The 277241-nt window shown below is 42.8% G+C and overlaps 1 protein-coding gene across 2 annotated transcripts; it reads right to left on the bottom strand.

The window, feature by feature from the left end:
* Positions 1 to 68090: 68090 nt before the first annotated feature.
* On the bottom strand, positions 68091 to 262173 carry dlgap2b (discs, large (Drosophila) homolog-associated protein 2b). Of its 2 annotated transcripts, XM_060917902.1 has the most exons (10): positions 261103 to 262173; positions 196367 to 196581; positions 190877 to 191033; positions 189098 to 189317; positions 120118 to 120458; positions 107062 to 107147; positions 94890 to 95287; positions 92647 to 92738; positions 79300 to 79458; positions 68091 to 68303 (listed from the first exon to the last, which is right to left on the bottom strand). In XM_060917902.1, exons 1-10 carry the CDS (start codon positions 262156 to 262158, stop codon positions 68091 to 68093), a joined length of 2937 nt encoding a protein of 978 aa, XP_060773885.1. In that variant the 5' UTR covers positions 262159 to 262173. The 2 variants fall into 2 exon arrangements, with proteins under 2 accessions (XP_060773885.1, XP_060773884.1); XM_060917901.1 differs by lacking the exons at positions 68091 to 68303; positions 79300 to 79458; positions 92647 to 92738; ... (1 more) ...; positions 107062 to 107147; positions 120118 to 120458 and adding an exon at positions 177287 to 178113 and having other exon boundaries at positions 261103 to 262158.
* Positions 262174 to 277241: the final 15068 nt, after the last annotated feature.

Here is a 277241-nt window from a genome sequence, read left to right as displayed (position 1 = left end):
TGGGCAATGATGGTGAGACCTGGAGGGGTGTGATTGGAAGGAACGGCCTGCCTAATCTGAACCTGAACAGTGTTCTGTTGTTGGACTTCTGTGCCATGCACGGTTTGCCCATAATGAACACCATGTTCGAGCATAAGGGTGTCCATAAGTGCACACGGCATGAGGACACCCTAGGCCATAGATCGATGATTGACTTTGTAGTCATTTCATCTGATCTGCGACCATATGTCTTGGACACTCGGGTGAAGAGATGAACAGAGCTGTCAACTGATCACTACCTGGGGGTGTGCTGGATCAGATGGTGGGTGGAGGAGGCCGGACAGACCTGGTAGGCCCAAACGTGTAGTGAGGGTATGCTGGGAGCATCTGGCAGAGGCTCCCATTCATCTGATCTTCAACTGCCACCTCCGGCAGAGCTTCAACTGCATACCGGGGGAGGATGGGGACATTGAATCCGAGTGGACCATGTTCCGTATCTCCATTGCTGAGGCGGCCATGTGGAGCTGCGGCTGCAAGGTTGTTGGTGCCTGTTGTGGCAGTAATCCCTGAACCCGGTGGTGGACACCTGCGGTGAGAGGACTCCTCCTTCAGCTTGACGGCTCCCATTGGGCTTGGTTAGCCTGTGGATCTCCAGAGGCAGCTGATAGATACCGACGGGCCAAGCAGAACGCAGCTCTGGTGGCTGCTGAGGCAAAAACTCGAGTGTGGGAGGAGTTCGGTGAGGCCATGGAAAGTGACTTTCAGTCAACCTTGAAGATATTCTGGCAAACCGTCTGGCAGCTCAGGAAGGGGAAACAATGCTCTGTCCTGACTGTTTACAGTGGGGATGGAGTGCTGTTGACCTCAACTGGGGACATCGTCCAACAATGGAAGGAATAGTTTGAGGATCTCCTCAATCCCATCTTCATGTCATCTGATGAAGACACAGAGTCTGAGGGTGCTTCAGAGGACTCGCCCATCACAGGGGCTGAGGTTGCCGAGGTGGTTAAAAAGCTCCTTGGTGGCTCTGGGAGTGGATGAGATTCATTCAGAGTTCCTGAAGGCACTGGATGTTGATAGTTGAACCTCGGATTCAGGAGGAACAATGAGGTTTTCATCCTGGTCGTGGAACACCTGGACTAGCTCTTTACCCTTGCAAGGGTACTGGAGGGTGCATTGGAGTTTGTCCAACATGTGTTTTGTGGACCTGGAGAAGGCTTACGACCATGTCCCTTGGGGTGCCCTGTGGGGGGTGCTTCGGGAGTATGGGGTTTGGGGCCCACTGCTGTGGGCCATTCGGACCCTGTATGACTGGAGCAGGAGTTTGGTTCATATTGCCAGCAGTAAGTCAGACTTGTTCCCGGTGCATGTGGGACTCCACCAGGGCTGCCCTTTGTCACTGGTTCTGTTCATAAATTTTATAGACAGAATTTCTAGGTACAGCCAAGGGGTGGAGGGTGTCTGGTTTGGTGGCATCAGGATCGCATGTCTGTTTTTTGCAGATGATGTGGTCCTGTTGACTTCATCAATCTATGACCTACAGCGTGTGCTGGGACAGTTTGCAGCTGAGTGTGAAGTGGCTGGGTTGAGGATCAGCACCTCTAAGTCTGTGGCCATAGCGCTCAGCTGGAAACAGGTGGAGTGCCTACTTCACTTGCTACCTCAAGTGGAGGAGTTTAAGTATCTCGGGGTTTTGTTCATCACAGGGCTGACCATATAGAAACGACCATTAAAACACTTTCATGCCACCAATTCGCCTTATCTGCATGTCTTTAGACTGTGGGGGAAACCGGAGCACCCGGAAGAAACCCAGGCAGACACTGCGGCAGATGGCGGTGCATACACGCGCAGCGGCTCCTCTCCATCCCGACAGAATGGTGTTTTGGTTTTTTTGTGTGTGTGTTTTTAAAACTGCATGTATCTGTTCGTCTTTGTCGCGTCCATCAGTCTTAAGGCGCACATACTCCCATGAGTTTCTGCTCGACATCCGCAGAACTATATTCATGGATATAAATCCAGCAGACGTGGAAGTGCTATGCGACCACGGTTTGCTCTGGAGGCCTGCTCAACCACGGACCCCCACTCCTGCATCCAGCCCACAGTGGAAGCGCCACAGGCGGAACATGTGGAAGCAGAAGAGGGGCAAGCGCGGCGGTATCCGGGCTAGGCTAGCAGCTAGTCCTCACTGGCTGGCGATCCTTACCATCACTCTGGCCAATGTACGCTCACTGGACAACACGCTGGATTATGTCCGCCTACTTCGCTCATCTTCTAAGTCTGTGAGTGAATGTGTCCTTGTGTTTGTGGAAACATGGCTTAACGACAGCATCCCGGACTGTGCCATTCAGCTAGCCCGGCTAACATGCTACCAGTCAGACAGAGCGCTAGTCGGGGGGGGGGGGGGGGAGAGACTCACAGTGAAGGACTGTGTTTACATCAGTGATGCCTGGTGCTGTGATGCTGTCGTGGTCTGTAAACACTGCTCACCACTGGTGGAGTTTATAATTATTAAGTGCCGGCCATTCTACCTGCCGAGGGAATTTACAGCCATATTGCTGGTAGCAATATACAGTACATCCCTCCCAGCTCCAATAACAACAGGAGTGAAGCACTGAATGAACTCTATCAGCACATCAGTGAGCAGCAGACAGCCCACCCAGATGCTTTCCTCATCTTGGCTGGGGATTTCAACCATGCAAACCCCAAGAGCGTGTTTCCAAAACTCTATGGACATATCAACTTTCCCACACGTGGAGCCTGTACTACGAACGGAGGTCAACCTACCCAGAAGTAACCCAGGGTTCCCCCGCTAAACCGGGGTTGACAAAACCTGGTTATCTTGTTTGGGGTTAAACGGTACTACGACGCCAATTATGAAGTTGATTTGTTGAACCTGTGTTAACCTAATCAGGGTTAATGCGCGTTCACATTAAAGGGGAGGTTATCAGCGCAAATCACCACTGTTCACAATGGCATGGTCGCCATACTTCACGGAGGAAGAATGCGCTGTCATAATGCAAAGCTACGAGGAGTTCAAAACATTAAGAGCAAAATCTAACACAGCGGCTCCCAATAAGGAGCGGCAAGCATGTTGGCAACGAATTGCCGATCGGGTAAATGCGTAAGTACATTCTCCCTTCTACATGTTCCAGAACAGAAGTATAGGATGAGAGAAAGCTTCATGATCAATCACAAGTCACAGAAAATGGTCCTTCGACGTGGCCCCAGTCATATATAGCTTGTTTAATGTCCGAAAAATCCTGAATAAAATTTGGTATGGTAAATTCATGGAGTAGCCTACTTAAACTGATATGTGCACATGAGTCACATGAATTAGGATGACTGACTGTTCAGTCCCTTTGACTAAGTTGGTGTATGTCCTGTGAACATTTCAGAGGCAACAGCAGTGCCAAACGCACCTGGCAACAGATGAAAATGAAATATAAAAACATCATTCATAATGGTGTGTGTGTGTGAGGCATATATAATGAAAAGATGCTTGTCTTTCACAGCCAACAAGAAAAAGGTGGCCGCCAGGTGCACGGGAGGAGGGAGGGCACCAGAAGCCCTTACCATGGCCGAGGAGTTGGTGCTCACCAACAATAGCGGTAGGCCAATCATGGAGGGGGTAGAAGGAGGCCTACAATCCACCCCTGGTGCTGTGGAAATGTCCACCCTCTACGTGCGGGGTAATTATGGCATTCAAGTTCCATGTAAGAAGTGTGTTTTCTCGTTCATCAGTGGCATGTCTTATGTGTTGTGTGTACAGTTGAAGGAAGCAATCTGGAGACCATCCAGCCACCACAGCCCATACCCGGCTCCAGTGATCCTCCGGCCGAGGTACCTGTAATAGCTAACATTGCATGCATTATTTCATGTTCAGAAATTATGCACAGTCCCCTCCAAAAGTATTGGAACAGCAAGGTCAATTCCTTTGTTTTTTTTGTACACTGAAGACATTTGGGTTTCAGATCAAAAGATGAATATGAGACAAAAGTTCAGAATTCCAGCTTTTATTTCATGGTATTTACATCTAGATGTGTTAAACAACTCAGGACAGAGCACCTTTTCTTTGAACCCACCCACTTTTCAAGTGAGCAAAAGTATTGGAACAGACATTATTAAATTAATCTAAAGTGAATAACATTTAATATTTGGCGGCATAACCCTTACTTGCAATAACTGCATTGAGCCTGTGACCCATTGACTTCACCAGGCTGTTGCATTCTTCATTTGAAATGCTGTTCCAGGCCTTTACTGCAGCCCCTTTCAGTTGTTTGTTTCTGGGGGTTTCTCCCTTCAGTCTCCTCTTCAGGAGGTAAAATGCATGCTCTATTGGGTTAAGGTCCGGTGATTGACTTGGCTAGTCCAAGACCTTCCACTTTTTCCCCCTGATGAAGTCCTTTGTTGTGTTGGCAGTGTGTTTTGGGTCATTGTCTTGTTGCATGATGAAGCTTCTCCCAATTAGTTCGGATGCATTTTTCTGTAAATTGCCAGACAAAATGGTTTTGTAGACTTCAGAATTCATTCTGCTGCTACCATCATGAGTTACATCATCAATAAAGACTAGTGAGCCCGTTCCAGAAGCAGCCATGCAAGCCCAAGCCATGACATTACCTCCACCATGCTTCACAGATGAGCTTGTATGTTTTGGATCATAAGCAGATCCTTTCTTTCTCCATACTTTGGCCTTTCCATCACTTTGGTAGAGGTTAATCTTGGTCTCATCAGTCCATAAAACTTTGTCCCAAAACTTTTGTGGCTGATCTCTGTACTTCTTTGCAAAATCCAATCTAGCCTTCTGATTCTTTTTGCTGATGAGTGGTTTGCATCTTGTGGTATGGCCTCTATATTTCTTCTCTCGAAGTCTTCTTCGAACAGTGGATTGTGATACCTTCACCCCTGCCCTGTGGAGTTTGGCAGTGATGTCACTGACTGTTGTCTTTGGGTGTTTCTTCACAGCTCTCACAATGTTTCTGTCAGCAACTGCTGTTGTTACCCTTGGCCGACCTGTTCGATGTTTGTTGCTCAGTACACCAGTAGTTTCTTTCTTTTTCAGTACATTCCAAATTGTTGTACTAGCTATGCCCAATGTTTGTGCAATAGCTCTGATCGATTTTTCCCTCTTCTCTCAGCTTCAAAATGGTTTGCTTTTCTCCCATTGACAGCTCTCTGGTCTTCATGTTTGCTTAGCAGCAAATACAGTTTTCACAGGTGAAAGCCAAAAACAAGAACTATTTAAAGTTTCAGCAATCAATCTAAAAGGCAACACCTGAGCAACTAGAAACACCAATCAGTCACATGTTCCAATACTTTTGCTCACTTGAAAAGTGGGTGGGTTCAAAGAAAAGGTGCTCTGTCCTGAGTTGTTTTAACACATCTAGATGTAAATACCATGAAATAAAAGATGGAATTCTGAACTTTTGTCTCATATTCATCTTTTGATCTGAAACCCAAATGTCTTCAGTGTACAAAAAAACAAAGGAATTGACCTTGCCGTTCCAATACTTTTGGAGGGGACTGTAGGCGCAGCCTATGATTTATGTATGTTCTCTCAGGAGGAAGATGACGAGACCCTCACGGCCAAATCTGACACCCACATGCAGGTTGAAAGACTCTACCACTGCTACTATATGCTGTGTCAATATTCTAGGAGGGTGCCCCATTACTCTTCAGCAGTACTGCATTTGAAGTGTGACTTGTATCAATGATGCAATCAGTCTGTGTGCTTGTGTTCCTTTGTAGGAGGAGTTGGAGCTGCCCCTGTCCCCTCCTGAGGCTTCCCTGCCAGGGACGTCACAATGTCACAAAGTACAGTTTCTTCCTCTTCGGTCCATCATTGCCGACTGTTATGCATACTAGGCTAATATGTTCATTCTGGGGTGGGGGTTCTGTAGGCCGGAGTGGACAATGTGCGCAGCCTGTACAAGAAAATGCTACAGCTAGACTGCAAAAAAGAGGCTGCAAATTCAGAAGCTCAAACTAGAAATTGAAAAGTTGGAGCATGAGAAGAAGGTATTAGTACATTGTGTGTGCGTGCGTGCAAGCAAGCATTCATTTGGCTTTTCTGTCTTTTCTTTTCAGGAACGGGAGAACTTGAATGAATAAATAAATACAGTAGGAATGAGTGGTGATTTTGGCTTTTCTTTATTTTGTTACTGCCTGAAAAATTGGTTTGTGATGGCCTCTCTCACTGAACGGCCTGTGGAATGGTCCAGGGTCATGGGGTCAACAACATCGGGGGGGTGAGGGAACATGATTGGGAACCCTTTCTTTTCTAATGGTGGCTATGTTATGTAGTACCACACATGCCGCTGTTATTTGACAGGCCTTCTCTGGCCTCACACGCAGGCCTTTTAGGCAGGCAAACCGAGCCTTCAATATGCCGAATGTGATCTCGATTCGTGCTCTTGTAACACTGTGGGCATGATTGAAGGCTCTCTGGGCCCTTGTTTGAGGGTCTGCGAATGGTGTCAGGAGGTGTTTCAAACATGGGTATCCACGGTCCCCGAGCAGGATACCATCAAATTGCCCTTGTATGAAATGGAGAGAAATGTAGTTAGTGTCAAACAACTGTAAGATGCTCACTATTCTTTACTTAAGGAATACCATGAAGTTTGAGTAGGGACGTCTTTGGTATTTTAGCTCTTGTTTCTGTATTGTCCCGATATCTTTTTGATGTGGGATGATTTGTGTTTTAAGGATTAGATGTAGGATTATCTTACCTTCCTCGAATCCCGCAGCTAGTGAGGATTCTCTAAATATGCAGGAATCGTGGACAGACCCTGGCCATCTTGCATCCAGGCTGGTTATCATCAACTGGTGGTCACATGTCATCTAAGAACATCAAGCATTTGTGCAAGGACAGGGGACATGACTGAGGTACAAGCACACTGTTACCCCTGCAAATGAGGAACAACACCAACCCATGTGGAGGACAAAAGATCACCTAACGCAAAATGGGACCAGTACTGACAGGTTGATTTGAGGTATGGACATGACCTATTTGAATGTGGGCCTATATGAAGTAGACCTTTTACCTGTACGTTGATGCTATGGAAGGATTTTCTATTCTTATAATCCCCCTCATGCTCTCCCAGGGGTGCACTGATTCGGATGTGAGTGCAGTCAATGGCTCCTATTACTCTTGGGAAACCATATTTTGTTAGTCATATCAATTGTCAGTCACAATTGTCTCTGAGAGTAGGCAAACAGACACAATTTGATATTAGTAATTATCTGCGATTGCATAAAACCCTTCTTTGATCTGAAGTGCGGTTAAATGCCCAGGGAACACGACAAATGCATTCATCAGTTTGGTTAGGGCAGGTACCACTTTGCGAATCATACGACATACAGTGTTCTTACTGAGGTTTTCAGCATCACCGATGGAATACATATATTGTCCACTGGCAAAGTAACGCAATGACAAGCACATAATTTGCTCGATTGTGAGGGCCTGGCTTCGGCGGGTTACATTGCAGATGTCTGCCTTGATCAGCTGGCAAAGGTAACGAATTCCCTCAGCTGAGAATCTATATCGTTCATGAAGAACATCGTCCGGGTATGCCAGCGGATTCTGGCGGTCTCTAAATACCCTCGCCCTCTGGAGAGAGCCCCTCACAATCTGCGCTCCAATATCGCACGGGTCATCCAGGTACGCTGGCATTGTCTCTAGAGGAAATGTCGGTGGAGAGGTGGTGTTTAAAAAGGGTGTGGTTAATCGGAAACCTCGGGTTAACCAAGAACATAACCTGAGACGAGCAGGTTTGAGATGCAGCGTAAATTGCCATGGCAGCATACCTCGGTTTGAACATGGCCAACTTTCGTAGTATGGGTTAATCGGGAAGTTACGCTGCACGTGATCAAGTTACTCTCGAAGTTACCCTGGTAAGCCAGAAAACCCGCTTCGTAGTACAGGGCCGTGGAAACGATACTCTGGACAATGTTTACACCATGCATAAAGGCACTTACAAAGCCCTACCCCTACCCCACCTTGGGGCCTCAGATCACTCCACTGTTATTGCTAATGCCAGCATACAGGCCGCTGGTTAAAGTCACCAGACCAGCTACAAAGCAGGTACGTGTGTGTGGCCAGAGGGGTCCTCAGAGGCACTCCAGGACTGTTTTTCCACCACTGACCTGGAGCATGTTCAGACAGGCGGCCACCTACAACAACACTACAGAGCTCCAGGAGTACATGGAGACCGTCACTGTCTACATGAGGAAGTGTATGGACGACGTTACAGTCACCAGAACCATCTCCATTCGGGCAAATCAGAAGCCATGGCTGACAGGGGAAGTCCACAGGCTCCTGAGGGCTTGGAATGCCGCCTTCAGAGCTGGGGATGAGGTGGGCCTGAGGACAGCTAGGGCCAACCTGTCATGAGGCATCAGGGTGGCCAAGAGACAGTATTCCAGGAATATTGCTGTCTAATTCAACAACAGCAGAGACTCCAGGAACCTGTGGCAGGGGATTCAGACCATCACAGACTACAAGGCCTCACTGCAGACCTGTGATAACTCCACCTCTCTGCTGAATCAGTTGAACGACTTCTTCACTCGCTTTGAGGCAGACAACAGCACCACGGCACAGAAGACCCCTCCACCTCCCGGCAACCAGGTGTTGATGCTGTCCCCAGACAGCATGAGGAGAGCTCTCAGGATGACAAATGCACAGAAAGCCTTGGGTCCTGATAACATTCCTAGTTGTGTCCTGAGAGACTCTGCTGAGGAGCTCACAGATGTCTTTACAGACATCTTCAACATCTCATTGAGCCAGGCTGTTGTCCCCATGTGCCTCAAAGCCACCACCATCATCCCGGTCCCGAAGAAGCCGTCTCCCTCCTGCTTCAATGACTACTGCCCGGTCGCACTCACTCCCATCCTCATGAAGTGCTTTGAGCAGCTAGTCATGCGGCATATCAAGTCTGCCCTCCCCCCCCCCCCCACACCCTGGACCCTTTCCAGTTTGCATATCAGTCCAACCATTTGACCGATGACACCATCTCCACTGCCTTCCACTCAGCCCTCACCCACCTGGAGACAAAAGACTCGTACGTCAGAATGCTTTAGCTCAGCATTCAACACAATCATTCCTCAGCAGCTCATTCATAAACTGGACCAGCTGGAACTCAACACCTCCCTGTGCAACTGGCTGCTGGACTCCCTGACAGGGAGACCACAGGCTGTACGGGTCAGCAGCAACTCCTTCAGCACAATCACATGGACCACAGGGCCCCCCCCCCTCCAGTATGTGTGCTGAGCCCCCTCCTCTTCACTCGGCTGACCCACGACTGCACACCAACATCTAGTTCCAACCTCTTCATTAAGTTTGCGGATGACACGACTGTGGTGGGTCTCATCAACAATGGTGATGAGACAATCTACAGGAGTGAGGTGAGCCACGTGGCTGTGTGGTGCAAGGACAACAATCTCTGCCTGAATGTGGAGAAGATGGAGGAGATTGTTGTGGGCTTCAGGAGAGTGCACACCCAGCATGCTCCACTAACTATCGATGGTGCTGCAGTGGAGAGGGTGAGCAGCACCAAGTTTCTGGGTGTGCACATCTCTGAAGACCTGTTGTGGAGCAACAACACAATCACTGGCCAAAAAAGCCCAACAGCGTCTGTAGTTCCTCCGCAAACTAAGGAGAGCAAGAGCCCCGGCCCCATCATGCACACATTCTACAGAGGCACCATCGAGAACATCCTGACCAGCTGCATCACCATGTGGTACGGCGCCTGCACCATGTCCTGCCGCAAGACTCTGCAGCGCATCGTGAGAACAGCTGAGAGGATCATTGGTGTCTCTCCCTTCTCTTATGGATATCTATAACTCCCGCCTCACCCGCAAAGCCATCAGGATTGCAGGTGACCCCACCCACCCATCTCTCAGCCTCTTCAGTCTGCTGCCGGCAGGGAGGAGACTGCAGTCTCCGGGCCAAAACCAGCAGGCTCAAGGATCGTTTCTTTCACCAGGCAGTCAGGAGGCTCAACTCCCTTCCTGTTCTGCCTCTCCTCTGCCCCCTGCCACAGATTCTGCCTGTACACCCCCCTGCCCCCCCTTCAGCATCTGACATGTCACCGTCACAGTTTCCCCCCCAACACGCACACTTTTTTTTTTTTTATTTGCACACTGAACTCTGGGACTGCACATTTCACTTTACCTCGCTCATTTGCACTATTCTGCACTACCTCACCTTAACAGCTATTCGTTTATTGTTTTATACTGCTTATTTCATGTTTACCTGCTATACCTTAAGTGCCCTTGACTGTTTATTTTATGTCCTTGTGTGTGTGTGTGTGTGTGTGTGTGTGTGTGTAAATTAGTGTTTATATTGTTTTTCAATTATTCTATTTTTATTTATTGCATTGCCTGTTTACACCGTGGGTCAGAGAGGACTGAAATTTCATCTGTGCTGTATGTCAAGCATGTATAGCATATTTGACAAAGTTAAGTTGACTTGACTTGAAATACTGTTAAGACATGACCGTGAGAATGAAGTGAAAATGGCAAATACCATGAGAAAATAATCCTGTTTCAACAACTGTCCTAAATAGAAAGGAAGTATTGTAGCCTTTTGTTGGTTAGATAAATAGAGAGATAGAAAGGAAGAACTATACAAAAGAGACAGATACAGTGGTGCTTGAAATTTTGTGAACCCTTTAGAATGTTCTATATTTCTGCATAAATGACTTAAAACATCAGATTTTCACACAAGTCCTAAAAGTAGATAAAGAGAACTCAGTTAAATAAATGAGACAAAAATATTATACTTTGTCATTTATTTATTGAGGAAAATGATCAAATATTACATATCTGTGAGTGGCAAAAGTATGTGAACCTTTGCTTTCAGTATCTGGTGTGACCCCCTTGTGCAGCAATAACTGCAACTAAATGCTTCTGGTAACTGTTGATCAGTCCTGCACACCAGCTTGGAGGAATTTTAGCCCATTCCTCCAGACAGAACAGCTTCAACTCTGGGATGTTGGTGGGTTTCCTCACATGAACTGCTCACTTCAGGTCCTTCCACAACATTTCGATTGGATTAAGGTCAGGAATTTAACTTGGCCATTCCAAAACGTTAACGTTATTCTTCTTTAACCATTCTTTGGTAGAACAACTTGTGTGCTTAGGGTTGTTGTCTTGCTGCATGACCCATCTTCTCTTAAGATTCAGTTCATGGACAGATGTCCTGACATTTTCCTTTAGAATTCACTGGTATAATTCAGAATTCATTGTTCAATCAATGATGGCAAGCTGTCCTGGCCCAGATGCAGCAAAACAGGCCCAAACCATGATACCTACACCACCATGTTTCACAGATGGGATAAGGTTCTTATGCTGGAATGCAGTGTTTTTCCTTTTTCCAAACATAACGTTTCTCATTTAAACCAAAAAGTTCTATTTTGGTCTCATCTGTCCACAGAACATTTTTCCAATAGCCTTCTGGCTTGTCCATGTGATCTTTAGCAAACTGCAGATGAGCAGCAATGTTCTTTTTGGAGAACAGTGGCTTTCTCCTTGCAACCCTGCCATGCACACCATTGTTGTTCAGTGTTCTCCTGATGGTGTACTCATGAATATTCAACATTAGCCAATGTGAGAGAGGCCTTCAGTTGCTTAGAAGTTACACTGGGGTCCTTTGTGACCTCACCGACTATTACACGCCTTGCTCTTGGAGTGATCTTTGTTGGTCGAGCACTCCTGGGGAGGGTTACAATGGTCTTGAATTTCCTCCATTTGTACACAATCTGTCTGACTGTGGATTGGTGGAGTCCAAACTCTTTAAAGATGGTTTTGTAACCTTTTCCAGCCTGATGAGCATCAACAATGCTTTTTCTGAGGTCCTCAGAAATCTCCTTTGCTCATGCCATAATACTGTACACTTCCACAAACATGTTGTGAAGATCAGACTTTGATAGATCCTTGTTCTTTAAATAAAACAGGGTGCCCACTCCCACCTGATTTGTCATCCCATTGACTGTGAACACCCAACTCTAATTTCACCTTCAAATTAACTGCTAATCCTAGAGGTTCACATACTTTTTTGCCACTCATAGATATGTAATATTGGATCATTTTCCTCAATAAATAAATGACCCAAGTATAATATTTTTGTCTCATTTGTTTAACTGGGTTCTCTTTACTTTTAGGACTTATATGAAAATCTCTGATTTTTTTTTAGGTTCTATTTATGCAGAAATATAGAAAAATTCTAAAGGGTTCACAAAATTTCAAGCACCACTGTACACTGTATAAGAGAAACTGAAATAATCTCCCTAAAAATAAATGTAGTAAAAGAGCCATTCAAATGATCAGAGATTGGACTGGAAAAGGAAAAAAAAAAACAATAACGGTGAACGGGAGTGTTATAAAGATATGTAAGGAATGTGGGGTAAAGTTGAGAAAATAAGAGGAGGTAATGGGGGGGGGGGGGGGGGGGGAGTCAGGATATACTTTTCCTGGGGCAAGTTTGATCAGATACGACAGTTTAACACACAAACCAAATACATGCAATGCGAGTGGTAAGATGGCAGCCAGATGGCTTCACTCTGACGAGCCTATGGGCTCTCCAGATTTTTATTTTAGAGCTCAATGGTCGCAGGTCCAAAATGTTTGATCATCATGTGATTTCATGTAGACTTCAGGAAGTTCTTGCTGGGCAGTTTGAATGCATAAATACAGACACAGAACTGTGATTTTTGGCTGTTAGTTGTCAATAAATGAATTGATTTACAGTATGTATATAGTACTCTGGCGTGTATCTGTAGTTACTTCAAATTTTTTTTAAAGTACAATTTTGTACTGTTTGAGAATTTGAATGAACAGCTAGTGTTATCAGCTTTGTTGGCATATTTCAGGCTACTGTTAATTATTTGCTACTTTTCTTACATTTTATCATTCTTACCACCAGAGAGCGCATGAACATATTTGGCAACAGATCCACTGCAACCCTGATCAGGACAACGTTAGACATTATAATGTACGCTATGTATAAAATTAAAATTCCTTTTATAATGCATTTTGATAGTAGGATGTAAACTGAAGAGCTGTTGAAACCTTCAGAGCATCATTCTGAGCAATTTAATCAATTAAAGAAATATCTAGAAAGTCTAATGAGTTATTTAAAGGCCTATGAATTATATAAAGGTGATGATCTATAATCTCTAGAAAAGCCTTATCATCTCTTGAAAGCCCAATGATTGATAGAAAGCCCAGTATCTATAGAAAGTCTTGTGATCAGTAGAAAATGTCTTAGAATGCATAAAAATCCTTTAGATCTTAGAAAGTCGTATGATGGATCGAAACCAGGTCATTGTGAAATGTTCATCAGAAATGTTTATTTTATCAACGACCACTCTCAAACCTACATATTATTTTTATTTCCAGACACATTCAGACACAGCAAATTGGTGACACAATGAACTAAGAGCTTCACTGTCTCAAACACCATGTAGATTTCTGCTGTCTCATTATCTCTACCAAGGCAATGTACAACTCTGGGAAGATGCTGACATGCACAAGATGTTTATGTTAAACCCAGTCTGAATGATGCCTTGTTGAGGAAATGGCCTTGAGGACATGATGGTTTACAACCCCCTACTGACCTCAAACTAACCCCCAAGGAAATGAGTCCCCCATGGAATAATGAAGATTTTCTGAAATGGCCACTCAATCAATTTGACAAACCTCACCTAGCATCTCCACTTAACCCACCATTTTTATAGATTTCTCCACTTTGAACTTTCTAAAATCAAGAAGTATTCAAAATGGATGTTTAGCCAAACTGAAACAATGAAACATTGAGGAAATGCCTACACACATTTGCACACGTGCGCGCGCACCCACACGCCACCCAATCGTCACATGGTCAGAAAAAGAGTTATGTTCCTTAGTAAAAGCAAAAGTGTTTAAGAATTGACTTATTGCCAGACCAATGTGTGTTTATGATTTGTGTGCTCATCTATAAGTTAGAACAATCTGTATTTTAATCCATGTGAATGTATCTTGCTCATTTTTAATCTAATACTGTATGTGTGATGGCAAATAACTAATAATTTGTGAGTGGATAAAGATTTTGTAAATGTGTTTGTTGTTTGACACTCCGATGAGTCCCAGTTTAATTCTGTCATTTGCATAAATAAATGTTTATCCATAAGTTTTGTAACAAAGTATAAAACTAGTTTAAAAATTGCACCTCCAGAACATCAAGGATCACGCTTCTCCGAACCTACTTCCCAAAGGGCAAGGTCAAAAGCCCGTTGGCCAGACTATTTTGCATAATTTCATATGCATGAACTGCTCACAAATAAGGTTGCTTCAGTTACCAGTAACTTACCATGACTGGTAAATTTGACATTTGAAATGGTACAGTATCATAATTTCACAAACTTTGGTAGTTAACATTTGCTGAATTTTGTCTTTTTTTCACTATACTTTGAAATGGGCCTTAAGAGTTTGCTCTTTCACCTGCCCTATAAGACTAAGCTGGCAGCTCATGGACATGACATAAGTCTCACACAAACAGTGGAATAGCTCTCCCTCAGACCAGTGACCATGCCACACTGCTTCGAGTTATCAAGCTAAGTTTGGGAAGATGTTCTAGATTCTGCAACTGCTGAATGAGCTAGTGACATTAGATTACTGAAATTTGTCAAGAAATGAGGCTCTCCAAGTAAGATATAGTGGTGAAGTGGAGTCCCCTTCTACATCTGTGTGCAAACGGTGCCTCAAGTCATGTGTGGCAGGAGGACGCAATACATCTAACCCGATGAAACATTTGATGAATGTACATTCCAATTTGTACAAAGAATTCCATGAGTGGACAGTGCACATGATGATCATATAAATAAATTGAAAATAAGATTGTCTAAATGACGGGTACAAACTTTGACCATGGTTACCTTATACATAATATTTCCTATCTTGAATCTAGCTCATTTATAAAGTAAGGTTAGCTGACCTAATGTTACATGGGGCTAGCTGGCAGCCAGCCACTGTGATGATAACGCTAAGGCTGTTGTTTGTCTTTTTAGGCTACATCCACACTAATATGTTTTAGTTTTAAAATGCATCACTTTTACTACATATTTAAATAGTTTACTACATTTACGACTGGTATCCACACTACTCTGCAGTTTTTGAGCCCCAAAAATTGAGACTTTTGGAAACCACTGCTGGATTCATTTTAGTTTGAAAGCTCCAGGGTACTCCTCCTAGAACTGCCACCTTATTGTGGTGGAGGGGTTTGTGTGCTTGAATGATCCTAGGAGCTATGTTGTCGGGGGCATTACGCCCCTGTTAGGGTCTCCCAAGGCAGACAGGTCCTAGGTGACAGGCCAGACCAAGAGCAGTTCACCAAAACCCTTATGATAGATCAAGGATCATGACGTCGCCCAGTATGGCGCAGCTGGGGCCCCACCCTGGAGCCAGGCCCGGGGTTGGGGCTCATATGCGAGCGCTTGGTGGCCGAGCCTTTGCCCACGGGGCCCGGCCGGGCTCAGCCTGAAGCGGTGACGTGGGCCCAACCTCCTGTGGGAGACATTGAGTCTGAGTGAACCATGTTCTCTACCTCCATTGTAGACACGGCTGTTCGGAGCTGTGGTCGCAAGGTCTCCGGTGCCTGTCGTGGCAGCAATCCCCGAACCCGGTGGTGGACACCGGAAGTAAGGGATGCCGTCAAGCTGAAGGAGTCCTATCGGGCCATGTTGGCCTCCGGGACTCCTGAGGCAGCTGACGGGTATCGGCAGGCCAGGTGTGCCACAGCTTGGGCAGTTGCGGAGGCAAAAACTCTGAACTGGGAGGAGTTCGGTGAGGCCATGGAGGAGGACTATCGGTCGGCCTCGAAGAAATTCTGGCAAACTGTCCGGCGCCTCAGGAGGGGGAAGCAGTACTCTGCCAACACTGTTTAGTGTGGGTGGGGAGCTGTTGACCTCAACTGGGGACATTGCTGGGTGGTGGAAGGAATACTTCGAGGATCTCCTCAATCCCACCGTCACATCTTCCATTGAGGAAGCGGAGGCTGATGACTCAGAGGTGGACTCGTCCATTACCCAAGCTGAAGTCACTGAGGTGGTTTGCAAGCTCCACAGTGGCAAGGCACCAGGGGTGGATGAGATCCGCCCTGAGTATCTCAAGTCTCTGGATGTTGTGGGGCTGTCTTGGCTGACAAGCCTCTGCAACATCATGTGGCAGTTGGGGACAGTGCCTCTGGAGTGGCAGACTGGGGTGGTGGTCCCTCCTTTTTAAGAAAGGGGACCGGAGAGTGTGCTCCAATTATAGGGGAATCACACTTCTCAGCCTCCCTGGGAAGGTTTACTCCAGGGTACCGGAGAGGAGAATTCGGCCAATAGTCGAACCTCGGATCCAGGAGGAACAATGCGGTTTTCATCCTGGTCGCGGAACACTGGACCAGCTCTATACCCTTCATAGGGTGCTCGAGGGTTCATGGGAGTTTGCCCAACCAGCCCACATGTGCTTTGTGGATCTGGAGAAGGCATTCGACTGTGTCCCTCATGGTATTCTGTGGGGGGTGCTTCAGGAGTATGGGATTCGGGGCTCTTTGCTAAGGGCTGTCCGGTCCCTGTACAAACGGAGCAGGAGTCTGGTTCGCATGGCCGGCAGTAAGTCAGACCTGTTCCCAGTGCATGTTGGACTCCGGCAGAGCTGCCCTTTGTCACCGGTTCTGTTCATAATTTTTATGAACAGAATTTCTAGGCACAGCCAGGGGCCGGAAGGAATCCTGTTTGGGAACCACAGGATTTCATCTCTGCTTTTTGCGGATGATGATGTCCTGTTGGCTTCTTCAAACCAGGACCTTCATCATGCACTGGGGCGGTTTGCAGTCGAGTGTGAAGCAGCTGGGATGAGAATCAGCACCTCCCAAGTCCAAGGCCATGGTTCTCGACCGGAAAAGGGTGGCTTGCCCTCTCCAGGTTGGTGGAGAAGTCCTGCCTCAAGTGGAGGAGTTTAAGTATCTTGGGATCTTGTTCACGAGTGAGGGAAGGATAGAGCATGAGATCGACAGGCGGATCGGTGCAGCCTCCGCAGTGATGCGGTCGCTTTACCGGTCTGTCGTGGTGAAGGAGCTGAGCCAAAAGGCGAAGCTCTCGATTTACCGGTTGGTCTACGTTCTGACTCTCACCTATAGTCATGAGCTTTGGGTAATGACTGAAAGAACAAGATCGTGGATACAAGCGGCCAAAATGAGTTTCCTTCGCAGGGTGGCTGGGCACTCCCTTAGAGATAGGGTGAGAAGCACAGTCACTCGGGAGGAGCTCGGAGTAGAGCTGCTGCTCCTCCACATCGAGAGGAATCAGTTGAGGTGGCTTGGGCATCTCTTTCGGATACCTCCTGGACGCCTCCCTGGGGAGGTGTTCCAGGCATGTCCCCCCGGGAGGAGACCCCGGGGAAGACCCAGGACATGCTGGAGGGACTATGTCTCTCGGCTGGTCTGGAAATGCCTCGGTGTTTTTCCCGAGGAGCTGGCCGAGGTGTCTGGGGAAAGGGAAGCTTGGGCTTCCATGCTCAGACTGCTGCCTCCGCGACCCGGTCCCAGATAAGCGGATGAAGATGAGACGAGCTCCAGGGTAGCATTTTAGTGTAGACAGGCATAAACAGAGGTGTTTGGGAATGATTATACAGACACCCACATTTGCTTCCTGATGTCTTATCTGCCGTGACATATCCTTTCCTGATTTATCACGCTCCTCTCATTACCTTTTCCAGGAATAAAACAAATAGCATGATCTGTTTTATACCAGCATGCACATCCCCAATGTGTGTGAATGGTGATGTGATTGGTGTTTTCAGGCATGTTAGTGTGGATGGAGATTATTTCTGATAGAGCTAAAATGCTCATCTGGATGGAGATTTTCATTTTAAAACTAAAATGTATGAGTGTAGATGTAGTCTGAGCTTGTTTAGCAGTCTGTTCCTTAATGAATTTATGAATGAAAGAAAATAACACAGTTATAGAACCAACCATAGTCAGATGTTTGCAAAATTAGTCTACTTATAAATCCTCCTGGGTGGCATGGTGGTGTAGTGGTTAGCGCTGTCGCCTCACAGCAAGAAGGTTCTGGTTTCGAGCCCCGTAACTGGCGAGGGCCTTTCTGTGCGGCGTTTGCATGTTCTCCCCATGTCCACGTGGGTTTCCTCCGGGTGCTCCAGTTTCCCCCACAGTCCAAAGACATGCAGGTTAGGTTAACTGGTGACTCTAAATTGACCGTAGGTGTGAATGTGAGTGTAAATGGTTGTCTGTGTCTGCGTCAGCCCTGTGATGACCTGGTGACTTGTCCAGGGTGTACCCCGCCTTTCGCCCGTAGTCAGCTGGGATAGGCTCCAGCTTGCCTGTGGTCCTGTAGAACAGGATAAAGTGGCTAGAGATAATGAGATGAATCCTTCTCTCTACACCTGTCACCCACAGGTAGAGAGAAGCAGGAAGTCACTGTCTCATCTCGTCTTCTTCCGCTTATCCGGGACCGGGTCGCGGAGGCAGCAGTCTGAGCATGGAAGCCCAAACTTCCCTTTCCCCAGACACCTCAGCCAGCTCCTCGGGAAGAACACCGAGGCATTTCCAGACCAGCCGAGAGACATAGTCCCTCCAGCATGTCCTGGGTCTTCCCCGGGGTCTCCTCCCAGGGGGACATGCCTGGAACACCTCCCCAGGGAGGCGTCCAGGAGGTATCCGAAAGAGATGCCCAAGCCACCTCAACTGATTCCTCTCGATGTGGAGGAGCAGCGGCTCTACTCCGAGCTCCTCCCGAGTGACTGTGCTTCTCACCCTATCTCTAAGGGAGTGCCCAGTCCACCTCTGAGTAATCAGCCTCAGTCTCCTCAGTGGAAGACATGATGGTGGGATTGAGGAGATCCTCAAAGTATTCCTTCCACCGCCCGACAATGTCCCCAGTCGAGGTCAACAGCTCCCCACCCGCACTGTAAACAGTGTTGGCAGAGTACTGCTTCCCCCTCCTGAGGCACTGGACGGTTTGCCAGAATTTCTTCGAGGCCGACCGATAGTCCTTCTCCATGGCCTCCCCGAACTCCTCCCAGTTCCGAGTTTTTGCCTCCGCAACTGCCCGAGCTGCAGCACGCCTGGCCTGCCGATACCCGTCGGCTGCCTCAGGAGTCCCGGAGGTCAACATGGCCCGATAGGACTCCTTCTTCAGCTTGATGGCATCCCTTACTTCTGGTGTCCACCACCGGGTTCGTGGATTGCCGCCATGACAGGCACTGGAGACCTTGCGGCCACAGCTCCGAACAGCTGCGTCCACAATGGAGGTAGAGAACATGGTCCACTCAGACTCAATGTCCCCCGCCTCCCTCGGAAGCTGGGAAAAGCTCTCCCGGAGGTGGGAGTTAAAGACCTCCCCAACAGAGTGCTCGGCCAGACGTTCCCAGCAGACCCTCACCATATGTTTGGGCCTGCCAGGTCTGTCCAGCTTCCTCCTCCGCCAGCGGATCCAACTCACCACCAGGTGGTGATCAGTTGACAGCTCAGCCCCTCTCTTCACCCGAGTGTCCAAGACATAGGGCCGGAGATCAGATGAAACGACTACAAAGTCGATCATCGACCTCCGACCTAAGGTGTCCTGGTGCCACGTGCACTTATGGACACCCCTATGCTCGAACATGGTGTTCGTTATGGACAAACCGTGACTAGCACAGAAGTCCAATAACAAAACACCACTCGGGTTCAGATCGGGGAGGCCGTTCCTCTCAATCACGCCCCTCCAGGTGTCACTGTCGTCGCCCACGTGAGCATTGAAGTCCCCCAGTAGCACAATGGAGTCCCCAGTTTGAGCACCCCTCAGTACCTCTCCCAGGGACTCCAAGAAGGCTGGATACTCTATACTGCTATTTGGCCCGTAGGCACAAACAACAGCAAGAGCCCTCTCCCCAATCCGAAGGCGCAGAGAGGCGACCCTCTCGTTCACTGGGGTAAACTCCAACACATGGCGGCTGAGCTGGGGAGCTATAAGCAAGCCCACACCAGCCCGCCACCGCTCACCACGGGCGACTCCAGAGAAGTGGAAAGTCCAGCCCCTCTCGAGGAGCTGCGTTCCAGAGCCCAAGCTGTGCGTGGAGGTGAGCCCGACTATCTCTAGCCGGTACCTCTCAACCTCCCGCACAAGCTCAGGCTCTTTCCCCCCCAGCGAAGTGACATTCCATGTCCCAACAGCCAGCCGCTGTGTCCGGGGATCAGGTCGTCGAGGCCCCTGCCTTCGACTGCCACCCAATCCACACTGCACCAAACCCCTACTGCTACCTCTGTGGGTGGTGAACCCACAGGAGGTCGGGCCCACGTCACCTCTTCGGGCTGAGCCCGGCCGGGCCCCATGGGCAAAGGCCCGGCCACCAAGCGCTCGCATACGAGCCCCAACCCCGGGCCTGGCTCCAGGGTGGGGCCCCGGCTGCGTCCTACCGGGCGACGTCACGGTCCTGGATTTTTTCTCCATAGGGGGTTTTTGGTGAACTGCTCTTGGTCTGGCCTGTCACCTAGGACCTGTCTGCCTTGGGAAACCCTAACAGGGGCGTAATGCCCCCGACAACATAGCTCCTAGGATCATTCAAGCACACAAACCCCTCCACCACAATAAGGTGGCAGTTCTAGGAGGGGAAGTCACTGTTTTCACTCATTTATAATGCAGTGTTTTAAACAATACAGCTTTTCATGTTTATTAGTTTCATCAAATGGTATGAATATTTAATTTATTGCACTGGTACCAAACTAGTACCATGACCATTCTACCATGCCAGGTACAACCCCGATTCCAAAAAAGTTGGGACAAAATACAAATTGTAAATAAAAATGGAGTGCAATGATGTGGAAGTTTCAAAATTCCATATTTTATTCAGAATAGAACATAGATGACATGTCAAATGTTTAAACTGAGAAAATGTATCATTTAAAGAGAAAAATTAGGTGATTTTTAAATTTCATGACAACACATCTCAAAGTTGGGACAAGGCCATGTTTACCACTGTGAGACATCCCCTTTTCTCTTTACAACAGTCTGTAAACGTCTGGGTACTGAGGAGACAAGTTGCTCAAGTTTAGGGATAGGAATGTTAACCCATTCTTGTCTAATGTAGGATTCTAGTTGCTCAACTGTCTTAGGTCTTTTTTTTGTTGTATCTTCCATTTTATGATGCGCCAAATGTTTTCTATGGGTGAAAGATCTGGACTGCAGGCTGGCCAGTTCAGTACCCGGACCCTTCTTCTACACAGCCATGATGCTGTAATTGATGCAGTATATGGTTTGGCATTGTCATGTTGGAAAATGCAAGTTCTTCCTTGAAAGAGACGTCATCTGGATGGGAGCATATGTTGCTCTTGAACCTGGATATACCTTTCAGCATTGATGGTGTCTTTCCAGATGTGTAAGCTGCCCATGCCACACGCACTAATGCAACCCCATACCATCAGAGATGCAGGCTTCTGAACTGAGCGCTGATAACAACTTGGGTGGTCCTTCTCCTCTTTAGTCCGAATGACACGGCGTCCCTGATTTCCATAAAGAACTTCAAATTTTGATTCGTCTGACCACAGAACAGTTTTCCACTTTGCCACAGTCAATTTTAAATGAGCCTTGGCACAGAGAAGACATCTGTGCTTCTGGATCGTGTTTAGATATGGCTGCTTCTTTGAACTATAGAGTTTTAGCTGGCAACAGCGGATGGCACGGTGAATTGTGTTCACAGATAATGTTCTCTGGAAATATTCCTGAGCCCATTTTGTGATTTCCAGTACAGAAGCATGCCTGTATGTGATGCAGTGCTGTCTAAGGGCCCGAAGATCACGGGCACCCAGTATGGTTTTCCGGCCTTGACCCTTACGCACAGAAATTCTTCCAGATTCTCTGAATCTTTTGATGATATTATGCACTTTAGATGATATGTTCAAACTCTTTGCAATTTTACACTGTCGAACTCCTTTCTGATATTGTTCCACTATTTGTCGGCGCAGAATTGGGGGATTGGTGATCCTCTTCCCATCTTTACTTCTGAGAGCCGCTGCCACTCCAAGATGCTCTTTTTATACCCAGTCATGTTAATGACCTATTGCCAATTGACCTAATGAGTTGCAATTTGGTCCTCCAGCTGTTCCTTTTTTGTACCTTTAACTTTTCCAGCCTCTTATTGCCCCTGTCCCAACTTTTTTGAGATGTGTTGCTGTCATGAAATTTCAAATGAGCCAATATTTGGCATGAAATTTCAAAATGTCTCACTTTCAACATTTGATATGTTGTCTATGTTCTATTGTGAATACAATATCAGTTTTTGAGATTTGTAAATTATTGCATTCCGTTTTTATTTACAATTTGTACTTTGTCCCAACTTTTTTGGAATCGGGGTTGTACTATACCGAACCCAAAAGTTTGATATTGAACCAACCCGAATCACAACAAAATCATCATGCAAACCCCAAACTTCAAGCTCTTCAACTTTTCAGTTGTACAAATCTCGACTCTGCAAATGCACTGCTTCCATCTGCAACACAAAGATTCACCATTCAAGAAACATCAGCTTCAACTCCTTCCAAAGCCCAAAACTTCTAAATTTGAAGAGACTTCAGATGCTCCAATTGTCTGAATACTTTAAACACTGCCACCACAGGATTATTTTCAAAGGTGCAATAACTTTTTTTTTTCTGCAAACTTGCAAATACCCCAAAGTTCCATGTACAGTGTCTTTCAAAAGTATTCACCCACCCTTTGTGTTTGTCCTGTTTTGTTGCATTACAAGATGGAATTAAAATTTATTTTGGGGGTTAGCTCCATTTGATTTACACAATATGCCTACCACATTAAAGGTGCAAATTGTTGTTTTATTGTGACACAATAATTAAGATCAAAAAACAGAACTCTGGAGTGTGTATAGGTATTCACCCCCCCAAAGTCAATACTTTGTACAGCCACCTTTTGCTGCAATTACAGCTGCAAGTCTCTTGGGGAATGTCTCTATTAGCTGAGCACATCTAGCCACTGGGATTTTTGCCCATTTCTCAAGGCAAAACTGCTCCAACTCCTTCAAGTTAGATGGGTTGCATTGGTGTCCAGCAATCTTCAAGTTGTGCCACAAATTCTCAATTGGATTGAGGTCTGGGCTTTGATTAGGCTATTCCAAGACATGTAAATGTTTCCCTTTAAACCACTCCAGTGTAGATTTGCAGTATGTTTAGGGTCGTTGTCCTGCTGGAACGTGAAACTTTGTCCCAGTCTCAAACCTCTGGCTGACTCAAACAGGTTTTCCTCCAGAATTGTCCTGTATTTAGTGCCATCCATCTTTCCTTCAGTCCTGACCAGCTTTCCTGTCCTTGCAGATGAAAACATCCCCACAGCATGATGCTACCACCATCATGCTTCACTGTAGGAATGGTGTTCTCAGGGTGTTGGGTTTGCACCACACTTGGCATTTCCCATCATGGCCAAAAAGATCAATTTTAGTCTCATTTGACCAGAGAATCTTCTTGCATGTTTTTAGGAGTCTGCAATATGCTGTTGGGCAAACTCCAAACATATTTTTTTAAGCAATGGCTTTTTTCTGGCCACTCTTGCAATAAAGCCCCACTCTGTGGAGTGTATGGCTTAAAGTGGTCTTATGGACAGATACTCCAATCTCCGCTGTGGATCTTTGCAGCTCCTTCAGTGTTATCTTTGGTGTCTTTGTTGCATCTCTGATTAATGCCCTCCTTGCCCGATCTATGAGTTTTGGTGGGTGGCCTTCTCTTGTCAGGTTTGTAGTGGTGCCATATTCTTTCCATTTTGCTATAATGGATTTCATGGTGCTCCCTGGGATATACAAAGTTTGGGAATTTTTTTTTTTTTTATAATCCAATCCTGATCCATACTTCCCCACAACTTTGCCTCTGACATGTTTGGAGTTCTCCTTGGTTTTCATGCTGCTTGCTTAGTAGTGTTACAGAGTCAGGGCCCTTCCAGAACAGGTTGATTTATCCAGACATCATGTGACAGATCATGTGACACTTTGATTGCACACAGGTGGATCTTAATCAACTAATTATGTGACTTATGAAGTGAATTGGCTGGACCAGCTCTTATTTAGGGGTTTCATATGAAAGGGGGTGAATACCTATGCACACTCCAGATTTCTGGGGTTTTTTTTCATCTTGTAATGGAAACTTCTAATAAACACTTCAGAATGCTTAGCAGTTGTCTTTTCAGTTATTTATTATAGTAGATCATATAAAACAGATATATAAAATAGGAAAGGAAAAAAGAAGAAGAAGAAGAAGACACCACTTCAGTGATGCCGAGAGCATGTGCACTCTGAGTTGTATCTTAGTGACTGTTATCTATTATACTCTAAAGGCATTCACTTACTGCTTGCATCTTCACGTGATTGGCTCAAGATTTTCTATGAAGCTTTGTTAAAGTCTGCACCTGGGATGTGCAGGAACTCAGACACCCTGCTTATCACCAGCCAAGGCCACAGAAAAGCGATTACAGCATGTGGGGAAAACAACTTTTCTCAGTACACTAGGCCACTTGAGCTCAATACACAGAAACACAGAGAATAGGAATGTTCATTCACTAAATTTCCTTCACATTTCCCCCCTTTTTATCCTACAGGATAATAATTGCTAAAAGAAAGAAATGTACACAATTTCAGTGGTAAGAGTTCCTGGAGAGATTCGACTTAACACGTCATTGAGTGTACAGGGATAATGCTAAGGCTGTTTTGTAAGACATAGATGTCTTAAGTTAATGCTAGAAAGCTATATACATAGATCAGGAAACAATAGAACAGAAAAACAACCACAAATGAGTGTTTTAAGCAAGGGCTAATTTCATATCAGCTGTGCTGATGTCATCAAACTGTGGGTTGTAGTCTTCGTGTGGGTTTGGAGGCCAGTCAGGTAAGTTGTCTGGGTCTATTTTACCATCTGGGAACCAATATTTGTCAGCTGCCTCTGAAACACAGACATACAACATTGACAGAAAACAGGGAGCAAACATAGCATCACAATCACTAAACCTAGGACCGGTATGGTAGATAGAATCAGAGTCTTCCATCCACTAAACCAACTGTCTTCGACTCTGTGTCAGCCTGGGTTCCCTGTATCGACCACCACACGAATCCTCCCGTGAGCCCCAGCAGGATCAGGATGCTCAGGCCCACGACTGGACCTAGCTTATAATGATTTACCCCCTTCATTTTATGTTAACTATGTCTCTGAGTTAACCCTTGCCCTTCTTGACATGCATTTGTGCTCAGAGGGTGGGTATGCCCTATCAGCCCTCATCCCACCTCACCAGGGCTTGGAGAAACTCGGGAGTTCTGAAACCAGTTTACTGACTAGATACTGAAATACTCTTCTCTATTGAGGGTGCAACAGCGTAACCGTGCTGCCATGCTCAGTTCCACAGAACTTACTTGCCATGTGGTTTGGATCAAAGTGGCAAAGCGGACATGTGGGGCACCTTCTAAATGATAATCGCTTACCTCTCCTCCTGAGTCTCGGGTTACCACTTGTCTCACCTTATGGTTCGGGTTCTGTGCCAAGATGTACTCAATTAACACTTCTTTCTCCTCGCTGGTGTCATTCAGATTTGTCCGCTGGGATTGTCCTCCCGGAGCGGTCACCCTGACCTCTTCGTCCATGATAAGGAGCCACAGCCCATCTCCTAATGGGTTACACCTTCCAGTGTCCACTAATTCTCGGGTGCATGCGTGATTGATGTGATACTTGCACTGTTCCATGTAGTGATGCCTTTCTTCCTCACACGCTTTACCAGCGTCTGGGTCACTTAGACCTTCCTCTTCCTCCTGCTCAGCTGGTTCAGGAACCCTCCTGCAGTGGCTAGCGTGGATCCACATCACTTTGCCCGTGACGTGGATCCACGCTAGCCACTGCACTAAGTGTCAGTTCAATGAAGTCCATTTGGAGATGATCAAACAGTTTGTCTGGTATTGGGTGTGCTGCTTGAGTTAGTTTGATACCTTGACCTGCATTATGTTGTACGCATATCAAGCATTGCTTGCAAAATTTCGCAGCATAATTTGAAAACCCCTTTGTGAACCATCTCTTTGTTACTTCTGCTACCATCCCCCCTTTTGACACATGGGTGAGCCCATGGGCCAATTGTGCATAGAAAGGGAACATGTGTTTTGGTAGACAGCGACGGCCCGAGGGACAAACCTAGACCAAGTTTGCAAAGATACAGCCGGCCTGTTTCCAGACTCGTCTCTCATCCTGGGTGGCAGTACTCTGAAGGTCCGCTAGCTGTAAACAGGAGGTAGAAACCTGAGGAAAAGCAAGGTTAGAGGGTGAACTGGAAGCTGAGGCTGCACACTTAGCTGCCACGTCCGCCCTGGCATTTCCTTGAGACACAAGATCAGTATTGTTAGTATGGGCAGCACACTTGCACACAGCAATGACTCTAGGGAGTAGAATAGCATCCAACAACTCAGAGACCAGTTTATGATGTGCAATGGGAGATCCTGTGCTAGTGAGAAAATTTCTATGTTTCCAAATGGTGCCAAAATCATGCACAACGCCAAATGTGTACCTGCTGTCCATAAAAATATTGACAGATTGCCCTGCAGCCAATTTGCATGCCTCGATAAGGGCACAGAGCTCTGCGGCCTGCGCCAACAGGTTTGAGGGCAGACATGACGCCTTGAGGACCTCGTGATCTGAGACTACGGCAAAACCTACTTTGTTCTTTCCCATCTCTGGGTCTCTGGAGACTGAACCATCCACATAGAGGACCATGTCTGGATTTTCCTAAAGGGTCGCTCTTTAAGTCTGCCCTGGGGGAACAAAAATCGTTAGTGAGAGCAACACCGTCATGTGGCTCTCCATCATCCTCTGTAGGGAGAAGAGAGGCAGGATTCAGAACAGTACAACGTTTCACAATGATGTTAGGCATATCAAGTATGACACTGTTATACTTTAACCGTTTCTGTGCTGACAAATGTGACGTCTTTTTCTCCAACAGAAACAGGGAGACAGCATGTGGGACCAAAGGGGTGAGGTTGAAGTACCCCACAATATTTCTGGAAGCAGTTACCGCCTTTTCAGCTGCAGCAACTGCACGCAGGCAAACAGGAAGTCCAGCCACCACTGGGTCCAGTTTGCTGGAGAAGTAGGTTACAGGTCTTAATCTATCCCTGTGCTTCTGCAAAAGAACAGAGGTCATGAAACCCTTCTTTTCATCTACAGTTTGAAAAAATGGTTTATTGGGGTCAGGCAATCCCAGAGTAGGTGTGGTCCGCATGGCACCCTTTAGGGACGTCAGGTGTGCGCGGAACAACTGCAGCATTGATTGCTTGCAGATCTTGGACAAACCTCCACTCATTGGGCTGGGATGGTTTTCTTGCCTTCTTAACTGGAAAAATAGGAGTGCGCACTGGAGAGTCCTGGCAAGGGACAATTACACCTGCCTTCAGCAATGAATCAAAGACTGGTCTTATACCTGCGATTGCTTCTGGTTTGAGTGGGTACTGGATCTGTTTAGGCCTGAAATCTGATTTGGGGGTGATAACCACTGGTTCAGCATTCTTTATTAGGCCTACATCATGTTTACCCTTCGCCCAAATGGAATTTGGAACTCCCGCCAATTTGGGGTGCACCTCTGCTGGAGTTATGCCTGTGGAAACAGAGACAAACAGGCTACTATGGTCGGGGTCCCCAGGACCCTGGTCATCAGTGGCTAATATTATACTGCGCTTAACATGCGCGCGCGTGTGCACACACAGCATAACTTTGTTTGTAGACCCCAAGCTTTTGGCAAAACAACACACTAGGGTCCTCTGTTTGGGACCATTCATTGCCATTGACTGTGCACTTCTTGACCCATTTCCCCACGTCTTTCCAATGGGTGGCTTGTGGCTTTGCTAATGAGACATGGGGTATAGAATTAACGATGTCAAAGAAATCATGCTGGCAGCAGCCGCTCTCAGAGTCCTCTGACACGAGGCCGCGTATAACATGTTTGAGAATACTGCAATGAACATTGATGCAGCTGTTCAGACAACGAGTAAAATGGATCTGCACAGCACAATAATGTTTAGACCAATATGTAGTTTTGGGGGTCAATCTTTCACATGCATTGGGGTCTGCAAACCAAGTCTTTCAAACTCTACATCTTGCCCTTGGTGAACATGTACTGTGCAATGCAAATCTTCCTCTTTCATATAATCTGTGTCAACTGATGGGGTGTTTGGGAGTTTGTGTGAGTTGATCTGAGCAGAGCCACCAGACATACACATACAGGGGGCTTCCAAGACCATACTGCACACCGCACATTTCACTTACTTCAATACTTAGTCCATCTGAAGTGGACGTGAGATTTACTCCTAATTTGCACATTAAATCGCGTGCTAACAAATTTACTGGACATGCATGTGAGATGAGGAATGAGTGGGACATAACTATTCCTCCCTCACTTTTACACGGGAGGTTGACTGAGAAAGTTTCAGTTACAGGTCGTCTTGAGATGCCTATTGTCTGAATTTAATTTGAGCTGAGCGGTGGGTCTACTGGAAGTACCCCATGTTGTATGACTGAGTGTCCAGCATATGCCCACATACAGTGAGGGGCATAGAAGGGAGTTTAGAGAAGGGAGTAGTTGTGTATTTTAGCAAACTTAATGCAACTTCAGGTGTATCTATCTGGACTGGTGTATCGGGCGTTTCTGTGTAGTCTTGCTGTTGCATGCAGGTGCTGCTACTAATGTGTTTAACATTATGTGAATGTTCCTGTCTATGTGTTACCTCCCCTGTTCTCTGTGTGGGGCCCGTTCCCCGAGTCCGCCCGTCAGTCTGCTTTGCTGTACTCCTGACGGGGCCTCTGTTTGCTACTGTGGAGACAATCTCAAGCAATGTGTCCCTTCTGATTGCAGTTGTAGCAGGTTGCACCTTTTATCCAGGACGGGTCACCCCAGGTCATCCTGCCTCAGCCCCTACCTCGACCTCTTCCTCTTTGTCCAGGCTGAGCAGTCTGGAGAAGAGTGAGAGTGGCGGCGTGTAGGTCTTGGTCTCTTTGTGTTGACTTTGTCGTCTCCTTCTCTTTCATCAGCCTTTCTGCATGCACAGCGTACTGCTCGATCCTGGTGAGGCTCAGGAGTGCCCTCCACTGCAGCCAGGTTCACGGGCCTGGTCAGGCCACTGTGTTTCTCATGCGCGGCGGTGAGACAGGTGAGAAATGCTGACACCACCATCTAATTGCTTACACATACTGATCTTAGTAATGTCTATGTTCAAGGGAAAAGCTTCGATCAGATGAGCACAGAGAGCAGTGAGGGTATTTCTATACTCCCTATTGCCATCCGCTGGTCAGCTTCTGGCTGCTCTCTGGAAACCTTGTTCCAATCTATACCCATCTTGGTCATGAGTAGGTGGTGAAGTTCATGGGTGGTCAGCCGGAATTCTCTGCAAAACATCAACAGTTCATTACCAAATCTCTTTCCTCCTACCTCTCTCACATTGGGAAGAGAAGCCATGCTTTCCTTCATGTCAGCTGTCGTCCAGGGTCTGTGGACTAGAAGCATGCTGTCAGCTCCAGCCACTTTCACCATTGGAAGCTGAAGGACTTCAGACTTTAAGTTACAGCCTTGTGGACCCACTGGTGAGCATGTGGTCAGGTCCAGGAGGGTGTCTCTTCCGTCGCCATATGCAAGACTGGATCTCATGTGTGACAGAGAAGCAAGGAGAGGTGCTGATGCTGGAGGCGGCTGATAGGCTGGGAGAGATTCCAGAGGCTCAGTGGTTTTTTTTTTTTTTTTTTTTTTTTGCTTTGTCTCGACTTCTCCCCCTTTCTGTGGGTGAAGCGCTTGTGGGAGTGATGCTCCGCCTTGCTGAGGAGGCAGTGTGTGTCGGGGTGGTGGGGCAGACTCCAGGTCAGGGTCCATCTGAAATTTCAAACACTGAGAAGAGGGTGAGAGCCCTGCCTGTTGTTTCTCTCTTTTGTACTCTCTCTTAAGTGTTCTTTCCATGCAGAAAACGCCCACCAGTCCCCAAGAACTTAACATTATTTGCAGACTCTTCTTTTTCCTTCCGTTTCAACTTTTCTTCTAACTGTTCTATCTGACTGGGACTAAAACTGCCCTTCTCAGGGAATCCTAAGTCCTTTACCCATATGTCAAACTGTGCCAAACAATCCTCGCCATACGAGGTTTTCATAAACTGGATGTTTGGGCTGTCATAGGAACACCCAATTCTTATTATAGCACGTGTAGCCTCAGGCTTACTTGCTTTTTTTTCTTTTCTTTCCCTAACTTACTGTTTCTGTTCCCCATTGTACACTGTTATATCAATAGGTTATGACAACAATGGCTGAGTTGTGTTTTTTTTTTTTTTTTACTAGGATCACAAGAAGAACAGGTTGGACTATGTCCAAAAATGCGACACAATAATCCTTTAGGTATGTTCTTATTAGTAAACAATTTATCTGACATTTGCCTTAAACTAAAGTAGGTATCATTTTAGCACAACAACCTCAAAGACAACTCACGCATGTGTACAAAATCTATTTCTCTGTTTCAGAATTTGGAGGAGGACAGTACTCTGTTAATTCATCAATATTTTGCATGCACATCGGTGTGTCTTGGCGACTTCGTGATCGAACCTCTCTATCCTGTTCCTACGACGGGCCAGTTGTTCACACAGAACAAAGGGAGCAAGATTCAATTCTTTCCCAGTTATGAATCGCTGAATGTGAATCCGTCGAAACACGCACCCGTACTTCCCTCGCTCAAGTAGGTGAGCCATTACCCAGTCGTCACTTAGGCGGATTTTCTCTTACACAACCCAATAAACTACTCGCGGTTTATTGTCTCAAAATTGTTTTATCCGTTTCGGCAAACATATTGATGGTACCACAGCTTAGCAGTCCTCCTGGGCTTGGACAAACTTCTGTCCATATCAGTCTTCCTTGACTAGGACAAATCTCTGTCCATCTCTTGTATCAGTCTTTAAATACTGTTTCCACTAATTTCTTTACACAAGAATGCAAAGTTATCACTTACTGGTTCAGTGAGCCCTGACGGTCTGGTCTCTCGTCCGAGTTCTCAGCTCCGCACCGTGGCCTTGGGAGTGTCCTGTCGTCCGTGGATCAGACGTGTAGGGCCCACCCAGGGAGGCCAAATTGTAATGGAAACTTCTAATAAACATTTCAGAATGCTTAGCAGTTGTCTTTTCAGTTATTTATTATAGTAGATCATATAAAACAGATATATAAAATAGGAAAAGAAAAAAGAAGAAAAAGAGAAGACACCACTTCAGTGATGTCGAGAGTATGCGCACTCTGAGTTGTATCTTAGTGACTGTTATCTATTATACTCTAAAGGCATTCACTTACTGCTCGCATCTTCACGTGATTGGCTCAAGATTTTCTATGAAGCTTTGTTAAAGCGTGCACCTGGCATGCTCTGGGATGTGCAGGAACTCAGACACCCTGCTTATCACCAGCCAAGGCCACAGAAAAGCGATTACAGCATGTGGGGAAAACAACTTTTCTCAGTATGCTAGGCCACTTGAGCTCAACACACAGAAACACAGAGAATAGGAATGTTCATTCACTAAATTTCCTTCACAATCTTAGGGTGTTTTCACACTTGGTCCCTTTCAGCCATCTAACCGAACTCAGATCGATGACTCAGCATTTTTTGCGCATATGTGTACACTCCAACCGTACCCAGACCCCTTTAAAGCGAACCGAACTGAGACCACCTCAGGAGGTGGTCTCAGTACAGTTCGCTAAAAATCAACGGTACGGTTCGCCTAATCTGCGCATTGTGAACAAAAAGCGCACCGGGTTCACTTCGCCTTTTTCACTGTAGTTTAACCTTCTTCGTTTGCCGTAGTTGGTCACGTGACTGTAGCAGGGAAACTCAACTTCCTTTTGGAACTTACCACAGCCGCTGGAATAAATTTATTTTCCTTAATCCGCACTATTTTGATCAAAGAATACAGCAGGGCAAGCATGGCAGCAGACATTTTGATTCAAGAGAAAATTACCCAGAATTCCGTGCACTGGGGGTCTGAGGGCTCTAGAGGACCTGGTGTGAACAGAAAGAGGACTGAGGCCCCATCAAAGCTTAACTGGACCAGAAAGAGAACCCAGTCCTCTTTGTAATAAATTCAGTGTGAACACAAAAAGAACTGAGTTCTTTTTCTGTTGGTCCACTTAAAGAGGACTGAGTCTGGTTCTTTTAAAGGGGACCAGGTGTGAAAGCACCCTCAATTATTGTTTGTGTCAAAAAAATAACAATTTGCACCTTTAAAGTGGTAGGCATGTTGTGTAAATCAAATGGTGCTAACCCTCCAAAAATCCATATTAATTCCAGCTTGTAATGCAACAAAACAGGACAAACACAAAGGGGGATGAATACTTTTGCAAGACAGTATATTTTGGTAACCTAGGTGCTTTCTTTCGATTTCCATAGCTTACCCACTGCATTCTTTAATTATTCTTAGGTTGAGCAGAGTCAGTGGGGGTCTCTGGCCTTATTGATGAGGCCAGCTGAAGTGGGCAAGAAGCTGTCCTTGTGGCATGAGGTTTTGGCCCTGATGGACTGCAGCCTCCTGCCAGAGGGAAGTGTCTCAAAAAGGTTGTGTCCAGGTGGGAGGGGTTGGCTACAATCTTCCTTGCTCTCCTCAGGTTCCTGGAGATGTACCGGTCTTGGAAAGATGGAAGATTGCAGCAGATCACCTTCTCAACAGAGCAAATGGTACACTGCTGTCTGCCCTTAGCCTTGGTAGTGGCAGCAGCGTACCAGATGATGGAGGAGGTGAGGATGGACTCAGTGTTGGCAGTGTGAAAGTGCACTGTCACTATCGTAAATAGAGTGGCTGTTACTTTCATTGTGTGCAGGTACTAAACTGGCCTGCCTACAGTTCATACCTGTCTCTCACTGAAAATGGGTAGAGCATTCTGAAGAGCAAGATATGACACTGGAGACCCCAAACTGTTTGAACAACTGGAGTACATCAACCAAGAATTTCACATTCAAAACTTAAACGATTTGTGTCCTCAGTTCCCAAATACTTACTGAGTGTTGTTAAAAGAAAAGTTTCAGTTTGAATTTAAAATATCTTGTCTTTGTATTGTATTCAGTTGAATATAGGTTGAAAAGTATTTGCAAATCATTGCATTACAGGGCTCGAAATTCTTTTTTTTTTTTTCGCCAGCCAGCCGGACTAGTTACCTTCCAAAGTAACTAGCCAAACAGAAAATCAACTAGCCAAAATTTGTTCATGTACGATATGAATTTTACTTCTGTCAAAAATAACACAAAAGAGAGTAGTTACCATTGTTCATGACTGTGCATTTATTTCAAGACCCGAGTATTTTGATACTGTTGTTAAATACATAAATGAGAACAACACAGAGCACCATAATATAATATCAACAAATAATAATATATTGGAAAACTTGGCAACTTGGTGTATGAGTATTGAAAGCAAATATACTTACTATCATGACTATAGCATCCAAAATATGTCCAACATGCTTTCTGTATTTAACCATTTATGAGAGAGAAAGCATTAGGAGCTTCATATTGACTAGGAATCAACTTGAAAAAAATTAATTATTCCATAAAAATCGTATTGCAGCCAAGGCCTACCCTGCTCCCACGTTTGCTTATAAGTCCTTTTGTCGTTTCTTCTCTTCAGACCGAGGTCGCTTTGTCCCTGTCTCTGGCGGTTTCTGTACACCTTTCAGAAAATTCCACATTGCAATGTAGCTTTGGCAGATGTAGATGTAAACAACAAAAAAAACAACAACACGTGTTTAAATGGGCGATAATGTGGCCACATTTATTGAATTTGATAACGTGAATTGGCAGCGGGGGCGTGGCCAAGCATCGGTCTGTGAATGGAGGGCGGAGTCAGGGAAGGTAAGTGGTGGAATCATTGCACCTGATAGGAATTAACCGGTGTTTGTGTGTCTTCCCCAGTGACCGCGCCCTTTAAAAGGAGAGAAGAGCAGAGAAAGGGAGCTCTCCCCAACCAGAACACGTGTGCGCTCGCGCAGCTGGGAAGTGATAAAAGGCTGAAAAGCTAGCAATAAATAGTTAATTGAGAACTCAGTTCTAACTCCGTTCAGTTCTGCCGTGCTTCTGTGCTCCACCCACCTGGTCCAATACTACACGTGATTACTGTGATATTCAACGAGATACGTCATATGCATGCGCAGTAGTGAAAAAAACCGACAGCCTGACTCGTACAGCGTTGGGCACGTTACTTTCAAAAAGTAATTAGTTGTTATAGTTACTAGTTACTTTTCCCAAAAAGTAACTGAGTTAGTAACTGAGTTACTTTGTCATAAAAGTAACTAATTACCAGGAAAAGTACAACCCCAATTCCAAAAAAGTTGGGACAAAGTACAAATTGTAAATAAAAACGGAATGCAATGATGTGGAAGTTTCAAAATTCCATATTTTATTCAGCATAGAACATAGATGACATATCAAATGCTTAAACTGAGAAAATGTATCATTTAAAGAGAAAAATTAGGTGATTTTAAATTTCATGACAACAACACATCTCAAAAAAGTTGGGACAAGGCCATGTTTACCACTGTGAGGCATCCCCTTTTCTCTTTACAACAGTCTGTAAACGTCTGGGGACTGAGGAGACAAGTTGCTCAAGTTTAGGGATAGGAATGTTAACCCATTCTTGTCTAATGTAGGATTCTAGTTGCTCAACTGTCTTAGGTCTTTTTTTGTCGTATCTTCCATTTTATGATGCACCAAATGTTTTCTATGGGTGAAAGATCTGGACTGCAGGCTGGCCAGTTCAGTACCCGGACCCTTCTACTACGCAGCCATGATGCTGTAATTGATGCAGTATGTGGTTTGGCATTGTCATGTTGGAAAATGCAAGGTCTTCCCTGAAAGAGACGTCGTCTGGATGGGAGCATATGTTGCTCTAGAACCTGGATATACCTTTCAGCATTGATGGTGTCTTTCCAGATGTGTAAGCTGCCCATGCCACACGCACTAATGCAACCCCATACCATCAGAGATGCAGGCTTCTGAACTGAGCGCTGATAACAACTTGGGTGGTCCTTCTCCTCTTTAGTCCGAATGACACGGCATCCCTGATTTCCATGAAGAACTTCAAATTTTGATTCGTCTGACCACAGAACAGTTTTCCACTTTGCCACAGTCCATTTTAAATGAGCCTTGGCCCAGAGAAGACATCTGCGCTTCTGGATCATGTTTAGATACGGCTGCTTCTTTGAACTATAGAGTTTTAGCTGGCAATGGCGGATGGCACAGTGAATTGTGTTCACAGATAATGTTCTCTGGAAATATTCCTGAGCCCATTTTGTGATTTCCAATACAGAAGCATGCCTGTATGTGATGCAGTGCTGTCTAAGGGCCCAAAGATCACGGGCACCCAGTATGGTTTTCCGGCCTTGACCCTTATGCACAGAGATTCTTCCAGATTCTCTGAATCTTTTGATGATATTATGCACTGTAGATGATGATATGTTCAAACTCTTTGCAATTTTACACTGTCAAACTCCTTTCTGATATTGCTCCACTATTTGTCGGCACAGAATTAGGGGGATTGGTGATCCTCTTCCCATCTTTACTTCTGAGAGCCGCTGCCACTCCAAGATGCTCTTTTTATACCCAGTCATGTTAATGACCTATTGCCAATTGACCTAATGAGTTGCAATTTGGTCCTCCAGCTGTTTCTTTTTTGTACCTTTAACTTTTCCAGCCTCTTATTGCCCCTGTCCCAACTTTTTTGAGATGTGTTGCTGTCATGAAATTTTAAATGAGCCAATATTTGGCATGAAATTTCAAAATGTCTCACTTTCAACATTTGATATGTTGTCTATGTTCTATTGTGAATACAATATCAGTTTTTGAGATTTGTAAATTATTGCATTCCGTTTTTATTTACAATTTCTACTTTGTCCCAACTTTTTTGGAATCGGGGTTGTAATTATTCCGTTACATTTTGTGTCCCCCCCCCCCAAAAAAAAAAATCAAATTCAATTAGTGTAATCATAATAAAAGTGAATGTTAAATGTGTTTAATGACTGAAATGGACACTTAACAGAACCAATTAGTAATGTTATCTACACTATATTAATATTTTTGTGGGACAATGTGAGATAAGACATCTATCAAATTTAATATATTTTTGTAGTTATTAAAATTATGTTACTACTGGCCACTGACGAGGACAAATGCTTTGTTCCTCAACATAATGTGCATTGCATGTAGACATTTTTGCCTATTATTTCAAGTAATGAAAAGTAATGGCTGTATTTCCAATTTGAAAACGCAGTCTTGGGCTGACCGCTTGCCATCGCTGTGTCTTCTGATTGAAAGTGTGCGCAGTAGTGCAGTAGACGGAGCCTACCTACGTATGTTGTACATATGTTGTCCAAATCTACTCTGATTGGCTTACTGTGCCGTTGTCTCGCATCTCCCCGCCCCACACTAAAGCAGAGTAAAGAAAGGCTGAATGAGCAGCGTGCCAGATGAAAACAGCTTTAATAAAGTAATGCATAGCATTTTATAGTAAGTAGCGGGAACGGCGTTATAACGATGTAAAAAGTAATTAGTTAGATTACTCGTTACTAAAAAAAAAAACGCCGTTAGTAACACCGTTTATTTCTAACACCATTATTCCCATTACTGCTCATACACGATATGATTCGGAATTCTTCGGTATTTTCCGTCCTGCCGATAAACACATCGATGAACACAGACACGGCACGCGCTTAATATGTGGTGGCTTTAGTTGACGGTGTGTCTGAATCTTCGCTTCATATATATTTTTTATTTTCAACTAGCCAGCCGGGCTGGCTAGTGACAGGAATTACCTGCCAAATGACAAATTAAGTCGCCTCAGGCGACCGGACCACCGCGAATTTCGAGCCCTGCATTATGTATTTATCTTTGACACCGAGTACTTTTTTTTAATCAGGCTTGTTAAATTAACAATAAAAAATGATAAATGAATGGATGGAAGCAAGATTCACTGTAACTCTGGATGCTACCATTTTTTGTTGCCAAACCAAAGCTTTTTCTCATTATGAGGAGGAAACTGTAGGATACAGTGCCAATCAGAAGGCAAATGGCCAAATGGGTATGATCCACAGGGAAATGACAAAAAATAATGTGGTATATATACACAGCATTAAATGAAAAGGAGGGAGGAACAGGTGCGTAAAATCAGTAGACTTGGACAACCTTGATTGTCATTCAGTATACAACAAGTGTAGACAGAACAAAATTTCATTGCAGTTTGGCTCAGCACAGAATTAAATATGAAGTGTATTAAATTTAATTATGCAGCAGCAAAAATATTATAAAGTGCAATAGTATAAAGTGATCTGTGGAATTAGGAAATGTTCAAGTTATAAATAGAAGTTTAGAGTTTGGATTTGGGTGGCACGGTGGTGTAGTGGTTAGCGCTGTCGCCTCACAGCCCCGTGGCCCTTTCTGTGCGGAGTTTGCATGTTCTCCCCATGTCCGCATGGGTTTCCTCCGGGTGTTCCGGTTTCCCCCACAGTCAAGGTTAGGTTAACTGGTGACTCTAAATTGAGCGTAGGTGTGAATGTGAGTGTGAATGGTTGTCTGTGTCTGTGTCAGCCCTGTGATGACCTGGCGACTTGTCCAGGGTGTACCCCGCCTTTCGCCCGTAGTCAGCTGGGATAGGCTCCAGCTTGCCTGCGACCCTGTAGAACAGGATAAAGCGGATAGAGATAATGAGATGAGATGAGTTTGGATTTGGAGTTCAGCAGTCTGGTGACCTGGGGGGAAAAGCTGTTACAGAACCTGGTGGTGGCGGCACGGTGGTGTAGTGGTTAGAGCTGTTGCCTCACAGCAAGAAGGTCCTGGGTTTGAGCCCCGGGGCCGGCGAGGGCCTTTCTGTGTGGAGTTTGCATGTTCTCCCCGTGTCCGCGTGGGTTTCCTCCGGGTGCTCCGGTTTCCCCCACAGTCCAAAGACATGCAGGTTAGGTTAACTGGTGACTCTAAATTGACCGTAGGTGTGGATGTGAGTGTGAATGGTTGTCTGTGTCTATGTGTCAGCCCTGTGATGACCTGGCGACTTGTCCAGGGTGTACCCTGCCTTTCGCCCGTAGTCAGCTGGGATAGGCTCCAGCTTGCCTGCGACCCTGTAGAAGGATAAAGCGGCTAGAGATAATGAGAGAGAGATGAGAGAACCTGGTGGTCCTGCACCGAATGCTGCGGAACCTCTTTCTAGAGGCAAGAGGGGAGAACAGTCCATAGTGAGGGTATGAGGGGTCACTGATGATGTTTCTTGCTCAGGACATGCAGGGCCTTGGTGCAATGTCCTGAATGGAGGGAAGAGAAGTCCCAATGATTTTCTCTGCTGTCCTTACTGCTGTCCTCACATTCTTCCAGTCAGAGTCACTGTAGCCTCCAGAGTAGGAACTTGAATGTGAGCATGGCAAAGTCTGGACCGGAGTTTTTAAAGGATTGTTGAGCTCCTGGAGATTTGGTGCATTCTGGAGTGATACTTTTTAAACAATCAAGGACTAAATGCAACTCCAGCTGAACTGTGCAATCTGGATGTGCTTCATGATCAGTGTTACTAAACTCAGAGTTAGACCTGGATTGGCCTGCCAAACCATTTTTGCTATTTTCTTGTCAGGTCTTTAAGCTGTTGTGCCAGCTTTTCTGCAGCCATTTTGCTGACCTTTTGTTGAGCTTTAGGATTTTTCACTGGCTCATCACTGGACTGGAGATGATCTGAGAACACATAGAATATTGAGTGTTTGGTTTTGTTGTTGTTTTTACCATGATTCATTACCTTAGAGAGTGGGGGAAAAAGAGAATGAGATAGTAAGACAGACAAGAATAGCAAAACAGGAAATATGATCATCAACAGAGGCATCCATCAACTGCTATTGTCCTCTCACTCAGTCCGCTGTGGTCAAGATTCTGAAATAATTTAATATGATACATTTCAGACCTCAAGACTGTGTTCTACCCATTAAAACAGAAAAATCCTACTTCTGCCTCAAACTTCTGAAAAAATGGGCAGACAACAATGTTGCTGTATTACTGAAGAGCCACTTTCATGTCCAGGACCACATGCTACCATGTGGAGACCTCACTGTGAAAACAGGAACTGAAACCTGACGGCAGAGATCGACAGGACAACAATTATGTGTTTAGACATTTCATATGAACCTTGCAACATTCAGTATTTGTTAAGCCTTTCCAATTTCTATCTTCATGTAACTATTAAGCCTTATGTTCTGTGATCACTATTCCTGTACCTTGTTCAATTGGCACTTGTGTAATTGGACCAAACAGTTCTAGGGACTTATTGAGAGGAACTACCCACTGGGGAGTTCCCCCCAAAACTGCTGAAGTAACATCAGCTGGCTTGCTTGCATGATGTTAGCAGAAAATGCTGGCAAAGATTTTAATTTTTTTTTGTGTAGACACGTCAGACTCGTATTGTATTTCCTCTATGGCTATATGCTCAATAAAGCCTGAACTACTCTGTTGGTCTATTTGTCCTTTTTTTATTTTTTTTAATGCCAATGTTAAGAGCTGTTGTTTACATGGCTAATGTTTAACACAGATTTTAAAAACTGTCAGTTTTCACTGCTGCACTGCCTTGTGTTTGACTAATCAACGCACACTTATGTCTGGACCAATCACCATGCACTTACATCACTCATTGTTCCTCTTGTGCTGGCAGAGTACCTACCCTGAAGTAGGAGCTAAAACAAATCCTCAAAACAGCATTCTAATAACTACGATCATTCTCAGTTCCTGCAGACATACAAAAAAGGGGGAACTTCCTCCAAAAGTTCAAAGTTGAAAAAGCTCCACATCTAAAGCACATAATGACTTTTGTTTGACCTATACTTTTTTTTTTACACTGATTTTGGATACTGGTTTTGGATTTTATAATAAACCTCCTGCACATGGATTCTCGCAAATCTCCCAAGTCCTGTCTGTTACATTAGCAGGACATACGATGATCATTGCTGTTTGAAAAGGAACCTGGTAGGTTTATAAAATAAATGATAGCTTGTCAACACTTAAGTGAACTGGTGTAAAAAAAAAAAGAACTAGATCCAAATGTGCTACAAAAAAAGCACACATTAGCATAATTAAATGCAAAAGATGTGTTTCAATCAGCAATAGAACTCTGAACTAGTTATCTAAATGCTGATTTTTAAACTGATATTGCCACTAAGGAGACATTACAGAGACAGAGCAGACACATGATAGACACATTATTCTATACCACCATTATTATTATTATTATTATTATTATTCTAACCCCAAATCAGAAAAAGTTGGGATGGTATGTTGAAATTAAAACTGAAAACAATGATTTGTAAATAAGCTTTGACCTGTCTTGCACTCAAAACAATACAACAGTATATTATTTGATGTTTTACCTCATTAAAATTTTTTTTTTCAAAATAAACACATTACAAAAAAAGTTGGGACTGTAAAACATTGACTACATTATATGTTGCTATTCCTTCTCACAACACTTAAAAGATGTTTAGGGACTAAAGATACCAAGTAATGAAGTGTCTCAAGTGTTATTTTGTCCCATTGTTCTTGCAAACAGGTCTTAAGGTACACAAGTACAGGGCCATCGTTGGCCTAGTTTTCATTTCAAAATTCGCCAAACATTCTCTCTTGGGGACAGAGAGGACAGGCACCCTCTTCTTCCGCAGCCACACTTTTGTAATGTGTGCAGAATGTGATTTTGTCCACATTCCATATCCCTGGAAGATATGTTGTCTTGAAGGTAGCATATGTTGTACTTTTCTGCATTAATGCCACAATCACGGAAGTGTAAGTTACCTTTGCCAAGGGCACTGACACAACCCCATACCATGACAGACCCTGGCTTTTGAACTTGTTGCTGGTTCCAGTCTGGATGGTGTTTTTCATCTTTGGTCTGGAGCATACAGTGTCCATTTCTTCCAAAAAAAAGACCTGGAATATTGATTTGTCTGACCACAATATACATTTCCATGCATTTGTACGGTAGCTGTAGCTCTGTATGGTAGTGCTTGACAAAGGTTTGCCAAAGTAATCCTGAGCCCATGTGGTTATATCAGCTATAGATGGATGATGATTTTTGATGCAATGCCCTCTGAGGGATCGGAGGTAATGGGTGTTCACCTTAGGCTTGTGCCCTTGCCCTTTACACAATGAAATTCCTTCAGGTTCCTGAAATAATTTCATGATATTATGCACTGTAGAGAGTGAAATAAACAATCCCTTCCTATCTTTCTTTGAGGAATATTGTTTTTAAACATTTCAATAATTTTCTTACACATTTGTTGACAAATTCGAGATCCTCTGCCCATGTTTGCTCCTCAAAGACTAGGCCTTTCCTGGATACTGACTTTTTTACCAAATCATGATTACAATCACCTGATGACATCACCTGTTTCAAATTGCATCGTTATTTAATTGTTTTACCTCATTATTAGCTCTAAAATGCCCCCATCCCAACTTTTCTTTTTGGAATGTGTTGCAGACCTGAAAGGCAGGAATGGATGTACATTAACAAATGAAATATCATGGTTTCATACTGTCTGCAATGAAATACAAGTGAAATTAAATTTAGAAGTCACAACTTTCTTGCTTTCTTTTTGTATTTGAGTTTTCATACCATTCCAACTTTTTCTGGTTTGGGGTTGTATTATTATTATTATTATTATTATTATTATTATTATTTTTTTTTTTTTTTTGTGGACATGACTTTTTTTTACACAATAATATTGCAAATCATGATAAAAATTGAGTGATTTTTTTTAAATATTTGATATAATATTGGCACACCTCTGGTAGTTAAATGAGAGAGAAAAGCACATAAATTAGATAGCTTTTTCTTTATTTTTTAAAAACCCTTTTAATTTCAGTTTAATTTCCAACAAAATCCATAATCTTTTATTCAAAGTGATCAAATTTGGCAACCAGGAAGTATAATGTATAGTAAGTCCAACACATCCCATAAAATTTGGGAATAAATGAATGTCAGTATCAGACATATGAGTGAATAATAAATTATTAATAAATACTCAAATTGTATGTAAAATAACAAAATTGACTTTAACCAGTGAGCTATACATTCTCTGTGTGTCATTTGGCTCAAAAATAATATAAAAATAAAACAAAAATCCAAACAACCACAGAACAGGAGCCATGGAGAGAACAAACTATTTCTTCCCATTTACCCCCAAAACTATTTGTGAGGGTTAGTAAATAAAAAAACGGAAAACAATGGCTTTCCCTTATTGCTTTTGCTTTTCCATATTGTTATTCACTATTGCTTTTCTTTATTGCTTTTCCCTATTGCTCTTTCTTTTTCTTGACGGACCAACCTATCAATCAGTTGGCTTTGGGTGGGCTTTCCTGCCCAGGCTGAGTCGACAACTCCTGCACAAATGAACCCTGCTTTGTGGATGTGGTAGCAGTTTGAAGCACAGAGGGAAAGAGAGTATTTTCTTCCTCTGTGTGTATGCTAACCATTATCTGGTCTTTACAGTTTCAGTATTTTTATGGCACTGTTCTGACAGTATTCCATTTAATTATTTTTCCATGTAAATGGCTTGAAAACATGGAAATGTAAATAATGCATTCCAATGTAAATGGCTGTATACCATCATGGGTAGTGTCACCGCCTCAGAGCTCAAAGTTAGTTGGCTTGATCCACAGCAATATATATCTGAAATGGTTAGGCCAGCATGGAGGTAATAGGTGGTGCAGTAGTAGAACTTCTACATTCCCTTTTCAACACCAAAATTGAGTTCAAGCCCATAGTTGGATGGAGTTTCATTTTAATTTGTCTGAAAGAAGAAAAGAAAAAAGAAAAGAAAGCACAACTTTAATCATCACACACTTGTGAAATTTCCTCTCTGCATTTAACCCACCTAAAGCAGTGAACACACACATGCACACACACGTGAGCAATGAGCACACACACATACCCAGATCAGTGGGCAGCCATGCTAACAGCGCACCTGGGGAGCAGTTGGGAGTTAGGTGCCTTGCTCAAGGGCACCTCAGCCCAAGGCCGTCCCATATTAACCTAACCTGCATGTCTTTGGATTGTGGGGGAAACCAGAGCACCCGGAGGAAACCCACACAGACATGGGGAGAACATGCAAACTCCACACAGAAAGGCCCTTGCCGGCCACTGGGCTCGAACCCAGAACCTTCTCGCTGTGAGGCGACCGTGCTAACCACTACACCACCATGCCGCCCCATCCCATCTGTAAAGGTTCTCAGTCATCCAGGTTATAGTAAACCGTCGGTGCTAAAGAAAGCAATTGGACTTGCGTGAAATTCTTGAAGACATTTCACCTCTCATCTCAAGTCAAGTCAAGTAAACTTTATTGTCAAATATGCTATACATGCTCGACATACAGCACAGATGAAATTTCAGTCCTCTCTGACCCACGGTGAAAACAGGCAATGCAATAAATAAAAATAGAATAATTGAAAAAACAAACAGTATAAACACTCTAGATAAGAACTAGACATAGACTAAACACTCATAAACAGACAATATAAACAGTAAAAACACTCTAGATAAGAACTAGACAGACTAAACACTCACACTCTAGATAAGAACTAGACATAAACTAAACTAAACACACACACACACACACACACACGTAAATTGGTGCAAATAAACAGTCAAGGGCACTTGAGGTATACATGAAATAAGCAGTATAAACAATAAACTAATGGCTGTTAAGGTGAGGTAGTGCGGAATAGTGCGAATGAGTGCGGTAAAGTGAAATGTGCAGTCCCTGAGTTCAGTGTGTTAATGAACGTTGAGAGTGTGTGTGTGTGTGTGTGTGTGTGTGTGTGTGTGTGTGTGTTTGGGGGGGGAACTGTGAGGGTGACATGTCAGATGCTGAAGGGGGGGCAGGGGGGGCAGGGGGGAGTGCGAGCAGAATCTTTGGCAGGGGGCAGGGGGGGGAGGAGAGGCAGAACAGGGAGGGAGTTGAGCCTCCTGACTGCCTGGTGAAAGAAACTGTTCTTGAGCCTGCTGGTTTTGGCCTGGAGACTCCGCAGTCTCCTCCCTGATGGCAGCAGACTGAAGAGGCTGTGAGATGGGTGGGTGGGGTCACCTGCAATCCTGATGGCTTTGCGGTTGAGGCGGGAGTTATAAATATCCATAAGAGAAGGGAGAGAGACACCAATGATCCTCTCAGCTGCTCTCACGATGCGCTGCAGAGTCTTGCAGCAGGACACGGTGCAGGCGCCGTACCACACGGTGATGCAGCTGGTCAGGATGTTCTCGATGGTGCCTCTGTAGAATGTGTGCATGATGGGTGCCGGGACTTTTGCTCTCCTCAGTTTGCGGAGGAAGTACAGATGCTGGTGGGCTTTTTTGGCTAGTGATGCAGTGTTGATGCTCCAGGACAGGTCTTCAGAGATGTGCACACCCAGAAACTTGGTGCTGCTCACCCTCTCCACTGCAGCACCGTCGATAGATAGTGGAGCATGCTGGGTGTGCACTCTCCTGAAGTCCACAAAAATCTCCTTCATCTTCTCCATGTTCAGGCGGAGATTGTTGTCCTTGCACCACATGGCCAAGCGGCTCACCTCACTCCTGTAGATTGTCTCATCACCATTGTTGATGAGACCCACCACAGTTGTGTCATCCGCAAACTTAATGAAGAGATTAGAGTTGGATGTTGGTGTGCAATCATGGGTCAGCAGAGTGAAGAGGAGGGGGCTCAGCACACATCCTTGGGGGGCCCCCGTGTTCAATGTGATGGTGCTGGAGGAGTTGCTGTCGACCCGTACAGTCTGTGGTCTCCCCGTCAGGAAGTCCAGCAACCAGTTGCACAGGGAGGTGTTGAGTCCCAGCTGGTCCAGTTTATGAATGAGCTGCTGAGGAATGATTGTGCTGAATGCTGATCAAAGCACTTCATGAGGATGGGAGTGAGTGTGACCGGGTGGTAGTCATTGAAGCAGGAGGGAGAAGGCTTCTTCGGGACCGGGATGATGGTGGTGGTTTTGAGGCACGTGGGGACAACAGCCTGGCTCAATGAGATGTTGAAGATGTCTGTAAAGACATCTGTGAGCTCCTCAGCACAGTCTCTCAGGACACGACCAGGAATGTTATCAGGACCCGGGGCTTTTCGTGCATTTGTTGTCCTGAGAGCTCTCCTCACGCTGTCAGGGGACAGCGTCAACACCTGGTCGCCGGGAGGTGGTGGGGTCTTCTGTGCCGTGGTGCTGTTGTCTGCCTCAAAGCAAGCGATAAAGTCGTTCAACTGATTCAGCAGAGACGTGGAGTTGTCACAGGTCTGCGGCGAGGGCTTGTAGTCTGTGATGGTCTGAATCCCCTGCCATAGGTTCCTGGTGTCTCTGCTGTCGTTGAAATAGTCAGCAATGTACCTGGAATGGAATACTGTCTCTTGGCCACCCTGATGCCTCGTGACAGGTTGGCCCTAGCTGTCCTCAGGCCCACCTCGTCCCCAGCTCTGAAGGCGGCGTTCCGAGCCCACAGGAGCCTGTGGACTTCCCCTGTCAGCCATGGCTTCTGATTGGCCCGAATGGAGATGGTTCTGGTGACCGTAACGTCGTCCATGCACTTCCTCATGTAGGCAGTGACAGTCTCCGTGTACTCCTGTAGATCTGTGATGTTGTTGTAGGTGGCCGCCTGTCTGAACATGCTCCAGTCAGCGGTGGAAAAACAGTCCTGGAGTGCCTCTGAGGACCCCTCTGGCCACACACGTACCTGCTTTGTAGCTGGTTTGGTGACTTTAACCAGCGGCCTGTATGCTGGCATTAGCATAACAGTGGAGTGGTCTGAGGCCCCAAGGTGGGGGAGGGATAGAGCTTTGTAGGTGTCTTTATGCATGGTGTAAACATTGTCCAGAGTATTGTTTCCACGTGTGGGAAAGTTGATATGTCCATAGAGTTTTGGAAACACGCTCTTGGGGTTTGCATGATTGAAATCCCCAGCCAGGATGAGGAAAGCATCTGGGTGGGCTGTCTGCTGCTCACTAATGTGCTAATAGAGTTCATTCAGTGCTTCACTCCTGTTGTTATTGGAGCCGGGAGGGGTATATATTGCTACCAGCAATATGGCTGTAAATTCCCTCAGCAGGTAGAATGGCCGGCACTTAATAATTATAAACTCCACCAGTGGTGAGCAGTGTTTGTAGACCACAACAGCATCGTGGCACCAGGCATCACTGATGTAAACACAGAGTCCTCCGCCGCGGATCTCCCCCCCCCCCGACTCTGACCGGTAGCATGTTAGCCTGGCTAGCTGAATGGCACAGTCCGGGACACTGTCGTTAAGCCATGTTTCCACAAACACGAGGACACAACACTCACTCACAGACTTAAAAGATAAGCGGAGTAGGCGGACATAATCCAGCTTGTTGTCCAGCGAGCGTACATTGGCCAGAGTGATGGTAGGGATAGCCGGCCGGTGAGGGTTAGCCGCTAGCCTAGCCCGGATACCTCTGCGCTTGCCCCTCTTCTGCTTCCGCATGTTCCGCCTGTGGCGCTTCCATTGTGGGCTGGATGCAGGAGTGGGGGTCAGTGATTGAGCAGGCCTCCGGAGCAAACCGTAGTCACATAGCACTTCCGCATCCGCTGGATTTATATCCGTGAATATAGTTCTGCGGATGTCGAGCAGAAACTCACGGGAGTATGTGTGCCTTAAGACTGATGGATGCAACAAAGATGAACAAATACACACTGTTTTAAAACACAAAAAACACGAAAACACCGTTCTGTCGGAACAGAGAGGAGCCGCTGCGTGTGTACACGCCGCCATCATTGAAGAAGCATCTGAAATGCTTCTTCAGTTCAGAACTGAAGCAAGTCCAGTTGCCTTCTTTAGCACCTACAGTTTCATTTTAATTCTCCCAAATTTCCTCTTGTGGATCAATAAAGTGCACCTATAGTGCCCTCCATGATTGTTGGCACCCCTTGTAAAGTGTAATAAAAATGGGTTAGAAAAAATTCACCTTTTGGTGAAGTAGTTTCATCTCACACTGAAAAAAAATAGAAAAATCCAACCGTTATTTGAAATAAATTTATTCAGAGAAAAACAAATCCCTCATCAAGAAATAAATGTTTTCAACAAAAACGTGTGCCACTATTATTAGCACCCCTGTAAATTATCGTGAACACAATGTAACTGAAGCATGTTTCCCATTTAAATTATACATTCTTGAGTTGGTTGGAGTGTGTTGGAACTTTCAACCTGTAATCCTTGACTTCCTGATTAACTGGGGTACAAATATGAGGTGGTACAGAGACCAAATTCCCTTAGTAATCCACCAACATGAGAAAAATAAGAGAACACACAAACCAAATGAGAGAAAAGTGTTAACGTTCATAAGTCAGGGAATGGTTATTAAAAACAAAAAGCTCCACATTGGAAAATGTTCTTTTCTCCTGTTAGGGCAATAATAAAAAAAGTGGACACCCATTGAAACTATTACAAACTTGACAGGAAGAGGATCCAAGTTATTTTTCCCCCCATGTACAGTGAGGAGGAGGGTAAGAGAGGCAAAAATAATCCCCAAGGGGCACTGTTGGTGAATTACAACCCCGATTCCAAAAAAGTTGGGACAAAATACAAATTGTAAATAAAAACGGAATGCAATAATTTACAAATCTCAAAAACTGATATTGTATTCACAATAGAACATAGACAGCATATCAAATGTCGAAAGTGAGACATTTTGAAATTTCATGCCAAATATTGGCTCATTTGAAATTTCATGACAGCAACACATCTCAAAAAAAGTTGGGACAGGGGCAATAAGAGGCTGGAAAAGTTAAAGGTACAAAAAAGGAACAGCTGGAGGACCAAATTGCAATTCATTAGGTCAATTGGCAATAGGTCATTAACATGACTGGGTATAAAAAGAGCATCTTGGAGTGGCAGCGGCTCTCAGAAGTAAAGATGGGAAGAGGATCACCAATCCCCCTAAGGCCAAGTTTACATTAGACCGTATCTGTCTCGTTTTCTTCGCGGATGCACTGTCCGTTTACATTAAAACGCCTGGAAACGCCGGGAAACGGGAATCCGCCAGGGTCCACGTATTCAATCCAGATCGTGTCTGGTCCGGTGCTGTGTAAACATTGAGAATATGCGGATACGCGGTGCTGAGCTCTAGCTGGCGTCGTCATTGGACAACGTCACTGTGACATCCACCTTCCTGATTCGCTGGCGTTGGTCATGTGACGCGACTGCTGAAAAATGGCACGGACTTCCGCCTTGTATCACCTTTCATTAAAGAGTATAAAAGTATGAAAATACTGCAAATACTGATGCAAATACTGCCCATTGTGTAGTTATGATTGTCTTTTGGCTTGCCATCCTTCCACTTGCAAGTGGTAAGTGACGCGCATGCCCGATATGCACTAGGTTCACACACACAGCGGCTCAGTCCCGAATCACTGCTCGTGCACTTCACTCGCGCGCTCTGTGAGCTGTGCAGGGCCGGATTGCGCACCCTCCAGAGGGCACTCGCTGTTCAGGGCGGAGTGATTTGGAGCGCAGGATGCCTGCGGAGCCGAGCGTATCCGTGTATTGGCGTTGCTGTGTGCACGCGAATCATGTATTGGCGTTGCTGTGTGCATGCTAATCGTTTTAAAAACGTTAATCTGATGATCCGCTGATACGGTCTAATGTAAACCCCACCTAATTCTGCGCCAACAAATAGTGGAGCAATATCAGAAAGGAGTTCGACAGTGTAAAATTGCAAAGAGTTTGAACATATCATCATCTACAGTGCATAATATCATCCAAAGATTTAGAGAATCTGGAAGAATCTCTGTGCGTAAGGGTCAAAGCCGGAAAACCGTACTGGGTGCCTGTGATCTTTGGGCCCTTCGATGGCACTTCATCACATACAGGCATGCTTCTGTATTGGAAATCACAAAATGGGCTCAGGAATATTTCCAGAGAACATTATCTGTGAACACAATTCACCGTGCCATCCGCCGTTGCCAGCTAAAACTCAAAGAAGAAGCCGTATCTAAACATGATCCAGAAGCGCAGACGTCTTCTCTGGGCCAAGGCTCATTTAAAATGGACTGTGGCAAAGTGGAAAACTGTTCTGTGGTCAGACGAATCAAAATCTGAAGTTCTTTATGGAAATCAGGGATGCAATAACGTGTCATTTGGACTAAAGAGGAGAAGGATGACCCAAGTTGTTATCAGCGCTCAGTTCAGAAGCCTGCATCTCTGATAGTATGGAGTTGCATTAGTGCGTGTGGCATGGGCAGCTTGCACATCTGGAAAGACACCATCAATGCTGAAAGGTATATCCAGGTTCTAGAGCAACATATGCTCCCATCCAGATGACGTCTCTTTCAAGGAAGAACTTGCATTTTCCAACATGACAATGCCAAACCACATACTGCATCAATTACAGCATCATGACTGCGTAGAAGAAGGGTCCGGGTACTGAACTGGCCAGCCTGCAGTCCAGATCTTTCACCCATAGAAAACATTTGGCGCATCATAAAACGGAAGATACGACAAAAAAAAACTAAGACAGTTGAGCAACTAGAATCCTACATTAGACAAGAATGGGTTAACATTCCTATCCCTAAACTTGAGCAACTTGTCTCCTCAGTCCCCAGATGTTTACAGACTGTTGTAAAGAGAAAACGGGATGTCTCACAGTGGTAAACATGGCCTTGTCCCAACTTTTTTGAGATGTGTTGTCATGAAATTTAAAATTACCTAATTTTTCTCTTTAAATGATACATTTTCTCAGTTTAAACATTTGATATGTCATCTATGTTCTATTCTGAATAGAATATGGAATTTTGAAACTTCCGCATCATTGCATTCCGTTTTTATTTACAATTTGTACTTTGTCCCAACTTTTTTGGAATCGGGGTTGTACAAGAAAAAGTAAAATCTTGGGGTTTCCAAGTCTCCCAAACCACCATCAGACGCTACCTCCATGCCAACAGGTTATTTGGAAGGTATGCCAGAGAAGAGCCTTTTCTGTCAGTTTACCACAAATATAAGCACCTGAAGTTTACAAAATGTTACTGCAACTTTGACTGGAACTGTGTTCTATGATCTTATGTAACAAAAATGGAGCTTATTGTCAATAAATACTCAAGGTAGGTTTAGCATAAAAAGAAGGATGGCTATAATGAAAAGAGCTCCAAAAGAACCAGGGCTTGCACAACTGCAGCGTGTTAAATGGCACTGCTCTCTACCCTCCAGCTGTTTCCAGGAACATATAAAAGGGCTTTTCTTAAACGACAGGTCAGTTCATTCATCATGGCAGCATGCATGCTCTCTCTTTCTCCCTCTCTCTCTCTGTGCAGACATCTCTGGTGACATCACCATTGTGCCAAACCCTAAACAACTCTTGGCCAGGACACACCACCTGCCAAGCTCCAAGGATCCAGTTCGCTTGCCATGTGCCCCCACAGTCTGCCAGCACACCACTGCCTGACCACCAGGAGCAGCTGGCTGAGCTTCTTACCTCACCTCCAGCAAGGAAGCTCTTGGACACCTTTCTCTTCTCTCTCTCTCACCTTCCCGTCCCCTCATCTTCAAAGAAAATTAAAATAAAAGAGCACTCTTTTTCCACGATTCCCCTGGGTGTGTGTTCTGACTCTTGTAGCATTGAGTCATTACAGTGGTGGAGAATGTAGGCAAGAATACAGGACTTATTTACACCCCACCCATGGAGCCCTTACTCATGCACCTACTGGACAGAAGTCTGCAGCAGCAGGTGACCCGAGCTAGTCTGAGGGGTCCAGGTGGCCACACAGGCACTATTGCAATGGCAAGCCACCATGGGTCTCACCCTCCCTTGCCTCCCAGACACACAACAGGAAGCACAGAGGCTGCTCAGTAAGCTTGAGCCAGACGATGACATGGAGGTCTTCCTCTGTGTCTTTGAACAGAATGCCTTCAGGGAGTATTGGGCCAAAGATGATTGGAGAAGCCCAGAAGGCCTATATCTCCTTTCTTCCCCAGGTGGCAAGTGAATATGAAGAAGGAGGAAATCCTGGATCAGTCTGTCTCTCAATCAGGTGGCAACAGAATTCCATCGCTGGTCTTTCAACTCTGCTGTCTTTTTTTTTTAACATATTTATTGGGCATATAAAAATAAAATGATTACAAAAGCTATCTATACTACCCAATAGGAAAAGTGCAAATGGGACTCTGAGTCCCATGCTGGGCACTTCCCTTTAGAATAACAATGAAAAAGAATAGAAAATATAAAATAAAATCTAAAACTGATGATACAAATCTAAATAACACTAAAACTAACCTAGAAAAGTTCTAACTTAAGAAAGAATACTAACATCATCTGTGACAAGGACACTGGCATACTAGAGACCATGTGCATGTTAGATCTACATCAAATATGTCATTAAGAAGTGAAGAGTACTTAAGTTTTAGGTATGACTTAAACTTAGCAAGACTAGAAAAAGTGCTAGGAGACACTTGTTTACAAATAGTATTCCAGAGACATATTATATGATTAAAGTAAGACACTTTAAATGTGCTAGTCTTACATAAAGGTGTCTCAAGAACAAGGGAAGGGTTTTGAGTCAGATGAGTATGTCCATGGTTTGAAAACTTAACAAAATTATGAACATTAAGATGTGTTTGTCCATACAATGACTTGTAGAAGAATATCAAGTCCTGTCACCCCCAGGAACCAATTGGACACCCTGCTTTACACCACCAGATGCTGGCTACAACCCAAGATCCACTCAGCCGCCCACTCAGGTAGCAGAGTGGGTGGCAATGGACTGATTCCTGCAGGGGCTTCCCCCAGAAGAGGCTTTTGGACTCTGGGAGCACCATCACCCTTGCCCAGCCCTCAGCCCTCCCCAAGTATGCAACCCTGTGAGGTACCGTCAAAGTTACCTGCATGCATGGGGATGCATGAGGGGCAGCCACAGCCAGGGTGTGAATAGGGGACCACCAAGGTGAGTGGGAGCTACTGGTGGGGGGTGATACCTGATCTGCCTGTTCCTCTACTTCAGAAAAAGAATGGGCTTGTTTCTCTGTTGAGCTACTAGCCCCCAAAGGAGAGGACAGTCAGACCAGGTCAGCCCGCAGATCTCAACAGCGTCATACCATGACCAGAAGGGCCCTCCTAGCTGAAGAGCCAGAAGACAGTGCCAGTGCTGCAGCTGAGGGTGAGCTGCCCTCTGCCACTAACCCCCTCTCTCATGTGTTTCAGCAGGTTACCTGAGAAGGGATGTTTGGTCAGAAGCCGAAGGAGAATGACCAACTAAAGCATTGCTGGGGACAGGTGTGCACGGTCAAGGGTGAAGTCAAGCATACTTCCTGATTCATGGGGGCCTGCTGTATTATCACAACATCCACCATCGACATCCATGTGACCTTGAGGTTTCCTGACCCAAGATTGATATCCTTATGCACTTTGCCCACTCTCATACCCTTGGGGTTATCTGGAAGCCCAGAACACTACTGCCAAACTGAGGAACTGCTTCCACTGTCCAGGAATGAGGCAGAGGTGAAAAAATTCTACCAGTGCACCACCCTGACCAAACCTCGTCCTGTGCCACTCATTCCTCTCCCCATTATTAGCGTGTCTTTTGAGACAGTGGAGTGATCTGGTGGGTCTGTGCTGCAAGTCAGCCCAGGGACACAAATACATCCTGTTAATCATTGATTTTTTTTTTTAATGGCACTCCTATGACTCCATAGTTATTGCTACAGAACAAGCCTGTACACTGCTGGGCTTTCTCACATCACACACTATGTGCTATAATTTGACACTACGTACTTGTTTATCCAATATTTGGGTCTTTGTAGAAGAGGAATGTTTCAAATCAAACAAATTGAATGTCATATTTTCTGCTGAAAATGAATGAAAGATCTCTGTCTGCTACATTACATTACTGGCTCATAAAAACAGCTGTAACAGCAACAATCATGCATAGATGTCCTAAACATTGCTGTCCTGGGGGATGTAGCTGAGTGTCAGGCATTTTCAACATTTCATCCCATAGCAGCCTTTGATGGTTTTGCCTCCTTAATTCAATTTCAGGTCGGTTTTTATTTATATAGTTCTTCTTGCAATTATCATCAAGCAATTTTACATAAATTAGGATATAGATTGAGACTTAGGGCGGCACGGTGGTGTAGTGGTTAGCACTGTCGCCTCACAGCAAGAAGGTCCTGGGTTTGAGCCCAGCAGCCGACGAGGGCCTTTCTGTGTGGAGTTTGCATGTTCTCCCTGTGTCTGTGTGGGTTTCCTCCAGGTGCTCCAGTTTCTCCCACAGTCCAAAGACATGCAAGTTAGGTTAACTGGTGGCTCTAAATTGACCATAGGTGTGAATGTGAGTGTGAATGGTTGTTTGTCTCTATGTGTCAGCCCTGCGATGACCTGGCAACTTGTCCAGGATGTACCCCGCCTCTCGCTCATAGTCAGCTGGGATAGGTTCCAGCTTGCCTGCGAACCTGCACAGGATATGTGGCTACAGATAATGGATGGATGGATTGAGACTTATATCTATAAAGCCTTTTCCTGTATGTAAAATAAGTCACAACAGCCTCCTCTTACATCATCTGGTTTTAACAGTGCACAATATCTTACTGAGTTTCCCAGTACAGGTAGTTGTCGACTTACGACCTATGCGACTTACGACCGATCGACTTTACGACCGTCTGGTTATGACTGGCAAGTGTTTCCCAGCTGAGCGTACGACAGTTTCCGCCCCAGCTCCCGGCAGCGCCTCTCACCGCATACAACAGTTTCTGCCCCAGCTCCAGGCACATATGCAGTCTCTCTCGCACTCCCTTGCGCACTCCGTCATACAGTTTCCGCCCCAGCTCCAGGCACATGCGCAGTCTCTCTCGCGCTCCCTCGCGCACTCTGTCATACAGTTTCTGCCCCAGCTCTTGGTTTATGAAACGAGCAAATGCTCCCGCCAGCCCAAGCGCTGCAACAGCTGATGATGACGTAGACGACCCACAGCCAAGCACCAGTGATGCCAGCGATCACTAAATTTTGTATTTTGCTTTGTTTTACATTTGTATTTTGGTATGTTTCAAACGAAAATGTTTTCTATTTTTCACACCTATATTTTGTATTTTTTGTTTTGCACATATTAAACGAATTGTACTGTACGCAGTGTAGTATGCAGTGTTTGACTTAAACCAAATAATGAGCCAAGGTAATGAAATAAGAAAATGTTGATAAAATAAGACTTTAAGATGATTACAATATCGTTACACATCACAATATACTTACGTTCATTTAACATAGGCTGACTTATGACCAGATCGGTTTAACCAAACGCAGTTGTAAGCCGACGACTACCTGTATAAACATTCTGCTCAGGCTAAAAGTATACAAAGTGTGGGATTTGAGAAACAGCTCCAAGAAATGTTAAAACATTTCTGTCTATTTGAGGAGCCTCAAACTGGTAGACATATCCATCCATCCATCCATCCATCCATCCATTATCTGTAGCCGCTTATCCTGTTCTACAGGGTCACAGGCAAGCTGGAGCCTATCCCAGCTGACTATGGGCGAGAGGCGGGGTACACCCTGGACAAGTCGCCAGGTCATCGCAGGGTTGACACACACAATCATTCACACTCACAGTCAATTTAGAACCACCAATTAGCCTAACCTGCATGTCTTTGGACTGTAGGGGAAACTGGAGCACCCTGAGGAAACCCACGCAGACATGGGGAGAACATTAAACTCCACACAGAAAGGCCCTCATTGGCCACTGGGCTCGAACCCAGGACCTTCTTGCTGTGAGGTGACAGTGCTAACAACTACACAACTGTGTCACCTCTCTTCAAACATTTTTAAGTTTGAGAAGTTTGAATATACAAGGAATGTTTAGTGAGAGAGAGGGGGGATATAATCTAAGAGGAGACCTAAATTTTAAAAAACCAAAGGTTCGAACAAATATGAAAAGCATGTGCGTATCGAGCTGTGGGGTGACTTTATGGAACAGACTGGAGACAGAAATAAAACAAAGTGCAAATATAAATCTGTTTAAAAAAAGGTACAAAAATATTTTTAAACAAGTATATTGCAGAGGAAGTATGTTAATGGAGGATGATGAGGGATAAATAGAATAGGGTTGATTGTTATATTAGAACTAGCTTAGTATCTCATCTCATCTCATTATCTCTAGCCGCTTTATCCTTCTACAGGGTCGCAGGCAAGCTGGAGCCTATCCCAGCTGACTATGGGCGAAAGGCGGGGTACACCCTGGACAAGTCGCCAGGTCATCACAGGGAGCTTAGTATATGGTATATATTTATTTATGGGGATAGATATCTTCATATTTACTGGGATAAGTATGTAGTAGGTTTTTTTTTGTAATTATATATTTATATAGATATTTATGAAGTGTATGTGTTTGTATGTGTATGTGTGTATGTATGTATGTATGTATGTATGTATGTATGTATATATATATATATATATATATATATATATATATATATATATATATATATATATATATGTATGTGTGTGTGTTTATGTATGTATGTGTATGTATGTATATGTATGTGTATATGTGTGTGTATATATATGTATGTGTACAGTTGGGCAAAAAAGTATTTAGTCAGTAACCAATTGTGCAAGTTCTCCCACTTAAAAAGATGAGAGAGGCCTGTAATTTTCATCATAGGTATACCTCAACTATGAGAGACAAAATGAGAAAAAATGTCCAGAAAATCACATTGTCTGATTTTTAAAGAATTTATTTGCAAATTATGGTGGAAAATAAGTATTTGGTCAATAACAAAAGTTCATCTCAATACTTTGTTATATACCGTTTGTTGGCAATGACAGAGGTCAAACATTTTCTCTAAGTCTTCACAAGGTTTTCACACACTGTTGCTGATATTTTGGCCCATTCCTCCATGCAGATCTCCTCTAGAGCAATGATGTTTTGGGGCTGTCGCTGGGCAACATGGACTTTCAACTCCCTCCAAAGATTTTCTATGGGGTTGAGATCTGGAGACTGGCTAGGCCACTCCAGGACCTTGAAATGCTTCTTACGAAGCCACTCCTTCATTGCCCGGGCAGTGTGTTTGGGATCATTGTCATGCTGAAAGACCCAGCCAAGTTTCATCTTCAATGCCCTTGCTGATGGAAGGAGGTTTTCACTCAAAATCTCACTATACATGGCCCCATTCATTCTTTCCTTTACATGGATCAGTCGTACTGGTCCCTTTGCAGAAAAACAGCCCCAAAGCATGATGTTTCCACCCCCATGCTTCACAGTAGGTATGATGTTCTTTGGATGTAACTCAGCATTCTTTCTCCTCCAAACACGACAAGTTGAGTTGTCCCAAAAAGTTCTATTTTGGTTTCATCTGACCATATGACATTCTCCCAATCCTCTTCTGGATCATCCAAATGCTCTCTAGCAAACTTCAGACGGGCCTGGACATGTACTGGCTTAAGCAGGAGGACACGTCTGGCACTGCAGGATTTGAGTCCCTGGCGGCGTAGTGTGTTACTGATGGTAGCCTTTGTTACTTTGGTCCCAGCTCTCTGCAGGTCATTCACTAGGTCCCCCCGTGTGGTCCTGGGATTTTTGCTCACCATTCTTGTGATCATTTTGACCCCACGGGGTGAGATCTTCCATGGAGCCCCAGATCGAGGGAGATTATCAGTGGTCTTGTATGTCTTCCATTTTCTAATAATTGCTCCCACAGTTGATTTCTTCACACCAAGCTGCTTACCTATTGCAGATTCAGTCTTTCCAGCCTGGTGCAGGTCTACAATTTTGTTTCTGGTGTCCTTTGATAGCTTGATAGGTCTTGGCCATAGTGGAGTTTGGAGTGTGACTGTTTGAGGTTGTGGACAGGTGCCTTTTATACTGATAACGAGTTCAAACAGGTGCCATTAATACAGGTAACGAGTGGAGGACAGAGGAGCCTCTTAAAGAAGAAGTTACAGGTCTATGAGAGCCAGAAATCTTGCTTGTTTGTAGGTGACCAAATACTTATTTTACCGAGGAATTTACCAATTAATTCATTAAAAATCCTACAATGTGATTTCCTGGATTCTTTCCCCCCATTCTGTCTCTCATAGTTGAAGTGTACCTATGATGAAAATTACAGGCCTCTCTCATCTTTTTAAGTGGGAGAACTTGCACAATTGGTGGCTGACTAAATACTTTTTTGCCCCACTGTATATATGTATGTGTATATATATATATGTATGTATGTATATGTGTATATGTATATATATGGATATGGATATGGTATGTAGTATATATTTATTTTTGTAATTATATATTTATATGGATAATCATGAAGTGTATATATGGTATATATTTTTATAGGTGTATTAATGTAGTTTGGATTTCGGGGTAGTTAAAAAGGGGTGGGAAATTAAAAAAAGTATTGTACTTCTTCCCACTCCTTTTTCGAACAGTGTGCGGTATATTGTAATGTATTAGCTCTTTATGTTATTTTATTTATTCTTTTTTTTGTCACTTTTTTCATTTTCTTTCTTTTGTATGTACAAATAGTTACATACATTTTTATACATGTTCGAAATAAATAAATTCATTCATTCAATTCATTCATAAGTATAAACTTGGTATATGCTATGGTTTTATGATGTCAGGCCTGAGTTTCCCAAAAGCATTGCAGCACAATAATCATCGTTAAATGGTAGAGCGAGCAGCACAATGAACACTCTCTCTCCTAGTTAATATGCTCTTAGCGTTAAGAGGATTTTGGGAAACACACCCCAGGTTAGTTCATATTAACTAGCTGAAATGTATGAAAATACACTTGCATATATGGATAGCAGCCAGTTCCTTCTGACTACTTGAAAGTTTCCTAATATGTGGCCTTTAAGGAACTCGGAAGTGCACATATTCTCATATGAATTTAAAGAACCTCAATATGCACACAGTCCCTATTGGTTGTTTTGGCAGAATTGAAATGAAAATTGAAATGAGAATCCATGAAAATGATAGTCCTACAGCAAAGTACATCCCAGTAATGATGATGAACGTGTGAACAAATGAACGAAAGAAGAAATGTGAGATATATTACCTTGCTAGTTTGAGCAGAGTCAGCAAAACCTTATTATGCACCGTAAACACACTTCATACACATCAGTGCTTTGCGTAAGTATTCACTTCCCTTGAAATTTCCCACATTTTGTAGTGTTATGACGTGAAGCATTCATGTGACAGTTTAATTGCACACAGTGGACTCCATTCAACCAATTATATGACTTCTTTTGGCTATTGTTTGTATCAGAAAAGGGTGGTGTGGTTCAATTTCAAGGACTATGTTCACTGACACTGCTTTACACACTCAAGTCAGCTTTCCTTCACGCTTTATATTAAAGATAATGTTTAAAATCCATATAGCCTGAACTATGAGAACTAAAAGGGATGTGTACAGTTGTTGTGTTGTTGTTTATTTATTTATTTTTTTTTCACTCCAAGCATGTTCAGCCTAGGCAGTTTTAGAAATGTGGGCAACCACATTTCTCAAACATCTATACTAGGTGCAATAAATGCAATGCAATATCACATCACCCAACATGTTAAAAAATAATAATAATAATCACCTACAGTATGTTCATGTGTGGGAATACTAGTTGTTTTTTTTTTTTTGCAATGATTTGCATGTAATAAATTAAAAAAAAAAATCAGTAAATGTTTTACCATCACTAGGGGCTGTTACCAGAGTAACTCAGTTAACTATTACTGAGCACAGTCCTACTGCAAACTATATAGAGTTTTCTCATTACTTCATTATTATGGGCTGTTTTGTGTCGATTCATGGCATATAATCATCTCATCTAATCATCTGTAGCTGCTTTATCCTGTTCTACAGGGTCGCAGGAAAGCTGGAGCCTATCCCAGCTGACTACGGGCGAAAGGCGGGGTACACCCTGGACAAGTCGCCAGGTCATCACAGGGCTGACACATAGACACAGACAACCATTCACACTCACATTCACACCTACGGTCAATTTAGAGTCACCAGTTAACCTAACCTGCATGTCTTTGGACTGTGGGGGAAACCGGAGCACCTGGAGGAAACCCACGCGGACATGGGGAGAACATGCAAACTCTGCACAGAAAGGCCCTCGCCGGCCACGGGGCTCTAACCCAGACCTTCTTGCTGTGAGGCGACAGCGCTAAGCACTACACCACCGTGCGGCCCACATATAATCATGATTAAGTCAAATTTAGTTCCAGGTTGTAACATTACAAAATGCTGAAAAGTTCAAAGGGAGGAATATTTATTCAAGGCCACTGTTGGTTAGGTAACAACGGAGAAATTGAGCCTAATCATATTAAAAAGTAAAGGTTAATAAAAGGGCAATAAAGATAATAATATAGTAAAGAAAGAAAGAAGTGTCTAAAATAGAGACTGCCAGTGACATACATTTTGGCATTTGAGAATCCCATCACGACTTATTAAGGTTTATCAGCCAGTAGCCTTTTACAGCCCTGATTCCAAAAAAGTTGGGACAAAGTACAAATTGTAAATAAAAACGGAATGCAATGATGTGGAAGTTTCAAAATTCCATATTTTATTCAGAATAGAACATAGATGACATATCAAATGTTTAAACTGAGAAAATGTATCATTTAAAGAGAAAAATTATGTGATTTTAAATTTCATGAGAACAACACATCTCAAAAAAGTTGGGACAAGGCCATGTTTACCACTGTGAGACATCCCCTTTTCTCTTTACAACAGTCTGTAAACATCTGGGGACTGAGGAGACAAGTTGCTCAAGTTTAGGGATAGGAATGTTAACCCATTCTTGTCTAATGTAGGATTCTAGTTGCTCAACTGTCTTAGGTCTTTTTTGTCGTATCTTCCGTTTTATGATGCGCCAAATGTTTTCTATGGGTGAAAGATCTGGACTGCAGCCTGGCCAGTTCAGTACCTGGACCCTTCTTCTACACAGCCATGATGCCGTAATTGATGCAGTATGTGGTTTGGCATTGTCATGTTGGAAAATGCAAGGTCTTCCCTGAAAGAGACGTCGTCTGGATGGGAGCATATGTTGCTCTAGAACCTGGATATACCTTCCAGCATTGATGGTGTCTTTCCAGATGTGTAAGCTGCCCATGCCACACGCACTAATGCAACCCCATACCATCAGAGATGCAGGCTTCTGAACTGAGCGCTGATAACAACTTGGGTGGTCCTTCTCCTCTTTAGTCCGAATGACACGGCGTCCCTGATTTCCATAAAGAACTTCAAATTTTGATTCGTCTGACCACAGAACAGTTTTCCACTTTGCCACAGTCCATTTTAAATGAGCTTTGGCCCAGAGTAGACGTCTGCGCTTCTGGATCATCTTTAGATACGGCTTCTTCTTTGAACTATAGAGTTTTAGCTGGCAACGGCGGATGGCACGGTGAATTGTGTTCACAGATAATGTTCTCTGGAAATATTCCTGAGCCCATTTTGTGATTTCCAATACAGAAGCATGCCTGTATGTGATGCAGTGCCGTCTAAGGGCCCGAAGGTCACGGGCACCCAGTATGGTTTTCCAGCCTTGACCCTTATGCACAGAGATTCTTCCAGATTCTCTGAATCTTTTGATGATATTATGCACTGTAGATGATGATATGTTCAAACTCTTTGCAATTTTACACTGTCGAACTCCTTTCTGATATTGCTCCACTATTTGTTGGCACAGAATTGGGGGATTGGTGATCCTCTTCCCATCTTTACTTCTGAGAGCCGCTGCCACTCCAAGATGCTCTTTTTATACCCAGTCATGTTAATGACCTATTGCCAATTGACCTAATGAGTTGCAATTTGGTCCTCCAGCTGTTCCTTTTTTGTACCTTTAACTTTTCCAGCCTCTTATTGCCCCGTCCCAACTTTTTTGAGATGTGTTGCTGTCATGAAATTTCAAATGAGCCAATATTTGGCATGAAATTTCAAAATGTCTCACTTTTGACATTTGATATGTTGTCTATGTTCTATTGTGAATACAATATCAGTTTCTGAGATTTGTAAATTATTGCATTCCATTTTTATTTACAATTTGTACTTTGTCCCAACTTTTTTGGAATCGGGGTTGTATTTATAATAACTCAGTGCTAGGCTTTCACTTTGTTAATTGTATACCTATGCTAGACTTGTATTTTAATATCTTCAAATATCAAGCATTTTGTACTTTGTAGATACCAAATAACTGTAATGCATGTTCTTGCCTGGAAACATGTAAGTGACACATAGAGATGATTGCATTTTCATGGAAGGTTGGATTAGGGGCTTAGTTTAAAATATCAGTAGTTGATATATAGCAGGTTAGTGTTAAGTTACCACTGTAAGTTAGAAGGGGTTAAACTTTTACAACCAGTAAATTAATGCATATCAAATATCAGTTTGTGAGATGAAGCACCAGTTAGAGCTTTTCAGTGTTACTGGTGAAAACCACATTATTATTCACTGTAATGCAGTGTATGCAAGTAACAGCACCTAAACCAGCATTAACTCAAAGAAAGAAAGCAAACCAGTTTAAAGGTATCTTTAAACTGTGTAACTGTAAGGTTTCTTTTGCTTTATTTTTCCACCTTCAAACTTTGGGCGAACATCTCCACCTGGAATAACACCAAAATACAAAAGAAAGTGATTCCACTTCTACTTCCTTATGATCTGGACCAGCAGGCTAGTTTCTTTCTGGACCTAGTGGGGTTTTCCTGTGTGTTAATTTCCTATATGAGGACTAATAGCCATCATCACCTTTTGTTCATGATTATATATTATTGTCATACAATGTCAAAAAAGAAATATATTAACCTAATTGACACTGGTTGAGGCAAGTGTCTTATGATATAGGTGTACAATTTGGCTAACACGAAACTGAATTTAAAAAAAAATGGCATATGAACATGTTTCTCTGTTTCAATCATGAAGCATGCCCTCTACTCACAGTCACCTCGTCTGCTGTGACTGGTCAATATCTCAAGGAGTTTTGGGTAAGAAGTTGTTGTTTCGAGTCCACTGATGCAGCTTTCAACAAAAGGCTCATTAAAGGCTCATGAGCACCTTTATCAATGCCAGTATAAGAAATTGGATATGTGATGACTTTATGGACCTCACAGGAATATGCAAACAAGGATCACTCTGGATAAAAAGCCAATTAATGTATTATAATTAATGTAATACAAATATGTTATCAGAATAAACAGATATGCATAAATAAAATTTAATTCAATTTAATTGTTCTCTATAATAAATTGCCAGGACCAATGCAAGAACCTGGAAATAATGTAGTTATTCTTTAATCTGACCAGAAGCTGAACTTATTCAAACTATTTAATTAATTCAGCAAATAGCAAAATAGAATAATTTAAATCAAGTTAAATTTATAGAGCAATTAAAGCTGTATTATGTAATTTTGGGGGGATTTGGACACCTCTCTGGTAGAAACATATTACTGAAAGTAACTTGCATACATTCATTTTGTTAACATTCATTTGTAAGGAGACCCAAGGTTGTGATGTGACAACATATGAGTGTGAAAGTTTTGAGTCAGCCACAAATCACAACAATAATATAAAAATAATACGTCATTAAGGTTCCATAAATGTTATAGCAAAGAAGTCACTGAAGCTTTAAAATAGAATGAGTGAATGAAGGAACAAGTGTCTGCTGAGGCATTTCACCTTAAACCTGTCTACACCAATCAGCCATAACATTAAAACCACTGACAGGTGAAGGGAATAACATTGATTATCTCATTACTATAGCACCTGTCAAGAGGTAGGATATATTAAAAATGGGCAAGCCTAAAGATCTGAGCTACTTTGATAAGGGCCAAATTGTGATGGTTAAATTGAGATGGGTCAGAGCATCTCCAAAATGATAGGTCTTGTGCGGTGTTCCCGTACTGACCAAAAGTGATCCAAAGAAGGACAACCAGTGAACTGATGACAGGGTTTTGGGCACCCGATGAGCAGGTGCAGGGGTGGCAGAGGCTAGCCCATTTGGTCCAATCCCAGAGAACAGCTATTGTAGCACAAATTGCTGAAAAAGTTAATGTTAGAAAGGTGTCAGAACACACAGTGCATCATAGTTTACTGCATATGGGGCTGTGTAGCTGCAGACTTGTCAGAGTGCACATGTTGACCCCTGTCCACTGTTGAAAGCACCTACAATGGGTACATGAGCATCAGAGCTGGACCATGAAGAAATGGATGAAGGTGGCCTGGTCTGATGAATCATCGATCCATCCATCCATTATCTGTAGCCGCTTATCCTGTTCTACAGGGTTGCAGGCAAGCTGGAGCCTATCCCAGCTGACTATGGGCGAGAGGCGGGGTACACCCTGGACAAGTCGCCAGGTCATTGCAGGGCTGACACATAGACACAAACAACCATTCACACTCGCATCTATGGTTAATTTAGAACCACCAATTAGCCTAACCTGCATGCCTTTGGACTGTGGGGGGAAACTGGAGCACCCGGTGGAAACCCACGCAGACACAGGGACAGCATGCAAACTCCACACAGAAAGGCCCTCGTCAGCTGCTGGACTCGAACCCAGGACCTTCTCTCTCTCTTCATGTGGATAACTGGGTACATGTGCATCGCTTACCTGGGGAAGAGATGCCATCAGGATGCACTATGGGATGAAGGAAAGTTGGCAGAGGCAGTGTAATGCACTGCGCAATGTTTTGCTGGGAAAGGTTTGGTCCGAGCATTTAGACATTACTTTGATACATGACACCTCCCTAAACACTGTTGCAGACCAAATACACCCCTTCATGGCAATGGTATTCCCTAATGACAGTGGCCTCAGGAATGGTTTGAGGAACATGGCAAAGAATTCAAGGTGTTGACTTGGTCTCCAAATTCCCGAGATCTCAATCTGATCAAGTGTCTGTGGAATGTGCTGGACAAACAAGCCCGATCCATGGAGGCTCCACCTCACAACTTACAGCACTTGCTGTTAATGTCTTGGTGCCAGATACCACAGCACACCTTCAGAGGTCTTGTGGAGTCCATGCTGCAATGGGTCAGAGCTGTTTTGGTGGCACAAGGAGGACCTACACAATAGATATATTTAATGTTATGACTGATCGCTGTGTGTTAGTGTGAGGATTTATGGTCTTTTCTACTAATATTTAATGAGAGTACTCAATGGACAATATGCAAAATATTTTTGTGATCATCACATTCACAAACTGATTCAATAAAGCAGAAGCTTCAAGTTGATACAGTTGTCAAAATTGGGGGTATTTACTTCCACTGCACAGATTCAATATATTGGGCATATGAATAAGAGTGTGATATAAATATAAGTGCATGTGATGCATGACAGCTTGCTGACTAATAGGCTAATATGCAAATATACATTTGATATATATATATATATATATATATATATATATATATATATATATATATATATATATTAAACAAGAAAAACTTGTAAACTTTATCATCATTCATCTGGAGTGCATGAATTAGTCAGCAGCATTGAACAATTCAAGGAAATTTCCATATCAAATACTGATAACCGATGAGAGCATGATATTTAGTTTAAAAAAAAAGAAAAGGAAAAAAAAGAAACATTTTCACATCATATATTTTGAAGTGCATGAATTAGGCTGTGCTCACAGGGACATTTTTCTCTCCATGGACACTTGCCTGACACTCTCTCTGCACCCATGATTTAGCCAGACAGTCTGGGGCAGAACATTCGATGTTTGAAAGAGTTTCCTGTCACACGGGGAAACATGGATCACCTCCCACAACATGTCTTTCGCAAACCAGCAACACAAATCAATGCATTTTCTGATTTTTAATCAAAATGTCTGTGTGAACTTGGCCTTAGTCAGCAATCAAGAATGTAGGGAAGTCATGACTAGGCATGGGCGGATATGTTTCTGTTTAATAGTTCAATTACATTTTGTCATGATTTCTAGTCATGACATTAAAATGATAGATTTTACAGTACTGCCCTCACCAAGATGGACATACTGTATAGTATATAGTACATTAGGAGACAGCTAATTTAAGGAGACAGCTACTTAAACAGCCTCCTCCCAAATGAACCACAGGGATAGTGGCAATATTTTAAAGCATACATGGTTATAATATTGTGCTTGTTAAATATTGCAATAGATCATACAACCAGTTGGTTATATGTGTGTAACACTTCTGCAAATGAATGAGTCAGTTACTTTCCAATCAACTGTCAACCTTTTGAAGAAAGTGCCATTTTACACATTTTGTTTACAAAAGTTGCCAGATAATTAAAGTTTAAAGATTCATCCACAAATTCGTACAATAAACATTAAGGGTTTCATTTAACAATGGACGTAAACACAGCAGCAACGCAAAATCATGAATTCTGCCTATATGCTAAGAGATGCAGTACTGCAAAACATGACTTAAAACTAGTTTTAAGCTGATTTTTTAATAAATACAATAATCCAATGTTAGATGATAGTTAGCATTTGTAGTATGTAGTTACCACAGCGCCATTTAGCTAGATACCCCAGCTAGCTAGCTAGCTAACATTACCAGATTGTTAAATGCTTCCTCATAGCACTTATCGAAGATGAAGAGTAAACTTTATAGACACATGATGCTAAGTTTTATGCTAGTTTCATGTCTCTGACATGGATATGATTATGTAATTGAAATCAATAGCAAATTTAGTTTCGGACAACTGAAGAGAACGTGTTCATGGCTGCTATAGCAACATCACTCTAGCCTGGAAGTAAACCAACTAATGTCTTTTTTGGGGGGAAATACAAAGTAACCACCCTGTGCACAGTTATCGGCACATACCTGGTCATGAATGCCCTTAGAAATTTAATATCATATGTTTAAAAGTCTTTCTTCCCACTTACAGGATCTTTTTCTTTCTTTCTTTTTGTTAAAGGCGACAGAGGGCTCAGCACGCGTGTATGCACCAAACATGCTTAATCAGAAGCATGTCAAGATCTCCATTAAAAACTTCGTAGCTTGATGATGGTGTTGTGCAGATCATAAGGGCCGGGTGAGGAAATTTATTTCAGAGTATAAAGCAGCACCATAGACATTAGTTGAATATTATTCAAGTGTCTCTTTGTACCTGTATGTCCATTAGACTACATCAGAAATGGTAAGACCTTGAGGAAGAGGAGCATTGCACATAATGCAAATGAAAACAAAATCTTGTTTCATATCATTGCCATCCTCGTATATGTATGTCTGCAGGGGATTTTATGTCCGTGAGCATGAATCCATAAAGCCGCGTCCTTCTGTTTGCAATTCAACTGCAACATTAATCGTGTGAGTGTCAACAACATTTCCCTTGGAAATACACACAGGATTCATTTGAGGTGCAAAAAATGCATTGTGTAATATACTATACTATACTATAATATAAAATCTGAATATATTCTCTTTTTATTTAGTATGTAGAGTTTGTAAAAGGATAAATAGAGCATTGTTTCAAATTGAGATGATTCATGTAAAAGGTTACCTCACTCACTCGATTCTCAGCTGTCCAACAAAACAAGTGCCCTTTTTCCAACGTTACATTCTATATCATGTCCATAAACTTAACTGTTGCTTTAACTGTAGACACACACACACACTGCAGATGAGGTCAGTAAGATTTCTCACCCTGTATGTCTTTGAAAGCACAAACTGAGCTTTTTTGCTTATCAGTCCATGGCCAACTTTGATTAATCTTCTTAAGTTGAATCTACGAGGGGCTGCCATTCGGAGTTTTTTGTTTGTTTTGTGTTTTTTTGCAATTTTTTTAATGCATTTGAAGGTTTTCAGTCATCCAGGACAGTTTGAAATGTAATGAGTCAAAGCAACTCGAGTTGTATTATAATCTTGAAGAGGTTTCTCCACTCAACTGAGAAGCTTCTTCAGTTCTAGTACTCAAATATAATATATATAAAACACATAGTATTCTTCTCCACTGATTCATGCCATTTCTGTGTTTTTATACCTATGAGACTTTTTACAGTTTATTTTTAATGCATCTGGGAATTCATTTCTAATATCACAACGGACAGGCTGTGCTCGTAAAGGCAATGTCTGTTAAAAAGTGTTAAATAAGTACAATTTAATATAAAAAAAAATCAGGAGAGCTGATACAGGGTTATGTTGATTGAGACACTTACCATGATCACCGTGGAGATCAACTTTCATTTTATAGCAACTTCACTAAATAGGTTAAGGACACTTACATGTACCTATGAAGTGTTTATTCACTTTGAATTGATCCCTGGTGTGAACAAAAGTGATGTATTGGATGTGATGTCAGGCCACTTCCCAGTGAACCCCAGTGCAGTGTGATTGCAGTTTAAATTAATCCACTTAATTGCAGGGAGCAACCTACAAAACTAACAGTGCCGCACCCTTTACAGTATTGTTTAAATATAGTATAAGTATAGTATTATAGTATTCAATAATAGTATTTCTCCCTTATCAGATTTTATCATGAAACAAGCTTGAGCCTCCCCTTAAGTGAATTATAAGTGGAAGCTCCAGAAACCATTTTTATACCCAATTTTCCAACAGGTTACTGATCTTTAATCAGGCTAGAGAAAATGCCACTTTTGGTCCACCCCCCCCAAAAAAAAAAAAAGACTACATGCTTTAGTAGCCAGTGAATTGGCCATAAATAGTACCTCTAACCACTTTTTAATTTCCTTTAAATAACAGCAAGAAATGTTGCTTTTTTTCCAAGGATAGCTGACTAGCTAGCTATCAATAGCAGTGCACATTTTTTTATGACTTTTTGTGTAGAAAATAACACCACCAGACAAGTATGTAAAGGCAGCACATACTTAATACTTGTTTAGACACTACGTATTACAGTGCATTGTGGGAAAGCACTGGATTTTCTCTCCTGTGTGTTTAACTACTAAATAGCACACTTACAAAGTAGTGCACTATGCAGAGAACAGAGTTTCAGAGAAAACCAGACAGAGCACTTATCAATTGATGAAGCCTCTCGGATTAGTGGAGGAACCTGTTCAAGATTAAACGTGCACTTAGAGAGCTCAGGAATGTGTTTAAGTGTGATTAAGGGTGCTTGGGAGTGAACCTGTGAAAACAGGGTGTGTAATAGCAGCACGTGCAAGTGACAGGATGAGCAATCGTGCATTTCATAGTCGCGTCTGGGCTTCCGGTATATAAATCTCTATACTATCCGCCCTCTCCGAGACTGAGCTTTGGCGAAATGAAGCAGCTCGTTTGGCGGCCATGAGCCTGCGTCGAGCCTCCTGCCTCTGTCGGTCCTGCAGATCCAGAGACCGGTCACGTGTCAATCCGGCGCCACGCCCTTTAGGTGGTCTTTTCACCGTTGGGGGCCACTTCCTCTCCTAGAAGGAGAATATAAGAGAAAAAGTCAAATACAACACTTTTACATTCTGTGCTTGTATTGTATAGAGGAGGCGGCAGTAGTTCTAAATTGGCATTAACAGTGTGGATGTGCCCCAAAACTTGCAACTTATTATGTAGGCCACAAACACATCAAATATCCCAACTTTAGCGTGGCACCAAGTTAACTTTTATTGATATTTCATTGTCTTCACATCATTTCCAAAATAAATTGATATTATTCATAGTTGCTGTGGGTGGGAGTGGAATGGACTTACAGCTTATTTTTAATTATTTAACATGTCAGCTTTTATTGGATAATTAAGAAAAGTTTCCAGACCTATCTCCACACAATTGTTTTCATAAAATATTACTGCATTTCAGGATCTCAGTGGTTAAAAGGCTCTTTTAACCTAAGGCATATAAAATAATTTCACTCTACTAACATGTGACTATAAGTTGGCCTAGTGGTTAGTGTGTCTGCCTCTTGACTGGGAGATCGCGAGTTCTACTCATGATCAGGTCATACTAAAGACCATCATAAAAATGGTACCTACTACCGTCTGGCAAGGCATGCTGCAATACAGATGTGAGGGGGGAAGTCAACTCTCGTGGTTGCCAGAGGACTACCCCCCACTGTAACCCTAGCTGTATTGGTGAGAGGCTGAAGGCTATTGAAACGGAAATCGGCGCCACACCCATATGCCTTAGCCCATGTTTACATTAGACCGTATCAGCGGATCATCAGATTAACGTTTTTAAAACGATTAGTGTGTACACAGCAACACCAATACACGATTTGCGTGCACACAGCAACACCAATACACGGATACGCTCGGCTCCGCAGGCATCCTGCGCTCCAAATCACTCCGCCCTGAACAGCGAGTGCCCTCTGGAGGGTGCGCACTCCGGCCTTGCGCAGCTCACAGAGTGCGCGAGTGAAGTGCACAACCAGTGATTCGGGACTGAGCCGCTGTGTGTGTGATCCCAGCGCATATCACTTACCACTTGCAAGTGGAAGGATGGCAAGCCTAAAGACAACTACACAATGGGCAGTATTTGCATCAGTATTTGCAGTATTTTCATACTTTTATACTCTTTAATGAAAGGTGATACAAGGCTGAAGTCCGCGCCGTTTTTCAGCAGTCGCGTCACATGACCAACGCCAGCGAATCAGGAAGGTGGATGTCACAGTGACGTTGTCCAGTGACGACGCCAGCTGGAGCTCAGCACAGCATATCCGCGTATCTCAATGTTTACACAGCACCGGAGCTGACACGATCTGGATTGAATACGTGGACGCTGGAGGATTCCCGTTTCCCGGCGTTTCCAGGCAGTTTAATGTAAACGGACAGTGCATCCGCGAAGAAAACGAGACCGATACGGTCTAATGTAAACTTGGCCTTAAAGAGTTGGTTAGTACTGGGACAGGAGACTGCCTGGGAAGACCAGATTCTGGTGTGAGAGGGACTTTGACTTGACTAACGTGACAAATAATGCATTTTTTTCTTCATATCACACAGCCGTCAGGTAGACATTCTTACAGACTAAAGACAGCTGATGGAAATTAGCCATCTGGCTAAATCTGGCATTTACCTCATAAAAACTGATGCTGATTAATTGCCCATGTTAAATAAATCAAGAAAATAAAAAGATGTACTACTGATCAGAAGTTGATGAGTTCAAATCCCAACACTGCCAAAGCATCACTGCTGGGCCACTGAGCAAGGCCTTTAACCTTAAACTGCTCAGTTGTATAAATGAGATAACTAATAGATAACTGCCAAATGCTATAAATGTTATTTTAAAAACAAACAAACAAACAAACAAACAAACAAACAAACAACATTAAAAAAAAGAAATATCACAAGATCATTAACAATAATGGTCTTGCTGTAATGATCAAAAGTACAATATTGGACTAATAGCGGAGCCCCATACTTAAGAGAATATGGTAATTCATCGAGCTGATTTTTGATGGCTTGGCCAAATGATGTCCATACCTACCGGTACATGCATATATACAATGAACGTGTACCACCACAGGGAACCTGATTGTAAGTACAAGGCAACATCTCTCATTAACACTTGACCACTGGACAACAAAATTTGAATCTTTACTTTGGCAAGATAGATGGGGTTTTAATCCAATGCTCATTTTTAACTTGCTTTAAAAAATTTTTATATATATGATTAATTACTAACAAACTGTTAGTTAAAGGTGATGGTTGTAGACAGATGCAAGTGCAGGAGGGTTTTTTACAACACAGGCAAGCATACAAATCCAAATGTTAGGCAAACAGCAGAGTCATAAACAAGCGAAGATGATCCGAGGTGCAAACAGAACAACAGAGGCAAGGCGAAAGGCAGAATCAAAAGCCAGAGTGAACACAGGCTTAGCAATGTGAAACACAAAGAACAACGTGTGTACTTTGCAAAGTCCTAGAGTTACTGGAGTCCTTATATGCGTGCCATGATTGCGCTCTGATCAGGGATAGGTGTAGGTAATTATTAGTCCTTGAGGTGCATGCAATGTGTTCAGAACAGAAAATGCGCGTGGATGTGAGTAAGAGTTCAAAGTGCATGGATGTAACAAATACTTTACCACCGGACAACAAAATTTGTATCTTTATTCATATAAAAGAGTTTTTTTTTTAAATCTAGCACTTATTTTTAATTTGCTTAAAAAAACCCCAAAATGATCATTTTGTAACATTTTACAGAAATACTTACAACAGTTTCATATAAAACTAGTTAAAACAGTTTTATTAATCTTGTTGAACAACTGAGTTTTGCTGTGATTGAGCTCTAATCAGGAAAAGGTACATGGTACTTAATCCTAATGGTGTGAGTGCACTTTGCAGTTCACTGCTGCACACAATGCGCATGGATGTGAAATATATAACCAAACAACTGTTTGACATATCAAGCTTGATATTCGATCATAACCATACAGTAATGATGTAAAGTGAAAGTGCTGGTTCACTGGTGTCCACCAGGCACCCAGCAAAGTCACACCATCATAGATGTCTTGGTGCTGTTTCTGGCGCATGGCATGCGGTGTCAAAGAAAGGAATAAATATGTATTCATAACTGCGATGCGTCTGTCTTTACTGGGATCACTGTCACATGACAATGCAGCAATTTATTGATGCAAAATACACTACACAATTTGATGGTTCATTCATGCTGCTACAGTGGATATAAAAAAAAAGTGTACACGCCCTGTTAAATTGATAGGTTTTTCTGATGTAAAAATGAGACCATGATAAATAATTGAAAAACTTTTCCCACCTTTAATGTGACCTATAACCTGTACAATTCAATTGAAAAACAAACAAATCTGTTTGGGAGGAAACAAAACAAAACAAAAACATACAATAAGCTGGTTGCGTAAGTGTGCACACCCTTAAACTAATACTTTGTTGAAGCACCTTTTGATTTAATCACAGTATTCAGTCTTTTTGGGTCGGAGTCTGTCAGCCTGCCACATCTAGACTTGACAATATTTGCCCACTCTTCCTTGCAGAAGCGTTCCAAATCTGTCAGATTGCGAGGGTGTCTCTTGTGCACAGCCCTCTTCAGGTCACCCCACAGATTTTCAATTGGATTTAGGTCTGGGCTCTGACTGGGCCGTTCCAAAACTTTTTTGGGGCCATTGTCGTGCTGAAAGATGAAATTCCTCTTCAGCTTTCTAGCAGACACCTGAAGGTTTTGGGCCAAAATTGACTGGTATTTAGAACTGTTCATAATTTCCTCCACCTTGACTAAAGCCTCTGTTCCAGCTGAAGAAAAACAACCCCAAAACATGATGCTGCCACCACCATGCTTCACCGTGGGTATGGGGTTCTTTTGGTGATGCGCAGTGTTGTTTTTGCGCCAAACATACCTTTTGGAATTGTGGCCAAAAAGGTCAACCTTGGTTTCATCAGACCATAACACATTTTCCCACATGCTTTTGGGAGAGTTGATGTATTTTTTTTGCAAAATTTAGCCAGGCCTAGATGTTTTTCTTTGACCCTACCTTATAGTCCAGACATATGGAGAATACGGGAGATTGTTGTCACATGTACTGTAGTGCACAACCAGTACTTGCCAGAAATTCCTGCAGCGCCTTCAGTGTTGCTGTAGGCCTCTCGGCAGCCTCCCTGACCAGTTTTTGTCTTTTCATCAATTTTGGAGGGACGTCTAGTTCTCGGTAATGTCACTGTTGTCCCATATTTTCTCCACTTCTTGACTGTCTTCACTGTGCTCCATGGTATATCTAATGCCATGGAATTTTTTTTGTCCCCTTCTCCTGACTGATACCTTTCAACAATGAGATCCCTTTGATGCTTTGTAAGCTCTCTGTGAACCCTGGCTTTTGCTGGAGGAGGCAACTGAGTAAATGTCTGAACTTTATTTGGGGTTAATCAGAGTCATTTTAATTGATGGCAGGTGTGAACCCAAAAAGACTGAATACTGTAATTAAACCAAAAGGTGCTTCAACAAACTATTAGTTTAAGGGTGTGCACACTTATGCAACCAGCTTTTTGTATGTTTTTTTTATTTTTTATGTTTTTCCCCCCTAACAGATTTATTTGTTTTTCAATTGAGTTGTACAGGTTATAGGTCACATTAAAGGTGGGAAAAGTTTTGAAATTATTTATCGTGGTCTCATTTTTTTTTTACATCAGAAAAACCTATCATTTTAATGGGGTGTGTACACATTTTATATCCACTGTATAATATTATTATTCTATTCAGTCTGATTTTGTGTCCTTGCAAATATTTTGCTCGTACACTCATCAGGAGCTCCGCTTTAAGCCAGTGTCTAAATATCTATATTATAAACTAACATATGTTGGTTTATAATATTACTCCAATACTGTATTTTGTCTCCATGTCCTTTTTCAATTAACCTCAAAAGCAACCCTTGGGGCACCGAAATCCAGTGAACTGTCAGCTTAAGTGTAATTGAACAGAACCATGGGCTTTTATTACTCTCAGAACAGGCCCATTATGGAAGCTTATTATAAACAATGAAGTCATTTCTCAATGTAACATAATTGAAGAAAAGCTAAAACAATAAATGCACATAGTAATTAAAAAAAAAACAATGCTAGAAATAAGGGAATTTGGAGAATGCATCCTAAGTTGCAAGAATTATTGTTATCTATTAAATTATTGTTGCATGTAAAGAGATGAGCATAATGAATACATTTATTATAAATCTATTATTGTTTCATGTTTAAACAGATTGCTTTTATTTCTCTCCCACATTTTGTGGCCTATCATAATTATGGAGTTATTGTATGGAATTATAATAAGAACTCTGAGTTGTCAACAAAGTCTAACATTGCTCACATCTTGTGAGCAGCATGGTCTAATAAATCTAGTAGAACATCTGTAAAGAAACCATCAGCATTATAGTGGTTATTGTATGTATTAACATGACTACTGGTAATTATTATTACAAAAAAAAAGTATTTTCCAGATGTCTCATTCAAAGCCATATACTGTATAGGAAGTAAGGAATAATACACAACAGGGCATGTTGCTATAGAAAGTCAATTAATGTTTACCTCATAATCAACGTCTTCTGACCAATCAGAATTAGTTATCCAATACCTTTCATTTACATAGAGGTGCATACATACATACACACACACACACACACACACACACACACACCACAACCAGCAGGCTATTCTTGGCTTCTACTAATATGATGACACCAGTGAGCTGCTTATGTTTTGAGAGAACACTAAAATCAAGTGAGACTAGATGGGCACACCTCCCATTGAGAGACTGCAGACCTCCACCGAGGACAATAGTTGATCAAAATATTCAAATGTTCAATCACAACCACGTTATATATTTGGATACATTGTTAAAATTATTAGAATTATTTACCTACATTTGTATCCGAGAGGATTACTGGTAACCATGAATGTGGATTGTGATATGGAGTCATCATGTTTCCACATTTGCTATGTTTTGTCATGACTGAACTTTACTGTGCTCTACTGGATTAAAGGTAAACAGCTTTTCGATTTCATAAAATTGGTGAAATTTAGTTCCCTCTGAAATTTGGTCATTGTGATATATGTTTATTTCTGTAATATCTCACAAAATACCAGGCCATTCTGTGGCTGGGAAGTTATTTAACTTGAAGGGATTCCCTAGTACCGGGAAGCACAGTGGTGTAGTGGTTAGCACGGTCACCTCACAGCAAGAAAGTTCTGAGTTCAAGCCCAGTGGCTGACGGGGGCCTTTCTGTGTGGATGTTCTCCCCATGTCTGCATGGGTTTCCTCCGGGTGCTCCAGTTTCCCCCACAGTCCAAAGACATGCAGGTTAGGCTAATTGGTGGCTCTAAATTGACCATAGGTGTGAATGTGAGTGTGAATGGTTGTGTCTATGTGTCAGCCCTGCGATGACCTGGCAACTTGTCCAGGGTGTACCCCACCTCTTGCCAATAGTCAGCTGGGATAGGCTCCAGCTTGCCTGCAACCCTATACAGGATAAGTGGTTACAGATAATGGATGGATGGGATTCCCTAGCAAATAATGTGCATGAAATCGCTCGCTTTGTGCAGTCAAGCAGACAGAGGAAGTCCATGTACGCATGTGCAGGTTTACCTTCTTTTTCTTTTGGGTTTTATGGCAGCTGGCATCCAGTGTTGCATTACTGCCATCTACAGGTTTACCTTTGAGCATGCACTGACAGTTCCATCATTCTGTCACTAAACGAACAGCTGATCACACCAAGGTGCTCGCTGAGCGCCGATATTTATTAGTTTGGTCCTACATTTCCTTTCCTTTGCAACATAACGTCTTTTCTTCTCACTTTCCGTTACTTGCTTTCCGTTACTTGCTTTCTTCTCACTTTCCACAGTTGGTCTTTTGCGTTTCATTTGCACACTCACGTCCTCCATTTTTCTTTCCTGTTTCAAATTTGTATCCCACAATGCCTTGTGCAAACAGGGAAAGCCCACCATGTGATGCATGATGTAGTACTGTATCTTGAATTGGGTCATGGTGAAGCAGGAAAAAAAAAACAGTGGAGAATTTAGGGCCACGTGGTCCTAAATTCATTAATTGTTCTATTAAAAAACTAATGAAATTGGAAGTCTGTGATTCAAATTCAGTAGCTTTTGGTCCAATAAACAAAAATAATTGGGTGTCAGGGAAAATTCTTTTTATGACCTACACTTGAAAAATCTGAAAGGCAGTCTATCTTTAAGACATTTGAAATTATTGACTACAGACTTCTGCCAAGGCCAAATGCTATATCTTGCATCATTAGCAAAAAAAAAAAAAAAAATCATAGATCCACCCCATGTCTCCGGCCCGCATCAAAATTGAATGAGCTCTTTCTTGGCTCATGCTAAACCCTTCCACCAAGTTTCATGAAAATCAGGTTGGGAGGTTTTGCCCAATCCTGCTTACAGACGGACCACACCATAAACATAACCTCCTTGGTGGAGGTAATAAGTCCCTGACTTGTGTATAATCTGCCTGACTCAGGATTTTGCTTGCAAACAAAAAAAAGGCCAAATTTCCTTCAATTACTCACACAAAGGGTTGATCTGTCTGACTTGTGCGCATACATAGTGGCATGTGCACAAGCATCAGTGTGAATAATGCATATTCGGGGAGGAAGTGCATTTTCAAGAACAAATTCGGGCAAGGTGAAATTATGGGAATGTCACAAATATAAGGCATTGGGTTACAATTACATTCATTCATTTTCAGGTCAGGGTTGCAGTTGGTTCAAATCCAATGTACAGGAAATTTAGTGTCACTAATCTACAAACTTGCATGTTTTCTGACAGTGTAAGGAAGTTGGACAACCTCGAGGAAACCTATGTGAACGTGGGGAAAATGTGAACCAAAGCACAACAGTGGCAATGCTATCCACTGTACCAGTGTGTCATGTCACTATGACGAGTGTAACCCTCATTAAATTAGGGCTACTAACCTCAGGAGTAGTAAAAGTTATTGCCTAAAGAGGGTGCATTATGCGTCTGTTCAAGGGAACTCCCCATGAATAAGAAATCTTTTTTTCTTCCCCCCAAGATTTTCCCATGAAACATGTTGAGATAGAAACTCCCGGATTCTGGTATGAAATAACATAAAACACTAAATATTATCATAGTTACATGGAATTACACTAATAAGGTTATTTCCCAACTAGACGTCCAACTTGAGAGTTCAACTGAAGTGATTCCATCGAATAATCCGATACTAGAAACTCCGGTGAGTGAACACGTTTTGGCTAGTCAATACTAGAATTATGCTAGTGAATTTAGGAAAGAACTAATACTGCTTTTAAGTTGCTGTTTGAAAGATTACCTCCTTAAAACCAATCGGAGTAATAATATAGTAATTCTCACTGTTCCAACAAACTTTAGTAACCTGCTATCATAGTTAATATCATGTTTAATGTCAGACAGAAAAAGTAAATGTTAACCCCACGCTGGTGATTACTCTATCGTTGAGGTGACGTTGAGAGACAGCTAACGTCTTGACTGACTGGCGCAGCCTGCGAGTTGAGTCAGCATTGCGAGTTGGAATGTTATAAGATGCGTGGCACTAAGTTGTTTACGGTTCAGCCACGCAGCTTACGTTCGTAGCGGTTAGCGCAGCTTACGTTAGTAGCAATGGTTTACTATGCAAACGCATTGCGGACGCATAGAATCTGAATAGCCAATGCATATCTTGAATAAAGTTAAAGTGTAAACACTGTAAATTATTTTTATGTTTAAGTCAAGTATATTGACTTGATACAGTAATGAGTTGTCACATAACATATTACTGAAAAAGATATGTGGAAACATATGAGCACTTTGCTTCATAATAGGGGTGTTCACACGGCAACTTTTACTCCGGTGTAGCACCGGGGCTGCCCCGGTAGAGCGTTCACACGGTACAAAGTTATACCAGTGTAGCCCCTGAAAGCTGCTTAAACCGGTGCAAATCTAACCCTGCATAGGAGGTGGTTTAAGAAATTTACTCTGGAGTAAATGCTAGTTTGCGGGGCAGCACCGATATAAAATGGGACGTCTGAACGCTACAGGGGTAGACTCGCTACGCGTGAGGAGAGTTGATTACATACGGGCATTGCATAATTTGCATCCTGGTATTTTGCGCTTCCAAAATGGCGAATATCAACAACAGAACTGCGTGTCTTCCAGTGTTGCCAGATTGGGCGGTTTTAAGTGCATTTTGGCGGATTTGAACATATTTTGGGATGGAAAACGTCAGCAGTATCTGGCAACACTGGTGTCTTCATCCACGTTGTTTTCCCGGTGCTTGGTGATGCCATGACAACCGGGAAAAAGAAGTACATTTTCACGCATGCGCATATTTCATTTCCGCATTATTACTATCGTATAGCACGGTCGCAAAAACTGCCGTGTGAACGCAAGTGGGGCTGCACCGGTGCTAACACACTTCTCCCTAGTAAGCAGGTTTGTGACGTGTGAACGCTCCACAAAATTTACACCGGTGTAAGATATATCGCAACAAAATACATCGGTGCAGCATCAATGCAAATATGTGCCGTGTGAACACCCCTAATGTCTCGTCTCGTTATCTCATCTCGTTATCTCTAGCTGCTTTATCCTGTTCTACAGGGTCGCAGGCAAGCTGGAGCCTATCCCAGTTGACTACGGGCAAAAGGTGGGGTACACCCTGGACAAGTCGCCAGGTCATCACAGGGCTGACACATAGACAACCATTCACACCTACGGTCAATTTAGAGTCACCAGTTAACCTAACCTGCACGTCTTTGGGGGAAACCAGAGTACCTGGAGGAAACCCACACGGACAACATGCAAATTCCCACACAGAAAAGCCCTCGCCGGCCACAGGGCTCAAACCTAGACCTTCTTGCTGTGAGGCGACAGCGCTAACTACTACACCACCATGCCACCGCTTAGTAATGTGAAATACTTTATTTTTATTTGTACATTATTTTGTGAAGCACCTTGAAAATGCAAGCTTCTAAGCAAGTGAAGTTCTAATGTTATATTAGTGATTACAGTGATGTTGTTCTATTGCCTCAATGTAATCTGAGTGCATCCAGGTAATGGTTACACATGTAGAAAAGAAGCTGATGAGATCTCATGTAAGAAGTCGAATTAGGAAACAGACACTGATTATTCTGCACTTTGTATAGATTGTTTTTTATGCATATAGAAGAAACTGAATTCTGTGACTCTGAATGCTGAGATGGCGAGCCAAACCCAGGTTGTGGATGCGGTGTGGCCGACCGTATGATCCAGACAGAACCTGATTCGTTTATCAAGAAGACATCAGATCCAAGTTCTGCCTGTCAGGTAGTAAGGTAGTTAGAGGTACAGTACACATAAAGACCCGGACCAGAACGGAACTCGTGGAACCTGCACGCACACACTGTGCATGGACTGAATGAACTATATCCTGGGAACTGTACACACACACACACACACACACACACACACACACACACACACACACACACACACAGAAAGGACAGAGTTCTTTAACAAAGACTTGACAATTGCCAAACAATCTACTCTTTTAAATTTTTTTTATTTTACACTGTTTTGTATTGTAGTTGTTGCATGACCGATTGTGAAACAATAAACTGGTCATTTGTTCAACTTGTTCTTTTTCCTTAGGTCTACCTCTCCTTCGAATCTAGTAGATGTTTAGTGCTTTTTCCTAGTACTGGCCCCAGACTAGCGCTACATGAGGAAGTAAAAATTATGTTGCCTGTTCATTCAAGATCTTCATATTAAAGTTAAGAGGGTCCATTTTATCAGTAGTTCAACAGATTATGTTTTATTTGTGGATCGTCCTGGTCCTGTGGCACACTTTGGAATTTTGTCACCATTTGTATTTGGACGGTCTGTGGGTACTATTATTTATTGATCACTGAAATGAAGACAAACATTACAGTCAGCATGAAAGCTGAGGCTATTTTGTAAGGGATTTGAGAAAGTCACTATACACATGATCTAAAGCACTGGCCTTCTCTTCCGGTTCCTCCACAGTTCTCCACTCATTTCTCTTGATCTTCTGTAACTCATCAAATTTGGCTGTGACGTCATCAACAGAGAGCTGCAGCAGATCCCAGAATCCAGCCAGATCTTGAGCTGTGGGTCGGGGCATTGCGCTCGGGTCCTACAAAAACACAACACAATCACCAGCTATAAAAGTTTTCAGTCATCCGGGACATTTTAAATTGATAAGTACAACCCCGATTCCAAAAAAGTTGGGACAAAGTACAAATTGTAAATAAAAATGGAATGCAATGATGCGGAAGTTTCAAAATTCCATATTTTATTCAGAATAGAACATAGATGACATAGCAAATGTTTAAACTGGGAAAATGTATCATTTAAAGAGAAAAATTAGGTGATTTAAAATTTCATGACAACAACACATCTCAAAAAAGTTGGGAGAAGGCCATGTTTACCACTATGAGACATCCCCTTTTCTCTTTACAACAGTCTGTAAACGTCTGGGGACTGAGGAGACAAGTTGCTCAAGTTTAGGGATAGGAATGTTAACCCATTCTTGTCTAATGTAGGATTCTAGTTGCTCAACTGTCTTAGGTCTTTTTTGTCGTATCTTCCGTTTTATGATGCGCCAAATGTTTTCTATGGGTGAAAGATCTGGACTGCAGGCTGGCCAGTTCAGTACCCGGACCCTTCTTCTACGCAGTCATGATGCTGTAATTGATGCAGTATGTGGTTTGGCATTGTCGTGTTAGAAAATGCAAGGTCTTCCCTGAAAGAGACGTCGTCTGGATGGGAGCATATGTTGCTCTAGAACCTGGATATACCTTTCAGCATTGATGGTGTCTTTCCAGATGTGTAAGCTGCCCATGCCACACGCACTAATGCAACCCCATACCATCAGAGATGCAGGCTTCTGAACTGAGCGCTGATAACAACTTGGGTCGTCCTTTTCCTCTTTAGTCCGAATGACACGGCGTCCCTGATTTCCATAAAGAACTTCAAATTTTGATTCGTCTGACCACAGAACAGTTTTCCACTTTGCCACAGTCCATTTTAAATGAGCCTTGGCCCAGAGAAGACGTCTGCGCTTCTGGATCACGTTTAGATACAGCTTCTTCTTTGAACTATAGAGTTTTAGCTGGCAACGGCGGATGGCACGGTGAATTGTGTTCACAGATAATGTTCTCTGGAAATATTCCTGAGCCCATTTTGTGATTTCCAATACAGAAGCATGCCTGTATGTGATGAGGTGCCATCGAAGGGCCCAAAGATCATGGGCACCCAGGATGGTTTTCCGACTTTGACCCTTAAGCACAGAGATTCTTCCAGATTCTCTGAATCTTTGGATGATATTATGCACTGTAGATGATGATATGTTCAAACTCTTTGCAATTTTACACTCTCGAACTCCTTTCTGATATTGCTCCACTATTTGTCGGCGCAGAATTAGGCTACATTCACATGACAACGGCAACGAGATGTTATTTAAAAAAATATCGCGTCCACATGGGCAACAATCAGTAAAATATCAGGTCCATATGGCAACGCAACGCTTGCTGAAAACGATGCAATACACATGCCACACCTCTAGGGGCGCTGTAAGACGGTCCCTTCGGAGACACCAGAACAATAGAAGAAGTAAGGACGCATGCACATAAACTATTATGCGCAAGACTTCATATTAGCCACAAAGTCAGAAAAATCTGTTCGTAAAATTACATTATAATGACCAAATACAATGAAAAGTATTTTTCCAGTCTCACCTGTGAAAGGTAATCCCATGTGATCTCGTTTGGACGGTAAACCTGTTGGTACAGTTAAACGCAGCACATGAATGAGGCATCTTTATTCTCCGCTTTGACCCATCCAATATGGCGGCGAGGATGACGTATGATTCTACGCGGAAGGCGGCGTCTTTAATGGTCCGGAATAAATTGAATGCTACACGTTGATGGATTCATTTGTTCTTCTATGCCCTTTTTGAGGAATGTATTGTAGGACTTAAACCAACATTTGAAGAGGTGAGATCGCTCCTTTTTTTTCCCTATTTTTGCTGGCGGGATTGACTCTGCCCTAAGAGCTATTCTCTCTCTCTCTCTCTCTCTCTCTCTCTCTCTCTCTCACTTTGCACCATTACACAATAAATATTCACAGTGAAAATATTTTGTAAGCGCGTTTCATGAACCAAGTTATAGGAGTTGTTGACAACTCACATCGAGTTCGTTACACTTCTACCTGGCGTGAAGCACTGACAGTCATGTGGTTGTGACGTCATCGTAAACAAATCCGTTCTACTCATCCAGACGACTTCGCAATGGCAATGTTGCCAGATCTTTCCACTCTGGAACCCGTTCTCAAAAGATTGCGTTTTGGGGCACCCAAAACGCCGGTGCCGTGTGGACGCCAGGCCGAAACGATAAACAATCGTATCGGATTCACCTGAATCCGTTGCCGTGTGGACAGGGCCTTAGAGGGATTGGTGATCCTCTTCCCATCTTTACTTCTGAGAGCCGCTGCCACTCCAAGATGCTCTTTTTACACCCAGTCATGTTAATGAGCTATTGCCAATTGACCTAATGAGTTGCAATTTGGTCCTCCAGCTGTTCCTTTTTTGTACCTTTAACTTTTCCAGCCTCTTATTGCCCCTGTCCCAACTTTTTTGAGATGTGTTGCTGTCATGAAATTTCAAATGAGCCAATATTTGGCATGAAATTTCAAAATGTCTCACTTTCGACATTTGATATGTTGTCTATGTTCTATTGTGAATACAATATCAGTTTTTGAGATTTGTAAATTATTGCATTCCGTTTTTATTTACAATTTGTACTTTGTCCCAACTTTTTTGGAATCGGGGTTGTAGTGAAAGTGACAGGAATTGTAATATTTAAAAATCTGTGATCACTTTTTATTGAGGCTAATGTTCGTGTCCTGTGGGAGTGAGCTGCAGTACAAAACCTCATATGTCAGAGTATGTGTGAATTACAGAAATCTTAGCACTGGGTTATGAATGCAAGAACCAATCTTTCAGATGAAACAAGTGTGCAAGTCAAGCAATGTTGCAGAGAGCTCAATTTTAGAGTGCAAAAAGGTGAACTTTCTGTTTTGTCCTGATTTATTTCATTTAAGATAACTAAGTTAATGATCAACCATGATTTCAGCACAGGGAAAGAATAAAATGAGGTAGAAGGGGTAGCAGTGGAGGACCGACAACCTGTGTTAGAGGGGCGGTGGAGGATTTATGATTACAAAGTGGGTAAAGCAAACCCACTGTGTTGCCAAATACTTCATGTTGTCTTGTAAAAATATTAATCCCCCTTGGTGTTTGTCCTGTTTTGTCGCATTACAAGCTGGAATTAAAATGGACTTTTGGAGGGTTAGCACCATTTGATTTACACAACAAGCCTACAACTTTAAAGTTGCACATTGTTTTTATTGTGACACAAACAATAATTAAGATGAAGACAGAAATCTGGAGTGTGTATAGGTATTCACCCCCTTTCGTACGAAACCCCTAAATAAGAGCTGCTCCAACCAATTCACTTCATAATATAAGTCAGAATCACTTTTTAATCCCCGGAGAGAAATTCAAATTTGCTACCAAGCTCCTGAATCAGAGAAGTAGTAAACATGTCTAAAAATAGAAGATAAAATCATCTGAAAAAAGAATAAATAAAATTAATTTAAATAAGTTCAATAACTTAAGTAAAAGCAAAATGAAGTGATTTTATATACAATGATTCCTATGTACATGTGGGTGGTAAAAGAGAGCAACTGGACTTGCTTGAAGATTCTTGAAGACGTTTCACCTCTCATCCGAAAGGCTTCTTCAGTTCTGTCTGACTAGTAGGGAGTATCAGGTATTTATCCTCTCATGGATAAAAAGCTCATCTAAGGTGTCGTTGAGTCATCCTGTTGGTGTGGGTCAATGGGGGCTGGATGTGAACGGCCTCGAGAGTCATTAGGGTGATCAATGGATTGCCCGTTAAGGTGATCAATGGAATGCTGATTCTCTCTGTCCTCTTGTGAGTCACTGAAAACAGCTGGGTTTTGGTGTGCATTCAGTTGTCTGGGAAGTGTGCCAAGAACTGCATTGTAGGTGGCTGATAAATGATGTCTTAGACCGCCACCTCTGTTCAGTGATGGCCATTCCAGGTTGACAAAAATGGCTTCTTTAACTCCTCGCTCATACCAACGATCCTCTCTGGATAAAATGCGTATGTTGCAATCCTGAAATGAGTGTCCTTTGTTGTTAAGATGAAGGTAGACAGCAGAGTCCTGGCCTGAGGAACTGGCTCTCCTGTGTTGAGCCATACGCCTGTGGAGCGGTTGTTTAGTTTTCCCGATATACGAGTCCGTGCATACCTCACTGCACTGAATTGCATACACTACGTTGTCCTGTTTGTGTCTGGGTATTCTGTCCTTAGGGTGGCCCAGTTTCTGCTTCAGGGTGTTACTGGGTCTGAAATGTACCGGAATATTGTGTTTGTAGAAGATCCTCTTGAGTTTCTCAGATAGACCAGAAATGTAGGGAATGACAATGTTCTTGCATTTGTTCCTGTTATCCTCCTTGTCCATTATGTTCCTTTTTCTACTCTTGAAGAAAGACCAGTTGGGATACCTGCAGTTCTGAAGTGCTTTCTTGATGTGATTCTGCTCCCTCTCTTTTCCCTCTACCGTTGTAGGGATGTTCTGAGCCCTGTGTTGCAAGGTCCTAATGACCCCCAATTTGTGTTCCAGTGGGTGGTGAGAGTCGAAGAGCAGGTACTGGTCTGTGTGTGGGGGTTTCCGGTAAACCTCGATGCTAAGGCTTCTGTCTTGTCTAATGTGTACATCACAATCCAAGAAGGCTAGATTATTCACACTGATGTCCTCCTGAGTGAAATTGATGTTGATATCCACTGCATTGATGTGCTTAGAGAAGGCTTCCACTTCATGGGTTTTGATTTTAACCCAGGTGTCATCCACATATCTGAACCAGTGGCTGGGAGCAACTCCTGAAAAAGTGGTCAAAGCTTTATGTTCCACTTCCTCCATGTAAAGATTGGCCACAATAGGGGACACCGGTGAGCCCATGGCGCATCCATGCTTCTGTCTGTAGAAACTTTCATTAAACTGAAAATAAGTGGTAGTCAGGCAGAGGTCAAGCAGGGTGCAAATCTGGTCCGTGGTAAGGTTTGTTCTATCCAGTAAGGTGTTGTCTTGAAGGAGTCGTTGTCTAACAGATTCAACTGCTTCTGTGGTGGGAATGCAGGTGAAAAGAGAAGTGACATCGTAAGAAACCATGGTTTCATCTAAGTCTAGTTTGAGGTCTGCAACTTTAGTAGCAAAATCTTGGGAGTTTTTGACGTGATGGAGCGTATTCCCAACAAGAGGAGCCAGGATAGTGGCTAGGTGTTTGGCAATGTTATAGGTGACCGAGTTTATACTGCTGATGATAGGTCTGAGTGGAGCTCCTTCCTTGTGAATCTTGGGGAGTCCATATATGAGAGGAACGGCTTCCCCAGGGTACAATCTGTAGTACAGAGATCGGTTGATGGCTTGGTCCTTTTCTAGTTGTTGCAGGCAGCTAACAACTTTCTTTTTGTAACAACTGGTGGGGTCGTGCCTTAAGGTTTCATAGGTGGTTGTGTCGCTGAGGAGACTGGTCATCTTTGAGTGGTAGTCTGCTGTGTTTAGCACCACTGTGCATCTCCCTTTGTCAGCAGGAAGGATGGTGATGTCCCGGTCTCTTTGAAGCAATGTAAGAGCCCTCCTTTCTTGGCTAGTGAGGTTGGAGGGGGGTGCTTATTTCCAGTTTAATGAAAGTTTCTACAGACAGAAGCATGGATGCGCCATGGGCTCACCGGTGTCCCCTATTGTGGCCAATCTTTACATGGAGGAAGTGGAACATAAAGCTTTGACCACTTTTTCAGGAGTTGCTCCCAGCCACTGGTTCAGATATGTGGATGACACCTGGGTTAAAATCAAAACCCATGAAGTGGAAGCCTTCTCTAAGCACATCAATGCAGTGGATATCAACATCAATTTCGGTCGGCATGACAACGAATCATGACAACAGCATGAATCTTTTCTTTTTGTGGCATTGTTTGCACTGTTAAAATTTAGCTCACTTACTGTATCACCAAATACATCTGTACAGCTGTTGCATAGCTGTGAATTGTGTACATAAACAAGTCATTGTATTTTTGTGTGTGTGTGTGTGTGTGTGTGTGTATATATATATATATATATATGTATATATATATATATATATATATATAATGTCCAACATCTGAAGAATGTCAATAAAAACAAATCAATTGAACTTTTTGTGTGTTTATTAAGACATAAGTTAAATTGTAAGCAAAAAAAAAATTTTTTTGTAAGCAAAAAATGGACTTTAGAAAAATATACAATTGTGCAAAAATAAGTTGTCTTACAAAACAGTGGTCTGCGCCGGACAGTTTGTAGCCATACAGTCTGTTAGAGCAAGCCTAACAGCTTGAACACCAGTGAACTGCCAGTGTTGCCAGATTGGGAGGTTTTAAGTGCATTTTGGCGGATTTGAACATGTTTTGGGCTGGAAAACGTCAGCAGTATCTGGCAACACTATAGCTCTTCTTCATGACGACAACCGGAAGTGTACCAACACGATGGGGCATGTAGCGCCACCTGTGGCTCGGGTGCACAATGCACCTTACACAATAGCTTGATTTCACAGTTGCATGTAGGATTGGATTTCTCTGGCACCCCTGCTGGGACCCTTTGCTCGATTACCGACAGTAGCTCGATTTGGATGTGCATGTAAACGTACTGAGTGACTCACAAGAGGACAGAGAGAATCAGCATTCCATTGATCACTTGTTAACGGGCAATCCATTGATCACCCTAACGACTCTCGAGGCTGTTCACATCCAGCCTCCATTGACTCACACCAACAGGATGACTCAGCGACACCTTAGATGAGCTTTTCATCCATGAGAGGATAAATACCTGATACTCCCTACTAGTCAGACAGAACTGAAGAAGCCTTTCGGATGAGAGGTGAAACGTCTTCAAGAATCTTCAAGCAAGTCCAGTTGCTCTCTTTTACCACCCACAGTTACTATGACCTGGATGACTGAGAATCTTCACAGACATGTCTTCCTATGTACATATATTGCACCTGAGTTAAGGATACAGTATACATGGTAAGACAGTGTACCACAGTTATACAGTGGCATTGTACAGCTTGACTGTAACAGGTAGGGATGATTTCCTGTGTCTCTCAGTTGTGCAGCGTGGAAGAATCAGCCGTTTACTGAACGTGCTCCTGTGGCTGATCAGCTCCTCATGTAGAAGGTGGGAAGGACAATCTAAGATTGTTTTTATTTTGGACAAGTCACATAATTAGTTGATTAAGATCCACCTGTGTGCAATCAAAGTGTCACATGATGTCTGTATAAATCAACCTGTTCTGGAAGGACCCTGACTCTGCAACACTACTAAGCAAGCAACATGAAAACCAAGGAGCCTCCAAACAGGTCAGAGACAAAGTTGTGGAGAAGTATACTGTACATCAGGGTTGGGTTATAAAAAATATCCCCAACTTTGAATATCCCAGGGAGCACCATTAAATCCATTATAGCAAAATGGAAAGAATATGGCACCACTCCAAACCTGGCAAGAGAAAACCCCACCCACCAAAACTCACAGACCGGGCAAGGAGGGCATTAATCAGAGATGCAACAAAGACACCAAAGATAACACTGAAGGAGCTGCAAAGATCCACAGTGGAGATGGGAGTATCTGTCCATAAGACAACTTTAAAGTGCATGTAATGCCTTTTTGTAATGCTTTAAAATGAATATACATCATGAGTAACAACCAAAATTCATTAATAAAGCAGGGGGGAAAATACCAATTACTTGTTATTTTATTATTAAGCACAAAACTATCGATAAATTGTGGCTTCCGGATCCCGGAAGAAGGCAGCCTTGCCTCAGGACAAATCTCGCACGACATCACACGTGAAACCCTGATTATCTGGGTCATTTCCATTCATCTGACTCTGTGCTTGTTTCCTCACCGAGATTGGATATTGTTGTAGGAATCTTACAAAAATACCAATGGGGAAGCACTGCGTTGTGTTTGGATGTTCAAATTCCTATACAACAGGAAATTCAGTTCACCAATTTCCAATAAAAAGCACAAATCTAAAGCAACAGTGGGTGAGGTTTGTGCAAATGAAACAGACAGATTGCCTACTAATAATAAATCTGTTTCATCAAGTGTTCATCACCACCAGAATGACCACATGGGAATTATTGGAGCAAAAAGAAACCTATTTATTTAATAAATGACATTTGATCTGACATTTGGACAGTTAATCGATTCCCCTAGCTCTCACACACACACACACGATTATGAGCAACATTTACATGCTTGTGACATCCGATCATATCATATCTGATGCACTTTAACAGGAAGAAAAATGCACACACAATCATTATTAATTATTAACTGAAACGTGTTAAATGCTCTCAGACTGCAATACTGCAAGACTATTTGTTTTTAGTTTTGTTCGGGAAAACATGATGAAAGGTAACTGCCATGTTCTGCACATCTCTCTCTCTATCTATCTCTCCATCTCGCGCGTGCTACAGAGGAAGACTGTTGTGAACTGAGTGAATTGGCAGTTTCTCATCTTGGGGACTCGAAAAGATAACCATTCACTCCGGAATATCCTTGATAATCATCTGCCCCTTCATCCGACATATGAATCCCAAATCACTATCAGAATTCTCTCCAAAATGTGATTCCATATCGAAACTGGTCCAACCACTGCTGCGCACGTGAACGAAACTGATACCTGGATTGTTACACATGTGACGTCACACACTCCTTCAGGATCTTCTGGTTCAGTCTCGGCAAATTCCGTGAAAATCGGTTGATCTTATTGATTTTCCATCAATTTATGGCCTTTTGGATCAGCTATGGTTCGAAAACACATGGGTCAATCAACATAACGATTGTTGCTTTGTACAAGGAAAAAAGTGGGGTTTAGAGGCATTACATACACTACAGATGAGACTAAAATTGATCCTTTTGGCCATCATGGGAAACACCATGTGTGATGCAAACCCAAAACCCTGAGAACACCATTGCTATAGTGAAGCATGGTGGTGGCAGCATCATGCTGTGGGGATGGTTTTCATCTGCAGGGACAGGAAAGATGGTAAAGATTGAAGGAAGGATGGATGGCACTAAATACAGGGCAATTCTGGAGGAAAACTTGTTTGAGTCACCCAGAGGTTTGAGATTGGGATGAAGGTTCACGTTCCGGCAGTACAATGACCCTACATACTGCTGAAGCTACACTGGAGTGGTTTAAAGAGAAACATTCAAATGTCTTGGAATGGCCTAGTCAAAGCCCAGACCTCAATCCAATTGAGAATCTGTGGCAGGAGTTGGAGCAGTTTTGCCTTGAGGAATGGGTAAAAATCCCAGTGGCTAGATGTGCTAAACTAATAGAGGCATACCGCAAGAGACTTGCAGCTGTAATTGCAGCAAAAGGTGGCTCTACAAAGTATTGACTTTGGGGGTGAATCCCTATGCACACTCCAGATTTCTGTTTTTTTTGTGTGTTATTGTTTGTGTCACAATAAAACAACAAATTTCACCTTTAAAAGTTGTAGGCATGTTGTGTAAATTAAATGGTGCTAATCCCCCCAAAATGCATTTTAATTCCAGCTTGTAATGCAAGATAAAAGGACAAACACAAAGGGGGATGAATACTTTTGCAAGACACTGTACATATTGAGGAATAGTGAAGAACAGAATGCCATGATTTACTGCAAGGTGTCTTATACTTGGCCTATGATTTAATATTCATTAGGATTAAGCCTAGGATTTGGAGTGAATTGAGACTCAAAACTCACTGTTTAAATTGCATTACTGGCTTTTCAGGTCTGAGGGATTCATCTTGGGAGAGCCAACTAGTGTACAAAAAGTAATTCAAAGTGAAAGCTACCATACAAATGAAAGCTTCTTCTAAAACTCAATCCTTGACTTGCAAGTGACGTCAAAGCAAAATAGAAACCCGGATGTCGGCTATGTTGGTGGAGATACAAATACGGGGTCAAGTGACATTCCAAACAAAACATTCACGCGTGCGCAACTCTGTTTTTCCATTGCTTTAAGTGCTCTTTTAGCTATGCCATATCTTTGTGCAGTACATGGTTGTGGTCACAACAGTACTCGTGACCATGGCACGTTCCGATTTTTTTAGAATTCCGTCTGTGATTCGGAAAGAGGGCAAGGAAACTCTGAGGCTTAGTACGGAGAGGAGACGAGCATGGCTGAACAACATCGGCAAGGCTGATCTAATAAAGGCTAAAACCAAAACAGCTCGTGTTTGCAGTAATCATTTTATCTTTCAAAAGCTTTCTCAATAATATCATGGAAGAATTTTATTTCGTGTTGCTAAAATTTTGCTATAAAATGAGTATTCTCTTGTTGTGGTTCACTCGGTCGTTGTTATAATTTTAACACATGTATTACCATTTTGCTTCTATTTTGCTACCATTATATGATAGAAACAATCCAGACTGGGCATAACTCAGAAAATGGGCTATGTTTAGTCCAAGGTCAGACTTGATTCTTTGGCAGCCACACCAGATAGAACTTATCTGGGTACTCGATGGTCGATAGAAGCCAGTTTTAGACCAGTTTAACTCAAGATTTGAATTAGCAGGGTTATAGGTCAAGGCAAAGTGTGCTCTTAGGTATCTCAGTGTATTGAGAGCTCCTGTTTACTCCCTCCTTACTTAGAAGCCTTATATTGTTATGGCTTTTATTATTTTTCATATCCTTGATATAATTACCATAACTTAGTAGAGTAGCATTAGTATTATTTTTATGGCTATTGCCATTATTATTGCTGCAGTTACTGAAATGAATGAGAGAGAGATTTGCACAGTTCATTTATATGAATATTGGCACACCTTATCTGACTTTATTAATGTCTTTTATGTGGCTTACATTTCATTTATATACATAATATTTATGGCAACACTGCACATTCTACATTCCATATAACACATATATTTAGACACTATTTAGTAGACACTGCACACTTGACTTGTTTCACACATACAGTATATTGTAATCTTAAGACAGTTTAATTTTGTCATTTTTATGCTATGGCAACAAGATCAACTGTGAGCTCCTGCTCACTTATGTATCCCCCCGCTCTCGCTTATAGCAGAATGCAAGCAATCGAAGGAATAGGACACTTATTATGAATGTTGACTTCAACAAATAATTAACCCTGAAACAAGTAAATAAAGAGCAGTGTTCTCCCCGGGGATTTCAAATAGCATCCTGGTAAACTGTAATTTTGAAATAGTATTTTGCTTCTTGAAATAGCGTCAAAATCCACCCTATGTGTTTCGTAAATACATTCAGTCGGTAAACAGGAAGTTGATGTGCGACAGTCCTGAAAACGGTAGACACGGTATAGAACCCCAAGCTGAAGCTCAGTACCAAATATCAAACAGTTGTGATTTGTAGTTGCTGAGAAAAGTGTTATGAAATTTTTGTAAAGCCACGCTATGTTTCGTAAATACATTCAGTCGGTAAACAGGAAGTTGATGTGTGACAGACCTGAAAACGGTACACATGGTAAAGAACCCCAAGCTGAAGTTTGATACCAAATGGTTAGGATTTGCGATTGCTGAGAAAAAGGGTGTTTCGGACAGACAGAGATACGGATGGACAGAGGTAAACCAGTATACCCCCCTGTGGTATAGTGCAATACACTAACCGTCCAGGTGGCGCTGTACTACTCCATTGTAATGAGTAACCTTGAACTTGGAGAAGAAGAATATGCATGAGGAAGTTTAGTAAAGATGTTATGAATCGTACTGCCCGTGTCTGTCCTACTATCTACTTCCATCCATCTACATACACAACATATTGGCGACGAGGATGGCTTTTATCGGAATCTCACAACCCCCTGCTTTGCTGGAAACCCCGGGTGAGCCTACAATGTTGTATACAACCTGGATTCAGATGTTTGAGAATTACCTGCTAGCGTTGACTGCTAATGACATGCCGGACAAACGTAAGCGCGCGCTACTGCTTCACTGTCTAGGCACAGAAGGCCAGCGCATTTTCCTTTCCCTCCCTGACACTGGCACTTACAAGTCCGCCTGTGACTCCCTTAAAAAGTTTTTTGTGCCGAAGGTGAATGTCGTGGCTGAGAGGAGTAAGTTCCGTCAACGTGCACAGAGACCGGGCGAAACGACTGTGCAGTACATTGCCGCGCTGAGGGACTTGGTAGCTAACTGTGACTTTGGCACGTTTGCTGACGATATGATAAGGGATCAGTTCATTGAGAAGACGTCCTCTACACGGATCAGAGAACGCTTGCTGTTGGAAACGGACTTAAAACTTGAAAACGCCATCGCAATGGCTACACAAATTGAATCCGCCATGGCCGAAGCGAAGGCTATCGCTCCTGTGCACGACGCTACGGTGAGACTCGTGCAGCCGAGAGGGGGCGGCGGTGCATACAACAAGCGTCGGAGCAGAGGCAAGCCGCACTCCACAGCCCAACACGCGCCTACACAGCGCACTTCTCAGCACAAAACGTGCTACCGTTGTGGATCCAACTCACATCTAGCAAACGACCCCAAATGTACTGCCAAAAATGCAAAATGCAACCAATGTGGGAAAATGGGACATTTTAGTAAAGTGTGCCGCAGCACAGCCCCCACTCAATCACACTAACCGTCCAGGTGGCGCTGTACTACTCCATTGTAATGAGTAACCTTGAACTTGGAGAAGAAGAATATGCATGAGAAAGTTTAGTAAAGATGTTATGAATCGTACTGCCCGTGTCTGTCCTACTATCTACTTCCATCCATCTACATACACAACACCCCCCCCCCTTTTGCAGTGGGGGTATAATAATAATAATAATGATAATAATAATAATAATGCCATTGTATGTCATGACGCCAGCAACACAAGTTTACCAGAGGAAGAAGGTGGGGTAAGTAAGAAATTAAAAGGCCACAAAATGTCTTCAGCTCCTTAGTGATGTAATTTCTTCCTCCATTTTATAGGACAAGAAGATGGGGAATTTAGAATAGAGGATTTCTTAATTGCATATTCCTAGATTTCATATTCTGGATTTCCTGAAGAGGGTAAAAGTATAGTCCTATGTGATGCACTGACATCTATTTGTCAGAGGGTTACGACAATCAAGTTATTATTCCACAAACAATAAACACAAAACAGATTTTGGATGTCTTTCATTGTAGATTGTTAAAATTAAACACCCATTTGTTATTAATGAGTGATGAAGAAAGGTTGCACTTACCAGGTTTTGCTCGCAAAGCCAGTAAAATTGCTGAAATTTCTGTGACATGAGGAGTTGTGCACTTCCAACAGCACTCCGGATCTTTCCTAAAACTGAGGCACAGTGACATGATAGAGTGACAAAGGCCACTGTTATTCTTTATCATATCCTTCCCAAAATACATTACTGAATTTTAAATCTTGAGTTTAAACAGCACTATAAAATACTATGAATTTAGCAGAGAGATTCTAGAATATACAGTGTCTTGCAAAAGTATTCATCCCCCTTAGTGTTTGTCCTGTTTTACGCATTACAAGCTGGAATTAAAATAGATTTTTTGGGAGATAGCACCATTTGATTTACACAACATGCCTACCATTTTAAAGGTGAAATTTTTTTTAAATTGTAACAAACAATAATTATAATGGAAAAACAGGAATCTGGAGTGTTCTTAGGTATTTACCCCGTTTTGTATGAAACTCCTAAATAAGAGTTGGTCCAACCAATTCACTTCATAAATCACATAATTAGCTGATTAAGATCCACCTGTGTGCAATCAAAGTGTCACATGATCTGTCACATGATGTCTGTTTAAATCAACCTGTTCTGGAAGGACCCTGACTCTGCAACACTAATAAGCAAGCAGCATGAAAACCAAGGAGCCTCCAAACACGTCAGAGACAAAGATGTGGAGAAGTATAGATCAGGGTTGGGTTATAAAAAATATCCCAAACTTTGAATATCCCACAGAGCACCATTAAATCCATTACAGCAAAATGGAAAGAATATGGCACCACTACAAACCTGACAAGAGAAGGCCCTGCCCACCAAAACTCACAGACCGGGCAAGGAGGGCATTAATCAGAGATGCAACAAAGACACCAAAGATAACACTGAAGGAGCTGCAAAGATCCACAGCGGAGATGGGAGTATCTGTCCATAGGACCACTTTAAGCCGTACACTCCACAGAGTGGGGCTTTATGGAAGAGTGGCCAGACAAAAGCCATTGCTTAAAGAAAAAAAAATAAGAAAGCACATTTGGAGTTTGCCCAACAGAATGTGGCAGACTCCCCAAACACATGGAAAAAGATTCTCTGGTCAAATGAGACAAAAATTGAACTTTTTGGCCATTATGGGAAATACCATGCGTGGCACAAACCCAACACTTCCCATCACCCTGAGAACACCATTCCAACAGTGAAGCATGTTGGTGGCAGCATCATGCTGTGAGGATGTTTTTCATCTGCAGGGACAGGAAAGCTGGTCAGGACTGAAGGAAAGATGTCACTAAATACAAGGCAATTCTGGAGGAAAACCTGTTTGAGCTGGCCAGAGGTTTGAAACTGGGATGAAGGTTTACATTCCAGCAGGACAATGACCCTAAACATATTGCTAAAGCTACATAGGAGTGGTTTAAAGGGAAACATTTAAATGTTTTTGAATGGCCTAATCAAAGCCCAGACCTCAATCCAATTGAGAATCTGTGGCATAACTTGAAGATTATGGTACACCAACGCAACCCATCTAACTTAAAGGAGTTGGAGCAGTTTTGCCTTGAGGAAGGAGCAAAAATCCCAGTGGCTAGATGTGCTAAGCTAATAGAGACATACCCCAAGAGACTTGCAGCTGGAACTGCAGCAAAAGGTAGCTCTCTGTAACAGGTTATAGTACTTCCGTTATAATTGCACAAGATCTCTGTGTACATTTGGTTGCACACACTGACAGTGAGTATACTGATAGTAAGCCCCTCCTCTAGCTCCCCTTGTCTGACCGGATTCCCCCTTCCTCTTTCCTGTCTTACATTTGTATGGAAGAGTTTTGCTGAGTGCTAGCTGAAACGCTGTTTGGAGGACTCACTATATTTCATGTTGTCAACAGAAAATAAACCGCAGCAAGTGAATGTTTGGGTCGTCACCTTTAATATAAAAACAAAACACAACGCAGAAGTTTCTCCCCGTTACATCTCCAAAGTATTGACTTTTTTGGGGGGTGAATACCTATGCACACTCCAGATTTCTGTTTTTTTCATCTAAATTATTGTTTGTATCACCAAAAAAAAAAAAAAATTGCACCTTTGAAATGGTAGACATGTTGTGTAAATCAAATGGTGCTAACCCCCCAAAAATCTATTTTAATTCCATCTTGTAATGCAACAAAACAGGACAAACACCAAGGGGGATGAATACTTTTGCAAGACACTGTAGTTAGTGTGTGTGTGTGTGTGTGTGTGTGTGTGTGCGCGCGCGCGCATGCGATGACTTACTCTCTTCAGAAAGCTCATGCTCCTCAGCCTCACGCTCCATCTCTTTACACCAGGCCTCCATGCGCTTGGTCTCGTTGTGCAGAAGTTGCATGTACCAGCTGCCATCAGCGCGTGCTGGTGACATCCGGCCTGTTTCTGTTTCTTCGGTTTCCTCGACCCAGGCTGTGGCGCGTGGGCTTGGTGGCCCACTTGGGGCTCTGTAATCATCTCGGTAGGTGAAGATGCCCTGTGTACGCACAGTGCGTGTGGCGCTGTATTGCGCAGGGGAGCTTGGCTCTGAGTGCCTCTGAAAGCCACCAAACTGCACTACCTTATCTTCCACTGATCGGAACAGCTCATGTTCTACATCGGCCTGCACTGCTGCTGTCACACTGTTTGAGCGCTTAAAACGTCCATAGCTGAGAGGAGACACAAAAAGCACCCTTTAAAACATTTGGGACAGTTGACAAAAATTGAACAGTGAAACTCTTTCCCTGTTACCTGAAATGCAGTCAGTCAATCAGCCATGGTATGTTTGGTGTCTTTAGTTTGCTTCTTTAGTTTTGCCAACAAATACAAGAAGCTAATAGCTACCAGTTTTGCATTATACAAGTTACACGCCTAAGTCATCAGACCTTTATTAACTATTTTGAGTTGTTTAGGTAGTTTTCAGGCTGCTAAACAAGTGTGTAATATTTCCCTGATTGGGGTTGATGCTGAAACACTGGGACAGGCAGGTTTTTACTTGAATCAGTCTTTTTAACGATGGAATGTTTCAGTGTGTGTGTGTGTATGTATGTGTATATATATCATGCACTGAGAGGCTCTGATTGAAATTATGGATTCTCTGAGGTGACTTTCATAGTACTATTTTCTTCGGGGCTGCACCCCTCACAAAATGGTACTTTACCAGTCACCTCAGAGAATCCATAATTTCAATCGGAGCCTCTCAGTGCATAGTATATGTGATTAATACAGTGGTGCTTGAAAGTTTGTGAACCCTTTAGAATTTTCTATATTTCTGCACAAATATGACCTAAAACATCATCAGATTTTCACACAAGTCCTAAAAGTAAATAAAGAGAACCCAGTTAAACAAACGAGACAAAAATATTATACTTGGTCGTTTATTTATTGAGGAAAATGATCCAATATTACATATCTGTGAGTGGCAAAAGTATGTGAACCTTTGCTTTCAGTATCTGGTGTGACCCCCTTGTGCAGCAATAACTGCAACTAAACGTTTGCGGTAACTGTTGATCAGTCCTGCACACCGGCTTGGAGGAATTTTAGCCCATTCCTCCGTACAGAACAGCTTCAACTCTGGGATGTTGGTGGGTTTCCTCACATGAACTGCTCGCTTCAGGTCCTTCCACAACATTTCGATTGGATTAAGGTCAGGACTTTGACTTGGCCATTCCAAAACATTAACTTTATTCTTCTTCAACCATTCTTTGGTAGAACAACTTGTGTGCTTAGGGTCGTTGTCTTGCTGCATGACCCACCTTCTCTTGAGATTCAGTTCATGGACAGATGTCCTGACATTTACCTTTAGAATTCGCTGGTACAACCCCGATTCCAAAAAAGTTGGGACAAAGTACAAATTGTAAATAAAAACGGAATGCAATGATGTGGAAGTTTCAAAATTCCATATTTTATTCAGAATAGAACATAGATGACATATCAAATGTTTAAACTGAGAAAATGTATCATTTAAAGAGAAAAATTAGGTGATTTTAAATTTCATGACAACAACACATCTCAAAAAAGTTGGGACAAGGCCATGTTTCCCACTGTGAGACATCCCCTTTTCTCTTTACAACAGTCTGTAAACGTCTGGGGACTGAGGAGACAAGTTGCTCAAGTTTAGGGATAGGAATGTTAACCCATTCTTGTCTAATGTAGGATTCTAGTTGCTCAACTGTCTTAGGTCTTTTTTGTCGTATCTTCCGTTTTATGATGCGCCAAATGTTTTCTATGGGTGAAAGATCTGGACTGCAGGCTGGCCAGTTCAGTACCCAGACCCTTCTTCTACGCAGCCATGATGCTGTAATTGATGCAGTATGTGGTTTGGCATTGTCATGTTGGAAAATGCGAGGTCTTCCCTGAAAGAGACGTCGTCTGGATGGGAGCATATGTTGCTCTAGAACCTCGATATACCTTTCAGCATTGATGGTGTCTTTCCAGATGTGTAAGCTGCCCATGCCACACGCACTAATGCAACCCCATACCATCAGAGATGCAGGCTTCTGAACTGAGCACTGATAACAACTTGGGTCGTCCTTCTCCTCTTTAGTCCGAATGACACAGCGTCCCTGATTTCCATAAAGAACTTCAAATTTTGATTCGTCTGACCACAGAACAGTTTTCCACTTTGCCACCGTCCATTTTAAATGAGCCTTGGCCCAGAGAAGACGTCTGCGCTTCTGGATCATGTTTAGATACGGCTTCTTCTTTGAACCATAGAGTTTTAGCTGGTAACGGCGGATGGCACAGTGAATTGTGTTCACAGATAATGTTCTCTGGAAATATTCCTGAGCCCATTTTGTGGTTTCCAATACAGAAGCATGCCTGTATGTGATGCAGTGCCGTCTAAGGGCCCGAAGATCACGGGCACCCAGTATGGTTTTCCGGCCTTGACCCTTACGCACAGAGATTCTTCCAGATTCTCTGAATCTTTTGATGATATTATGCACTGTAGATGATGATATGTTCAAACTCTTTGCAATTTTACACTGTCGAACTCCTTTCTGATATTGCTCCACTATTTGTCGGCGCAGAATTAGGGGGATTGGTGATCCTCTTCCCATCTTTACTTCTGAGAGCCGCTGCCACTCCAAGATGCTCTTTTTATACCCAGTCATGTTAATGACCTATTGCCAATTGACCTAATGAGTTGCAATTTGGTCCTCCAGCTGTTCCTTTTTTGTACCTTTAACTTTTCCAGCCTCTTATTGCCCCTGTCCCAACTTTTTTGAGATGTGTTGCTGTCCTGAAATTTCAAATGAGCCAATATTTGGCATGCAATTTCAAAATGTCTCACTTTCGACATTTGATATGTTGTCTATGTTCTATTGTGAATACAATAACAGTTTTTGAGATTTGTAAATTATTGCATTCTGTTTTTATTTACAATTTGTACTTTGTCCCAACTTTTTTGGAATTGGGGTTGTATAATTCAGAATTTATTGTTCCATCAATGATGGCAAGCCGTCCTGGCCCAGATGCAGCAAAACAGGCCCAAACCATGATACTACCACCATCATGTTTCACAGATGGGATAAGATTCTTATGCTGCAATGCAGTGTTTTCCTTTCTCCAAACATAACGCTTCTCATTTAAACCAAAAAGTTCTATTTTGGTCTCATCTGTCCACAAAACATTTTTCCAATAGCCTTCTGGCTTGTCCACGTGATCTTTAGCAAACTGTAGATGAGCAGCAATGTTCTTTTTGGAGAGCAGTGGCTTTCTCCTTGCAACCCTGCCATGCACACCATTGTTGTTCAGTGTTCTCCTGATGGTGGACTCATGAACATAAACATTAGCCAATGCGAGAGAGGCCTTCAGTTGCTTAGAAGTTACCCTGGGGTCCTTTGTGACCTCGCTGACTATTACACGCCTTGCTCTTGGAGTGATCTTTGTTGGTCGCCCACTCCTGGCGAGGCTAACAATGGTTTTGAATTTCTTCCATTTGTACACAATCTGTCTGACTGTGGATTGGTGGAGTCCAAACTCTTTACAGATGGTTTTGTAACCTTTTCCAGCCTGATGAGCATCAACAACACTTTTTCTGAGGTCCTCAGAAATCTCCTTTGTTCATGCCATGATACACTTCCACAAACATGTGTTGTGAAGATCAGACTTTGATAGATCCCTGTTCTTTAAATAAAACAGGGTGCCCACTCACACCTGATTGTGATCCCATTGATTGAAAACACCTGACTCTAATTTCACCTTCAAATTAACTGCTAATCCTAGAGGTTCACATACTTTTGCCACTCACGGATATGTAATATTGGATAATTTTCCTCAATAAATAAATGACCAAGTATAATATTTTTGTCTCATTTGTTTAACTGGGTTCTCTTTATCTCCTTTTAGGACTTGTGTGAAAATCTGATGATGTTTTAGGTCATATTTATGCAGAAATATAGAAAATTCTAAAGGGTTCACAAACTTTCAAGCACCACTGTATGTCACTCATGAGGATATCAATGAACTGTTTTGATAAATTTGGGTACTTTTTGTTTGTGAATGTGTCCATATAATAAAAGGAAAATCACATATTGGTTTGAAGATATGAAATTTATCAACTCGTGTTCAACTCACATTTTTCATACGAAATACATAACATATCTGAGTGACATTATACATGTTATTTACCAGCTGGGAGGTCCGTATCGTGAAATACTGTGACCGAGGTCTTGAAAGTACTGAGCGAGGCCCTCTGGGCCGAGGTCAGTATTTAAGGCCGAGGTCACAGTATTTCACCATACGGACCGACCTTAAGCTGGTAAATAATATATATATATTTTTCTTGACCAAATTCTAACAGAAAACGAGCATGCCCGAAAGGGAAAACCGAGCCGAGCCGCCATTTTGAATCCTCATTCACAGCTGTAATGCAAATTGCTTCCTCCTTAGTATACAAGTGCACTTCCATGGCAGGAAAAAAAAACAACATTTTGCTGCCTATGTAGTCCCCTATTTATACAAATAGGAGTCATTCAGGATTCAGCCATGTTTTTGCTTGGTGTTAGCAAATTACAGGTGTGGCAGCGGGGGCGTGGTCAAGCATCGGTCTGTGACCAGAGGGCGGAGTCAGGGAAGGTAAGTGGCAGAATCACTACACCTGACGTTAATTAATGTTTGTGTGTCTTCCCCAGTGACCGCGCCCTATTTAAGGAGAGCAAGAGCAGAGGGAGCTCTCTCCCCAACCAGATGACTGATGTGTGTGTGTGTGTCTGAGTATGTGTGAGAGTGAATATAGAAGCTGAAAAGCTAAATAAAAGTTTTGTGAACTCAGTTCTGGCCTGCCGTCCTTCTGTACTCCACCCACCTACACGAACTGTCACAGTGGTGCTGAAACCCGGGACGAGCACAGAAGAGAACAGCCCCATGGAGTCTTTCCCCTTCGCAGACCTGATCCACGCCCTCACCACGGCCCAACAGAGCCAGCACCAGGCGCTGCTCGCCCTCTGAAAGGAGCAAGAACAACGGTTCGAGGCCCTGGTGCTGGCGCAACAGGAAGATCGTCGGGTGTTCTGGCACCTCCTTGCGTCAGCGGGGTCCACCATCTCCACCGCCGCAGGCCCTTCCCCCCTCACCCTCACGAAGATGAGCCCACAGGATGACCCCGAGGCCTTCCTCACGCTCTTTGAGCAGGTAGCAGAGACCTTGGGGTGGCCGGTGGAACAGCGCACGGCGCACCTCATCCCCCTGCTAATGGAAGAGGCACAGCTGGCCGCGCTACAGCTCCCCGCTGACCGCTGGCTGGCCTACGCGAACCTTCGCCGGGCCGTCCTCCAGCGGGTGGGGCGCACCCCCGCGCAACAACATCAGCGCTTCCGCACTTTGCACTTGGAGGAAGTCGGCTGGCCATTCGCTTTTGGCCAGCAACTCCAGGACGCCTGCTGGCAGTGGTTGAGGGCTGACAACCGCGAAGCCGAGGGACTCATCGACCAGGTGGTACTGGAGCAGTTCATCATGTGTTTACCAGCAGGAACCGCAGAGTGGGTCCAGTGCCACCGCCCGGCGTCGCTGGATCAGGCAATCGAGCTGGCGGAGGACCATTTGGCGGCTGTCCCGATGGCAGGACAGCAGATGACCTCTTCTCTTCTCTCCTCTCTCTCTCCCCCCCCTCCTCCTGTGTCTCCTCCTCGCCCCATTCCCCCACCGCGGAGGCGGGGGCCAGCACCACCCCAGCCGGCCCGCCGCACCCGCGGTGCCCTCCCGTTTCTCCCTTCTGTGTCTGTCTCTCCCCCCCCTCAGGTGAGTGAGCCCCAGAGCACTAGTGCAGAGAGGAAGCCCAGGCCGGTTTGCTGGTGCTGCGGGGAGCCGGGCCACCTCCAGCAGCAGTGCTCGGTAATGGAGGTTGGCGCGGTGGTTCGGATCCCCGACGCGCCAGGAGCCACCCTCGATCGGGCCAGAGCGTATCGCATACCGGTGAGTATCCAAGGGGATACATATCAGGCGTTGGGGGATTCTGGCTGTAATCAGACCTCAATCCACCAAAGCCTGGTGCAAGATGAGGCATTGGGGGGAGCACAATTGGTGAAGGTGTTGTGTGTGCACGGGGATGTTCACAACTACCCTCTAGTGTCGGTCCACATTCTTTTTGAGGGGAAAAATTTATAGTGAAGGCGGCAGTTAATCCTCGCCTTACCCACTCGATAATTTTGGGGACTGATTGGCCGTGATTTCAGGATTTAATGACACACTTGGTGAAGAGTGGGTCTTGCCATAGTTTAACGGGGGAGGTCCCGGTGTCGCGTTGGCAGGAGCAGCTGTCACAGAGCCATCTACGTCATCTCCGCGTCAGAGTGAGGAGCCACCGGCTCCTCCTCTCTCTGTTGGGGACTCCCTCGCGAATTTTCCATTAGAGCAGTCGCGAGACGAGACTCTGCAGCATGCGTTTGACCAAGTGAGAGTAATCGATGGTCAAACGCTCCAGCCAAACGCCACCCCGTCCTTCCCCTACTTCGCAATTATGAAGGATAGATTATACCGAGTGACGCAGGACACTCAAACTAAAGAGCGAGTCACACAGCTTTTGATTCCGAAGAGCCGCCGGGAGTTGGTATTCCAGGCGGCTCACTTTAATCCCATGGCTGGACACTTAGGGCAGGATAAAACACTAGCCCGAATAATGGCCCGGTTCTATTGGCCAGGGATTCGCGGCGATGTCCGTAGGTGGTGTACGGCGTGCCGCGAATGCCAGTAAGTAAATCCAGCGGCCATTCCAAAAGCGCCTTTGCGCCCTCTGCCGTTAATCGAGACCCCTTTCGAAAGAATTGGGATGGATCTCGTCGGGCCATTAGATCGATCAACACGAGGGTACCGCTTAATATTAGTTCTGGTGGACTATGCAACACGACACCTGGAAGCAGTGCCTCTTCGCAATATCTCAGCATGCAGTATTGCAGAGGCACTCTTCCACGTTGGAATCCCGAAAGAGATTCTGACTGACCAAGGCATCTCATTTATGTCACGTACACTGAACGAACTGTATGGGTTGTTGGGTATTAAGCCGATCCGCACCAGCATGTATCACCCACAAACGGACGGTTTAGTTGAACGGTTCAATCGCACCCTCAAGAATATAATTAAAAAATTTGTAAGTGAGGATGCACGTAATTGGGATAAATGGCTCAAACCCTTGCTATTTGCAGTGCGAGAGGTCCCACAAGCCTCCACAGGGTTCTCCCCGTTTGAATTGTTATACGGGCGTAAGCTGCGTGGCATTCTAGATGTGCTGTGGGAAAATTGGGAGGAGGGACCTTCACCAAGTAAAAATGAAATCCAATACGTTATTGACCTCCGCGCAAAACTCCACACACTCATGCACCTAACTCAGGAGAATTTGTGGCAGGCCCAAGAACGACAAACCCGCCTGTATGACAAGGGTACGTGCCTTAGGGAGTTCGCACCGGGAGATAAAGTACTCATATTGTTGCCCACATCGAGCTCCAAATTGGTCGCCAAGTGGCAAGGACCCTTTGAGGTCACACTGCGAGTCGGAGATGTTGACTATGAGGTAAGGTGAACGGATGGGGTGGGGCGCTACAGGTTTACCACCTCAACCTGCTCAAACTCTGGAACGAGGAGGTCCCCGTGGCGTTGGTGTCGGTGGTTCTGGAGAAGGCGGAGCTGGGGCCAGAGGTTCAAAAGGGAACATTGGCATCACGTACCTCTCCGGTCCCCTGTGGAGACCACCTCTCCCCAACCCAACTCGCGGAGGTTGCCCAGTTGCAGACCGAGTTTTCGGACATGTTCTCGCCCTTGCCCGGCCGCACCAACCTCATAGAGCACCACATTGAGACGCCCCCGGGGGTGGTAGTGCATAGCCACCCTTACAGGTTACCCGAGCACAAGAAAAAAGTGGTTCGGGAAGAACTCGAGGCCATGCTCGAAATGGGCATCGTCGAGGAGTCCCACAGTGACTGGAGCAGCCCGGTGGTCTTGGTACCCAAGGCCGATGGGTCGGTCCGGTTCTGTGTAGACTATAGAAAAGTCAACGCGGTGTCTAAATTCGACGCGTCCCCAATGCCTCGTATTGATGAGTTGCTCGATTGGCTAGGCACGGCTCGTTTTTACTCAACACTGGATTTAACAAAGGGTTATTGGCAGATCCCCTTGACTCCATTATCCCGAGAAAAAAAACGGCCTTTTCCACACCGTTCGGCTTACACCAATTTGTCACACTTCCTTTTGGGCTGTTTGGGGTGCCCGCTACATTTCAGTGGCTGATGGATAGGGTCCTCCGCCCCCATGCCACCTATGCGGCCGCCTACCTCGACGACATTATTATCTATAGTAATGACTGGCCGAGGCTCAAGATCAAAAAGGGGGTGAGACAGTTCCTGGGGCTGGCTGGCTATTATCGTAGGTTTATACCTAATTATTCAAACATCACCAGCCTGCTGACTGATCTGACTAAAAAGGGGGCACCAGGTCCGGTCCAGTGGACAGAGCAATGCCAGCGGGCTTTTTCTAAGGTAAAGGCTGCACTGTGTGGGGGGCCACTTTTACACTCCCCTGACTTTTCTCTCCCCTTTATGTTACAGACGGATGCGTCGGACAGAGGGCTGGGGGCTGTTTTGTCCCAGGAGGTGGAGGATCGCCCAGTATTGTATATCAGTCGCAAGCTGTCGGTGTGTGAGGGGCGCTACGGCACCATTGAGATAGTGCCTGGCAATCAAGTGGGCAGTCCTTGCCCTCCATTACTACCTGCTGGGATGCCCTTTCACCCTCTGTTCGGACCACGCGCCCCTCCAGTGGCTCCACCGCATGAAGGATGCCAGCGCACGGATCACCCGTTGGTATCTGGCACTCCAACCCTTCAACTTCAAGGTAATCCACGGGGCGGGGGCACAGATGGTCGTGGCGGACTTCCTCTCCTGTCAAGGGGGGGGGGAGTTGGCTGCAGGCCGGATGGCCGCCCGGCCTGAGTCGGGCGGTGGGGGTATGTGGCAGCTGGGGTGTGGTCAAGCATCGGTCTGTGACTGGAGGGCGGAGTCAGGGAAGGTAAGTGGCAGAATCACTACACCTGATGTTAATTAATGTTTGTGTGTCTTCCCCAGTGACCGCGCCCTATTTAAGAAGAGAGAGAGAGAGCAGATGGAGCTCTCTCCCCAACCAGACGACTGATGTGTGTGCGTGTGTTTGAGTATGTGTGAGAGTGAATATAGAAGCTGAAAAGCTAAATAAAAGAGTTTTGTGAACTCAGTTCTGGCCTGCCGTCCTTCTGTGCTCCACCCACCTACACGAACTGTCACAACAGGTTTTTAGCTTTCTCCTGAAATGTTTTCTTTTATTTCTTCCTCCTCAGGGTAGTAAAACTCGCTTTCGCTCTGAACACTGTCGTTATCACTATCCATGCTGTAAAATTAATGCTATTCTCCTGAGAAATGCTGGAAAAAATTAAGGTTTTTGATAATCTTATAAATCTTATAAAAAAAAAGATAAATGTTGACACAAATTTTACTATGTTTGTTGTTGTTGTGAACGAGCGAGTCACCAGGGGTCCGTAACTTGGGTCCGTACCGTAGGATACGGACCCACTCACCAGCCAATCAGAGCGCAGGATTTGGACCGCGAAAAAAATAATTTCCTACATTTCGCTCCATTGATGTTACTCCCACTGACTAGATGTGCACTGTCAAAATGGTGAACCAGTTCAAAATTTAAATTCTTTTGATTAACTTGCGTATTTATTTGTGGATGTTTCCATATAAAGAACATTACACAGTGGTGCAAAGATATGAAGTTTATCTTCATGTGATGAATGTATATATCATGAATGAGCGAAGCGATATGTCAGTCATACGTAGCGAGGCAGGCAACAGCATGGTACATTGTACATGCACAGGTCAAAGGTTGCTCTGACGTAAACAACAAACATGGCTGCCTCCACTGAGTTTATGCCAAGATTCAATTTTAACGCTTTTAGTTTGGAATTTTTTTGATGAGGGATATAAATCAAATATACCATGCACTGAGAGGCATTGGTAATTATGAATTCTCTTTGGTGACTGGCATAGTACTATTTTCTTTGGGGTTGCACCACTCACAAAATAGTACTGTGCCAGTCACCTCAGAGAATCCATAATTTCAACCAGAGCCTTTCAGTGCAGCATGTACAGTGTCTTGCAAAAATATTCATCCCCCTTGGTGTTTGTCCTGTTTTGTTGCATTCCAACCTGGAATTAAAATGAATTTTCTGGGGGGTTAGCACCATTTAATTTACACAACATGCTTACCACTTTAAAGGTGAAAATTGTTGATTTATTTTGACACAAATAATAATTAAGATGAAAAAACAGGAATCTGGAGTGTGCATAGGTACTCACTCCCTTTCATATGAAACCCCTAAATAAGAGCTGATCCAACCAATTCACTTCATAAGTCACATAATTAGTTGATTAAGATCCACCTGTGTGCAATCAGTCAAAGTGTCACATAATCTGTCACATGATGTCTGTATAAAATCAACCTGTTCTGGAAGGACCCTGACTCTACTACACTACTAAGCAAGTAACATGAAAACCAAGGAGCCTCCAAACAGGTCAGAGACAAAGTTGTGGAGAAGTATAGCTCAGGTTTGCATTATAAAAATATCCCAAACCTTGAATATCCCATGGAGCACCATTAAATCCATTATAGCAAAATGGAAAGAATATCACCACTACAAACCTAACAAGAGAAGGCTGCCCACCAAAACTCACAGACTGGGCAAGGAGGGCATTAATCAGAGATGCAACAAAGACACCAAAGATAACACTGAAGGAGCTGCACAGATCCACAGTGAAGATGGGAGTATCTGTCCATAGGACCACTTTAAGCCGTACACTCCATAGAGTGGGGTTTTATGGAAGAGTGGCTAGAAAAAAGCCATTGCTTCAGGAAAAAAGTTAGAAAACACGTTTCCAGTTTGCCCAACAGAATGTGGCAGACTCCCCAAACACATGGAAGAAGATTCTCTGGTCAGAGGAGACTAAAATTGAACTTTTTGGCCATCATGGGAAATGCCATGTGTGGTACAAACCCAACACTTCCCATCACCCTGAGGACACCATTTCTACAGTGAAGCATGGTGGTGGCAGCATCATGCTGTGGGGGTGTTTTTCATTGGCAGGGACAGGAAAGCTTATCAGGATTGAAGGAAAGATGCATGGCACTAAATACAGGGCAATTCTGGAGGAAAACCTGTTTGAGTCACCCAGAGGTTTGAGACTGGGACGAAGGTTCACATTCCAGCAGGACAATGACCCTAAACGTACTGCTAAAGCTACACTGGAGTGGTTTAAAGAGAAACATGTAAATGTCTTGGAATGGCCTAATCAAAGCCTAGACCTCAATCCAATTGAGAATCTGTGGCATAACTGGAAGATTGCTGTACACCAATGCAACCCATTTAAATTGAAGGAGTTAGAGCAGTTTTGCCTTGAGGAATGGGCACAATCCCAGTGGGTAGGTGTGCTAAGCTTATAGAGACATACCCCAAGAGACTTGCAGCCAAAGGTAGCTCTACAAAGTATTGACTTTGGGGAGTGAATACCTATGCACACTCCAGATTTCTGTTTCTTTTTTTCATCTTAATATTGTTTGTGTCACAATAACATTTTTTTTGCAACTTTAAAGTGGTAGGCATGTTGTGTAAATCAAATTGTTCTAAACCCCCTCCCCCCAAATCCATTTTAATTCCAGCTTGTACTGCAACAAAACAGGACATACACCAAGGGGGATGAATACTTTTGCAAGACACTGTAGTCTCACTCTCATGCAGTTAGTGTGTATGCGCTGACAGAAATCTTTTATAGTACTCAGCTACACAGTTGATAAATTAAATGTGTATTAACCCTGCACCTTTGCAAAATTGCTAGTTATGGTACAATAGTGGGGAACAACAAAAACAATAATGTTATTATTATTATTATTATTATTATTAGGGTGTCAGGGACACCAGCCTCACCGTTTCTCCCCCTCCACCTGGATGCCCACTGACTGATACTGTGGCAGACCTTTAGTCTCTGCTTCTGAGTCTGTGACTGCTTCCACCTAGATAAAGGATCAGGAGAGAAAAAAAAAAGAGAAAAGGAGAGAAATAATCAACAAAGTGATGAAACGTTTGAGGGCTCCTGAGTGGTGTAACAGATGAGATTTTTTCTGATATCAGGACATTGCGAGTTTGAATTGCATCAATGCCACAGTCATCCATGTCTGGACGTTCAATAGAAAATAATATGCCCTGCTCTCTGGGTGGGAAGGATGGCATTACTCTGTAGCATTACTCTCTCACTTGTTGATTAATGGGTCATACTCGTGGGCAAGCAAAAGGCAATTTGCACTGTCCTAGACTTTGACTGCTCTATGATGTTGGATGAACAGTAGGTTATGCTTCCTTCGAGACATATGCAGCCCTTATCCTCGATGATAGGGGAGAACTGGCTAGTGGGTGGGAATTGGCAATAATCAGACAAAATGTCTTCAAAAACAGAGAAAACATTCAAACAGTTTTAATTTCTCCCATTAGTGCCAGATGAGCTGGTCAAGGTAGGGTAAGTACATGTGGATGATAGATAAGAGATGTGGGGCTGAACAATGTGTCTTGATCATCAGTGATCCTGAGGGAATTAATAAATAAAAAACCCCACAACATTAGTCACAAAAATTGTAAAAAAAAAAAAAGGAACAGTGGTATTGTGTGCTCAGTCGCCTGAGGAAAGGAGATATGATTAAGCATTCAAAATTACAATATAGTATACCTTATACTGCCATTACATTTGCTAATTTAGACAAAACTATAAGATCCTTATTTTTAAAGATCTTACAAAAAACATCTTCACTTTGCAACTGCTGCAGACAGTGACACATTTTTATATTAGTCGTATATTACATATTATTCTATCCACATTCACTGGATATGAGTAATCACGTGCTCTGATTGGCTACTCCACTATGAGGATATCAGCTCATATACCATGAGTAGAGAAAAACAAAATGGCAGCACGTATCAAGTCAGATTGTGGCAGCGGGGGCGTGGTCAAGCACCGGTCTGTGACAGGAGGGCGGAGTCAGGGAAGGTAAGTGGCAGAATCACTTCACCTGAGAGCAATTAACCTGTGTTTGTGTGTCTTCCCAGGGACCGCGCCCTATTTAGGGAGGGAGAGCGAGAGCAGAAGAGATCTCTCCCGAGCCAGACACCTGATGTGTGTGTGTGTGCGCGTGTGTCTGGTTTAAACCGATTGTGTTCCCTGAAAAGTGGAAGCAATAAAACGATTTGTTGAACCTGATCTCTGTCCTGCCGTCCTCTGTGCTCCACCCACCCCTAGGGAAAGCTACAGTGGTGCCGAAACCCGGGAAATGGAGCACCAACCCAGCAGCCCCATGGAATCCTCCCCGTTCACCGACCTGGTCCACGCCCTCGCCACGGCTCAGCAAAGCCAGCACCAGGCGCTCGTCACACTCCGAAAGGAACAAGAGCGGCGCTTCGATGCCCTGGTGCTGGCCCAGCAAGAAGATCGCAAGGCGTTCCGGCGTCTCCTCGCGTCGGCGGGGCCCACCAGCGCTCCGGCCGCGGGCCCGTCTCCCCTCACCTTAACTAAGATGGGCCCGCAGGATGACCCCGAGGCTTTCTTCACGTTATTCGAGCAGGTCGCTGAAGCCTCGGGGTGGCCGATGGAGCAGCGCGCGGCGCGCCTCCTCCCCCTCCTGACGGGAGAGGCGCAGCTGGCTGCACTACAGCTCCCCGCCGATTGCCGGCTGGCCTACGCCGACCTTCGCTGGGCTGTCCTTCAGCGCGTGGGGCGCACGCCGGAGCAGCAGCGCCAGCGCTTCCGCGCGCTGCGGATGGAGGAAGTCGGCAGCCCGTTCGCGTTCAGCCAGCAGCTCCGGGACGCCTGCTGGCGGTGGCTGAGGGCCGAAGATCGCGACGCCGAGGGAATCGTCAATCAGGTGGTACTGGAACAGTTCATCGCCCGCTTACCAGCAGGAGCCGCGGAGTGGGTCCAGTGCCACCGCCCGGCGTCGCTGGATCAGGCAGTCGAGCTGGCGGAGGATCATCTGGCGGCTGTCTCGGCGGCAGGACAGCAGATGTCGACATCTCTTCTCTCCTCTTCTCATTCTCTCTCTCTCTCCCCTCCTTCTGTGTCCCGTCCTCGCCCCATTCCCCCACCGCGGAGGCGGGGGCCGGCACCACCCCTGCCGGCCCGCCGCACCCGCGGTGCCCTCCCGTTTCTCCCTTCTGTGTCTGTCTCTCCCCCACCTCAGGTGAGTGAGCCCCAGAGCACCGGTGCAGAGGGGAAGCCCGGGCCGGTTTGCTGGCGCTGCGGGGAACCGGACCACCTTCAACAGCAGTGCACAGCAATGGAAGTGGGCGCGGTGGTTCGGATCCCCGACGCGCCAGAGGCCGCCCTCGATCGGGCCGGAGCGTATCGCATACCGGTGAGTATCCAAGGGGCTACATATCAGGCATTGGTGGATTCTGGTTGTAATCAGACCTCAATTCGCCAAAGCCTGGTTCAAAACGAGGCATTGGGGGGAGCACAAGGGGTGAAGGTTTTGTGTGTGCACGGGGATGTTCACAGCTACCCTTTGGTGTCGGTCCATATTATTTTCAGAGGGGAAAAATTTATAGTGAAGGCGGCGGTTAATCCTCGCCTTACCCACTCGTTAATTTTGGGGACTGATTGGCCGGGATTTCGGGGTTTAATGACGCGCCTAGTAGAGAGTGGGTCCTGCCAGTTGACAGGGGGAGGTCCCGGTGTCGTTTTGGCGGGAGCAGCTGTCGCAGAGCCGTCTACGTCATCTCCGCGTCAGGGTGAGGAGCCACCGGCTCCTCCTCTCTCTATTGGGGAATCCCTCGCGGATTTCCCATTGGAGCAGTCGCGAGACGAGACTCTGCGGCATGCGTTTGACCAAGTGAGAGTAATCGATGGTCAAACGCTCCCGCCGAACGCCACCCCGCCCTTCCCCTACTTCGCGATTATGAAGGATAGGTTATACCGAGTGACGCAGGACACTCAAACTAAAGAGCGAGTCACGCAGCTTTTGATTCCAAAGAGCCGCCGGGAATTGGTATTCCAGGCGGCTCACTTTAATCCCATGGCTGGACACTTAGGGCAGGATAAAACACTAGCCCGAATAATGGCCCGATTCTATTGGCCGGGGATTCGCGGCGATGTCCGTAGGTGGTGTACGGCATGCCGCGAATGCCAGTTAGTAAATCCAGTGGCCATTCCAAAAGCGCCATTGCGCCCTCTACCGTTAATCGAGACCCCGTTTGAAAGAATTGGGATGGATCTCGTCGGGCCATTAGATCGGTCAGCACGAGGGTACCGCTTTATATTAGTTCTAGTGGACTATGCAACGCGATACCCGGAAGGCAGTGCCTCTGCGCAATATCTCAGCACGCAGTATTGCAGAGGCACTCTTCCGCGTCATCTCCCGAGTTGGAATCCCGAAAGAGATTCTGACTGATCAAGGCACTACGTTTATGTCACGAACACTACGCGAACTGTATGGGTTATTGGGGATTAAGCCGATCCGCACCAGTGTGTATCACCCACAAACGGACGGTTTAGTAGAACGGTTCAACCGCACCCTCAAAAATATCATTAAGAAATTCGTAAGTGAGGACGCACGTAATTGGGATAAGTGGCTCGAACCCTTGCTGTTCTCAGTGCGAGAGGTCCCTCAAGCCTCCACGGGGTTCTCCCCATTCGAATTATTATATGGGCGTAAGCCGCGCGGCATCCTGGACGTGCTGCGGGAAAATTGGGAGGAGGGACCTTCTCAAAGTAAGAATGAAATTCAGTACGTTATGGACCTGCGCGCAAAACTCCACACGCTCACCCACCTAACTCAGGAGAATTTGTGGCAGGCCCAGGAACGGCAAGCCCGCCTGTACAACAAGGGTACGCGCCTTAGGGAGTTCACACCGGGAGATAAAGTACTCGTACTCTTGCCCACGTCGAGCTCCAAATTAATCGCCAAGTGGCAAGGACCCTTTGAGGTCACACGGCGAGTCGGGGACGTCGACTATGAGGTGAGGCGAACAGACAGGGGTGGGGCGCTACAGATTTACCACCTCAATCTGCTCAAACTCTGGAACGAGGAGGTCCCCGTGGCGTTGGTGTCGGTAGTTCCGGAGAAGGCGGAGCTGGGGCCGGAGGTTCAAAAAGGGGATTTGGCATCACGTACCTCTCCGGTCCCCTGTGGAGACCACCTCTCCCCGACCCAACTCACGGAGGTCGCCCAGTTGCAGGCCGAGTTTTCGGATGTGTTCTCGCCCCTGCCCGGTCGCACTAACCTCATAGAAGACCACATAGAGACACCCCCGGGGGTGGTAGTGCGTAGCCGCCCTTATAGACTACCCGAACACAAAAAAAAGGTGGTTCGGGAAGAACTTCAGGCCATGCTCGAAATGGGCATCGTCGAGGAGTCCCACAGCGACTGGAGCAGCCCGGTGGTCTTGGTTCCCAAGGCCGACGGCTCGGTCCGGTTCTGTGTGGACTATAGAAAAGTCAACGCGGTGTCTAAATTCGACGCGTACCCAATGCCTCGTATTGATGAGCTGCTCGATCGACTAGGCACGGCTCGCTTTTACTCGACACTGGATTTAACGAAGGGATATTGGCAGATCCCCTTGACTCCATTATCCCGGGAGAAAACGGCCTTTTCCACACCGTTCGGCTTACACCAGTTCGTCACACTTCCGTTTGGGCTGTTTGGGGCGCCCGCTACGTTTCAGCGGCTGATGGACCGGGTCCTCCGGCCCCACGCCACCTATGCGGCCGCCTACCTGGACGACATTATCGTTTATAGTAACGACTGGCAGCGGCACCTGCAACACCTGAGGGCCGTCCTTAGGTCGCTGAGACGGGCGGGACTCACGGCTAACCCAAAGAAGTGTGCGATTGGGCGGGTGGAAGTACGGTATCTGGGCTTCCACTTGGGCAACGGGCAGGTGCGTCCCCAAATTAATAAGACAGCAGCGATTGCGGCCTGCCCGAGGCCCAAGACCAAAAAGGGGGTGAGACAGTTCCTGGGGCTGGCTGGCTACTATCGTAGGTTTATACCTAATTATTCGGACGTCACCAGCCCGCTGACTGACCTCACTAAAAAGGGGGCGCCAGATCCGGTCCAGTGGACGGAGCAGTGCCAGCGGGCTTTCTCGGAGGTAAAGGCTGCACTGTGTGGGGGGCCACTTTTACACTCCCCTGACTTCTCTCTCCCTTTTATGTTACAGACGGATGCGTCGGACAGAGGGCTGGGGGCCGTTTTGTCCCAGCAGGTGGAGGGGGAGGATCGCCCGGTCCTATACATCAGCCGGAAGCTGTCAGTGCATGAGGGGCGCTACAGCACGATCGAAAAGGAGTGCCTGGCGATCAAATGGGCGGTCCTCGCCCTCCGGTACTACCTGCTGGGGCGCTCTTTCACCCTCTGTTCGGACCACGCGCCCCTCCAGTGGCTCCACCGCATGAAAGATGCCAACGCGCGGATCACCCGTTGGTATCTGGCGCTCCAACCCTTTAATTTCAAGGTGGTCCACAGGCCGGGGGCGCAGATGGTCGTGGCGGACTTCCTCTCCCGTCAAGGGGGGGGGGGAGTCGGCTGTGGGCCGGACGGCTGCCCGGCCTGAGTCGGGCGGTGGGGGTATGTGGCAGCGGGGGCGTGGTCAAGCACCGGTCTGTGACAGGAGGGCGGAGTCAGGGAAGGTAAGTGGCAGAATCACTTCACCTGAGAGCAATTAACCTGTGTTTGTGTGTCTTCCCAGGGACCGCGCCCTATTTAGGGAGGGAGAGCGAGAGCAGAAGAGATCTCTCCCGAACCAGACACCTGATGTGTGTGTGTGTGCGCGTGTGTCTGGTTTAAACCGATTGTGTTCCCTGAAAAGTGGAAGCAATAAAACGATTTGTTGAACCTGATCTCTGTCCTGCCGTCCTCTGTGCTCCACCCACCCCTAGGGAAAGCTACACAGATATATCACTTTTTGTTATCAAGTATTTAAAAGAAACAGAAATAGCTAAATAAAAGAATATAGTCCCCCCATATCTCCTGTGCCACACTCCAGCCCAGTCAGTGGCAGTAATGCACCTCTAAGTTGATTTGCCAACCGCCAAAAAAAGAAAATGGCGGACCATGTTACTGAACCAACTGGGGATGAAATAAAACCTCTACTCGAAAACAAAACCCCAAAAAATACAAAACTAAAAAAGCAACAAAATATAGAATGAAATTATTTGATGGTGAGAACATATCTTTTTATTTTTCAAGAATTATTATTGCATTTTTTCACAAATTGCTACTGTCATTTTGCCAGTTTGTTTACATTCTAAGCGGAAATGATTTTGTCGGATGTTTTGTATAAAGTTTTTTTTATTTATCAAATTTGCAAAAAATAAAAATGCTCTGTTTCTCAAAATCCACTGAATATGGATAGAATAAAACAGATATTCCACTCAATCTCATCGTACATGACTTATAGCCAACTTGGTACGCTGTGCCTCATTGGCTATCAGTGCATATACGTATGACTCAATTTCATGGAATAACTGTTAATTATATAAACACAGCTACTCATTCATATGTTTTACTTTATTTTGACTGTAGAACAACACTGAAGACATCAAAACTATGAAATAACATATGGAACATATATGGAATGATGTAGTAAACAAAATAGGTGTTAAAAATATGTATGTTTCATATTTTAGATTCTTCAAAGTAGCCACCATTTACCTTGATGATGCTTTGCACACTATTGCCATTATCTTAGGGTAGTATCTCACTGGGCTGCGACAGCCTGCAACTAGTTGGAGACCCAACAATTGCGATAAAATATGCGAATTAGCAACAATTTTCACTTGGAATCACACTGAATTGATATTTGCATATTTTATCGCAGTCGTTGTGTCTCCAACTAGTCGCAGGCTGTCGCAGCCCAGTGAGATACTACCCATACACTCACACTTCCTGTCTCACGGAAACTGACTTGAGAAGGGTTCGTGATGGCTTTGCGACACCAGCAACGCATTTGTGGCTATTTTGAGAGAAATTGTGTCGCACAAGTTTTTTGAACATGTTCAAAATTTCAGCGATGAAGGAGCGACACTTTGCGACTCATGTGAGGAAATTGAAAAGCCCCGCGAATGTTTCAAGACACTTTTGAAACTCTCTCGCGAATGACGTTCGCAATTTGTCGCAAGCTGTCGCAGCCCAGTGAGATACTGGCTTTAACCAGCTTCATGAGGTAGTCACCTGGAATGCTTTTCAATTAACATATGTGTCTGGTCAAAAGTTAATTAGTGCAATTTCTTACCTTTTTAATGCAGTTGAGAGCATCAGTTGTGTTGTGTCGAGGAAGTGTTGGGATACGGTAAACAGTCCTATTTAACAACTGTCATAATCCTTATTATTTCAAGAACTGCTAAAGTAAGTAAAGTGAAATGACAGTCAGTCATTACATTAAGACAAAAGGTCAGTCAGTCCAGAAAATTGCAAGAACATTGAATATATATTTATGCTATGATGGTATGATGAAACTGGCTCTTATGAGGGCCATGCCAGGAAAGGAAGACCAAGACTTACCGCTGCTGCAGCCTCACCAATTAATATCACCTCATATTAGAACCTACAGTACATGAATGCTTCAGAGTTCAAGTAGCAGACACAGTTCAACATCAGCTGTTTAGAGGAGACTGCATGAATCAGGCCTTCACGGTCGAATTGCTGTGAAGAAACCATTATTGAGGGAAGTAGTATAGTCCTGGGTATGACTTTAAACTGCAACTGGTGGTGGTCTCAGGTCCGGGAGGACTTGAGTATTGGGGAAAGTGGAGTTATCCCTTAACCACCATTGCTCCCAGGTCCGTTCTGACCCGGAGTGGTAGCACCTGTCTGGGTTCCAGCTATGGGTTAAATAGTACATCACCAACAAGACGCTGGCAGCAGGGCGCTTTTCAGTGCAATGTGGCAGATGAACCCAACAGGGTCAATGGCACACCACCAGATGGCATGCGGAAGAGCCACTCAAATGACCAATGAATGACATCACTCAGCAAGTCAGTTGTCACTGCAGGGCAACTTCTATACCTGTCAGGTCTGTGGCACTTTTGTGCACCACTTGGCATCAGGTCTGGAGGTCCAGAGAGACATGATGGGGGCACGACATCGTTTGTCAACCTTACTATGCAAGGCACTTCATCAGGAGAGGAGCTCTGGTGCGGACCTTGCGGCCCATCTCCGTTTCTGTGCACCGTAATGAAACGGTCATCATTGCTAGCGTTAGACAGCTGCCGATGACGACTGAGGGAAGTCAATAAGAAGAGGAGAAATGCTTGGACCAAGAAACATTAGACCAATGGAAATATGTACTTTATTCTAATTTGAGAATAAAGTAATTTATTTATATCTAATTTGAGATTTTTGGTTACAACTGCCATGTCTTTGTGAGATGCAGAAAAGGGGAACATATGGTATCTGCACATGTGGTTCCCATGTGAAACAGGGAGGAAGAGATGTGATGGGGAACAGGGAAGCCATGGCCTAGAAGCAGCTTTGGGACAAAAAAAGGTTGCAGGTTCGGTTCCCAAGACCAGCAGAAATGGCTGAAGTGCCCTTGAGCAAGGCACTGAACCCCTAACTGCTCCCTGAGCTGCTCTGGGTATGTCCTACATCTCTCTGGATAAGAGCGTCTGCTAAATTCCTGTAATGTAAATATAATGTAATGGTGTGGTAGTGCTTTGCTGGTGATGCTGTGGGAGATTTATTAAAAACTGACAACAATTTTAGCCAACATCACTACCACAGCATTCTGCAGTGACATGCTAGCCCATCTGTTTTATGCTTAATGGGACATCATTTGTTTTTCAACAGGACAGTGACGCAAAACATACCTCCAGGCTATGTAAGGGATATTTAACCAAGATGGAGAGTGAAGGAGTGCTGCATCAGATGACCTGACCTCCACAATCACCCGACCTCAACCCAGTGGAGATGGTTTGGGATGAGTTGGACCGGAGAGTGGAAGAAAAGCAGCAAACAAGTGCTCAACATACATGGGAATTCCTTCAAGACTGTTGGAAAAACATTCCATGAGAATGCCAATAGTGTGCAAAGCTGTCATCAAAGCCAAAGGTGGCTACTTTGAAGAATCTAAAATATAAAATATCTTTTTGTGTTCACTTTTTTTTGCCTACTACATAATTCCGTATCTGTTATTTCATAGTTTAGATGCCTTCAGGATTGTTTTACAAAGTAGGAACCCCCCCCCCCCCCCCCCCACACACACACACGTGTGTGTATACTAGTGCATCTCAAAAAATTAGAATACCATGAAAAAGTTCCTTTTTTTCCATAATTTAATTCAAAAAGGTAATCTTTCATATATTCCATATTCATTACATGTAAAGTGAAATATTTAAAGCCTTTTTTTTTTATTTTGATGATTATGGCTTATAGCTCATGAAAATCAGAAATCCAGTATCTCAAATTATTAGAATATTCCCTAAGATCAATCAAAAAAAGGATTTACAATACAGAAATGTCCAACTTCTGAAAAGTATATTCATTTATACACTCAATACTTGGTTGGGGCTCCTTTACCATGAATTACTGTATCAATGTGGTGTGGCATGGAGGTGGTCAGTCTGTGGCACTGCTGAGGTGTTATTGAAGCCCAGGTTGCTTTGATAGTGGCCTTCAGCGTACAACCCCGATTCCAAAAAAGTTGGGAAAAGTACAAACTGTAAATAAAAACGGAATGCAATGATGTGGAAGTTTCAAAATTCCATATTTTATTCAGAATAGAACATAGATGACATATCAAATGTTTAAACTGAGAAAATGTATCATTTGAAGAGAAAAATTAGGTGATTTTAAATTTCATGACAACAACACATCTCAAAAAAGTTGGGACAAGGCCATGTTTACCACTGTGAGACATCCCCTTTTCTCTTTACAACAGTCTGTAAACGTCTGGGGACTGAGGAGACAAGTTGCTCAAGTTTAGGGATAGGAATGTTAATCCATTCTTGTCTAATATAGGATTCTAGTTGCTCAACTGTCTTAGGTCTTTTTTGTCGTATCTTCTGTTTTATGATGCGCCAAATGTTTTCTATGGGTGAAAGATATGGACTGCAGGCTGGCCAGTTCAGTACCCGGACCCTTCTTCTACGCAGCCATGATGCTGTAATTGATGCAGTATGTGGTTTGGCATTGTCATGTTGGAAAATGCAAGGTCTTCCCTGAAAGAGACGTCGTCTGGATGGGAGCATATGTTGCTCTAGAACCTGGATATACCTTTCAGCATTGATGGTGTCTTTCCAGATGTGTAAGCTGCCCATGCCACACGCACTAATGCAACCCCATACCATCAGAGATGCAGGCTTCTGAACTGAGCGCTGATAACAACTTGGGTTGTCCTTCTCCTCTTTAATCCGAATGACATGGCGTCCCTGATTTCCATAAAGAACTTCAAATTTTGATTTGTCTGACCACAGAACAGTTTTCCACTTTGCCACAGTCCATTTTAAATGAGCCTTGGCCCAGAGAAGATGTCTGCGCTTCTGGATCATGTTTAGATACGGCTGCTTCTTTGAACTATAGAGTTTTAGCTGGCAACGGCAGATGGCATGGTGAATTGTGTTCACAGATAATGTTCTCTGGAAATATTCCTGAGCCCATTTTGTGATTTCCAATACAGAAGCATGCCTGTATGTGATGCAGTGCCGTCTAAGGGTCCGAAGATCACGGGCACCCAGTATGGTTTTCCGGCCTTGACCCTTACGCACAGAGATTCTTCCAGATTCTCTGAATCTTTTGATGATATTATGCAATGTAAATGATGATACATTCAAACTCTTTGCAATTTTACACTGTTGAACTCCTTTCTGATATTGCTCCACTATTTGTCGGCGTAAAATTAGGGGGATTGGTGATCCTCTTCCCATCTTTACTTCTGAGAGCCGCTGCCACTCAAAGATGCTCTTTTTATACCCAGTCATGTTAATGACCTATTGCCAATTGACCTAATGAGTTGCAATTTGGTCCTCCAGCTGTTCCTTTTTTGTACCTTTAACTTTTCCAGCCTCTTATTGCCCCTGTCCCAACTTTTTTGAGATGTGTTGCTGTCATGAAATTTCAAATGAGCCAATATTTGGCATGAAATTTCAAAATGTCTCACTTTCGACATTTGATATGTTGTCTATGTTCTATTGTGAATACAATATCAGTTTTTGAGATTTGTAAATTATTGCATTCTGTTTTTATTTACAATTTGTACTTTGTCCCAACTTTTTTGGAATCGGGATTGTATCTGTATTTTTGGGTCGGGTGTTTCTCATCTTCCTCTTGACAATACCCCATAGATTCTCTATGGGGTTCAGGTCAGGCAAGTTGGCTGGCCAATCAAACACAGTAATATCATGGTCAGCAAACCATTTGGTAGTAGTTTTGGCACTGTGGGTAGGTGCTAAGTCCTGCTGGAAAAGGAAATCACCATCTCCAAAAATCTCGTCAGCAGATGGAAGCATGAAGTGCTCTAAAATCTCCTGGTAGATGGCTGTGTTGACTTTGGACTTGATAAAATACAGTGGACCAACACCAGCAAATGACATGGCACCCCAAATCATCACAGACTGTGGAAACTTCACACTGGGCTTTAAACACCTTGGATTCTGTGCCTCTCCACTCTTCCTCCAGACTCTAGAACCGTGATTTCCAAATTAAATGCAAAATGTACTTTCATCTGAAAAGAGGACTTTGGACCACTGAGCAACAGTCCAGTTCTTTCTCTCCTTTGCCCAGATAAGACACTTCTGACATTGTCTCTGGCTCAGGAGTAGCTTGATATTAGGAATGCGAAAGTTGTATCCCCTTTCTTGAAGATGCCTGTTTGTGATGGGTCTTGATACACTGACACCAGCCTCAGTCCACTCCTTGTGAAGCTCTCCCAAGTTCTTGAATCAACTTTTCTTGACAATCCTCTCAAGACTGCGGCCATCCCTGTTGCTTGTGCACCTTTTCCAGCCACCCTTTTCAGCAATGACCTTTTGTGGCTTACCCTCCTTGTGAGTGCATCAGTGATCATCTTCTGGACAACAGTCAAGTCAGCAGTCTTCCCCATGATTGTGGTTGTGTGTACTGAACTAGATCGAGAGATACACTGTGTTCATGCTGTTTTACTCAAACTCGAAATGAAATATTCTAATATTTTGAGATGGTTTTTTTTATGTTTTTGTACTGTATGCCATACTAATTAAAATTAAAATAGAAAAATGCTTGAAACATTTTAGTTTGTGTAATGAGTCTATAACTTTCACTTTCTTAAATAACTGATGGAAAATATTGAACTTTTTCACAATATTTTAATTTTTTGAGATGCACTAGTGTGTGTGTATATATATATATATATATATATATATATATATATATATATATATACACACACACACACACACACACACACACACAGTAATAGTAATGGGCGGCACAGTGGTGTAGTGGATAGCACTGTCACCTCACAGAAGAAGGTCCAGGTTCGAGCCCTGTGGCCGGCGAGGACCTTTCTGTGCGGAGTTTGCATGTTCTCCCCGTGTCCGCATGGGTTTCCCCTGGGTGCTCCCATTTCCCCCAAAGACATGCAGGTTAGGCTAACTGGTGACTCTAAATTGACCGTAGCTGTGAATGTGAGTGTGAATGGTTGTCTGTATCTATGTGTCAGCCCTGTGATGACCTGGCGACTTGTCCAGGGTGTACCCCATCTTTCGCCCGTAGTCAGCTGGGATAGGATCCAGCTTGCCTGCAACCCTGTAGAACAGGATAAAGCGGCTAGAGATAATGAGATGAGATGAGATAATTATATATATAAATTATTATCTGTAGCTTGGTGTATTTTCTAGTTGTGTATTGTCCTGTGTGTCACACTGTGATCCTGGTGATTGGATATTTCATCACTCTCTATTGTATATATTTTGATCGATGGGGTGATGACAATTACAAATGAGTAGAGGTGTAATTTGTATACCTGTATTCCTATAGATGAACGTGGTGTTTTTAGGTATTCCTCTGCCTTTGACACGAGCACGGCCTTATCACAGGTCTGCACTGATGTATAGCTGCCTGTGGATACCAGCCGTCTGCCCTCTGTGGCCAGCGTGAGAGCCTTGGCACTGTCCAAGCTCTCTGTGGAGACATATTTCCCCCAGACATCCCTGCTGCGGGGCAAGCGGGGTAAACGTCCTTCTTGATATACATCCTGCATGGACTCTGTGCTGCTCTGAGCTGTGACTGAGATCAGTGGCTTTGTTACACTGCGTGGAGGAACTGGAGGAGGGGTTTTCTTATAGCTCGGAGTGAATGTCACTGCTGGTTCTGGATATAATAAGAGGGAGTGGGGGGGGGAAAAAACACAAAACAAAACATGGGCCATACAATAATCACACTGTGCCATAAAGAGAAAAGGATTTCAGGATCCAAAAACATAATCAGAAGCGTTAGTACAGGATATACAAGATATTGATATAGCAAATCAGCAGTTAGCAGCTTGTGCAGCACACCTGATATCAAATGCATATAAAAGAAAATGATGACTATACAAACCAGTGTCCCAAACACACATGAATGGATAGTCAGGAGAAGCAATTTGGCAAAATGAAGGGTGTAAGTGAAAACATACACATACATACAGTAATTCCTGTATCCAAAATATATTCAATTAGCCTATTTAGTATTGCTTCTTGAGTTTTGCACTGGAGTATTTGAAAAATGTACCTCATAAATAATGTAAGTTGAAATGTTTCCCTTGCTAAGACTGTACTACCAAACCAGGCAAAAAACCATTTATTCACTGCAAAGTCTTGCAAATAGTAACAGTTGTGTAAGTTATAAGTTTCACTATTTTCACTGTGGATATCTGGAGTCTGACTACCCCAATTACTAACTTTAATCTAAAATTTGATAAAGTTTTGTCTTTCTCTCTCTCTCTCTCTGAAGTATAACCCCCTGTTCTTGAGAACTGATCTTGAATGTAGCTTCTCAAGGCCAGTTACTCAGATGACATCTCCAATTGCTTCATCAAATCTCAGGATCAAGAGAAACTCTTTCCAATCTGCCACAGAAAAGCCATTCTGGAAGCAGTCATGAGCCCTCCAACACATACCACAAATGCAAACTCAGCATGGGTCTTCCTGAGAAATAAGTCCAATCATCAGGCCCATCAAATTTAAAGTTCTTTTTGATACAATGCTCACTACAATTTGCCAGCTGTCCCAGACATTACTAGCACATCTCAAACAATTAGAATATTGTGAAAAGCTTTTTTTTCTCCATAATTTTATTCAAAAAGGTAAACTTTCATGTATTCTATATTCATTACACATAAAGTAAAATAGCCCTGTGATGACCTGGTGACTTGTCCAGGGTGTACCCCGCCTTTCGCCCGTAGTCAGCTGGGATAGGCTCCAGCTTGCCTGCGACCCTGTAGAAGGATAAAGCGGCTAGAGATAATGAGATGAGATGAGATAAAGTAAAATATTTCAAGCCTTGTTCTGTTTTAATTTTGATGACTATGGCTTATAGCTTATGAAAATCAGAAATCAAGTCTCTCAAATTATTAGAATATTTCCTAAGATCAATAAAGGATTTGCAATACAGAAATGTCCAGCTTCTGAAAAGTATGTTCATTTATCCACTCAGTACTTGGTTGGGGCTCGTTTACCACCAATTACTGCATCAATACAGTGTGGCATGGAGACGATCAGCCTGTGGCGCTGCTGAGGTGTTATTGAAATCCAGGTTGCTTTGATAGTGGTCTGCAGCTCGTCTGTATTTTTGTGTCAGGTGTTTCACATCTTCCTCTTGACAATACCGCATAGATTCTCTATGAGGTTCAGGTCAGGCAAGTTGGCTGGCCAATCAAGCACAGTAATATCATGGTCAGCAAACCATTTGGTAGTAATTTTGGCACTGTGGGCAGGTGCTAAGTCCTGCTGGAAAAGGAAATCGGCATCTCCATAAAGCTTAGATTAGATTAGATAAAACTTTATTGATCCCTTTGGGCGGGTTCCCTCAGGGAAATTAAGATATTAAATAATTAATTAAGAAATTAAGATCTGCTTGTCAGCAGATGGAAGCATGAAGTGCTCTAAAATTGCCTGGTAGATGCTGCATTAACTTTGGACTTGATAAAACACAGTGGACCAACACCAGCAGATGACATGGCCCCCCCAAATCATCACAGACTGCAGAAACTTCACACTGGATTTCAAACACCTTGGATTCTGTGCCTCTCCACTCTTCCTCCAGACTCTAGGACCTTGATTTACAAATGAAATTCAAAATTTACTTTCATCTGAAAAGAGGACCTTGGACCACTGAGCAACAGTCCAGTTCTTTCGCTCCTTAACCCAGGTAAGATGATTCTGACATTGTCTCTGGTTCAGGAGTGGCTTAATATTAGGAATGCAATAGTTGTAGCCACTTTCCTGAAGACATCTGTGCATGATGGCTCTTAATGCACTGACACCAGCCTCAGGCCAAGTTTACATTAGACCGTATCTGTCTCGTTTTCTTTGCGGATGCACTGTCCGTTTACATTAAACCGCCTGGAAACGCCGGGAAACGGGAATCTGCCAGGGTCCACGTATTCAATCTAGATCGTGTCTGATCTGGTGCTGTGTAAACATTGAGATATGCGGATACGCTGTGCTGAGCTCTAGCTGGCGTCGTCATTGGACAACGTCACTGTGACATCCACCTTCCTGATTCGCTGGCGTTGGTCATGTGACGCGACTGCTGAAAAACGGCGCGGACTTCCGCCTTGTATCACCTTTCATTAAAGAGTATAAAAGTATGAAAATACTGCAAATACTGATGCAAATACTGCCCATTGTGTAGTTATGATTGTCTTTAGGCTTGCCATCCTTCCACTTGCAAGTGGTAAGTGATGTGCGCTGGGATCACACACACAGTGGCTCAGTCCCGAAAACACTGCTTGTGCACTTCACTCGCGCGCTGTGTGAGCTGCGCAGAGCCGGAGTGCGCACCCTCCAGAGGGCACTCGCTGTTCAGGGCGGAGTGATTTGGAGCGCAGGATGCCTGCGGAGCCGAGCGTATCCATGTATTGGTGTTGCTGTGTGCATGCAAATCGTGTATTGGTGTTGCTGTGTGCACACTAATCGTTTTAAAAACGTTAATCTGATGATCCGCTGATACGGTCTAATGTAAACATGGGCTCAGTCTACTCCTTTTGAAGCTCTCCCAAGTTCTTGAGTTGACCTTTCTTGACAATCCTCTCAAGGCTGCAGCCAACCCTGTTGCTTGTGCACCTTTTCCAGCCAGCATTTTCAGCAATGACCTTCTGTGTCTTACCCTCTTTATGGAGGGTGTCAACAATTGTCTTCTGGACAACTGTCAAGTCAGCAGTCTTCCCCATAATTGTGGTTGCATGTACTGAATTAGAATGAGAGATACAAAGTATTTATATTATTTTACTCAAATCAAACTCGCAATGAAATTGTCATATGTTGAGATTTTTTTTTTTGCGCTGTAGGCCATGATGATCAAAATTAAAATAGAAAAATGCTTGAAACATTTTAGTTTACATGTAATGAGTCAAGAATATATTAAAATTTTACTTTCTTAAATAATTGATGGAGAATGTTGAACTTTTTCACGATGTTTGAGATGCACTACTATTTGTGCGACATTGATTGAGTCACCCTCACCATCTCTTCTATTGCCACTTACAGTAAGTTTGATAAGCTCCAACAAACCTATTGATAGTTTGAGAATGAATCCCAGAAAGTATATGATTATCTTGTGTGTGCATCAAACTAAACACTTGCCTTCCATAGTCTCACAGCAGAAAATAGATGGAATGAACTTACATTTTAAACTGTTTTTCATTGTGGTTGAAACAAAAATCTCCAATTTGAATTAATTTAAAAAAATCAAGTATCTAGGAACCATTTCATTCAGCGGGATATCAGGACATTATAAGGGCCAGAAGCCCTCAACCCAAGCAAAGCCCTCTGACAATACAGTTGTACCAGAATGAAGGCATGAAAGCTATGGTGAAGGGTCATTTGCAACATGCTACGTATACTCCTAAAGACAATCATTCTCTCATGTTAGTGTGCAGGTCACAAACTTGTTTGAGTATCACAATTTTGCATTTCTTCTCAGATTATCCTGGTGTTCACATCAAGTCCTTAATACTTTCCCACACTCATTAATACTGAGTCAGCTGGAAACTTCATGGATGAGAAAGTAGCCAAGTAATTACACATTCCTTCGATTTCTCTGAACAGTTCACTGAATATTCATGCTCTGAATGAGATCCCTGGGGAAAAATAAATGGAATGGTACGGTAACTCACAGCACCATTCCAGTAACCATGCCTACAGGAATCTTGCACAGTGAACCCATCATGATCCACATCAAATCTCTTCCACATCTCCTTCCCCTGCTGAAGAAAATCCTGAAACAAATCCTGATTCAAATTTCTGCTAACTATCAAAGACTTGTCTGAAGTCTAAAAAATGAACAGCATCCAAATTACCCCCACACAGATCATGGAACTGTGCCATAGACCCCTTGCTTATCGACAGTCGCTGAAACACATGCTAAGGAAGAGAATGGGCAGGATGCCCTGGCCTTGGGGTACACCTGTTCTTCTACTTCCCTAGCAGCAAAATGGTTCTTCTTTGTAGAAAAATATGAACATTATTCTGAATTTCATCACAGTAAAGTATTGCTGGTTTTTTTTTTTAGCCCTTGGAACGATCCTCTTCGAGCATCATGCAAATCCATCAAAATGTTTCCGGTGCCCTCTACTTCCATGAATCATGAAGTCCTGGCAGTTGATGAATGCATAAGGAGCCAGCAAACCTGGGGATCAGCACACATCTCTCTTCAGCAGGGAATCAAAAGGAAAAAAGTCTCAAGAATTTATGAGACCAAGGCTTTGGTGGGAGTCAGTAACATGAGTGTTTGGGAGGCATGAAGCTATATATGAATCAGTGTGTGGAAAAGGAAATGCAAACGAGTCACCAGTAGAAACCTCAGACATGAATCACACAATGAAGTAGAGAGAGAGAGAGAGAGAGAGAGAGAGAGAATATGATTCATTGCACAGATTAAAATAAGCTCAGAACTGAGATGCAGCTTGCTCATTGATCTCATTCACCTACTTAGGATGGATTATACAGTGCCTTGAAAAAGTATTCATACCCCTTGAACTTTTTCACATTTTTCCACCTTTCAACCACGAACTTAAAAGTTTTTTGAGATTTTATGTGATAGACCAACACAGAGTAGCACATAATTGTGAAGTGAAACGAAAATGATAAATGGTCTTCAAAATTTTAAACAAATAAAAATCTGAAAAATGTGATGTGCATTAGTATTCAGCCCCCCTGCGTCAATACTTTGTAGAGCCACCTTTTGCTGCAATTACAGCTGCAAGTCTTTTGTGGTATGTCTCTCCCAGCTTTGCACATCTAGACACTGAAATTTTTGCCCATTCTTCTTTGCAAAATAGCTCAAGCTCAGCCAGATTGGATGCAGAGCATCTGTGAACAGTAATTTTCAAATCTTGCCACAGATGCTCAATGGGATTTAGGTCTGGACTTTGACTGGGCCATTCTAACACATGAATATTCTTTGATCTAAACCATTCCATTGTAGCTCTGGCTGTATGTTTAGGGTCATTGTCTTGCTGGAAGGTGAATCTCCTTCCCAGTCTCAAGTCTTTTGCAGCCTCCAACAGGTTTTCTTCCAGGATTGCCCTGTATTTAGCTCCATCCATCTTCCCATCAACTCTGACCAGCTTCCCTGTCCCTGCTGAAGAAAAGCATCCCCATAGCATGATGCTGCCACCACCATGTTTCACAGTGGGGATGGTGTGTGCAGGGTGATGAGCAGTGTTAGTTTTCCGCCACACATAGCGCTTTGCATTTAGGCCAAGAAGTTCAACTTTGGTCTCATCTGACCAAAGCACCTTCTTCCACATGTTTGCTGTGTCCCCTACATGGCTTCTGGCAAACTGCAAACGGGACTTCTTATGCCTGTCTTTCAACAATGGCTTTCTTCTTGCCACTCTTCCAAAAAGGCCAGATTTGTGGAGTGTACAATTTATAGTTGTCCTGTGCACAGATTCTCCCACCTGAGCTGTGGCTTTCTGCAGCTCCTCCAGAGTGATCATGGGCCTCTTGGCTGCTTCTCTGACCAGTGCTCTCCTTGCTCGCTCTGTCAGTTTAGGTGGACGGCCATGTCTTGGTAGGTTTGCAGTTGTGCCATACTTTTTCCATTTTTGAATGATGGATTGAACAGTGCTTCTTGAGATGTTCAGAGCTTGGGATATTTTTTTAATAACCTAACCATGCTTTAAACTTCTCCAGAACTTTATCCCTGACCTGTCTGGTGAGTTCTTTGGTCTTCATGATGCTGTTTGTTCTTCAGTGTTCTCTAACAAACCACTGGGGCCTTCACAGAACAAGTGTATTTATGCTGAGAGAAAATTACACACAGTAGGACTCTATTAATGAATTAGATGACTTCTGAAGGCAATTGATTGCACTGGATTGTATTTAGAGGTATCAGAGTACAGGGGGCTGAATACTAATGCACACCACATTTTTCAGATTTTTATTTGTTTAAAATTTTGAAGACTATTTATCATTTTCATTTCACTTCACAATTATGTGCTACTCTGTGTTGGTCTATCACATAAAATCTCAATTAAAAAAAAAACTTAAGTTCGTGGTTGTAAGGTGGAAAAATGTGAAAAAGTTCAAGGGGTATGAATACTTTTTCAAGGCACCGTATACTTATCCAAAGCACATTCTGCAATGTCCATGAACAAACAAACAAAAAACCCCACAGTCTTTACACTGATAGTAATAATCACTAGTAATCACAACTATATCAGTTTGTATAAAATACAAGCTCAATGTAATTTTTCCAGAGCAGGGGCCTCGAACTCCAGTTAAGCCCAGGACACATCAGAATTTTTGCTACAAAGTATGATGTGGTGTTTTTGGTCTACTTAAATCAAACAGGCAGGAATTTTATTATTATTATTATTATTATTATTATTATTATTATTATCAGTAGTAGTAGTCGTAGTAGTATTTTAATTCATTTTTCCTGTGCTCTATATTAGGCTTATTAGGCAACCCGAGAGGTAGAAGCAATCAACATCTACTGCAGTGGTGTGCCACTTGAGCAAGTCAGCTCGTTCAAGTACCTTGGGGTGTATATCTACCAGGACGCTAACCAAAGCAAGGAAATCCATCATCGGCTTGGCATAGCTAGAACAACCATCAAAGCTTTAGCCAAACTCTGGAAAGACCACACCCTCAGGATATCTCTGAAGCTCAAACTTCTTGAAACACTCGTTTGACCCATTGCAACCTGTGGTGCCAAATGTTGGACCTTCAGGAAAGATGATATGACGTGCATTGAGGCTTTCGAGCTGTTCGGATACCGCAGGATTTTACAGGTTAGCTGTGTAGAACATAGAACTAATGAGTCCATTCTGCAGGAACTGAACACCCAAAGGAAACTCCTGCCTGCTATTGCCAAATGTAAGCTACAGTGGTGCTTGAAAGTTTGTGAACCCTTTAGAATTTTCTATATTTCTGCATAAATATGACCTAAAACATCATAAGATTTTCACACAAGTCCTAAAAGTAGATAAAAAGAACCCAGTTAAACAAATGAGAAGAAAATATTATACTTGGTCATTTCTTTATTGAGGAAAATGATCCAATATTACATGTCTGTGAGTGGCAAAAGTATGTGAACCTCTAGGATTAGCAGTTAATTTGAAGGTGAAATTAGAGTCTGGTGATTTCAATCAGTGGGATGATAATCAGGTGTGAGTGGGCACCCTGTTTTATTTAAAGAACAGGGCTCTATCAAAGTCTGAGCTTCACAACACATGTTTGTGGAAGTGTATCATGGCACGAACAAAGGAGATTTCTGAGGACCTCAGAAAAAGCCTTGTTGATGCTCATCAGGCTGGAAAAGGTTACAAAGCCATCTTTAAAGAGTTTGGACTCCACCAATGCACAGTCAGACAGATTGTGTACAAATGGAGGAAATTCAAAACCATTGTTACCCTCCCCAGGAGTGATTGACCGACAAAGATCACTCCAAGAGCAAGGCATGTAATAGTCAGCGAGGTCACAAAGGACCCCAGGGTAACTTCTAAGCAACTGAAGGCCTCTCTCACATTGGCTAATGTTAATATTCATGAGTCCACCATCAGGAGAACACTGAACAACAATGGTGTGCATGGCAGGGTTGCAAGGAGAAAGCCTCTGCTCTCCAAAAAGAACATTGCTGCTTGTCTGCAGTTTGCTAAAGATCACGTGGACAAGCCAGAAGGGTATTGGAAAAATGTTTTGTGGAGAGATGAGACCAAAATAGAACTTTTTGGTTTAAATGAGAAGCATTATGTTTGGAGAAAGGAAAACACTGCATTCCAACATAAGAACCTTATCCCATCTGTGAAACATGGTGGTGGTAGTATCATGGTTTGGGCCTGTTTTGCTGCATCTGGGCCAGGACAGCTTGCCATCATTGATGGAACAATGAATTCTGAATTATACCAGTGAATTCTAAAGGAAAATGTCAGGACATCTGTCCATGAACTGAATCTCAAGAGAAGGTAGGTCATGCAGCAAGACAATGACCCTAAGCACACAAGTTGTTCTACCAAAGAATGGTTAAAGATGAATAAAGTTAATGTTTTGGAATGGCCAAGTCAAAGTCCTGACCTTAATCCAATCAAAATGTTGTGGGAGGACCTGAAGTGAGCAGTTCATGTGAGGAAACCCACCAACATCCCAGAGTTGAAGCTGTTCTGTACCGAGTAATGGGCTAAAATTCCTCCAAGCTGGTGTGTAGGACTGATCAACAGTTACTGGAAATGTTTAATTGCAGTTATTGCTGCATAAGGGGGTCACACCAGAAACTGAAAGCAAAGGTTCACATACTTTTGCCACTCACAGATATGTAATATTGGATTATTTTCCTCATAGTCGGGGAGCCAAAGTCCCAAAAATGGGTTGAACCTGACATGGCTTGTTATACTTTTTATTTGTGATTTTTTTGATTAGTTTTATCCCTAAGGACAAATAATTGGAGGGTCTGCTCTGTCAGAAATATCGCGAAAAAAAATTGTGCCTATTTTAGTGTATGTACCCTTCATTTTTCGACGAAAAATTCTGAAAAATGAAAAATTCCCTGAAATCCTCAGTGGCTTGGGTAAGTTGTCAATAAATGCTTTCCAGGTGCAAAGGACACATATGTTGACAACATTCAGTGAAAAAACAATTCTTAAACCCCATTTCTACATGATTTTAGCTCCATTTAGTGCAAAAAAATTAGGGGTTTTTTCACTTTTTTGCAATATTTTCATCTTTACTTCATTGGCAATGAACTTTTCTCCCAAGTTATGACATCAGACAATATGCCATTCTTTTTACCATACAGTATACTGATTCCACAGAAAAAAAAACTATAAAAATCCAACCAAAATCAATGGATCTGTGGTGATTTCACTTCTAGTTGGTGATCAACAGGCCCAGAAACTCAATAGAATTTTAGGCTACTCTCAACATTCCGAAAGGTACACTGTGTACTTAACATGGTTTTAATGTCCACATTACTAAACATCATAGCCTAGGGAGCTTTTACATTTAAAAATAACTGTTCTCCCAATGGAAATAAATAAAATTGAAAAAATAAAATAAAATTCAACAAAAATACTTTATTATCTCACAATTTTATTGACTCACTGACAACTTTAATAGAACAAAGTAATTTAAAAGTAAATGTGGGGTCCCTGCGCGGGTCCCTGTGAATTGGGATAATCAGGAGGGTGGCACACTGCAGATCCTTCCTGTCACCTGATGAGACAACAAACAAGACTGACAGGGTGGGTCATACAGCAGCTGGATAAAAGATGCCCCCCTCCACATTGATGTACACACGTGTACACACACACACACACACACACACAGTCAACTTACATGTCTCTTTCTTTAAGCGCAAGTTCAATCCTTGAACATCTGTTGGGGTCCCCGGTGCAGAGGCATGCAATGCCACACCTCACATTTGCTCTTGCACAGGAGCATCCTCGGGCACACATGCTCTTCTTGCAGTTGCAGTATTTGCTGAGTTTGAGTTCCGATGGTTTTGCCTCTTTCAGCATCATAACTGGCACCAATTTGCCATTTACAAGTTGCCTCCCAAACTCAGTAGCAGCTGGGTGGTTTGGCTGAACCAGGTGCGCCCACTTACACACAGCTAATTGATGAAGAGCATGGCGAAGGTGTAATAAGAAGGCATCTTCTGTTGGAGGAAGGCAACGCATGTCTCCTTTGATGTTAACAAAGAGATGGGCTTGCAGGGCATCCAGTGTCCCAACAAAGTCACTCCTGTCATAAAGAGACACCATACCGTATATTGACGTGCTGCTGTGATGACCTCTTCCTGAACATCTAGGCTTTCCTCAGGGTCACCGTACCTGCAGAGTGGCAGAAGGTCTGTCAGGTGTTTAATGGTAGTTGTGTAGGCCCGGCTTTTCCCTCTTCTGTAAAGATAGCTCACTGTGTCACATCCAGTAAGTATGTACGTGCTGAGGAGAATGGATGTAAATTCTGCAGGTGCAGTGTCATACTTCCCTGCCAGAGCTTCTGTCATGGCATGAACAGGTAGGAAGTTGTCATTCATCTTCACCCACAGCACCTGCAGCCCAATCATGTGTCTGATGTAGTAGATGCACATCATGATCACATCTGTGTCAGTTGCAACTACCACAGCCCGTTTGTGGTGCATAATGCGTACTGAATATGCAATGTGAGCAAACATTCTAGTATCTGCCTCCTCATGTTTTTCACAGGAAAGTTCTGGAAGCTCAATCTGACAATTTGCTGACAAGAGCACAGTGCGACCAGGATCACAAAAGACTCCACCAAGAATAAGTGTGCACCCTGCAGGAAGTGACTTGTTCTGAGCAGTCCATGCTTCCCCCAGGTAGTTCAACAGATTAGCTTTATTCCGTGGATTGTGAATGAAGCCTTTCCATTCAGGTACAGGGAGTGTGTCATGCGGCTTATACTCCTTCATTTTGCTGGGGCAGGTCTTCATCCTCTTCTCTCGCTCCTCACCTTTCAGACTTTCAGCTGGAGAGAAATCATATCTATCACCAACAAAGTGGATGCAGTCACACTGGTCTGGGAGCATTCCAAGTAGCTGCCTCAGATAATTCCCTTGCAGTTCATAGAAGTTGCTGCTCCCAAGATGCTGGTAACGTTGAATGAATGCCATGGCATCAACTACCATTACAACAGGCTTGTCAGACGGTGGTATAAGTTTCATGACATTTAAGCCATAGCCATAGAGAAAGTAAGGCAAAACATAAAACTTACCTCAGATAAATGGGTGCCGTGGGGGGTGTCACTGGGGTGCAAATCATTGTAGGATCCCCAAATTACTCATGTGTGTGTGTGAGAGAGAGAGAGAGAGAGAGAGAGAGAGAGAAAAAGAATGTGTGTCATATTGCTAAGTATTCAGTGTGCCTTTCAGAATTTTGATTGTAGCCTGAAATTCTATTGAGTTTCTGGGCCTGTTGATCACCAACTAGAAGTGAAATCACCACAGATTCATTGATTTTGGTTGGATTTTTATAGTTTTTTCTGTGGAATCAGTATACTGTTTGGTAAAAAGAATGGCATATTGCCTGATGTCATAACTTGGGGAAAAGGTTGATTGCCAATGAAGTAAAGATGAAAATATTGCAAAAAAGTGAAAAAACGCCTAATTTTTTTTGCATTAAATGGAGCCAAAATCATGTAGAAATGTGGTTTAAGAATTACTTTTTCACTGAATGTTGTCAACATATGTGTCCTTTGCATCTGGAAAGCATTTATTGACAACTTACCCAAGCCACTGAAGATTTCAGGGAATTTTTCAGAATTTTTCGTCGAAAAATGAAGGGTACATACACTAAAATAGGCACAATTTTTTTTCGCGATATTTCTGACAGAGCAGACCCTCCAATTATTTGTCCTTAGGGATAAAACTATCACAAATAAAAAGTATAACAAGCCATGTCAGGTTCAACCCATTTAAAAGGGTTTTTGAGACTTTGGCTCCCCGACTATCAATAAATAAATGACCAAGTGTAATATTTTTGTCTCATTTGTTTAACTGGGTTCTCTTTATCTACTTTTAGGACTTGTGTGAAAATCTGATGATGTTTTAGGTCATATTTATGCAGAAATATAGAAAATTCTAAAGGGTTCACAAACTTTCAAGCACCACTGTAGCCTATTTTGGCCACATACTGGTAACAAGAACTGGAGGTCTAACATGTACTATCCTGGAGGGCTGAGAGGAGGGGACTAGATCAAGAGGTCAGCCTAGGAGGAGATGGATGGATGACATTCAAAACTGGACGGGCCTGACCAGTGCCATGTGCTCTGCCTTGGCATGGGACAGACAGGGTTGGAGGAGTACATGTGCGTCTCCCAGGATTGCCGACCCTCAAACATGAGGATGGCCATAGAGAGAGATTAGGCTTAGTTGAGCGTGTTTACTTACATAAGCAATTTCACCACAAATTAGCCAATTATTCAGCAGAATATTTGAACAACTACTGAATCAGGTTACATTATCACCATTTCTTGCAACTCTTCTTAGCACGACAGTGTCTACAAATACAACTGCAAGTGACATTATATGTTTTTCAATGAATTCTAATAAAAACTTTGACAGTAGCATTTAGGAGACATCCTGAAAGTCCAGAATTATAGGGTTAATATATACATTTGTATTTGTTCTATATGCTTCCCTACTGTTTTAACATACCCTTATTTACCTCCCTTCATTCTTCAGAACACATACAGTATGTCCCCTGTATCACTTGTGGCAAAAGGAGCTGTGTATGGAGGGTGGAACGGATGTAGATGGAATGGATGTGGAACTAGTTGAAGAAGTTTCTTGGTGATTTTGTATGTTTTTTTACATTTTAGTATGTAGCGTTATGCTTTCTTTCATTATGAACCATCGATATGTTTTTTCTGGAACTAGTCTATTGACTAGTTTCCTTGGTAGCCGGTTATTTAGCACAAACGTCTTTTAGCACAAATCCAAACTATTTTAGCACAAGTTCTAAAGTCTCTTAGCACAACTCTATGTTCTTTAGCATAACTCTGGATTATATCATCTCATCTCATCTCATCTCAACTCATTATCTCTAGCCACTTTATCCTATCCCAGCTGACTACGGGCGAAAGGCGGGGTACACCCGGACAAGTCGCCAGGTCATCACAGGGCTGACACATAGACGCAGACAACCATTCACACTCACATTCACACCTACGGTCAATTTAGAGTCACCAGTTAACCTAACCTGCATGTCTTTGGACTGTGGGGGAAACCGGAGCATCCGGAGGAAACCCATGCGGACACGGGGAGAACATGCAAACTCCACACAGAAAGGCCCTCGCTGGCCACGGGGCTCGAACCCGGACCTTCTTGCTGTGAGGCGACAGCGCTAACCACTACACCACCGTGCCGCCCAACTCTGGATTATGGTCACAATAATTGAAAAAAAAAAACCCTCATCTTGATATAGAAAGGGGTTTATTATGATTGCTTAGGGACTGGAAGCTGGAATTTCAGCTGCTGTGCATGTTAAGGATCAGTTGTTGATCCCTGAAATGTGGACTGAAAATCTGATTCTTTGGTGTCTTTGGATATTTGTAGTTAAGCTATAACAAACCTTGAATTGTGGGCACCTTCACAGATAACTTCAGTCACTTCTGATCATTCACAAATTCAACTGACTGTCAATAATTACACGTTTGCCAAATTAATTAACCGGGGGATTATGTCTCTTGCCCTGCTTGACAACATGTGTTTTGCCGACTAAGAGTGGAATCTATTCCTAAAAACTTACTCAAATTATTAAAAGTCCATTTGAGATCACATTACTGTTTTCATATTTATTTGACTAATAAAGCTACAAAGTCTTTAACCGAAAAAAGAACAATCTCATCTCATCTCATTATCTCTAGCTGCTTTATCCTTCTACAGGGTCTCAGGCAAGCTGGAGCCTATCCCAGCTGACTACGGGCGAAAGGCGGGGTACACCCTGGACAAGTCGCCAGGTCATCACAGGGCTGACACACAGACACCGACAACCATTCACACTCACATTCACACCTACGGTCAATTTAGAGTCACCAGTTAACCTAACCTGCATGTCTTTGGACTGTGGGGGAAACCGGAGCACCCGGAGGAAACCCACGCGGACACGGGGAGAACATGCAAACTCCGCACAGAAAGGCCCTCGCCGGCCCCGGGGCTCGAACCCAGGACCTTCTTGCTGTGAGGTGACAGCGCTAACCACTACACCACCGTGCCGCCTTGTTCATGGGATCATTTTAAAAAAATAATAATGAAATGAATGTCTTCCAATTTCTTAAATCGTGTGCATTTTAGTGGCACCTACAGTTTAACTGATTATCAAGGTTTTTGTTTTAATTTCATTATTTCACTTTCTTGCATTTAGAAGTCACAGCAATTATCTAAAATGTAAATAGCTTAATAATATAATTGAAATAGCTGTACATAATTTTGTCAGCCCTGCGATAACCTGGCGACTTGTCTAGGGTGTACCCTGCCTCTTGCTGATAGTCAGCTGGGATAAGTTCCAGCTTGCCTGTGACCCTGTAGAACAGGATAAGCGGCTACAGATAATGGATAGATGGATGTCCATCGTTTTCCTTTCTGTCGACTTTTTTTTAATTTTTTTTACAAAAGAAAAAAGAACAAACAAAAAGCTTTCTTTAAACTCTTATTATCTTGTAAATTTCACTTGACTTTTCATCCATCCATCCATCCATCCATCCATCCATCCATTATCTGTAGCTGCTTATCCTGTTCTACAGGGTCGCAGGCAAGCTGGATCCTATCCCAGCTGATTATAGGCGAGAGGTGGGGTACACCCTGGACAAGTCGCCAGGTTATCACAGGCTTGACTTTTCATTCTTTATCAAATTAGCAAATTGTAAATCTCATCTCATCTCATTATCTCTAGCCGCTTTATTCTTCTACAGGGTCGCAGGCAAGCTGGAGCCTATCCCAGCTGACTATAGGCAAAAGGCGGGGTACACCCTGGACAAGTCGCCAGGTTATCGCAGGCTTGACTTTTCATTCTTTATCAAATTAGCAAATTGTAAATAATAAATATAATTTACGCTTGGCATTTTAATAAAAATAAAACAAACCTGGAAGTTGGCTGTCGTGGTGTCAGGGTACATGCTGTGTTAAATAATTTGGAGGGAGGACTGGCGACAAACATATGGGATCCATCAAACATGACAGTTTCAAGATGGTGGAGTGGGGAAATAGAATTGCTCGTTTTCGATCAGAATCTCAGCAACTTTCATAAAAAAGTCCATCAAACATCTTTAAACATGATCAGTAAGTATTCATAATAAAGATTATGTGTTCTTGGATCTTGTGCTAAAGAACTTAGATTTGTGCTAAAAGACTTGTGCTAAAATACTTTTGTGCTAAATAACCGTAAACTGTTTCCTTTCCAAGTACAAATAGCCAAGTCATCATCTCATGACCATGACCCCACATGTGCAGCCTATAAAAATGTCTGAATGCAAAAAAGTGATGTGAAAACATAAAATCATGAAACCACATGGGAAATACTGCTGGCTTTTGCCATCCTCTACAGAGCACAATGGGAAGAAAAAGTAAGTTCCTTCAGTTCTGCCAGTAGCAGGAGCAGGGACAGAAACCAAGAGAAAACTTGGCTGCTGAGTCCTGTGCCATTTCTTTACTGGATTGGAATGCAGAGTAGAACAGTTGGCAGTGGGTTTGGGCTCATAGCAAGAACTGTTAGCCTATGTTAACATTACCAGGCTGAAGTGACTTTTTTTTGCCTCAATGTGACACAGATCTGATTTTTTTCAGGGCTGTGTGGACACAGAAATCCGATCTTTTCAAATCAGATTTGAGTCACTTTCATATCGTATGTGGTCCTAAATCAGATATGTATCTGATTCATGGCCATGTGACATGAATGAGAGCAGTCAGATTGGAATTCATGTGGCTTTTTGCTTATACGCATGCATGGAGAGCTGTCTTCATCAGGCAGCGCCAGCAGGTCAGCAAAACAACAACGGAGGAAAGCTACACTAGCTCCGAAAACAGCAAACGCTAACCGGCATTTTTTTTTCCTTCTCAACCTAATCATGACCTCCAGAGTAAAATGTGATACATGCATTGGCTACTAACTTGTCCATTTTATGCTCATTTAAATTTGATTCATTTAATACAATGAGTCACCTTGCAAATATGTTTTTTTGTTGTTGGCAATGCAGATGACTCGTGCAAAAATGTATCAAGTGTGCATGAGTGCCATTTCGGAGGACAGTTAGTTACAGGTCACTTGTAATCTGAACCATAAAGATAGGCAAATCTGATCAGAGCAAAAAATCAGAATTGAACAATGAGGCTTGTAATGTGAATATAAGCTTAGTGGCAGATGCACACAGATGAAGGTTATTCCTCAGCATCAGGACAGACACAGATGATCTCACTAGTGCGAAAGGCTGATGAAGCCCTGAACAGCATCAGCAATTGACAGAATGGTTCACAAAGCATATGAAGCTATAGCAAATTTGTTGTTGTAATGAAGTTGTATACCTAACAGAGAAAATAGTTGCTTTTAGTCATAAAATAATGCTTATAGTATACCAACACAATGGGTACAGAAATCCTACAGACAGCACTAAACCAGCAATATAAGACATAGCAATGAAGTGCAGTAGCTGTCTGAAATTGTTAACACATATGAGAAGGCAAGTTGGCTGACTCAGATGTTATTGCAAAGGACTCAATTCACATACTGAGCAATCCTTCTTGATTGGGAACAGAGCCATCTTAAAGCTAGACGGCCCTTCGATTTCATAAAATCAGTGAAATTTAGTTCCCTCTGAAATTTGGTCATTGTGATATACAGTGGTGCTTGAAAGTTTGTGAACTCTTGAGAATTTTCTTTATTTCTGCATAAATATGACCTAAAACATCATCTGATTTTCACACAAGTCCTAAAAGTAGATAAATAGAACCCAGTTAAACAAATGAGACAAAAATATTACACTTGTTCATTTATTTACTGAGGAAAATGATCCAATATTACATATCTGTGAGTGGCAAAAGTATGTGAACCTTTGCTGTCAGTGTCTGGTGTGACCCCCTTGTGCAGCAATAACTGCAACTAAATGTTTCCGGTAACTGTTGATCAGTCCTACACACCAGCTTGGAGGAATTTTAGCCCGTTCCTCCGTACAGAACAGCTTCAACTCTGGGATGTTGGTGGGTTTCCTCACATGAACTGCTCGCTTCAGGTCCTTCCACAACATTTTGATTGGATTAAGGTCAGGACTTTGACTTGGCCAGTCCAAAACATTAACTTTATTCTTCTTTAACCATTCTTTGGTAGAATGACTTGTGTGCTTAGGGTCGTTGTCTTGCTGCATGACCCACCTTCTCTTGAGATTGAGTTCATGGACAGATGTCCTGACATTTTCCTTTAAAATTTGCTGGTATAATTCAGAATTCATTGATCCATCAATGATGGCAAGCCGTCCTGGCCCAGATGCAGCAAAACAGGCCCAAACCATGATACTACCACCACCATGTTTCACAGATGGGATAAGGTTCTTATGCTGGAATGCAGTGTTTTCCCTTCTCCAAATATAATGCTTCTCATTTAAACCAAAAAGTTCTATTTTGGTCTCATCCATCTACAAAACATTTTTCCAGTAGCCTTCTGGCTTGTCCACATGATCTTTAGCAAACTGCAGATGAGAAGCAATGTTCTTTTTGGAGAGCAGTGGCTTTCTCCTTGCAACCCTGCCACGAACACCATTGTTGTTCAGTGTTCTCCTGATGGTGGATTCATGAACATTAATATTAGCCAATGTGAGAGAGGCCTTCAGTTGCTTAGACGTTAACCTGGGTCCTTTGTGACCTCACCAACTATTACACGCCTTGCTCTTGGAGTGATCTTTGTTGGCCGACCACCCCTGCGGAGGGTAATAATGGTCTTGAATTTTCTCCATTTGTACACAATCTGTTTGACTGTGGATTGGTGGAGTCCAAACTCTTTAAAGATGATTTTGTAACCTTTTCCAGCCTGATGAGCATCAACAAGGCTTTTTCTGAGGTCCTCAGAAATCTCCTTTGTTCGTGCCGTGATACACTTCCACAAACATGTGTTGTGAAGATCAGACTTTGATAGCTCCCTGTTCTTTAAATAAAACAGGGTGCCCACTCGCACCTGATTGTCATCCCATTGATTGAAATCACCAGACTCTAATTTCACCTTCAAATTAACTGCTAATCACTAGAGATTCACATACTTTTGCCACTCACAGATATGTAATATTGGATCATTTTCCTCAATAAATAAATGACCAAGTATAATATTTTTTCTCATTTGTTTAACTGGGTTCTCTTTATCTACTTTCAGGACTTGTGTGAAAATCTGATGATGTTTTAGGTCATATTTATGCAGAAATATAGACAATTTTCAAGGGTTCATAAACTTTCAAGCACCACTGTATGTTTATTTCTGTAATATCTAAAAAAAAACAAAAAAACAAAACAAACAAAAAAAACACCCCAGGTCACTCTGTGGCTGGGAAGTATTTAATTCCCTCACAAATAATGTGCATGAAATCGCACGCTTTGCACAGTCAACCAGACAGAGGAAGTCCGTGTGTGCAGGTTTACCTTCTTCTTCCCATCTTTTTCTTCTTCTTTTGGGTTTTACGGCAGCTGGCATCCACAGGTTTACCTTTGACCGTGCACTGACGCTTCCATCATTCTGTCACTAAACGAGCAGCTGATCACACCGAGGTGCTCGCTGACTGCCGATATTTATTAGTTTTGTCCTGTGTTTCCTTTCCTTTGCAACATAACATCTTTTCTTCTTGCTTTCCATTACTGTAGTTGGTCTTTCATGTTTCATTCGCACACTCACATCCTCCATTTTTCTCTCCTGTTTCAAATTTGTATCCCACCATGTCTTGCATGAATGGGGAAAGCCCACCACGTTATAAATGACATAGTATCTTGTATTGGGTCATGGTGAAGCGGGGAAAAATAGCGGAGAATTTAGGGCCACATGGCCCTAAATTCATTAATTGTTATATTAGAAAAACACTGATAAAATTGGAAGTCTATGATTCAAATTCAGTAGCTTTCAGTCCAATAAACAAAAATAATTGGGTGTCAGGGAAAATTCTTTTTATGACCCACACTTGAAAAATCTGAAAAGCAGTCTACCTTTAATTATGGATGCAGTCTTGAAATTGCAGATGCCTCGAGTAACATTTCTGCTGAATTCAGAGATAGTGTATGTGCTTTACTCATTGCGAGACAAACCTAACAATGGACAAATAGAGAGATTTTACCTGGCGTTGGTTCCTGTGTTCGTTCAACATTACAGGCAGTTGGCAGGCGAAACTGGATCCCTGAAAGAAACAGTGCGGTTATTAGATGGGCAGTGCATATGGTACATAGTCCTGACAAAAACACACTCCATCTTACCTTCTTTATTCTAATAAAGAATGAAATTCATTTGGACATTTTCATATTGTACTGAATGGCACTTTCACAATCTGACACCAGAAGATTATAGCAAACGCATTTCCCTGCTGTTCTGAACTGTCATATTCAAATGCTAATATTGCTTTCACTGATATGCTGGGATCACTGGGGTCAGATATGCAAATGAATAGACACTGAATTCTTACCTAGCATCAAAATGAGAAGCAATCATATATGCAGAATCATTTAGTCTGCAGATTTTTTGGCTTAAGAGTATTTAGAAAGTTAACTGTTCATTAGAATAATGTGGAAAAAACAAAACAACAAAAAGGCTTATTGCTGGATGAAATTAAATTAAAATTAAAGCAAACTCAAGAAGAATGGAAATGTAAATGTGACTTTTTTGAGTGCACTGGGAAGATGACCACTAAATAATGGTAAATCTATTACGTGTGTACACACTGCACAGCTGTACTCGTTCAATCAAGCAATTTTAATTCAAAATGATCAGTTATTTAAGCAAGAAACAATGATTTAATTATTTGAATTCATCATTCACTGAAAAATTTAATATCAATAATATCCTACTTACCCTAAATGCAGAAGAAAATATCATATATGGTGTCTGATATTTGCTTCTTTAATTTTGCACTGGGGCTATGAGGCTAATGCCACTAACAAAGGATAGTAGTCTATTTCACCCAAAACGTATGAATACTTACAGTGTCTTGCAAAAGTATTCATCCCCCTTGGTGTTTGTCCTGTTTTGTTGCATTACAAGCTGGAATTAAAATGGATTTTTGGGGGTTAGCACAATTTGATTTACACAACATGCCTACCACTTTAAAGGTGAAAATTGTTGTCGTTTTTTTAATTAATTAATGCATTTTTTTTATGTGACAAACAATAACTAATATGAAAAAACACCCAGAAATCTGGAGTGTGCATAGGTATTCATCCCCTTTTGTATGAAACCCCTAAATAAGAGCTGGTCCAACCAATTCACTTCATAAGTCACATAATTAGTTGATTAAGATCCACCTGTGTGCAATCAAAGTGTCACATGATCTGTCACATGATGTCTGTATAAATCACCCTGTTCTGGAAGGACCCTGACTCTGCTACACTACTAAGCAAGCAACATGAAAACCAAGGAGCCTCCAAACAGGTCAGAGACAAAATTGTGAAGAAGTATAGATTAGGGTTGGGTTATAGAGATATCCCAAACCTTGAATATCCCAGGGAGCACCATTAAATCCATGATAGCAAAATGGAAAGAAAAGAGCACCACTACAAACCTGACAAGAGAAGGCTGTCCACCAAAACTCACAGACTGGGCAAGGAGGGCATTAATCAGAGATGCAACAAAGACACCAAAGATAACACTGAAGGAGCTGCAAAGATCCACAGCAGAGATGTGAGTATCTGTCCATAGGACCACTTTAAGCCGTACACTCCACAGAGTGGGGCTTTATGGAAGAGTGGCCAGAAAAAGCCATTGCTTAAAGAAAAAAAATAAGAAAACACATTTGGAGTTTGCCCAGCAGCATGTGGCAGACTCCCCAAACACATGCAAGAAGAGTCTCTGGTCAAAAATTGAACTTTTTGCCATCATGGGAAATGCCATGTGTGGCACAAAGCCACTTCCCATCACCCTGAGAACAGGGCCGCTGACAGCTTTGGCTGGGCCCGGGACAAAATGCTCTGAATGGGCCCCCCCCCGGGCCAACCCACACACACACCCACCTCTCTTATCCCAGTCTCTACTCACTCCAACCCTTAAATGGCAGGTATTCAAAAACCATTCAACCGGTCAACAACCATTTCATTTTAGCATTTCAACATTTTTACAGTTTTAACATTTTAACATGTCCTTAGTCTGCAACTATTCAGGTGCGAAATGCAATGCGCCAGACTTTTGTTGTGGCAAAGTCGTCAATAATGTCATTGAAGTCCAGCTTTTTCGCAAGTTCGTGCTCTATAGAGAGCATTGCCAGCCCATTGAGCCTCTCCTGTGACATGTTTGAGCGCAGGTAGCAAACGAAAAGCCAATGTAAAATGCAGGCTTGAAAAAAAAGCCCAAAACCAGCAACCTCACACACATTGTGATCCTGTGAAGCAATCCCCAATTTCACTGAATCTTTCCCCCCTGTACTGTAACGGAATAAGCGGTTACTGTTATTTTGTATCCTTTAACTGAACGCCATTAAATGTATTCCGTTACGCCCCAAGCCTGCATGCGACAGCCCCCGCAATGCCTTCCTAAACTCGTGGATAGTCTACTATAATCACGCGATTGGGGTGCTCTTGAAGGAGCAGCGATGGACGGGGGATTTCGGGCAGGGCTGGGGGTGAACATAGTATACTGTGCGTGCATACTGTCCAGTGTGAAAAGCAGAGAAGAACACACCGCTCGAGAAACGGCGGGATATGATTGCGGGCTAATGTGAATATTCTTAGCTTCAATCAGATATATGAAACACAATGTTATTAAGCCGTTGTGGTTATGAAATGATTCAATGTCCTGTGCGTTTGATATGGTGTTCAGTGTGACTTGCTCTCCCCTCGTTTGTAACATGAATTGCGTGCCGCGCGTGCCTTGGTTGGGGTTACTTTACGGGGCTGGAAAAAGTTGGCTGTGTCTTACCTGGCTCAGCTGCCCCACTACCTTTGCTAGTACCTGCTGCATCATCCGAATCTTTTTTTAAATATTTATGCAGTGAGCCCCTGAGTCTCTTGGTTTCTTCCTCTCTTTTTCTCTTTTCTTTTCTGTGCTCCTGACTTGTGCATGTTGGCAAATGGCATGCACGCTGATTGTCGAAGCACTATGATCGAACGATGTCGTTTTTTTCCCCTTAATCAAAGAGTCAGACCAAACCATTTTTGCATTAGGGGTGGTAGGGGGTTCTTGACGCCTTTTTCAAAGACAATAAAGGCAAAAGATCTAGAAATCATTTATTGAATGCAAATATAGCACATTTCTCCCCCAAATCAACACATTTTTAAATGAAATAAAATAATTTAATCGCAACTTCATGAGAGCCCAGTTCTGGGCCCTCCCCATTCCTGGGCCCGGGACAACATACCCGTTTATCCCCCCCTGTCGGCGGGCCTGCCTGAGAACACCATTCCTATAATGAAGCATGGTGGTGGCAGCATCATGATGTGGGGATGTTTTTCATCTGCAGGGACAGGAAAGCTGGTCAGGACTGAAGGAAAAATGGATGGCACTAAATACAGGGACAAAGGTTCACGTTCAAGCAGGACAATGACCCTAAACATACTGCTCAAGCTACACTGTAGTGGTTTAAAGGGAAACATTTAAATGTCTTGGAATGGCCTAATCAAAGCCCAGACTTCAATCCAATTGGGAATCTGTGACATAACTTGAAGATTGCTTTACACCAACGCAACCCATCTAACTTGAAGGAGTTGGTGCAGTTTTGCCTTGAGGAATGGGCAACAATCCCAGTGGCTAGATGTGCTAAGCTAATAGAGACATACCCCAAGAGACTTGCAGCTGTAATTGCAGTTAAAGGTGGCTCTACAAAGTATTGACTTCTTTTTTTTTGGGGGGGGATACCTATGCACACTTCAGATTTCTGTTTTTTTCATCTAAATTATTGTTTGTGTTACAAATAAAAAAAATCAAAACAATGTGCACCTTTAAAGTAGTAGGCATGTTGTGTAAATCAAATGGTGATAACGCCCCAAAATCCATTTTAATTCCAGCTTGTAATGTGACAAAACAGGACAAACACCAAGGGGGATGAATACTTTTGCAAGATACTGTAAATGTTTCATGTATCTGCCTCAGATGACATAAATAATTGACATGGTCTCACTTTGATATACATTATTTCATAGGTTCAAAGTGGAAATAAATCACAATCTATGAAACTGTCAGCTTTGCAATAATTCTTTCTTCAAACTGTAGAAGGCCATGTCTAGTCATCGTAATGATATTAAACTGCACCAAGAAAAAAAACAAAAAAAACAAAACCCAAAAACATTATTCTGAGTGTCCAAGATAGCGGCTTCTATAACACTACTGCATTCCGCAGCACAGTGAGCTCTGTTCATGTTTATAGATATGTCTTAACCCATATCAGCAAATCTAGACATGGTTTGACATAGGCATTTGTGGGAAAGCTTTTGTGCAAGATAGACTTCCATTACTTGTTAGTCATTAGTTGTGCAAAACTAAAGAAACAAACTGCAGACCCCTAACATATCTTGGCTGATGGACAACCATGATCAAAATTCTCAGCAGATTTTGGATTCAGTGATATTCAAAGGCATGCATATTCTATAGTCAACTCCAGAATTATTGGTAACCTTCAAGACAATGGGCAAAAAACTATATAAAATGAATAGCACATCCACACACAGTGATGAAGATGGTGAGGAAGGGAAAAAAAACAGATCATGGCAAAGATCACAATTTCAGAATTTCAGATCATTCTTGAGAATGGCAATAACTCTACCTCCATTACAACAAGCTGTTTGAAAGGGCGGTACTGCAGAAACTCAGAGAAAGCTCTGCAAAATGTAGCATCTGAGCATTACCAAGTGTCATAAGAGTCATTTTCTGTGGGGCCAAAAATGAAGCCGGTTGGCTGAGCATGCCACCAGCAAATCTGGCAAATCCTGGCAAGCATGTAAGACTCTGGGACTCCTAAGTAGAACAACAGAAATTGTCCTCCTTATTGTTTGGTGATCATAACTTCAAATCCTGACCATGTCAAAGCCATCCAAGAGCCAAACTGGCCATGGGAAGGCTGGTATTGCTCTCTCTCTCATTTTATGTATGAGGAAGGGGAACATTAGCACTTTCTTCTGAGTCTTTTCAGCTGCCTTGTGACCCAGCATGAGCAGTAGATAAAAAAAACAACAAGGAATTTGATGTGTGTTTCAAAGGAAGCCTCAAATATCACTCGTTGCATGTATTTCATTCTACTTTTTCATTTTTGTCCATTTTCATGAGGGTTACCAACTGAATTGACTGTAAAATATCCAATTATTGACAAAATTTAGCCATGCCATTTCCTTTTAACGACAAAGATTAACTAACAGTGAAATATTTGAACAGCAAAGTGAGTAAGGATAAACAAATGAATACATGAATTTACCATAAAAGCACAAAGGAGTGTGATAGGCTGGAATACACAGATCACACAAGTGTGTAGGCATGTGCCGATAATTAGCATAGGATATGTCATGAGGTGCAACACATTACACTGTTTTTGTTGGAAATATAATCTAGTCTCTTTATTTTGTACTAGGATTTTAATCTGTGACACACTGTTTGACTTTTTTTTAAAATTAATCTATCTTACATTACTTATTATTTTACTTCCATTATAAATTGTCACTTTTAGAGTAAAGTGCTGTTTTAAAATATTAAAGCTAGACGGCCTTTCGATTTCATAAAATCGGTGAAATTTAGTTCCCTCTGAAATTTGGTCATTTTGATAGATGTTTCTTTCCGTAATATCTCAAAAATATCAGGCCATTCTGTGGCTGGGAAGTTATTTAATTTGAGGGGATTCCAAGCAAATAAAGTGCATGAAATCGCTCGCTTTGCTCAGTCAAGCAGACAGAGGAAGTCCGTGTGCACATGCGCAGGTTTACCTTCTTCTTCTTCTTTAGGGTGTTATGGCAGCTGGCATCCACAGTGTTGCATTACTGCCATCTACAGGTTTCCCTTTGACCGTGCACTGACAGTTCCATCGTTCTGTCGCTAAACGAACAGCTGATCACACCGAGGTGCTCGCTGAGCGCCGATATTTATTAGTTTGGTCCTGCGTTTCCTTTCCTTCGCAACATAATGTCTTTTCTTCTCACTTTCAGTTACTGTAGTCGGTCTTTCACGTTTCATTCACACACTCACGTCCTCCATTTTTCTTTCCTGTTTCAAATTTGTATCCCACAATGCCTTGCGCAAACAGGTATCTTGAATTGGGTCATGGTGAAGCAGGAAAAAATAGCAAAGAATTTAGGGCCACATTGTTCTAAATTCATTAATTGTTCTAATTTAAAAAAAATGGAAGTCTGTGATTCAAATTCAGTAGATTTTGGTCCACTAAACAAAAATAATTGGGCGTCAGGGAAAATTCTTTTTATGATCTACACCTGAAAAATCTGAAAGGCAGTCTACCTTTTGAAGCATATCTTTAAACACAATATTGTAATAATGCCCTATGAAATTGTGTATAAATTCAAAACATTTATACTTTACCATTGGCACATGTCTACAAGTTATCAACGAAAAGGAAAAGAAGAAAAGAAGCAGAGATGGGTCTTATTATGAAGACTGATGTGTAAGTGACCATACTGAGAGCTACAGTATTTCTTCTCTTTTTAGGTGTTATTCAGCACTGAAGCTCTGAACAAGATCACTTAAACGCTAAATTGGCTCATAAAGCATGATATTTCAAATTAAGCAACCAAAAACAAGATGATGATAACCCAAAATGCAGAAAAGTGTGATATTTAAATCCAACAGACTGTTAATTATTTGAGTAAGATCTGCATCAATGGAAACCAAGATCTGAGAAAAGAAAAAGTTCAGTGTGACAGAAAGATTAAGACAAAGATGAGACAGATAGATAGCATGAGAAAGATACAGACATGGGGAGATGGATAGAGAGAAAAAGATAAGAGCAGAGATATAGAGACAGAGACAAAGACAGAGAAGCAGGACCATTTGTTGCTAAAAGTGGTATAAATAGTCATGCAGGGCCCCTGAGCCACTAGGGGGCCCCATAACATTACCAGATGTTGCTTAGGGCCCCCAGAAACACCTCTGTAGGGATGGTCAAAAGAGAGACAGACAGAGCTGGATAAAGATAGACCGTGTGTGAGAGAGAGAGAGAGAGAGAGAGAGAGATGCACTCTAGCTTTGAGTACTGCAGCTTTTCATTGCCAGTGGCTACAGGACAAAAATACAACAGTCACTGCTGCATAACACCGAGTCAGCAATAACATCTCCACTGTGCTGTTAATTAACATAAACCATGACAGCATATTTTTAGAACATGGTTACCAGCTTACACTTGAAAATTCATTGTTGATTATAACTATCAGAATAATTCACCAATGTGCCTTTTAAGAAAGAAAAGTGCAGGAATATTTCATTTTAATTTTAATGTGTTATATTCATAGTTTAAAGTCAAACAAAACCCAAAAATAAATGTAGTTTGCCGATCACAGCAAGTGCCCTGATGTGAATAGAATAGAATGCCTTTATTGTCACTGCACAAACGTACAACAAAAAATGTTCTTTTAGTTCATCATAGGAGAGCAAAGCCACTGTGTACGTGTGTGGCACCACTCTTGGGCACTTCAGCCCAAAGCTGTCTCATGTTAACCTAACTGCATGTTTTTGGACTGTGGGGGAAACTGGAGCACCCAGAGGAAACCCACACAGACACAGGGAGAACATGCAAACGCCACACAGAAAGGCCCCCGTCGACTGCTGGGCTCAAACCCAGAACCTTCTTGCTGTGAGGCAACAGTGCTAACCACTACACCACCATGCCGCCCTCTGTGTGTGTGTTCCCTCTGCATGTCTCATCTCATCTCATTATCTCTAGCCGCTTTATCCTGTTCTACAGGGTCGCAGGCCTTTCGCCCATAGTCAGCTGGGATAGGCTCCAGCTTGCCTGCAACCCCCTCTGCATATTTAAATTAAAAATAAAACTTTATAACAAAAATGTATCCATTTTAAAAGTTATGATATTGCTAAAAGTAGGCTTCCCTGGCTGCAAGCATTTGCACTGAAACCAGATGTCTGCCTGTGATGTTAACGGTACACTAATACGCTGTTTACCTTTGTTACACAGAGCTATCAAATAAAGGCTTCTAATCCTAAAAAAAAGTCCCCAGGCACCACTGCTCTCTCTCTCTCTCTCTCTCTCTGTTTTCACTGTTTCAGTTGGGTTAAATACAGAGAAAGAACTTCACTGTGCTGTAAAGTCCTTCCCACACCATGCTCAGGCATATTGGGTGGCACTGATCTCCATAGCCCTCGGCCTCTCGCCTATACAGCTAGAGTTACAGTGGGGGGCTGGCCCTCTGGTAACTGCGAGAGTTTGACTCCCCATTCGCATCTGTATTGCAGTGTGCCTTGCCAGATGGTAGTAGGTATGATGGTCTTTGGTATGACCCGACAAGTAGAACTCGCACTCTCCTGATCGAGAGGCAGACATGCTAACCACTAGGCCAACTTGTGGTTGTTGTCGTGGTGCTGTAATGTCTCATCTCATCTCATTATCTGTAGCCGCTTTATCCTGTTCTACAGGGTCGCAGGCAAGCTGGAACCTATCCCAGCTGACTACGGGTGAAAGGCAGGCTACACCCTGGACAAGTCGCCAGGTCATCACAGGGATGACACATAGACACAGACAACCATTCACACCTACGGTCAATTTAGAGTCACCAGTTAACCTAACCTGCATGTCTTTGGACTGTGGGGGAAACCGGAGCACCCGGAGGAAACCCACGCGGACACGGGGAGAACATGCAAACTCCGCACAGAAAGGCCCTCGCCGGCCATGGGGCTTGAACCCGGACCTTCTTGCTGTGAGGCAACAGCGCTAACCACTACATCACCGTGCCGCCCGCACCGTGCTGTAATGTATATGTGACAAATAAAGGCTTCTAATTCTAAAAATCTAATCAAATTTTCTGTAACTGTATGATTTTTACTGGCAACAAAATACCCGAATCAACAGACTTCACTGTTATGAAGTTTAAATCTCATCCGGCTATGTAACGCATATGCAGTACTGACACTGATATACGTAAACAATCCCCTTGCCATATTAACGTGATTCTTGTCATCGAAAAAGAATTTTTTCTCAGTGAATAAAAACAAACAAAAGCATGTCACATAAAATAATCGATGATCGGGCTTATTTTTACACCCAAATACTTGACACTCGGGCATCTTTAGGGTTGTTTTCAACAATTTAGAAGTGATGTGTCCATGAGATCCACTCACCTCAGTAAATCATGTACTGTCTAGGTGACATCATGATTTGTACTCAGAGCGCGATATTTGAACCTCGGAGAGAGTAAGATGTCAGTGCCCAGGGACATTGTTTTTCTTTTAAAATAAAATCTGTACACAGGTACAAATATGAACAAATGAACACTTGAGCATGTCTTGTGTGGATATTATCTGTCAGTATAAAGGAGTTTATTTGTGGGTTTTGTTGATCTTTAATGTTTAATCTAATTGATATCTGCAACTTTATGCTATTTCTTAACTATTATTATTATTATTATTATTATTAGTAGTAGTAGTAGTAGTCGAAGTAGAAGTAGTATGTGCATATTTTACCAGTGTGCACTTGGAGGAAACTTTGAGGAACCATTATGCTACATTTTATTCATTCTTAAAGGGTTTATTAGTACTTATATAAAAGAAATAGAGAAAGAAATCAGTCAAATATAAAACTTATTATTAATAATCAGGACATTTTGAAATGCTTCTCATTCTGTGGATTGTATTCTATGGTTCTACTCGAGCTGATGACACAGAGGAAAAATATGATTTCTCCTGGTTTATTATTAAAATCCAAATAGAGTTTGAAAATTTTGAAAAGTTAAAAAAAGCTTTTTTGTTGTACTTAACTAAAGTAGTTATATTTCCCTTGCTTATATGACATCAACTTTGTCATCTCATCTCCTCTAGCCGCTTTATCCTTCTACAGGGTCGCAGGCAAGCTGGAGCCTATCCCAGCTGACTACGGGCGAAAGGCGGGGTACACCCTGGACAAGCCGCCAGGTCATCACAGGGCTGACACATAGACACAGACAACCATTCACACTCACATTCACACCTACGGTCAATTTAGTCACCAGTTAACCTAACCTGCATGTTTTTGGACTGTGGGGGAAACCGGAGCACCCGGAGGAAACCCACGCGGACACGGGGAGAACATGCAAACTCCGCACAGAAAGGCCCTCGCCGGCCCCAGGGCTCGAACCCAGGACCTTCTTGCTGTGAGGCGACAGCGCTAACCACTACACCACCGTGCCGCCCACATCAACTTTGTGAATCGTCAATTTTTAACATTTATAAAAGAAGTCACACACATCACATTATCTCTAGCCGCTTTATCCTTCTACAGGGTCGCAGGCAAGCTGGAGCCTATCCCAGCTGACTACGGGTGAAAGGCGGGGTACACCCTGGACAAGTCGCCAGGTCATCACAGGGCTGACACATAGACACAGACAACCATTCACACTCACATTCACGGTCAATTTAGAGTCACCAGTTAACCTAACCTGCATGTCTTTGGACTGTGGGGGAAACCGGAGCACCCGGAGGAAACCCACGCGGACACGGGGAGAACATGCAAACTCCGCACAGAAAGGCCCTCGCCGGCCCTGGGGCTCGAACCCAGGACCTTCTTGCTGTGAGGCGACAGCGCTAACCACTACACCACCGTGCCGCCCACATCAACTTTGTGAATCGTCAATTTTTAACATTTATAAAAGAAGTCAATCCTGCAAAAACATTTCAGTTCAGCAACATTTGACATTATTGGCTATTTTCTTTACAGTGTAAGATGTGTCCCTATTTAATAAAACAACAAACCTGCCACTTATCATAAATGAGCCTTGGTTGTGGAGTCTCGGCTTTTCACCTCACTGTCTTTCTGTTGTGATGTCCTGAGCCACTGGCTCATGATAATGTGCAGTAAACTCAAATCTGCTTTGTGTCATATTAACACCAGCTTTGTGTTCTTTGAGAAATTGTTTGCATGTACATGAAGAAATATTAATTCAAAGCATAAAAAAGAAAACCCAATATCAGACTGACATTAAACAAAATCTAATACAGCAGTAAGAGCCACAGTTTCGATCCCACCGTTGTGCTGAGAGTTTGTCCCTCTCAGTGAGAGAAAAGCCAGCATGGAGTTCCAGTAGAGGTGTCGGTGTCTCTCTGAGCCCGGGCATTGAGGCTGGGTAGTCCTTGCCTGTGTGTGTGTTGTGTGTGATGTGATGTGTGAGATGAGGGATGTGATGACTGACAATGCACTGACACACATGATGGTTTCAGTTCATGAAAATAGGTGATTGTTATTCATAAATAAGTGCTTCTGCATTTAAATTCTAGAAATGAGCTTGAGATTGCACCCTACTTTTTTTTTTAAAATCCTTCATTTAGTGTTATCTCCAAAATCAACCCAAAACACATTAGTACATAGGATCTAGGCTAGAAAAACTGAATGATGAGCACAAGAGAGAGAACTCACAGGCAGCATTTTTGCTAAGAAGTCTCCTTATCCTTATTACCTCTTGGCGCTCCACATTTCACCCATTTACCAACTCTGATGTGACACAAAGACCTGTCCGTCTCTTCTGAAGAAGTCATTTATTATGGGTGCTTGAATGTAAGGAGAATTTTACAAAAAAAAGTGTTCTGATTTAAAAAATCAGTGATCACACTTGAATATACCAGTAGTGATACTGAATGAATACATGGGGTTTTGATTGCTAGTTTCCTTTTTTCATATTTCATTTTTTATATTCAGAACATTTGTATGCAATTATTTATTATTCAATTATTGAGAACAATCCAATGGTACAATTATTTTGGAACCAATTATTAATTTTTCTGCCTGCCTCCATATTCAACTGTATCCACTATGTATTTCTTAAATTAAGATATCTATATTTGCTGATTTGGAAAATACTGACAGGTCTCATTTCCGTTTCCATTTATTCATTAGGAAAACACTTTTATCCAAGGGCCACAGACTTAAGTCACAGACTTGCAAGAGATCCACAGATCCACAGTTGAGTCCTTGAGCAAAGCCTTTAACTCCCAACTGTTCAGCTCTATGCTTGGATTGGATTCTATCTCACTTTGGATAAAAGTGCCTGCCAAATGAATACATGTAAATAAGCTCTCCAGCAATGTCAACAGTTTACACTGACAACCCTCCAGTTCCTCAGTGATACCCTTAACTGCCAAACCACCATTGCGAAAAATGAAGAATATTGAAGAATATTTAATATGTGTCATGTCTACACCAGAATCCATACCAAACCCCACTTCCCAGAACATGCTGGGGCCCACACTACAACCCCCACACACCACACCCACACTTTCACATTCAGTCACCGAACTTTTAAATATGCACACCTGTTCATCATTTCATACAATCACAATTCACGGCATATAAGGATCCCCCCCACACACACACACACATTTGTTTCCAGTCTTTACTAAGACCCCGTCCACACGTAGCCGGGTATCTGATAAATCGAAGATATTTTTCTACGTTTTGGCCTGTCATCCACATGAAAACACATCAAAAACGAATATTTAAAATAACTCCGGGCAAAGTGAAGATTTTTGAAAACTCCGTGTATGCCTTTTCGTGTAGACAGAGATAACCGGAGGTTTGCGTTTTAGAACGTCACAATCTGCGCCAAAAAAATGACAACAAATCTGCCCTGACGTCAAACGTGCGACCTTTGTTTACTGCAGAGGCCAGATTAAGCATGGACTTAAGCTAGCCGCACACTACGGCGATCCACGCGGTACCGAACCGACCCATTTCAGAGCCGACTCCTGACAGGGCACGCACATATCCCCCGACTGTTGACGAGTGCAGTCACGATTGAAGCGACACGTGACAACTTAATAGCTTTGTGATTGGCTAGTGGATATCGTTACTGTTAAATCCAACACTTGAAGATGCTACAGGCTGAATTACATATTCCATGTTGTGTCATTTGTAGCGCACTATCTAGGCTGCATGAGCTATTATTTCCAACTTTAAATAGTGCACTTATATAGGGGAGTTAAAGCGATTTGGAATTCAGCCACACAACTTGAGCAGAGTGGCTTTCCAGCCCACTGTGTCTATGGATAAAGCTTCAGTCTATGGAATTACAGTATATACCTGCATTAGGTGCTACCAACACGTATTTCTCGCGCTCGAAATTGTGTTTAATGATGTCACGTGTTATATGCGAAAGATATGATTGGCTATTGCTAGCGACTCTCGCCGATCAGTCTGGCTCCCGATTAGTTTTTCGAATCGGCTGTGAGATGAGTCTGTACCAATTGAAAACTAGTCTTTACGCCTGACTCAGTTCAGTTGGCTCGGTACGCTGAAAATCGGCGTAGTGTGCGGCTAGCTAAAGAGTAATGGATCGGAGTAGTGCCTTGAAAGCGTTAATTATTGTGCAGGTGCTATTTACATGTTTAATTTTAGAAGCCCAACTACTGCTCCAAGAGCACAGGCGATGTGATTAGGGGGTAGGATTTGGGGAAATAATCCCATCTACAGGTTTGGAATGCTTATGAATGTGATTGAAAACGCAGATGTTCGGTTATGTGTGGAAGGGATTTTTTTCGAAGACGAGGTGGTGTGGATAAAACATTTTTATAAACGGAGGGGGGGAAAATGTTCGGTTTTAAAAATACCCGGCTACGTGTGTACATGGCATTTAAGCCTTGATTGTTCATGTTTTGCTACTCTGGTTTTGACCTTGCTTTTTTTTTTTTTGGTTTTTGCTCTCTGATCTTGCCCTTGATATACAGTGTACTGCTGCACACCCCCCCCCCCCCCCCCCCCCCCCCCCATCAACTGATTCTTGCCTACCTTTGACCTTGCCACTGATTAATGTTTTGGATTTGCCTGTTTTGGATCTTAATTAAAAAAAAAAAAGGTACCCTATGGGTACATATGGCTACTGCTGATAAAATATCACATATATACATGTTATCAATTATACTCGCCTCATCTCTTACAAACATCACCAAGCTGTGAGCAGCATCAGGGCTTGTAGTATTTTGGTTACCAATTTTGTTTACTGTGCTTTGTTCAAAATACAGTGCTGTGAACTAGATCTATTTTCAAAATAGTAAGAAAGCACTTGTTCATGAATGGTCTGAGAAGAATTATTTAGTACTAATGAGCACGTTTTGTTTCATAAGTGTAGTATAAAGACTCTAAAATTAAAAAAAAAAATTAAAAATAAGGCAAATTGCAGAAATTTGACCAATTATACTTTTAACTTTTGCTCTTAGTTTTCACGAAGGAGCTGATTTATTCCCACATGGGACTTTTGTAATTGCAAACCAAGTGGATCGCTCAAAAGATTCCAACGTTGCCATCGCTGCCTTCTCGAGTTTTTGCTGAATGGCTGGAATTCTTGGCGTAAATATTTGCCAAAAAGCTCATAAAAACTTACAAAACCTTTCATTTGACCTTTCAGAAGGACCAAACAAAAGCTGCAATAATCAAAAAGTAAATTTTCTTAAAATAAACACCACTTACTTGATATCGAATCAGTACCCTTGGCGAACCACGAGGTGAATTTCGTTTATCTTTTTATTAGCCGATTATCTTCCGACATTACGAAGTTATAATGAGGTTTCTCTTATTTCATTTCTGGTTCTGATTGGTTCCAAAGTTTATCAAGAAGTAGAACGGGTAATCGAACTTGATCAAGATAAGTACTGATTGGTTACGAAGTTTCACTATTGTTACACTCATTCTTACGTTCTTACAACATGATGAACGAGTGGCGAAGCCACTATGTTTTGTGTACCTTTGATAACGCAATATCAACTGTTCATATCATGAGATCACGATTCACCGTTCTGGTGATACTTATGCGTACGCACAGTGCGCTATTGTTGCACTCATTCTTACATTCTTACAACACGATGACAGAGTGGCTCTGCCTCTATGAGGCAGTAGCCACAAAAAAAACCCACCAACCTGCATCTGCATCCATATCAACCTCTAACAATATGAAGCAGCTTTCAGTAATCAATGAAATTACTGTAAATCAACTACTAAAATCAACCAGGGGATTAAATGTCATTTTTGTCTGTTGATTTGAATCATCTTTACCACACTACTACTCAACATTGGAACAACATGCAATGTGTTGATTCATTGTGAAAACACTAGCACAATCTGTTTTGGAGAATTGTTAATCTATGCTTTTTATAGCTTTAGACAAGTTTGAATATTTAGTCAGTTTCTGGTTGTAGTTAGTATTACCAACTTAATGATGCCCCTTAAAATCAGGTTATATAACCACGATATGAAGTCTGCATGAAAGGAACTTGAGCTAAATCTCTTTATCACATGGTGAGAGTGTGAAGATTACAAAATTCATGATCAAGAGGGGGATGCTGTTTTACAACCTTCAAAAGTTTTCACACTTTTATCACAAAAGTTTTTACTTTAATCACACTAGACTCAAGTATACTGAGAAGATTCCATGCCAGATAGAAGCAGTTGCACCAGAGGGGATGATATTGCTTTTTTATTTAAAACGTGAAGATAACATGCCACACCACATCAGGCTCTTACATGGCTTGATGTCTTCAGCAAAAACTCAACCAGTAAGTGAAGCTTTTCAAACTTTTACTTATGTCAGATGTTAATTACCAATTTCACTGCATTTCACTTTCATCAGTGTGTTGTAGTCAGGCTACACTGAAATGCAAACGCCTTAGCCTTACTTGGGTATGAGATTGCAATTGGAGAAGGGGAAAAAGACAGGAAATTGTAAGTTTTCCATGAAGCATTACCATCTGTGTTAAAGAACACCTTTTGTAGGCTCATTGTTTCTTCAGTCTTACTGCAGTGAAGCCTTAATTGACAAGCTTTTCATAATGCGTGAAAGCTTTCCCTTCTTTGATTATAGTCACACCCCTGAGTACAGCTAAGGGCTGTTAATGAGCAATGATGAAAGTGAAATGCACTTTAATGGGGAATTACATTCACTTCTAATGCTAAGTCAGCATTCAATTCTTTAAAAAGCAATCCCCTGTTAAAGAACTTAAACAGTGTGCTATACACTGAAGGTTTTACTTCTTGATTGTGATGGCTTTGCAACATTAATGGTGAATGTATTTGGGGTATCTGGGAAGTTCCAAATACGAACTACATCTGGGACATTGAGGAACATATTTCAATGAATTGTTTTGATAAATTTGCATACACTTTGTGAATGTGTCTATATTATAAAAAGAATAGCACACATTGGCTTGAAGATATGATATTTATCTTCTCATGTTAAAAATCTTTTTTTAAAATTTATTTATTTATTTATTTATTTATTATTGTTTTTTTTTTTACATGAAATGCATCCTGGATTTGAGTGGCATAATTAAATAATATTGGCTGGCATTGAGTGGTATATCAGATATTTTCCATTCAGCTATTGAATGAGTCGAAGACGAGTTCAGCTAGCTGAATGGAATATATCTGATATACCATGAAAAAAAGCTATTATTATTATTATTATTATTATACGTTCCTTTCTGGCTTTCAAAGTGTCTTTATCAAAATTCTCTCAAAATCGTCCATATTTAATGAAGCAAACCTGGTGGCCATGTTTGTTTACAAATTATCACACTCGCTTGCTAGCGTGGAAGTTTTACATCTCCAACATGTGATGTCATGTTGTCTTGACAACCATGCAATATCGTAAACCATATTAAGTGCTCATTGTCCACTGGGTAGAGTGACGTAATACACATAGGATAAGTGATATGATAACAGTATTGCATGCTATCAAACCAAATGATTGAAACCCACTAGAACGGAATAGAACACATGTTTTATTCCATCAAAAAAGTGTCCTGTATGTATAATAATTAAATAATATTGACTGGTGTTTAGTGTTTTATCAGATATATTCCATTCAGGTAGCATGATATTGAACAAGTCGAAGATGAGTTCACTACGCTCACTTGTGAAATAGATTCATCACCAAAAATTTCATAGCTTTATACCACTGTGTAATCTCATATACCACCCCCTTTGAAAAGTAACATTTTAAACAATATCTCAATGAACACAAACAATTTTCAAAATGTTGATAAGACAAAGTTTAATATAACATCTGTTTAACTTATAACGTGAAAGTAAGGTTAATAATATAAACTTAGATTACACATTTTTCAGTTTTACTCAAATTAGGGTGGTGCAAAAATGAGTACACCCCACAACAAAAACTACTAAATCTAGTACTTTGTATGGCCTCCATGATTTTTAATGACAGCACCAAGTCTTCTAGGCATGGAATGAACAAGTTGGTGACATTTTGCAACATCAATCTTTTTCCATTCTTCAACAACGACCTCTTTTAGTGACTGGATGCTGGATGGAGAGTGATGCTCAACTTGTCTCTTCAGAATTCCCCATAGGTGTTTGATTGGGTTCAGATCAGGAGACATACTTGGCCACTGAATCACTTTCACCCTGTTCTTCAGAAATCCAACAGTGGCCTTAGGTGTGTATTTAGGATCATTGTCATGTTGGAAAAGTGCACGACGACCAAGGGCATGGATCGATGGTAGCATCTTCTCTTTCAGTATAGAGCAATACATCTGTGAATTCATGATGCCATCAATAAAATGCAGCTCCCCAACACCAGCAGCACTCATGCAGCCCCATATAAGGACACTGCCACCACCATGTTTCACTGTAGGCACCATGCATTTTTCTTTGTATTCCTCACCTTTGCAACGCCATACAGTTTTGAAGCCATGAGTTCCAATAGCATTTATCTTGGTCTCATCACTCCAGAGTATAGAGTCCCAGTAGTCTTCATCTTTGTCAGCATGGGCCCTGGCAAACTCTAGGCGGGCTTTTTTGTGCCTGGGCTTTAGGAGAGGCTTCTTTTGTGGACGGCATCCATGCATGCCATTCCTCTGCAGTGTATGCTGTATTGTGTCATGGGAAATAGTCACCCCAGTTTGGCTTTCTACTTCTTTAGATAACTGCAGTGAACTTGCATGCCGATTTTCTTCAACCCTTCTCATCAGAAGATGCTCCTGTCGAGGTGTTAACTTCCGTGAACGACCTGGACGTCTCTGTGAGATGGTTGCAGTTCCATCTTTCTGAAATTTCTGTACCACTTTTGCTACAGTATTCTGACTGATAAGTAAAGCTTTGCTGATCATCTTGTAGCCTTCACCTTTGTGGTGGAAAGAAATTATTTTCTTTGGGGTATTCTGAAGAGACAAGTTGAGCATCACTCTCCATCCAGCATCCAGTCACTAAAAGAGGTCATTGTTGAAGAATGGAAAAAGATTGATGTTGCAAAATGTCTCCAACTTGTTCATTCCATGCCTAGAAGACTTGGTGCTGTCATTAAAAATCATGGAGGCCATACAAAGTACTAGATGTAGTAGTTTTTGTTGTGGGGTGTACTCATTTTTGCACCACCCTAATTTGAGTAAAACTGAAAAAATGTGTAATCTAAGTTTATATTATTAACCTTATTTTCACGTTATAAGTTAAACATATGTTATATTAAACTTTGTCTTGTCAACATTTTGGAAATTATTTGTGTTCATTGAGATATTGTTTAAAACGTTACTTTTCAAAGGGGGTGGGGTGTGTGTGTGTGTGTGTGTGTGTGTGTGTGTGTGTGTGTGTGTATGTATGTGTATATATATATATATATATATATATATATATATATATATATATATATATATATATATATATATATATATATAAAATGAGATTACACAGTGGTGTAAAGCTATGAAATTTATGGTGATGAATCTATTTCACAAGTGAGCATAATGAGCTCCTCTTCGACTCGTTCAGTATCATGAAAAAAAGGAACTTTTTCATGGTATTCTAAATTTTTGAGATGCACATCTCAAAAAATTAGAATGCCATGAAAAAGTTCCTTTTTTCATAATTTAATTCAAAAAGGTAAGCTTTCATATATTCTATATTCATTACATGTAAAGTGAAATATTTAAAGCCTTTTTTGTTTTAATTTTGATGAGTATGGCTTATAGCTCATGAAAATCAGAAATCCAGTATCTCAAATTATTAGAATATTCCCTAAGATCAATAAAAAAAAAAGGATTTACAATGCAGAAATGTCCAACTTCTGAAAAGTATATTCATTTATACACTCAATACTTGGTTGGGGCTCCTTTACCATGAATTACTGTATCAATGCGGTGTGGCATGGAGGTGATCAGTCTGTGGCACTGCTGAGGTGTTATTGAAGCCCAGGAAGCAGAAAGTGCTCTAAAATCTCCTGGTAGATGGCTGTGTTGACTTTGGACTTGATAAAATACAGTGGACCAACACCAGCAGATGACATGGCACCCCAAATCATCACAGACTGTGGAAACTTCACACTGGGCTTCAAACACCTTGGATTCTGTGCCTCTCCACTCTTCTGCCAGACTCTAGCACCGTGATTTCCAAATTAAATGCAAAATGTACTTTCATCTGAAAAGAGGACTTTGGACCACTGAGCAACAGTCAATTTCTTTCTCTCCTTTGCCCAGATAAGACACTTCTGAGATTGTCTCTGGCTCAGGAGTAGCTTGATATTAGGAATGCGAAAGTTGTATCCCCTTTCTTGAAGATGCCTGTTCGTGATGGGTCTTGATACACTAACACCAGCCTCAGTCCACTCCTTGTGAAGCTCTCCCATGTTCTTGAATCAACTTTTCTTGACAATCCTCTTAAGACTGTGGCCATCCCTGTTGCTTGTGCACCTTTTCCAGCCACCCTTTTCAGCAATGACCTTTTGTGGCTTACCCTCCTTGTGGAGGGCATCAGTGATCATCTTCTGGACAACAGTCAAGTCAGCAGTCTTCCCCATGATTGTGGTTGTGTGTACTGAACTAGACCGTCTATACACTGTGTTCATACTGTTTTACTCAAACTCGAAATGAAATATTCTAATATTTTGAGATGGTTTTTTTTTATGTTTTTGTACTGTATGCCATACTGATTAAAATTAAAATAGAAAAATGCTTGAAACATTTTAGTTTGTGTAATGAGTCTATAATATATAACATTTTCACTTTCTTAAATAACTGATGGGAAATATTGAACTTTTTCACAATATTCTAATTTTTTGAGATGCACTAGTGTGTGTGTGTGTGTGTGTGTGTGTGTGTGTGTGATTTTTTATATATATATATAATCATCTCATCTCATTAGCTCTAGCTGCTTTATCCTGTTCTACAGGGTTGCAGGCAAGCTGGAGCCTATCCCAGCTGACTACGGGCAAAAGGTGGAGTACACCCTGGACAAGTCACCAGGTCATCAAAGGGCCGACACATAGACACAGACAACCATTCACACTCACTTTAGTCACCAGTTTGGTGACTAAATTGACTGTCTTTGGACTGTGGGGTTCATGTAGCCAATGTAGTCTTTGGACTGTGGGGGAAACCAGAGCACCCGGAGGAAACCCACGTGGACACGGGGAGAACATGCACACTCCACACAGAAAGGCCTTCACCGGCCATGGGGCTCGAATCCGGACCTTCTTGCTATGAGGCGACAGCGCTAACCACTATACCACCGTGCCACCCTATAACTTCAAGGTAAATGCTGGCTACTTTGAAGAATATATATATATATATATATATATATATATATATATATATATATATATATATATATATATATATATATATATATATATTTTTTTTTTTAGATTCTTCAACGTAGCCAGCGTTTACCTTGATGACGCTTTACTCATTATTGCCATTATCTTAACCAGCTTCAAGAGGTAGTTGCCTGGAATGCTTTTCAATTAACAGGTCTCGTCAAAAGTTAATTAGTGCAATTTAATGCCTTCTTAATATGTTTGAGATCAAACAGTAAGCAGTAAATAATAAAAAATACAGTAAATAGGCCTGTTCCACAACTGTAGTAATCCATATTATGTAAAGAACTCAGTGAAGTAAAATCCATTGTTACTCCTCCCTCCATCATCTGTAACTGCTTATCCTGTGCAGGGTTGTGGGCAAGCAGGATCCTATCCCAGCTGACTATGGGTGAGAGGTGGGGTACACCCTGGACAAGTCGCCAGGTCATCACAGGACTGACATATAGACACAGACAACCATTCACATTCACATTCACACCTACGGTCAATTTAGAGTCACCAGTTAACCTAACCTGCATGTCTTTGGACTGTGGGGGAAACTGGAGCACCCGGAGGAAACTCACGCAGACACGCGGAGAACATGCAAACTCCACACAGAAAGGCCCCCCTTGGCCACTGGGCTCAAACCCAGAATCTTCTTGCTGTGAGGCAACAGTGCTAACCACTACACCACCATGCCTCGTCCATTGTTACTTTAAGGCATAAAGTGTCTTTTAATTCATAAAAATAAAGAAAAACCAGTGAAGTATAAGGTGTATTCAAACTTTTGTCTGGTACTTAAGGTTGATTTGGATTCACAAATTGCACTCTGTTTTTATTTAAGTTTTACACCATATCACAACCTTTTTGGATTTGGTGTTGTCCATTGGCATGTAAAACTAGGGAAGTGTGTCACACTGTGTAGTCATGGCATGACTGTCACTGATTGGCTACATGAACCTAGAGCACTAGACTCCTCCCAGTAAGCCCACAGCCTTGCTGTACTGTAGGTACACACAGTCCCTTTAAGAAACTACAGGTCCCATCGGCCAGCTTCCGCGTTGACCTGCGTCACGCTGGGGCGGGATCACCAACGTCACATCCTCCATGAAGGCATAAGTAACTGAGCAACACTTCCGCTCTTTCTCTTTGGTTCTAGGACTTGGATCCATAGGCATAAAGATACACTATCTCTTCGGCTCTGTGAACCACGCAGTAACAGACAAAGGAGACATCTGCTCTCAGAGCATCCACGATTTAGCGTGTTTTCTTTGTTTACCACTGGCCACGGTAAAAATCCAGAATCGCGTGATCTAACTCTGAGTTGCAACCGTTTTTTTATTTGTATTATAGTAACGTTACAAACTGCCGCCCAAAGCAGTTAATTTACAGTTAGAAGCGACCAGATTCCTTCTAACTAAAGCGCTGTGCACATTGTTTGATCAGAGACTTCTTCTCCACGAACTACGAAGCGTTCGGACCAAGAAATCCTCTTCTTTCACGGAAAGCCCCACGTGCTCCGGTGGACTCAGAAGTTTTGGAACGTCTCTGTAATCTTGCATATCAGCAAAATACTGCAGTAAGATTGACATTTTGGGCAAACTAGTCTGAGGAATTAGCTTTATGAAGCAGTGTGAATTTAAACTCAGGAACAGTTTAATTGTTTACACTGTAGACACGCAGCGTGTTGAATTGATTATTGTTCTATTTGTGTTGATCTCTCAATTGTTAATAGATAGGTTGCATGCTCCCTCTCTATTCCTTTCTAACACTTTAATTTCATTATTACACATATTTTGACCTCATCAAGATTTCAGTGGCTTTAGTAGTGTTATAAGCTAGTGGAGTTAGCTACCATGGCTAATTCTTTTGTCTCGTTAACAAGCAAGGCTAACCCTCTGTTTAGGCCACACACACACACACACACACACACACACACCTTTTGTTCTTAACCCCATAAGGTAGAATTCTTTGGCCTTAGCTAGCAACACAAGGCTAATCTTTGTCTCCACACGTGGCCACACACACACACACAAACACATCTTAGCTAGCAACCAAAGCTAACTCTTTTGTTCTACTTAGAAACATGTGGTCACCTCCCCCACACACAAACACACCTTAGATAACATTCCTTTGTCTTAGCTAGCAACACAAGGCTAATCTTTTGTCCCCACATGTGACCACACACACACACACACACACACACACATACACACACGCTCATCAAGTATATGACCATATTTGTATATAATGTATTCAGCTGATATTATTCATTTTTGTCTTTGTTATAATAAATTCAATTAATTGTTAAACTGTGTCTGTGTTGCTTCTATATTCTTTGAAGTTACCCAATCTCAAAGAATTCCAAGGTGCATATGAGTTGTGTAATATGGTAAGTGATCATAATAATTTGGAATATACCATAATTTAGCTGTTTGGTAATTTATTATTAGGCACCAAAATTAATGGTATTATTAATGAGACTGATAAAATTGATGGTATGATTTAATGAGATTGATCACTTAATTACAAATTGCACCTACAATACCATTCAGTGTTTTTTTGTATGACAGCTAATGGTTAATTACAGATAAGATGATGTGTATGCCCAAAATATGAAACCATACATTGATTTTGCTTTTACCTTTGCCAGAAAGGGGGGCTTAGCCCTGATACAAGCCACTCCTGCATACAGCACTTTTTTTTGGCTGAGTCTGCCTATTTAGCACATCTTGATTTGGCAATTTCATTCCACTTTTGTTTGCGAAAATGCTCCTGTGCACAGTCTTCTTCAAGTCATTCAACAGGTTTTCAATAGATTTTAGATTTGGGCTCTGATTGGGCCATATTTAAAAAAGTTGGTCTTCTGAAGCCATTCCACTGTTGACTTGGATTTGTACTTTGACTCGTTATTGGGCTGGAATTTGATTTTTTCCTTCATCTTCTGCTATCTAACAGAGGCCTGCAGGTTTTGTGACAAAATAGACTGTTATTTGAAGTTATGCATATTTCCCTCTAGAGTTCCAGTCCCAGCTGAAGAGATGCAGTCCCATAGCATGATGCTGCCACCACCATGCTTCAGCATGGGTATGTTATTTGGGGGATAAGCTGTCTTGTTTTTGTCCCAAACAGATATTTTCAAATTAAGTACAAAGGGTTCTACCTTGATCTCACACCATAACATTTTGCCACATGGTCTGGAGCAATTTAGGCAGGCTTGGATTTTTTTTAAATTACTTTTGCTTTCTTTTTTTGAGAAAGGGCTTCCATCTAACCATCTTATCCCACAGCCCAGATATGTGAAGAATATGAAAGATTGTTGTCATATGCAATAAGTGTTTAAAACATTGTCCAATTCTCATTTTTTTTTCTCCTAAAGTATTTCTATTGTTTTTCACTTTAATTTTGTTGGCTACTATATCACGTTAAGGATGGAAAAATGATTCTATTTATTTATTAAAAAAAGACAACCCTTGCAACTCTGACATCTAGGATAGACTGATGCCCATAAAATTGTCTGATGTTTGAGAACTTAAAATCAGTATAATGGCTAAACCAGTATCCTTGTAATGTTTTTATTTATTTATTTATTTATTTATTTATTTTTGCTAGGTGTATTTTAAAGTCTGACTGTGTAGTATAAAAGAATCAGGTCATGTGATTACTGTAGCACAGTATAAAATGATCGACACATATAATGATGTATATGTTGAGTGAATGGACATGAATACATACATGAGTGGATTCATGGTTATCGAGGTGAAAGGGCGCTAAAGTCGTAATGAAGTCCAATTGAGCCCAATTTGGCTAAACTATTTTAGACATAATCGATGATAGACATAGGTGTTTTTTGGACAACATACATATATACATACAGTGGTGATGCCCCCATGATTACAGTGAATTCATTTTCCTGGATGGAAAACAAATACTTTTGACAAGTCAGCATATGTATTACATCCCAGTGCAAATAGTTTTTTTCTCTTAGGGATGCTTAGATATTCATAGACACAAAGCAAAAGAAAGAAAACTTAATACATTTTACTGAATCCAACACAAAAGAAAGCTAAACAACACTAAATAACCAAAAGAAAAAAAATCCTGAATAAATTACCTGTAATATAATGATAAAAAACTTTTGATAACTGAATGATTATCACACAGTAAATGAGTTCCCCTCCAAAACTGGGCATTACCTTAAAATAGAGCCAAAAGTTGCCATGAAGTTTTAATTGAGTTGTTTAGGGACGAGTGATTTAATAGTGTAAAGGAGTTCTGTTTGGACATCACATTCTTTCTGAAAATCTTTATATCAAAGTAATTAATTTAACTTTTAATCAAGGTTAATCAAAATTGCTGTGCTCTTGTATTTGAAATAACTGCAGATTTAAATATAAATGATATCATGGATATAATTTTTGCTTCATTTTGTTGTTTAAAAATACAACATTGTGCCACTTATTAGGCAGTTAACCATAATTAAACAATTAAAATTTAATAAGAAGTCAACAATAATGATGCTCTGAAAATAAGGCAATGAAGACCAATGGAGAGGCTGAAAACAGTGTATTACAGGCTGTTACAAAACCTGCACTATTGTATACAACTGCACATACAGAATGACCATACCGCTATAATTTGAATTTGAAGTACTAACATTTATAAAATGCTTGTGAAATTTCATGGAATATCGTATTGTAGGCACAGGCTTTGTGCAAACAGGAAAAATATGGACAAACAGCACTTTTACTATAATTAGCCAGATCTCGTTTACAGATCTGCAGCGTTTTCTATGTCAATGTTCAATTGTTTCATTTATCTTATCTTACAAACACAAATGGAACTGCAAGTATATGCAAGTGTATGTATGCATTATTTCTCCAAAAATTCTGTTACTAGCAAGAATCAAATTGACAATTAAAAGCTAGCTTTGGTGAACTAGTTCACTAGATGAACTAGAATTCCAATATATTCATATACTATAACAAACATGGATTTTCTCGATAGATTTGAAGTGTGATTTTAACTGGAATGAGGAAAATGTATCTTATTAAAAATTTAACAGCCAATCAAGGACTAGCATGTAGCACTAGCACGGTATAATATGAATTCAGTTTTGTAATGTGTAAAATTAGCCTACCTTTATAACATTAAAAAATCAACAAGTTAATAATAATAATAATAATAATAATAATAATAAAGCAGCCTTGTGCAAGCTGTATCCCAGCACTAACTTACAGGTGACTGCAACAGTGGAAAAAGTAAAATGGAAAATTGAATAACACCACAGTGAGAACTTAAGCCTGCCCTTGAAGCACGCACTGGGAAGGAAAGATGCCTTTTCTGCATTTCAAAAGCATGAAGACATAATCTGTACCAAAGAAATAAACTTTCAATGTGACACAGAATGTCATACATTCATAAATCTATTATGTTCTTAAGGTATGCTGGGATTTGATGACAACAGTGTAGCTATGAACCCCATTGAAGTGATAGTCAATAATTTAAATGATCTTTACAACAGATTGTATTTCTATTTTAAATGCATTCACATCTGTTGCATTTTTTCAAAATAAAGCAAAGAAAATTATTCAATTAAAATGTGTTGACAAGAATACAAATACAGTATAAAGGAACAAAAGATCAAATTCCATAAATGTAATAAATAAAACCTTAAACAAAAGAATCTGGTAAATAAAAGTAAACCATTGATTTAATGATTTGAACATTTTTCTTTTGTTCATTCATTTGCTCCTTCCTTCTCTCCCTTTTTATTGTCAGCCTGAGTTTAAGTAATACACTTTTAGTAAAACTTGGCTATTTACTAAAATAGCCAAAGAACACCTTCATTCTAAATGCTTTTAACATGTCAAATTAAATAATAATGACCTGCAGATGGGTGACAAATGAAAGGAAATGATTAGTAATGGAAGTTCTCGTCCCCGATGACCCTGAGCTCACTGAATTGTTTGATGAGCATGAAAAAGATTTTAGATTGACAGCACTCTCTAACATCATTGACTAAACACCACTTAAAGGGGGTATATTATGAAAAATTCATTTTTTCAGTACTTGTGCACATATAGTTGGGTATCTGGAGTGCCGACCAACCTACAAACTCTGAAATAAAGCAACACAGTCAGTTTCTTTTGGGCTGCCTATTTCAGAAAGCATGTGATTCAGCAAGCTGTTCAGATTTGGATCCCCTTTTTATGTCACAAGAATTACGCCACCCCCTTATTTGAGCATCTTTTGTAAGAATGGTGTTTGTTTCTCCAGTACACTTCACTGTAGATTTGTTGAATGGCACATTGAAGCTGTTCTGGTAGCTGATGGTGCCCCAACACCTAACATAGTGTTGGATTTTCTTTTAATTTGTCACCCAGCTGTATATTATATTACATCTTTGTGTGATTATGGCAAATAATTTTGCTTTGGAGGCAAAAGGGCATAGCCACTGAGCTACCATCTATATGCTCATCTTATGCTGCTTTTACACAGGCAGCGGGAACAAGTTGCACCCACTTTCCTTTGTTTTCACATGCTCACTCTCTATCGGTGAAGTTAGACAGATGAAGACAAAAGTGCACATGCACAAATCAGTGATCAGAAGCAAAATGGCAGATATGCTTACTTGTTATTGTTTTTAAATATTTTGTAATTTCTTCTTGTCTTTTAGCTTGTTTTTAACTTGCTTTATTGTCCTCTTGCTGCTCATTTCTCAGTGTAAATGCTTGGTAATTCAGCGGTAAATCAGCTCATTGCGGCCTGATTTCTCTAAATCCAGCTGGGTATCTGCATCTCCCCACAACTGGATTTTGGTAAGAACCTCCTCTTTAGTCTAGTTATCACTGCGATTGGCTTCGGAATCGCTTGACTCCATTGTCTAAAGGCGAAGTTTAATAAGATAAATAAGAACTGACCTTGCTAATCTCTCTCTTTATAAATCTCATATTAACCATCTCATTTTTAAGCCCCATTTTATAAGTACACTATTACAAATATGTAACTGAATTTGCTTCAGAGCAGTCTTGTCTGGATGATAAGTGACCTGGATGAACGCTACTGTGCATGTGTAAGCCCTCCTACTTGCCACTGATTGTGTTTAGACGGTAAGTGGGAACAAGTTGCATCTGGAACAAGCTGCGCCACCTCAAAAAGGGGAGCAAGTTGTGCCCACCGGTGTCAAATTGTTCCAGAAGAAATTGTGTTTAGGGGGGCAGTTGTGCCGGGGCAACTTGTTCTGGGAATAACTTGTTTCAGTGCAAGCGCCTGTGTAAAACCAGCTTTAAAAAGTTAGTTTAGCATAAGAGTTAACCATGATTAACAACAATGAAACAAAACTTAAACAAGCCCTGGATTCATGCAAAATGCACCTCTTCTTTTTCAGTTTTAATGCCACAGATAATTTCTAACCATAAACTTGGAAATACAAATGACATCATCGGGGGGGGGGGCATACAATGCAATAAATAAATAAATATAGACATTCTGGTGTTATCACTACTCAAGACCCTGCTACAGCACTTTTACAGAAACAATTTCATTTCCCAAATGTCTGGGGAAAAAAAAAGTATAATTATAGTAGAACACATTGAAAATCTAGTAATTGAAGGGTTCCTTACAACTCCCCCCCCCAATGAATGAATAAATAAATAAATAAATAAATAAAACTAGTCCATCAATAATTTTCTAGTTACTGTATCATTGATAGTACTGTAGCTTTTAGTATAATGTAGTAAATGCACAAGTAGCATAATAATAATTATGTGACAATCTGTTTTTGATCAGTGAGAGAACTTAAATTATTAAGCAAGGTTCCTCTGATAGATTCAGTTTCATGTCATCAGAGAAACTTCAGAAATTTCTTCAACCAAGCATAATGCATACAATCATGCAGATACAAGTCAAGGGTTTCAGTTAATTTTAAGGTCAAAATCACATCAGAACAGGGCAAAAAAATAAAATAAAATAAAATTTAAAAAATAAAAATAAAAAATTAAAAGTGGTCTCACTGACTTTAGCCATGGCATGGTTACCAGATTTGTGTTTGAGTATTTCAAAAACTGCTGATCTCCTGGAATTTTCACACACAACATTTGAGAGTTTATCATAGATAGATAGATAGATAGATAGATAGATAGATAGATAGATAGATAGATAGATAGATAGATAGATAGAATTCAGTGAGTATCAGGAAAAGCCCAGTTGACAAGAGAGGAGAAGTTTTTACAATCATGGTGAGCAGAAACTCAAGAACGCACAGCACATTAAACACCTTGAGGCATACGGCTATAACAGCAGAAGACAGGATCAGATTTCACTCATGTCAACCAATAATAAGAACCTGAGCTACATTAGGTGACAGAATTGGACAGCTGAAGATTGAACAAACAGCACAGTCTGTAGTTTTTCTTGTTCTTATAGAATGTTTCAATAATCAGTATTGAAAAAATTCCAATAAACAGTAAAGAAATAAATAAAACCAAATAATCAAATAAAAATTGAGTTACAATTAATTACATAAATAAAAGTTACAGTCACATTAAACGACAAAAACCTGTGCATTATGGGCCAGCATTTCTAAACAAATCGTTCAAATCTTTAAGTGAGATTCATGACACCTGACACATCATGACAGTACATACAGTACATTTATGTTTTAATTAAACAAATTATATAATATATTGCTTTGTCTGTATACACTTTAGACTGTTTGAATAACTGTAAAATAAGGATTGTTAAGACTGCAGCAATTGATATTCAGCAATCAAAACTAAAAGTCTGTTTAGACTGAATAAAGTATATTTTGAGATGTACACACTTTTTGAGTACATACATTTTGATTGTGTTAATATTAATCATTTATTATAAATAATTTTAAATCTTAATTATTTTGTGTTCCACAGAGCAAAATTCAGAGAGATAAGAAGACAACAGAAATCATTGAAATAGACTTTTTACAGCTTAAATAATGAATAGTGGAAATCCCAATTATATTTCTAGTTGTTAGTGGCACCACAGGAAGATTTCATTTGGCTCATAAACAATGCAACCTTTTACTCAACAATCAACAGTCACATTAGTCGAAGGCCTCTTTCTTTTCCTATTTATATTTTTTAAGTCTAACTGTCAAACTTTAGAGCTGGCAAGTTTGTAAAATCAGTTTGCACAAAAATACATATTTTTTATTACATTTATCTTCTGCTCCCTGAATACAAGGTTTAGTATTTCAGAGCTGAAGTATGAAGGCTATTGTTCCATTTTTAGTTTCAGTTGGTCTATATATACACACATAGCATCTCTATTAGTTAATGCTTAATATAATTAATGCTCAGTTCAGCATTAAATGTTCTTCTACTACTATGTTACTTCTCAGTGGCGCAGATTTTTTTGCAGGCTGCATACATTTCAGCAATGTATATACCACAAGAATTAAAGGTAGACTGCCTTTCAGATTTTTCAAGTTTAGGTCATAAAAAAGAATTTTCCCTGCCACCCAATTATTTTTGTTTAGTGGACCGAAAGCTACAGAATTCAAACCACAGACTTCCAATTTTATTCTTTTTTTTAATAGAACAATTAATGAATTTAGGGCCATGTGGCCCTAAATTCTCTGCTATTTTTTCCTGCTTCACCATGACCCAATTGAAGATACTATGTCATGCATCATGTGGTGGGCTTTCCCCATTTGCACAAGACATTGTAGGATACAAATTTGAAACCGGAGAGAAAAATGGAGGATGTGAGTGTGTGAATGAAATATGGAAGACTGACTACAGTAATGGAAAGCGAGAAGAAAAGATGTTATGTTGTGAAGGAAAGGAAATGCAGGACCAAACTAATAAGTATTGGTGGTCAGCGAGCACCTCGGTGTGATCAGCTGTTTATTTAGCAACAGAATGATGGAACTGTCAGTGCATGGTCAAAGGTAAACCTGTAGATGGCAGTAATGCAACACTGTGGATGCCAGCGGCCGTAAAACCCAAAAGAAGAAGAAGAAGGTAAACCTGTGCATGCACATACGGACTTCCTCTGTCTGCTTGACTGCACGAAGGAAGCAATTTCATGCATGTTATTTGCTTTAATCCCCTCAAATTAAATAACTTCCCAGCCACAGAATGGCCTGATATTTTGTGAGATGTTACAGAAATAAACATATATCACAATCACCACATTTCAGAGGGAACTAAATTTCACTGATTTTATGAAATCGAAAGGCCGTCTAGCTTTAATTCAGATCAGGAAAAAAAAAAGACAAATTCCAGCCAGTTAACATTATTGTAAATCTTTCTCCTATCTTCTATATGATGGTGTCAGCAATGCACACACCAATGTTTCAAACTCACACATTGCCAGAGGTATGAAGAGTCATTGAATGGTTTGATTACTATAAAACTGTAAGTCATATGCTTAGCCTTCATAGTCAACCCAACATGCTGGAAAGACTTTGGAGTGGCATGTTAGACAGTGCTCTGCTCCAGCAGCATCCAAACAACTCACTGAGGGAAAATTGTAAAATGTTGATCATCGCTCCAGTACAGTTCCAGAGACCTTTGACTCTGGAACACCACTGAAATACCTTATTAAGGCTTGACAATTGAAAAATGTCCATCTCTCTCTTTTTAAATCTCATATTAACCATCTCATTTTTAAGCCCCATTTTATAAGTACACTATTACAAATATGTAAGTGCAAAAACAAACATAAGAGACCATATATAAACAGTGTAATGCATTTTTAGCTAAACATTAGCTCAGTTTAATGAATGCAAAAAACCCTCAAATGACAACTAACATTTTTTTGTTATAGCTAATTATTCTTTTCTTCCATAGGAAAAAAAAAATCCACAACGGCAGCTCAAAGTTCCAAAGTTATGATTAATTTATTTGATAATTTCAAAAAAAAAAATATTCGGTGCTGAAGTGGTGCAAACTGAATCAATAATGGCAGTGAGCTAAAAAAAAAACAGCAGGAACAACCACAAGGACAAATAACATCTACAGAAATAAATGATGTATCAATCAAGTGTTTGTATGCATCGTATTTGTAGCCTGAATTGCAAGTATGGACTTTTGTTATCATGATGATGATTTTTGTTGTTGTTGCATAATGTATGGAGTTTGTGTCCACATCGCTTCTGTACTTTATAATAGTTTTAATGTATGTGTCTGAGGAAGCTAGTGTTGTATTTACGTTAAAAAAAAAAAAGTTTCTGAGTTTAGGTTTAATAATATGCTGTGTATTGATAATGCATCTTCTCTGACTGTAGGGGCACAAATTAATGTATGAATTATATTCAGAGGCAAACCTTGTTGCTGCAGCCTCTGAACAGCACTGAACAGTTTTGCCTTCAGGTGTGATTGACTTATTAATGCATATTAATAAACACCATGGGAAATGTGGATTACATATTGATAGGTTATATAACAGCAATAGCAAGGCTTATAATCTGCTTCAGCAGGGTTTTTAAGTGAGCCAGTTGCTCACAAAAGCAAATATATTTGGGCTTTTTGGTACAGAATGCTTCCAGTTGATTTATTCAAAACATATATGCTTTAAAGTGATAGGCCTTAATTACATTGCTTTGCTACATCCCAGGTCCATAGACTTAAGCCAGATGCACACTACACAATTTTACAAATCTGTGAATTGCTATCCTGTTCACATTACCTGACTTGAATCACTTGTGATTAGATTTTTTGTGCATGTAGGGGTGTGCACACTACATGGTGACTGACACAACGAGGTTCATATACTACTCAATCAATCAATCAAAAAAAAAAAAAAAGGCTGATTCCCAAATCCTGTATTCTCACAAAAATAAACACAAGAGCTGTCTCTCTAAACTAAAACTCATAACTTGGAATTTTTGACTTCTGACTTTCAGGGGGGCACAAAAAGAAAAGAAAAGAAAAAAAAACACCCCCTTAACTCACAATTCCTGCTTGGAATTTCTGGAAGGTCTCCTCAACAGCTCCCAGGTTGAGTACCACAAGTCAACATTACTGCTCACAGCATCAATAATAAACAAAGTAGCTGCTGAATAGTTCATCTCAAGCAATTAGAATATCGTGAAAAAGTTCTTTTCTTGTGAGTTTATTCAAAAAGGTAAACTTTCATATATTCTATATTCATTACACATAAAGTGAAATATTTAAAGCCTTTTTCTTTTGCTTTAATTTTGATGATTATGGCTTATAGCTTGTGAAAATCAGAAATCCAGTATCTCAAATTATTAGAATATTTCTGAAGATCAATCAAAAAGAATTTACAATACAGAAATGTCCAACTTATGAAAAGTATGTTCATTTATACACTCAACACTTGGTTGGGGCTCCTTTACCATGAACTACTGCATCAGTGAGGTGTGGCATAGAGATGATCAGCCTGTGGCACTGCTGAAGTATTACTGAAGCCCAGGTTGCTTTGATAGCGGCCTTCACCTCGTCTGTATTTTTTGGTTGGGTGTTTTTCATCTTCCTCTTGACAATACCCCATAGATTCTTTATGGGGTTCAGGTCAGGCGAGTTGGCTGGCCAATCAAGCACAGTAATATCATGGTCAGTAAACCATTTGGTAGTAGTTTTGGCGCTGTGTACAGGTGCTAAGTCCTACTGGAAAAAGAAATCGGCATCTCCATAAAGTTTCTCAGCTGATGGAAGCATGAAGTGTGCTAAAATCTCCTGGTAGATGCTGCGCTAACTTTGGACTTGATAAAACACAGTGAACCAACACCAGCAGACATCATGGCACCCCAAATCATCACAGACTGCAGGAACTTCACACTGGGCTTCAAACACCTTGGATTCTATGCCTCTCCACTCTTCCTCCAGACTCTAGGAACTTGAATTCCAAATGAATTACAAAATTTACTTTCATCTGAAAAGAGGACTTTGGACCACTGAGCAACAGTCCAGTTCTTTCTCTCCTTAGCTCAGGTAAGATGCTTCTGATGTTGTCTCTGGTTCAGGAGTAGCTTGATATTAGGAACGTGAAGGTTGTACCCCCTTTCCTGAAGACGTCTGTGCGTGGTGGCTCATGATGCACTGACACCAGCATCAGTCCACTCCTTGTGAAGCTCTCCAAAGTTCTTCAATTGACTTTTCTTGACAATCCTCTCAAGACTGCAGTCATCCCTGTTGCTTGTGCACCTTTTCCAGTCAGCCTTTTCAGCAATGACCTTCTGAGGCTTACCCTCCTTGTGGAGGGTGTCGATCATTTTCTGGACAACAGTCAAGCTAACAATCTTCCCCATGATTGTGGTTGTGTGTACTGAACTAGACCAAGAGATACACAGTATTTATACTGGTTTACTCAAACTCGAAATGAAGTACTCTAATATTTCGAGATTTTTTTTATGCTGAAATGATCTCATCTCATTATCTCTAGCCGCTTTATCCTTCTACAGGGTCGCAGGCAAGCTGGAGCCTATCCCAGCTGACTACGGGCGAAAGGCGGGGTACACCCTGGACAAGTCGCCAGGTCATCACAGGGCTGACACATAGACACAGACAACCATTCACACTCACACCTACGGTCAATTTAGAGTCACCAGTTAACCTAACCTGCATGTTTTTGGACTGTGGGGGAAACCGGAGCACCCGGAGGAAACCCACGCAGACACGGGGAGAACATGCAAACTCCACACAGAAAGGCCCTCGCCGGCCCCGGGGCTCGAACCCAGGACCTTCTTGCTGTGAGGCGACAGCGCTAACCACTACACCACCGTGCCGCCGCTGAAATGATCTGTAATGATCAAAAGTAAAATAGAAAAAAATGCTTGAAACATTATAGTTTATGTGTAATGAGTGTAGAATATATTAAATTTTCACTTTATTAAATAACTGATAGACAATATTTGTTTTTCCATGATATTCTAGGGCGGCGCGGTGGTGTAGTGGTTAGGGCTGTCGCCTCACAGCAAGAAGATCCTGGGTTTGAGTCCCGTGGCCGGCGAGGGCCTTTCTGTTTGCGGAGTTTGCATGTTCTCCCCGTGTCCGCGTGGGTTTCCTCCGGGTGCTCCGGTTTCCCCCACAGTCCAAAGACATGCAGGTTAGGTTAACTGGTGACTCTAAATTGACCGTAGGTGTGAATGTGAGTGTGAATGGGTGTCTGTGTCAGCCCTGTGATGACCTGGCGACTTGTCCAGGGTGTACCCCGCCTTTCACCTGTAGTCAGCTGGGATAGGCTCCAGCTTGCCTGCGACCCTGTAGAACAGGATAAAGCAGCTAGAGATAATGAGATGAGATGATATTCTAATTGTTTGAGATGCACTAGTACTTTTCAGTGAGTATCCTGCATATACTAGTACTTGCTTTCAACCAATCAACACAGAGACCTACTGTACAACTATAACATAACATTGACTACAGTATATAGATCGCTGTGTAGTCACTGAACTATACATCACTCATTGCAGTTTCTAGCTAGATCTTTAGAGGTTTTTCTCACTTTGTTGCTTGAATGCACCAAGTTCAAAAATAGCAAATTCTGAGTTGCTACTTCCCATTTAAGTTGAAAGTAGCATTTGTGAAATTGGCTGTGGTGATTGTTACTGCAATATTTTGTATGGAATCCAGGAAAAGGAAAGTAAGGGAACATGTTGACTGTTTATTCATCTCATCTCATTATCTCTAGCCGCTTTATCCTGTTCTACAGGGTCGCAAGCAAGCTGGAGCCTATCCCAGCTGACTATGGGCGAAAGGCGGGGTACACCCTGGACAAGTCGCCAGGTCATCATAGGGCTGACACATAGACACAGACAACCATTCACACTCACATTCACACCTACGGTAAATTTAGAGTCACCAGTTAACCTAACCTGCATGTCTTTGGACTGTGGGGGAAACCGGAGCACCCAGAGGAAACCCACGCGGAGAACATGCAAACTCCACACAGAAAGGCCCTCGTCAGCCACGGGGCTCGAACCCGGACCTTCTTGCTGTGAGGCGACAGTGCTAACCACTACACCATCGTGCCGCCCTACTGTTTATTCTGTGCCAAAAAAAAAAAAAAAGGCAGGGGGAGCCTTTTTACACTGGGCAACACCAGGACTCATGTCATGTTTGTTTTAATTTTTGCTGTTCCTCACCACCATTTGGGTATGACATGCCAAATAATGTCACATAGAATGAATATTGTGCTTGCATGTTGCCCACACCCTCTCACACAAATATGACACTGGCTTCAGGGATATGCTACACGTCAGCAGATGAATTTGATTTCCTCTTGGATGCTTATTGGCTTTTTCTCAGCAGTGTTCACACTACATGATTCATTACCAAGAATATCAGACATGCTTAAAAATATTGTTAAAAAATTGTATCACTGGACTCCTCAGTCCTGACAACACAAGTGGCTGCAGCGGGAGCATGCAGAAAGATGTCTCTGAGACAGGGAAATCAGGGCAAAATTGTGTAGTGTGCACTCTGCTTAATTCAAAGCCTAAATGTTGTTGCACTTAATAGCAAGAAGGGGGAGGGGGGGATAACAACAAACAGACAATAAAAAGCATTGAATGTTAGACTGTAAAACATGCATGCTTGTAAGACAGACACTTTACTGTACCCCAAGAGATCATGTGCTAGCAAACCAAGTGTCCTCAGTCAACAAAGCTGCTTTTGGTGAAACACAGCTTTTGAAAGCCTTCTTCTCCATAACTACTTTGGCATGACCATGAATTTCCTTTTACAAAATAATATACCTTTTGAAGTCTTTACTTTAGACACACCACATAAAACAAAACAGCCAAAAAATATAGAAATATATTTTATGTTAAGGAATGTTTATCATATTTATTATATATCTTAGTTTACTATTTATTTTATTCTATAAATAGGATTCTCTTTTTGAATTATATAAATATTACATAGAGGATTCACAGTATAATTCCAGTAGATGTATATGGGGTTGTGCACATAAGCCTTGTATGCACAACATAAGGTATATCTGTGCATTTTATACCCAATGATATATATATCTTGGGAAGTTCAAAATGACTTTCATAGGCATCTCTACATTTCATTTTATACAGTACAAAATATATTCTGACATCTGTAATAATTTATATTCTTCATTCCAATTACATATAGGTTTATACGGTGTTGTATGGTCTGGCAAAAAAGAAAAAAGAAAAATTGGTCCCACTTAATTTGGATGAACCCACACATGAGTGGCAAATACACGGATTGTAAACTGAACTAACTGGGTTAGAATTTAGGATATGTTCAGTAAATGTGCAACCATCAGTAAAATCCTATCCACTGTGTAACATACTTTAAGCTTAACACTAACTCTAATGCTTTCATATTTTTCTTATCTTCATTTATCTTCAGGTTTACAGGAAAAAGGCTTAGTGTGAGGGAAGCATTTATGTTGATCTGTAAAATGTCATGTGCTAAGTAACTCCAAACCATACATCGTTTATGATTTATGACCTAAGATCATCCACAGTAACGTCATCGCCACAGTGGCAAAGTGCTGTAGTGTACGAAAAATCCTGATGGCACTCTGATGGACATCATTTATGTTGATGCTTGACTTTACCAAACAGTATTAATTAAAACAAAACCTTTCCAAGTCAATGCTTTTGAGAACAGTTAAAATGTATTGTCTTGATTAAACATTCACACGCTAAATGAGCCATTTTTAGTAAACTCATATTTGATCAGATCACATCATCAGAATGTCATTGTAGAAGGGCAGCATGTGTATACTTTAGTCAATTGAGAAGCTTAGTGGTTAATGACGGAGCATTACGAAGACAGTTGGATGAAGATGACATTCCTTGCATTGCTTGCCACATTCTTGGGTCAAATCTGTGGAGACATACAGTATACATGTATGAAGAAAAAAATGCAGCAAAATGGATTACTCTGTGATGGTTTAGCTAACCTAACATACACCAGTGTGGCATCTTCTCCTGATCTCAATGTAAAAAAAAAAAAAAGCCTAGTTATTAATCATCTCTGCATAGAGCAAAGGGACAAGGACTGCACCCTGGTGCTTAATGTGTGCAGACTTAAACAGTACCTTGCCCCTGTTTGCAGGGTTGGTTATGAGGGGACTTAATTCCCAAGTTTCATTGGATTGCATGTTTAGCATGATCAGAATGATAGTGACAGGTATGACATTGGCCCACTAGTGTACTTCCTGCACCAGAGTTCCAGACTGGAGCTTCTATGTCCTTCTGGTCGACTACGACTTTTCTTCCTCCTGCTGGTGTCCATCTTGGTCTCCCCTAGTGGTCTTTGACCTGATAGATTGGTGGGACTTACCGGGCTTGTAGGGCTTGTTGGGCTGTTAGAGGCTGTTGGGCCTTCAGGTGTTCCCTCAGTGATCTCAATCCTTGGAGGGTTCATCACCTCAAAAATGTTAAATGGTGCCGGTTCTGGTTGGCACATGACTGAGACATCTACAGTGTTTTGTCGAACTGGACCATTATTGCCAGTCTGGATCCCAACTGACACTCGTTCACTTGATTGGGTAGAGCTTCCAGTCGCTGCCTCCCTGCACAAGGTCCACATGTTATAGCACTGCGTGAAGTTAAAAAAGTTGCTGTTAAAGGTCTTGAGCTCGTTGCACACATCCCGGCGCAGTTCGGCCAGCTCAAACCGCATGGCCGCAATCTCTTCCTTCCATTGCATGTTGAAGGCTGCCACCATGTTTGCTGATTCTTTAAAAGCCTGAATGGCCTGAGGAACATGTGGTTCAGGGATGGAGGGTGTTGGAGCAGGAACACGGTAAATGGGTGGAGAAGAAGTGGGTGCCACAGAGATGGCTGTTACAGTAGAACTTGTGCTGTGATGACTCCGAGCAGCATTCTCTCTCTCAAAACGCTCAAGCTCCTGGTAAGCCGAAGAGCTTGCGCCGTCATCATCTTCGATCATATCCTCATTTAACAAAGAAGTGCCTTCCATCGCATCATAGCCCTCTGGAAGACAAATTTGAATATGGAGATAGAAGAACATTCAGAGGATTTAATAGCTGTGGAGTTGGGCAAGAAAGTGCCAAAATCAGATTACTCCTGAACATTATGAGTAATCCCTGTTTTTTTTTTCCCCTAATATACAGTCTCTTCTGAAAGTATTCTTTTGTTTTGGCTATACACTGAAGGCATGTGGGTTTGAGATGAACAGATGAATATGAGATGTTAGATCAGAATTTCATCTTTCATTTCCTGATATTTACAGCTAGATGTGTTAAACAAATTACAGCATAGCACCTTTGGTGGCAGGCCACCCAATATTTAGGTGAGCAAAAGTATAAATACAGATAGTCTTAAAGTAAATTAAAATACATAACACTTAATAATTGGCTACATATCCCTTACTTACAATAACTGGACCTAAATGGTGACCCACTGACATAACCAAGTTGTTGTACCCTTATTTTATGTTGCTTTTCCAGGCTTCTACCTCAGTTTCTTTTAGTTGTTTGTTTTGGAGGGTTTTTCCCTTAGTCAGAGGTGAAATGCATTCTCAATTGGTTTAAGGCCAGATGTTTGACTTGGCCAGTCTAAAACCTTCCACTTTTTGTTGTGTTGGCAGTGTGTTTTGGGTCATTGTCTTGCTGCATGATGAAGTTCTTCCCAATTATCTTGGATGTATTTCTTTTTAAATTAGCAGACAGAATGTTTCTGTAGACTTTTTAATTCATTCTGCTGCTACCATCATGAGTTACATCAATAAAGAGTAGTGAGCCTGTTCCAGAAGCAGCAATGCAAGCCCAAGCCATGACACTACCTCCACTGTGCTTAATGAGCTTGTGTTTTTTGGAACATGAGCAGTTTAGTTCTTTCCCCAACTTTGGTAGAGGTTAATATTGATTCCAGAAGTTTTGTAGCTCATCTCAGTCTTTCTTTGCAAAGTCCAAGCTAGTCTTCTGATTCTTAGTGTGAATGATTGGTTTGCATCTTATGGTATGGCCTCTATATTTCTGCTCTCAAAGTCTTCTTTGAAAGATGGATTTGTGATACCTATATCCAGGGCTTTATTTATTTATTTATTTATTATTATTATTATTATTAATTAATTAATTTATTTTTAAATGCAGGGGTTCCTATACAGCTCGCACAATATTTGTCATCAACTACTGTTTTCCTTCCTGTTCAGTGTCTGTCAGTAACAGCGCTGAAAACCTAAGTTTGGAGCAGCCTCCAAACATGGCCGCTCTGGACTACACTTCCCAAGTACCACAGTGCCCCTCATCACTAGAATTCTAACCTCAACACCTGTCTCTAATTTACCAGCAATCACCTTGCCTATATAAACTCAGCTTTCACACTCTGACTTCGCAAAGTATCCTTCTGTGTCCCTGTGCCTGACTTTATCGAGCCATTTGACTATCTACCGGACTTACCGTTATTGAAGTCTATTTACATTTATTTCTGACTTCGTTCTCTGCCTGACCTCTGATATTCTGTTCACCAATTGACTGACCCTTGCCTGTCCCTGACTATGTCTCCAGTTTCTTGATTTGGCTTTGTTTACAGTTTGCAATGCAGCCACTCTCCCCTGCGTTTGCACCTGTAAGTGCCTGCACCCTGACTGGATACGCCACCATCAATGGATACAGCAGAGGAAGCCAAGCAAACTGTGAGTAATGCTCAGGGGTGTTTGTTAGGAGAACACCAGCAGATGATCGGCGATCTCAACACACTGCTGTCATGTCACAGGCCATCTTCACATGCCCCTCATCTTCCGCTGGTGCTTCTCAGATGATTCCACTACCTGAAAAGTGTTCAGGTGAAGTGTCTAACTGCCTGAAACTCCCCCAGTTCGTGCTCTCTTCCACCTCTGTGGAGAGCCCTCTGCCTGATTCACTAGATAATGTTCCTTCATGCTACCTAGATCTCCTCATCATCCCCACAACTGTGCCATAGATCTCCTCCCAGATACAACTCCTCCTCGCAACAGTATCTACCCCCTGTCCACAACTGAACAAGCTGCTATGGAGGAGTATGTTCAAGAGACATTGAAACAAGGATATATTAGACCATCAACATCTCCAACTTCAGCTGGCTTCTTCTTTGTTGAGAAGAACAGGGGAGTTCTCCGCCCATGTATCAATCAACAAGGCCTCAATCAGATCACTGTCAAATACCCCTATCTGCTTCCATTGGTGCCTTCAGCTCTGGAACAGTTAAGAACAGCCAAGATCATCTCCAAACTTGACCTCCGTAGCGCATATAACCTGGTCAGGATTTGAGAGGGCGATGAATGGAAGATGGCGTTTAGTGCCACTGCTGGTCACTTTAAATATTTGGTCATACCTTATGGTCTTTCTTGCGCACCAAGTGTCTTCCAGTGCCTCATTAATGACATGCTCAGGGACATGCTGTGGAGGTTCGTAATTGCTTACATCGATGACATCTTGATCTACTCCCCAGATGTGGATACCCATCATGAACACGTCAGGTCAGTGCACTCCCATTTGCTCAAGAATCATCTGTATATCAAAGCCAAAAAATGTGAGTTCCACATCAACCAGATCTCATTTCTTGGATATATCATCAGCTCAGAGGGTGTGAGCATGGATCAGGGTAAAGTCTTGGTGGTCAAGTCATGGCCCACTCCCACGACAGTGAAGGAATTACAATGTTTCTTGGGGTTTGCAAACTTTTCTCAATGCTTCATTCATGGGTTCAGCATGATCGCTGCTTCTCTCACAACCCTGCTGAAAAATGGACCATGCCATCTCCAGTGGAACCCAGCAGCCGAAGATGCATTCAACTGGCTCAAGTCCGCCTTCATTACGGCCCCATCTTGCAACATCTGGACCCTATGAAGCCATTCATCATGGAGGTAGACACCTCAGAGACTGGAGTAGGAGGGGTTCTCTCTCACCGTCTTGGGGAAAAACCCAAGCTACATCCCGTAGCCTTCTACTCCAAGAAGCTCACCCCAACTGAACAAAATTATGACATTGGAAACCAAGAGCACCTGGTCATTAAACTGACACTAGAGGAATGGAGGCACTGGTTGGAAGGTGCTGCACACCTGTTCATCATCCTCACTGACCACAAGAACTTGGAGTACCTAAAGACAGCTAAAGGTCTGAATCCCCACCAAGCCAGATGGGCCCTATTCTTCAACTGATTCCAGTTCATGATATCCTACCACCCTGGATCCAGAAATACGAAGACTGATGCTCTCTCCAGAATCCATAACATGTCGACTCACACATCCGAACCCACTCCTATTCTTCCACTAGCCTGTTTTGTACAAGCTATCACTTGGGACATTGACAAATAAATCAGACAATCTCAACCAGCTAACCCACCTGAGAACTGTCCTCCTGGACTCATGCATGTGCCACCAAGACTCGGAGGCAAACTCATCACCTGGGCTCACTCCTCTCCAGCCACAGGGCATCCCAGCAGTCATCGCACTTACCAGCTTCTGAGGAGCAAGTATTGGTGGGAGAACATGGTTTCTGATATCAACCACTTTGTCTCCTCATGCTCTGCCTGTGCCCAAGCCAAGGTACCTCAAGCTCCACCTGCCAATAAATTCTGTCCTCTCCCGGTACCCCAATGATCCTGGTCACACATTGCCATTGACTTTCTTACTGACCTACCTCAATCCCAAGGCAATACAGTCATCCTGATGATCACAGACCAGTTCACCAAGGCACTCAAGCTCATCCCATTACCCAGCCTACCCACAATGTTTGAAACAACAGAACTGTTGTTCAATCACATTTTCTGCTATTATGGTATTCCTGAAAATATTGTTAGTGACTGGGGTCCCCAGTTCATCTTCAGATTGTGGTCCAAATTCCTGGACAGGCTAGGAGTATCAGTAAGTCTCACTTCAGGATCTCAGCCTCAATCCATTGGCTAGGTGGACCATGCAAACCAAGAGGTGGGTTGCTTCCTCTGAATCTTCTGCATGAAGAACCAGAAAGACTGGGCACAATTCCTCCCCTGGGCCGAATATGCACAGAACTCGCTAAAACACTCTGGTACTCAGTTAACCCCTTTCCAGTGTATTCTAGGCTATCAACCACCACTTTTCCCTTGGGATGATGCACCCCCTCAGATCCTGGCAGTAGACTCTTGGTTCCAGAGGAGTCGACAGGTATGGGAAGAGGTCCATCAGAGACTGGACCATGTCTGGAGATGACGGAGTATGCCCCAAGGGACTGAGTGTGGGCATCCACTAAAGACTTAAGGGAACCCAACACCTGCAAGAAGCTTCAAGCCCAATACATTGGCCCATACAAGGTCATGCACAAGGTCAATGAGGTCTCCTACAAGCTCAAGCTCCCACCTCACTATAAGATGGCTCCCACATTCCACATATCATGCTTAAGACCTGACATCCAAGGTCCCCTAGCCACGGACACACCCACCCAAGAACCTCCCTCCCTAAATCTAGAAGGCAACCCCATTTACCAAGTCAATAAGATCCTCAACTCCCATCTCAGACAAGGACAACTCAAATACCAGGTCAATTGGAAAGGGTATGGCCCAGAAGAGCACAGCTGGATGAGCTTCAAGGACATCTTAAGCCTCACTCACAACCCGCCATGTTTTGGACATGCATGGGTCGCAGGGTTTGGTAACTCATAGCCATGCTGCAGGGTCGCAGTGAACCCAGGGGAAAGTTTGGGGGAAGAGTACAGGCAAAGTACTTATCAAGTACAGGCTGCATGCCTGACTTCCTCAAGGCGTGGGAAAAATTGCACCGTTAGCCCGTGGAAAGCGTATGTCTGACGCACATGATTAGTGCATGTTCAGTGAGTGTGGAGTGCATGTGACTTGCATTTTACCAGTTTCCTGCACTACGAGTACAGGCCGCACTTGTGAAGCATGTGTGACGCATGTGATTAGCACTTTACAATCACTCATAACTTGTGTGTGACGCAAACCAGGAGTGGGTATAAAACCAGCATGTCTGCAGTATTCTGCATCTGTCTTTTGACTGAAGAACATTGGATATTTTGTGGGAAAAAAAAAATCAGTTTAAAGTTTAGAAAATGGGACCCAAGAAGAAGCGAGCAAAAGTGAAGTAACCCAGCCTGAAACAGCAGAGAGGGAGGAGGAATTTGATGATGATGGTAGCAGCACCAGCAAGCCCTGCATGGACAGGGAGGAGTATGCCTTCAAGCTGGCAGAAGGCACAGCACCCCGCCAGAGGTATTTTCACAGGTAAATACACATGCTTTAAACATTCATTTCAGTATCTATATGCTTATGTAATTAATATTATATATGCTGATTTTCATGTATGTTTCAGCTAACGACACCCAGAAGTGAGGACATTGCAATCCCATCATCGCTGTCAGACCATTGCGCCATGCTCCGTGATGAGGACAAGGACATCCTGACACCCAGTCCCACCACTCAGCAGGAGTAGTAGCAGGACGGTAGCTCGGAGTCAGAGTCAAAGTGTGTTTCAGTGCTCAAACTGTTGGGCTATTTAGTTGGGATTTTTTACATTGTAATAAAATGCATTATTTCCTTATACTCATGTTTTATTATTTGACGTTTGCATGGTAAATTAACATATACTCAAATAAAAACAGCAAGTGAGGTGGTCTTCTTCCCTTCTACAATGCTACACGCTACATGATTGGTTCCTTGGTTCCTCCCCAATATATATACCCAGAGTCTTGCCCCTCGTTTTGCGTGCGGGTCGAGTGCGCTGCATGCGGGTTGCGTGTGCTGCATGTAGGTCTCGTGCACTGCATGCACTCCACATATAGGGGTAGAAAGTGAGATGTACTTCTGTCTTGTGGGCTGCACAAATAGCAAGTGTGGAATACTTGTGTAGTACTTCTGAGGCATGTCACTCATACAATGACCGTGTGTCACTCGTGCGTCTTACTGTCATCGCAAAAAGCCCCTACTAGCCGTGCTGCTGACTTGGTTCAGGCATACAAAAGTAGTATGGGTCCCGTACGTAGTGTATGCATTCTTGATTTGTCGCAAGACCTGTAGAATTTGCATGTGCAGGACCAAAAGTCTCCATGGGCAGTCTGCGACCTTCTACGGCACTGAACACATGCAAGTGTCGCGCAAGTCTCAAGTACAGTTTTGCCAATTTTTTTACCATAGACTGCCCGTAGCAGCACATACGGCAAATTGTGAGTGAGGTTTTAGACCCCCTCCTCACTCAAGAGTTCCACAGGGAGCACCCAGACAAACCAGCACCAAGGAAGAGAGGTCGCCCAAGAAAAGAAGTTGCTCCCAGAGGGAGCTCCTTGGGGGGTTCTGTCAGTAACAGGACTGAAAACCCAAGTTTGGAGCAGCCTCCAAACATGGACTCTCCAGATTACACTTCTCAAGTGCCACAGCGTCCATTGTCACCAGAATTCTAACCTCAACGCCTGTCTCTAATTTACCGGCAATCACCTTCCCTATATAAGCTCATCTCTCACCCTCTGACTTTGCGAAGTATCGTTCTGTGTCCCCATGCCTGACTTTACCGAGCCGTTTGACTATCTGCCTGACTTCCCATTATTGAACTCTGTTTATGTTTATTTCTGACTTCATTCTCTCGCCTGATCTCTAATATTCTGTTCACCAATTGACTGACCCTTGCCCGTCCCTGACTACATCTCCAGTTTCCCAGTTTGACTTTATTTACAGTTTGCAATGCACCTGCTCTCCCTTGCGTTTGCATCCGTAAGTGCCTGCACCCTGACAGTGTCTGGTTGCTAGTACACTAGTGGTTTCTTTCTTTTTCAGGACATTCCAAATTGTAGTCTCAACTATGCCCAATGCTTGTGCAATGGGTCTGATCAATTTTCCCTCTTTTCTCAGCTTCAAAATGACTTGCTTTTCTCCCATACACAATTCCCTGGTCATGTTATTTTTCCCTTTTTAACAACTAATGCAGTCTTCACAGGCAAAATCTAGGACTCAAACCAAGAGTAGGCATTCATAGCTATTAAATTTTTAAACAGTATAACAGGGCACATCTGGGCAACAAGAAACTCCTGTCACTCACATGTTCCAATATTTTTGATCACTTGAAAAATCATGGTTTCAAATAAAAGGAGCCATTTTCTAAGTAATTTAACACATATCAATATCAGGAAATGAAAGCTGGAATTCTGACCTATTGTTTCACTTATCTTTTGAACTCAAACCCAAATGTCTTCAGTGTACAACAAAAAGAAAATTGGCCATGCTGTTCCAATACTTTCGGAGGCAACTGTATCTGTGGCTGTAGCATGTGAGTAAAAACTATACACATACACTTCTGTCATCAGCTGTAATTATGTAAATACATTTCAAATCAATAACTAAAATTGTTGAAGTATGTTGATATGAAATGTATATCTCTGTCAGTTTTAATCACTTGTTAACCCAAGTTATGCAAACATTATCCACGCAAGCCTGTGGAGTCTTGTTTTTGATTAACAGTATATATTTAAATAAATAAAATAGTATGTTTTTTTATGTAACATGGAGTATGTTGCAATATTTAACTTGGTTTAACCTGCACTTTGTTCAGTTGTTTTATCAGTTGAATCTGCAATGTTCATAACTGTGTTAGTAATAATATGTTTAACAATAATTATTAAATAAATAAATAATCATCTTTTGTTTTATGATTTTGTTTAATCCAGAATAACATTTTTTGTGTGTTTAGCTGGCTCCCAGTGGAGGCAAAGCAAATGCATGACTGTTGTTCAGAAGTGACCAGTACTGTGTAGACCTGCTGTAAATCCCAGCACTAAGTCTTCCAGTCTTCATTTTGTAAAATGCATTTAAATGACTCTATAGATTACCAGTCAACCACAGTGCTTTATATTGTGATTGCTGACAAACGGTGTTGTGTGACTGTTTTTACTCACATACTGTAGGCTTTGAATTGTGTGTTTACACTGCCTTCTCGCTCCTGTCACTCATTAGCCTCCAAATGTCTTTCCATCTTTTCATAAGTCCAAAGGACAGCAGGGTTCCCTTGGCATTTGCCATCGTCTTCATCATCATCATCATCATCGTCATCATCATAAACATCATCACCATTTTCATAATAATAATAATAATAATAATAATAATGACCATTCTGCCAAAATCAAAAGATTTTCTCAATCTTTTACAGCATCCTTTGAAACATTGTTATCAGGTTTTAAGACTTTTTTTTGTGCAACAGAAAAGATGAAAAGGCAGTTGAACAATCACAAGTTAGTGGCCCAAGTAATAGATATGAACCCTATTGAACATATTTGGTCCACCGATGTAAAGCCGATTGGACCATGTGGAGATGTGGGAATGTAAACAGAGCGTGAAACAAGACCTACAAGGGCTGCACCAGGGAGAGGCTGCAATCCCACTGTCCTACTTGGCTGAAAACGTCCACACCAACAACATTCTGATATTTCAGTTTCAGTGAAAAACTCAAAATCATTTTGCACCAATGGCAATATAAAGATCCAAATATTTACAGTGCACTCATGGAAAAATAGTTTCACTATTAAATTAAACCCATATAAGATTGCTAATGGATGACAAATCAGGGGCCCAAGAAAGTGGAGAACAACTCACAATGCCCACCTCTACTGTACAAGTCTTTTTCAACAAGAGCACAAGTAACTCTTGAGTTTTGCTAGTTGTTTAGAGATTCGTCATAGACCTTGAATGAATTTGCTTTGGGGCAATCATTATTTTCCCTAATCTAGTGTTAAAACATGGCAGCTGTCATGAGGCTAGTCCTTAATCAGTCGAGAAGGCAGTGTAAAAACACACATATACATAGATATATGTATGTATGATGGCTGTAAAATACCTGTGACATTTAGCCCTCCTGCTGCTCTTTTCCTCTGGATCTCCTTGTGTAGTGTTGGCTGGCCAAAGGAGAGCCTCTTTTTCTCTCCTTCCCTCTGAACTGAGGGCTTATACAATCTTTTCAGCTCCAGCTAATTATGCTCAAAACTATAATATGGCACTACAGGCATTACAGCAAAATCAAGAGTTTGGTAACATTATATTGAGCTTCTATTCTTTCACACTGATCACTGGGCAGTTTTTGAAACCTACCTATGATTTAATTACTGTCATAAACCATATCTGTCATCGTCAATTGTTTATAAGGCACCCAAAAGCTTTCTGTTTATCTGTTGCTGCCAAAGAGGGACAGAGTTGGTGCTACTGGGACGTTATATACCAGAATAAAACAGATAAGCTTGGCCTGAATTAATGCTGCACACAAGTTATAGGCCAGGAGTTGTCCAAGTTTCAGACTTTTATGATCTTTTAATATTTTGACTAATTGGACCTGCATATACAATGCACTACAGATACTACTGGAAAATGTACCAAAAACAAAAAAATAGATTACATTATCTTGATTTCTTCTACACTTTTAAATCTGTCAGTTTTCAGCTGTCAAAGGCCACTTTTTTTCATTACTACTGTAGATACAAACCACTTATCAAAGCATTTGTATATCTCAAAAACTGCTTTTCTTTGCTGCCACAGAGGGACACAGTTCATATAATTATATGTGTTATATATCAGAATAAAACAAATAAAAGTGATCCATTCCACACATGTTAAAGGTTGAGAGGGAGCGTTGTACGGTGAAAGCGCTTCAGCACGGTATGACCGTGGGATTGGGAAACTCTCTTTAATCCTCAGTTGTTGCAGTCACTTGGTTGGTTGTGATGGTTTTGACAAATTAAACCAGTGGTGTTTTATAAAAGGTCAAATCAAAGAAAATCCATTTGGAAAAAAAGGGAAAAATAGGAACCCACATCAAAAGGAATAAACAAACAATTCACTACAAAGTTCATTTGGATTGAACAAACAAATAACAAAAACAAGGCGCATCAAAAGGCCTATTTATACAGAGAAAAAAAATCCAGTTGGATTACAATATTTGACAGCGATATTGAAATAATCAAAGTGTTTCAATAGGGTTCATAGCTATACTTGGAATGTACACAGATGCACCATTAATGAGTGTGTGTTCAGGGAGTGTGGCACTGTTTGCACAAAGAACCATTCATGATACTCATGGAGGGACACAATTTATGCAGGCATTACACAAAACCTTTAAATAGTATCTGTAATCTTTTTACTTTATGGTATAATAATTAAAATGATGAATTTTAATTATTTGCTAAGTTGTCTCTATGATTTATATTCATGCTTCATAGATGAATTATGCAGTTAGTGTCACTACTGTTAGCTTCCTTTAATACCCATTTATCATAATGGAAACAAATTACATAGTTTTATGTGTGGTTCAAGAAAACTACATATCCTGAACTACTTACATGCATGATGTGCATTTCTCAGTGGATAATTTCAATCAGAATCAGCCTGTAGTTGTTTATATATTACTTGTAATTACTTTGTGCAACCAGTACTGGAGGACTGAAATGAAGATCCTCATCCCGGTAAGCTATAGCTTACACCCTTGTTAATAGTACTAATATTTTTAACTAGCAAAGCAAAGAAACTGTATTAACATGTATATTGTTAAGGTCCATCTTCATCTCATCTTGTTGACCACCCTCCCCCTTCTATGTTTCTTTATCCTAAACTTTTCTGTCATGTTCTCAATATTGTGAAACATGATTTATGTTGAAAAAAAGAAAGAAAGCATGCTCTATGTTTAGGAGTATATGTTGCACTATGTGGACCTCCATCTGTGTGGACTGCCCTTCCCAAGCTAACTTCTCATTATCACTGGACTGGATAATGCATCAGTCGTGCAAAAACACAATTGCAGACATCTGCCACTGAACACTTAGAGGACAAAAAGGTCAAAGCAAATGAACAAACACACAAAAGGACAGGACTTTACCAGGAACATTCACATCCCAGCATCTCTCAAGCACAAGGGTTCCCCACTGTACATATGTAGGTATGTCATAGGATGTACGGACGGTATGATGGATATGTGTTCTCAAACCCCTTTCTCTGTTTTTGGAATTGAGGGGTGGTTTACCTGTTGTGGATCTGAGAGTTGAAGTGACAGTGGAGGATGTCATTGAAGGCAAGCAGTCGTCATCTTGGGAATACCCAGCCTGAATTGCACGCAGGTAACTGTGGCTTCGAGTGCGGAAAGCGCCAGGAAGGTCCAGGGCCTCCGTGGCCTGGGACTCTACTTCACTAAAAACGGACTCGCAAACAGACTCATACTGGCCATTGACCTCAGTCTCACTCACCTGAGAGACAAAAACAGGAATAGCAGTCCTTAATTTTTCCTCTTCCTTTCTCTTTCTCACTTTGATTCTTCCCCTTTGCACAATAAATACGAAGGAGCGTTAGCAGCAAGGAAAATGCAGTTGAAAAATTTAGCCTTTCAGCAGTTATCCTTTTGAAATATATAATGAAATAAATTACAGGAACAATATGTGTACATTAAATAAAAGTCAGTGGTGTGTGGAAAGCATGTTTGAAGACCCTGCTTGAAAAAAAGATGTGATTAGACACCAAATACATACATCAAGCAGCAGAAGAACTACTCCTGAAGAACTACATTCCTGACATTATCAGAAGCCACTCATAACACATGTCCTGATTCCACTCCAGCATTTAAATAGATGGTCTCTACTTCATCGTGGCACATCCATTAATTCAATGAAAATGAATCCATAAAATATCATCCAAAGCAATAATCTTGATACACTGCTCACTTTGAAACAATCCAAACAGTTTAGAAATCCAAAGAAAGACTAAAACCACACTAAATTTATCTTGGCAAAACAGACTTTATAGCTCCATCATCTTGCACATCACCACATACACGCTGCTTGCTAACTCATCTTGCACATCACCACATACACGCTGCTTGCTAACTCTTGTAAATTGCATATCTAAGTAATCACATGCAAATATCAATCCAATAACGGAAAAAATAAACATGTCCATAGTTTAATGCTTATTGAATTTATATTTAACTTCATTATAAGTTTGAAAAAAGGCATGCATAATGGTGATAAACTGTTTTATAAGTTCTGAAACCAATACATGCAATATAAATAGTATATTACACAGCCTATAAGGCAGCATTTAAAGGTAGTTTTGGTTATCAATTTATGTAATAATGTGTTCATGATTTTTGAAGCATAGGATTGTTGAGTGACTGTGGTGCAAACAAATGTGACAGTGAAGAAGAAAAGGTTTAGCAAAGAATTATTATGTCAGATGTAATAGATCTCATTGTGGATTAAAGAAGAACCCCTGTTTATCCATTAGTCTGTTTAGTTATGAGAAGCTTTCTTTTAACATTTATTGATATAATTAATTATTTCATTTGTTCATTCATCTTTCATAAGAACTTTATTCTGGTCAGGGTCATGGTGTATCTGGGGCCTACCCTGGGAACACTGTGCATGAGACATGTATACACCTTGGATGGGACACTAGTGCACCACAGGGTACCATGCACATTCACACATTCAATACATTCATACCTAGGAGCAAGTTTAGTATAGTCAATCCACCTTCTAGTATTGGAAAAACATGCAAAAGTCCACACACAAGATCAGGATCAAATAAGAGACTCTAGAGCAGTGAGATGGATCTTGTGAACATATACAGTATTTCCAAAACCAATGGAATGTTCTGTTTCCTGCTGAGTGTAATTAACAAATAACATGTAGCAGGTTTTAATGTATTGCTGACTTATTATCATTTTGATCATGATTTTTTGGTAATAAATGTTTCTAGAGTATCCAAATCAATGTTTAAAATGTATGTATGAGAACCTGCTCACACTCACCTGGCTGAGGCAGCTTGCCTGACTGAGGGTGCTGACCGCGCGCATGTAGCTCTGGTTGCGAGAGCGGTATTGGGGAGGGTGGTAGGAGGCCGCTGGGTCCAGAGACACACTGGGATGGGGACGCAAATCTCTCGTTGTTTGCAAGTGGTAGCCTTGGCTAAATGAAGGGAACAAGCAGGCAACTGCAGGCCATGATAATATTTTTCACCAACCTGATTTCTTGTAAATTCTTGTAAAAAGTTCTGAAATTTGAAAAAAATATGCATCCATTCACTTAGCTCCACTTAGATACCGAGTTCCACGTGTAAATTTACATAATCTTTGCCAGAAAGATCAACATAACACAGCATTCAGACACTGGACTGAAGCAATGTGATTATACAGTGTATCTATATGATGGTATCCCATGAAAAGGAAACAGGTTACCAAAGTACTTCACAAAAGACATGGAGGTTCTGAAGGATATTAGTGCATCACAAAAAATTAGAATATCATGGAAAAAGTTCATTTTTTCATAATTTAATTCAGAAAGGTAAAATTTCATATATTATATATTCATTACATATAAAAAATATTTCAAGCCTTTTTTTATTTTGATGATTATGGCTTATTGCTCAGGAAAATCAGAAATCCAGTATCTCAAATTATTAGAATATTTCTGAAGATCAATCAAAAAAGTATTTACAATTGAGAAATGTCCAACTTATGAAAAGTATGTTCATTTACACACTCAATACTTGGTTGGACCTCCTTTACCATGAACTACTGCATCAGTAAGGTGTGGCATAGAGGTGATCAGACTGTGGCACTGCTGAAGTATTACTGAAGCCCAGATTGCTTTGATAGCGACCTTCAGCTTGTCTGTATTTTTGGCTTGGGTTTTTCTCATCTTCCTCTTGACAATACCCCATAGATTCTCTATGGAGTTCAGGTCAGGCGAGTTGGCTGGCCAATCAAGCACGGTAATATCATGATCAGTAAACCATTTGACAGTAGTTTTGGCACTGTGGGTAGGTGCTAAGTCCTGATGGAAAAGGAAATTGGCATCTCCATAAAGCTTGTCAGCAGATGGAAAAATGAAGTGCTCTAAAATCTCCTGGTAGACACTGCTTTAACTTTAGACTTGATAAAACACAGTGGACCAACACCAGCAGACATGCCACCCCATATCATCACAGATTGTGAAAACTTCACACTGGACTTCAAACACCTTGGATTCTGTGCCTCTCCACTCTTCCTCCAGACTCTAGGAACTTGAATTCCAAATGAATTGCAAAATTTACATTCATCTGAAAAGAGGACTTTGGACCACTGAACAACAATCCAGTTCTTTCTCTCCTTAGCTCAGGTAAGATGCTTCTGATGTTGTCTTTGGTTCAGGAGTGGCTTGATATTAGGAATGTGACAGTTGTAGCCCCTTTCCTGAAGACGTGTGTGCGTGGTGGCTCATGATGCACTGACACCAGCCTCAGTCCACTCCTTGTGAAGCTCTCCTAAGTTCTTGAATTGACTTTTCTTGATAATTCTCTCAAGGTTGCGGTCATCTTTGTTGCTTGTGCACCTTTTCCAGCCAACCTTTGCAGCAATGACCTTCTGTGACTTACCCTCCTTGTGGAGGGTGTCGATGATCGTCTCCTGGACAACTGTCAAGTCAGCAGTCTTCACCATGATTGTGGTTGCGTGTCCTGAACTAGACCAAGAGATATACGCTATTTATAGTGTTTTACTCAAACTCGAAATTAAATATTCTAATAATTTGAGATACTGGATTTCTGAGTTTCCTGAGCTATAAGCCATAATCATCAAAACTAAAACAACAACAAAAAAAGGCTAGAAATATTTCACTTCATGTGTAATGAATATAGAATATATGAAAGTTTACCTTTTTTAATTAAATTATGAAAAACACATTTTTGTCATGATATCCCATGTTTTTTTAGATGCACTAGTAAACAGTGGGGTGCTCCACAAAGGTCAGTCTGATCTCAGACGGCATTTATAATACTTAGGTGGATTTAGCTGGGTTTAATATAAATAAAGTTGCAATCAGTGCTCAGAAAACTAACATCTCGACGTTAACTATTCTTAAATTCAGACAATAGTTGGATCAGACAAGTTGTTATACATTTCCAATAGCCATTCAAATTATACCAAAACTGTTAGCTGACTTCTCTTTAATATCAATTACAAATAATTATCGATGTTTTACAAATTTGGTGATAATTTGACTATATCTGCATCATTCTAGAAACGTGGTATGAATTATTTTTGGTACTGAGCAGTGATTCAGTTTTAAAACAGTCCAGGCTGTCAGACCCAGACTGTTCAGCAAATTCTCTCCATCTGTAGTAATATGCTGCATTCTCTCTCTCTCTCTCTCTCTCTCTCTCTCTCTCTCTCTCTCTCTCTTTTAAATAATACATCAGTGCATCTGCAAAATGCAATGAAGACAATGAACAAGGCAATGAAGCTAAATAACAGGTTTTTTTCCTTGTTTGCTTTTTTTAGGTTATCATTTATGTGTTTATGAGTTATAGGCACACACATTATAAGTACACATAGCAAGCAATGTCATCATTCAGGTTAAATATAATCTTTGGCAGTTCTAAGATAGCATTATAGCAATCAATCAATTTATTGGGGGCAGAGAAGCTGGACTGTTCTTGTCTTGCTTCATGTCACTTCCGATCTACTGAATATTCAGATGAGTCATTGCTGACAAATTACCAGCAAGACTTCAATATCCTGCAGACTGCAACCTTTCATAAAAATATCTCCACCCAACACATGCAGCAAGGTCAGAGATAATGATCCATCCCAGTCAGCAGCACCATTATATAAGCCTTCATACAGACTAAGTTTCACACATTTGAGGGATTTCTCCATCGAGAGGGATTGGAGCTAAACTGTAAGTTCTCTGAAAAAGAATTGTGAATAGGCATAAATATTCATGGAATAAATACTCTGGTCTCTGAACATGAAAACTTTTATACTTGTGTTAAAGTGTCCAATCAAACTCTTTTGTACACACACACACACACACACACACACACACACACACACAATATACACTATTATATATATATATATATATATATATATATATATATATATATATATATATATATATACACACAACCCTGATTCCAAAAAAGTTGGGACAAAGTACAAATTGTAAATAAAAACGGAATGCAATAATTTACAAATCTCAAAAACTGATATTGTATTCACAATAGAACATAGACAATATATCAAATGTTGAAAGTGAGACATTTTGAAATTTCATGCCAAATATTGGCTCATTTGAAATTTCATGACAGCAACACATTTCAAAAAAGTTGGGACAGGGGCAATAAGAGGCTGGAAAAGTTAAAGGTACAAAAAAGGAACAGCTGGAGGACCAAATTGCAACTCATTAGGTCAATTGGCTATAGGTCATTAACATGACTGGGTATAAAAAGAGCATCTTGGAGTTGCAGCGGCTCTCAGAAGTAAAGATGGGAAGAGGATCACCAATCCCCCTAATTCTGCGCCGACAAATAGTGGAGCAATATCAGAAAGGAGTTCAACAGTGTAAAATTGCACAGAGTTTGAACATATCATCATCTACAGTGCATAATATCATCAAAAGATTCAGAGAATCTGGAAGAATCTCTGTGCGTAAGGGTCAAGCCGGAAAACCATACTGGGTGCCCGTGATCTTCGGGCCCTTAGACGTCACTGCATCACATACAGGCATGCTTCTGTATTGGAAATCACAAAATGGGCTCAGGAATATTTCCAGAGAACATTATCTGTGAACACAATTCACCATGCCATCCGCCGTTGCCAGCTAAAACTCTATAGTTCAAAGAAGAAGCCGTATCTAAACATGATCCAGAAGCACAGACATCTTCTCTGGGCCAAGGCTCATTTAAAATGGACTTGTGGCAAAGTGGAAAACTGTTCTGTGGTCAGACGAATCAAAATTTGAAGTTCTTTATGGAAATCAGGGACGCCGTGTCATTCGGACTAAAGAGGAGAAGGACAACCCAAGTTGTTATCAGCGCTCAGTTCAGAAGCTTGCATCTCTGATGATATGGGGTTGCATTAGTGCATGTGGCATGGGCAGCTTACACATCTAGAAAGACACCATCAATGCTGAAAGGTATATCCAGGTTCTAGAGCAACATATGCTCCCATCCAGACGACGTCTCTTTCAGGGAAGACCTTGCATTTTCCAACATGACAATGCCAAACCACATACTGCATCAATTACAGCACCATGGCTGCGTAGAAGAAGGGTCTGGGTACTGAACTGGCCAGCCTGCAGTCCAGATCTTTCACCCATGGAAAACATTTGGCGCATCATAAAACGGAAGATACGACAAAAAAGTCCTAAGACAGTTGAGCAACTAGAATCCTACATTAGACAAGAATGGGTTAACATTCCTATCCCTAAACTTGAGCAACTTGTCTCCTCAGTCCCCAGACGTTTACAGACTGTTGTAAAGAGAAAAGGGGATGTCTCACAGTGGGAAACATTGGCCTCGTCCCAACTTTTTTGAGATGTGTTGTTGTCATGAAATTTAAAATCACCTAATTTTTCTCTTTAAATGATACATTTTCTCAGTTTAAACATTTGATATGTCATCTATGTTCTATTCTGAATAAAATGTGGAATTTTGAAACTTCCACATCATTGCATTCCATTTTTATTTACAATTTGTACTTTGTCCCAACTTTTTTGGAATCGGGGTTGTATATATATAAACTCCTGACAGGTACCAAAGATATAAGATGTGTTCCTAATAATATAACAGCATGTCTTTCAGTTATGCAAACACACATGCATGGTTGGTGGCTCCAACAATTTTCATAATTGTAGATACACTAAAGCAAATAATGTGTGCCTGCTTAGTGTAAGAAGCAAATCCATCAATCACTGCACAGTTTTAATCCCAGTGCAGGTCTCACGGAAACAAATGCAAACTCAACCATCCAAATGCAACGAGAAACAAGAAAACACATCACACTTTCTACATAGGCTAAGTATCCTGTTACATATCTCATAATACATAGCATAGATGCATCTCCTGTATATAAAAATAGAAACACATTTTTAAATGTGCAAAGTAAATTTCACACAAAGTATTTCCCCCATCATATTTAGGATTCTGACTCTGCAAGTGTGTAGAAAAAAACCGCTATCAGAAATATCTCACTGTGCAGGTAGAAGTGATAGTCACTGTTTCCATAATATGCCTCCTCAGGCTACTTTGTTACAACTTATGTCCACCCTTATCTTTCACCTCCAGAAAAAAAAAGCAGGCTTACCATACTGTACATGTACATACTGTACATACTGGCTTACAGTATGGTGACTATACAAACCATACTGTACATCTGCAGCCACAGCAAGACAATTGATTTTGGCATGAAAACATAAATCATAATAAGACTCTGCAACATCTATCTGCTTCATCTGAGAAACCTCTGTATCAGTCCTACCTTTGGCTGTCTATATGAGGTCTGTGGATGGCGGATTTGAGGATGAGGGCATCTGGGCGGACAGATTTTTGAGGCGACACTTTGGGAGTGGTGTCTGAATCACCACTCTCATCATCCCCCATAGCTTTCACATAACTGCTGCTGCGCATCCGCCGACATGGGATCTCCTCATCTTTCTCAATTCCTGGGTAACCACTCCACTCATCCTGAGGCACCTGGGTACAAAGAAGCCAAGGACTTCAGTAAATCATGGATCAGTAAAATGAGGGTGACAGCATCTGTTACAAACAGAGATGCAGAGGAGTATGACAACAGTTAAACATGGAGACATACAAGAAGGAGGTTAAGGTGGATATAGGTTTGGAACGTGAATGTTTTTATGCAATCTGCAAAACAAAGATGAAGTGAATGTGAAATGTGCATGTTATAACATTTAAGCTAAAGTGAAATCAGAGGTCAAAATCATCCATCCATCCATTATCCATAACCACTTATCCTGTGCAAGGTCACAGGCAAGCTGGAGCCTATCCCAGCTGACGATGGGCGAGAGGCGGGGTACACCCTGGACAAGTTGCCAGATGCAGGACTGACACATAGAGACAAATAACCATTCACACTCACACCTATGGTCAATGTAGAGCCACCAATTAGCCTAACCTGCATGTCTTTGGATTGGGGGGGGAACTAGAGCACCTGGAGGAAACTCACGCAGACACGGGGAGAACATGCAAACTCCACACAGAAAGGCCCCCATCAGCTAGTGGGCTCAAACCCAGAACCTCCTTGCTGTGAGGAGACACTACACCACCACTACACCACCATGCTGCCTGAGGTCAAAGTCAACTACTTTTATATGTCAGACTGCATTTACTAGTTTCATAATGTGACAGAGATCAAACTAAAACCCATGTGAGCACTAGTGTGTGAGAATTTATAAATGAATTCAAACAAAGAGAGCAGAGATTAGAAACACAAAGCAGTGTAAATTACTATGAATGCAAAACAAAACTAAGGAGATTAATCATTGCAGAAACAAACAAGTTTAAGACAAATAAAATAATAAATGTGCAGAACTACAGAAACCTAACCTAAGAAAGAGAGAAGAGAGAGACTAGAGACTCTTATCCTCAAGAGAAGATAAGAGACTAGATTTAATAAAAGCTCTGAACAGCACAAACCTTGCCTCAGTTTATAGAGACTGTAGTGCATGAGAATCCCAGGAGATCAGCAGTTTCAAAAATACTCAAAGCACTAACACCAACTTCAAGCACCAACAACCATGACATGGTCAAAGCTACCACATGATTAGCTGACTGGATAACTGCAAATATGTATAGGTGTACATGTTTGCCGAATAAAGTGGTCAGTGTGTGTATATACAAACCTCCATGTGCAGCAAAGCTATTCAACAAGCGTCTTGGTCTCAAATGGCCTGCCCGACCTCTATCAATTAATAATGCAAATAAGAACAAATTATATCAAACTAAACATGATGGATTTATTGTATAGCACCCCAATGTGATTTGTATGAGCAAAGTGGTGTTACAATGATGCTTGAAAGTTTGTGAACCCTTTGGAATTTTCTATATTTCGGCATAAATATGACCTAAAACAACAGATTTTCACACAAGTCCTAAAAGTAGATAAAGAGAACCCAGTTAAACAAATGAGACAAAAATATGACACTTGGTCATTTATTTACTGAGGGAAATGATCCAATATTACATATCTGTGAATGACAAAAGAATGTGAACCTTTGCTTTCAGTATCTGGTGTGACCCCCTTATGCAGCAATAACTGCAACTAAACGTTTCCAGTAACTGTTGATCAGTCCTGCACACCGGCTTGGAGGAATTTTAGCCCATTCCCCCATACAGAACAGCTTTAACTCTGGGATGTTGGTGGGTTTCCTCACATGAACTGCTCACTTCAGGTCCTTCCACAACATTTCGATTGGATTAAGGTCAGGACTTTGACTTGGCCATTCCAAAACATGAACTTTATTCATCTTTAACCATTCTTTGGTAGAATGACTTGTGTGCTTAGGGTCGTTGTCTTGCTGCATAACCCACCTTCTCTTGAGATTCAGTTCATGGACAGATGTCCTGAGATTTTCCTTTATAATTTGCTGGTATAATTCAGAATTCATTGTTCCATCAATGATGGCAAGTCATCCTGGCCCAGATGCAGCAAAACAGGCCCAAACCATGACACTACCACCACCATGTTTCACAGATGGGATAAGGTTCTTATGCTGGAATGCAGTGTTTTCCTTTCTCCAAACATAACGCTTCTCATTTAAACCACAAAGTTCTATTTTGGTCTCATCAGTCCACAAAACATTTTTTTTCAATAGCCTTCTGGCTTGTCCACATGATCTTTAGCAAACTGCAGACAAGCAGCAATGTTCTTTTTGGAGAGCAGTGGCTTTCTCCTTGCAACCCTGCCATGCACAACATTGCTATTCAGTGTTCTCCTGATGGTGGACTCATGAACATTAACATTAGCCAATGTGAGAGAGGCCTTCAGTTGCTTAGAAGTTACCCTGGGGTCCTTTGTGACCTCACTGACTATTACACACCTTGCTCTTGGCGTGATCTGTGTTGGTCGACCACTCCTGGGGAGGGTAACAATGGTCTTGAATTTCCTCCATTTGTACACAATCTGTCTGACTGTGGATTGGTGGAGTCTAAGCTCTTTAGAGATGGTTTTGTAACCTCTTCCAACCTGATAAGCATCAACAAGTCTTTTTCTGAGGTCCTCAGAAATCTCCTTTGTTTGTGCCATGATATACTTCCACAAACATGTGTTGTGAAGATCAGACTTTGATAGATCCCTGTTCTGTAAATAAAACAGGGTGCCCACTCACACCTGATTGTCATCCCATTGATTGAAAACACCTGACTATAATTCCACCTTCAAATTAACTTCTAATTCTAGAGGTTCACATACTTTTGCCAACCACAGATATATAATATTGGATCATTTTCCTCAATAAATAAATGACCAAGTATAATATTTTTTTCTCATTTGTTTAACTGGGTTCTCTTTATCTACTTTTAGGACTTGTGTGAAAATCTGATGATGTTTTAGGTCATATTTATGCAGAAATATAGAAAATTTTAAAGGCTTCACAAACTTTCAAGCACCACTGTATAGAGACAGGAAAAGCATCGAACATTTTGTCCCTTGCCACGTGAGAAACCCCTTAACAGTTTCAGAAAATCTTGCTGCTGTTTGTCATGCAGCAAAATGGCACTGTGGCTGTTTGCGAAAGTTTGCCAGTGTTAAGTTTTACAACCACAATAGTGACCAAGCCACCTATATATTCACACCTTTGCTACAAAACCACAGATGCATTCAAACCCTTTTTCTATGAGTGAAAATATACTGAAAATATCTGTCAGTTGTTAATCAGTTAGTACTGAGTGCAGTTCCTGCAATGAAAGATTATCATTCATCACACATACATTGCACAGAAGAAAAGCATGTGGCCTATCATTAAAAGATTGCAAGTTTGAATCCCCCCAAAAAAAACAACAGCAACAACAAAAAAAAACACTCATCCATGGCAGGGACTTCAAGACAGCAAAAAATTGGCCATGCTATCTGGGAGGAAAGGATGGAATACTCTCTCACCTGTCAGTTGTACTTTCTATGTGAGCTAATGTGTGTGAAAGAGGACTCAAAAAGTTTTCCATGAAATGTGTTAAGCTGCAATCTGAGGTATCATAAGCAGTCGTTCATAAAGTTGTGGTGGTTGTCTTTATGTGTCTTTGAGGAAACACATGCTGAGTTTCACCCTTTCTGGTTGGTAGCTATTTTGTGATAGGGGAGAACTAAATAGTGGGTGGGAATTGGCATATGACAAAATAGGAGAAAACAGGGTAAAAAAAATGTCCAAACAAAATTCACTCTCATTTTAACTTTTTTTTGCAATCTGTATAAACTCTTACTTGACAGTAAATATCAACTTTTAATTAACTTTAGGCATATAATTCAGCTCAAACACCACTGATGGTTTCTCAGTTCATTGTGTACAGTCAGTTCTATGATTTGGGTAGGTTGGTGAAGTTGACTGCTAGGTGGGACTGGGACATGTGGGTGTGGGTGTGGGTAGCAGCTTCAGCTTACCTACTGGCAGTCCATGGGGTACTTTGGCTTGGCCACAAGCAGAGGAAGATGTGATGAAACGGTTGATGTCACTGGCGAGGAGTGAGTCCAGGTGATGAGTCAACCCCAAAATCATGGGTGTATACACTTTCAGTCAGGAGGGCAGTCTTCTGGCATGCAACTGGGTGGGGCCTGTGCTATCTCCCTCTTGATATCCCATGTGAGGGTATTGATGAAGCATTCATGGAGTAGGAGGTTTGTAGGTTCCTAAACAGTGGTTATGGAGGATTATATTTTAGACTGGGTGTCTGCCTTAGTATTTTTGGACCCAGGTCTGTATGCGATCATGAAATGAAACCTGGTGAAGAAAAGGGACCAGCATGCTTGACAGGGGTTCAAACGTTTTGCAGACTTGAGGTATTCCAAGTTCTTGTGATCTGTATATATTGTGAAAAGGTATATGACTCATTCAAGCCAATGTCTCCACTCCTCCAATGCCAGCTTAATGGCCAAGAGCTCCCATTTTCTGATGTCATAATTTTGTTCTGTTGGTGTGAGCTTCCTGGAGAAAAAGGCCACTGGGTGTAGCTTGGGTATCTCCCCAAAGCATTCTGAGAGCATTGCTTCAACTCCTGACTCTGAGGCAATGACCTCCACAATGAAGAGCTTGGTGGGGGTTGGGGTGCTTGAGTATGGGGGCTGAGGTGAAGGTGGACCTGAGTTGGGTGAACGCCTCTTTGGCCACCTGATTCCACTGGAGGCGTTTGGGCCCCTTCTTCAGTTGGGACATAAGGGGAGCTGTAATAAAGCCAACGCACCAGATGAAGGGCCAGTTAAAGTTTGCAAACCCCAAGAATCATTGGAGCTCCTTGACTGTGGTGGGGGTCAGCCATGTCATCACAGCTGATACCTTGTCCTTGTTCATGCTAACACCCTCAGCACTTATGACATAGCCCAGAAATGTGATTTGCGATACATGGAATTCACATTTTTCAGCCTTTACATATAAATGATCTTCCAGGAGCCAATTGAGCTCTGCCTTCACATGCTTTATGTGGCTCTCCTCATCAGGAGAGGAGATGAGAATGTCAGCTATATTGGATGATGATATAATGGCCGAGCATGTCCCTGAGTATACCACTGATCAGACATTGAAAGACACTGGGTGCACAAGGTAGTCCATATTGCATTACATGATATTCAAAATGGCCTTCAGTAGTGCTGAATGCCATCTTTCACTCATTCCCCTCTCAGATCTGTACCAGGTTATAGTCACTTCTGTGGTCGAGTTTAGTGAAGATTTGTACCAAGTGCAGCTACTCCAAGGCTGAGGGAAAATGGAGGTAGAGGATAAAGGTATTTAACTGTGACTTGGTTCAAGCCTTGGTAATCTCTGCATGGCCTGAGGCCTCCTTCTTTCTTTTCAACAAAAAAAGAATCCAGCAGATGCAGGTGATGTGGAAGGATGAAAGTACCCCTGCTTCAGTGCCTCTTGTATGTACTCCTCAATGGTCCTTTGTTCAGAGATGGTTATGGGATAGATGCAGCAGCATGAATGAACCCCTTCCCCAATGGGTCCACCATCAATGGCCTTAATGCTTCCACATTGCAGGAGCTCTTGTGTGAGCATCTGGAGTTTCTGTATGACCACACTGTTGATGAAGTTGCTGGCAGCCCTGGAGTCTATCAGGGCAGAGAGCACATGGGATGATTCTGAGAGCTGTAACAGCATATTTACTTTGAAAAACTGGTGTGGTGGAGATAGAGTAGGACTCATCAGTAGGGATGAAGGAGTGATAGTAGCTCCCTTAGTTCCAGGAGATCTCCTAGGGCCTCCAGACCGAATATAACAGTATGCTAGCAGATGATTGGCTGCTCCACAATAGAAGCACAGATCCTCCCGCCATCTTCGTTCCTGCTCAGAACGGTTCATGCGGGTGCTGGAGATCTCCATAGGTGTAGAGGTAGTGGAAGTCAGAGTGTTTGGGATGGAACTTTGTAGTGATGGCCTATTTCGGAGGAAATTATCAAGCCTGATGGCTAGGTCAATGAGGTGGTCTAGGGTTTGTTGCTCATCCTGACAGGTTAGTTCTGTGAGAATGAGGGGGCAAGTCCTTGACAGAAAATATCCTTCAGGTCCGGCTCGTTCCACCCACTCCCGGCAGCAAGGGTACAGAACTCTAATGCATATTCAGCAACTCTCAGATTCCTTTACTGTATTCTCAACAGCCACTGACTGACTTCTACACCTCCTGGCTGGTGTTCAAACACACTCTTAAAGAGTTCCACAAAGCGATCGTAAGAAGTTGGGGGCTCATCACCCCTTTCCCATACAGCAGTCACCTAATTGAGCATCTTCACAGTGAGCAAGTTGATAAACTGCAGAATTTTTTGCTGGTTAGTCATGCCTGTCTGTGTCATAAATAGAGCAAGCACTGAAACAGGAAGCCTTTGCACTCAAACCTCCCTGGAGAATTTGTCAGGTCAGAGCACAAGAGGAGCACTTGCGGTGGGTGTGGGGTAGGAGTGACTCTATGACATTGCAGTGGTGAGCTGTGAGATGCAGATATCCAGTTCACTTAGCATCTGCTAGTATTCCCCTAATAAGCGTTGTCAGGCTCTGCCCCGGACTTCCACTTCTGGAGATCTCCCAGGTCAGCGCTAATCCGGATCCGGGACGGTAATTCCATCTTGCCTGCATTCACATCCTGGTTTTCTCTGCTGTCTATAAAAACGCCATTCTCAGACAGGGACTTTGCCAGAACACCTTGTCAGTTTTTCTCACTGTTTCTGTGCCCTTTATACTTCTTGTTTTTTGCTCTCTAGCCTGCTTGTTCTTGTCAAAGTTTTTGCACTAATGTTTTGTCTTTTTCATGTTTTTTGTGCTAGTGTTTTTTGTCCTTGCCTGCCTCGTTTTTTGTCTCAAAGTTTTTTTGTCTGGACTATTTTTCATGTCTTTTGTACTAGCATTTTTGTCCTTGCCCACCTCGTTTTTTGTGAAGTTTTTTTGTTTCTTTTTTCCTGGACTATTTTTGTTATTTGTTTTTTTCTATACTGTTTGTTTACCTTTTTGCCATGCCTTTTCCCTGGATTAAATCACATTATTTATTGGATTACTGTCTGCGTGTTCTGCTTCTGGATCCTAATCTCACCACACCCCCGCCACCTCTAACAGTATGTTCTGGCCAACATGGATCCAGCAGAACTGACCCATCTGAGAGCAGCTATTCAGCAGCAAGGAGCTCTCCTCGGGACCCACCAACAGGAGCTACAACAGATTACCTAGAACCTCTCCACCCTGTTGTAGGTAACACAGTCCGTCTAAGAACTACACACAGTCCCTTTAAGAAACTACCGGTACAGGTCCCATCGGCCAGCTTCCACGTTGACCTGCATCACGGCTGGGCGGGATCACCTACGTCACATCCTCCAGGAAGCCATAAGTAACCCGGAAACTCCCAGCTCGCCCTCTCTCTCATCTTGGATCTCAAGCCGTCCAGACACAAAGAGATACCCTGCACCAGAAAACCCAAGAAAAGACATCTTTCTTGCAAGATCCATGATTTAGCACGATTTCTTTGTTTACCACTGGCCACGGTAAAAATCCAGAATCGCGCGATTTTAAACTCAGATAGAGTTACAACCGGTTTTCATTTGTTCATTATCAGTAACGTTACAAGACTGCAGCCCAGAGCAGTTCATTTAAAGTTAGAAGTGACCGGATCCCTTCTAAATAAAAGCGCTGTGCACATTGTTTGATCAGAGACTTCTTCCCACGAACTACGAAGCGTTCGGACCAAGAAATCCTCTGCTTTCCACGGAAGCGACTCACGTGCTCCTGTGGACTCCAAAAGTCTCGGAACATATCTCCATAATCTTGCACTATAAGCGAGATACTGAAGTAAGACTGGCATTTTTTGGGCATAAAGACTAGTCTTAGGAATTAGCTTTTTGAAGTAGTGTGAATTTAAACTCAGGAACGGTTTAATTGTGAACACTGTAAACACTTAGGGTGTTGAATTAATTATTGTTCACATTTTGTCCTCTCAGTTGTTTTTAATAGATAGGCTGTTGTATGCTTTCCTCTATTCCCTTCTAACACTTTAATTTCATTATTACACATATTTTGACCTCATCAAGATTTCAGTGGATTTAGTAATGCTATAAGCTAGTGGGTTAGCTACACAGAGCTAATCTTTTGTCTCCAACACGTGGTCACCCTCCCCCACACACAAACACACCTTAGATTAATTAATTCATAAATCATAATTAATCATAATTAATTAATGAGACTGATTCTTTTGCCTTAGCGAGACACACACAGCTAATTCTTTTATCTTGTTAGCAAGCTCGGCTAACCTTTTGTTTAGGCCACAAGGCCTACACCACGTGGACACACACAAACATACCTAGCTAGCATCCTATGCTAGCCTTTTGCTTAGGCCATAAGGCCTCTCACACACACACACACACACACACATACCATATCATATTTGTATATAATGATTCCAACTGCTATTATTCATTTTTATCTTTGTTATAATAAATTCAATTATTATTGAACTGTGTGTTTATTTGTTGTTCCTAATATACTTGAAGTCGCCCAATCTCAAAAGAATTTCAAGGTGCATATGAGTTGTGTAATACGGTAAGTGATCATAATAATTTGGAATATACCATAATTTAGCTGTTTGGTAATTTATTATTAAGCACCAAAATTAATGGTATTAATTAATGAGACTGATTCAATGAGACTGATTTAATGATTTAATGAGACTGATTTAATGAGATTGATCACTTAATTACCAATTGCACCTACACTGTCCAATTCACTCAACCTTCTAGCCATGCAACTCCAGCACTCCCAAGCCATGCCTACCCCTGCCCAGCCGCCTCCTTCTTCACCTCCTGCCACCGCCGCTCTCCATGAACCAAGACTCCTTTCGCCTCAGCCCTACAGTGGAGAAACAGGTACCTGCAGATCTTTTCTATCTCAATGTTCACTGATCTTGGAGCTCCAACCTCTGGCCTTCCCCACAGAAAGCTCACAGGTAGCCTATACCATCACACTTCTCACCAGCAAGGCCAGGGAATGGGGAACAGCAGTCTGGGACACCGATTCATCCTTTTGTTCCAGCTTCAAAGAATTCTCCAAGGAAATGAGGCGAACATTCGACCACTCTCTGTTTGGCTGGGAGGTGGCTAGGGAGCTCATGGAGCTGCGGCAGGGGTCCCAATCTACCTCGGAATATGCCATTGAGTTCCGGACATTGGTGGCGTCATGCGGTTGGAACGAGAGTGCCCAGGTCGACGCGTTCCTACATGGTCTGTCTGACGCCATTGAGGATGAACTAATCTCTTGGGAACTGCTGTCAGACCTCTCCAGTCTCATGGACCTTGCCAATTGCATCGATGCTCGGATTCAACAACACAGAAGAGAGAAGAACCGCCCCAGCTTCACCACCTCTTCACCTTCCGCCTCGTCTGTCGAACCCATGCAGGTAGATTGGGTACAGGTGTCAGCGGAGGAACGACTGCACTGGCAGAGCACGGGGGCCTGCTTCTACTGCGGTCAGCAAGGACACATCTGCCGAGCCTGCCCACTAAAAGGACGAGCCCACCAGTGACTCGAGGGGCCCTGGTCGGCAATGCTTGGAACCAGTCCCCTGCTGACTGACCGTTGCTCCCTGTTATCATCACCCACAACAACTGGCATCACCATCTTCAGGCACTCATCAACTTGGGGGTGGACAGGAACCTGATCTGCTCCACTACCGCCAAGGATCTCAGAATCCTGTTACTCACCCTCGAGGTCCCTCTCACCATCCTGACACTCAATGGCATTGGCTTGACCACCATCACTCACCTTACCGCCCCGCTTACCTTAAGGATTTCAGGCAATCACTCCAAAACTATTCAATTTCACGTCATGCATGACCCTCACGTTCCCATAATTCTAGGACTACCTTGGCTGACTCAGCACAACCCTCACTTAAATTGGACTAATAACACCATCCTAGGCTGGAGTCCTTCCTGCCTGGCCTCCTGCCTTAACTCCGCTCTGCCTCCCGCCAAACCACCACAACCCTCAGCCAGCGAATTTTGCGACCTCTCTCACGTGCCCCTGGAATATCTGGACCTTCCTCCTCCCCAGCAGGGGCAGGGTTCTTCTTCATCAAAAAGAAGGACAAGTCACTCCACCCCTGCATTGACTATCGGGGTCTCAATGCTATCACAATCAAGAATCGTTATCCACTACCGCTCATGACCCCAGCCTTCGAACTACTCTAGGGAGCCAAAGTGTTTACTAAACTGGACTTACTCAATGCCTACCATCTCATTAGGATCAGGGAAGGGGATGAGTGGAAGATGGCCTTTAACGCCACCACAGGCCACTACGAGTACCTCGTGGTCCCTTACGGCCTGACCAACACACCTGCGGTCTTCCAGGCACTAGTTAACAACGTCTTGAGGGACTTCCTTAACACCTTTGTCTTCATGTACCTGGATGACATCCTGATTTTCTCTCGCTCCCTGGAGGAACATCAGGGTCACATCTGGCAGGTCCTCCAATGCCTGCTAGAGAACAAGCTGTTCGTCAAGGCAGAGAAAAGCAAATTCCACTAAAGCTCTGTCTCATTCCTGGGGTTCATCATCTCTCCGGCTAAGATTCAGTTGGACCCCCTCAAGCTGGAGGCAGTCACTGACTGGCCCGCCCCATCTTCGAGACGAGAGCTCCAGCGCTTCCTTGGGTTTGCCAACTTCTACAGGCACTTCATCCATGACTTCAGCACAGTGGTCAGACCTCTCTCAGCCCTGACCTTGATGAAGACCTGGTTCAAGTGGGGGAAGGAAGCAGAGAAAGCCTTTTCCATGCTCAAGCGCAGGTTTACCACAGCACCCATTCTCACCATACCCAATCCTACCAAGCAGTTTATCGTCGAGGTCAACGCTTCCGAGTCAGGGGTCAGAGCCATTCTCTCCCAGAGGGCTGGTGACAACAAGGTCCACCCATGCTCCTTCTTCTCCAGCCAGCTGTCCCCAACTGAATGTAACTATGACATCGGTGACAGAGAGCTACTGGCTGTGAAACTAGCCTTGGAGGAGTGGAAGCACTGGCTCGAGGGGTCTGATCTCTCCTTCCTAGTCTGGACCGACCATAAAAACTTGGAGTACCTCAAGTCCGCCAAACACCTCAATTCTCGACAAGCCCGATGGTCTCTCTTCTTCTCTCGGTTCAAATTCATGCTCTCCTACCGCCCAGGCTCCAAGAATGGCAAACCCGACGCCCTGTCCAGGATGTTCTCTTCCTGCCAGGAGTCGTCCAAAATGCCCGAAAACATCCTCCCTCCATGCTGCCTGGTGTGGGCCGCCATACTTGAGGTTGAGACACTAGTGCAGAAGGCCCTGGAGCAGGACCCTGGAGAAGGTAACTCCAACGATATTCCACATAATCATTTGTTTGTTCCCTGTACTGTGCAAACCCAGGTGCTACAGTGGGGCCATGGCTCCAAGCTGCCCTGTCATCCGGGAGCCCAGCTCTTTATACATCGCTGCAGGAGGATGTGGGCATTGGCCCAGAGAAGACTCATTTGCTCCACCCTCACATCCAAGAGGCAGGCCGACAAATACCACTCCAAGGCACCCACCTACCGGGTAGGACAACGAGTCATGCTCTCCACATGCCACCTGCCACTTAGAACCGTCTCCTGCAAGCTAGCACCCAGGTTCCTTGGACCCTTTCTCGTCAAGAAGGTAATCAACCCATGTTCCATTAGACTGGCATTACCACTTACCATGCGGCGTGTTCACCCCATGTTTCACAGCTCAAACCCCTGGTCTCCAGTCCTTTGCCCACCTCATTTTTTTTGTCAAGTTTTTTGTCTCTTTTTTTCCTTGACTATTTTTGCTATTTGTTTTTTTCTATACTTTTTGTTTACCTTTTTGCCACGCCCTTTCCCTGGATGATTAATAATAATATTAATAATAATAATAATAATAATAATAATAATAATAATAAGTTAAATTTATATAGCGCCTTTCAAGAATCCCAAGGACACTTTACAATTATAGACAAGGGGAAAAAAATAATAATAATAAAAAATAAAAAATAAATAAAAAGTAAAAAGTCCACCAAGTAGGGGTCAGGATGTAATTCCCGTGGTGTAGCAGCCACAGTCCCACCAAAAGGCGCACGAAAACGAGTCCCACATCTCCAGCACCGCCGCCGTGACGTCATCAGCAACATCGCTCGAACACCATGCCATGGATCCACAAAGTGAGCAGAGAAGCCCTGCCATGCAGAGCGCTGGTATGTCCAAACCGCCTACACAGCCGCCGCGACACCACCGAGCATCATTGCTCAGAACATCACACCAAGCATCAAAGCACAGAGCGCTGGACAACCACGATGTAAAATGAGCAACAGGCTCACTGCAGTCCATAGCTGGGAGTGCAGGCATCACCCACAGTGAACCAAGGCCTGGAGGGAACCGACGCCCAAAACTAGGTCCGGAGCTACACCACAACCGGCGGACAAAAACACTCAAACAAACATCAAACTACACAAACACAGAAATAAATAAATAAATAAATAAATAAAATAAAAATAGAAAAGGAAAGAAAATAAAAATAAAATAAAAAAAGCTCTGGTGAGAAGCGGCAGCCAGAACGCGCACGAAGTACTCTCAACTGGAAACGGAAACAAAAAAAAAAATCACATTATTTAAATCACATTATTTATTGGATTACTGTCTGTGGGTTCTGCTTCTGGATCCTAATCTCACCACACCCCCACCACCCCTAACAATTGTCCCTGCAACAAAATAGCAGTTTGCTGTGTCTCCTCTGCTGCATCCATGACAGTGGCGAAGTATTCTGTCAGAAATGCAGGCATCTTACAGATGCAATCGTGGAAAAGAGTCCGTAGCAAACCGGTAAACAAATCCAAATCATAATCCAAAACATAGTCAGGGGAAGCAAGGGTCGTGCAAAGTGCAGTCAGTGTGTCAGAAGTCAAGCAAAGATCAAAGTCAGGAAAAGTGGATGCAATGTCATAAACAGACAAAAACAGAACAGAATGTCAAAGGCTTGGTATGGTCAGGTAAATAAACACTGAGCAAAACTCTGTGTGGAGCAGAAGGAGGAAGAGTGCTTAAATATGTTTGGTGGTAATTTGGGGAATGCAGACCAGGTACAACACTAATTAGAATTCAGGAGAGGTAGAGCAGTGTAGAACTTGCTGGGAGTTGTAGTCCATGGCAGCCATGCCTGAAGGCTGCCGCAAACTCAGAGCTTCCACGTTATTCATGACAGCTGGGCTTGTTTTGTTTTGTTTTATTGTGTGTGCTTTAGAGTGACGAAAAGCATGGCATAAAAAAAATCATCCATTAATGCTAATTATAGAGGTTCACATACTTTTGCCACTCACAGATATGTAAGATTGGATCATTTTCCTCAATAAATAAATGACCAAGTATAATATTTTTGTCTCATTTGTTTACCTGGGTTTTCTTTATCTACTTTTATGACTTGTGTGAAAATCTGATGATGTTTTAGGTCATATTTATGCAGAAATATAGAACATTCTAAAGGGTTCACAAACTTTCAAGTACCACTGTAGATGTCAGCATAAACAAAAACTGGAAACATGCTGAAGTGCTGAAATTAGGCCAGTGTTTACTGAAGATGGAATTTACGGAACAAATAATGAGTTGTCTGTGTCAGCCCTGTGATGACCTGGCAACTTGTCCAGGGTGTACCCCGCCTTTCACCCGTAGTCAGCTGGGATAGGCTCCAGCTCGCCTGCGACCCTGTAGAACAGGATAAAGCGGCTACAGATAATGAGATGAGATGAGAGAAATAATGAGTTGCTACATGGTTGTGGTTTCACTGCCAGTGTGGATAATGAAGCAGAATGTCTTATTTGTCTTTCTGCATTGCTCTTTCATAGTATGTGTAGATATCAATGGTTAAACACAGAGTTATGTTCAACTCTCCTGCAACAGACAAACAGACAGACAGGCAGACAGACAGAGTTGGTCCATTTGTCCAAGAGAACCTCATGCATTCACCCAAGCTGTCATTTATCCTTCTGCTGCAAAATATCAGACAACTATATGCATTCAGTTTGATATTTGATTCTTGCATGATTGTGTAACAGTTGTTTGGTGGGTTTAGTAAAATATTGGTAAAATTAGTGAAAAAAGATGAGTGAAATATTAAAATTAATTTTCCCCAATAGTGTTTGATGGCTACTCTGTGTTTCATGGTTGCTATTTGATATACTTGAGCAGGACTTGCTACTTGAGTAAATTATTTCACAGAAGTAGGTTAAATTACAAGAAAATTTAAAAAATTGACATTTATAGCTTTAAATGTTTATCTAAGCACACACAGGTCCTCCACCCAAATGTTTACTTCAAGGCAATCAACCAACTTGCCACCAAAATTAAATGTTTGCTGTGTAGAATTTCATGGAATTCCTCACTGCCAAAAAAAATAAAAGATTTTGCACTTCTGATTCTGTATGTAACTGAATAATTTTTGTCCTTAGCTATTTTTCAAACATTTTGTTCAGAGGCATTCTGCTGTCATTTTTGTGTGTGACAAATTATTTTGAACCAGCGGTGATTGCTCACTTGATGGACACACACACACACACACACACACACACACACACACATATACAGTACCAGTCAAAGGTTTGAACATACTTATTCATTACTATGAATGAGTAGGTGTGTCCAAAGTTTTAACTGGTACTATATATACAATCAAATTCCATTTTTTAAAAAATATATTCTTGCTTGTTAGAAAGATGGGGCCCCTGGAGCAGAGAAGGTTAAGGGCCTGGCTCAAGGGCCCAGCTGTTGCAGATTGCTGGTAATGGGATTTCCTGGCCAGACTCCTCTGCTCCAGCTCTAGACTGAAGAGCTGTGGAGATCTTGCCGACACTCTCAGGGCCTGCCTGTGTCCAGCTGCCCAACTGGCAGAGAATACATTCATTTCCCTCACTGAAGACAATGGCTCCAAGCACCTCTCTTTCACAGAAGACTGAACTGACTCCCATTTGCTCCCTTTCCTGTATTTCTCTAAATAAAAGAGCACCTTTTTCCACACAATACCTTGGATCTGTGTTTGTGTTCAGCCAGTTGTAGCAGCAAGTCTCTTTTGTGGTGGAGAATGCGGGCATGAACACAGCACCCCACCCTCCCTCCACATGGAACCTCTGCTACAGCACCTGCTTAAGTCCAGCCTCCAGCAGCAGCAGGTCCCTCAGGAGCTGGCCTGAGGACTGCAGGTAGCCACCCAGGAGCTGTTGCAAAAGCGAGCCAAAGCCAGGCCTAGACTCGCTCGCCTGTCTGATGCTTGACAAGAGGCCCTATGGCCGATTGCAAAGTTGGGCCCTGTGGATGATAGAAGCCTACCTCCAATATTTGAGCAGACCATGCTCCATGAAGGTTGGCCCAAGGAAGAATGGGCCCAGACCATGGCTCCCTTATTAACTGGTGAGGCCCAGCTCACCTACTACACATTCCCTCCAGCCTCTGCAGAAGACTACATGTTACTGAAGAAGGAAGTCCTGGTCTGGTGTGGCTTGTCATCCTGTCAGGCAGCAGCTGAGTTCCATTGCTGGACTTACAAGGTAAACCTCATACTCCAGAGCCAAATGGACAGACTATTATGAACAACCAAGTGGTAACTCCAGCCCGAACAGTACTCTGCCACACAGCACACAGGTGGAAGAGCAGGTTGCCATAGACCATTTCCTCCACTCTGTCACACTGGCAGAGTGTATGGTGGTCAGGAAGATGATGTCACCCAGCTGGCAGAGGCTCCTGGATTGCACTATTGGTGATTAGCAAGCCATAGACTCTGAAGGACCTAGTAGGATCCCAAAGACTGGTGTCTGGGTGAAGAGTAGCAACATGGACAAGCCCTTCCCAACTCCTACTTCCTGATGTCATGGGGCCTGCTGTTTAAAATATGGAGTGCCATGGCCAACCCTGCAACCTATTTGTCATCCCATGTTCCAATGTGGATGTGGTGATGCATCCCACCCACTCCCATCCACTGTGAGGCCATCTAGTGGCCCAGAACACCCTGAAGACTATCCAGGATTGCTTCCACTAGCCTGGGATGGATGTAAAAGTCAGGAACTTCTGTCAGCAATGTTGTCAATGCCAGCACACTGGCCAAAAAAAGCCTGCCCCAGTCCCGTTCATCCCCTTATCCATAATTGGAGTCATTCAAAAGAGTGAGTATGGATCTGGTGGGTTCCCTTCTGAAGTCTGCCCAGGGGCATGAATACATCCTGGTCATGGTGGACTACACCACCTGCTACCCTGAGGCCGGAAGGCCACGTCACGGAACATCACCAGAAAACTGGCTCTGTTGTTCTTCTGTGTGGGCCTCCCTAAAGATCTGCTCACTGACCAAGGTACACCATTCATGTCAAAATGAATGATGGATGTGTGTCAGCTGTTACTGTTGAGGAGTTAAGATATTACCTGGCAGGTCACCAATCCACATTAATGACTGGTCACACTCCCCTTCAATGGATGGAAAAAACGACGGCTACAAATACATATATAACTTGCTGGTTTTTGTGCCTACAAGACTTTTTTTTCCAGGTCCAGCACAGGGCAGGGGACCAGCACAGAAATGCCAAGAAGATGTCCTGGACATAAGGCCTCTGGGTTGAGCAAAGATGGAGGGGAGGCTTAGAGAAAAAGGTGGTGGTGGTGGTGATTTTTTCAACAGCTCTAAAAACCCTCCTCAAAAGAGGATCACTGCTTCTCACACTACTGTTCCATGGATGCTGAAGGCAAAGACTTATGAAAGACTGCACTGCCCCAGATGCTCCCTTTCCCGTGTTTCTCTAAACAGAAGAGCACATTTCTTCACACTATTCCTTAGATCCATGTCTGTGTTCAGCCCATCATAGCAGCGAGTTGCTACATCAACAAACACACCCCATTAGTCACTAGCCAGGCTGATATTAGGTGATAAATCAGCTGGCTGTCTCATCAATAAATGTCTTACTTGTTTATTATGAAAAAAAAAAATCCAAACTCTGAAAAAAAAAAGACTCATGAGAGACATAAGAGACACACACTATGGCCTTTTCTCAAATGGTGCACTGGTATAATTATATTTTACACACACACACACACACACACACACACACACACACACACAGAAAGTGTATCTCAAACAATTAGAATATTGTGAACATTTTTTTCATAATTTAATTTAAAAAGGTAAACTTTCGTATATTCTATATTTATTACATGTAAAGTGAAATATTCCAAGCCTTTTTTAATTTTTTTTTTATTTTGATGATTATGGCTTATAGCCATGCTGGAAGCAATCATGAGCCATCCAACACAAACCACTCTGGACTCTGCATAGGTCTTTCTGAGAAATAAGTCCCATCACCAGGCAAATTTAAAATTCTTTTTGATACTGTGCTCATTACAGATTGCCAGCTCTCTTAGACATTACTCTCTTAGACATATCTCAAACAATTAGAATATGGTAAAAAGGGGTTTTTTTTTTTGTAATTTTATTCAAAAAAGGTAAACTTTCATATATTCTTTATTCATTATACATAAAGTAAAATATTTCAAGTATTTTTCTGTTTCAATTTTGATGATTATGGCTTATAGCTCATGCAAATCAGGAATCCAGTAACTTAAATTATTATAATATTTCCTAAGATCAGTCAAAAAGAATTTACAATACAGAAATGTCCATCTTCTGAAAAGTATGTTCATTTATACACTAAATACTTGGTTGGGCTTCTTTACCACAAATTACTGCATCAATGCAGCATGGCATGGAGGTGATCAGCCTGAGCACTGCTGAGGTGTTATTGAAGCCTAGGTTGCTTTGATAATGGCCTTCAGATCATCTGTATTTTGGGGTCAGGTGTTTCACATCTTCCTCTTGATAATACCCCATAGATTCTCTATGGGGTTCAGGTCAGGCGAGTTGGCTGGCCAATCCAGCACAGAAATATCACAGTTAGCAAACCATTTGGCAGTAGTTTTGGCAATATGGGCAGGTGCTAAATCCTGCTGGAAAAAGAAATTGGCATCTCTGTAAAGCTTGTCAGCAGATGGAAGCATGAAGTGCTCTAAAATCTCTTGGTAGACAGCTGCATTAACATTGGACTTGATAAAACACAGTGGACCAAAATGAGCAGATGACATGGCACCCCAAATCATCACAGACTGCGGAAACTTCACACACCTACAATTCTGTACCTCTCCACTCTTCCTCCAGACTCTAGGATCTTGACTTCCAAATTAAATGCATAATTTACTTTCATCTGAAAAGCAGACTTTGAACCATTGAGCAACAGTCCAGTTCTTTTTTTCCTTAGCTCAGGTAAGACGCTTTTCATGCTGTGTCTGGTTCAGGAGTAGCTTGATATTAGGAATGCAACAGTTGTAGCCCCTTTCCTGAAGACATCTGTGCATGGTGGCTCTTGATGCACTGACCACAGCCTCAGTCCACTCCTTTTGAAGCTCTCCCAAGTTCTTGCACTGACTTTTCTTGACAATCCTCTCAAGGCTGCAGTCATCCCTGTTTCCTGTACACCTTTTCCAGCCAGCCTTTTCAGCAATGACCTTCTGTGGCTTACCCTCCTTGTGGAGGGTGTCAATGATCGTCTTCTGGACAACAGTCAAGTCAGCAGTCTTCATCATGATTGTGGTTGTGTGTACTGATGTTGTTGCATGAACATTATGGAACCAGTAGAAAATACTTTAGATTTCCAAACATTAGTTTTCCAGGACAAAATTAAATGTTACAGAAAAAAAAATGTTTGTTTCTCAGTAAAGAAAGCAGAATATTACATAACAGACCACTTTTCAGTGAAAAAGATAATGAAGGCTGCTGGGTTTTGCTGCAAAAATAAGAAAGAAGTGTGACAATCAAACGCTCCAGCAGAACTGCAGCTGATTTTATAAAATGCTCAATAAAACTTACAGCTTAATTGCCTATAAAACTGCACCAACTGTACCTGAGACTGCTTTTTCTTTTTTAAGCAAAGGGTCATCACACCGGGCGGCATGGTGGTGTAGTGGTTAGTGCTGTCGCCTCACAGCAAGAAGGTCTGGGTTCGAGCCCCGTGGCTGGCGAGGGCCTTTCTGTGCGGAGTTTGCATGTTCTCCCCGTGTCCGCGTGAGTTTCCTCCGGGTGCTCCGGTTTCCCCCACAGTCCAAAGACATGCAGGTTAGGTTAACTGGTGACTCTAAATTGACCATAGGTGTGAATGTGAGTGTGAATGGTTGTCTGTGTCTATTGCCGCTTTTCCACTACCAACGCGGCTGAGTTGGGCTGAGCCGTGCCGTGCTGAGTCGAGCTGAGTGGGGCTGTTGGAGTTGCATTTCGACTACAACCGCGCTGAACCGTGCTGGCTGGAAGTGGGTGGACACATTGGGTGGAGTTAGCGAAAGTGGGTGGACGTCAGGTGATGTCGTTAGGTGGCGCAAACAGTGACATCAGTGACCTTTTAAGCGGTAGTCTCACAACCCGGAGAGTAAACAATAAACATGGAGGACATGGAGTCGTTAGTGTTGCTGGTCTTGGTGCTGTGGCTTGTTGTCGCCGACAACGCCAACAGATACTGGCAAGAGTGTATAGATGAGGCGAGGCGCATAAGGCTTCATAATTCTCATAATTCTCCTTCTTCTGGGTTTACGGTGTTTACAGATCCCAGCGTGCTCGCGGGGCGTGTGTGGGCGTGTGAGGACACTCCTCCACACCAATCAGTGCACAGGGGACTGTCTCCTCACGCCCCTAGCCTCACTCAGCTCGGTTTGGCTCGCTTCAGCCCTACTCCAAAACCGTGCGAGTTTTGGGGGCTGAGCAGGGCTGAAGCGAGCTGAGTCGTGCTGTTCTTAGATAGTCGAAACGCGAGCCGTGTCGGGCTGAAGTGAGCTGAAGTGAGCTGAAAAAGGGTAGTGGAAAAGGGCCATATGTGTCAGCCCTGTGATGACCTGGCGACTTGTCCAGGGTGTACCCCGCCTTTCGCCCATAGTCAGCTGGGATAGGCTCCAGCTTGCCTGCGACCCTGTAGGACAGGATAAAGAGGCTAGAGATAATGAGATGAGATGAGATGAGATGGGTCATCACACCAAACATTGGCTTATTTCATGCATTACTGCTAAATGATCTTCATGGTATTTTTTATGTACAAACATTAAATTTCATTATTTTTGAAGGCATCTTTGCTCGTCAACATTTAATTGCATGTGCCTCAGACTTTTGCACAGTCATGTCTATTTTTTAAATTGTTTGGTCTGTAGGCCATAATTATCAAAATTAAAATAAAAAAAACATTTGAAACATTTTAGTTTGTGTAATGAGTCTTCATTATATTAAATTTTACTTTCTTAAATAACTGATGGGAAATATTGAACTTCTATAATGATATTCTAATTATTATGAGATGCACTAGTATCAAGCATTGGAAGATACTTGATACAAGTTCAAGTTCAGGTTCAAAGTGTTTATTGTCATATGCACAGTAAGGACATGTCCTCTTGCACAATGAAATTCTTAGTTTGCTGTCCACCATGAATGCCAATTACAAATACAAATAAATAAATAAATAGGCGGAAGAAATAATACAAAGTAAAGGCAATGTAGTGCAAAATAAAAGCCAAAAAAAGAAAACCCAGTATAGTAGAAAATAAAGGTAAATGTAGTACAAAATAGGCAAAAATACAAAAATAAGGCAATAATCGGTCATAGCAGCAAAAAAGGGCAGTAATGTGCAAATATGTGCAAACAAATGAAAACAGATGTAAACAGTCAAGGATAGTTTACAGGGAGGTAGTCCATGGTTATAGACTCCTGTCAGCTGTTCAGAAGTCTGATGGCAGTGGGAAAGAAAGAGTTATTTAGTCTGACAGTCTTACATTTCACACTTCTGTACCTCCGGCCTGAGGGTAGACGTGTGAACGGTCCATGCTGGGGGTGGGTGGGGTCTTTGAGGATGGAGGCAGCTCTCCTGTGGACTCTGCAGCGGTAGATGCTCTACAGAGAGGGGAGTGGAGTTTTGGTGATCCTCTCAACAGTCTTCACCACCCCTTGCAGGCACTTGTGGTCCATAGCTGTAGTGCTGTCATACCACACAGTGATGCAGTTGGTCAGGATGCTCTCAGGATCTTGGGCAACATACCAAATTTCCTCAGCCTCCTCAGAAAGTACAATCACTGTTGAGCCTTCCTAACCAGCTGTGTGGTGTTAGGTGTCCACATGAGGTCCTCACTGATGTGAACACCCAGGTATTTGAAGCTGCTCACCCTCTCCACCTCAAGCTCCCAGATGAACAGTGGCTGATGAGGTCTCCTCTCCTTCCTCATGTCCACTATCATCTCCTTCATCTTGTCCATGTTGAAGGTTAGGTTACTGAGATTAGATTAGAGATTAGATTAGATAGAACTTTATTGATCACTTTAGGAGGGTTCCCTCAGGGAAATTAAAATTCCAGCAGCATCATTACAGGATAAACAGAGAATAGAAAATAGAGAAAACTTCTAGATAAATTAAATTAAGTATTTACATTTACAAATATAAAAAAAGAATAATATATGGGGAGAAAAAAAATCCATCAGGAGAGGTATTGCATGTTATATTGCACATTTATATTGCACATTGTCCAGTATTGCTTTTTGTCAGGCTAGGCTACTGCTCCTTCCCATCCTCTGTCCTCCTGTTACCCCTCCTCCCCCCCAGAGAGGAGTTGTACAGTCTGATGGCATGAGGGACAAAGTTTGTCCAGCCTGGATGTGTCCTTCCTGGATGTGCTGCCCCCCCAGCACACCACGGTGTAAAACAGGACACTGGCAACCATGGACTGATAGAACATCCACAGGAGTTTCCTGCAGATGTTAAAGGACCGCAGCCTCCTCAGGAAGTATAGCCGGCTCTGTTCCTTCCTGTACAAGTGGTTGGTGTTGCAAGTCCAGTCCAGCTTGCTGTCCAGCCACAGCCTGAGGTACTTGTAGGAATCCACAGCCTCCACCTCGACTCCCTCAATCAGAACTGGTCGTGACCTTGGTCTGGACCTCCCAAAGTCAATGACCAGCTCCTTGGTCTTCAAGGTGTTGAGCTGCAGATGGTTCCTGTTGCACCATGTCACACCATGCGACCAGACTGGCCACCTCCCTCCTGTTGGCTGTTTCGTCTCCACCAGTGATGCGTTCTATCACTGCAGTGTCGTCCGTGAACTTCAGGGTGATGTTGTCCTTGTGGGAGGCGACACAGTCATGGGTGGACAGGGTGTAGAGGATGGGGCTGAGGACACATCCCTGTGGGGTGCCAATGTTTGTGATGATGCTGGTTGAAGTCCTATTACCAATCCTGACAGTCTGTGGCCTGCCAGTCAGGAAGTCGAGGAGCCAGTCACAGAGGGTGGGGTGCAAACCAAGTGTGGACAGTTTATGGGTGAGTTTGTGGGGGATGACCATGTTGAAGGCAGAGCTGTAGTCAACAAAGAGCTTCCTGGTGTAAGACTGTTTTCCAGGTGGGAGAGGGCATAATGGAGGGTAGCAGTGATGGCATCTGAGGTGGACCTGTTGGGCCTGTAGGCATACTGCAGGGATCCAGGGTTTCCGGTATACTGCTGTGAATGTGGGCCAGTACCACTCTCTCAAAGCACTTTGAGATGATTGGAGTGAGTGCTATCAGCCTGTAATCATTCAGGCAGGTGGGTGGACTCTTCTTGGGAAAAGGGACGATGGTTGTGGATATCTTGGATAAGATCCAAGATATCCCATATGGCATCATGCATTATATCTAGTGCCCAGAGGTGATGCTAAATGCCATCTTCCACTCATCACCTTCTCAGATGCATTCTAAATAAATGGTATGTAGGTCAAGCTTGGTGAACACCTTGACTAATCTGAGTTGCTCAAGGGTTGAGAGAACAAAGGCAAGGGGAAGGGATATCTTACTGTGATTTGGTTGTGTCTTCTATAATCAATCCACAGCCTAAGGCCCCCTCCTCTCTTCTCCATGAAAAAGAAACCAGCAGAAGCAGGTGACATGGAGGGATAGATATACCCTTGTTGTATAGCCTCCTGTACATAAGCCTCCATAACCTTCTGATCAGAGATAGATAGTGGGTAGATTTAGCAGCAAGGAGGCATGATGCCAGGAAAAAGCTCTATGGCACAGTCATAGGGTTGGTGAGAAGGGAGCCCATTGGCTTTATCTTTATTGAATACCTTCAGGAGTGCCGGATAACACTCAGGAATGTTGGCAGTGGTTGTGACTTCAGGGCTTTCCATTGATGTAATAGCAACTGTGAACTTGGAAAGATAGAGATAATGTGCTATACAGGCTGTGGGTCACTGTAGTAATTTTCTGTCCTGCTATGAAATCTGTGGGACATGCTGTTGTAGCCATGGGAACCCCAAAATAATGTGCTCGTTCTTGGTTCTGGTGATTAGGAATGAGATGGTTTCAAAGTGCAAGGCATTAACTTGAAGCATGAGAGGTTTAGTGCATAATGTGATAACACCTTTCCCAGTGGGTCCACCATTGATGGTCCTGGGCATTCAGGCTGTTGGAGTGGTTTTGTGGGTATGTGGAGTCTTTGCATGGTTTCACTATCCATGGAGTTCCTGGCAGCTCCAAAGTCTATCATGGCGGAGAGAATATAGAACAGTTCCGAGAGCCTTATCTGCACGTCTAGCTTAAATGATTTGAATGAGAGACACTTAGACAGACTCACTAAGAGAGGTCGTGAGGTAGTTGGAGTTCTCTCAGCCATAATTAAGGCCTTTGAGCCTGCCTGACAGGAAGGGCGACTTGACACACAATGTGCAAAGTCCCCACAATAGAGGCCGAGTCTCTTGGCGCCTTCATTCATGTTCAGAAAGGCTGAACTTAGTGTATGAGATCTCCATGGGTTCTGGGTTCTCTGTGACAGGTGGGCGGTGCATGGGGGTGTGCAGTGATGGTTGGTTTTTGAGCAGATTGTTGATTTGAATAGACATATCAATGATGGAGTTCAGAGAGGCTTGATCATCCAACAGGCTAGTTCAGTGAGGACTTTGGGATTAAGACCTTGGTGAAATGCTGCTTTGAGGGCAGCCTCATTCTAGCCACTTCCTGCTGTAAGTGTGCAGGATTTGAGTGCATACTCTGCTACTCTGCAAATTGTCTCCTCCCCTGCTTAATGGTGAGTAGTTCACAGACCTCCATTCCTTTGGGACTGTGGTCAAACACTTGGTGAAAAAGCTCAACAGAGTGCTTATAGGAAGATATTGGTTCTCCTACCTTCTCCCATACAGCAATTTCCCATTTGAATGCTTTACCAGTGAGAAGGTTGATGAACTGGACTATTTTCTGTTGGTCTGTGGTCCCCATCTGAGCAGGGAAGAACAGAGCCCATTATAGCAGGCATCTCTTGCACTCAGATACTTCTGAGAATTTGTCAGGATGGGACATAAGCATGCTGGTGTGCATAAATGGCACAGAGTGGACTAGGAGTACCTGCGACACAGCGGTGGTGAGTTGGGTGACATGGGCATCAAGTTCACTCAGATGTTGCTGATGTTCTCCTAGGAGACGTCCCTGTGCAGACAATGCCTGCTCTCTTCTGCTATGAAGTAATCTGTCAGAAAAGCAGGCAACAGATGGATGCAAAAGCAGGAAAGAGTTTAATTAGGCAAAGCTGGCAGACAAATCCAAAACGATAGGCAAAAGGCAGAGTCAAAAAACAGGCAATGGTCAGGTGAAGTACAAACAGGTAATCAGAGGCAAAGACAAAATGCAAAATACAAAATAAAAACAAAGTCAAAACTAGAATAGCAACACAATACTAAGAAGGCTTGGTAAAGTCAGGCAAGGATACACTGAGCATTTACTTCACTATGACTGAGTGCATTGGAAGTCCTTTTATGCTGTGCCTGTGTGACTGAAGTGATTGAGTGGTGTGGTGAGGTGCAGGATGGTTGTTGTTGTCCGTGGCAGACATATTTGAAGGCCACTGTGAATTCTGAGTAGTAGAGTCTTGAGTGCAAGCAGGTGCAAACATGACAGATATAAAACATCACTGAAGTCAAAAACATAAAAACAGCATTTTCAAATTTGTGTGTGCTAGTGTCATCTAGTGCTAGGTGGTGTGAGAATGCAATATCAGTTGTATTCAGAGAATCTGAAGGCTGTAAATCCTAACACATCACATAGTTATAGTGATTTGATTTCACAAAAAGAAAATACCAAACTTGCATTTGATATGTGTTTCTCTATATTACCTGCCATAGCAAATAGCACTCATGATGATCAGCCTCACCAACACACACCTACCCTCAATATATTGTTTTATAGACCTGGCAATTTTACCTATTTAAATAGATTCATAGCCAGATGATGTGTTTGTAGATAGTGATTTTGACTTGTTTACACTGATTCTGGTTGTGCTTTTATCATAATGCTATGGCTTTTGTACCAAGTTTCCCTGTTGTTAATAAACATGGCCCTGGGCTTCCTCATAGCAGGGGGGCTTTAATTGAAAAGCTGCAGTATGAATTGAAGCTGTTCTTTCTGCAATTGAAGTTGATGTTGACGTTCACGTTCCAGATAATTTCCTTCCTTGTTTTCCAACGCACTCAACCTGCCTACAGAGAAACATGGAAACACATTTAATTTCCTACTTATCCAGGAGTAGTTGTATGAAGAACCTCAAGACATTGTTCCTTTACACTATTTGATCTTCACAGATCTCTGTATATTTACATATTTTACATGACAAAATGTCCTCTAATTTCTTGGCACATGGTATGAAATACTTATGACTATGGCATACAATTAGAACAAAGAGGCAATTGTAAGTTTATTAACATGTAATTAAGATTTTTGTATATTGGTTAATTTTTGATAATCTAGATTTCTAGAATCTGATCTGGCATTTACTGAATCCCAGAGATGCTGAGTCTCTCAGAAGTAAAGATGGGGAGAGGTTCACCACTCTGTGAAAGACTGTGTGGACAAACAGTGCAACAATTTCAGAATAACATTCCTCAATGTAAAATTGCAAAGAATTTGGGGATCACATCATCTATGGTACATAATATAATTAAAAGATTCAGAGAATCTGGAGAAATCTCTGTATGCAAGAGACAAAGCTGAAAACTGACATTGGATGCTTGTGATCTTCAGGCCCTCAGGCGACACTGCTTTAAAATCAGACACGTGTCTGTAGTGGAAATCACTGTATGTGCTCAGGAACACTTCAGAAAACCATCGTCTGTGAAAACAGTTCATTACTGCATCTACAAATGCAAGTTAAAACCAGATATAAACAATATCCAGAAACACCGCCACCTTCTCTGGGCCCGAGCTCTTTTATGATGGACTGAGATGAAGTGGAAAATTGTCCCAAGGTCTGACGAATCAAAATTAGAAATTATTTTTAGAAATCATGAACACCACGTCCTCCAGGCTTAAGAGAAGAGGGACCATACAGCTTGTTATCAGTGCATAGTTCAAAAGCCAGCATCTGTGATGGTATGAAGGTGCATTAATGCACATGACATGGGTAGCTTGTACATCTGGGAAGGCATCATTAATGCTGAATGATATATATACACATTTCAGACAATATGCTGTCATCCAGACAAAATCTTTTTTCAGGGAAGGCCTTCCTTCTTTCAGCAAGACAATGCCAAACCGCTTTCTGCACATATTAAAACTGCATGGCTCCGAAGAAAAGGAGTCCGGGTGCTAAACTGCCCTGCCTGCAGTCCAGACCTGTCTCCTATTTAAAACATTTGGCACATTATGAAGCACAAAATACGACAAAGGAGACCCCAAACTGTTGAGCAACTGAAATTGTATATTAGGCAAGAATGGGACAACATTTCTCTTTCAAAACTACAGCAATTGGCCTCCTCAGTTCTGAAACATTTACAGAGTGTTGTTAAAAGTAGAGGTGATGCAACACAGTGGTAAACATGCCCATCCCAATTTTTTTGAAACATGTTTCTGACATCAAATTCAAAATGAGCATATTAAAAAAATCCAACAGCAATAAAATTTCTCAGTTTCAACATTTAATATTCTGTCTTTGTACAATTTTCAATGAAATATAGGGTTTCTATGATTTTGAAAATTATTGCATTCTGTTTTTATTTGCAGTTAACACAGCATCCCAACTTTTTTGAAATTGGGGTTGTAAACAAAACGGAAATCAGAGTCAGGAACTAGCATAGCACAGAACATAAAGCAAGGCTAGGAAACGTGGAGTTATAATGTGAGAAACTAAACAGTATACCTCTATATACTGTGGTAGCATGTGCTAGCATGTGGGGAGTCCTTTCATATGTGCACTGATTGTACTCAAAACAGTAACAGGTGTATCTAATAATTAGTCCTTGCTGTGAGTGCAGCACACTCACTCCAAATACAAATGCGTGTGAGCAACCACTTGAGGCTCGCCAGGCTCAAGCACATGCAGACGTGACACTGGAGAAGACTTTATAAAGTGGTTCAACTCTCTCGTCATCAGTACAAGATCTTGTGGAAAAATTAATGCAACTCTGGATGGAAATGAATGTTGTGACATTGCATAAGGTTGTCAAATCAATGCCATGGTGAATATGTGCCATAATCAAAGCCAAAGGTGATCCAATTAAATATTAGAGTGCGTGACATTTTTTGGTCAGGCAGTATGCTTAAAAACCATATGTAGATAATGCATATCCACCATGTCATTGACCTTGATAATGCAGCTATTGAGGATGAATGAATGACTGAAATGAATTATTTAATTATATTATTTAAGGTGTGAATTGTGGGCAGGACTTAGTAAGATATATTGAAGTTTATCCTCCACAGACACTATAGTGGTCAGAAGCATATTCAGCAATGGTTCTAAGCAGATAGATAGATAGATAGATAGATAGATAGATAGATAGATAGATAGATAGACAGACAGACAGACAGACAGACAGACAGACAGACAGTGTTCATTTTAGAGGTGTTTGTTACCTCTTCTTGTTCAGCTAGGGTTACCAGTTCCCTCTCAGTCTTAATTGAACTCACTGACCACACTGTGGATATGTGCCTAAAACCTATCTCTTTTGTCACATCTCAAAGACTCAGAATCTTTCATCCACAAACAAGAATTTGAACTACCAGTAACCTCATCTACCCTCCACTGTTGTCTCAGTCTCAAAGAGCAGTAGTAAGTAGGCTCTAGAATTGTTAGTCTGCTGTAAAGAAAGCTGATTTAATCTCAACTTTAGCTTCTTATTACTCTCTTTACTTTCTGGCACTGAGACCTGGATATCTTCACATAACTCAGCTACACTGGCTGCACTATTCTCTGTTTATGGTTTCTCTCACACACCACAAGAACCTGGAATGGGTGGCAGTATACAGTGGTGCTTAAAACTTTGTGAACCCTTTAGAATTTTCTATATTTCTGCATAAATATGACCTAAAACATCATCAGATTTTCACACAAGTCCTAAAAGTAGATAAAGAGAACCCAGTTAAAAAAAAGAGACAAAAAATATTATATTTGGTCATTTATTTATTGAGGAAAAGGATCCAAAATTACATATCTGTGAGTGGCAAAAGTATGTGAACCTCTAGGATTAGCAGTTAATTTGAAGGTGAAATTAGAGTCAGGTGTTTTCAATCAATCGGATGACAAACAGGTGTGAGTGGGCACCCTGTTTTATTTAAAGAACAGGGATCTATCAAAGTCTGATCTTCACAACACGTTTGTGGAAGTGTCTAATGGCACAAACAAAGGAAATTTCTGAGGACTAAAGGAAATTTCTGAGGACTTTAGAAAAAGTGTTGTCGATGCTCATCAGGCTGGAAAAGGTTACAAAACCAACACTAAAGAGTATGGACTCCACCAATACACAGTCAGACAGATTGTATACAAATGGAGGAAATTCAAGACCATTGTTACCCTCACCAGGAGTGGTTGACCAACAAAGATCGCTCCAAGAAAAAGGTATGTAATAGTCGGTAAGGTCACAAAGGACCCCAGGGTAACTTCTAAGCAACTGAAGGCCTCTCTCACATTGGCTAATGTTAATGTTCATGAGTCCACCATCAGGAGAACACTGAACAACAATGGTGTGCAAAGCAGGGTTGCAAGGAGAAAGCCACTGCTCTCCAAAAAGAACATTGCTGCTTGTTTACAGTTTGCTAAAGATCATGTGGACAAGCCAGAAGGCTATTGGAAAAATGTTTTGTGGACAGATGAGACCAGACCAAATTAGAACATTTTTGGTTTAAATGAGAAGTATTATGTTTGGAGAAAGGAAAACACTGCATTCCAACATAAGAACCTTATCCTATCTGTGAAACATGGTGGTGGTAGTATCATGGTTTGGGCCTGTTTTGCTGCATTTAGGCCAGGATGGCTTGCCATCATTGATGGAACAATGAATTCTGAATTATACCAGTGAATTCTAAAGAAAAATGTCAGGACATCTGTCCATGAACTGAATCTCAAGAGAAGGTGGGTCATGCAGCAAGATAACGACCCTAAGCACATAAGTCATTCTACCAAAGAATGGTTAAAGAAGAATAAAGTTAATGGTTTGGAATGGCCAAGTGAAAGTCCATCCATCCATCCATTATCCATAACCACTTATCCTGTACAGGGTTGCAGGCAAGCTGTAGCCTGTCCCAGCTGACTATGGGTGAGAGGTGATATACACCCTGGACAAGTCACCAGATCATCGCAGGGCCAAGTCAAAGTCCTGACCTTAATCCAATCGAAATGTTGTGGAAGGACCTGAAGCAAGCAGTTCAGGTGAGAAAACCCACCAACATCCCAGAGTTGAAGCTTTTCTGTAAAGAGAAATGGGCTAAAATTCCTCCAAGCCAGTGTGCAGGACTGATCAACAGTTACCGGAAACATTTAGTTGCAGTTATCCTGCACAAGGGGGTCACACCAGATACTGAAAGCAAAGGTTCACATAGTATTGCCACTCACAGATACAGTTAGGTCCATAAATATTTGGATAGAGACAACATTTTTCTAATTTTGGTTCTGTACATTACCACAATGAATTTTGAATTAAACAATTCAGATGCAGTTGAAGTTCAGACTTTCCGCTTTAATTCAGTGGGCTGAACAAAATGATTGCATAAAAATGTGAGGAACTAAAGCATTTTTTAAAAACACAATCCTTTTATTTCAGGGGCTCAAAAGTAATTGGACAAATTGAATAATTATTAATAAAATGTTGATTTCTAATACTTGGTTGAAAACCCTTTGTTGGCAATGACTGCCTGAAGTCTTGAACTCATGGACATCACCAGACGCTGTGTTTCCTCCTTTTTAATGCTCTGCCAGGCCTTTACTGCACCGGTTTTCAGTTGTTGTTTGTTTGTGGGCCTTTCTGTCTGAAGTTTAGTCTTTAACAAGTGAAATGCATGCTCAATTGGGTTGAAATCAGGTGACTGACTTGGCCATTCAAGAATATTCCACTTCATCTCGTCTCGTCTTCTTCCGCTTTATCTGGGACCGGGTCGCGGAGGCAGCAGTCTAAGCATGGAAGCCCAAACTTCCCTTTCCCCAGGCACCTTGGCCAGCTCCTCCGGAAGAACACCGAGGCGTTCCCAGGCCAGCCGAGAGACATAGTCCCTCCAGCATGTCCTGGGTCTTCCCCGGGGCCTCCTCCCGGGGGGACATGCCTGGAACACCTCCCCAGGGAGCCGTCCAGGAGGCATCCGAAAAAAGATGCCCGAGCCACCTCAGCTGATTCCTCTCGATGTGGAGGAGCAGCGGCTCGACTTCGAGCTCCTCCCGAGTGACTGTGCTTCTCACCCTATCTCTAAGGGAGCACCCAGCCACCCTGCGAAGGAAACTCATTTCGGCCGCTTGTATCCGCGATCTTGTTCTTTTGGTCATTACCCAAAGCTCATGACCATAGGTGAGAGCCGGAACGTAGATCGACTGGTAAATTGAGAGCTTTGCCTTTTGGCTCAGCTCCTTCTTCACCACGATGGACCGGTAAAGCGACTGCATCACTGCGGAGGCTGCACCGATCCGCCTGTTGATCTCACGCTCCATCCTTCCCTCACTCGTGAACAAGATCCTGAGATACTTAAACTCCTCCACTTGAGGCAGGACTTCTCCATCAACCTGGAGAGGGCAAGCCACCCTTTTCTGGTCGCGAACCATGGCCTCGGACTTGGAGGTGCTGATTCTCATCCCAGCTGCTTCACACTCAACTGCAAACCACCCCAGTGCATGCTGAAGGTCCTGGTTTGAAGAAGCCAACAGGACAACATCATCCGCAAAAAGCAGAGATGAAATCCTGTGGTTCCCAAACAGGATTCCTTCCGGCCCCTGGCTGCGCCTAGAAATTCTGTCCATAAAAATTATGAACAGAACCGGTCACAAAGGGCAGCCCTGCCAGAGTCCAACATGCACTGGGAACAGATCTGACTTACTGCCAGCAATGCAAACCAGACTCCTGCTCTGTTCGTACAAGGAACGGACAGCCCTTAGCAAAGAGCCCCGAACCCCATACTCCTGAAGCACCCCCCCACAGAATACCATGGGGGACACGGTCGAATGCCTTCTCCAGATCCACAAAGCACACGTGGACTGGTTGGGCAAACTCCCATGAACCCTTGAGCACCCTATGAAGGGTATAGAGCTGGTCCAGCGTTCCGTGACCAGGACGAAAACCGCATTGTTCCTCCTGGATCCGAGGTTCGACTATTGGTCGAATTCTCCTCTCCAGTACCCTGGAGTAAACCTTCCCCGGGAGGCTGAGAAGTGTGATACCCCTATAATTGGAGCACACTCTCTGGTCCCCTTTCTTAAAAAGAGGGACCACCACCCCAGTCTGCCACTCCAGAGGCACTGTCCCCAACTGCCACGCGATGTTGCAGAGGCGTGTCAACCAAGACAGCCACACAACATCCAGAGACTTGAGATACTCAGGGCGGATCTCATCCACCCCCGGTGCCTTGCCACCAAGGAGCTTGCAAACCACCTCAATGACTTCAGCTTGGGTAATGGACGAGTCCACCTCTGAGTCATCAGCTCTGAGTCTTCATCTGTCCAAAGAACGTTCTTCCAGAACTGTGCTGGCTTTTTTAGATGCTTTTTTAGCAAAGTCCAATCTACCCTTTTTATTCTTGAGGCTTATGAGTGGCCTGCACTGTGCAGTGAACCCTCTGTATTTACTTTCATGCAGTCTTCTCTTTATGGTAGATTTGGATATTGATATGCCTACCTCCTAGAGAGTGTTGTTCACTTGGTTGGCTGTTGTGAAGGGGTTTCTCTTCACCATGGAAATTATTCTGCAATCATCCACCACTGTTGTCTTCTGTGGGCGTCCAGGTATTTTTGCATTGATGAGTTCACCAGGGCTTTCTTTCTTTCTTTCTTTCTTTCTTTCTCAGGATGTACCAAACTCTAGATTTTGCCACTCCTAATATTGTAGCAAATTCTCAGATGGGTTTTTTCTGTTTTCGCAGCTTAAGGATGGCTTGTTTCACCTGCATGGAGAGCTCCTTTGACCACATGTTTTCTTTACAGCAAAATCTTCCAAATGCAAGCACCACACCTCAAATCAACTCCAGGCCTTTTATCTGCTTAATTGAGAATGACATAATGAAGGAATTGCCCACACCTGCCCATGAAATAGCCTTTGAGTCAATTGTCAAATTACTTTTGGTCCCTTTAAAAATGGGGTGGCACAGGTTAAGGAGCTGAAACTCCTAAACCCTTCATCCAGTTTTAATGTGGATACCCTCAAATGAAAGCTGAAAGTCTGGACTTTATGTCCATGTCCATTATATAATTATACCTTGAATATGTTTAAGTAAACAGGTAAAAAACCAAAATTTGTGTCAGTGTCCAAATATATATGGACCTAACTGTATGTAATATTGGATCCTTTTCCTCAATAAATAAATGACCAAGTATAATATTTTTTGTCTCATTTGTTTAACTGGGTTCTCTTTATCTCCTTTTAGGACTTGTGTGAAAATCTGATGATGTTTTCGGTCATATTTATGCATAAATATAGAAAATTCTAAAGGGTTCACAAACTTTCAAGCACCACTGTAGGTCTGTTGTCTCAGAGATTGTGCTTCACACCTCTCTCCATCTCATCTCAATATCTCATCATTCAAATTAAAAGCAGTTACAGTTACCTTTCTAATCAACCTTTTTTCTTTGTCATCTACCACCTTCATGGTCCCCTAGCAAACTTTCTTGAAGAAATGGACACATGCTTCAGGGTCCCCCCCCCACACTGACAACACCCCTCTCACTGTCCTGTCAGGCTTCAAACTTCCCTCTGACAAACTCCAGTCCTTTTGCCTTCTCCCTCTTCTGCATTTCCTCTCCCTGACACTCAACAGCTGCCCTCTCACACACAAGGGAGGAAATGCCCTGGACCTGGTCTTCAGTGGCCCCTCCCCAGCTACAAACATCAATGATTCAAGATTCAAGATTGCTTTGTCATTGTGTAAAATACACAAAGAAATTCAGTGCACTGCCTTATGAAACGGTCCTCAATATACAGTATACATTAAAGAGATTTACATAAAAGATACAAGATTTACAAACATTACAGACATAAGGGTTTACAAATTTACAAGGTATAGACAAACTTTACAAACAAGAAAAATATACAATGTACAGACATTCAAATAACATACACTAAGCACTTGTAAAGGATATTGCACTGGTAATAGGTATTGCACTGGCAATTGATACTGTGTTCATAGATACTGCACTGGTAATAAAATATTGCACAATAGAGGATATTGCACTTGGTCATAGATAAATAATCATAAGTATAAATATTGTACAAGATGTGGGTAGACTGACATGTTCTTAATTGTGGTGTGTGTGTGTGTGTGTGTGTGTGTGTGTGTGTGTGTGTGAGAGAGAGAGAGAGAGAGAGAGAGAGAGAGAGACCTCAGAGCAGAGTTCAGTGTGGTGATAGATTTGACATAAAAACTGTTTTTGAATCTTGTGGTGTGTGCTTTGATTGTTCTGTAATGCTTGCCTGAGGGAAGACATTCAAACAGCTGATGGGCAGGGTGGGATGAGTCCTTCAGGATGCAATGTGTTTTCTGAAGGCAGCAGGACGTGTATCTGTCCTCAAGAGCAGGCGGCTGCTTATTGATGATTTTTTTCTGCAGTTTTTATGACTCTTTGCAGTGCCTTCTTGTCTGCTGCAGAGCTGTTACCAAACCTTATCAAGATGCTGTGTGTGAGAACATTCTTAATGGTACAGCAGTAGAAGGACATCAGCAGATGTTGGGACAGGTTAATTTTCCTGAGAGTTCTCAGGAAATATAGTCTTTGTTGTGCTTTTTTTAATGAGGCAGTGTGTGTTATATGTCCACGTCAGGTCCCCTGGCATACAGTAGGCTGAAGGAACAGATGCCTCCTCCTGCTCAGGAGAAAGAGGGGGCTGATAACTGAGGCAACACTGGAAAGGGGTCAACCCAGTGGACAGTGAGGGAAGGCTTTTATAGGCATATTCTATCCAAGGGAGCACCTGGCTCCAGGAGAAAGAGTCACCAAATGTCAAGTACTGTCGGGTGACCTCCAATTTTTGATTAGTATGCTCCGTCTGCCCATTACTCTGTGGGTGGTACAGGGGAGAGGTTGGGGTTGCCCCAATAAGTTTGCAGAATTCCTTCCAGAAGTGTATATAGAACTGAGGGCCTCTGTCAGACAAAATGTCAGTGTAAACCATGAACCTGGAACACATGGTTGATTAACAGTTCTACCATCTCCTTAGCTGAAGGCAGCTTAGGGAGGGGGGTGAAGTGAGCGGCCCTGGAGAAGTGATCAACTATCATCAGGATGCAGGTGTTACCCTTGGAGTTGGGGAGGTCAGTGATGAAGTCCACTGCAATATGGGGCCAGGGATGGCGAGGCACAGGTAAAGGTCTTAACAGTCCAGCTGCAGGTTGGTGGCTTGTCTTGTTTCTAGAACAGATGTCACAGTCTGCCACAAAGGTCTTAACATCCTGCCACATAGTACACCACTAGAAACATTGAGTAAGGACAGCAAAAGTCTGAGCCACGCCAGGGTGACAGGCAAGAAGAGAGCTGTCTCCCCACTGAAGCACCTGGGAGTGCATACAAAGAGGCACATAAAGGCAGTTGGGTGGGCTGTTACCTGGTCTTGGATAACTGGACAGAACATTCTAGATGGCAGTTTCTATATTGAGCCAGGCAGCAGCCACTAGACAATAAGCAGGGAGAATGGGCTCAATGGTGCCTTGCTGAGAGTCTAGAGAAAATTGCATGGAGAGAGCATCTGGCTTAGCATTATTAGAGCTTGGTCTAAAAGAGAGCACAACGTTAAAGTGGGAGAAAAACAATGACCATCTGGCTTGGCACAAGTTGAGCCATTTAGCAGACTTGATGTACTCAAGATTCTTATGCTCAGTCCATATGATAAATGGAGTCTCAGTCCCTTCCAACCAATGCCTCCACTCTTCCAGGGCCAGCTTGATCACTAGCAGTTTTTGATCTCCTATGCCATAGTTGCATTCAGCTGGTGTCAGGCAATGACAAAAGAATGCACAGGGGGGCACCTTATGATTCTTGGCTGACTTCTGAGACAGGATGGCCTCAATGCCCGTGTCCAAGACATCCACTTCAAGGACAAACTGAACAGCCCGGTCTAGGATGATGAGAATGGGTGCCGTAGTGAACCTGCTTTTTAGTGAAAAAAAGACACTCTTGGCATGGTTAGTCCATGAGAAGGGGCACTTGGAGGATGTGAGTTCAGTCAGGGGAGCATCAATGGTGCTATAGTTCCTGATAAACTGCCAGTAGAAATTGGAAAACCCCCCAAACACTGCAGTTCCTTATTGGAAGAGGGAACGGGCCACTCAGAGACTGACTTGACCTTGTAGGGGTCCGTTTGGACCACCCCTGTGGATATCACAAAGCCCAAGAAGGAAACGATGCACCTGTAGAATTCACACTTCCTTCTCTGACTTGGCGAAAAGTTGATTCTCCAGGAGCCATTGCAGGATCTGTCTGACATGGAAATAATGAACCTCCAGCATAGGGGAGAAAATGAGAATATTGTCAAGATATACGAAGGCAAAAACTGGTTAAGAAAATATAGTAGGGCATCATTGATCAGGGCTTGGAAGACAGAGGGTTGTTAGTCAGCCCATATGGAAGAACTAAGTATTTGTAGTGGCCAGTAGAGGTGTTGAATGCAGTCTTCCACTCGTCCCCTTCTCTTATTCACACCAGGTCATAGGTGTTGTGTTGTGGGTCCAACTTGGAGAAAAACTGAGTCCCTTGAAGTAATTCAAAGGCCATGGACATGAGTGGTAGAGGACAGCAGTTCTTAACAGTAATAGCATTTGGTCCCTGAAAGTCAATGCAGGGTCTGAGGGACTTATCTTTTTTCTCTACAAAAAAAACCCTGCTCCTGCTGGGGAGGATGATGGACAGATAATGCCAGCTGCTAGTGACTCTGAGATGTATTTGTCTATAGCCTCTCACTCCAAGGGGGAAAGAGAATCAATAAGACCTCTTGGAGGTATGGTTCTGGGAAACAGATCTATGGCACAATCATAGGGCCGATGGGGGAGAAGAGAGGTGGCGAAAGCCTTTCTGAACACTAGATAAAGGTCCAGATATTTGTGAGGCACATTGGAAAGATCCATTGTCTCATCAGGGCTGGTAACAAGAGGGGCCAGAGGAGTCTGAGCTGAAGACAGACAAGTAGATAGGCAGCAAGTAGTCCAGGAGAGGATTGTCTCATTGCTCCAGTTAATGTGGGGTTGTGGAGTTGTAACCAAGGGAGGCCAAGCACGATAGGCTCAAGGGAGTCGTTCATAGTGTAAAATGAAATCGATTCAACGTGATTACCAGAAACCTTCAAAGTTACTGGGTCAGTGACATGGGAGATGGGACCGAGTTCAGCCCCATTCAGGACTCTGGTCACAAGGGGACAATCTAACTCCTGCAAGAGGATGCCCAGTTCCTCAGCCCAGGAAGTCATGACAAACCTCTGGTCTGCACCAGAATCAATGAGGGCTTGGCTAGATTGGATCTTATTCTGAAACGTGATCTTGACAGGCAACATTGACCTCACAGCAGGAGAAGAACATGTAGATAGATACCCACCTGTATCCCCACATCTACTGGTGGGCAGACCCTGTTACTGGTCAGTGGGAGATGAAGTGTCCAGACTGTCCACAGTAAAAACAGGATCTAGTTTCACGATGGCATCTTCTTTCCTCTGGGGTTACCTGGGTCCTGCCTAATTGCATGGGCTCCAAATGATCAGGGGTGGCACCCTCTGACGGAGGGGTGATGGTTCTGGGTTCGACCCTATGGCCCCTCCTCTGATACTTTCTGCGATTACGCAGCTGTAGGTGAGCATCCACCCAACCGGCCAGGTCCACCAAGCCATCCAACCTCTCAGGAAGGTCATGAGGCACAATCTCATCCAAGATGGCATGATTTAGCCCATGAAAGAAGTCAACTGCTGTAACAAGAGTCTGGAATTCAATGGCATGATCATGAACTAAATGAGCACCTTGCTACAGCCCCATTAGCTGTCTTGCCACCTCCCTGCCCTTGGAAGAATGGTCAAAAACCTTCTGCATTTCCTCTGTAAACTCCCTGAAACTCAAACATCATGCAGCCGTGGTGTCCTAAACCACTGTCCCCCATGCCAGTGCCTTTCTTGTTAAGAGCATGATGACATAAGCTACATGAGAGATCTCAGAAGGGAAGGCAGATGCATGAAGGTCCCTAGCTAAGGAGCACCATCTTACAGCTGTGGAACAGGCACACAAGGCTTTTTTTTGGGGGGGTGGAGGGGGGTTAAGGCAGGAGCAGCAAGTTGACGGATAGGCACTGGTGCTGGTTGGCCAATGATCAAAGACTGAAGGATCTCCATCTAGGAGGAGAGTCTTTGTACAGTGTCAGTTATAGAGGACATGTTCTGGCAAACTGCAATGATTTCTTGCTGGTGAGACCCAAGAACCTAGCCCTGTTTAGCCAATGCTGTTTTGAGAGTGTTGTAGTCTGTTGGGTTCATAGTAGTGGAAAAATTCTGTCACAGCCTGAAGGTCACAGAAGCAGATTAGGACCCAAAGATCAACTACAGAAATTACAGATAAAAGACTGAGGTGTACCTGATGAGTGGAGTGGTGAGGCGCACAGGCTGGAAGAAGATGCACCAACACCGTCAGTAATATTCTGGTGAAAACCCAAGAACAGCAGGGCAGACACAGAATAAACAGCCATAAAAATCCAGGGAGAAATCCAAACACAGCTGGCAAAACAGAGTCCAGAGTCACAGTAAAAACATCCAAAAACAGCAGGCAAACTCATAATCCAAGAAAAGTAATCCACATCAGAAAACTAGGGAAGGAAGCAGAGAAAAAGCAAAACAAATGTGAACTAGACATAATGTGACAGCAAGTATTTTTCTGCATCATGTAATGCTCCCCATTGTGTTCATATAGACTAACTAAAAGCAAATGCATAGCAGGTGTGCTAGCACAGTGCAGGGAGAACAGGAAAACCCAGAGTGGAGCACATATGTGCAGATCAGGACTTGGAAGTTCCGGGCTGGATCGTGACAGCTTGTCCTTAACTATTGGGTATTTTACACCAAAATTGGTGAGGATTAAGAACACAGACAGAAAGTGGAAGACATCTGTGGCAGGGGGGGCATGGTCAAGCATCGGTCTGTGACCAGAGGGCGGAGTCAGGGAAGGTAAGTGGCAGAATCACTACACCTGAGGTGAATTAACCTGTTTGTGTGTCTTCCCAGGAGCCGCACCCTATTTAAGGAAGAGAGCGAGAGCAGAGCGGGCTCTCTCCCGACCAGAACACGTGTGTGTGGCGTGTGTGTATGTCTATGTCTAAATAAATGTGTAGAAGCTGAAAAGCTAATAATAAAAGAGTTTAGTGAGAACTCAGTACTGGCCTGCTGTGCTTCTGTGCTCCACCCACCTAAACACTTGCTACAGTGGTGCTGAAACCTGGGACGGAGCGCAGGAGAAAACAGCCCCATGGAGTCCTCCCCCTTCAAGTACCTGGTCCATGCCCTTGCCATGGCCCAACAGAGCCAGCACCAGGCACTGGTCGCACTCTGGGAAGAACAGGAGCGAAGGTTTGAGGCCCTGGTGCTGGTGCAGCAGGAAGATTGCCGGGCGTTCTGGCACCTACTCGTGTTGGCGGGGTCCACCACCTCCACCCCCACGGGCCCTTCCCACCTCACTCTGATGAAGATGGGCCCGCACGACGACCCCGAGGCCTTCCTCGTTCTCTTTGAACAGGCAGCAGAGGTGTGGGGTTGGCCGGTGGAACAGCGCGCGGCACGCCTCCTCCCCCACCTCACAGGCGAGGCGCAGCTGGCCGCGCTACAGCTCCCCGCCGACAGCCGGCTGGTCTACGCGGACCTCCGCAGGGCCGTCCTCCAGCGTGTGGGTCGTACTCCAGAGCAGCAGCGGCAGCGCTTCCGCGCGCTGCGCCTGGAGGAGGTCGGCCGGCTGTTCGTGTTTGGCCAGCAACTCCGGGATGCCTGCCGCCGGTGGCTGAGGGCTGACAACCGCGACACTGAGGAGATCATCGATCTGGTGGCGCTGGAGCAGTTCGTCGCTCGACTTCCAGAGGGAACCGTGGAGTGGGTCCAGTGCCATCGCCCTGCATCGCTGGATCAGGCCATTGAGCTGGCGGAGGACCATATGGCGTCCGTTCCAACGGCAGGACAGCGTGTCTCCCCTTCTCCCCCCCTCTCTTTCTCTCTCTCCTTCTGTTCCTCTCCCTCACCCCATTCCCCCACTGCGGAGGTGGGGGCCGGCTCCACCCCAGCCGGCTCCCCGCACCCGCGGTGTCCTATCTTCTCCTACTTCCGTGTCTGTGTCTTCCCCCCCTCAGGTGAGTGATATCCAGAACACCGGTGCAGAGAGAGAGCCCGGGCCGGTGTCCTGGCGCTGCGGGGAGCCGGGGCACCTCCAGCATCAGTGCTCAGCAATGGAGGCGGGCGTGGTGGTCCGGATCCCCAACGCGCCAGGAGCTACCCTCGATCGGGCCGGAGCGTATCACATACCGGTGAGTATCCAAGGGGATACGTATCAGGCTTTGGTGGATTCCGGCTGTAATCAGACCTCAATCCACCAAAGCCTGGTGCAAGACGAGGCATTGGGGGGAGCACAATTGGTGAAGGTGTTGTGTGTGCACGGGGATGTTCACAGCTACCCTTTAGTGTCAGTTCACATTCTGTTTCGAGGGGAGAAATTTATAGTAAAGGCGGCGGTTAATCCTCGCCTCACCCACTCTATAATTTTGGGGACTGATTGGCCGGGATTTCGGGATTTAATGACTCATTCAGTAAAGAGTGGGTCCTGCAGCAGTTTAATAAGGAAAGGTCCCGGTGCAGCACTGGTGGGAGCAGCTGTCACAGAGCCGTCTACGTCAGCTCTGCGTCAGAGGGAGGAGCCGCTGGCCCCTCCTCTCTCTCTCAGGGAATCCCTCACAGATTTCCCGTTAGAGCAGTCGTGAGACGAGACTCTGCGGCATGCGTTTGACCAAGTGAGAGTAATCGATGGTCAAATGCTCCAGCCAAGCGCCACCCCGTCCTTCCCCTACTTCGCAATTATGAAGGATAGATTATACCGAGTGACGCAGGACACTCAGACTAAAGAGTGAGTCACGCAGCTTTTGATTCCGAAGAGCCGCCGGGAATTGGTATTCCAGGCGGCTCACTTTAATCCCATGGCTGGACACTTGGGGCAGGATAAAACACTAGCCCGAATAATGGCCCGATTCTATTGGCCGGGGATTCGCAGCGATGTCCATAGGTGGTGTACGGCGTGCCGCGAATGCCGGTTAGTAAATCCAGTGGCTGTTCCAAAAGCGCCTTTGCGCCCTCTACCATTAATTGAGACCCCGTTCGAAAGAATTGGGATGGATATCATCGGGCCATTAGATCGGTCAGCACGAGGGTACCGCTTTATATTAGTTCTAGTGGACTATGCAATGCGATACCCGGAAGCAGTGCCTCTTCGCAATATCTCAGCATGCAGTATTGCGGAGGCGCTCTTCCGCATCATCTCCCAAGTTGGAATCCCGAAAGAGATTCTGACTGGTCAAGGCACTGCGTTTATGTCACGAACACTAAAGGAACTGTATAAGTTGTTGGGTATTAAGCCGATCCACACCAGCGTTTATCACCCACAAACGGACGGTTTAGTTGAACGGTTCAATCGCACCCTCAAAAATATAATTAAAAAATTCATAAGTGAGGACGCACGTAATTGGGATAAGTGGCTCGAACCCTTGTTGTTTTCAGTGCGAGAGGTCCCACAAACCTCCACGGGGTTTTCCTCATTTGAATTGTTATATGGGCGTAAGCTGCACGGCATTCTAGATGTGCTGCGGGAAAGTTGGGAGGCGGGACCTTCACAAAGTAAAAATGAAATCCAATACGTTATTGACCTGCGTGCAAAACTCCACACACTCGCCCACCTAACCCAGGAGAATTTGCGGCAGGCCCAAGAACGACAAACCCGCCTGTACAACAAGGGTACGTGTACAAATACTGTACTAGTTCTACTTGAAGTTGATCACTGAGCCCACAGTGTGTTTTGAGACAAGCGTCATTCCAATCACTGTCAGTAGCCAGGGAGAGGAATAGCTTGCTGGGGAGCTGGTTCCCTTTGCATTTTTGGAGGAGTTGTACAACTGGGTCTTTAACCAATGTGTGATGATCAAAGACCTTTTGAAACTTATTGGAATTCCCTGGATACTAGCAACATTGTAGTTTAGTTGATGTCTGTTGATGAAAGGTTGCAATAGCCATTACAGTACTTTGTCAGACAACAGGGTGATAATTATTATTTTTTTATATGACTGGGGGAAGTAGTTGATGAATGCATGGTATATTGACTTAGAAATTCCTTGCACTTTTCTGGCAAGATCATGGAGAGCTTTGGCTGTCTAACTGCAGTTCATATAGTTCCATTTCAGTGTTCTGCTGGAGCAATTTGTGAAGATGTATTTAATTGCTGTAGTTTCTCCTCTGATGCTGCTCCTTGGCATGCATGCATGAGCTCTTGTAAGGTGGAAGACATTTGTAATTAACACTCCAAATACTTGCCTTAAAATTATACTGCTGCCTCCAGCTCACAAACTTTCTCTGGCTCTAAGGTATATTCAGTAGATCCTACCTCACTGGATCCACATGCCAAAGGTTTATTAAAAAAAACAAAGGGCCTCATTTATCATGATGGATACAGACAGCCTTACAGTTGTGCTTGAAAGTTTGTGAACCCGTTAGAATTTTCTATATTTCTGCATAAATATGACCTAAAACATCATCAGATTTTCACACAGGTCCTAAAAGTAGATAAAGAGAACCCAGTTAAACAAATGAGATAAAAATATTACACTTGGTCATTTATTTATTGAGGAAAATGATCCAACATTACATATCTCATAACTTTCAAGCACCACTGTATGTGTATGGTAAAATATTTGTATAAATATTTACACCAGAAATTTGGTATTCATGAAAATCCTGTAAATTCAGAAAATGTCTGTATTCTGCTCATGCTATTGAGTGTGTGCAAATTTACTCACAAGAAGACTAACTAATATAAATCTCAACTTGACTGACTTCAAATCATATAATTTGCATGGATAACCACCCTTTTATATTTGGAATAAACGTTGAGTTTAAGGTGCTTATTTTAATTATATTTACAACATTTAACAAATGCTGTTATGCAGCACAACTTATAAAAGAGCTTCAGAAACACATCTTCATGCTTCTTCACTAGGTCAGGGACTCAGAAAATTTTGTGAAAATCAGTCATCTTATATTACTGGCATTAATTAAAGAATATATAAAAAATAAACTGAGCCAACACAAACCCATAAATTAAAACAAATAAAAATGAATCACTCAATTATAACATATGACTCAGTTATGTCTGCACATAGCCATCAGCTGTAAACAATCGTCTCAGCTGACTGATTATTATTATTATTCTCATCTCATTATCTCTAGCTGCTTTATCCTGTTCTACAGGGACGCAGGCAAGCTGGAGCCTATCCCAGCTGACTACGGGCGAAAGGCAGGATACACCCTGGACAAGTCGCCAGGTCATCACAGGGCTGACACCTAAACACAGACAACCATTCACACTCACATTCACACCTACGGTCAATTTAGAGTCACCAGTTAACCTAACCTGCATGTCTTTGGACTGTGGGGGAAACCGGAGCACCTGGAGGAAACCCACGTGGAGAACATGCAAACTCTGCACAGAAAGGCCCTCGGCGGCCACAGGGCTCGAACCCGGACCTTCTTGCTGTGAGGCAACGGCGCTAACCACAACACCACCGTGCCGCCCTATTAATAATAATAATAATAATAATAATAATCTCATCTCATCATCTCAAGCCGCTTTATCCTTCTACAGGGTCGCAGGCAAGCTGGAGCCTATCCCAGCTGACTACGGGCGAAAGGCAGGGTACACCCTGGACAAGTCGCCAGGTCATCACAGGGCTGACACATAGACACAGACAACCATTCACACTCACACCTACAGTCAATTTAGAGTCACCAGTTAACCTAACCTGCATGTCTTTGGACTGTGGGGGAAACCGGAGCACCCGGAGGAAACCCACGCGGACACGGGGAGAACATGCAAACTCCACACAGAAGGGCCCTCACCGGCCCCGGGGCTCGAACCCAGGACCTTCTTGCTGTGAGGCGACAGCGCTAACCACTACACCACCGTGCCGCCCCATAATAATAATAATAATTATTATTATTATTTTATTGGTTTTGAAGTGAATCCAAATAATTTCCTTTTCTGCCTTTCAGCTGTTAACCTCATTGTTTATTTTGAATTAAAAAAACAAACAAAAAAACCCTCCACTTCTGTTTATCAGACTTTACCCTGATCAGTCCTTTTGTGTTTTCAGCTGTCTGTGCACCTTTAAAGTTTTTTGTGGGCATTGCTCCATGCAAATGAGCTGTGTTGGAAACACACTTTGCACGTTATGGGTGATCAACATATACACATATGTAAGAAAAAAAAATTAGCCATTCCCAAACTTTTGCAAATAGGGCAGAATATGTTTGTTCTGTTTGTCTAAGACAAACATCTATACACACCTTTACTAAAAGATTTATTAAAAAACCCCAGTGCACACAATATCCAAAAACACAAAACAAAATAAAAGAGAAACAGGCATAAGATAATATCACCAGTAAGTACTAGAAAAAACACCATGCCCAATGGAGAGCCAAAATCAAGAGTTGAGAGAACAGTCCAGACTTACTAGGAGATTGGCAAGTCTGCCCAATAATTGTGAGAATGTGTATCCTTAAATAAAGCAAGTGAGACAAGCTGCAGAATGTGTGATTAATTGGAAGCTGACAAGAGTTGAGTAGAAGGAGACCGCTGTTAGACAGAAGGTACATTGCAATGATTTTCTGTGTCAAATTTGATCACCATTTGCTACATTTCTTTAGAATGTTCAACAACACTGTAATTTAGATGCAGGTTTTAAATATATCAGGTAATGTGACATCATTACAGTTTATTAAATTAGACAATGTTACTTAATCAAATGGTTTGGTATTCATTATTAGATTCTAAAGCATAACATAGATTAGCAAAATGTCATGATTTAAAATAAAAAAAAAATAATAATAAAAATAAAATGTTAAAACATAAATAAAATAAAATCCCTTTATGATCACTAGAGTGGACAGCACAGTGGTGCAATTACAAGCACTGCCACCTCACAGTAACAAGGTTCTGGGTTTGAACCTCGAGGCTGACTGGGGTCTTTCTGTGTGAAGTTGGCATGTTCTCCCTATGCCTGCATGGGCTTCCTCTGAATACTCCGGTTTCCTCACACAGCCCGAAGACATGAAGATTAGGTCAACTGACTACTCTAAATCTCCCACAGGTGTGAATGGTTGTTCATCTCTGCTCACCCTGCAACCTGTCCAGGGTTTACCCCGCCTCTCAAAGTCAGCTGGGATTGGCTCCAGTTTTTCCCTTGAACCTGACTGATATGTGGTATAGATGATGGACAGATGGATTACTAGAGTGGTGCCAAAAAGCTTATTTCAGTCTGTGTTAAGTTGTCAAACATTAATAACACTCACAGGGGAAATTGTGCAAAGTGATAAAATGACAACAACTGAGAACAAGTGAAAGTGACAAGATATTAATATTCACACAATGTCATAGTGATAAATAATATCTGATACTGTAAAAGACTGAACCTGAAAACAGCAAAAGTAACAAATTTACCAGATCTAATAAATCTGAGGCTTACATACATCAGCAGATAGAACCGATTTAATAATCTAAAGCAGAATACACCACTGATTTTACTTCAGTGGATTTTCCTTACTTTTGGTCCCATAAGTAACGGCTATGTGGGTATATTTAGTGAGCTGTGAATGGTTGGCACCTTCCTGATTCATGAATTAGGGGTGTTATAGATGCAAAAATGAAGGTTTAGGCTATTTCACATAGCAACTACGCACTGCATCACTAATAACACAGTTGTTAAAAGAAAAACAACAACAACAACAACAACAACTTTTTAATGCCTCCTGAGGGCATCTAACCCTAAATATCACCGTTCAAACTACGGGGGTACTCGGGGGATCCGAGATCCCCTGAAACAGACATGAGATCCCTTGAAAACATGATTTGGGAAATGTTGGGGGGTCTCTAAAATATTGGCAAAATGATGTTTATTGACATAGTAATCGTGTGTAACGGGAAGCATTTGCATATCCAAAGTGTTGTGTTTACATCAAAGATAAAATAAACCGATATGACAACGACTGCTGCTGCCAGGTTGGGGACACAAACTAGTAGAAAGGAAGTGTTCCAACAGTGCCAACACACTTCCTTTCTACTAGTTTGTGTCCCCAGAATTTTCCCATGACTTCTATCCATGTTTCTGTAGTTGCCCCTCTTTCCCACGGTTGTTTTGCTACAATGTTTGTAGTGGGTGTGGCAGTAGGTTGAGAAAGTGTTTTATCATTCGGTGCATCTTCAGATCATGCAAGTGCTAGTCTTCAGCGTTAGCCATGTCGAAAAGAAAACAAGGTACTCTTTCGAGTTTTGGATTTGTTAAGAAAAGTAAAAATTCCAAGGAGCAGCAAGACGGTTCTTCAGCAGATGACAGTGGACAACCGTCCACAACCACCATCGCTGCACCTGCTGGGAATGCCGGGCCCGCTGTCAGCATGCAGCAGGATGAGCAAGCAGGCAGCGTGGAGGCCCAGGCCTTTGTGGTCGATTCTGCTTTAAGGTAAGATGCATTTAATTATTCGTCTGCTGTAGGTTTGGAATCGGTAGCCTGACTGATTCATTCATGTTTGTGGTGCCATTTGTTTGTTGACACGTGTTGAAATGGAAGATTGGTTGTTGACATAATTTCCAGTGATGCTTTGGTGCTGCTGTGGATCAGATGTGTTGAGTAGCCTGACTGTTTTTTTTTTCTTGCGTGTGGTATCATTGTTGATGCGAGGTTGTTTTTTGAACATGCCAAATTCAATGCGGACACGATTTCCCCTGATGAGTTATGACTTCAGACGCGATGCGTGTGTGGAGGTGTGGAGTCCGCGTGATATGTGCGTAAGATAGGCTTCTCATGTGTTTGGAGATCCACGCTCTGAGACAAGTGCAAGCGCAAGCACACCCCCCCCAAGGGAAAAAAAGGGACCCCCCCGAAAATATCAGCATAGTTCGAACACTGCTTATATACACTTGTGAATGTTATAGACTCTCCAAGTATCCTGTCTCATTGTGCTTATTTGCTTTTTTAACTATTAAAAATAAACTAATTTCAGTTTTAACTCTTGCAACACATTTTAAAAAAAAGTTGGGATGGTAAATAATTTACCACTTTATAATGTTGCCATTCCTTCTCACAAAACTTGAAAGATGTTTAGGGACTAAAAATACAATGTGATTAAGTGTTTCAGGTGTTATTTTGCCTCAATCTTCCTGAAAACAGATCTTAAGGTGTGCATCATTTTCATAATTTGTTTGTCCTATTTTTCATTTGAAAATTTGCCACACAATCTCTATAGGGAACAAAGGGGACAGACACCCTCTTCTTCCACAGCCACACCTTTGTAATGTGCGCAGAATGTGGTTTTGAATTGTCTTGTTGAAATATCCCTGGAAAAGATGTCATCTTGAAGGCAGCTCATGTTGCTCCAAAAACTCAGTGCACTTTTCCCAATTAATGTTGTCATCACAGAAGTATTGGTTACCTTTGCCAAGGGCACTAACACAACTCCATGCCATGACAGACCCTGGTTTTTGGACATGTTGCTGGTAACAGTCTGGATGGTCCTTGTGGAGGTCAGGACATGGTCCAGCATCTGTTTGTGAATTGAGCGTAAGGCCAGGGGAGCTGAGTGGCAAATGTAATCACACCTGAGTTTGTGTAAGGCTGATGAGTGGGTGTCTCTGTTTGTTTCCTCTTTTTCAGTCACGACAGAGAAGTGAGAGGAGAAAGCCATGAATTGCAACAAAGCAGAACACTGTGTGTGTGTGTGTGTGTGTGTGTGTGAGAGAGAGAGAGATATAAAGATAGAGAGTTTCAGTGCAAGACTGATTAATGAGACTGAAAAGTAGAACATAAAAACCACCAACTAAAGTATCCCACCAGTCCCAGTCCTTCAGTTTCCCAACATACCTTAGAAAACTGGTACATTGTTGCCAAATCCCAGGACTCTGAAGCTGAAGTGCCATCATGGAGTCCTCACCCTTCAAGGATCTGATCCATACCCTTACTGCCACCCACCAAAACCAACACCAAGTGCTTGTCACCATGTGCACTTCCAAGCGCTGCTCCAGGACCAGCAGGTCAATTGACAGGTGCTCTAGAGCCTGATCATGTTGGTGGGTACCCCAGCAGCAGTCCCAGCAGTGTCCACAGGCTTCCCCTATGTCATTCTCACCAAGATGGGGTCTCATGATGATCCCAAGGCCTTCCTGGCACTCTTCAAGCAAGCCATAGAGGCATGGGGATGGGTGGACAAGCAGCAAGTGGTTCAGCTACTGTCCACTGACAACATGCTGGAGTACCCAGACCTGAAACAAGCCATCTTGCAGCGTGTCGGCCACACCCCAGAGAAACACAGAGTGTTCTGTGTGCTGACCATGGTGGAGCCAAGTTGGCCATTCACTTTCACCCAACAGCTGTGTGATGCCTTTGAGGGCAAAGAACTGCAAAGCCGAAGGAATCAAGGAATCATTGATGTGGTTGTGCTGGGGCAGTTCATCACCTGATTGCCAGGGGAAATGTTGTTGTGGGTCCAGTGCCATCACTTGGCATCACTGAAGGATGTGATCTCCTTGACTGAGGACCATCTGGTGGCATTTCTGGTGGCAGGAGGATAGTGGCAGGAGGATCATTTTCTCTCTCTCTTTCTCTCACTCTCTCTCATCCCTCCCCTTCTTTCTGTTTCTCTCCTCCTCCCTGCCTCTCTCTGGTCCCTGCACCAAACCACCAGTCCAGAGGTGAGGCCTGGGCTGGTGTGCTAGCGCTGTGGGGAGCCTGGGCACTTCCAGGGCCAGTGCCATGTGATTGAGGTAGGGGCAGTGGTCTGGATCCCCAATGCACCACAGACTGCCCCCGATTGAGTTAGGATGTACTGCATACCGAGGAGTATCCAAGGGGGTACATGCCATGTGTTGGTAGATTCAGGCTGTAACCAGACCTCCATCCACCAAAGCCTGGTTCAAGGCAAGGCATTGGGTGCAGCACATGTGGTGAAAGCGCAGTGTGTGGACAAGGATGTTCATGAATACCTTCTGGTGTCCATTAGAATCCAATTTTGCAGAGTAAATTAAAGTGTACAGGTGGTGGGTAGTCCCCACCTCACCCATCCTCTGGTTTTGGGGAAAAACTGGCTGAGGTTCAAAATGCTCGTGAAGCACCTATTTGCAGATGACACTGCAGTAGACAGATACAGTGTGAGATGTGTGCAGTGTTAGTGAGGGAGGCAGTTCCAAGCCCATCTATGTCAGCTCAACATCAGGGTGACATAGGGGTGGGGAAGGCACTGCTCCTCCACCCTTCCTCAGGGATTTCCCAGTAGAATATTTGCAAGATGAGACTCTGAAACATGCTTTTGACCAAATGAGTGTAATTGATGGTCAACCCTTCCAGTCTCAAGTTATGCTTGTCCATCCATACTTTTCAATTATTAAGGACAGACTATATCAAGTGATGTTGGATGCTCAGACCCAAGAAGAAGAAGAAAAAAAAACAGTTGTTGGTTCCAAAGAAGCATAGAGAACTCATGGTGAATAGAAAATTCATGGTGATGTATGCAGGTTGTGTGTGATGTGCAGTGAATGCCAACTAGTAAACTCAACAGTCACCTCAAAAGCACTATTGCACCCTATTCCCCAAATCGAGGTCCCATTTGAAAAAAATTGGTATGGATCTCATCAGGCCATTAGATTGGACTGCATAGGAGCATTGATTTATTTTAGTTCTACGGGATTATGCAATGCAATACCTGGAAGCCATACCATTGTGCACTGTTCCCTCCTGCTTAAAGTCTACAACCATCATCCCTCTTCCCAAGAAGAGCCCACCCACCTGCCTGAATGATTACAGGCTGATAGCACTCACTCTAGTCATCTCAAAGTGCTTTGAGAGAGTGGTACTGACCCACATTCAGAGCAGCATGCTGGAAACCCTAGACCCCCTGCAGTATGCCTACAGGCCCAACAGGTCCACCTCAGATACCATTGTTGCTGCCCTCCATTATGCCCTCTCCCACCTGGAAAACAAAGACTCTTACATCAGGATGCTCTTTGTTGAACCGAGAGTTGGCCTAGTGGTTAGCGTGTCCGCCTCAAGATCAGGAGAATGCAAGTTCTACTCAAGGTCGGGTCATACCAAAGACCATCATAAAAATGGTACCTGCTGCCATCTGGCAAGGCACGCTGTAATACAGATGCGAATGGGGAGTCAAACTCTTGTGGTTACCAGAGGATTAGCTCCCCACTGTAACCCTAGCTATGTAATAGGCGAGAGGCCGAGGGCTACCGAAACGGAGATCAGCGCCGCCCTATACGCCACATGGAAAACAAAGACTCTTACATCAGGATGCTCTTTGTTGACTACAGCTCTGCCTTCAACATGGTCATCCCCCACAAACTCACCCATAAACTGTCCACACTTGGTTTGGAACCCACCCTCTGTGACTGGCTCCTCGACTTCCTGACTGGCAAGCCCCAGACTGTCAGGATTGGTAATAGGACTTCAACCACTATTATCACAAACATTGGCACTCCACAGGGATGCATCCTCAGCCCCATCCTCTGCACCCTGCTTACCCATGACTGTGTTGCCTCCCACAAGGACAACATCACCCTGAAGTTCGCGGACGACACTGCAGTGATAGGATGCATCACTGGTGGAGATGAAACGGCCAACAGGAGGGAGGTGGCCAGTCTGGTGTCATGGTGTGAGGACAACAACCTCACCCTCAACATGGACAAGATGAAGGAGATGATAGTGGACATGAGGAAGGAGAGGAGACCTCATCAGCCACTGTTCATCCGGGAGCTTGAGGTGGAGAGGGTGAGCAGCTTCAAATACCTGAGTGTTCACATCAGTGAGGACCTCACATGGACACTTAATACCACACAGCTGGTTAGGAAGGCTCAACAGTGACTGTACTTTCTGTGGAGACTGAGGAAGTTTGGTATATCACCCAAGATCCTCAGCAACTTCTACAGCTGTGTGATTGAGAGCATCCTGACCAACTGCATCACTGTGTGGTATGGCAATGCTACAGCTATGGACCACAAATGCCTGCAGAGGGTGGTGAAGACTGCTGAGAGGCTCACCAAAACTCCACTGCCCTCTCTGCAGAGTATCTACCATCGCAGAGTCCACAGGAGAGCTGCCGCCATCCTCAAAGACCCCACCCACCCCCAGCACAGACTATTCACACTTCTACCCTCAGGCTGGAGGTACAGAAGTGTGAAATACAAGATTGTCAGATTAAAGAACTATTTCTTTCCCACTGCCATCAGACTCCTGAACAGCTGACAGGAGTCTATAACCATGGACTACCTCCCTGTAAATTATCCTTGACTGTTTACATCTGTTTACATTTGTTTGCACATATTTGCACATTACTGCCCTTTTTGCTGTGGTTTCCTTGACTGTTTACATCTGGTTACATTGTTTGCACGTTACTGCCCTTTTTGCTGCTACAGCTGATCATTGCCTTATTTTTGTATTACACTACCTGTTTTGCAGTACATTTACCTTTATTTTGTACTATACTTGGTGTTTTTTTTCTTTTTTTTTGCTTTTATCTTGCACAATATTGCCTTTATTTTGTATTATTTCTTCCGCCTATTTATTTATTTGTAATTGGCATTCATGGTGGACAGCAAACTAAGGATTTAATTGTGCAAGAGGACATGTCCTTACTGTGCATATGACAATAAACACTTTGAACTTTAACTTCTGCATATAATGTCACAGGAGCATTGTTTAAAATTATCTCACAAGTCAGGATTCCCAAAGAAATCCTGACTGATCAGGGCACTACATTCATGTCATCCATGCTTTGCGAACTCTACGAATGACTGGGGGTTAAATCACTTTACATTCAGGACTGCAAATACATTTACAGTATTACAGTCTGAGCAATATCTGCTTACACTGCACTTTATTTTACTTACTTGACCACTTTACACATAGGAATGCAAATGCACCTATTACAATTGTGCAATATCTGCCTACACTGCAATTCCCCCACTTACTTTATCTTGTATTTTATTTACAGTACTTTATTTATATTATTTTTATTGCTGCTGTTTTCTCTGAATGCTACCAAACTACAACCCTGATTCCAAAAAAGTTGGGACAAAGTACAAATTGTAAATAAAAACGGAATGCAATAATTTACAAATCTCAAAAACTGATATTGTATTCACAATAGAACATAGACAACATATCAAATGTCGAAAGTGAGACATTTTGAAATTTCATGCCAAATATTGGCTCATTTGAAATTTCATGACAGCAACACATCTCAAAAAAGTTGGGACGGGGCAATAAGAGGCTGGAAAAGTTAAAGGTACAAAAAAGGAACAGCTGGAGGACCAAATTGCAACTCATTAGGTCAATTGGCAATAGGTCATTAACATGACTGGGTATAAAAAGAGCATCTTGGAGTGGCAGCGGCTCTCAGAAGTAAAGATGGGAAGAGGATCACCAATCCCCCTAATTCTGCGCCGACAAATAGTGCAGCAATATCAGAAAGGAGTTCGACAGTGTAAAATTGCAAAGAGTTTGAACATATCATCATCTACAGTGCATAATATCATCAAAAGATTCAGAGAATCTGGAAGAATCTCTGTGCGTAAGGGTCAAGGCCGGAAAACCATACTGGGTGCCCATGATCTTCGGGCCCTTAGACGGCACTGCATCACATACAGGCATGCTTCTGTATTGGAAATCACAAAATGGGCTCAGGAATATTTCCAGAGAACATTATCTATGAACACAATTCACCGTGCCATCCGCCGTTGCCAGCTAAAACTCTATAGTTCAAAGAAGAAGCCGTATCTAAACATGATCCAGAAGCGCAGATGTCTTCTCTGGGCCAAGGCTCATTTAAAATGGACTGTGGCAAAGTGGAAAACTGTTCTGTGATCAGACGAATCAAAATTTGAAGTTCTTTATGGAAATCAGGGACGCCGTGTCATTCGGACTAAAGAGGAGAAGGACGACCCAAGTTGTCATCAGCACTCAGTTCAGAAGCCTGCATCTCTGATGGTATGGGGTTGCATTAGTGTGTGTGACATGGGCAGCTTACATATCTGGAAAGACACCATCAATGCTGAAAGGTATATCCAGGTTCTAGAGCAACATATGCTCCCATCCAGACGACGTCTCTTTCAGGGAAGACCTTGCATTTTCCAACATGACAATGCCAAACCACATACTGCATCAATTATAGCATCATGGCTGCGTAGAAGAAGGGTCCAGGTACTGAACTGGCCAGGCTGCAGTCCAGATCTTTCACCCATAGAAAACATTTGGCACATCATAAAACGGAAGATACGACAAAAAAAGACCTAAGACAGTTGAGCAACTAGAATCCTACATTAGACAAGAATGGGTTAACATTCCTATCCCTAAACTTGAGCAACTTGTCTCCTCAGTCCCCAGACATTTACAGACTGTTGTAAAGAGAAAATGGGGATGTCTCACAGTGGTAAACATGGCCTTGTCCCAACTTTTTTGAGATGTGTTGTTGTCATGAAATTTAAAATCATCTAATTTTTCTCTTTAAATGATACATTTTCTCAGTTTAAACATTTGATATGTCATCTATGTTCTAATCTGAATAAAATATGGAATTTTGAAACTTCCACATCATTGCATTCCATTTTTATTTACAATTTGTACTTTGTCCCAACTTTTTTGGAATCGGGGTTGTAAGTTTCATTGCATAATTACAATTACAATAAAGTCATCTTATTTTATCATAAATCAGTCTCTACCAGCATTTATCACCCACAGACAGATGGCTTGGCCGAATGGTTTAACCAAACCCTTAAGAACATGATTCATAAGTTTGTGCATGAAGACACTTGAAATTGGGAAAAATTAACTGAACTCCTTTTATTTGCAGTCCATGAATATGGGATATGCAGGGGATATGGTGTGAGTCAGTCATGCCCTGTGTCCAAAATTGCTCACTTGTTCAAGCCTCCACCGGGTTCTCCCAGTTCAAACTATTGTATGGTTGCAAACCTCATGGTGTCCTAGATGTATTCAGGGAAAAATATGTTCTTGACCTGCAGGCAAACTCCACATACTCAGTCACAGAACCCAGGAAAATTTGTGGCAGGCACAGAAACATCAGTCCTGGGTGTATAACAGGGGTGCATACATTCAGGAATTCACATCAGGGGATAAAGTGCTCATGTTATTACCTGTGTTGAGCTCAAAATTACTTGCTAAGTAGCATGGGCCCTTTGAGGTCACACAGCAAGTTGGGGACATCAACTATGAGGTGAAACAAATGGATAAAGGTGAGGTGCAGGAGGTTTACTACATTAATCTGCTCAAATTATGGAATGAGAGGTCCCTGTGGCATTGGTCATGGTAGTCCCTGAGAGAGAAGAGCTGGGAGTGGGGGTAAGACAAAAAATAGCCCCCCAATCCACTCCAGTCCCCTGTGGAGACCACCTCTCATCGTCCCAACTCATAGAGGTTGCCAAGTTGCAGACAGAGATTTATGATGCATTCTTGCCTTGAGGCCATGTCAGACATCCCAAGTCTCCCGGAAGTGCCGGGAGTCTCCCGCATATTGATAGTGGCTCCCTGATGCCTGCAAATTGGATAATATCTCCCAGAATCTAGAGCAAGCGAGCAAGAGCATGCATGCGGAACATTAATGTCTGCATTGTGCATATGACGGAGTGCGTGAGGGAGAGCGAGAGAGACTGCGTGTGTGCCTGTTCATGTAGCGCATGCTAGACAAAGAGTATCCTGATTAGTTTACAGACATTCCAACCTGCAGAAACATGCGGCATGACTTTTTTCCCATCAGCGGGGGGTCACGGCACCTCCCTGAAATGAGTTTCTGCAGGTTGGGATGTCTGCCATGTACACCAATGCTTCGAGTAGAGTCAGAGTCAACAACTCCTTCAGTGACAGCTTCAAGGTTCAAGTAGTTGTTTATCAAGGCTCAGTGTTGAGTCCCCTACTCTTTATCATCGTGCTGGAGGCTTTGTCACGTGAATTCCGCACTGGATGTCCATGGGAGCTGTTGTACGCTGACGACTTAGTTCTCATCTGACTCGCTGTAAGAACTCCTGGAGAAGCTGTATAGGTGGAAGTTTGGATTGGAATCAAAAGGTCTTCATGTAAACATGAGCAAGACTAAGATCATGATGTCTGGCCCCAACTTGGATTCACTGAGAGACTTAGGCAAGCATTCATGCACCTTGTGTAGGAAGGGCTTTGGTAGCAATTCCATCTACTGCAGTGGGTGTTTGCACTGGGTTCATAAGAAATGCAGTAATGTACAGGGCAGACTGATCTCTGACCCCTTGTTCAGGTGCAGCAGATGCCTAGGAACAGCTTCTCCCATCGATGGCAGGCCATGCGACCATGTCATGGTGGGTGAACACCGTCTGGATGTGGTGGATTCCTTTTGCTATCTAGGAGATACCATCTGTGCTGGTGGTGGTTGTGAGGCTGCCACAATCACTAGGGTGAGAGCCGCCTGGGACAAATTCAGGGAGCTGCTGCCTATACTGTCTTGCAAGAGCTTGTCATTTCAAACATGGGGTAGGGTGTATGGTAGCTGTGTTAGGGATGCCATGCTGTATGCCAGTGAGTGCTGGGCCCCTAGGAAGATCGATATGGCAAGGCTGGAGAGAAATGAAAGGGTGATGCTAAGGTGGGTGTGTGGTGTCAAACCTGATGTTACCAGTGTGAGTGACTTATGCACAAGGCCCAAGATGGTTGAACTCATGACTGCTATCAGATGTAAGCGGTTGCGATGGTTTGGACATGTAGAAAGGGCTGAGAGCTGTATTAACACCATAAGGAACATCCAGGTTGATGGTTGGAAAAGAAGGGGTAGGCCACGCAAAACATGGTGCAAAGTGGTTACAAATGACCTAAAGGTGACCAAATTCACTGCAAATGACACAAGGGACCGAACAGCATGGAAAATAAGGGCGAAAGCCTATCATGCAATGTCATACCCACCAGTTGGTGGAAACTGGCATTAATGGATAGTGAGTGAGTGAGTGTTGCATTTTCCCAGTTGTATGGCTGGCCATTATCACAGGTTTGTGCCTAACTATTCAGATGTCACCAGCCCACTGACTGATCTCACTAAAAAGGAGTGCCAGATCTGGTCCAATGGACAGAGCTGTGCTTGGAGAGATTCACTCAGGTAAAGTCTGCACTGTGTGGTGGACCACTATTACACTTCTCTAACTTTTCTCTTCCATTTATTTTGCTGACACATGCATCAGAAAAATGGCTGGGGGTCATTTTGTCCCAGGTGGTGGAGGGGGAGGAGCACCCAGTGCTGTACATCAGCCAGAAGCTCTCGGTGTGACAGAATAAATACAGCACCATCAAGGAGTACCTAGCCATCAAATGGGTGGTCCTCACCCTCTGATACTACCTGCTAGGATGCCCTTTCAACTTCTGCTCAGATCATGCCCTGCTCCAGTGGTTCCACTGCATGAAGGATGCCAACACATGGATCCCTCATTGGTATCTGTCCCTTCAGCCCTTTAAGTTCAAGGTAGTCTACAGGCCAGGGGCACAGATGGCTGTGGCAGATTTCTTCTCCCACCAGGTGGTAGTCAGCTGCAGGCCAGACGGCTCCTCGGCCTGAGACAGGAGGTTGGGGTATATGGAGACAGGGGCATGGTTGAGTATCTGTTTGTGAATGGAGAGCAAGGCCAGAGGAGGTGAGTGATAAAAGAGATCACAGCTGAGTTTGTGTAAGGCTGATGTAAGGTGTGTCTGTTTTTTCCTCTCTTTCAGTGATGACCGAGAGGAGAGAAGAGAGAGTTGCAAATTGCAACAAAGCAGAACTATGTGTGTGTGTGTGTGTGTGTGTGTGTGTGTGTGTCAGTGTGAGCTCAATAAAAGACACTGAAAAGTGGAAAATAAACACTGCTAAATAAAATTTTCCACCTTTCCCATTACTTCAAGATTCAAGAGAGCTTTATTGTCAATATGTACATATACAAGTATACAGTGCATTGTCCCAACATTCCTTAGAAAACTGCTCCAGTCCTTTTTCATCTTTGGTCCAGAGCATACAGCATCCATTTCTTCCAAAAAAGAACTGGAATTCTGATTCATCTTACCACAATACATGTTTCCACCTGCCAGGAAAATTCAATACCTGGTGCTATCAATTCATCCTTTATTGATGTGGCTGCTGAAGTTGAACGAGATCTCTGCAACAACAGTACAGAGGATGGCCCTGAAAGCAAACAACTACATATGCAAGTGGTCTACCTCACTGCATCTCCAGTGCTGCCCTGTTTGGAGAGAACACACTCCACTCACCACTGAAGTTACTCAATCTGGGCTACAAACTGGAAAAGATGAGGCTCGTGTTTGAGCTGAGAGACTCACCTGATCCAGTTGTGCCACAAGCCAAGGCATCAGTGAGAAGAGGGTACAAATGGAGGGCTGAACAAGCAGTGGACCAAGCTATCAGCCAACTACAACACCGGGAAATAGTTGGGCAGTTACAGCAGGGCAAGGCAGGGCTGGGGTGGGGACCAGCCCGCAAGATGTGGTCCAAAGCCACGGAAAAGGAGAGGAAAGAGCTGGTGGTCTCAGAAGTCATGAGAATGGAGGATGATGAGCTAAGGATCAGAGCTGTGAGCCAGTGTCATCAAGGAAGGTGGACAAACTGGGAGGCAGTTACCAACAGAGTCGTAAAGTGGACTGACATGTGGAAGATCCCTCAAGCCAGACTGAGCTTCCTCACCAGGTCCACCTGTGACACCCTCCCAAGCCCCCAGAATGTGCACCTCTAGTATGGCTCAGAAACCAGCTGCAGCCTTTGTGATGCACAAAATTCAAGCTTGCAGCACACCCTCACTGGCTGCAAAACAGCTCTGACCTAGGGCCAATACAGATGGCACCATGACCAAGTGCTCCAGAAACTGGCAGAGGTGTTGGAGGAATGCAGGCTCGAATTCAACAGAGCCAGCCCATCATCCTCCAAACCATGGATAGGTTTTGTTAAACAAGGAGTGGATGGAGGAAACATCAGCCAGAGGTAGTGGTCCATCTTGAAATCTGGATGTGAGTGGCAGATGAAGGTTGACCTCAACCAGCAGCTCAAGTTCCCTCCCAAAATAGCCATTACTTCCTATGGCCAGACATCGTTCTGTGGTCCACCTCTACTAAGGTGGTAATCTTGGCAAAACTCACAGTATCATGGGAAGAAATGATGGAGGCAGCCTTCAAAAGAAAAAAAGGAGAAGTACAGCAAGCTTGCTGCAGCTTGTACAGAAGCAGGGTGGAAGGTATGCACCTACCCTGTCAAAGTTGGATGCAGAGACTTCATTGGAAAATCCACTCAGCAGCTACTGAAGACCCTTGGAGTCACTGGGTCCAAGCAGAAGAAGGCCCTCAGGGAACTGGCTGAGGAGGCAGAGAAAGGGAGCTTCTGGTTCAGGCTCAGAAGAAGAGACCCAAAGTGGTGGAACCAAGGATCTTCGGGCCAGCCACAGGGAGCAGTAGGGAGATATCCCTACTGCTGTCCCACCACCTAGAGATGTTCTGGGTTTAAAGGGGTGAAACATCAGTGAAGGGTGGCTCCCAGCTGACAACCTTGTGGGTGGCCCACTGGCACTGGTGGAGGTGCAAGAGGCAGAAATGCCCTGCAGGCAACAAACACCTGTGTGTGCTTCCAACCACGTTTACCTGGAACACCAGTGACTACTGTGAATAGGGCAGTTGGCATCCAGGAAAGACTGGAGGGCAGTCAGGGAAGACTGACTGGTGGCGGGAAAGACCGCACCAGGGTGGATGGGCTAGTTACCCTTTCCACATGTCCATAAAGTGACTTCCTCACTACATGGACCCCCTAAGAAGCTACAAGCACAATACAAAGAAGACAGCCTGGTGGTCCACCGAGAGGCGGGATGGAAAATGGACCAACTAGGATGGACAACACAGAAAAGACTGGAACAGCAATGACTAATGGCAGTAAGATCCTTAGGAAGTGCAGCTGTGGATGGTCCAAAGTGACAACACAACGGGGCCTGCACATCCATCAAGGAAAGGCAAAATGTGGGGGGAGAACCCATTTACAAACTTGCACTGTTTCTGCAGGTGAGACAAGGAGGACGCAAAGCCCGGGTGAGCACCACAGTGCTGTTGAGTCCACTATTGCTGAGGGTGAGAGAGAGAGGAGCCGCAGCAGTCTTCCCTGAAGGAAGTGCAACACCAGCAGCACAAATATGCCCCACTGCAAGCAATGCATGCTGAGCCTGCAAGCAGCCAATCCACAAGAACACCACCAAAAGAAAAGCCAATCTGCCAGGACAAAGTCAGGTGGCCAAAAGCCAGTGACAAAGAGGCATGGAGAGCCTTCGAACAGAAGTTACACCCAATCCTTCAGAACTCGCTAAAGGGCAGCACAACAGTCAAACTCAATGTCTTTGGGAACACCTACAAAGAATGCAGGCAGAGGTTTGGGGAAATGCCTCAAAAGAAGATCACCCCTAAGCAACAAGGAAGGAGAGAAAGAGAAGTCCTTAAGTTGGTGAAGGAAAGACAACTTCTCCAGAAAGCATGGAGGAAGGCACAAGAGCGAGTGAAGGAGGGTCTCAAAGCTCTCTTGGACCAGCTAAGATCCAGGATTACCAACCTCAGCAGACCAGAGTGGATTCATAAATGCAGGAGCAAAAAGGAGAAAGCACGCACTAGCTTCTTCCAGGACCCCTTCAAGTACGCCCAAGACCTGCTTGAAGAGAAGAAGTCTGGGAAGCTCAAGACCACCCCACAGGAACTAGAGAACCATATCAGGGAACAGCTTGGCAACAGCAACAAGAACATCCCCCTTGGCTCACTAGGGCATGTTCCCTGTCCTCCGGAACCTGCCTTCAAATTTGATACCACACCTCCCAAGTGGACAGAAATCAAGCAGCTGGTGCAGGACAGTGTATAGCCTCCCAAGGAGACATCTCTACTGCTGCCCCACCACCTAGAGATGTTCTGGGTTTAAAGGGGTGAAACATCTGTGAAGGGTGGCTCCCAGCTGATGACCCTGTGGCTGGCCCACTGGCACCGGCAGAGGTGTGATAGACAGAAATGCCCCACAGGTAACAAACACCTATGCTTCCAACAATTGTGTGATGGTCCATCCAAGATGTCTCCGAGACCAGAGAAGCCAACAGCACTTCTGGACACAGTTAACATAAGGCTTATTTTTTGCACAATAAAGTTTTAACTGGCATTTGTGGATGTAACTCCATATTGTATTGCTTTTCCAAAGTTATCCCGAGCCCATGTGTTTATATCAGCTATAGATGAATGATAGTTCTAGATGCAGTGCTGTCTGATGGATCATACATCACAGGTTTTCAACTTAGGCTTGTGCCCTTGTCCTTTATGCACTGAAATTCCTCTAGATACCTTGAACTGTTTAATGATATTATGCACTGTAGAGGGTTAAATATCCAAATCCCTTTGTATCTTTCTTTGAGGAACATTGTTCTTGAACATTTCAATAATTTTCTCATGCATTTGTTGACAAACTGGAGATCCTTGGCCCATCTTTGCTCCTCAAAGACTAGACCTTTCCTGGATACTGATTTTGTACCAAATCATGATTACAATCATCTTTTGACATCACCTATTTCAAATCACATCATTATTTATTTGTTTTACCTCATTACTGGGTGGCAGGGTGGTGTAGTGGTTAGCGCTGTCACCTCACAGCAAGAAGGTCCGGGTTCGAGCCCCGTGGCCGGCGAGGACCTTTCTGTGCGGAGTTTGCATGTTGTCTGTGTGGGTTTTCTCCGGGTGCTCCGGTTTCCCCCACAGGTGGGAGTGTGAATGGTTGTCTGTGTCTATGTGTTAGCCCTGTGATGACCTGGCGGCTTGTCCAGGGTGTACCCCACCTTTCGCCCGTAGTCAGCTGGGATAGGCTCCAGCTTGCCTGCGACCCTGTAGAACAGGATAAAGCAGCTAGAGATAATGAGATGAGAGACCTTATTACTGGTCCTAAATTGACCCATTCCATCCTTTTTTTGGAATGCTTTGCAAGCCTGAAATGCAGGAATGGATGTATATTAGCAAATGAAATGAAGTTTACTAGACAAAAAAAAATTGGGTTCATTCTGTCGGCAATGAAATACAAGTCAAAGTAAATTTAGAAACCATTTTTTTTTTATTCTCCATACCATCCCAACTTTTTCTGATTTGGGTTTGTATAATTATTTTGAATTATATTACTCAACAAATATCTCATCTCATCTCTCATTATCTCTAGCCGCTTTATCCTTCTACAGGGTCGCAGGCAAGCTGGAGCCTATCCCAGCTGACTACGGGCGAAAGGCGGGGTACACCCTGGACAAGTCGCCAGGTCATCACAGGGCTGACACATAGACACAGACAACCATTCACACTCACATTCACACCTACGGTCAATTTAGAGTCAGTAATTAACCTAACCTGCATGTCTTTGGACTGTGGGGGAAACCGGAGCACCCGGAGGAAACCCACGCGGACACGGGGAGAACATGCAAACTCCACACAGAAAGGCCCTCGCCGGCCATGGGGCTCGAACCCAGGACCTTCTTGCTGTGAGGCGACAGCGCTAACCACTACACCACCGTGCCGCCCACCTCAACAAACATATTGAGAGATAACAAAATCCAAGTTCGAGTACAAGCTAACTGAGAACATTAAATAAATGAACTGACCTAACTGGTTGCTAATATAGAGTCCACAGTATAGTAGATGGACTTTCTTTAACAAAGATCATCCAATAAATCATGTCTTCTTACATTACCATGAACTGCATTAGATGCTTGCTAGAAGTTGGGTCTTCTTAAAGAGTGGCTCAGTCAACACATCAATCAGCACCCTGCCAAACACCATGTATAAGTAATCCAGCAAGGAATATTTGTTCTTCTTAGTAATCTACAGATTACTTTAATAGGAAATATATATATATATATATATATATATATATATATATATATATATATATATATATATATATATATATATATCTTTATAGCTGCTACAAGAATTTTAAAATGATGGTCTACTTTACAATTAGTTTTGATGAACTAATTTTGATGAGAGGTTTTGATGAGAAGTAAAAACAACTGGGTTTAAACCAAAGTCCCTATAGGCATGTTTGTCACTCATCAGTCATCCTGGTATCACACCCAGGCAGTTATTTCAAGCTAACAAGACCAAGCACTTATGTAAATGAATGGGGAGAGAGCCATAACTATAACTTTCAATGGCCATTGGACATAAAAACTGCATGTATAGAATCACCAGTCAAAGCTGATAAAACCTGATTAAACAATTTGGTGACTTTGCCCTAAAATAAGGTTTAAATGCATTTTTCTCCACAGGTTATACTTCTACTACACATGCACAAGATTGCTACGAGGTTGCTATACTTCTACTATGCATGCACAACTGCATGCTTGCATCAGTACAACAATATGATTGGCTTTCAGGTCATAGGCAATGGTCGGAGGTGAAACGTAGAATATCAACTTTATTGTCTAGAAGAACAACCCAAAAAGCAAATTCAATTTTCCTAGTGTCTAATTTGCACCCTGAAATTGAATAAAACGGTTAAAATATACTGCTTTGACCAATTTCCGAAGGCTTGTTTACATCTCACTTATGCACACTTTCATCACCAGGGGACAGTCGTCATGACGTCATTTAAGCCAAACAGACTGGGAGTAGTTCTTTGTTTATCTGCGAGCCAAACACACGTGTACGGACTTTGGTTGTGAGAGGTTGTGTAAAATATCTGATAGTGATTTTGAAGTAGGAACTCTCCAAATTAAATATTGAGAGTGAAACCATATATGTATGAACCTATGGCCGTTGCAAAGCAATTGGTGAATGTGGCTCACTGGTTTGACCGTGCAGCCTCGGAATCAGACAGCGACTCGTCCGACTCTGATCGCGGTGACCCTGAACCTCAACAAGACTCGCGCCCAAACAATTTATCCTGGTAGTTATGATAAATTCCTACTTTTGTCGTAATACTAAATAAGAGCCTTTTTGAAGAATAATTAAACCACCCTCCCTAGTGGATATAGGGAATGATTACTGGACAGTGTGCCGGTAGGCCACATTAGCCTGCCATCCGCGACATTATACTATTTATAGCCTACTCTAAGCAAGGAAATATCCCTTTGTTATATTTCCACAATGATTGTACAGGATCCCTCAGGATTCTTGACTTGTCAATTGCAAGCAAAAGTAAAAATGTTTACCTCCAATCTTCTCCTTTTTGCTTGAGCGTTGCTGGTCCGTTTCTTCTTTGACTGCTTGATTTTGTTTCACGCGCACAATTCACTCTCTCCGCCTCGTCTCCTCTTCCAAAAAAAAACAACCCTCTGGCTTCATGCGCACAATCTACTCTCTCCACCTTGTCTCCTCTTTCAGAAAAAGCCAACCCACTCGCTCTGCCTCTTCTCCTTTTTCAGAAAAAGCCAACCCTATCGCTCCACCTCTTCTCCGCTTTCAGAAAAAGTCAACCCACTCGCTCTGCCTCTTCTCCTCTTCTGGAAAAAGCCAATCCACTCTCTCTGCCTCTTCTCCTCTCTCGGTAAAAGGTAAAAACTTCTTCCTGAACCGGTCCTGTTGTTACAGTTCACTGCACAACAATAAGGCATGGTTTTTCTTTGGAAATTCCTGAACGCACGTCTGCACTCAAGCCGAACGGCAATGTAAGTAAACGGAAGTGGACTCAACTCAAGCGGTTTGTTTGTCTTAAATGATGTCACGTGCTGAGTGGTCACAAAAATAGCCAAACAGAAATTCACCACGATCCACGCTAACTTATTTTAATTGTTACTTATTAACAATACTTCTTGGGACTAGAAGAAAATTACAGAGTGTTTTTTAACATATGAAGTTTCAAATGTGCATAAAATTAAAACCGTTGCCTATGAGCTTTAAATGTTTCCCAGTTCAGCAGATGATTGCCCCTTTGTGGAGACAGGCAAGATATGTGCATACAACTGCCATCTTTGGCATTATGGACTTTTCTCAAAGATTTCTATTCAGAATTCTTAAAGTGGGATGTCTCCTCCCTTATAATGTCTCTGGTTTAAACAATATTATTTCACTGTTGTTAGCCAAACAATTAAGTCATTGCACCTCAGCTGCAGTGTTATATGGAATTTAATGTCCTATTAGAAAATGTGACATCATTAATGAATATGTTGGTGCATGAAAAAACATGATATTGGGTAATATATGACTAGTATACCATTCCACTACTACAGCAGTTCAGAAGATCACTAACTGCCAATCAAGAAGACATGGGAAATAATCATTAACTTAAACCAACATTATCCAAAAACAATGTCCAATTTTTGACATTTAAAATGCCTTGACATCTCAGTCAGGAAACACACAAATTCCAAGAAGACAGCACAAACCAAGACAAGCAAAGTCACCCAAAGTAATTGCAAAAAAGCATAAACACAGCCTGCATATTTGTTTCCTTTGGCTCAATAAGGCATGTTGTCAAGTTTGCTGAGCTTGCTTTCTAACCTGCAACATGAAAAACCCAATTTTGTATGTCTGCCTGTCCTAATGAACTAAAAATGTGGTACTAACTAATTGGGATATAACAAATTAACACTGCTGAATAATGATTTTCTCATATAACATTTAGTATTGGAATAAATGTTTCAAACCATTTAACCATCTGATAACCATGGTGTTCATTTAATCTGAACACCTAATCCAATAACAATCACCTCAGATTTGCAGCCCAGGATCATATGAATACTCTACCAACCTGCAGATAATGACTGGCGCGTAGTGAGGATTTTAGATCCTGATGGACTGTGGGCTTGTCCAAGTTGAGGGAGGATTTTCGGTATGCTTCTTTGGCCTGGCTGACAGTAAGCGTGGACCAGGAGCTCCTTTTCATGAACTTTCCTTCTGGTGGCATGGAAAGGCTCTCACAGGCTGAGCACTTAACATCATTGCTGCTCTTGGAGGTTTTGAGAGAGTGGTCACCAAAGTGAGGGCGTACAGATTCAGAGATACAATGACCTGTGTGATGCCGGGTCATACCACTAGGAGTGCGGAAAGTGCCGTCACTGTCCAGGTTATCGTCAGAGCTCCACCAGCTGCCTGAGCGATGCTTGCGTTCCTTGCTCTTGCTTCGTTTGATCCCATGTTTGGATGAGTGGTGGCCACTGTGGTGGTGGTGGGCCCCACCTTCCCCTTTAGCACCATTCATTTTGGATGAGCCCTCCAGGGAGTGGGATTTGGTGAAGAGCTTCTGGACAGAGTGCACCAGATGGCGAATTCGTCCAGGACTCTCACTGCGCTGCTCAGAAGCGGAAGTACGCTGGTACTGCAATGTGTGGAAACCATCGCGGTGCACTGGAAGCTGCTTCTCAAATTGATCCAGGAGGTTGGCAGGAATGCGATTGCTCTTGCTAACAGCATGATGAGAGGGAAATGATGAGGCAACAGCAGCAGAAGTGGCTGATGTGGTGATGGTAGCACAGTCATCTCGGGAGGCTGAGTCATAGTACTGGGAACCATAGTGCATTCTTGGAAATGTGCTGCTGGAGATGTGGTCGGCAGTTCCAGTGGGTTGCAGCACTGTTGGTGAAAGCATCATGCAGTCGGAGTGGATGGAGCTACGAGGAGAGTAGCGCTGGTGGTGCTGGTAGTCCATGGCACAGCTTTCTGTTGGGCTAAGCAGGTAGGTGTGACGTATGTCAGACGAGTGAACACCATGAATGTCATGAGGTCGATCAAACTCCACCAGGCCACACGGGGAGTGGGGCAAGGGGAGCTGATGATGCTGGCCACGGCTGCCCGATAAGCCCTTCATGTTCCCAGGTTGAGGCAGGTTTCTGTCCTCATTGAAGTGTCGGGAAGGTGACCAAGGGGTAGATGGGGGGTCTGTAAAGAAGATGGAAAAAAAGTGAGTGGAATGGAGTAGAGACTGCAAACTTATATTACTTTTTTATGCACGGATCTTGAATGTACTAATTAGCCTGTCTCAAACAGAACTTCTCATACTGCAAAGAATCTCAAAATGGAACCCTTACCTATTCTTGAGCCCCAAGAGCGCCTCTTTTCCTAGCAATAAATACACTCAGAAACAAACATATGATCTTAAAGTCAATATACTATATAAGCTAAATTTATCTTCCTCTCAGGTAGTAGAAGTCTTAACAAAACTAACTGAAAATGGAAAACCAAATGGACTTCCTATGCTTGGAAATCTTCTTGATATGTTTAATCATGGGCCTAGAAATAAGAGAAGGAGAGGACAGGACAGTCATCAAAATCACTGTTTTAGTTCAGATTCACAAAAGGCGTGAACATCCATCCATCCATCCATCCATCCATCCATCCATCCATCCATCCATCCATCCATCCATCCATCATCTGTAGCCGCTTATCCTGTTCTACAGGGTCGCAGGCAAGCTGGAGCCTATCCCAGCTGACTATGGGCAAGAGGCAGGGTACACCCTTGACAAGTCACCAGGTCATCACAGGGCTGACAAGGCCTGAACATAATCTACGTAACATATACACTGTATAAGTAGTCAGCTACCCATCTAAAAACTGTCATGAACCAGAACAGAACCAGTACAAATTGGACTGAAAATAAAAGCTAAACAAGAAGACAGAGTCACCTATATCCCCTGCCCTATATACCAACTATATACCAAGTTTCAAGATATTATTTGTCACATTTTTCAAGTTCTGCTGCAGGAAATCAACCCTACCTCTTTACCCTGACCTCAGCAGCCCATGGCATAAGCCCATGGGACCTTTGGTCCAGGTGAGCTAAAAATTAAAATTTCTCACATTTCTTAGTATCAAAAGGCATATACCAACTTAATCAACTTAATCAACACATATACCAACTTTCAAGACCATCCCACTCATAGTTATCAAGTTCTGCTCCAGAAACAAAACCTACCCCAAGACTAACCTGAGAGGCTAAGTCTGGAATTGTTTCCATGGAAACATGAAAAATTTAAATTTCTCAAATTTCTTAGTATCAAAAGGCACATCTACATCACTTTGTTAACATGTATACCAAGTTTCAAATCCATATCATGAATAGTTTTGGATATATGCTCCGAAAACAGACATTGCTCTTAGAAACTAAGTCAAAATTTATTTTTTATGTAAAAATTTAAAATTTTTTTTCAAAAATCCAAAATAGCAAAAGGCACCAGTTCATATGTTGCTTGATATGTATACACAGTTTCATGAAGATATCTTCAGTAGTTTTAAAGATATGGCCCGGAAATGAAAATGTGACAGGACGGACAGCTGGATGGATGGACAGCCGGACAGAACCTGTTTCTAAAAGGCACATTTACATCACCTTGTTAATATGTATACCAAGTTTCAAATCGGTATCATGAATAGCTTTGGATATATGCTCCGGAAACAAACATTGCTCTTAGAAACTAAGCCAGCATCTATTTTTATGTAAAAATTTGAAAAATACCTTTTTTCAAAAATCTAAAATAGGAAAAGGCACCAGGTCACATATTGCTTGATATGTATACAAAGTTTCATGAAGATATCTTCAGTAGTTTTAAAGATATGGCCCAGAAACGAAAACGTGACCGGACAGACAGCTGTACGGATTGACAGCCGGATGGATGGACAGAACTTGTTTCTAAAAGGCACATCTACATCACCTTGTTAACATGTATACCAGGTTTCAAGTCCGTATCATGACTAGCTTTGGATATATGCTCCGGAAACGAACATTGCTTTTAGTAACTAAGTCAAAATCTATTTTTTATGTAAAAATTTGAAAAATACTTCTTTTAAAAAATCTAAAATAGCAAAATGCACCAGTTCACATGCTGCTTGATATGTATACAAAGTTTTATGAAGATATCTTCAGTAGTTTTAAAGATATGGCCCGGAAACGAAAACATGACCAGACGGACAGACAGAACCCGTTTCTACTGGATATCCCCTGCCAAACTTCGTTTGGGCGGGGGATTAAAAAAAAGAAAAGAAAAGTTGATTTTGCTTAGATTGTCTATTAAATATCAATAGCCATAACTGCTGACATGCTGAGAATCATTTGAGACAATCATTTGATACACTGGATAATGACAATCAGTGGACAGATTTATGACTGTCTATATGGTTTGTTGACTGTCTTTCACACAGCAACATGATGTATTCATTACTTTACTGCACATTTAATGGCTCTAAAAGGCCCATTCAGCAAAGACCAGTCTATAAAATAGCTTTAGATGGTGCTGTTAATTACATGCACCCTGAAAATTTATTTTTATTTCAGTGCACAGTTCTATATTTCATCACATTTCGTAAGCAAAGTAAACTAATTGTTAGTCATTTATAAATGTGACTCATTGCCCTCAAACATACTGAGAGATAGCATGGCCACAGACACTACTTTGGACATAAAAGCACCTGTGGTCTGTTTGAATTTTAACAGTTAGATTCATCCAAATTTTGATGTTGTATCATCCATCCATCCATCCATCCATCCATTATCTGTAGCCGCTTATCCTGTCCTACAGGGTCGCAGGCAAGCTGAAGCCTATCCCAGCTGACTATGGGCGAGAGGCGGGGTACACCCTGGACAAGTCGCCAGGTCATCACAGGGCTAACACAGACACAGACAACCATTCACTCTCACATTTACACCTACGCTCAATTTAGAGCCACCAATTAGCCTAACCTGCATGTCTTTGGACTGAAACTGTATAGGTATGTTATTTTTATTGTGTGTGTTCTTCTATTTTGTCACTGTATTATCTGCACTATAGGTAGTTCTGGAGACTCTTTTAATCACAGGTTTTATCACTACATGTATGGAATGAAGACAAAACCTGATTTGACTGCAGGCCGATTTATGCTTTTGTATAAACTGTGTATGAATGAGGCTTAAAAACAAAAATCTGTGATGCATCTCACATTTCATTTCTTTATTCAATGATTCTTCACTGATTCACAGATAAATAAAACACAATTAAAACAGTTTCACTGCAACATGAAGCAAGTCATTTCATCTCATTATCTCTAGCCGCTTTATCCTGTTCTACAGGGTCGCAGGCAAGCTGGAGCCTATCCCAGCTGACTACGGGCGAAAGGCAGGGTACACCCTGGACAAGTCGCCAGGTCATCACAGGGCTGACACATAGACACAGACAACCATTCACACTCACATTCACACCTACGGTCAATTTAGAGTCACCAGTTAACCTAACCTGCATGTCTTTGGACTGTGGGGGAAACCGGAGCACCCGGAGGAAACCCACGTGGACCAGAACATGCAAACTCCACACAGAAAGGCCCTCGCCAGCCACGGGGCTCAAACCCGGACCTTCTTGCTGTGAGGCGACAGCGCTAACCACTACACCACCATGCCACCCTGAAGCAAGTCATAATTTATTAAAATTTATTTTTGACCAAGATATAGTTTTAGTCAGAAGTCGAGATCAACTGGGTCATAAGATGTAAAGGTGTAAGATAAAAGTGCACTGTGTGCAATTCAGAAGCAAGCGAAGCTAGCAAGCATGTTGGAGGATAGCCAAACTCAGACCTGTGTCATTCCCTTTCAAAGAGACTGTGTGAAAACATTGTGGATTTTATAAATTGAGAATGAAAAAAGGACTGGACAAGAGGTATATGCAGGCTCCATTATACCATCCATTATCTGTAGCCGCTTATCCTGTACAGGGTCACAGGCAAGCAGTAGCCTATCCCAGCTGACTATGGGAGAGAGGCAGGGTATACCCTGGACAAGTGGCCAGGTCACTGCAGGGCTGACACACAGAGACAAACAACCATTCACACTCACATTCACACCTATGGTCAATTTAGAGCCACCAATTAGCCTAACCTACATGTCTTTGGACTGTGGGGGAAACCGGAGCACCCGGAGGAAACACACACAGACACAGGGAGAACATGCAAACTCCGCACAGAAAGGCCCTCGTCTCAAACCCAGGACCTTCTTGCTGTGAGGCGACAGTGCTAACCATTACATCACCATGCCACCACTCCGTTATACAAAATACATTATTTCAGGAATACAACAAAGATCAAAATCAAAACAAAATCACAATGTTTCTGTTCAGAGGTGGATGGGGAAAAGGTCTTCTGCTGTTCCTGCTCAGCAGAAAACCCTCAAAGTGGCAATATTTGCACATAATACAGAAAGGGCAAAGATAATTATGCAGTAGTGACGGGAAATTTAGATCTTTTTACTGACTCGGATCTTTGAATTTTGTTCAGTAAAATGAATAAATCTTTATTTTTTTTCAAATCATTCATTCATTTTGTTCATTGGAACTAGTGTAGCCCTGTAGCCACTCTATATAGTTCTCAAACAATAAGAGCAAACTATGTAAACAAAAGTGAACTTATGAAGCTCTTAAGCAACCTTTTGGACCATATCCTATTGTGTTATTCATTTGAAATGACTGATTACTTTAAGTTCAATTGCCTGTGTGAGAGCACTGCACCTATCAATAAGATATAATTTGATTCATTCTACGATAGCCATTCACTTTAGCCTACCTGGTCATTGACCCATAGTATATGAACTTGTTCCAATAGAAAGGCAACTTAAACATCCATTCAACAGCTACATTACACACAATTAGCTAGCTACGGAAATCTTCTGATTGACTAGCTAATGTTAGTAAGTTCTCCTCTTATCTCCAGTAATAGCATTGGTCATATGACTGCTGTACCCATGTGAATAATGAATGGGAGACTCAGACCCAGAAGACCTGGAATTATGATTCGTGAATGGATCACTCTTTCCTACTGAGAATATGCAGCATTCATGTGACAAATGAACAAGAGACTTAGCCTGGGCCCGCCCATCCTAAGCGTGACGCAACACGAGGGCCTGTTGCAAGCTTAGTCTGGCCAGGCAAGCTATCTCCAGCTCTTCCAAGCTCCGGAAAAATCGGGAGCCAATCAACTTTGAGCATCTCCAACGGCCCTGGGTAGAGGCGTATTCAAGGCAGTGACGTAGTAGAACTGCGACCGGAAGCCATAGATTGTTTACAGAATCATGCTGTATTGAAAGCATTCAACGGGACGTTCTCATTGAAAACGGAGCAAAGAGCAGCCCTGGAGGTATTTATTGAAAGGAAGGACGTTTTCGCCTTGCTCCCAACCGGCTTCGGTAAGAGTTTAATCTACCAGTTAGCCCCGCTAGTAGCCAAATCAATGGGGCTCAGTGAGAATCCTATCGTCACGTCACATACGTCAGAGGAAAGAGTGATGTGATTGGTTTAAGCTTCGTCACAGCCTTTTCTGGCTTCGACCAGTAGCAAACTGAGGCATTTCAGGGAGGCGGGTCAACCACAGGCTCTGGGAAACGGTTGGGCTGAATATCTTGCCCAGACCAATAGCTCGTAGAGCTTTGAAGTCGCGTTAGCCAGACTACAAGAGACTCACACACGAAAGACCTGTCTTTATGTTTCATTGGTATCCGGTTATTTAGCACAAAAGTCTTTTAGCACAAATCCAAAGTTCTTTAACACAAATCCAGTCTTTTAGCACAAGTTCTAAAGTTTCTTAGCACACAACTCTGGATTATGGTCACAATAAAAAAAAATAAAATAAAATAAAAAAATACTCATCTTGATATAGAAAGGGGTTTATTATGATTGCTTAGGGACTGGAAGCTGGAATTTCTGCTGCTGTGCATGTTAAGGATCAGTTGTTGATCCCTGAAACGTGGACTGAAAATCCGATTCTTTGGTGTCTTTGGATATTTGTAGTTAAGCTATAACAAACCTTGAATTGTGAGCACCTTCAGAGGTAACTTCAGTCACTTCTGATCATATCACAAATTCAACTGACTGTCAATAATTAAGTGTTTGCCAAATTAATTAACCAGAGGATCAGTGGCGTGCACAGACATTTTGGGGGGCAAGTGCTCTGGGGGGAGAAAAGGGCACTTTTTTGCGCATGTGGAACACCTTATTATAAAAGTCTGAGATTTAACCCTCCTCTTGTGTTCGGGTCGCCACTGACCCGTTTTAGTTTTTAAAGGTGTAAAACAACCACTTAATGTTAATTTATTACATCAAGGCTTTTTGACTTTGCCAGGAATCTCTAGTTGAACAAAATAGAAAAATAAATTTTTGTTTTCCTAAATCTGAAAATGGTCTAGCAAAAAATATAATACTTATGTGCAGTTGTTTCTGTATGCAACGGGCTACTTCACAACAAAATAATTACAGCTTGGGCTTAGAGAGCAAACAATACATTTTCACTCGAGTCATGTGTTACCTGGCTGGTGGGGCAGAGGAAGAGCTGACTGACTGCCCGATGTGTTGTCTGCGCTACGACAAGGCCGTGGCTTCCAGGACGCTATGCTGCTGCAACCTCACATTGAATGCACTGCACGCTTGTTCACGTGACAGAGCAAGAGAGACAGAGGTCCGGTGTGTGTGCGGAGGGGGCACACATCGGGACATTATTTTCACACGCTTTTAATGCCACGGCTTTTCTAAAAGATCATGTCGACATTGGCCTCAATAAACTGTAAAAAAAAAAAATTCAAAAGGGCACTTTTTTGAACAGAGGGCAGAGGGGCAGGTGCTTGAGCACCACCTTGTGTCTATCTGTGCACGCCACTGCAGAGGATTGTGTCTCTTGCCCTGCTTGACAACATGTGTTTTGCCGACGAAGAGTGGAATCTATTCCTAAAAACGCACTCAAATTATTAAAAGTCCATTTGATATTACATATTGCTGTTTTCATATGTATTTGACTAATAAAGCTACGAAGTCTTTAACTGAAAAAAGACCAGTTTCAATGAGAAAAATGAGAATCGTATCTCCTTAGTAACCAATGGTTGCGATCTGTAAACAAACTAAATAACTTCCACTAAAGCATCCTAGAATGAATGGCAATTAAACAAAAGTGCAATATGAACATTTAGGAATGACAAAACAACCAAAATTAATATATCAATTGTTTATAATGTGGCAAGTGTGAAGCAAGAAGAAGATGAAGAAAAGTGTTCTTTGATCTTGTGCTAAATAACTTAGAGTTGTGCTAAGAGACTTTAGAACTTGTGCTAAAAAAACTTGTGCTAAAAGGCTTTTGTGCTAAATTGCTGGGTTTCAGTCACGTGACTTTTCTTAGTGGTTTTACCAGAAGTGAACGTGCTGGTGGTCTAAACAGCTGCCATAGTGCAAACAACTAGCGATAACTTATCAGAGTATGCTTGTAATCTAGAAGCCACTGCTCATTTTAGATATATTCAGAAGATTGCTATGTGCAATGGAATCGACCCCTACAGTCTGGGAAAGAAGGATTTGTCATACGATCTCGAAAACTACCCTTCAGTCGAGTTCCTCGACATTTCGAACTATCTGGTGTTGCAAACATCCTTCTACACTGCAAAACAGATGAAAGCATGGACAAGTATGGAGGCTTACAACTTTTCTGTATGTGGCTGGGTAAAGGACCTTGGTATCAAGTCACTGCCAAATGAATCCTGTATTATTTTTGCCAGTGAAAGTATGTTTTTTTTTTTTTTTAAGATTTTCATTTGCGTCTTTATGGCAGCACAGTGGTGTAGTGGTTAGCGCTGTCGCCTCACAGCAAGAAGGTCCGGGTTCGAGCCCCGTGGCCGATGAGGGCCTTTCTGTGCGGAGTTTGCATGTTCTCCCTGTGTCCGCGTGGGTTTCCTCCGGGTGCTCCGGTTTCCCCCACAGTCCAAAGACATGCAGGTTAGGTTAACTGGTGACTCTAAATTGACTGTAGGTGTGAATGCGAGTGTGAATGGTTGTCTGTGTCTATGTGTCAAGGCCTCTGCATGCTCTTGCGACAAGGCTTTCACAGACAGCTTTTCGCAGACAGTTGTAATTTATCGTTGAGCGGGGAGTAATAGGCGTGCGCAATGTTATTCACCGCTACAACACAAGGGGGCGCGAAGTCGCGAAATCGCTAGGAGTAGTTGGTGGGTGTGGTTAGTGGAGTGTTTATCCTCCGGTTACTTATAATGACTAGAACTGGAGTCGTATAGATGTACGTACTTTCTCACTTCCTCGATCAACCGCTCTTCGTGCTGCTCCATCTTCGCTCATGTTTTTAAAAATGGCGGTCGTGAAAACAAACCAAACCGGGAAAGTAGGGAAGCGGAAGTGCGTGTACAGCAGATGTAGAGTGGACCAATCAGAGCCCTCTTGTCTGCGACGCTGTCTGCGAGGCTTCTGCGGTGGTCACAATTTTTGGGAGGTGCGCGCAGAGCATCTGCGAAGGTGGGGGGGCTACGCAGACGCTATCTGCAACACCGTCTGCGAGGACTGCATTGTCAGCATAAATTGGCCTTCAGCCCTGTGATGACCTGGCGATTTGTCCAGGGTGTACCCCGCCTTTCGCCCGTAGTCAGCTGGGATAGGCTCCAGCTTGCCTGCGACCCTGTAGAACAAGTAAAGCAGCTAGAGATAATGAGATGAGATTTGCGTCTTTACATTGAAGCACTGCAAGTTGTAGTGTAAACAAACAATAGTTCGCTTGATTCTCACTTGTGTTGGCTCTGATCTCTCAGGTAAATCATTCACAAAGATCATCAGAAACCCCTTTAAAGACCTGGATCTTAGTTAAACAAGACAGAGAAGTGATCACAGCACATTGTAACTGTACGGCTGGGTAAGAAATTTGTTGCAACGTTCATGCATATGGACTTTGTGAGGAGTGAGGAGTAAACAAAGAAACAGCTGGGGACATTAGCGCTTCGTGACGGAAAAAAAGTACTTTAAAATAACAACATAGCAAGGAAAGTATTTGGAAAACACAAAGGACATAGCTGAGAGGGATATACAAACCTTTCACCAAGTGATCACTGCAAACTTGAGCATGCTTCGACTTGGCTCCCTTCAAATTCAGTGAGATGTTCAAAAGCCACCTTTCTCTATGTCTTTTTGTGAAATCTTGTGTTCGTTCACTCTTTTTTATTAGTTCACGGGGAACCCTGAAGAAACTTTTATCAGTTACAAGGTTTGGTCTAATTGAACAACCTAAAACAACACAAGCATAAGGCATTTTTCATGTGAGCAATGCACCTTCTCTGTACAAACGCTTTGTCAACTGAGCTCTGGTAGACCACCAGCTAAAGTTTTGAATAACTAATGAGGCGGATGTGACATCACGTGAAACCCAGCAATAACCATAAACCTCTATGTGCATTTGAATATGCATGTTCATATGAATATGACCAGCACCAGCACCATCAGCTCCACAGACAGCCTGCTGGATGATCTCAACACTTTCTACACCCACTTTGAGACCTCCAGCTACAGCACAGAGAGGAGGCACACACACACCTGGACCACCCAACCCCCCTCCCCCCACCAACAGTCTCATCAGGCCAGGTACACAAAGCTCTGAGGAGGATCAACCCCAGGAAGACAGTAGGACCAGACAACATCCCTGGGTGGGCCCTCAGAGTATGTGCCAATGAGCTGGCTGATGTTTTCACCACCATCTTCAACCTTTCCCTCAACCAGAGTACTGTTCCCTCCTGCTTCAAGTCCACAACCATTGTCCCTCTTTCCAAGAAGAGCCCACCCACCTGCCTGAATGATTACAGGCCAAAATAGCACTCACTCCAATCATCTCAAAGTGCTTTGAGAGAGTGGTACTGGCCCACATTCAGAACAGCATACCGGAAACCCTGGACCCCCTGCAGTATGCCTACAGGCCCAACAGGTCCACCTCAGACGCCATCGCTGCTGCCCTCCATTATGCCCTCTCCCACCTGGAAAACAAAGACTCTTACATCAGGATGCTCTTTGTTGAACCGAGAGTTGGCCTAGTGGTTAGCGTGTCCGCCTCAAGATCAGGAGATCGCAAGTTCTACTCAAGGTCGGGTCATACCAAAGACCATCATAAAAATGGTACCTGCTGCCATCTGGCAAGGCACGCTGTAATACAGATGCGAATGGGGAGTCAAACTCTTGTGGTTACCAGAGGATTAGCTCCCCACTGTAACCCTAGCTATGTAATAGGCGAGAGGCCGAGGGCTACCGAAACGGAGATCAGCGCCGCCCTATACGCCACATGCGCCACCTGGAAAACAAAGACTCTTACATCAGGATGCTCTTTGTTGACTACAGCTCTGCCTTCAACATGGTCATCCCCCACAAACTCACCCATAAACTGTCCACACTTGGTTTGGAACCCACCCTCTGTGACTGGCTCATCGACTTCCTGACTGGCAAGCCCCAGACTGTCAGGATTGGTAACAGGACTTCAACCAGCATCATCACAAACATTGGCACCCCACAGGGATGCATCCTCAGCCCCATCCTTTACACTCTGTTCACCCATGACTGTGTCGCCTCCCACAAGGACAACATCATTCTGAAATTCGCGGATGACACTGCAGTGATAGGATGCATCAATGGCGGTGATGAAACGGCCAACAGGATGGAGGTGGCCAGTCTGGTGTCATGGTGTGAGGACAACAACTTCACCCTCAACATGGACAAGATGAAGGAGATGATAGTGGACATGAGGAAGGAGAGGAGACCTCATCAGCCACTGTTCATCTGGGAGCTTGAGGTGGAGGGGGTGAGCAGCTTCAAATACCTGGGTGTTCACATCAGTGAGGACCTCACATGGACACTTAATACCACACAGCTGGTTAGGAAGGCTCAACAGCGACTGTACTTTCTGAGGAGGCTGAGGAAGTTTGGTATGTCACACAAGATCCTCAGCAACTTCTACAGCTGTGTGATTGAGAGCATCCTGACCAACTGCATCACTGTGTGGTACGGCAGCACTACAGCAATGGACCACAAACACCTGCAGAGGGTGGTGAAGACTGCTGAGAGGATCACCAAAACTCCACTGCCCTCTCTGCAGAGCATCTACCACCGCAGAGTCCACAGGAGAGCTGCCTCCATCCTCAAAGACCCCACCCACCTCCAGCATGGACTATTCACACTTCTATCCTCAGGCCGGAGGGACAGAAGTGTGAAATGTAAGACAGTCAGACTAAAGAACTCTTTCTTTCCCACTGCCATCAGACTCCTGAACAGCTGACAGGAGTCTATTACCATGGACTACCTCCCTGTAAATTGTCCTTGACTGTTTACATCTGTTTACATTTGTTTGCACATTACTGCCCTTTTTGCTGCTGTTCCTTGACTGTTTACATCTGGTTACATTGTTTGCACATTCACATATTTCTGCCCTTCTGCTGCTACATCTGATCATTGCCTTATTTTTGTATTACACTACCTATTTTGCACCTCATTTACCTTTATTTTGTACTATACTGGGTGTTTTTGTTGCTTTTGCTTTTCTTCACTTTTATTTTTGCACTATATTGCCTTTACCTTGTATTACTTCTTCCACCTATTTATTTATTTGTAATTGGCATTCATGGTGGACAGCAAACTAAGAATTTCATTGTGCAAGTGGACATGTCCTTCCTGTGCATATGACAATAAACACTGAACTTGAATATGAATAAACCAACAAACTGCAGTGTGGAACTTGAGGATGAACACCCCTGATCCTACCTCAGTGAAATGTTTTAATATGCTGGAGTAAGCAAACATTCATATTAAATGAAGGTTCTCTGTTGCTTTTCGAAAGGGCATGACAATTAAAAATTTGCCATTTAATTTGAAAAAACGGCAGCACGGTGGTGTAGTGGTTAGCGCTGTCGCCTCACAGCAAGAAGGTCCGGGTTCGAGCCCCGTGGCTGGCGAGGGCCTTTCTGTGTGGAGTTTGCATGTTCTCCCCATGTCCGCGTGGGTTTCCTCCGGGTGCTCCGGTTTCCCCCACAGTCCAAAGACATGCAGGTTAGGTTAACTGGTGACTCTAAATTGACCGTAGGTGTGAATGTGAGTGTGAATGGTTGTCTGTGTCTATGTGTCAGCCCTGTGATGACCTGGCGACTTGTCCAGGGTGTACCCCGCCTTTCGCCCGTAGTCAGCTGGGATAGGCTCTAGCTTGCCTGCGACCCTGTAGAACAGGATAAAGCGGCTACAGATAATGAGATGAGATGAGAATTTGAAAAAACATTTTGAGGTAAATTGAAATAAGTTTCACTAATTTGAAAACATGAACTGGCTATATATAAGTAGCTTTGCAATTCCAGTATTTAAAACATATTCTCAATAGGGAGGAGTGATCCGTTAATGAAATGGAGAACCTTCATTTAATATGAGTGTTTGCTTACTCCAGCATATTGAAATATTTCACTGAGGTAGGGCCAGGGGTGTTCATCCTCAAGTTCCACACTGCAGTATGGTGGCTTATTCATATTCAAATGCACACAGACAGCTTCAGTGTTTACTACACTATGCAGTTTGAGAAGGTCACAGCAGATGACAAACTGGCACAATTCTTGATAGTTGTGACTGGATGCTTTATACTGAAATTAAAATAAAATCACAGGAGAGATTATACTGACTGATGTACAGTATACAATATTGGTTGGATGAGAGAGGAGACTTTTGAAGGACTTAAGTAATATAAAATAAAAATTAATGGAGTAAAAACTACATTTTTTTTCATAGAAGTGTAATTAAGTAAGAGTACAAGTATTAAATAATATTCAAGTAACCAATAAACACCAAAAAAGAATACTGAAATATTGTATTGAATTATAATTAGTCAAGTATTTTCAACTCCTGGCCAAACTTTGTTCTTTTAGGCTTTGTTATATGCACTGTATGTGATATGTAATGTATTGCTTCATATATGGAAATTTGGAAAGGTCTTGATCAAAACCCTCATATATCCAACTGCCTCTGATGCTTATTTGATGCACAGATACAGAAAAAAAGGTGAATCTTAGAAATATACATTTTTAATGTCTACCAGGTGCAATACCTTTGGAAGCCTCTATGGATCTCATCTCATTATCTCTAGCTGCTTTATCCTGTTCTACGGGGTTGCAGGCAAGCTGGAGCCTATCCCAGCTGACTACGGGCGAAAGGCGGGGTACACCCTGGACAAGTCGCCAGGTCATCACAGGGCTGACACATAGACACAGACAACCATTCACACTCATGGTCAATTTAGAGTCACCAGTTAACCTAACCTGCATGTCTTTGGACTGTGGGGGAAACCGGAGCACCCGGAGGAAACCCACGCGGACACAGGGAGAACATGCAAACTCCGCACAGAAAGGCCCTTGCCAGCCACGGGGCTCGAACCCGGACCTTCTTGCTGTGAGGCGACAGTGCTAACCACTACACCACCATGCCGCCACCTCTATGGATGTGAATAAAAAATGAATAATAAAACACAAATGTTTGCTTACGTAAAAGAGTTAAAGTCCCCAAAACAATGTGAAAGCTTGTCAAAATATATAAATCATTTTATATCTTTGGTCAGCCCTGTAATGACCTGGCAACTTGTCCAGGGTGTACCCTGCCTTTTGCCCGTAGTCAGCTGGGATAGGCTCCAGCTTGTCTGCGACCCTGTAGAACAGGATAAAGCGGCTAGAGATAATGAGATGAGATTAGATATCTTTGGTTATGCAAATGTTTGCCCTGCTTGATCTCACTGAGTTTTATGATTACACTCAAGGATTTTTCTGGCTGCCCTCTGTAGAGAGAAAAAAAATACTTTGGTGCTATTAGAATGATAAATATCTTGCAAAGATCCCATCTTGTTTAAAAGGCAAAATGCCAACAAAATACCCTTGCTACTTTGTCTAAGTTAAGAAGTAAAGTTGCCCCTCAATGCTTTACATGACCTCATGTTTCTTCTTTTTTTTCTTGCCTTGCAAGGCTTTTAATCCACCATTAGATGAAAAGTACATAAAAGTTACAAAAGCCATGGTACTACTAAGCGGTATTGAAGTATCTAAAGAAATAAGTTACTGTGGATGAGATTAAAGAAGAAAAGAGGGAACAGAGGATGCTAGAAGGCTAGAGAGAGAAAAAACAGAAAGAAACTTACAGATTTTATACACATTAGGTTAAAGGTAAAGATCAAATTCCCAGGGAAAAGTAGACACTTTCAGAGTGGTCAATAAAAAAAGAAGTTTATCTATCTATCTATTTAGTTCTGATCAAATAGCTGTTTTTCTACAATGATGTTAAACACCCTATGCTAAATAACTTATAAATGTGTGTTGGTGTCTCATCTCATTATCTCTAGCCGCTTTATCCTGTTCTACAGGGTTGCAGGCAAGCTGGAGCCTATCCCAGCTAACTACGGGCGAAAGGCGGGGTACACCCTGGACAAGTCGCCAGGTCATCACAGGGCTGACACATAGACACAGACAACCATTCGCACTCACGGTCAATTTAGAGTCACCAGTTAACCTAACCTGCATGTCTTTGGACTGTGGGGGAAACCGGAGCACCCGGAGGAAACCCACGCGGACACGGGGAGAACATGCAAACTCTGCACAGAAAGGCCCTTGTCGGCCACGGGGCTCGAACCCGGACCTTCTTGCTGTGAGGTAACAGCGCTAACCACTACACCACTGTGCTGCCCCTGTGTGTTGGTATAAATGTTAAAAATGGGATAATTGATTTTATTCTCATACAGATTCCCAAAATTCCCTTTTATGGAAGATTTAAGGTTCCAGATCTTTTGCAGTACATTATGGTACAGTACAGTTGTCATGGTAACCAGTGAGGAAAACACCAGCAACATTAAAAGAGACTTTCAAGGTTGTAAGTGAAAGGAAGAGACAAACTGGCAAATCCTTCCTTGAATAGTGAAGGGCATCCTTTTTATGTCGTGACTGCTCTAAATGTAACTGAAACCTGAATAGCAGCCAACAATGAACTGATTTATTTTTTTTTCTTATAAATCAGCTGGACCAAGTGGTAATGGTGGGGGCTTTTAAGCAGGCTCATTTGTTCATTTGGCTCATCCATTCATTCATTCTGAATACAGCTTGATCCTGAGCCTGGGTTATTGTCTGTGCAGAGTCTA

Source organism: Neoarius graeffei, chromosome 3, assembly GCF_027579695.1.
Source record: "Neoarius graeffei isolate fNeoGra1 chromosome 3, fNeoGra1.pri, whole genome shotgun sequence".
Lineage (NCBI taxonomy): Eukaryota > Metazoa > Chordata > Actinopteri > Siluriformes > Ariidae > Neoarius > Neoarius graeffei.
This window is presented reverse-complemented; position numbering and strand designations above follow the sequence as displayed.

Bases quoted from the DNA above. Each gene is read 5' to 3' on its own strand.
- dlgap2b (XM_060917902.1), bottom strand. From the start codon at position 262,158: ATGAAGGGCTTATCGGGCAGCCGTGGCCAGCATCATCAGCTCCCCTTG. The intron at 196,582-261,102 runs GTTGGTAGAGTA...CTTTGTACCCAG, and splicing joins GCGCCAGTCATTATCTGCAG to GTGCCTCAGGATGAGTGGAG. The intron at 95,288-107,061 runs GTGAGGCTGGTG...GTCTCCTCTCAG, and splicing joins CAGGTGGAGGGGGAGAAACG to CTATGGACGTTTTAAGCGCT.